The following is a 288,358-nucleotide window of genomic DNA, read 5'->3' as shown; positions in this document are numbered from 1 at the left end:
GCTGTCTATTGTCACCCTGCTTATTTAACTTACATGCAGAGTACATCATGAGAAACGCTGGGCTGGAGGAAGCACAAGCTGGAATCAAGACAGCCGGGAGAAATATCAATAACCTCAGATATGCAGATGACATCACCACTATGGCAGAAAGTGAAGAGGAACTAAAAAGCCTCCTGATGAAAGTGAAAGAGGAGAGTGAAAAAGTTGGCTTAAAGCTCAACATTCAAAAAACGAAGATCATGGCATCCGGTCCCATCACTTCATGGGAAATAGATGGGGAAACAGTAGAAACGGTGTCAGACTTTATTTTGGAGGGCTCCAAAATCGCTGCTGATGGTGAATGCAGCCATGAAATTAAAAGACGCTTACTCCTTGGAAAGAAAGTTATGACCAACCTAGATAGCATGTTCAAAAGCAGAGACATTACTTGCAACAAAGGCAGCATGAAATTAAAAGACGCTTACTCCTTGGAAAGAAAGTTATGACCAACCTAGATAGCATGTTCAAAAGCAGAGACATTACTTTGCCAACAAAGGTCCGTCTAGCCAAGGCTATGGTTTTTCCAGTAGTCATGTATGGATGTGAGAGTTGGACTGTGAAGAAAGCTGAGCGCCGAAGAATTGATGCTTTTGAACTGTGGTGTTGGAGAAGACTCTTGAGAGTCCCTTGGACTGCAAGGAGATCCAACCAGTCCATTCTGAAGGAGATCAGCCCTAAGATTTCTTTGGAAGGACTGATGCTAAAGCTGAAGCTCCAGTACTTTGGCCACCTCATGCGAAGAGTTGACTCATTGGGAAAGACTCTGATGTTGGGAGGGATTGGGAGCAGGAGGAGAAGGGGACGACAGAGGATGAGATGGCTGGATGGCATCACTGACTCAATGGACGTGAGTCTGAGTGAACTGCAGGAGTTGGTGATGGACAGGGAGGCCTCGAGTGCTGCAATTCGTGGGGTCGCAGAGTCGGACATAACTGAGCGACTGAACTGAACTGAACTGAAAACAAGTAAAGTGTTATTAGGAGGAAAAGGGTACATGTGGATAGATGCATGGCTGGGCTCAGAGAGGGTCGCCTCCTTGTGGTTTGAATCACGTTTATGGGGCCTTTTTTCCTGGGTTTTCTTTGATCAGTCATCTTGCTTTGCCTGGTTCAGAGTCTGTATTGGTTCATCTCAGGGTCCTCTCGTGTGTACCTGAAATCTCATAGCCAAGATGGAATCTAGTGAAGAAGTCTATGGATAGATTGATGTCATTCCGTTTTCGACCTCCAAGGAGCCTCTTCCTACATGTGTAGTTGGGAAGGTCTCCTTGACCTTGAGAATGAGAAATATGTGGCCTTTTATCTGGGCAGGGCTTAGCTCCTCCTTTTCATCGTGGAGTATCAGTTTACAGAGGACAGACTCCAGCTCTTCAGCCTGGGACCTATCTGTCTCCTGCCTCAAAGCCAGAGTTCAGTTCAGTCGCTTAGTCATGTCTATGTCTGACTCTTTGAAACCCCATGAACCACAGCACACCAGGCCTCCCTGTCCATCACCAACTCCCGGAGTTTACCCAAACTCATGTCCATTGAGTCAGTGATGCCATCCAACCATCTCATCCTCTGTCATCCCTTTCTCCTCCTGCCCTCAATCTTTCCCAGCATCAGGGTCTTTTCAAATGAGTCAACTCTTCACATCAGGTGGCCAAAGTATTTGAGTTTCAGCTTCAACACCAGTCCTTCCAATGAACACTCAGGACTGATCTCCTTTAGGATGAACTGGTTGGATCTCCTTGCAGTCCAAGGGACTCTCAAGAGTCTCTTCCAACATCACAGTTCAAAAGCATCGATTCTTCGGCGCTCAGCTTTCTTTAGAGACCAACTCACATCCATACATGACTACTAGAGAAACCATAGCCTTGACTAGACGGACCTTTGTTGACAAAGTAATGTCTCTGCTTTTTGAAAAGCCAGAGTGGAAAGTACATAATGCGTGGGCACTACAGGCAAAATATGATAGCTTAACAAAATCGATTTTTCTTATTGAAATGGTCCAGACGAAAGACCTTGCCCGTGTACAATATGGCTTTAGGAGTTGTTGCTGCAGAAAGGAAGGAAGGGAAGGAGGAGGGAAGGGAGGGAGGAAGAAGTAACAGAGCAGGAAAAGTACCTCTGCCATGTAGCCATCAAAATGACTCACTGTCTCTGGTAGAATAGCAAGAATCAGGGTTGCTTTGAAGTCAGGCAAATCTGGGTTTGAATTCTGTATCCAGGGTTAATGAACTGGATGGCTTTAGGGAAGTCATCAGTCTTAATAAACCTTAGTTTCTTTACTTGTTTCTATAAAATTAGTCTACTCCCTACAAGGTGTTTGTGAGAATTAAATAGAAGTATGTAAAAGGCTTTAACATTGTCTGCTACCCAGTGTCTTTAATAGCTTTTCAAAAATATAAACAGGATCTCCCCTCTCTCTATCGGTACAAACATCCACCCACTGTTGAAAGTCAGAAATCTAGAATTCATTCTTGTGTTTCTCTCTTTGCCAGCTCTCCCCATTGTCAAACCCAAGTTAACCCCTCAAAATACTGTGCAGGCTAAGGCAGTTGTCTTCCTGAATTCTGTTCCCACTGTGCTCCTCTTTTGTCTGCATCTTCAAGCTGCCCCTCCACCATCTATTTCCTACAAAGCAAACTGTAGACTTTTAAAACTGGCATTCAGGGCCACTTACAATCTGCTCTTGCCTGTTCCTTTAGACTAATTTTCTGCCTTTCTCCCTTCCCTGCACCAACTTTAAGCCAAGAGACTTCTGTCCAGCTTAAAATTCTGTAGGCTTCATTATTGAAACAATGGCTGCATTAAATGAGCTTTTAAAAACTACTTGTGCCTGCCTCTCTCATCCCCAAGAGGCTTTGTGATAATCCCCTTGGGTGTCCTGTATCACTTCAGTTGATTGAAATTCACGGGGTTTTGATTTTCAAGCATGCTTTCCCCATGTGTGGAATTTCTCCCATCTGCTTCATTCAAAGGAAGAAACTGATCCAACATGCATACAGCAAAAGTCACAAGTTTTAAATTTATTTTAGTTCTGCAATAATTAGGGTTTCTCTCTTAGAGAGATTTGGACAAAATGGAAATACTGTTGCTTCTTTTTATCGGGATGATGGTGAAAGTCATTATTACTACTTGGCCTTATAAAAAGTAATGAAGGGACTTCCTTGGTGGTCCAGTGGTTAAGAATCTGCCTTGCAATGCAAAGGATGTGGGTTCAGCCCCTGGTTGGGGAACTAAGATCCCACATGCTGCACTGTAATTGAAATTGTTTGCCTCAGATTGGGACTTGAACCCATGTGCAGAGACTCAAACCTGGCCAATATCCTGCTTGGGACTTGAAACCCCGTGGCTGAGACTCAAACCCTGCCAAAACCCATGGTTTTCCAACTGAGATCACACACCTGGTTTCAGAACCCAATGAAGCTCAGGTTCTTGATGTCTCATGGCATAAAGAATTCAATGAGAAACAAAGTGATAGATAAATGGATTTATTTAAAGAGAAATGCACTCCACAGACAGGGTGTGGGCTGTTGCAGAGGGCAAGTGTGGCCTCAAAATGTGGTGTGGTTAGCTTTTATGGGCTGGTTAATATCATAAGCTAGTGAGTGGGAGGATTATCAACTATTTGGGGGGGAGGATGGAGATTTCCAGGAATTTGCCCCCTGACCCTTTTTAGTCTTTGATGGTTGGCCTGGGAACTGTCATGGCGCCTCTGGGTGTGTCATTTGGCTTGCTGATGTGTTATAATGAGCATATGCTGAGGACCAGAGGTCTAGTTGAAGTTGACTTGTCTGCTGTCTTGGACCCATTTGATTCTAATTAGTTGATGTTGTGTCCTTGGGCTATGTCCTTCTTTGAAAGGCTGTGCGCTGTCCCCTTCCCTCCCGTTTCACAACTACTGAGCCCTTGCACAACAACTATAGAGTCCATGAGCCACAATCAAAGATCCCACACGGTGCAACAGAGATCCCACACAGTGCAACAAAGATCCCACACGGTGCAACAAAGATCCCACACGGTGCAACAAAGATCCCTCACAGTGCAACAAAGATCCCACATGGTGCAACAAAGATCCCACACAGTGCAACAAAGATCCCACATGGTGCAACAAAGATCCCACGTGCTGCAACTAAGACCCTATGCAGCCTAATAAATAAATAGTAAAAAAAAAAGTAATGAAGCTGTGATGCCATACTTACTTTTTCCACTTTTTTCCTTTTCCTCTAACTCATTGTCTTTTGTTTGCCCTCAGAAGCAGTAATCCTAATGGAAAAACATTTCCTTCTCTTTGATCTGTCTTTACAAATCAGTTTGAGATTTCTCAAACAGAGAAGTGGATATGGATGAGAGAGAAGTCGAGTTTTAAAATTATACTTGATTTTTATCACCAAGGCTACAACAGTTAGGACTATCCCACCTGTCTTTTGCAAGCTCTTACATAGACAGATATCTTTTTTGGACTTTATTTTAGTTATAACCCAGCCACCAGTACAGTAGTAGTAGTATAAAGAGGAGGAGAAGGGGAAAGAAGGGGAAGGGGAGAACTCAGAGAACTTGTTTTTATAAGGTGTCCAGGTTGATTTTTCTGCTGGAAAATACTACCTGGGAATTGTTATCCTTTTTAGTAAAAGGACACTGAGTATCTAGTACTACTGTAAGAATGCAAGCAGCATACAAATCCCACCACTTTATTCTGTGGGAATTTTCTGTGAAAACTGTGTAAGATGGATGAAGAGCCCTCACCATTCTGAACTCAGGAAATTGCTACCATTTTGATTCTAAGAATGTCCTTCTTCAAGATGAACAATTCACTTTAGTTTAGAAGAAGGAAATGTAAAACAAGGAGTTAAAGAGCTTGTTTACCTGATTCTTAATAATCAAGATTGACTAATTGGTTTATTCAGGTTTACTCAGCATATTGAATGTTAACTAACTTAACCTAAAGAGAAAGCAAAAAGTCTGATTTAATTTCATCATCCATTTAAAAGGGAGCAATCCACTAATATGAAAGAAAAAATATTTTTTCACAATTTAAGAGAAATTTTCTAACTAAACTCTAATTGATTTCAAGAGTTTCAAGTTCTTTAGTTCTTTTATACCATCTATATTCTTTTTGTAAAAGATTAATTATTTTAATTGGAGGCTAAGAAATGGCCACCTGATGCGAAGAGCTGGCTCTTTTGAAAAGACCCTGATGCTGGGAAAGATTGAGGGTGGGAGGAGAAGGGGACGACAGAGGATGAAATGGTTGGATGGCATCACTGACTCAATGGACATGAGTTTGGGTAAACTCCGGGAGTTGATGATGGACAGGGAGGCCTGGGGTGCTGTGGTTCATGGGGTCACAAAGAGTCGGACACGACTGAGCAACTGAACTGAATTACTTTACAATATTGTGGTAGTTTTTGCCATGTATTCTTTTATATCATCTCTATTTCCCACAACTTGCTCTAGCTTACAGAGTGAGAAGACAGTACTTGAAGACAGGACCTAGAAACTCCCATGTGTTAGGAGACCTAGATAGCGAGAAGGGATTCCTTGAGTGCTTCTCAGAACGAAAAACTTCTCATGTTGGTGATCTCCTGTGGCCTCAGCTTGCTTTAAGCTTGTGGCTTAAAGCAGGATTTTGGTTCCCAGCCCAGGGTTAAAGGTCAGGCCTCAACTGAGAGCACTGGGTCCTAGCCACTAGACCGTTAGGGACCAGTGTCAGTGACAAGGCCTGGTGCGTACAGCTTTGCAAAAGAGGAATTTCCACAGGAGAACAAAAAGGAGTGAAACAAGTTCTTGTTCAGAAGAAAAAGAGTATGTGTGGCTAGGCACACATGGGCAGACGCAGAGTGTTGCACCCTCCCAGTAATTTGAATCACTAATATGGGGCACTTCTTCCAGGTTCCCTTGGGCCAGGCGTCTTACTTTGCCTGGTTCTGGGTCTGTATTGGTTTATCTCAGGGTCCTCTCACGTGTGCATGGCCTTCTCTCAGCCAGGATGGATTCTAGCAGACAGACATATGAGAAGGTTGACATCTTTCCGTCTGGGGCCTTTCTGTGTATGTACAGTCGGAATGTTTTCCTTGACCTCAAGAATGAGAAATCTGTGGTCTCTTATCTGGGTAGGGCATAGCTCCTCCTCCTCTTCATCTTGGAGAATGTTTCCGCAAGGAACAGACTCCAGATGTTCGGCCTAGGGCCCATCTATCTCTTGCCTCTGTGGAACCCTTGAAAGTGTCCCATGGACAGTGATAGAGGCGTGTCTTCTGTCATCTCTCAGAGATCTATATAAAGATTATGTTTGCACTTCAGCTTCACGAAAGCCTACTGAGGTTTTTTCCTTCTTGGGAAACAAGTTTTCCTGGTTGGAGTGTAGTGGCAAAGATAAAAGATCTCCCACCCACTTACTCCAAATCCTATAAGAGATAATGACCTTTACTCCAACAAAGTCTTGGTTACTTTGCTTCTCTGACTCAGCCTGATTTCAGTGTGAAATTTCATTAGGAGTCACTCCCTCCCTAATTCCCAAAGGATGCCCCAGATATCTCTACCACAGTCTTGAGAGCTTTACTAACCAATGAGCTTAAAACATCCCCTCAAATAAGCCAGTCCCAGGGTCCAAAGCAAAAGGAACTGTTTTCCCCAAAATCCAGTTTCTCTTGGGTTCACTTTTGGCTTCTGATTCTCATCCAGGAGAATGTTTGAGAGTATCAGTAGAAGATATAGAAAACTCTTAAACTTGTAAACAAATGCATTTACTTCACTCCCTGTTAAGTGCCAATAAAACAGAAGTAAAGGAACAAAAATGTGGATAGGTAAAGGAAAAAGAAAAGTACATGATATGAGAATTAGTGAAGATACACTATTATCTTAATACAGCTTAATAATAACATTACTATATTAATAACTTAATACAGCTATTAAGTCAATTGATTTCAGAAGCGGGAAAGAATGTGGACAAATGATACTGACTCAGCATACCTGATGGAGCTCAAAGTGTGCAGTGGGGGAGCCTTAAAGGAAAAAGTTATTCGTGCCAGAGCCCTAGAAAGGCTCAGAGATGAGAAGTTCCATCCACCTCTGAAGGTGGGTTCCAAGGCTGGTGTGTTGTGTGGAGGGACAGAAAAGAGAATGAAAAGTTTGTTTAAAGATCCATCACTTCATTAGACCCATCACTTCATTCTCCAAATCCATACACCCAGGTAACAGCCCCTCTGTAACCCCATGATGAATTATGTTTACTTTCTGGAGAAGCTCAATTACGGATCATGTGGTCATGACATGGCTAGTGTGATTGAAATTTCCAATTGAAAACACATGAATGATGAGAACCTCTGCTTTCTTCCCCTTCTGAAGCCACTAGGCTTTTTTTGGGGGGGGGTGGGGCTGTGCCACACGGCATGTGGCATCTTAGTTCCCTGACCAGGGATCAGACCCACACCCCCTGTATTGGAAGCACAGAGTCTTAGCCACTGGACTGCCAGGAAGTCCTGAGGCCACCAGGCTTATCCATTTCAGGTAGATGGGATGCTTCCTCAGCCCTGGACACCATAGCTACAGAGAAGGACATTAGGGTATCTTAATTTGAAAAATCCATTTAACTCCTTATTACTGTGCATTCAGATCCATCTGTCACTTTGCCTTTTGCATGGGCTATTGGGTTAAGGAATATTTTTAGGGACTCACTTGCAAACTTGCAAACATCCAACCATCTCATCTGCTGTTGCCCACTTCCTCTCCTGCCCTCAGTCTTTCCCAGCATCAAAGTCTTTTCCAAGGATTCAGTTCAGTTGGGTTGAGGAATATTTTTAGGGACTCACTTGCAAACTTGGACAGCCAAGAAGCAGAGAAAAGCTTAAAGCAGAGCATTTGTTTACAAATTAATGCAAAGTAATAGAAAATTAGGGTCTTCTCTGTTGGCTTAGCAGTAAAGAATCCTCCTGCAATGCATAAGACACAGGTTTGAGCCCTGGATCAGGAAGATCTGGAGAAGGAAATGGCAACCCACTCCAGTATTCTTGCCTGGAAAATCCCATGGGCAGAGGAGCCTGGTGGGCTACAGTCCATGGGGTTGCAAAGAGTCGGACACAACTGGGTGACTAAACAACAATAGAAAATTAAGCAACACAATAAAGCTATAAAAATCATCTTCAGAAAATGAAAAAAGGACATGTTTAACAGTAGAATATGGCTCAGATATAAATTTTTTAAATGGTTATAATGTAAATGCTTAAATTAGACCAAAATTTGTGATATTGTCACCAAATCCAAGCTTGTTCTGCTTGCTACATGAGAGGCCAGTAATCTGGAGGCAAGATGTTGATGCAAGGAATAGCAGCTCCATTAAAAAAGCTGGGCATCCAAGAAGATGGTGGACTGGAGTCCTAGAGAACCATCTTATCAGGGTCTGGATGCAGGTTTCTCTTATAGAACAGAGGAGAGAGGAGGTGAGAAGGTTAAGTAAAAAGGCCGTATGTCTTGGAAAATATCTCCCAGCTTGGCTAGCACTGGGGAGAGGATGTGTTAATTTCTTTTTTCCTGCAGCCATTTACAGGTGACCAGGGTCAGAATGTCTCCCTGTGAGCTGAACAAAGGCACTTTAGTTGAATATTCAGGCAGAGGGGCAGGGTTCCCCAGGCAGGCTATTATGTATGCTTACTGCTATAAACAGCATCCTTTTGTGATTACAGTAACAAAAGCAAAGAAAAGCAAAGGCTACAATGAAAGAAACAGATTCAATATGGAGTTAGATTTTGCTGTTCCCTGTTATAGCATTACCACAGCAGGGAAGTGGAGAAAGAAATGTGTTTATAATCACTATAAGATAAATTAGTGGTCATCTTCCATAATATGAAGTTTCCAGACAGTGTCCATTGTTTTAAAATTCAAGAAATATCTATCAGAGCATATATGAACTGACTCAACCATGCCTAGCACATAATTCTTTGCTTTCAAGATCATTCTAATTTTAAATCTAAGTAGATCCTGATCATTTTTATCCCTGATATGGATCTCCACTCTTGATTATTCTACATTGTGATTTTCCTCTAATTAAAAAATTAAAAGTATAACGTAGAGTATTTACTGTGTGCCATTTTATCTACTATGTGTGTAAATTTATGGTCTCAGTTAATCCTTAGGACAACTAGTGACAAAACTATTATCACTACCTCATTTTACAGATGATAAGAATGAACCTCAGAAAGTGCGCATAGTGTTGCGATGATGCCAGCTAGAAATATGGAAGCATTTTCCAGAAGAAATAGCAAAACAAGTTCACAATATCTGCCTTTAAGAGTAGAAATTAGGAATGGAGAAGGAAGTGTATCAATAATCACTTGCTGTATAACAAACCACCTTATAACTTAAAAGCTTAAAAACAACTTAACCTTTTCCTGTTGGATCTTCAGTTTGGGCATGGCTTGGCAGGAACAGCTCTGCTCCTTGTAGGATCAGCTGGGAGGAGCTTTCATGGGGTTGGAGGATCCACAGTTCTAGCAAATTTGAGAAAATACTGGAAAATGGAAGTATTGGAAAGTGAGGAAAATTTTGGAAAGTGCATTTAAGTGTGTGTGTGTCTGTTTGCATCCAGCAGTATTTGCTTTTTATCCAACATCTGATTATCCAAAGTAGCATGATAAGAACTGACCACCACATTCCAGGGCTGATGTCAGCCTGTCTTAGAAAGTCCCAGCCTTGAATTCCTGTGATGTTAGGATTCACAACTATAAAAGGTTTGCAACTGTTGCAGATAAATAAAGAACACATGTGAAATTGAATATCAGAGCCAAATGCAGTGGTGTTACATGTTCACCGTTCAATGATACATCTAAACAGGTGCTAGCAGAGCTGAGGCTATGAACATCAATCAGCAGGAATCATAGCAGAGCCCCTAGGATCCCTGACACCAGCATGACACAGATGAGCTTCTGCAGCTGTCAGAATAGCTGGTGCTTAAAGCTGCATTCCATGGCTTTTCAGTGATTGACAGGTCTTTTCCAGATGCCTTGGGATTTTGATGCCATCTGGCATTGTTCATGTCCCTTATCTTCTGAGTGTTTTGTGATGATTAACTGATTACACTCCAGAAAGCCAGCATGGAGTAGACAGGAGCAGTAGCAATCACTCCCTTTCAGTCAAAGGTGGAGAAATACTCAAGCATTGGGGAGTTAGATGACTCAAACAAGATCACAGTGTCTTAGATTCCGATAGCAGATGATATGTTCATTTCTTATTTCATATTATCAAACAATTGTACGGGCTGGGGCCCAAGTTAAATACTGAACTTAGAGGAATGAATAAGATGAAAGACTGCCCTTGTGGAGCTCCCAGATTTACAGCGAAATATATATACACTTGATGTGTTGGAGGAGAGAGGCATGGAAAAAGCACAGTGAAAGCACATGGGAGCTTGCAAGACAGGACTCAAGAAGGCAGCATCTGTCTTCAGTTGTCAGATCCAGTGTGAATTTGCCCTTAAGGTGGTCATGTATGTTTGTTTGAGATTTGTTGTTCAGTTGCTAAGTCTTGTCCAACACTTTGCGACCCCATGGAGTGCAGAACTGTAGGCTTCCCTGTCCATCACCATCTCCCAGAGCTTGCTCAAACTCATATCCTTTGAGTCAGTGATACCATCCAACCATCTCATCTGCTGTTGCCCACTTCCTCTCCTGCCCTCAGTCTTTCCCAGCATCAAAGTCTTTTCCAAGGATTCAGTTCTTCGCATCAGGTGACCAAAGTTTTGGAGCTTCAGCTTCAGCATCAGTTCTTCCAGTGAATATTCAGGGTTGGTTTTGTTTAGGATTGACTGGTTGGATTTTCTTGCTGTCCAAGGGACCTTCAAGAGTCTACTCCAGGACCACAGTTCAAAAGCGTCAATTTTTCGGTGCTCAGCCTTCTTTATGGTCCAGTGCTCACATCTGTACATGACTACTGGAAAAACCATAGTTTTGACTATTAGGACCTTTGTCAGCAGAGTGATGGCTCTGCTTTTTAATACACTGTTTGTCATAGCTTTTGTTCCAAGGAGCAAATGTCTTTAATTTTATGGCTGCAGTCACTGTCCACAGTGATTTTGGAGCCCAAGAAATTAAAATCTGCCACTCTTTCCATTTTTTCCCCATCTATTTGCCATAAAGTGATGGGACCAGATGCCATGATTTTAGTTTTTTAAATGTTGAGTTTTAAGCCAGCTTTTCCTCTCTCCTCTTTCACTTTCATCAAGAGACTCTCTAGTTCCTCTTTGCTTTCTGCCATGAGAGTGATGTTATCTGCATATCTGAGGTTGTTGATATTTCTCCTGGAGATCTTGATTCCAGCTTGTGATTCATGTAGCCTAGCATTTCCCATGATGTACTCTGTATATAAGTTCAACAAGCAGGATGACAATATACATCCTTGATGTATTCCCTTCCCAATTTTGAACCAGTCTGTTGTTCCATGTCCAGTTCAAACTGTTGCTTCTTGTCATGTATACAGATTTCTCAGGGGACAAGTAAGGTGGTCTGGTATTCCCATCTCTTTAAGAATGTTCCACAGTTTGTTGTGATTCACACAGCCAAAGACTTTAGTCAGTGAAGCAGAAGTAGATGTTTTTCTGGAATTCTCTTGCTTTTCCTGTGATCCAACAGATGTTGGCAGTTTGATTTCTGGTTCCTCTGCCTAGTCTACATCCAACTTGTACATCTGGAAGTTCTCAATTCACATACTGTTGAAACCAAGCTTGAAGGATTTTGAGCATTCACTTGCTAGCATGTGAGATGAGTGCAATTGTTTGGTAGTTTGAACATTCTTTGACATTGCCCTTCTTTGGGACTGGAATGAGAACTGAGCTTTTCCAGTCCTGGGGCCACTATTGAGTTTTCCAGATATGCTGGCATATTGCGTGCACTTTCACAGCATCTTTTTAGATTTGAAATAGCTCAGCTGGAATCACCTCCACTAACTTTGTTCATAGTAATGCTTCCTAAGGCCCACATGACTTCACACTCCAGGATGTATGGCTCTAGGTGAGGTTATCTTGCTCATTAAGACCTTTTTCTTATGGTTCTTCTGTATATTCTTGCCACTGCTTCTTAATATCTTCTGCTTCTGTTAGGTCCTTGCTGTTTCTGTCCTTTATTGTGCCCATCTTTGCATGAAATGTTCCCTTGGTATCTCTGATGTTCTTGAAGAGATCTCTAGTCTTTCCCATTCTATTGTTTTCCTCTATTTCTTTGCATTGTTTACTTAAGAAGGCTTTCTTATCTCTCTTGCTATTCCTTGGAACTCTGCATTCGGTTGGCTATATTTTTCTCTTTCTCCTTTGACTTTTGCCTTTCTTCTTTCCTTGACTGTTTGTGAGGCATCCTCAGATAACCACTTTTCCTTCCTGCATTTCTTATTCTTTGGGATGGTTTTGGTCACTGCCTCCTGTCCTGTGTTACAAATCTCTGTCCATAGTTCTTCGGATACTTTGTCTAATGTATCTTATCCCTTGAATCTAATTGTCACTTCCACTTTTTATTTGTAAAGGATTTGATTTAGATCATACCTTAATGGCCTAGTGGTTTTCCCTAGTTCAATTCAGTCACTCAGTCATGTCCAACCCTTTGTGACCCCATGGACCGTGGCATGCCAGGCTTTCCTGTCCATCATCAACTCTTCGAGCTTGCTCACACTCATGTCCATCGACTTGGTGATGCCATCCAACCATCTCATCCTCTGTCATCCCCTTCTCCTGCCTTCAATCTTTCCCAGCATCAGTGAGTCAGTTGTTTCCATCAGGTGGCCAAAGTGTTGGAGCTTCAGCTTCTGCATCACTTCTTCCAATGAATATTCAGGGCTGAGTCCCTTTAGGAATTGACTTGCTTGATCTCCTTGCTGTCCAAGGGACTCTCAAGAGTCTTCTCCAACACCACAGTTCAAAAGCATTAATTCTTCAGTGCTCAGCCTTCTTTATGGTCAACTCACATTGATACGTGACTACTGGAAAAACCATTGGAGAAGGCAATGGCAAGCCACTCCAGTACTCTTGCCTAGAAAATCCCATGGACGGAGGAGCCTGGTAGGCTGCAGTCCATGGAGTTGCTAAGGGTTGGACAAGACTGAGCAACTTCACTTTCACTTTGCACTTTCCTGCATTGGAGAAGGAAATGGCAACCCACTCCAGTGTTCTTGCCTGGAGAATCCCAGGGACGGGGGAGCCTGGTGGGCTGCCATCTATGTGGTTGCACAGAGTCAGACTGGAAAAAACATAGTTTTGATTATATGAATCCTTGTTGGTAAAGTAATGTCTCTGCTTTTTTAATATGCTGTTTAAGTTTGTCATAGCTTTTCTTCCAAAGAGCAAGCATCTTTTAATTTCATGGCTGCAGTCACCATCTGCAGGGATTTTGGAGCCCAAGATTGATTACATAACTTCCACAGGACTAGAGAAACAGACTCTTGGAGGGCACAGACAAAACCTTTTGTGCACCAGGACCCAGAAAAAAGGAGGAGTCATCCACAAGAGACTGAGCCAGAGTTGCCTGTGAGTGTCCAGGAATCTCCAGCAGAGGCGTGGGTTGACAGTGGCCTGTCATGGGGTCAGTTCAGTCAGTCAGTTCAGTCACTCAGTCGTGTCCAACTCTTGGCGACCTCATGAATTGCAGCACGCCAGGCCTCCCTGTCCATCACCAACTCCTGCAGTTCACTCAGACTCACGTCCATCAAGTCAGTGATGTCATCCAGCCATCTCATCCTCTGTTGTCCCCTTCTCCTCCTGCCCCCAATCCCTCCCAACATCAGAGTCTTTTCCAATGAGTCAACTCTTCGCATGAGGTGGCCAAAGTACTGGAGTTTCAGCTTTAACATCAGTCCTTCCAAAGAAATCTTAGGGCTGATCTCCTTCAGAATGGACTGGTTGGATCTCCTTGTAGTCCAAGGGACTCTCAAGAGTCTTCTCAACACCACAGTTCAAAAGCATCAATTCTTTGGTGCTCAGCCTTCTTCACAGTCCAACTCTCACATCCATACATGACCACAGGAAAAACCATAGCCTTGACTAGACTGACCTTAGTCGGGAAAGAAATGTCTCTGCTTTTGAATATGCTATCTAGGTTGGTCATAACTTTTCTTCCAAGGAGTAAGCCATGGGGTCAGGGGGACTGAATACAATAGGCCCTGCATAAGTCCTTTTGAAGGAGGTCGAAATTACTTCCATTACCCCTACCATAGTTTGACCTCAGGCCAAACTACAGGGAGGGAACACAGCCCCACCCATCAACAGAAAATTGGATTAAAGATTTACTGAGCATGGCCCTGACCAAGAGAGCAAGACCCAGATTCCTCCAGAGACAGTACCTCCCATCAGGAAGCTTCCACAAGCCTCTTATCTCCTTATCCATCAGGGGGCAGACAGAATGGAAACCACAATTATAGAAAACTAATCAAACTGATCACTTGGATCACAGCCTTATCTAACTCAGTGAAACTCTGAGCCATGCCCTGTAGGGCCACCCAAGATGGATGGGTCGTGGTGGAGAGTTCTGACAAAATGTGGTCCACTGGAAAAGGGAAGGGCAAACCACTTCAGTATCCTTGCCTTGAGAACCCATGAATGGTATGAAAAGGTTTTTGGTACTTTCTTCAATTTAAGCCTGAATTTTCAATAAGGAGCTCATGACCTGAGTTACAGTCAGCTCCTGATCTTGTTTTTGTAGATTGTATAGAGCTTCTCCATCTTCGACTGCAAAGAGTGTAATCAATCTGATTTCAATATTGACCATCTGGTGATGTTCATGTGTAGAAGCTGCCTCTTGTGTTGTTGGAAGAGGGTGTTTGCTATGTCCGGTGCGTTCTCTTGGAAAAACTCTGTTAGCCTTTGCCCTCCTGCATTTTGTACTCCAAGGCAAAACTTGCCTGTTCCTTTAGGTGTCTCTTGACTTCCTGCTTTTGCATCCAATCTTCTTTGATGAAAAGGACATCTCTTTTTTTTTTTTTTGAGGTTTGTTCTAGAAGTCTTCATAGAATTGTTCAACTTCAGCTTAGTAGTTGGGACATAGACTTGGATTACTGTGATGTTGAATGCTTTGCCTTGGAAACAATCTGAGATCATTCTGTCATTTTTCAGGTTGTACTCAAGTACTGCATTTTAGGCTATTTTGTTGAATAATGGAAGGCTATTCCATTTCTTCTAAAGGATTCTTGCCCACAGTGTTGATATAATGGTCATCTATAATTTAATTGCCCAGTTCCATCTGTTTTAGTTCACTGATTCCTAGAATGATCTTGTTCACTTTTGCCATCTCCTGTTTGACCATGTCTAGTTTACCTTGCTTCATTGGGCCTCTCATTGCAGGTTCCTGTGCAGTATTGTTCTATATATACAGCATCAGGCTTTACTTTCACCACCAGACACATCCCCAACTCGGCATCATCTCCACTTTGGCTCAGCCTCTTCATTCTTTCTGTAGGAGACTAAGGGAGAGGAAGAATCAGTTGAGGATGTGTAGAAAGCATTGTACAAAAAATGCCTAGGAATGTGACGTTGCTCTTGCTCTTGTCTGAACATTCTTTGTACCAAAAAGTGGGCCATATAGCTGGACAATATCCTTATTATAATTTGCATTTTCTGAATCATATGGGTGAGACTGGAGTCCTCTTATCATATATAGAGAAGAGAGCACTAAATAATTATGACAATTTATTAAAAATGGTTATGTCATCTATAAAAGACATAATGAACTTTTTGCTATAAAACGAGTCTTGACCAAGAAGAGAAAAATGAATAGAGAAAAATCTATGCTGAGGGGCACAGAAGTAGGGAATCTAGTGATGGCCCATGTTTGGCTTATGCTCTTTAGACAAAACTGCATCAGAAAGTCCTTTGAACAGTTAAAAAGAAAAATTGAAGATGACCAATTACTCCTCAGTCATGGACTTTTTACACCCAACTTGCTCTGGCCCAGAAATGATCAACTCAAATCAGTTTCTTGTTTTTAGCAAATTAACTTCTGCACATTCAGTGCTAGATTTCTAATCTCACTTTCTTAATGTTCACCATCTTCCTCCAACTTATTTTTGTCTTAATTCTCTGTAATCTAGCCAGCTGGCCACCTCTGTTTGTGCTCCAGCCCCCAACACTCATACACATTGTATCAGTTATCCATTGTCACTTAACAGACCACCCCAAACTTGGTAGAATGAAACAAACACAATTTGTTATCTATGGCAAGGCTGTAGGTCAGTAATTCAGGGAGGGCTCAGCTAGGTGGTTCTATTGTTCCTGGTGATGCTGACTGAGGTTACTTCAGTGGCTCCAATCAGCTAAGAATTCAGACAGAACTGGAATATTCCTGTTTTTGGTCTCTTTTCAGGTATTCGAATCAGCTAGTTCTATAGTTTGGATTTCCTTAGAGTCTGTAGGCTGCACTCCAAAAGGGAAGAAGCACAAGCTGCTTGTCCTTGTAAGGCCTGGGTTTGGAAATCCCAGAACGTCACTTCCACTGCATTCTGTTGATCAAAGAAAGGTAAATCTGTAGTCTCTACCCCTCGATGTGAGGAGTGGCATTTGTTTACAAGGACGGGAGGAACTGTTGTCAGCTCTATGGAGACAGTCTACTAAACGCATACACTCAAATTCGATTGCTCCCAGGGATCACAGGTGGCATGCTTCCAAATCAGTTATGAACATCTTTTCTCAGATTGTATCTGAGTTTTTATTTATTTTTTAATTTAATTGGTTTCCTAGGGATGCCATAACAAAGTACCACAGACTGGGTGGCTTAAACCAACATAAATTCATTCTCTCATAGGTCTGGAGGCCAGAAGTCCAAAACCTAGGTGTTGGTAGAGTTGGTTCCATTAAGGGCTCTGAGGGAGAATGGGATTCTGTGCCTCTTTGTCAGTGTCTGGAGGAGGCCGGCAATCCTTGGCATAGCTTGACTGGCAGATACGTCACTCCAGTCTCTGCTTCTGTCTTCACATGGCATTTCCCCCATATCTCTGTGTGATATTTCCCTCTTCTTTTTCTGTCTTTCTTTTAAAAAAATATTTATTTATTTAGGCTGTGCTGGGTCTTAGCTGTAGCGTCTTTCAGTTGCGGCCTGCAAACTCTTAGTTGTGGCATGCAGGATCTAGTTCCCTGACCAGAGATTGAACCCAGGCCCCCTGCTTCGGGAGCATGGAATCTTAGCCACTGGACCACCAGGGAAGTCCCAAGATTTCTCTCGCTCGCTCTCTCTCTCTTTTTTTTTTTGTTGATGTAGATTAGTTTTTTTTTTTTTTTAAGTCTTTTTTGCATCTGTTATAGTTGCTTCTGTTTTTTTATGTTTTGTTTTTTTTGGCCATGAGGCGTGTGGGGTCTAGTTCCTTGACCAGGGATAGAACCCACAGCCCCTGCATTTGAAGGCAAAGTCTTAACCAGTGGCTTACTAGGGAAGTCCCTCCCTCTTCTTAAGGATACTAGTCCTATTGGGTTAGGGTGTATTCCCAATGACCTCATCTTCATTTGTTTATATTTGCAAAGACTCTATTTCCAAACAAGGTCACATTCTTAGGCACTGGGAGTTTGGACTTCAGCATATCTTTGGGGGAACATAATGAACCTGTCAAATACTTTACCAGGAGGAGTGGCACCAGGATTCACATTGGGAGCAACTGGATCTATTTAATACCACCTGCTACCAAAATTTTTCTTAACTTACTCTTGAGAATCTTGATAGTGGTCTTATTTTATGTTTCGTAGCACCTAACTTGGTGCTAAAAAAATTACAAACACTCGTTGAATCTAGTTAGTTTGGATTACATGACCTCCTGAGTTCGTGCATAACAAAGAAGAATGGGATCATTCCCATAACAGCCACATAAATTCATAAGTTCACACATAAGTCCTGCACAGTTGAAATTGTCTGACAAAAAGCAGTTATGAGCTCTAAGTTCAAAAGTGAGCAAATGTCTGCTCTGAGGATAGCTGTGTCTCCCAGTAGGAGGTTGGCTTCAGGCTTATTTCAATATGTTGTATTGGAGGAAAATGATTTTATGGAGACTGCTGGGAAACAGACACACTATTTCAAGCAGCACAGTTTTTTATAGTGCAAGCTCTTATGTATCTTACTGGCAGATGAATAGTTTAGATTTCTAAATACCAGGCTATTGAGATGTCAAATTTACTCAAACAAAAACAGAGTTCCTCAAGCACTCATGGTCATGGGTCATGACCGTCAACTGGAAAATGTGGTAAATTGCTGATTCTGTTCTAGTCAGTGTGGTTCTCCTATCTTTCTTCTCTCTGGAGGCCATGGTTTGTAGGCATTGAAGTGGCACCCAATGTGTATCTGTTGAGTCAATATTAATGTCATTAACAGAAATCATTGTAGTAGCAAACAGAGGGTGACATGATTTCATGCAACTGTCAACTTACAATTTTCTAGAACATTGCAGTTCAGAATATAGCGTTCCAATTTTTGCAAATGGTCTGTGGTTTCCTGATCACCTCATTTATTTTTTTTTTTAATTTACTTATCTTTAATTGAAGGATAATTGCTTTTATTATTGTGTTGGTTTCTGCCAAACCTCATTCATTTTAATGTCTCTTTATTACAACACTGTTTAACAATGTGACCTTATGGTTATTTCAAAGTCTGCTTGAAGTCAAAGGTTGGGTCCAATTCATCACCCTTTGTTTAGTGCATACCTTGCATTTAGTAGAAATCGATATACGTTCATTAAATTCCATTTAGCAACTTCAGGGTTTTTCTTTCCTCACCATGTTACAAGTTTTCATGCTCCATTGTTCAGTGCAGACAGTGTCATTGATGTGATCCAATTCTAAAGCAATCCTCATTCTCAGTATCATATTGCCTGAAAAAAAAAATTAATATATGAATATATATTAGAAGTCAGAGCTTCTCCTTCAAAAGGTTCTGAGTGGCAATATGGCAGGGGGATAAAGATGACAATCTGAATAGACTTAGGGTTGAATTCAGGATCTAATATTTATGAGTCATTTCTCCTATAAACTCTGAACTCCCTCATTGCCAAAATGGGGATAATAATGTCTATTGTGTAAGATGACAAGAATGGTTAGATTAGATAGTTTATATCGAGTGCTTAGGGCTCCCAGGTGGCTCAGTGGTAAAGAATCTGCCTGCCAGTGCAGGAGGCTCAAGTTCGATCCTGAGCTGGGAAGATCTCTTGGAAGAGGGCGTGGCAACCCACTCCAGTATTCTTGCCTGGGAAATCCCATGGACAGAGGAGCCTGGAGGACTACAGTCCATGGGGTCGCAACGAGTCGGACACGGCTGAAGCAATGGATCAGGCATGTGGCACAGTCATCTACGTTACTGTGACAACTACTACTGCAGCTACGTCTACCACTACAGCGATAACGGCTGCTGCTGCTGCTGCTGAATACAGTTCTGAAGAGAGAGACTCGCCCTCCAATCGCTGCCTTAGTAACAAAGTGCAATAGACGATGGTCTGGGTCAGAAACAAAGGCTGTATGCCCTTATAAACAGCTGTGAGGTGCACATTTCCAATTAGCTGTGATTGAGCAACAGGGGAAGAAGAAATCATATTTTTACAAACATAAAGATATAAAGTAAGTTAACTCGTGGTTCCAAGGAGCCTAGTGTTATCTTGTTTGGTTCAGGGAATGCAATTAGCTTGCCAAGGAAGATTTCATTATCATTGTTCATTGTAATTTAGACTGAGAAATCAAGGGGGGAAGGAGGAAGAAAGGGAGTGAGTGAGTGAGTGAGAGAGTCTTGCAGCCTGTGCCTTGCGGGATAGATTTATAAATGCAGCAACAGCTACACTGCCATGCCTCCTGCTCTGTAGCAAATACACCAGGATCATTGTAGGCATTTGGTGAGCACACACACACACACACACACACACACACACACACACACACACACAGTACATCTTATTGATACAAGGGGAAGAAATGAGAAGAACTCTCCAGAGTTTCAAAGACATGGACAACTTCATCTAAGAACTCAGGGAGAAACTAGAAATTTCAATTTTTGGTGAGCAGCTTATTTGTTCAGCCTCACAAAGTCTATTTTTCTTCCTGACTGATCCCATTTCCAGATAGAATCATCACATGTCCAAATGCAATTGCCTAAATTGAATATGTGTGACTCATAGCCCTGTTTACATAGTATTCTTTCAGCTCCAGAGACGGAGCTAGTGATTTTGTCATCATCATGGGGACTCAACTAGCCCCCGTCAAACATCCAGGACTCATTTGTTCTCATTAAGAAATAAAATGACTGACCACCTGTGCCTCTGACAATACACGACTAGGGAAAAGTTGTAAAATGGCAGAGAGTTGGGAGAAATGGCACAGAGGCTTTCAAAAATAATGGTTTCTGAGCTTTATGAACCTGAACTGTTCCTTTTGTACTTCTTTATCTTGAAATTATTCTATAGCTACATCACAGTAATTTCCACAAAGCCCAGTTCAGATCCAGCACTACCCTGGTCAAAAGTCCTGTCTAGCATTTTGACTGTCAAGAAGTGATTGTCCAGAAGATGGCATTCGAACTGGCTGCGGTGGTGTGGGTAGGTGTTCTGTAGGGTGGGGCCATGATGCAAATGATCTAGGGGAAATACAGCAGCAGGAACAAACAGAGGCAGCAGAAGGAATCTGGGGAATAGCTGATAACTACATTGTTGATGTACAGTTTCTCGGGTCAAAGTAATGCTGCAGTGCCAACAAATTTATCTTTCGAGGTTCTTAAGTTAGATCACATTAGATACAGATGGATGGTAGATAGATAGATGAAAGAACTGGATTTAAGAGAAACAGGGGAATAGAGAGAGAAGACAGAGGAAAGGAGAAAGACAGAGACAGACAGAAGGTGGGGGAGAGAGAAAATAGGAGTAAGAAATTTAAGACGAGGACTGTCCACAAGCAAATCCAAGATCATGAAAAACGTCTGTGACTCCATGGACACTCACTGTTTTGCGTTTTAATCTGACTTCTATAAGTGAGGCAGGTGTTTACGGTTCTTGGAAACTTTGGTTCATATTGGAAAGTACAAAATTCTCTGAATCATTTTCTTTTACTTTTCTAGCCTACCTTTATACAACTGCTTCAGAGGTTAAAAAGAAGGGGAAAAATTTTGAACTCAATGCAAAAAATGATCTGTTGCATGTGAATTTCAGTCCAGTATTAGGGCTGGAAGAAGCACAAACTGGAATCAAGAGTGCCAGGAGATACATCAATAACCTCAGATATGCAGATGACACCATCCTTATGGCAGAAAGTGAAGAGGAACTAAAAAGCCTCTTGATGAAAGTGAAAGAGGAGAGTGAAAAAGTTGGCTTAAAGCTCAACATTCAGAAAACGAAGATCATGGCATCTGGTCCCATCACTTCATGGGAAATAGATGGGGAAACAGTGGAAACAGTGTCAGACTTTATTTTTTGGGGCTCCAAAATCACTGCAGATGATGATTGTAGCCATGAAATTAAAAGACGCTTACTCCTTGGAAGGAAAGTTCTGACCAACCTAGATAGCATATTGAAAAGCAGAGACATTACTTTGCCAACAAAGTTCTGTCTAGTCAAGGCTATGGTTTTTCCAGTAGTCATGTATGGGTGTGAGAGTTGGCCTGTGAAGAAAGCTGAGCACCGAAGAATTGATGCTTTTGAACTGTGGTGTTGGAGAAGACTCTTGAGAGTCCCTTGGACTGCAAGGAGATCCAACCAGTCCATCCTAAAGGAGATCAGTCCTGGGTGTTCTTTGGAAGGACTGATGCTGAAGCTGAAACTACAATACTTTGGCCACTTCATGCAGAGTTCACTCGTTGGAAAAGACCCTGATGCTGGGAGGGATTGGGGGCAGGAGGAGAAGGGGACAGCAGAGGATGAGATGGCTGGATAGCATCACTGACTCGATGGACATGAGTTTGGGTAAACTCTGGGAGTTGGTGATGGACAGGGAGGCCTGGCATGCTGTGATTCATGGGGTCACAATGAGTAGGACACAATTGAGTGGCTGAAATGAAATGAACTGAACTGAACTGAATTGATTAGGATCTCTGCCCAGGTTCTGTCAAACACTTGCCTGGGGTCCCTCTGACCCCACTTGTCTTGTTTTGTCCCCAGTTGCCCATCATCACCTTCATGTTCAAATCCTCACTTCATCAATCCATGGTTGAATTCATTCAACTTCATCTCTTAAAACTCTCCCCCAACTAGCTTAACAGGGACCACACTGGACTCCTTGGAGTTGCTGAAAGAAAGCAAACTGGACCTGATTCAGAGCCCTTCACACCTCAGTTTCTTCACTGCATTTCTATTTCCTTGAACTCCACAGGACTTGCTCTTTCTCTTAATGCAGTTCTCTCAAATGACCTCTCCTAGGGAGACCTGCCCTAATCACACCGGCAAAACAAGGCCCCTGCCCCCAGTCACTGACATAAATCACTATCAGATGCTTCCACTATTTTCTTTCAGTTTATTGTTAATTGGAGGATAATTGCCTTACATTATTGTGTTGGTTTTCTGCCATGTGTTAGTCACTCGGTCATGTCTGATTCTTTGCAACACTATGGACTGTAGCCTGCCAGGCTTCTCTGTCCATGGAATTCTCCAGGCAAGAATACTGGAGTGGGTCCCCATTCCCTTCTCTAGGGGATCTTCCCAATCCAGGGATTGAACCTGAGTCTCATTTCACACTGGTTATTTAACTTACATACAGACTACATCATGCAAAATACTGGGCTGGATGAATCACAAGCTGGAATCAAGATTGCCAGGAGAAATACCAAGAACCTCAGATATGCAAATGATATCACTCTAATGCAGAAAGTCTAGAGGAACTAAAGAGCCTCTTGATGAAGATGAAAGGGGAAAGTGAATGAAGGTGAAAGGGGAAAATGAAGGATGGCTTAAAACTCAGCCTTCAAAAAACTAAGATCATGGCATCTGGTTCCATCACTTCATGGCGAACAGATGAGGAAAGAGTAATAGATTTTATTTACTTGGGCTCCAAAATCACTGCCAATGGTGACTGCAGCCATCAAATTAAAAGAGGCTCCTTGGAAGAAAAGCTATGACAAACCTAGACAGTGTATTAAAAAGCAGAGATATTACTTTGCTGACAAAAGTGTGTATAGTCCAAAGTATGGTTTTTCCAGTAGTCATGCATGGATGTGAGAGTTGGACTATAAAGAAAGCTGAGCACCGAAGAATTGATACTTTTAAACTGTGGTGCTGGAGAATATGCTTTCTTGACAGTCCCTAGGACTGGAAGGAGATCAAACTAGTCAATCCTAAAGAAAACCAACCCTGAATATTCATTGGAAGGACTGATGCTGAAGCTCCAATACTTTGGCCACCTGATGCAGAATGCCAGCTCATGGGAAAAGACCCTGATGCTGGGAAGGATTGAGAGCAGGAGGAGAAGAGGGCGACAGAGGATGAGACATTTGGATGGCACCACTGATCCAATGGACATGAGTTTGAACAAACTCCAGGAGACAGTGAAGAACAGGGAAGGCTGGTGTGCTGCAGTCCATGAGATCGCAAAGAGCTGGACATGACTTAGAGACTGAAAGACAACTCCCACGTTGCAGGCAGATTTTTTTCTGCCTGAGCTACCAGGGAAGTGCAGAGCGTCTCAGTTTCTGCCATACATCAACATGCATCAGCCATAGGGATACATGTGTTCCCTCTCTCTTGAATCTCCCTCCTGCCCCCACCCCTTCCATCTCACCCTTCTAGGTTGTCACAGAGCACTGGGTTTGAGCTCTGTGTCATACAGCCAATTCCCACTGGCTCTCTGGTTTACGTATGGTAATGTGTATGGTTCCATGTTACTCTCTCTTTCATCCCTGGTGTGTGTTCACAAGTCTGTTCTGTGTATCTGCGTCTCTATTCCTGCCCTGCAGATAGGTTCCTAAGTATCATCTTTCTAGATTCTGTTAATCTATGCATTAATTTCGGTATTTGTTTTTCTCCTTCTGACTTATTTCACTCTGTAGCACCTTTTCATGTGTTTATTAGCTATCTAACTAATGACTTCTTTGGAGAAATGTCTGTTGAGGTCTTTGCCCATTTTTTGATTGGGTTGTTTATTTTTCTGATATGGAGCTGCATGAGCTGCTTGTCTATTTTGGAGATTAATGCTCTGTTCGTCTTTTCATTTGCTATTATTTTCTCCCATTCTAAGGGTTGTCTTTTCACCTTATTTATAGTTTCCTTTGCTGTGCAGAAAGCTTTTAAGTTTAATTAGGTCTCATTTGTTTATTTTTGATTTTATTCCCATTACTCTAGGAGGTGGATCATAGAGGATCTTGCTGTGATTTATGTCAGAGTGTTCTGCCTGTGTTTTCCTTGAAGAGTTTTAGAGTTTCTGGTCTTACATTTAGGTCTTTAACCCATTTTGAGTTTTGTTTTTATGTATAGTGTTAGGAGGTGTTCTAATTTCATTCTTTTACCCATAACTGTCACGTTTTCCCAGCACCACTTAGTGAAGAGATTATCTTTTCTCCATTGTAAGTTTTTGCTCCCTTGTCAAAAATAAGTCGCCCGTAGGTGCATGGGTTTATCTCTGGGCTTTCTATCCCTCCACTATTTTAGATGATCTATTTATTCGGCATGCTCCCTATTTTGTAGATAATGATAACTGATTGCAGAGTTTTACGGAGAGGCACAAAACCTTGACAGAGCACCAAAACACTGGTGAGGAGCAAAGATGGAAGCGTGGCCACTGATATGGAGGCTTACTGTAAGACTGCAGCAATCAGAACAGCGTGGCATTACTGCTAGAACAGAGTCAGAGCCCGGTGGAACCAAATCCCATGCCTGGAAACACACTCACACAAATATGGTCGACTGTGGAAGCTCTGCTTCCAAGGAGGCGGAGCATAGCTGAGCACAGCAACTTCCGGAAAGAGCATGGAAACACCACAAAGGAGAGACTAGCTTTACTGTGGATAAACCTGACGCACACTACTCAGCCAGACCCTAAAGGTCAACACCACGGTAATAAGTTATGTTGCCTGTATGTGCACTTGATAATTTGATGAAATTGACACTTTACCTTGTGCCCTCATCCCCAAGCCCACAACCCCAGTCTAATTATGAGGAAGACAAAAAATCAGAAAATCTCAAAAAAAAAAAAAAAAAAAAAAAAAAAAAAAAAAAAAAAAAAAAAAAAAAAAAAAAAAAAAAAAAAAAAAAAAAAAAGCAAAAAAAACATCAATTAATGATAAGCATACAAAAGAAAATCATAACACTGGAAACATATCAAAACTGTATTATTTGCAATAATTGCACTCAAAACGCCAAAAAAAAAAACAAAACAGTCTTTGAAATTAATATGAAAAAAAAAGGAAGAAACATCAAAAAAACAAAGACATGAAGAAGACAATATTCGATTCCTCTATTGCAGCCCTTCATTCCATGCTGTGTTTCAGAACTGCACATTCTAGAATGCTAGGTTGTGAATTTTCCCTAAAAGTCTTCATATATGCTCACTCTTCACTGTCTCCACATCTTTCTGTAAATTGCTTCTTGTACCAAGAATAGCCTTCCCCATTAACAGTGAGAAGTTAAATTCTACCACCAATACCTTAATGCCCAGCAAGAAGGCTGTGTCATCATCCAACCACTTGCCCCTAACCCTCCCATCCAGTCTTCCTGAGTAGTCATCAAGCTCCAGAACTCACAGTAGCTATAAACATTTTTCATGGTATCTTTCACATGGCCCGACTTTTTCCTCATTTTTGTCCATGTCTTATCCTGTCTCTGAAAAATATACTCCTGATTGCAGGACTCAAGGCTGATTCATCTTTCTGTTCTCTCACAGCCCCTTGCACAAAGCAGAGAGTTGTTCAAATGGTGGGTATTCAATAGATTATCTGCTCCATTTATAAAGGAAAAAGCGCAGTTTGATCCTATTAGATTATACAGACAGGCTCAATTGTGTCTTAATTTCTAACCATACAGGATAGCTGAACCCTGAGAGATTAATTTTCTATGAGCAAGGTGATTGATGTCAAAGGGACAAAAAATAAAATCAACGTGGGCTTCACTTCTGTCTTTGACACATGTATTTTCTTGGATCTCTGGACATTAAAGTCTCCCCTGCAAGCTTTGATGCATCACCTCACCACTAATGAAGATCTTCTTCAAACTCTCCTTATTCACACTTCCAGCTTCCCCTGAAAGATCTGAACAAATGTCAGTTGCTTCCTGTTTCAGTTCATCACTCAAGATGCCTGACAGCATCCAATTTGAATGAACACCACCAGCGTGCCCAGACCCTGTATTGCAGCTCACACCCCTTCTTGGCTCGTGGCCCATGCCAACACCACTTTGATGATGTGGCTACAACAGAGTCTGTTGAATAGATATAATCACAAGCTACCCTCCATTTAACAGTCAATCAATTCAGCTGACATGATGCGACCTCCTTTTGGCTAGGTGTTTACATACTTATAGCTGTTGATGGCTGTCTATAAAATTCTTAATCAGATCAGTGGCTTGTTGGAAACATGTGCAGGGGTAATGTTCCTTGTTCTGCCATCCAAGGTTTAAAAAAGGTCTCATTATTTGTTTATATCAAATTAGATGGAGGTCTGAGCCTATACTTCCCTGGGTGACAAGAGATTCAAACTCAGTCATGTTTGAGGATTCCCTTTTTCTGGGGGAAATTTTTCCCTTTTTCTGCCAAAAATTGTTGAGTGAAATGAGGGTGTGGGGATAGATGAGTTTAGAGATAAAGTCATTATAATTGTCTCTTAAATGCTCCTTATCTGAACTCAAGAGTTGCCTCCAAGGTAGATAGCTTCCCCCTGCTGCTGCTTCTTCTTTTTTTAAAATTGTTTGTTGAAAAAGAGTTGATTTACAGTTTTTCAGGTATATAACGAAGTGATTCAGTTATACATGGAGAAGGGGGCAACAGAGGACGAGATGATTGGATGGCATCAGTGACTCAATGGACATGAGTTTGAGTAAACTCTGGGAGATAGTGAAAGACAGGGAAGCCTAGTGTGCTGCAGTCCATGGGATCACAAAGAGTCAGGCATGACTGGTGACTGAACAATATAAATATGTGTATTCTTTTTCATTATGGTTTATTACAAGATGTTAAACAGAGTTCCCTGTGGTATACAGTAGGACCTTGTTTACTTGTTTTATGTGTAGTAGTGGGTATCTGTTACTCGCAAATTCCAAATTCAGTGATAGAATTCTCAGCTGCCCCCTGCTTCTTAAATGGGCATCTATTGCTACTAAGCAATAGCTACATAATTTGTAGGGCTCACTGCAAAAAAGAAAATTCAGGACCTCTCGTTTAAATTTATTAAGAATTTCAAGATTGAGCAGAGTTTTATTTATTTTTTAAGTTAAAACAATTTGCGTGTATGTTTATTTTTGGCTGTGCTGGGTCTTCAGTATTGCATATGGGCTTTCTCTGTTGCAGCAAGCGGGAGCTGCCCTCTCTAGTTGCAGTATGTGGGCTCCTCATTGCGGTGGCCTCTCTAGTTGTAGAGCACGGGCTCTAGGCACTTGGGCTTCAGTAGTTGGAGGGCTACTCTTTTTGTTGCACGGACTTCAGTAGTTGCAGCTCATGGGCTTAGATGCTCTGTGGTACGTGGGATCTTCCAAGACTAGGGATCAAACCCATGTCCCTTGCAGTGGCAAGTGGATTCTTAACCACCAGATCACCAGGGAAGTCCCAAGAGCAGAATTTTAAAGTGAGTGCAAGTCCTTGTAAGTATGGGCTTCTTGGAGACTGCACAGATCGTGTTTCCATGAAGCCTGCTTCGCTACCGCTGTCCTCTGTGTCAGAACTCTGGGTGGGATTTCCCTGGTGGTCCAGTGGTTGAAACTCTGTGCTTCGACTGCAGGGGGCATGAATTTGATCCTTGGTTGCTGAAGTTCCACATACCTCACAGTTGCCCCTCCTCTCCAAGAAAAAGAGAACCCTGAGTCATCCCTGGTCACCTGATCAGAGTTCCTGTGAGTCTGGCTCCCTAAAGAAATAAGTAGGTTCTTATTGATTTCAAGTTCACAAAACCCAACTACTCTTTTCTAAACCTAAGCATTTTCCCTTCATTTTGGGAAATTTTCTTCCCTTCCCCCACCCCCATTTTGCAACAGCCCTCTCTCTGGACAATCCAGCTGTTTGTCTTTGTGAGAGCAACGCTTCTTAAACTTGCCCTGGAGCATTGGAAGTGGCAGGTCTCTGACAGTGGAGCTCAGTGGGGTTCCACAGCATCACCAGGAAGCTTATTAGAAATGCAGAATCTCATTGTCATACTAAGTGTGAAGTAAGTCAGAAATGGAAAGACAAATATCAGATGATATCACTTATGTGTGGAATCTGAAATATGACACAGGTGAAGTTATTTACAAAACAGAAACAGACTCACAGACATAGGAAACAAACTTATGGTGATGGAAGGGGCAGGGGAAGGGTCAATTAGGAATTTGGGTTTAGTAGGTACAAACTATTATGTATAAAATGGATAAGCAACAAGGCCCTACTGGATAGCACAGGAACTATATTCAATATCCTGTAATAAGCTGTATAGAAAAGAATATGGAAAAGAATATATATGTATAACTGAATCACTTTCTGCATACTAGAAACTAACTGAATATTGTAAATCAACTCTACTTCAATTTTTTAAAATTGCATGTAGAATCTCCAACCCCAGCCAGATCTGCTGAATCAGAATAAGCATTTTTATAAGATTCCCAACTTGAGGGCTCAAAGCATTGCTAATTCTTCTTGGATTAGGGAGGGGCAATCCAAGGTAAGGAGCAGCGGCTGTGCTTTCCTGGAGCAGCCGTGAAGAGATACCCCACGCCCAAGGTAAGAGAAACCCAAGTAAGATGGTCGGTGTTGCAACAGGGCATCAGAGGGCAGACACACTGAAACCATACTCACAGAAAACTAGTCAATCTAATCACACTAGGACCACAGTCTTGTCTATTCAGTGAAACCAAGCCATGCCCGTGGGGTAACCCAAGACAGGCGGGTCATGGTGGAGAGGTCTGACAGAATGTGGTCCACTGGAGAAGGGAATGGCAAACAACTTCAGTATTCTTGCCTTGAGAACCCCATGAACAGTATGAAAAGGCAAAATGATAGGATCCTGAAAGAGGAACTCCCCAGGTCATTAGGTGCCCAATATGCTACTGGAGATCACTGGAGAAATAACTCTAGAAAGAATGAAGGGATGGAGCCAAAGCAAAAACAATACCCAGCTGTGGATGTGACTGGTGATAGAAGCAAGGTCCAATGCTGTAAGGAAACTGGAATGTCAGGTCCATGAATCAAGGCAAATTGGAAGTGGTCAAACGGGAGATGGCAAGAGGGAACGTCGACATTCTAGCAATCAGTGAACTAAAATGGACTGGAATGGGTGAATTTAACTCAGATGACCATTATATCTACTCCTGCGGGCAGGAATCCCTCAGAAGAAATGGAGTAGCCATCATGGTCAACAAAAGAGTCTGAAATGCAGTACTTGGATGCAATCTCAAAAACGACAGAATGATCTCTGTTCATCTCCAAGGCAAACCATTCAATATCACGGTAATCCAGGTTTATGCCCCAACCAGTAACGCTGAAGAAGCTGAAGTTGAACGGTTCTATGAAGACCTACAAGACCTTTTAGAACTAACACCCAAAAAAGATGTCCTTTTCATTATAGGGGACTGAAATGCAAAAGTAGGATGTCAAGAAACACCTGGAGTAACAGGCAAATTTGGCCTTGGAATGCAGAATGAAGCAGGGCAAAGACTAATAGAGTTTTGCCAAGAAAATGCACTGGTCATAGCAAACACCCTCTTCCAACAACACAAGACAAGACTCTACACATGGACATCACCAGATGGTCAACACCAAAATCAGATTGATTATATTCTTTGAAGGCAAAGATGGAGAAGCTCTATACAGTCAACAAAAACAAGACCAGGAGCTGACTGTGGCTCTGATCATGAACTCCTTATTACCAAATTCAGACACAAATTGAAGAAAGTAGGGAAAACCGCTAGGCCATTCAGGTATGACCTAAATCAAATCCCTTATGATTAAACAGTGGAAGTGAGAAATAGATTTAAGGGCCTAGATCTGATAGATAGAGTGCCTGATGAACTATAGAATGAGGTTCGTGACATTGTACAGGAGACAGGGATCAAGACCATCCCCATGGAAAAGAAATGCAAAAAAGCAAAATGGCTGTCTGGGGAGGCCTTACAAATAGCTGTGAAAAGAAGAGAAGTGAAAAGCAAAGGAGAAAAGGAAAGATATAAGCATCTGCATGCAGAGTTCCAAAGAATAGCAAGAAGAGATAAGAAAGCCTTCCTCAGCGATCAATGCAAAGAAATAGAGGAAAAGAACAGAATGGGAAAGACTAGAGACCTCTTCAAGAAAATTAGAGATACCAAGGGAACATTTCTTGCAAAGATGTGCTCGATAAAGGGCAGAAATGGTATGGACCTAACAGAAGCAGAAGATATTAAGAAGAGGTGGCAAGAATACACAGAACTGTACAAAAAAGATCTTCACGACCCGGATAATCACGAAGGTGTGATCACTCATCTAGAGCCAGACATCCTGGAATGTGAAGTCAAGTGGGCCTTAGAAAGCATGACTATGAACAAAGCTAGTGGAGGTGATGGAATTCCAGTGGAGCTGTTTCAAATCCTGAAAGATGATGCTGTGAAAGTGCTGCACTCAATATGCCAGCAAATTTGGAAAACTCACCAGGGGCCACAGGACTGGAAAAGGTCAGTTTTCATTCCAATCCCAAAGAAAGGCAATGCCAAAAATGCTCAAACTATCTCACAATTGCACTCATCTCACATGCTAGTAAAGTAGTGCTCAAAATTCTCCAAGCCAGGCTTCAGCAATATGTGAACTGTGAACTTCCAGATGTTCAAGCTGGTTTTAGAAAAGGCAGAGGAACCAGAGATCAAATTGCCAACATCCACTGGATCATGGAAAAAGCAAGAGAGTTCCAGAAAAACATCTATTTCTGCTTTATTGACTATGCCAAAGCCTTTGACTGTGTGGATCACAATAAACTGTGCAAAATTTTGAAAGAGATGGGAATACCAGACCAGCTGACCTGCCTCTTGAGAAATCTGTATGCGGGTCAGAAAGCAACAGTTTGAACTGGACATGGAACAACAGACTGGTTCCAAATAGGAAAAGGAGTTCATCAAGGCTGTATATTGTCACCCTGCTTATTTAACTTCTATGCAGAGTACATCATGAGAAACGCTGGGCTGGAAGAAGCACAAGCTGGAATCAAGATTGCCGGGAAATACATCAATAACCTCAGATATGCAGATGACACCACCCTTATGGCAGAAAGTAAAGAGGAACTAAAAAGCGTCTTGATGAAAGTGAAAGAGGAGAGTGAAAAAGTTGGCTTAAAGCTCGACATTCAGAAAATGAAGATCATGGCATCTGGTCCCATCACTTCATGGGAAATAGATGGGGAAACAGTAGAAACAGTGTCAGACTTTATTTTTTGGGGCTCCAAAATCACTGCAGATGATGATTGCAGCCATGAAATTAAATGATGCTTACTCCTTGGAAAAAAAGTTATGAGCAGCCTAGATAGAATATTCAAAAGCAGAGACATTACTTTGCCGACTAAGGTCCGTCTAGTCAAGGCTATGGTTTTTCCAGTGGTCATGTATGGATGTGAGAGTTGGACTGTGAAGAAAGCTGAGTGCTGAAGAATTGATGCTTTTGAATTGTGGTGTTGGAGAAGACTCTTGAGAGTCCCTTGGACTGCAAAGAGATCCAACCAGTCCATTCTGAAGGAGATCAACCCTGGGATTTCCTTGGAAGGAATGATGCTAAAGCTGAAACTCCAGTACTTTGGCCAACTCATGCGAAGAGTTGACTCATTGGAAAAGACTCTGATGCTGGGAGGGATTGGGGGCAGGAGGAGAAGGGGACGACAGAGGATGAGATGGCTGGATGGCATCACTGACTCGATGGACGTGAGTCTGAGTGAACTCAGGGAGTTGGTGATGGACAGGGAGGCCTAGTGTGCTGCGATTCATGGGGTCGCAAAGAGAAGGACACAACTCAGCAACTGAACTAAACTGAAAAGATAATTTGTTCTTGTGTTCTTCTACACTAAGATAAATATACAAGCTTGTTTTCCAGGCTAATATTGGTAGCTATAAATTAATTAACAACAGATTCAAGCTTTTGGTATAGAGCAAGAAGTTACAGAGCCTGATTCTTCCAAAGGCTGGGAAGGTAACCTGGATGCTGGAAGCTGGTGTGGGTGAGGTGGTAGGTAGTGTTGGCGTGGGAGGCAGGCTGAGGGAAACCTTCTGTTCCTCTGCTGCTAAAGTGAAGCATCAGGGGCCCAGTGCTGTGGATCTCCTGATGGGCCAGAGAAGGTGCGAGTTTGAACTTTACTTGAAAGCTAGTAACTCGTATAAAACCTTGAACACATTTTAAGGGCCAAATAAAGCATATTTTAAGACATATTTAGGGTGGCAGTGTAATGGCTCATACAGAACTTTGTAATAGATTTTATTTTTTTTTACTTAACTGTGCATGGGGGCTCTCGTTCCCTGACTGGAGATCAAACCCAGGCCCCTGGCATTGGGATCTCAGAGTCTTAACCAGTGAAACACCAGAGAGGTCCCTGTAATAGTTGGTTTTGCACAGGCATTTGGAAGACAGAGTGAAGCTGCCATCACTCATTGTAATCTTAAACAGATAACATGGCATCCTTTTTCTTCAATTTTTCTCATTCATAAAGTCTAACCTACATAAAATGTACAGTCTCAGATTAGAAGAAATGGTATGTGTATGCAAAGAGTTCTGGGTTTTCTGGAGAAGTATCAATCCGTTCAGTTCAGTTCAGTTCAGTTCAGTCGCTCAGTCATGTCTGCCTCTTTGTGACCCCATGAATTGCAGCATGCCAGGCCTCCCTGTCCATCACCAACTACAGGAGTTTACTCAAACTCATGTCCATCGAGTCGGTGATGCTATCCAGCCATCTCATCTTCTGTTGTCCCCTTCTCTTCCTGCCCCCAATCCCTCCCAGCATCAGGGTCTTTTCCATTGAGTCAACTCTTCACATGAGGTGGCCAAAGTATTGGAGTTTCAGCTTTAGCATCAGTCCTTCCAATGAACACCCAGGACTGATCTCCTTCAGAATGGACTGACTGTTACAAAATTGTCTGCAGTTACGCTCCTCTCTATATCTATATGCCATATGATGCAACTTTGCAGTTCATCTCACCAAGAGCTGAAGTCTGTTTCTCCCCTTCTTTAGTCTGGTTGGGCCTTGTGTTTTGCTTTGCTTATTATTGGGTTGGCTAGAGTTCAATCGGATTTTTCCATGAAGTGTTTTGGGAAAATCCGAACACAGTTTCTGGCCAACCCAATAGAATGAGGTGGAAGGGTGTCAGTTCTGAGCCTAACTTCTTCCTCTTCTGGCATCTCTTTGCTGCCTGGAGAATAATTGGAATAACCTATTGGAGGCTGAGCCAGCACATGCAGCAGATAAAATCCATCCTAGCTGGTCCCATTGACCCAGCAGCTGATCAAACTGATCTGAGCTCAGCCAAATAACTCAAAACATTGTGTCATCTTCTTTGTATTAATCTTGCTTTGGTTTTGCTGAACTTCCTGAAACTGTGCATTTATAATTTTTAGCACGTTAGGGAAAATCTTGACAGTTTAATTATTACATCTCTCAGTCCTCTTCTTCTAGGACTACTGTGTCAGGCCATCAGCATCCTACACATTTCCTGTGCTGTCCTGCCCTGTCTATACTTTTTGTGCATGTATGCTTTAGTTTTAATATATATTCTTATCTGTCCGTGAGTTCACTAATTCTGTCTTCTGCTCAGCATATCTCGCCACCCATGTAGTAGTCTCAGTTATTAGGCAGTGTATATATTTTCCAGAATAACCACTTTTATTTTGGAATGTCATTTGATTTGTTCCTGTGATTTTGCATCTCAGTTGAAATTCTTCATCTTTTCGGCATTTAAAAAATCTATTTTTTTCTAACTTCCTTATGTGGCCATTGTAAACTTCCCTATGTACTTCTGTAAAGGTCAGTTTTCATTCCAATCCCAAAGAAAGGCAATGCCAAAGAATGTTCAAACTACCAAACAATTGCACTCATCTCACACACTAGCAAAGTAATGCTCAAAATTACTCAAAATGCTCAAGTGAGGCTTCCGCAGTACATGAACCATGAACTTCCAGATGTTCAAGCTGGATTAAGAAAAGGCAGAGGAACAGAGATCAAATTGCCAACATCCATTGGATCAGAGAAAAAGCAAGAGAGTTCCAGAAAAATATCTACTTCTGATTTATTGATGATGCCAAAGCCTTTGACTTCATGGATCAAAACAGACTGTGGAAAATTCTTCAAGAGACGGAAATACCAGACCACCTGACTTGCCTCCTGAGAAATCTGTATACAGGTCAAGATGCAACAATTAGAACCAGATATGAAAAAACAGACTGATTCCAAATTGGGAAAGGAGTATGTCAAGGCTGTATATTGCCATCCTGCTTATGTAACTTATATGCAGAGTACATCATGAGAAATGCTGGGCTGGATGAAGCACAAGCTGGAATCAAGATTACCGGGAGAAATATTAATAACCTCAGATATGCAGATACCATGCTTATGGCAGAAAGCGAAGAACTACAGAGACTCTTGATAAAAGTGAAAGAGGAGAGTGTAAAAGTTGGCTTAAAACTCAACATTCAGAAAACTAAGATCATGGCGTCCAGCAAATAGCAAATAGATGGGAAACCATGGAAACAGTGACCGACTTTATGTTTTGGGGCTCCAAAATCACTGAAGATGGTCACTGCAGCCATGAAATTAAAAGACGCTTACTCCTTAGAAGAAAAGCTATGACCAACCTAGACAACATATTAAAGAGCAGAGACATAACTTTACCAACAAAGGTCCTTCTAGGCAAAGTTATGGTTTTTCCAGTAGTCATGTATGGATGTGAGAGTTGGACCATAAAGAAATCTGAGTGCCAAAGAACTAATGCTTTTGAACTGTTGTGTTGGAGAAGACTCTTGAGAGTCCCTTGGACTGCAAGGAGATCAAACCAGTCAATCCTAAAGGAAACCAACCCTGAATATTCATTGGAAGGACTGATGCTGAAGTTGAAGCCCCAAGACTTTGGCCACCTGATGTGAAGAACTGACTCATGGAAAAGACCCTGATGCTGGGAAAGATTGAAGACAGGAGAAGGGGACAACAGAGGATGAGATGGTTGGATGGTGTCACCAACTTGATGGACATGAGTTTGAGCAAGCTTCAGGAGTTGGTGATGGACAGGGAGGACTGACGTGCTGCAGTCCAAGAAAAAGAGTCGGACACAACTGAGTGACTGAACTGAACTGATGCAGTTCTGCATCTTATTTATCTTTGCATTTGCTTCTATCTGATGATTCTTTTAAAAAATCTATTTATTTATTTGGCTGTACTGGGTCTTAGCTGTGGCATACAGGAGCTTTAGTTGCAGCATGCAAACTCTTAGTTGTGGCATGGGGGTCTAGTTTCCTGACCAGGGATTGAACCTGGGCCCCCTGCATTGAGAGCACAGAGTCAGCCTCCAGACCACCAGGGAAGTCCCTCTGATTATTCTTTTTTAAAAAATTATTTTTGTGTGCCTTTAAAAAATTTAATTTGGGCATTGTGAATAAAAAATGTAGAGACTGATGATGTTATTTTTTTTTTCCATCAGGGGAAAAATAATGAAGTAAATTCATTTTAGAATGAATAACTACTGAGATGAAAGCTAGAACATCTGGATTCTGCTCCTGACACTCTCACTGTGAGCTTTCAAAAGTCACCCTCAGGGGCCTCTGCTAACTTTAAATGCTCTCTGCCTTCTTGTTAGATGCAAGAGATTACAATTCACTGATTTCCTCCTGTTACAGTGATGTGTAAAATCTCATGGAAAGGAGAAGAATGAACAATTTTTAAGCTTAAGAATACCTTTCTGAGATGAGAACACTCGAGCCACAAACTTTTATTAACTTGCCTGCAGTTGTAGAAATTACCCGGGGCCTTCAATTCAGCTTCTCTAGTAGACATTTGGGTGTGTCAGGAAAGTCAATCAGGACCTCATATTTCTAGAAAATCCTAAATACGGTTAATCTATTGTTTCTCTTAGCCTATAGTATTGGCATTCAATGAGTGTATTCTCAGTGTTTTTTACAGCTGTCATAGAAATTTTGTTGTTCATTCGCTCAGTTGTGTCTGACTCTGTGTGACCCCCATGGACTGCAGCATGCCAGACTTCCCTGTACTTCACTCTCTCCCCAAGTTTGCTCAAACTCATGGCCATTGAGTTGATGATGCCATCCAACCAGTCTCATCCTCTATTGCCCTCTTTTCCTCCTGCCTTCAGTCTTTCCCAGCATCAGGGTCTTTTCTAATGAGTCTACTCTTCACCTTAGTTAGTCAAAATATTGGAGCTTCAGCTTCAGCATCAGTCCTTCCAATGAATATTCAGGGTTGATTTCTTTTAGGATTGACTGGTTTGATCTCCTTGCAGTCCAAAGGACTCTCAAGAGTCTTTTCCAGCATCACAGTTTGAAAGCATCAATTCTTGGTGCTCAGCCTTCTTTATGGTCCAACTCTCACATCCATACATGACTACTGGGCAAACCGTAGCTTTGACTATACAGATCTTTGTTGTCAAGTAATGTGTCTGCTTTTTACTATGCTGTCTAGGTTGGCCATAGCTTTTCTTCCAAGGAACAAGCGTCTTTTAATTTCATGGCTGCAGTCACTATCCACAGTGATCTTGGAGCCCAAGAAAATAAAGTCTGTCACTGTTTCCATTATATCCCTACCTGTTTGCCATGAAGTGATGGGACCAGATGCCATGATCATACTTGTTTGAATGTTGAGTTTTAAGCTAGCTTTTCATGCTGCTGTTTCACCTTCATCAAGAGGCTCTTGAGTTCCTCTTCACTTTCTGTCATTAGGGTGGTGTCATCTGCATATCTGAGGTTATTGATATTTCTCCCGGCAATCTTGATTCCAGCTTGTGCTTCATCCAGCCTGGCATTTTGCATGATGTACTCTGCATATAAATTAAATAAGTAGGGTGACAATATATAGCCTTGATGTACTCTTTTTCCCAATTTTCTAACAGTCTGTTGTGGATGAAATGTTACTTGAACTTAACTAAGCTTCCCTGGTGACTCAGATAGTAATAAATCTGCCTGCAATGCAAGAGACCCAGGTTTGATCCCTGGGTTAGGAAGATCTGCTGGAGAATGGAATAGATGCCTACTCTAGTATTCTTCCCTGGAGAATTCTATGGACAGAGGAGCCTGGTGGGCTTCAGTCCATGAGGTTGCAGAGTTGGACACGACTGAGTGACTACCACTTTGATTTCACTTTTCACAAACACCAAAGTACCAAAATTACCCAAATGTCCAAAACATTCTGAGAAATTTGATTTGACTTATCTTGGCAAATAATCCACAACTTGAGATCTCTCTCCCTCCTTCTTCTCCCTCACTCCCCTTTTCCCCCTCCCTCTCCTCCTCTCTCTCTCACACACACACACACTCACATACACACACACACTTCTTTTCTTTGATTAACTTTAGTTTTGCTTTCTCTGCCAGAAAAGTCATACACCCAAATAGCTGTATTCAGATGAACCTATTAACATTTCTCCTAAGAGGGAAAAAAAAAGTTAGCGATGCTCATGGATGAACTATCAAACTTCCAAACGTTTATCCTTTACTACACTGTAATGTCTGCAAGAAAAAAAATGTAGGCTATTTCTCAGTTACTAAGACTCACCAAACTTAGAGCTAAAGTGGTAAACTGAAAACAAAACACCTTTTCCTGTGTGTCTTCAAATAACGTTTACCTTGAAATCTCAAGCTTTCAGGAAAATACAGAGAGCCTATTTTGCAAACAGCCAGGTCTTTAACCATCTATTATTTGGTGTCGTTTTTACATTGCTTTCCTATTTCATATTTCAGATCAATTTGAAGCTTCTTATATAAATATACCCTTTCCATTCTTCACGTTCTTCCTCCCATTATGAAGCCTACTCTAAATTTAATATTATTCACATGCATATTTTATTGCACATTTAAAAATTATGCTTTACCCATATTCATTAACCATACACAGTATTATTTTGAATGTGTTCAAGTGTATTTAAGTATTGTATTCTAAGTATTTCTTTTCTCCTTTCATGTCTGTCAGTGATTTGTCTCTGAGATTTTCTCATGCTGAGATGTGCAGCTTTAGTTCATTCATCATTACCATCGTCCCTCACCCCTTTGTATGAATGCATCCATCCATTCTAGTAGGCATTCAGGCTGATCCCAATTTTCCTCTTTTTTAAAAAACTGACAGTAGTCATTCTTGTGTGTTCTTGTTTACCTATGCACAAGGTACTGTGGGCCGTTTTCCTACAAGTTGTACTGTTGTATGCTGGATAGACTTATTTCCAACTTCACTACATAATGTTCCTTTCTTTATCAAAGCGATTGTTCTGGCTTCCATACCAGTCCCACCCACCACCTCCAGTTGTGGACAAGAGCTTCTCATTCTCACCTAATATGTAACTGTTGCTACATTTGATCATTGTTGCTTATGTCAGTTCAGTTCAGTTGCTCATGTCAGTTCAGTTCAGTTCAGTCGCTCAGTCATTCTGACTCTTTGCGACCCCATGGACTGCAGCATGCCAGGCTTCCCTGTCCATCACCAACTCCCAGAGGTTGCTCAAACTCATGTCCATTGAGCTGGTGATGCCATCCAACCACCTCATCTTCTGTTGTCCCCTTCTCCTCCTGTCTTCAATCTTTCCCAGCATCAGGGTCTTTTCCAGTGAGTCAGTTCTTCACATCTGGTGGCCAAAGTACTGGGGCTTCAGCTTCAGCATCAGTCCTTCCAATGAATATTCAGGGATGCTTTCCTTTAGGATTGACCGGTTTGATCTCCTTGCAGTCCAAGGGACTCTCAAAAGTCTTTTCCAACACCACAGTTCAAAAGCATCTATTCTTTGGTGCTCAGCTTTCTTTAGGTCCAGCTTTCACATCTGTACATTACTACTGGAATTACCGTAGCTTTGACTAGATGGACCTTTGTCGGCAAAGTAATGTCTCTGTTTTTTAATATGCTCTCTAAGTTGGTCATAGCCTTTCTTCCAAAGAGTAAGCGTCTTTTAATTTCATGGCTGCAGTCACCATCTGCAGTGATTTTGGAGCCCAAGAAAATAAAGTCTGTAATTGTTTCCATTGTTTCCCCATCTATTTGCTATGAAGTGATGGGACTGGATGCCATGATCTTAATTTTCTGAATGTGGCATTTTAAGCCAACTTTTTCACTCTCCTCTTTCACTTTCATCAAGAGGTTCTTTAATTCCTCTTCACTTTCTACCTTAGTGGTGTCATCTGCTTATCTGAGGTTATTGATATTTCTCCCGGCAATCTTGATTCCAGCTTGTGCTTCCTCCAGCCCAGCGTTTCTCATGATGTACCCTGCATAGAAGTTAAATAAGCAGGGTGACAATATACAGCCTTGACTTACTCCTTTCCCAATTTGGAACTAGTCCGTTGTTCCATGTCCCTTTCTAACTGTTTCTTCTTGACCTGTATACAGATTTCTCAGGAAGCAGGTAATTTGCTTGGGATTCCCATTTCTTGAAAAAATTTCCAGAGTTTGTTGTGATCCACACAGTCCATGCTTTTACTATAGTCAGTGAAGCAGAAGTAGATGTCTGGAACTCCCTTGCTTTTTCTATTATCCAACAGATGCTGACAATTTGATCTTTGGTTCCTCTGCCTTTTCTAAATCCAGCTTGAACATCCTGAAGTTATTGGTTCATGTACTGTTGCTTATGTGGTGGAAAGTAAAATGTTATATGGAACTTTAAATTTATTTCCTGAACATTAGTTATATTAAGCCTTTATTTCAATATGTGTATCGAACCATTTAGGTTTACTCTTCTGTAAATTGATTATTCAGTTCAGTTCTTTATTTTTACATTGGGTTGTATGTCTTTTTTTATAGCTTTATATGTATTCTTTATACATTTTGAATGTATACAGTATCTTTTAGTCAGTAGCTTCTCCTTTCACCTTATCATGGTGACATTTCTTTAGAGTCATCTTGAATTTTATGGTAATGAAATTTACTAATACTTTTCGTTTATTGTGATTCTTGTATCTTCATTTAAAAAAGTCAATATATAACCTGAGGACATGAGATGTTCTTCTGTAGCGTCTCCTAATATCTTACAGCTTTGTATTTTGTATTTAGAATTTTTCAGCTTTACTGAGGTATAATTGAATAATAAAACTACAAGATAAAGTATCAGCATGGTGATTTGATATGTGTATCCATAATGAAAGACTGTTCCTTGGCAAGGTAATTAACATATCCATCACTTACCTCATTTAGGATTTTCAGCTACTTTAAATGTTATTTCTCTATGCTTTGCGAGATAAAATATTAAATTTTATTTTTTCATAGAGACTGCATATTAACTCATTCCTATTATTGGATAAAGTATCATTTTCCCACCGTTTGTGTGTCATTATTTTTATTTGTGGATGTCTTTGTGTCTAGGCCCTTTATTTTATTCCAAGGGATATATTAATTTATTGGTGTGCTAAAACCATGAAATGTTAACTGTGTATCTTTATAAAATGCCTTGATATTTGACTGGGCAGCATCCTCATCTTGTTCTTCCACATTTATTTGATGTTCTTAGCTGTTTGCTGTTCCATGTGAACTTTAGGATAGACTTTTGAAATTCCTTTAGAATAGGTTGACACATTGTTTATAATAAGTTTGAGTTGTTTAATATGTGGAGAATTGATGTAGTGAGTCTGCTAGGCTGCCATAATAAAATACTACCTGTGAGGCGGTTTAAACAACAGAATTTTATTTTCTCGTAGTTCTGAAGCCTTCCAGCCTAAGATCAAGATGTCAGCAGGCTTGGTTTCTTCTCATAAGATCGCACATGTACCTGTTGCTGGGTCGCATTTGTCAGTGTTTTTCAGTCGCTCAGTTGTGTCTGACTCTTTGCCACCCCGTGGACTGTAGCCCACCAGACTCTTCTGTCCATGGAGTTTTCCAGGCAAGAATACTGGATTGGGTTCCCATTTCCTCCTCTAGGGGATCTTCCTGACCCAGCATCTCCTGCATCGCAGGAGGATTCTTTATCACTGAACCACTAGGAAAGCCCTGCGTTTGTTAATATGTAATTGTAAATATTTTGCATCTGTTTTCAAGAATGAGTTTGAGCTATGATTCGACTGTCTTTATTCTTTCCTTGTTTTGTTCTGATTTCATGGCTTTGGCACTTATCTGCTGTTTTGGCGGTGGCCTTAAGAAAAATCTATTAGAACACATAAAGTGGCTTAGTGGGCCTCCCTTGTAAACATTTCTGAGACTGGTATTTCGGGATTAGAATATCTTTACTGTAAATTATTTTAATCTGTTAGGTTATTCAGGTTTTGCATTTACTTTTTGTCATTCTTGGTAGTCAATATTTTGCAAATATGGTATCCATTTTTCAAATTTATTGGCACAAAGTTGTTCATAGCATCCACAATATTTTTTTTTGTTTATAGTTAGGCCCCATTTTTCCTTTCTAATATTGTTGTTGTTATTGTTTGTGTTTATTGTTATTTATTTATTTGGCTCTGCCAGGTCTCACCTGTGACATGTGGGATCTTTGATCTCTGTTGCAGCATGTGGGATCTTTAGTTGTGGACGTGGGATCTAGTTCCCCAACCTAAGTGGAACCCAAGACCCCTTGCATTGGGAACATGGAGTCTTAGCCACTTTACCACTGGGGAAGTTTCCCTTTCTCATAGTGTTTTTCTTTCTCTTTTCATCATTCATCCCATCAGAGTAACAACATTTCCATTCCACTTTTATTTATTCTCAGTAGCAGGAAGGACCCACTCTCCAACAAAGGCTTGCATTTCCTTTTTCATACTGTAGACTTCTTGCTGTTAAGTGGTCCCCAACCAGGCCCACATTTCTCAGACTTTCCACGTAGTGAAGTGCATCCACATGCGCAGAGGGATATGTCCCTTCTCACACTTCTTATTCCCTGACTGGATACAGAGGACTTAGTCATACAGAAGGCTGACTTCTCAAGCTGAAAGGACTCTGGGTCCCTCTGTACGGCAGCCAGGGGAATGCACTTCTCGTGTCTCTGACAGTGGGGACTCTAAAAATTATGACTACCTTTCCACCAAGGCCAACATGCTGCCCAAGACCTTCATGAGCTCAGCAGAGATGCTAAAGTAGTCTCACTCTCTAGACGTGTGGGTCTCTGACAGAGACTTACTTGAGAACTCTCTATAGGTCTTCCTGCAACTTTCTTGAATTGCTCTGAATTCTAAGCCTTTTTCTCTCTCCTACACAGATGTCAGACTTGCATCAGGTCAAATGACTCTGATGGCTTTCTGGAGCTCCCTATACATTCCTGACTGAGTTTTCCTCCTACGTCTCTAAAAAGTCTAATTCCATCTTGGCATCTGCTTTTCAGAGACTTGAACTAATACAGATGGTGCCAACAGTGGATATAAGATGCCATTCTGAGTTCCTTGGCACGTGGTTGCCTTGCTGAATATTGCGCTGGTGGTGATGGGGTGAAGCCTCACTCTGGGGAAGATGCCCTTGTAGGGATGAAAGCTCAAGCATATGAAAGGCACTAGGAGAAAATGTCTACAGGGCAGCAGAGAGGTGAGGTGGCTAGAGGTATTGCTAAGTGGTATCTTCACCCTGCAAGGAGGCTAACAAAGAACCAGAGACCATTCACAAGTCTTAAGGATGAGAGCCAGAGGGCCTCTCTGGGAGTGCATAAAAAGGCTTCCAACTTCTGTAGTAGGAGAGGGGACACAGCTGAGCAGCAAACACCTCATAATTTCAGAGCTCCAGAGATACTGAACGTTCAGTTGAATAGGTCTGCAATGCTATAGTCTCTGGATGAGAAAACCAGAAATCCTGGAATGTGGCATAGGAGCATCCTGATAGAAGGCCCAGGGGATGCTGGTTCTGTAGGCCCCTCTGAACCTTTGGAGGGCCTGGAAGTGGCTCCTACCTAGCACTTGGCTGGGAATCTCCGTGGGATCCCTTCTCCCCCTCAGCAGATGCCGTCTCTTCCTATCCTTGCTGGTAAGTTGATAACTAGTGTTAAATCCCTATGTACACTGGCTAGGAAATCACTGGTCCTGATAAGGGAGGGAACAGATGATGAAAGAAAGGATTAGCAATGATTAGAGAACTGTACAAGCAAGACCCAGACGTTAGTTTCTGAGGGTGCTTGATCATGGAGCTAGGATTCAAAAGCAAGGCTCTTGAGCTCAGGTAAAGGATGCTTTTATCTACCCTATTCTGCACATGTAGCAGTTTGTGTGAAGGGATAATCATGTCATGTATCCTCATGGCCAGTAATACCTAATGGCCACCAGTTTGAACAGATCAACCAGTTAGTTGCAGAAGGTTTAAATAAGATTGGGGGTGGGGAGAGAGAGGGACAAAGGGAGAGAGAGATGTATGTACTTATACGTGTGTGTGTGTGTGTGTGTGTGTGTGTGTAAAATACCCTAGGACGCTGACACAGAGTGGATTTTGAACAACTAGAGCCTTCTAGGTTCTTGCCTCTTTCATGGGTATTCCATTTACAAGTCTACATTTTTGCATAAAAAACAGAATACAGACATCATAGTCCTTGGGCACCGTGCAGATCCTTCGTTAATGGAAGGTAAGCTAGCTGAGCCTGGGAAATCTCCAGAGAGGGTGGCGTGTGGCTACAGTAAAGCAATAAATCATAAAACCATCTTCCAGCAGCCTCAGCTGCAAGTGTTTTTTTTTTTTTTTTTAATCTACTCTTTTAAACAACTCTTTTTAACAGCGTCTCACTGTTTCTCCCTTAGGAAATTATTTCATTGTATAATTGCCCTTGCTTCCAGTGAAATTTTTCTTAATGTCCAATTCAAATTGCTGCATTTTTCAGTCTCAGGCCATTGCTCTCTATTACATTACCATTAAGCACTTTAAGTAAGTCCTCTCTCTTTTGAAAAGAATGAAATTGGCTCGTGAGTTTCATTGGAAAATGTGGCCTCCTCCTTGGAGACAAATTTTGAACACTTGAAAAAGATAGGTGATTGTCTCATTTCTTAAAAAAAAATTTCTTTTTTCTGTTTTTCATCAGCTTAGAAACAATTCATGGGACAGATATATATAATTCAGACGGCACTATATACTTGATGTTTCTTCCCGTCACCCTGTAATAGGAGGGTGTGTCTGTGCTTAGTCGTGTCTGACTGCTTGCGACCCCATGGACTGTAGCCCGCCAGGCTCCTCTGTCCCTGGGATTCTCCAGGTAAGAGTACTGGAGTGGGCTGCCATTTCTTCCTCCGGGGGACCTTCCCGACCCAGAGATCAGACCTGAGTCTCTGATGTCTCCTGCATTGTAGGTGCATTCTTTACCTGCTGAGCCACCAGGGAAGCCCATAGGAGGGCCCACACACTCATTTCTTCAAGGAACTGTGAATCCTGTATGAGCTAAGGTGCTGGTGGTGGTTTAGTCGCTCAGTTGTGTCCGACTCTTGCAACCCCATGGACTGTAGCCCGCCAGGCTCCTCCATCCATGGGGTTCTCCAGGCAAGAATACTGGAGTGGGTTGCCATTTGCTTCTCCAGTGAGCTGAGGTATTTGATGCAAAAGGGAGGTGACATTTGTGCAGACAGCAGTGCCTACTGACTTACTTGCTGGAGAACCCAGGAGAAGCAGCTGCAAACTCTGTATGCAAAGAAATCCAGTTACAAGAAGGTGGGAGTCTTATGAGAGCATTATGGCAACACAAACAGCAGTGGTTTCCAAGCTGTTAACACAATAAAACCCTTTGGGGTACAGAGGGAGCAATAAGGCCCTACTTCATTCCCACATTTAACCAGATCTGTTTTATTGGACCATTCCTATGGGGATGTTGGATCTCTTAACAAGAAACATGATTCAAAACGTCACAATAGGGACTTCCCTGGCAGCCCCGTGGTTAAAACTCTGTGCTTCCAGTGCAAGGGGTGTGGGTTTGATCCCTAGTCAGGGAACTAAGACCCCACATGCTGCACAACATGGCCACCCACCCTCCACCACCAAATTTCACAATAAGCTGTCCTATTTCTAATTCCAGGATCTTTATATTCTGTGTCATCTTCTTCTTCCCTACCCCCACATGAGCACCGCCCCCCCCACCGCCACCCCTGCCAATCCCCTGTTTGCACAGACTCTGAAGAAGTGAGGCCTTGAACATTCAAAAAGCACCTCTTTTCCAACAGGATGCTATCTAGCCCATTCAGTCTGGCCAGTGCATCAGCAGTATACACAGTATCATGAATGCCTGCTGTGTTTGCTCCTTGACTGTTCATCAAATCCTGGTTTCAGGGCTCACCCCTCTTCAGACTTACATCTCCTCCTGTTTGCTCAGTATCTGACTTCCTGTCCTCCTGTAACAAGAGTGAGAGGAATATGGAATAAAGCAGGGAAACAAAACAAATCAAACAATAAACTTGAATGTCAAAGCACCCACTGGACACCTGCAGTCAGGGGGTTGGTTATCATTGTCTGAGCAGAAGCAGCCTCATGCCCAGTAGATGACCCGGTTCTCTGTTAGGACATCAATCAGAAGGTGATTTTCCTCCATGGAAGATGAGCATCAGATGCCTCTCCCCACCACTATGTGCACAACGCTGGGAGCAGCAGAGAACCCAGTTCCAGGAGTGAAAAGCTCTTGCCACTGATGACACGTAATAGGGGTAAATCTAGTTTGGAAGGAGAAGATTGGAGATTGCAAAACTTCACAGAAGGCAACCTGAACTTGAAACAGACACTACAGCTGAGGACTATTGGAAAATAATGTCAAAGCCCTAATGAAAACAACTTTCTCAGTAAAGAGGGTTTTAGACAGAATAATAGGGGAGGAAGCAAATATTTTTGGTCCTGTATAGAAGAAGTGGCATCCGGCAAAGTACAGGAAAAAAAAAAAAAACAAAAACACGTTTTGAGAGCCAGAATGGATACATGTCTCACCAGTTTTATTCTGTTTTGTTTTTCGACAAGAGCGACTAGGCAGCTGATTTCTGATGTTGCTGCATATTGGGCGTTGGTACAGGATACACCGTGATGGAGACTTGGCGGCCCTCCTGTGCTGTTTCAGTTTTCTCTTCAGTCTCATTTATCTGAAAAGGTTGCAGGAGCTGTGCCTTGTGATGCAGCTTAAGACAGTGCGCTTACGCACAGAAGCTACTATCCATGAGGGAAGAAGCAAACACATAGCGCTAAAGCTTTGCTGCCCATAAAAGTAGAATTCTAAGACTTAAGAGCTAGGACTCATTTCTGACTGAGCCCAACAATGCTGATGGTAACTGTTGCTCGGTGCCAGATCATCACTATTATTGTGTTCATCTCTGGTTTCTGAATGAAGAATGAGTCTCATCCACATCACTTCTTGAGGCCCACGCTTCTTTATGAACCATGGCTGGGATCACATGACTTTTCATTCACAAATCTTCAGGAGCCTCTCGTTGCCTGTTAATTCTTGACTGGCTTTCAAGATCACCCCAGCCAGGACCTCTGTCAATTTCCCCTTATTCAGTCTTTCTATGCTTCACCTCCCACTCCAGCCAACCTATACAGGAAGCCCCCAACACGCAAACCTTCAGGTTGTGAACTTTCAGAGATGTGAATGTGCTTCTGGTTCTAGCAAGGAACCAGAACCCATGCCATCAACATCAGGCATGAGTGAAACTGCAGTCTGCTCTCCATCTCCTGTTGCTGACGATCCTTCAGCTCTGCCATCTCGTACCTCCTCTCCCTCCTCCCATCAGCAACTTCTTGCCTGTTCACTTGATACCAGCCCCTGCATGCCAGCTGTTGTACTGCACTGCTGTGTTTTTCAAGGTACTGGACTGTAAGATTAAAAATATTTATTTTTTGTTTCTTTTATGTGTCATCTGTGTGAAAAGTAGTATAAACCTATTATAGTACAGTACTATATAGCCGATTGTGTTAGTTGGGGACCTAGGCTAACTGTTAGACTTACGAACAATTGAGACTTACAAATGCACTCTTAGAACAGAACTTATTTGTATGTAGGGGACTTACTACAGTTCATCTTTTTCTACCTTTTTCTCTCCCTAGGCATTTCTCCTGGCTAGGCTGGGGCTCACCCACACTAAGGTCTGCAGGCTCAAATTCCATCTGTTCAACAGGGCCCCGGTCAAAAGCCTCATAAAACCACAGCCAGAAGCCACCTGTTCCTTCTCCACAATCCTATTTTAATGTGTCTTATATTTAAAATAAAAGACCTATGACTAGCTTCCTATATTTTTAGTTAGTTAACTGGTATAATTTATTCTGAAAACTCACGAAGTTCCTAAAGGCACAAGCTCCACAGACAAGGTCTCGAAATGAATAAGAAGGCATCAATGCTTGGATGCACAAATCAGTCTTGTTCTCTTTTACACTCACATAGAGATCTGAAAGATCGTTTGGAATAACTATATCTACATAGCTGTATGACTGTTACTACCATTTAGACATAAATAGAAATATGAAGTCCTTCAATATTAAGAATTGAAAAGTTCAGAAATACTGGTGCCAAGGCTTACCTTTCAGCTCATGTGTTCAAGGAGTAAATAATGCACTCTAGGGGCAGTTATCCAAAGATGTCACAGCTGGAAGTAAGGTTGTAGTTTTATTAAATTCACCCTTTATAATAGCCTAATATGGTATCTATAGAAATTAAATAACTGTGTTTGTACTCTTGGTTTCAGATGCCTTAATATAATTAAAAATATATGTACCTCATAATATTAGTCTCTTGAAATATTCTGCGAAGAGAAGGATATTTTGTTCAAATATGTTTGAGAAAATATGCAAATTATGCTTCCCTCTTACATCGTAAAGGTTTCCAGAAATCAGATAGCTTTTTAAAAGATTGTTTGACCTTCATTAACCTTGTCTTCCAATTATAATTGTCCTGGGAACAGTCAGGTAATCTAACAACTATAAATATCCCAAGGAAAAAGTCTTCTATGGAAAATGTTTTAGAAAAACTGTTGTAAGATATTGCTTGCATTTTAAAAGGTGCAAGATGTGGCTGGACTCCGCCTTTAGGGGAGGTATGTGCAGTTCTTTTTTTTGTTTTTGGCCTGGGAATGAAGAGTTTGCCCATGAGGGAATCCCGGTGCTGGTGAGGGTAGGCATGCCCCTCTGTCCTGGATGAGCCTGTGTATGCAGAATACAGGCAGCAGGGGGACAGGCACACAGAAGTGTCCTCCCATGCCAACCGCCGGCAAAAGTGGAGGCCGAGTCCAAGTACTCACTTATTTTGATGGCAAAAGCCATTTCTGCTGCCACTTTCTTTCCCCTGATTGTGTCTGCTTTGTCCTTCCTTCTTCTCGTGAAGCTGCTCTGGCTCATACGTACTCCACTTTTCCCCCTGTATTTTGGCTGCACCATGCAGCACGGGTGATCTTACTTCCCCCATCAGGGACTGAACCCAGGCTCCCTGTGGTGAAAGTGCAGTGTCTTAACCAATGGACCACCAGGCACGTCCCTACCCCAGTTATTTTGTTTTGTGATTTATGACTTAGCCTCCAACTACATTTATAATTAATTACATAATTCCATTTCCATAATGTTATGTAACACACTGTCTTATCCCACTCCATGTGCTGGGGAATGATATTAAAACAATAAAATGGCTGAAATTCATTGGTATCCTAGTTAGAACATTTAGTTCTAACCATCACAGGATAACCAAATGTATGAAAAAACTTACAAGAGTAAATCTGTGGGCATGAAATTTATTTGTAGTCTTACTTGGAATTGTGCCACTAATTAGGATATAGTCAAGTATGTGGTAAAAGTTTGCTGAATAAATGAAGGCATGAGTCACTTGTGTTCTCTTTTACTTTCACATGGAGAAGCATTAGAGATGACTGTATATTTGCATATGTATCTATATAAGTTTATAGACATATATAAAATTTCCAAATGTGATTATAATACAATTTTAATCAATGTGAAAACAACTGAATGTTCTCCGGACAATAAATGAATTTCTGGAAGTGCTTCACTAATAAAACTGTCTCCCTCCACAGCCATCTCGAATATTCAAATGTAAAGTAAGTTTAACATGATATTAGGAATAAGGTAATACTGGATACAAACATTTAGTGAAAGGAAGGAAGATGGCTCAGCTATAAACAGTAAGTAAAGGGATTTGCTATGCAATAAAAATCAAATGTCTAAATATGAGAGTAATACATTTGGAAAAGAATGGCCAACAACAGCAAAGATCTATCTGTCTTTACCCTTAGCATGATGTAGGCCCAGTAATTCCAAGACTGCTTAAAGAAGTGCTTCAAATTTCTCAGAATAGTATGAAAAGAAAAACATTCAGCCTCTATTTGGATCCTTGGGTTTGGGATCACTGCCAGGGTCAGAGGGCTCCATGGAAAATATATTTCAAAAATGAGTCCATATTGGTCAGCCGCCTCCTTCCATTAAGGGAACATACTAATTTGGCGAACACTTTGCTTCTTCTCAGAGCAGCTCTTGGTTTAAAGCTACTCAACCTATTGGTTTAATGGCTCAATTTAGAAATGCAGCATCCTTTTTTCTTAGAACATTTTTCATAGTTCTCGTTTACTTATGATGAAGTCAGTAGACTGAGAAGTGGGGAAATGGAACAGACTTCACAAGGAATGAAGCTGATGATGGTATGTGTGAAATTCCTTTTCAAAGGAAAATTAATGTAAAATTAAGGAACAATAATCACCAACTCAATGGACATGCGTTTGGGTGGAGTCCAGGAGTTGGTGATGGACAGCGAGGCCTGGTGTGTTGCGGTTCATGGGGTCACAAGGGGTCGGACACGACTGAGCGACTGAACTGAATCTGGAAGGTAGTTTGCATCTGGCTGCCTAACTCCATCACCAGCTAAAGGACATGGACATGAAAAAATCTAATATACAGAATGTGGTAATATGAAAAATAATGGGAATTACCCATGTATACTTTCCAAATCCTTCTCATTGGCAAGTGTTTTTTAGGTATAGAGTTAACAGAACTGTTAGTCATTGTACTACTATAGCAAAGTGAAAGCTGTGGGGTTTTATTCTCTCATTAAATACCCTCTGGAAGGGCCAAAGATGATACTCAGATGTTATTTTTCAAAGATTGTCATAAATCGGTTTTACCTGCAGAATCCACAGGGAGGTAAACATTTCGAGATTACGCAGGAACAGCCTTTTCAATGTTTCGTGTGTGTGTGACTGTTTTGCATCTTTGTAACCAAATTCTTGCTTTATTTTGCCTTGTTTTAAATCGTTAGGACAAGCATTAGCACCTTTGAGTTCCTAACTTACTGTCATTACCTGTGGGATTTCACACTGTGTGACCCAACATAATGGGTGAAGTTGGACTGGGCCGGTTTCTTTCTTTCTGACTGTGTTGGGTCTTTGCTGCTGAGCACAGGCTTTCTCTCATTGCGGAGAGCAGGTTTCTCGTCGTGGCGGCTTCTCTTCCAGCACACGGGCTCCAGGGCGTGCAGGCTCAGTAGTTGTGGCATACGGGTTCAGTTGCCCCCTGGCATGTGGCATCTTCCTGGACCAGGGACTGAACTTGTGTTCCCTGCATTGGCAGGTGGATTCTCAACCACTGGGCCACTCAGGGAAGTCCTAAATTGTGCCTCTTTTAACTTCCCTCTAAGCAAAGATACCTTGTTTCCCAGGTGGTGGATGGAATTTGAATGGAGGTGGCATAGGATTTGGTATAGAGCTACTGTTTGCAGATTTTCCCAGTTGGTGAAGTATAGCTACATGCATTCAGTGGGCCTAAAACTAAAGGCCAGGTGTGTACACTTCAAAAATGTGTATTCAATGAGTGGATGCATCGCATGTCATTCATTTCCAGGAGCCAGCCCTGTGCTATTCACGACAAGAAACTGCAGTTGGTTCAGTGTTTGCCTACTAGTGTGAGACTAGTTCATTTACAAACAACCAGAATATCTTTTCTGTGCATTATTTATAAAGTATGCTTGAAGGGGATAAAAGGGACACAAGCCAACACATAGGGGAACAGAGAGTGAAAGAAACTGGTGGTAAAAACATGACCTTCCTCCATAAGGTCAAATAGTTTTATTTTGCTTAAACACTACAATACAGTATATATCCATTAAAAAAAGAAAACTCTATTGTGTATATAAATTATTCCTTCCATTCATCAATTCTTTTCTTTTCCATTACAGCTTTGGTACAATGTGATTTCAGTATATAATTTTTTTAAATACTTCTTAGCATCACAAACTCAACACAAAGTACAAAACTAATAATCCAAATTAGGGATAGTATCGTCTACACAGTGGTATTCAGTGGTAGGAGAAAATCTTACCTTGATGAATTCATGTCACTAGCTAAGCTAGAAAGGCATACCTAGCGGACATGACGGAAATATGCACCATTAACCAGCTAACGTGTGGATTCGTCTTTTTTTTTTTTTTTTTTTACAGAATACCAGCAGCAGTCATTTGGGTGTGGAGTGAATACTTAAGTCCTCAGCGAGTTTGCCCAGCTGGCTCCTCCTCCTGCAAAGGGCCACGGTAGTGTCGGAAGACACGGGCATGGCCAGAGTGCTCAGAACTTGACCTGCCACCCGGCGTTGCTCATGCTGGCACAGTTGGTCCTGCAGCTGGCCGACACCACGGGGACAGTGCTGGAGGGGCAGGGCGGGCCCATCAGCCTAAGGCTGTTCTGAGGGGTGGGCGGCGTGACGTTACAGTACACGGTCATCCCGGCGGCTGGGAGGGAGCCTTGGCCTGCCTGGGCAGGTAGCATGAGTGGCTGTTGGTACGACTGCTGGGGCAGTCCTTGAGAACCCTGGGTCATTGGCACCTGTGCGGAGACACAAGACATGTCCCTGAATGAGGAGGGCCTTCTGGGGTGTCCCGCAAGCTACGGTCGTGTCATCAAAAACCGTCACGTTTTGGGGCTGGAGTCCCAGCTCTGCCTTTTATCAGCTGTTTCACACTGGGCAAACCATTTAACCGCTCTGATTTTCTGATCCCACGTGCATAATGACACCTCCTTCAAAGTGGCCCCTGAAAGAGCTGCAGGAGGATGGAACAGCACCTGGGCCGTGTCTGGTGAGAAGTAAATGCTCGGAAAGTGTTAGCTTTGAGCCTCTTTCCTTTTCCTGGCTCTCCAGGGACTGCCGTGTGGACCACACCCCTCTCTGGATTTCTCTCTGTTTTGGAAAGCCATGCTCCCATTCTGGTTTTATGCAAAGTGGCCTGGAGCCACTGATAATAAAAGAGGCTCTTGTCCCAGGAACCTACCTCACTCTCAACTTGCAACTTTCAAGAACATTTCATATTGAGTTGGCAGTAGAGACCGATGCAATGTGAACAAGGATGGTCAAGGCAGGAAGACTGAGGATAGGGTCTCTAGGGCCAGAGGTACTTGGTGCAGCTAAATGGAATGATTAACATACTTCACCAACCCTTCACTTTCCCTCTCAGTGAATTTCAGAATATACATTACAGAAGGGGGTGTGATGCTTTAAATACTCAATGTGAGTTTAGTCTGGAAAATACAACTGTCAGGTACAATAAATACCCTTTAGATCAATCTGAGATGCCATTTAAAAAGCTTTATAAGTTAAATTTGTGGTGAAATGAACTTTCTTTGGCTGTGATCAAAACAAACGAAAATTTGTCACGAGGACTGTCTCTCATTAAGTACCATTTCAACAGAATGTCCAGAGGTCTTCATGAACAGAACTTGAAAGAATTTTCCTTCATGAATAGAAAGTTTATATGGAACCAGACTTAGAAGGGCATTCAAAAGCCATTTGTGTTATAGAAATGTACATTTTCTGTTTTCTATTTGTCTGGTATAATCTTGACTCAAAATCAACCATCAACACGACTGCACCGAGCGCCCCCTACCACCTGGCCAACCATCTGAGACAGGGACACACCCACAAGCTGTACTCTGGCAAGTGCTGCTCTTCAAGCACTGTCTCCCAAGCTCCAGACACGCACCTGATAGTTAGACACGGCTGGGTAGGAGACCATCACGCTCTGCACTGGAGTTCCCTGCTGGCTGCTCATCACGCCCTGACTCTGAGGTGGCTGCTGCACCCCCACGAGGCCTTGGAACCCCTGCGGACCAGACAAGACTGGCTGGTAACCTGCAAAGAGGAAACATCTTTTGAACTGGTTGTACCAAGGAGAACCAAGATGAAATTGCATGGAGTAAGAGAACCTCACCAGCCAACCTGAAGACCTTTCACTCTCCATGTTAGGAACGCTTATTTCCTAACTATGCACGTTTTGCTTCTCAAGAGTGGATGAGGGCATGACTCCAAAAAATTCACTGATATTTTCATCCAAGGGTTAGTGTTGTGGTAGTGGTACATTCTTCATGACACAAAGATGGGAACCTCTATTGATGCTGGTTGACTGCTGTAAATTTTACCTTTCAGATCTGTCTTTTGCTTTGGTTTCAGTGATACTTGGAGAAGTCACAAATTATCAAGTTTTTCTTTATTAAACTGACTCATTTTCTCACCCTCTGACTTTCCTGCACTACCTCACTTCACAGAGAGATCACCAAACAGCCTGTTAACTTGGGACACGTTCTACTTTCCATGCCCTAGTGCATAAGAAGACTCGCAACTCTACCTAATTCAATATTCATTGACTCAGACAAAGGCAACAACAGCAGGTATGCCCCACTTTCATTCTGTTCCACCGCTAGCCCCCGAGAGAACGTTCTGGCAAAACACTCCCGTAAGACACCACGTATGTATCATAGATTACTATAGAATACAAAATTTAAAGAATGTATCTGCTGGTGTCCTTCCAGGTGGGCCCGTTGGTAGGGTTTCTTTCCTTTCTTTTTTAAGGGGACCAGAATTTATTCTAATTATTTTAACCCCTATTACAAGATGTGGTTTAAAATGCATTCTTAAAGCAAGTCTGTCAACTATTCTTATAAATATTGGAAAGAAAGTTATGATGTTGGTGAAGATGACACGGTGATGGAGAAATAAAACAGATTCACTTCCATGCTGTAAAATAAGGTCCTTCCAGAGCCCTGGTTATTAATTGGACTGAAATCAGGCCAACTGCTGTCTTAATACAGTTCTCTGGGAGACAGGCTTTACATTTTCTTGATGCAAACACTAAGTTTTACAATCAGATTTTAAAAATTGAAACAAAGGGTAAAGAATTCCTAATCAGTATCCATTGTTTATAAATAGCCTTTCTTTTGAGTGCATGTGAGAGTTTCAGTTGAGAAAGGATGAAACTACATTAGCGTCTTTACAATTGACAACACTGGGCAATCCTGTGTTTGGCCAAAAATGTTTTCATTCACCTTAGAAATACTGCGGAAGTGTATCTTGCAAACAGCCACTAAGTTAGGAGATCAGCTCTGTTCGTCAAATGAGATGAAAATGAAGTGAAGTCAGGAACACTCGAAAGAGCAAACTCGGGGTCAGGAGGCTGGAATGGTGCCTGCACCCATCAGTGAGTGGACCCAGGGCGTAATCTGGAAACCATCCTCTGACCTTTTATGTGTCCCATTTTTAAAAATGTTCCCATCACTCTCCTCATTCCATTTTAATAGTGGTTTTACTTACTAGGTTATTTTAAATTCTACTATAGACACCACATACTAAGAGTGTAATTAAGGGTCATGGCTGTCTTTCCTGCAGTTATTCTGAGTTCATGGGTACACAGTCGAAGCCTCCCTTACATGCGCTCTGAGGTCTACTGGATCTCAATAACCTCAGCCCAGAGGGTTTATAAATATGGCAAAGTGTTTGAAGTTGATACAATATGGAAAAATCATCAGACGTGGGAACAAGAAATGTGACTTAAGGCCACCTCACGGTACTCCCTACCTCCCACAATGCCTCATATGCAGGGAGAAATTTCTTTTAACATTCATTGCAAAAATCTGTTCTCTAGGATTTCCCCCTTTTATTCTTATACCCATTGGCCCTGAAAAAAAAAAATTGTTGCTGTTTTATTATTACTAGGACGTTACTACTAGCCATAGTAGCAAGGATTATTTTACATATGTTAAAAAAAAAAAAAAACTTGGCATGACTGTAGAAAATTCATGACCACAGCCTTCCTTACCATGTCCTATTTCTATAGCAAAGAGCAAGCAATGTGAGCACACTTTCAGGTCTGTGTAATGGTGGTTATTTCTGGCTGAACAGTCAAAGTACAGGTTGAACATGAGAGAAATGTCTTTAAAAAAAATCAGATTTATACTTGGATCTTATGGTGAAGCCCTGTTGGTCTTGGGGGTACTATTGCAGGATGGGAAGAAGGGGAGGGAAGAGGGCAGGAGAGGTCAGGTGGCCTCACGTCTAAAGAGCATACATTTGCTTATTGAATCCTTCCAGCCTGTCCCAAGTCATCTTCAGAATGACTCTGTTTCACAGCGTCTGTTCAAATATAAATCGAGATGGCCTATGAAAGATTCATTTATTATACCAGCTCTATAAACCAAAATTGGGGTGAAGGGAAAAATCAGTCTGATGATAATAGAGCTGCTAAGACATACAGAAAACAGAATGTCTTGGTAGGAAGAGGAAGTAGCTATCAGATAATATTCAAGGAGAGAAAAATAATGAGGAGGTCGGGTGGCCTCATCCCAGTAAAGGTGCAGGCCTGGGCTGCGGTGGGAGGGGGATGCAGTTCATCTTCGCCGAGCCCACGGGTGCGGGGACACTGCCGTGGTGTTGCCCTCCCCAAGCCACTTCTGCCTGATTTGTGAACTTCAACATCCAGTCACGCAGAGCAATGGGCTACCAGCTCTGCACCAGGATTCCCAGAGTCAACACACTTAAAGCAAATAAAGATTTATGCGGGGAGCGAATCACACCATACAATTTCTAAATGAAAAGTTAAGGAAAGTCCAATTTATATTCATGAACCCCATTCATTTCTCAGTTTGCTCTCCAGGCAAGAAATTCACACCTGGAATGGTTTAATCGGAGGGCCCCACTGCTTTAAGTGATGCTACAGAAGGTAGGCGGCAGAATGGGTCCTTGAGACAGGAGGCTGTGTGGAATGTGAATCTGAGCTCCAGTCTAGGAATAGACAAACAGAAATGTGATAGCAGTGACCTCAGTGTGAACTAACAGGGTCTGCCTGGGACACAGCTCGCCCGAAGGCGAGGATGGTGGAACTGGCTGGTGGCAGCCTGCTTATCTCGTCTACTCAAATGAGAAGCCTGTTCCCGTTTGTCAGTTCTTAGCTGTGAAATGATCTGGTTTTCATATTTATTGAGGATTAGCCAGATAGAATGCATCGTACAAAACAGAAACAGCAACAGTAGCTGCCCTGGAGGCTTGCTAGGGCGATCGTAAAGACATTAGCTATTTGTATTATTCCTTTTTCAGTTGAGGTTAATTCAATTTTCATGTCACATGCGTCATTTATTTTCTGAAGGTAAAAAGGTCAGGAATGGACAAATGCCTCCTGACCAGTGAAAGAATAAATGTCTGGATCTTACAGATCTGAAATTTAACATTGTTTTCAATAAAATACGGCAGTTATTGAATACTCTTTGTAGCCCAAGGGTAATCATTAATATTCTGTTAAGGAAACATTTTGCTTGATGTAGCATATTTATGAAAAATCAGAATGTAAATTGGAATTACAATTTAGGAATTAAAAATTGCATGACTGATACAGATGTTATTTCAACTCTTATTTGTAAATACATTGCTATGGAGCCAACATTTTGGACAAGAATGAATGACAAAGTCATGACCTGTGTTTTTAGGTGTTTTGATTCCCTGGCTGTTGTTGGTTATGAAGGTTGAAGGTGAGGAAGGTGTATCTTAACTACAAATATTGGGCACATATTGGATTGGCCAGAAAGTTCGTTTGAGTTTTTCTGTATCATCTTACAGGATGAACCTTTTGGCCAACTCAGCATCTACAGAGCAAAGTAAGAAGCTACGCAATTCTCAGCACCTTCCCAAGCCACCTAAGCAGTGCAATTTTCTGTTGTGTATAAGTATTCTTGATGTGGTACAATGTCTTTTCAAATGATTAAAGTTAATAACCTGCTTAATAGAAAATATGACTTCTCTTGCATGAACCAATACACACAGGGCTTCTAAGGAACCAGGGTTGCTGGTTCTGAATTCAAATTCTGTTCTCTGTACATGGTTTTGAGATAGAATTACAGTAGTTCAGCTGTGACATAGCTGGTGAAGAATATGAAAAAGAAAAATGCTTATCCAGGACTGGCTTCTGCCTTTGCTAAATTTTTATAGTTCATGCATCCCACATACTACTTTCTATTAATAATATCTGCCTGGTTCTGTTTCTTGGTTTCCTATGGATTCTTTTACTTTTTCTTCTTCTTTAAAGATTCTCCATCATAACTGGCTAATTAGCTATATTAGTTTGATCGCTTACTCTGATCCAGGCAGTAAATTAAGCACTTACACTTTATTGTCACAACAATCCTGGGAGGTAGTCAGTGCTATTAAACTCCTTTTACAAAAAAAAAAACTATGACCCAGACATTTGGCTAGAACTTAGGTTGAGGTTTTCTGGCTTGAGCATCCCTGTTTTTGCTCCCTAAATTTTAGAACTATTTATTGCACATTCTTCCAACGCTCACATATTAACATAATTTCCTTAGCATGGCGGCTACTCAGTGGCCATTCATTGCATTAATTGTTTTCTCAATAGTTAAAACCATTAAGAGGATGAGAGTTATGATCCATAGTCTGTTGAACACGGTCTTGCTGGTATCAAAGAAAGAAAAATCAAAGGTAAAGCATAGTTGCCCTGACAAAATCAACTCAGACCACTCAATAATTATTTAAAAGATTGGTCACTCAGATAATGGGATACCAGACAGGTGGTCAGGTTGGAGCTGGGTGGGGGTGAGTCAAATGGATTCTAGTCCCTTCATTTACTTCATTGGTTCCTAATGAAGGAATTAGTTCCTAATGATCAGTGGAAACTACAGTTTTCATTTCCTAGGTCCATTTCAAAGAACGCCTCTCCTCACAATCTTCAAAGATTCTGTACATTTACTATGGATTGTTTTCTCAAAATGCTCTCAAAATATAAGATAAAAATAACTTGGGACTTCCCTGGTGGTCCAGTGGCTAAGTCTCCCCACTTCCAGTGCAGGGGGCCAGGGTTCAATCCCTGGTCAGGGAATTAGGTCTCACATGCTACAACTAAGACCCGACACAGCCAAATAGATATTTTAGAAAAAAAGAAAAAAGCATTAAGAAAAACTTATTTGCTCATTAAATATAACACCAGTTCTGTTACTTGACTGTATCAGGCAGCTAGCTGTGGCTAAGAAAGTCACATGACCTTTGGAAATAAAAGTATCTATAGTATTTGAAAGTTGGTAAGAGAAGATATACAGAAACTCTAGGATGTCAGATGAAAAGTGTTAGTCGCTCAGTTGTGTCCGACTCTTTGTGACCCCATGGGCTATAGCCCACCAGGCTCCTCTGTCCATGTAATTCTCCAGGCAAGAATACTGGAGTGGGTAGCCTGTCCCTGCTCGAGGAGATCGTCCCAGCCCAGGGATTGAACCTGGGTCTCCTGTTTTACAGCCACTCAGAGGCAGCTGTACTTTGGGAGTTTAGAGGCTGCTCTCATGATTGTTCTAATTCTATGAACACTATGGATTTGTTCCCAAGTTTTCTTTCATTAGAAGGGCACTTTTTAAAGACAGGGGTCCCTTCTGGCTTCATCTATCTGAACCACCTTGATGTTCAAGGTGGCTAGCCATGAGTGAAGAGAACAGATGTGTCCTCTGGGATCATGATATCTCTCTGGTTTTCTGAAAGAGGACCACCTCCTTATGCTTCAGAGGAGTAGGTCTGGGGTACTGGATGCTCGGTGCCCATCTCAGGTAGAGTGGAAGGTGCCCTTGACAGTCCCACTGGCACTGGGCCTCCCTCGGGGTCCAGGGTCACACAGTCCTCTTGATTCCCCTGGTCTTTGCAGACACTGTCTTGCTTCTCCTCCAGGTGATGACTCCCTGATGCGACAGTGTAGGTTAAGAGGGGTCACCTTTGAAAGGCAAGGTGTGTATCTTTTGAAGCATTTTGCCTTTATGTCAACTTCCCAATTTATGTGCCCTAAAACCCCATGTAGAACTTTTAAAAGAAGAAAGCAGTATAGATTGGATCCAAAGACTTTTTTTTTTCCTCAAACATGTCCAAAGATTAAGATACAGGATAAAAATATCTTCCTTGGACATCATAAGAAGATACTGTTCTTATATATGAAATAAAATATCATAAAACTGTCCAAAAAATGAAAAAAGAGGGGTATAAAAAAGACTGTCTTTTTTTTTTTTTTTTTTTGCTGTTGAAGTTCATTTCGACTTCTTTCATCTTTGGGTGAGTATCTGCCTTCATCTGATTTACCGGCCATCTCGGTCTCCATCCTCTTTCTCTTCCTCGCCATTTATTATTCAGTGGTTTTCATTCCTTACGAACAAGATGCAGAATGAGCATGGGAGGCCACGCCCATCCCAGGGAAGCTCAGTCGGTCCTAATGAACTGGGGGAACGCTGTCACCAGCCATAAGTGGAGCTACGCTTCCTGAAGCAGTGGTTTCCTCCCTACTTTCTCTTTTGCTCATTAGCTTCCTTGCTGCACAGAGTGTAATTCTTAGAAGCCTCTTTAGCGTCCCCCGAGAATGTCCATGCATGGGTCATTTTCCCGGGGCCGTCCGTACACATCAGATGAACCACCCTCTTACTGCAAGCTTGGGGCCTCTTCATTGTAATTAGACCATCCGGATCCATGTTATTGCAACTACAAAGCTAGTTTTCTTTCTCTCTCTCATTTTTTTTTTTTTTTCAAATCAGGGCAAACATGAGAGACATTGTTAAGTGACTACAGGAACAGCTCATGCACAGAATTTCAATGAATGCCTCTGAGGGAAGCTGGCATTGAATTCCATTTTAAATGGACGAGGCTGTCATATTATTGAAGTAATTCTCTGAACTTTCCTGGCCCAGAGTGCTGTGCTGACAGCCTGAGAACCTCCACAACCCAGAGGGAGAAAACCTGCAGGAGATTCACAAACGTTTTACTTTCTTAATGAGGCTGCGTAGCTTAGAAAACGTGGCATTCCTGCATTTCTGCACATCTACCAGTGTTAATTATGGGCATGCTTACACCAGGCTGGGTGAAAGCAAACTGGTGCTGAAGCAGCTCAGAGGAGTTCTCTCCACAGGCTAAACTCAGGGTAGAGCTAAGACAGAGGTGGGTTTAATCATGGCCTATGGGAGCATTCCCTGTGGGGGGGTGTTCCCACTGACAAATTGCTTTCGATCAGCTGGCTAGAACAGGACGATCATGAAGTCAGAAGTCATGGACTCAACTCCGCGGGGATTCTGTTATTGTCCCTCTCACATAGCTACAGGCTGTAAGCTAGCCCCGGCCAACTGTTCTGCAAATAAGTGCTATGGTCATAGATTCAATCTGTAGAACCCTACATCAAAACAGAAAGAAAAAAAACCCCACCTACTTTATAGTTAATCAAAAGTACCCTGTTTATATAAGAAAGCATTATATATTATTTTTCCCAATAGTCAAAGATAACTACCTCCTTCAATTGCAGACTGGCAGGGTTCTTACCTAAACTTTATTCTAGTGGTAGATACCAGCATTTGGGATCTCAGTTCCCTGACCAGGGATCGAACCGATGCCTCCTGCAGTGGGAGCGCAGGGTCTTACCCACTGGACTGCCAGGGAGTCCCTCTAGTGGTAGATTTAGCAGTAATACTGTTCCAGGGGTAGAGCCTGCTGGGGGGCAACGGCAGTAATCTAGGCCAGAGACGGTAAAGACAGACACTAAGGCAGAGATGCAGGGCGAGAGAGAACGGACACACCAGGCAGATACTTGGGGCGCGAGCGGCTAGACACTGGCAGCCAAGAGATTTAGTGATGCCACCTGTTGGACGGGCACCAGCTTGGACTCACTGTAGCCTAACCACAGATGTCAGTTGTCCACTGGAACCCAGACTCTGAGAAACAAAAGCCCTGATTCGTAGTGCTCACTGATTTCCCTGATGTAACTATCCCCACCAATTTCAGGCTACAAAGGGCTTAACAATCAGCTGGCAAAATTCCTGATGGTTTGAATGTTGCTCATGCGGGCCAAAACAAGAGAGCTCTGGCACACCACTGACCTGAATTCAGTGTCAATCTGATTTTCAGTTTACTTAGGTTTCGCCTCTTTTACCCTTCCTTCTTTGAACCAATTGACTATGCTTTGCTCTTTCCTGTAAGAATGATTGTAAGAGCCATTCATAGGATGTTTATGGACATGGAGAAGACAGGCACAGACACTGGACATACACTGGATATACACTGGAGTTTATACTAAACTGTATACTAGATGTACACTGGTGTATACGGGACTGAGCTGTACATTGGAGTGTATACTGGAGTGTATACTAGATTTACACTCGTTGTATGCTGGACTGGGCTGGACACTGGACTGGACTGTACACTGGATTGTATACTAGACTGTATAGTAGATGTACACTGGTGTATACTGGACTGGGCTGGACACTGGATGTACACTGAAGTGTATACTAGACTGTATACTAGATATACACTGGTGTATACTGGACTGGGTTGGACACTGGACTGTACACTGGCTGTACACTGGATATACACTGGAGTATATACTAAATTGTATACTAGATGTACACTGGTGTATACTGGACTGAGCTGTACACTGGACTGTATACTAGACATACACTGGTGTATACTGGACTGGGCTGGACACTGGACTGTACACTGGCTGTGTCCAGATGTGCACTTGACTATGTACCAGAGTGTCAGATGTGTGCCAGCCATGTCCAGCTGTGCGCCAGATGTGTCTAGCTATATGCCAGATGTGCATTCGCCCATATACCAGATTGTCCAGCTGCGTCCTTATACCCTGGCCTGGATACGCGCTGCACTGTGCAGTATGCTGGACACTGGCCTGGACACTGGACTGCACCTTATGATGTGCACTGGACCAGACTGGGCGTTGGACTGCATGGTAGGCTGTATACTGTACTATATACTGGACCCGACTGTGCCTTATGGTGTACAATAGACTATATGCTGGACTGCACAGTATACACTGGACCGGACACTAGGCTAGACTGCACAGTACACTGGACTATATAGTATGCTGTGTACAGTGGGTGTACACTGGGATATACACTGGCTTTGAAGAAACTGAAAGAAGTACCAGCATGATGTTTTCTGGTACATCATGGATACACATCCTTTGAACATATATATGCAGAAGGCCAAGCTCTAATGATTTGGGGTTTAGTTTCTCCTGATTTTTCCTTGAGGTCTAGGTAGACAACATCAGTCCATTTTCAATTTCAAGATGCCAAAAAAGTTTAAAGGTCAATTTGCTTACATTTTATTACAACAAGAGTGATTGATTCTAAATTATATAACGGGTAGCTCAAAAACAAAAATCCCACAACTAAACCTGGTATAAACAGTTTTCTACTCATAACTAATATTTTCCAAGGAGAAAATCTGGGGATAAAAATCTGTAAGGAAATTCTCATCATGGGGTTCAGGGAACATTAATTTTGAATCCTTTGTGTTTCTATCAGTTTTCCAACAGATGGCCCCCAAAGTGAAGCTGCTGGGCAACAGATGATGTCACAAGTCCAAGCAACAAGAACGAGATAGTTTCTGTTCATCTACCTAATCAACGCATGATTATCCTTATTAACAGCAATAAGAACAGTCTTTAATCTCACCATGCGGGGAACTGTTATTTAAAATTATTGCTTTTATCTGGTTGAGACAACAATTAGAAATCTACAGGCTTGTCCATGCAAATACAAATGTGCTTATCTTTTTAGCTGGAGCTGCAGGATATGGTCCACACTTATATCCCATTTCACAATAATTAAAGTAAAAATAAAAATGAAGGATGAATGGTCTTCTGCCCAAGGCCTGCTAGAGTTTCATTGTGGTTAGATTCTTTGTGCTGTGCTTAGTTGCTCAGTCACGTCCAATGCTTTGCAACCCCATGGACTGCAGCCCGCCAGGCTCCTCTGTCCATCAGGATTCTCCAGGCAACGATACTGGAGTGGGTTGCCATGCCCTCCTCCAGGGGATCATCCCAACTCAGGGATCAAACCCAGGTCTCCTACATTGCAGGCATATTCTTTATCATCTGAGCCACCAGGGAAGCTTATAAGCACCCAAATAGAGCACAAGCTATGTGGACAGTCACACCCTTTGCTGCCTGCTGAATTCACTGTAACAAGATGATGCCAACACACTGGATCTAAGAGAACCAGTTGAGGCCTCATGGTCTGTCTTTGGCAGCGTACCAGGTTGTGCTGAGAGTGAACTAAACCGGGCCCACCTTGCAGTCCCTTCTCAAAGCTTTGAATTCTCAAGGTTTGCCACTCAGTCTTGCCTCCTCATCACATCTCCATCTCCGAGCGCCTGCTTCCCTGCCCTGCTTCCCCTGACAATGGTTCTCAACATTCTCCTGTCTCTGGAATCACTTGGTTAAAATAACCAAGTTAAAACACAGATTGTCGGGCTCCAACCTCCAGAGGTTTTGATTCGGCAGGTTTGGGTGGGGCCTTGGGATGTGCCATCTTGACAAGTTCCCAGGGGGCTGCTGATGCTGCTGGTCTGGGAACCACACTTTGCAGATCACTGCTGGACCTTGATTTTCAGTGAATTCAGTCATTAAGTCGTGTCCAGCTCGTCTATGACTCCACGGACATTAGTCTACCAGGTTCCTCCGTCCATGGGATTTCCCAGGCATTAATGCTGGGGTGGGTTGCCATTTCCTTCTCCAGGGGATCTTCCTGAGCCAGGGATCAAACCTGGGTCTCCTGCTTCGGCAGGTGAATTCTTTACCACTGAGCCACCAGAGAAGCCCTTTCAATGAATACTTCTGCCTTGAATTCTTACCGTTTAAGCCTCTTACTTTTCCTTTCATATTGTGGCTGATGGGATCTGATACATCACACCTTGTGCGGGGGGTGGAGGGGGGCATCTCTCCTCTCTGGCTTCATCTTCCTTATCTGTAAATCTGGGACCATCCTTTTCTCTAGGGGTTTTAGGATGGACCAAGATGCCTCTTGTAAGAAACATCCCAGAGACTGAGCACCTAGCTGTGACCGAGACGTGTGACTGCCCTGCCCCTGCTCATCCTCTGGAAAAGGAAGCGTTTCTTATACACCTGGGTCTAGCCTGGTATTCTGCATTCAGTGGCTCAAGAACATCTATCAATGATGTTGACGAAAAACCACCCACACTGTATTTGCCCTAAAGGAATCTTACAATGCCACGTAACAGAAAATAAGCCCACAAACAGAGACCTGAAGGAAAATGAGGAAGCAGGACTTCCCTGGTTGCCCAGTGATTAAGACTTAACAGTTAAGACTTCATCTTCCAGAGCAGGGAGTCTGGGCTGGATACCCGATCAAGGAATTAGGATTCTGCATGTCACACAGTGTGGGAGAAAAAAAAGCAGCAATATACTCAGAACAGAATGCCCCAGCCTTGCCCATGCTCGAGGGATGGCCAAAGAAAAGTGACTGATCACCATCACTGCAGAATACAGACAAAGCTGACCGGATGCCAACTGTTTTTCTTGTCCTTTTTGCCAGCAAGTCAAGTGGGCACAGCGCAGCTTCCAGTTTCACCTGATAGTGTTGGGACAGGTGCAGGGAGAGGCCTAAATCAGGAAGAGAGATGGAAAGGAGCCGAAAAAGGGAGTGGGAAGGGCAGAAAAACCCTCAGACACTGTCTGGTATGCTCGAACCAGTCTGCTAGCACTTGGCCAGGCATCTGGGAAAACAAATCAGATTTCTGAAGCCCCATGTCTTTGGAAATAACTGTAGGCTTGCTTATACGTCTTGATCTCATTGAACTTGAAAAAAAAGGGAAAAAAGCTAACGAGAAAGCTGGCCCTCACTTACTTGCCCTCGTATAGCACATATCTGGGCTTCCTTGCTTTTCTAAATCTCTTCTTAGGGACTTTCCTGGTGGTCCAGTGGTTAAGACTTCACCTTCCCATGCAGGGGGTACAGCTTCCCTCCCTAGTTAGGGACCTAAGATTCCACATGCCTTGCAGCCAAAACACCAAAACAGAAAATGGAAGCAATACTGTAACATATTCAATCAGGACTTTACAAACGGGACTCCTCTGGTCCTCGTGGTTAAGAATCCACCTTGCACTGCAGGGGACGCGGGATCGATCCCTTGTCGGGTAACTGAGATCCCACATGCCTCCAAGAAACTGAGCCCGTGTACTGCAACTACTGAGCCTGTGTGCTCTGGAGCCGACGTGACACAACCAGAGAGGCAGTGCAGCACCAAGACAGATCCCGCACGATGCAGCTAGGCCTGACGCAGCCCAAACAAAAGACGCTGCAAGAAAGTAAAAAAAGACTTTAAAAATGGTACACATAAAAAAAAAAAAAAAATCTCTCTTGCCCTGCCCTCTCTCCTCCCCACTACAAGTCTGAAATCGTTCCACTTGACTGGGAACAATGGACCCGGAGACCTCCTGGCCCAGCCAGCTCAGGGCGATGAAGCTGGGGGTGCTGAGGGCTAAGAAGGCACAGGACTTCACACAGACTTTCTCATGAACTGGGGATTAAATCTCATTCTGCTGTCAGTCCCTTTGCTGGCATATATATGCTATAGCATTTCCTCCAAATATGACAGACTGGGCTGCTAGGTGTATTCTTGACACACAAATGCTGGCTCATTGCTATCACCATGTTATTACTAAGCACTTGGAGAATATGCCTTGTGTATGTGACCTGGGGTTAACCAAGCTTGTTTCCAGTAAGATAACCCAAAGTAGGGCATTATGGAGAAAGAAGAGAAAAATCTGGAGATTCAAGGACTATATCATGATTTGCAAAAGAATCAAACCGTCTCTTTGTCAACTCTCGCCCGACTGCATCCTGATGTTTAGACATAGATATGAGTGGTTCAGTGGAACAGACTCTGGGAGTTGGTGAGGGACAGGGAGGCCTGGCCTGCTGTGGGCTATGGGGTCACAAAGAGTTGGACACAGCTTGGAGCCTAAAACACACACACACACAAACGAGCAGTTATTTATTAACAGGCAACGTTTTCAGGAGGTCATATGCTGAGTTAGTATAGGCCTCGTTCACATGAACTCAAACCAGGAAAACAAGCAGGAACATTCCCCTTTCTTCCTCCAAGCTTACTTATAATAACCTTTATGGCTTTTACATCACTGAGTTAAGCACTTGAGCAGCAGTGCCATTATGACTCACTTAACGGAAGATGAAAGTAAAGCGCAAGGAATCCGTAGATTGTTTAGGGACACATAGCCCACAAGCATCAGAACTAAGTCAGGGGTCTTCTAATCTCTCACCAGCACCCCCTGCCCCCAGCTCAGGATCCTGGCAGGCAACAGAATTCCACTGCAGTGATTCACCTGAAGAGATATTAATAAAGAGAGCACTGCCAGACTAGTAGGCAAGTTAAGACACCAGGATGGACTTCCCTGGTGGTCCAGTGGCTAAGACGCCATGCTCCCAGTGCAGAAGGCCTGGGTTCGAACCCTGGTTAGGGAACTAGATCCCAAATGCTGCAACGAAGACTTGGTGCAGCAAAAAGAAAAAGACAGGAGAGGGAGGCACCCAGAGCCTAACCACAGAAAGACCCTTCTCCCCTCAGCGTGCAGGTGTCGGGGTGGAGCCAGTGTTCCTAGTAGCCTTCAGGGCCACCTGGAGAGCTATCTGCACAGGGAGGGAGGCCAGGCTGAAGAGCTGCTGATCTCTCTTCCTTTGCCCTCCTGCTGCTGACGCCTTCCATGGACAAAACCCACCTGGAAGCCACAGGACAAAGGAAGCTGAGAGATGCAGTTCGTGGAGTCAGAAGAGAATGGCTATGTGACGAGAGGAGAAGCAAACAGAATCCCGCCCCACCTTCCCTTCAAAAATTACACAGAATACACCCTTATATCAAGCAGTATTCCCCTAACCACCCTGCCAACCTGATCAAACGAAGATTTTAAAAATGAGAGTCAGATAATAATGTTAGCAGAGTCGTGTCTCTTGGTTTTATAGTCTGTTTTTTTTCCCCCTCAGAAATTATCTTTTTTTTTAAAACACCTGATAATGTGTCAGACTGTGCACTTAGCATGACTGCCTCAGCAATTAAGTAAATGTTAACTCGTGAATTTAGATGTCATTGGCTATTAGGGCAGAATATTTGACTCTTGGCCCTAGTGCTTGCCTTTCCATTTTGAGGAAATGGCAATGTTTTGTAGGGAATTGATAATAACTTAGGAAGTATTATTAAGTAATATTACTGTTTAAATATCCTGTAGGGCAGAGGAAAAAAAAGTTAAATTATGATTCAGCTCCAGCAGTACTACTCATTTTGTTGAATTTGACATTTTCCTTTGCCGGCTGCACCACCAGATGGCTGAGATCAAATGGATAACTATGGGCGAAGGATATTTTAGGAGAAAATGAACGAAAAAAAAAAAAAGAGGGTCTAGTTTATTATTTCCACAGTGACCCTAACTGAGCCTTGAATTCCCAAGCACATTTGGCTTAGAAAATGCTCTGCTATAAATTGCTCTCCAGTTTAATACATTTCATCATAATTATCTCAAATATTTAAAGGAATTAACCAAGATGAAATGGTATGAAAGAATACTTCAATAAGACTTCAAATTAGCCTTCTGGTGTTAAATCTGAGTTTGTGTTTCCTAATAGAAAAATCACAGGCTCCGTAATCAGACAGACAAGAGGCTGATTGCCGCATCTTCTACCCACTGGCCCTATTATTCTTGAGCTGTGTCTCGCTTGCCTATTAACTGGGTGCTACTAATTCCAGTAGTCATGTATGAATGTGAGAATTGGACCATAAAGAAGACTGAGCGATGAAGAACTGCTGCTTTTGGACTGTGGTGTTGGAGAAGACTTGAGAGTCCCTTGGACAGCATGGAGATCAGACCAGTCCATCCTAAAGGAAATCAACCTTGAATATTCATTGGAAGGACTGATGCTGAAGCTGAAGCTCCAATACTTTGGTCACCTGATGCAAAGAGCCAGCTCACTGGAAAAGATCCCTATGCTGGGAAAGATAGAAGGCAGGAGGAGAAGGGGAGAACAGAAGATGAGACGGTTGGATGGCATCACCGACTCAATGAGTAAGAGTTTGAGCAACCTCCAAGAGATAGTGAAAGACAGGAAATCCTGGTGTGTGGCAGTACATGGGGTCACAAAGAGCTGGACATGACTTAGCAACTGAAAAACAACAACTAATCTGCAATCCCCAGGGCTTTTATGAAGACCAAGTAGATATAAGTCATACGTCCTCACACATGGCAGTGTCTATGATAGTTGGCATCTGTCTCCACCAAATGATGCTGTGTAACTGAAAGTGTTTCCACTCCCCCACTATTGCACCTTACATGAAGAACCAACTGGGTGTTGATACTACTAGGGAGGACTCCACATGCCAAGAAAATTCCTGGAACTGCCCCATCTAGCTGACAGTGTTCAGGCTTCCGTACCCCAAATTGCCTAGGAGACAAGACACAGTCCTAAAGTGCAGTCCACCTGGGCGTGACCACGGGTGCTGTGATGACTCTGCCTTTCTGACCTGGGTTTCTGTGAAAAGTGTAATGGAAAGCAACAGGAACAGCTCTGCATGTGAGGGCAGGCACAGAACTCAGTACACAGCATGCAGCGAGCGGGCGAGCTGAGCTCATCGCAGCTGGGGAGCCTGGGTCCAGGCAGGCATCATTTGCAAAGACCTGGGGGTCCAGACTCCACACACTGGCGGAGCACCAATTTCTAGGCTGTAATCTGAAGACAGCCAGGGTGTCTGAAGCTGTGCTCCGGGTTTATCAGCAGCGACTCAGAGAAACCTAAGACTTCCCTTTGTTCCCATGTAAGAAACAGACCTGGTTTACCTGCATCTTGTGTTCTAATCTAAAGCTGCCTCAGAGCAGAAGATGACAGGGGGAATCCTGGGTTCAGGGAGGTACCTTTCCATCTTTTTTTTAGGGGATTCTCATCACATCAAAGATGAGATATTAATACCAAGTGGCAGCTCCCTCCTCTGCTCCCCCTGGCTGCCTGCTCTCACTCAGGGTCCATTTCTTAACTCAGATTGTGATCATTGTTTGCAGCACCTGGAACCCCTGAAATCCTTGCAGAAAGACAGAGAACCTTCCCCTTTAGGAGTATTGCTAAACTAAGCATTGTGTGCTTTTTTTAATGCAAGATGATTAAGCAAGTGATTTTTAGGCAGAAAAGTATATTTTCAGTGAATATATTATTTTTTATTTACTTTATTTTTTATTTACTTGTGCGGGGTCTTCACTGTATAACTCGGGATCTCCTGTTGTAATGCATGGGCTTAGTTTTTCTGCTGCACGTGGGAATCATAGTTCCCTAACCGGGGGTTGAACCCATGTCCGCTGCTGTGCAGGGCAGACTCTTAACCACTGGATCATCAGGGGAGTCCCTATATTATTATTTTGAAAGATAGTTTATTTTTTCACCGACACCTCTGGCATGCAGCAGGGTCTTAAGTTCCCCAACCAGGGGTCAAACCCATGCCCGCTGTGGTGGAATTGTGGAGTTTTAACCACTGGACTGCCAAGGAAGTCCCTGAACATATTATCGGTTATACTACAGTAGTCTTTCAAATGCAATATTTAACAATGTTCATAATACGTCTGGACCAATTTTACTTTTTCCTGTTTAACAAATGACACATGATGTTTCATTTGCTTTCTGTTTAACTATATGAGAAAAAATAAGGATTTGTGAATAAATTTCTTTCAACATGGTGAGCTTGGGAATGAGACTAAAATAGGCATTGCGTTAAAGGCATGTTAAAGTGCCAAGGCAGATTTTTAAAATGCTTTTTGACTTGATGTTTAGAAATGTTATACCTTGTGCATTATAAATCAATTGACCGGTTTTGGTAACTTTTGTGTTTTGTTTCTAATTGATGAGTTAAGACAAAAAGGATTCCTGCTGCTCACTGAGCCCTTATCCACAAACAAAGCACATTGTAGATTATAGATAGGCTTTCTTCTTTTGAAATAAACAACTGCATTGGATATTAACATTATTATTTCCCTCTCTTAAACTTTGGAATGTATTAATTTACTTCTAATCTTTATTTTTTATCTATTACATATTGTCCAGAGGGGCACAAAATTAAGATTAAAATCTAACTCCCTCATTTCTAAAACTTTTTTTCCCAAAATAACTGAGCAAATACTGCATTTATGTATAAGGTGGCCACATATGTTTACTAATGCCAGTTACTCTAGTGTAATTATTAATAACCTTCTTTTTCACTCTCAAATGAGCATGGGTTCAGATGAGAAATTTTGCAGTTACTATATATAGGCATATGTGTAAGATGACATTTACACACATATATACACATACATGTGTGTTTGCATATGTATACATATGCATATATGTAAATGTACACATAAGTATACATTTTTAGGAATTGAGGGAAGATTTTTATTGGTGTGAATTTAGAGAAATGTCATTCTTTTTGAGCTCCTCATATCTTGGATTGCAACACTGGCTATTTCCTCTCTTCCTGTTCTAGTTATGCATATAAGCCAAACAATGGATAGATTCAGATTGAAACTATTTACATCAATTTGGCAGATAACTGGGTTCAAAACAGTGCCAAGAAGAATGAGTGACTAAGTCATGGCAGCTCTCTCATCTAATCTCTCCTGAGAGCCTCCCACTCAGAGTGCATCTGCTGAGTTCCTTTCTTGGTAGAGAGGGTGGGGATGGGGGAATGCTTGTAATGATTTGATGTATTAATCTTTTTCAAATTGACATACTTACTGTTTTTAACAGCAGGAACTTCCAGAAGCCCTGATGTCCAGTTTGGGAACTGCTGCTTCATTTCCTCACTAACCTTTGAAAGGGAGGCAGCAAGAACAATAGGCACCCCCTGGAAGCGTTATTGATCAAGGACACTGACATTTAAGAGTTACGGACGATCTGAATCACACTGAAAATTTAATGAAATGTCTCTGAACCTTTTTTTTTTTCTTCTGGTCAGTTTTACCCTGGCACATAAAGAAAAAAATACTGTAAAATTTAGCTGATTTCAGGAACTCCAAAAGCCCAGTCCAGAATTTAAAACTCCTGATCTAGGGACTTCCCTGGCAGTCTATGGTGAAGACACTGTGCTTCCACTGCAGGGGACGTAGGTTTGATCCCTGGACTGGAAACTAAGACCCCACCTGTATGCCTCAGAGCATGGCAATAAAAAGACTAACTCCAGTTCTAGTGGCCAAAGACGAGCAGTCCTCATTCTTTACCATTCAGATACGACAAGATTCAAATCAGTCAGTTCCCATCACATTCTTCCAGCAAGACCCTACATATTAAAAAAGAGAGGGAGGGAGGGCTTGAGGAATTCACAAGGAAGAAATCTGCATTGATAAAGAACAATTCAACATCACTCAGACAAGCTCAGGCATCTCTGACTGATCCAAGAGAGACTACCACAGAGGGAGAACGCTCCTCCTCCTACTTAGTTGGTGCGAGTGTGAATTGGTGCAGTCACTATGGAAAACAGTATGGAGGATCCTCAAAACCTCAGCATAGAGTTGCCATATGGTCCAGCAATGCCACTTGCATATACCCAGACGAAACTACAATTCGAAAAGATACACATACCCCTATATTCACAGCAGAATTGCCAAGACATGAAAACCTAAATGTCCATCGACAGATGAGTAGATAAAGAAGATGTGGCTGCTGCTGCTAAGTCACTTTAGTCGTGTCTGACCCTGTGCGACCCCATAGACGGCAGCCCACCAGGCTCCGCCGTCACTGGGATTCTCTAGGCAAGAACATTGGAGTGGGTTGCCATTTCCTTCTCCAATGCATGAAAGTGAAAAGTGAAAGTGAAAGTGAAGTCGCGTCTGACTCTTAGTGACCCCATGGACTGCAGCCTACCAGGCTCCTCCATCCATGGGTTTTCCAGGCAAGAGTACTGGAGTGGGTTGCCACTGCCTTCTGGCATATATATACAATAGAATATAACTTAGCCATAAAAACATGGATGGCCCTACAGAATATCATACTAAGCAAAGTAACTCAGAAAGACAATTACCATATGATGGCACATATATGTGGAATCTAAAATATGATGTGAATGAACCTATCTGTGAAATAGAAACAGACTCCCAGACAGAACAGACTTGTGGCTGCGGAGGGAGAGGGGGTGGGGAAGGGGTGGACTGGGAGTTTGCGATTAGGAGATGCAAGCTCGTATATAGGATGGATACTACAATAAGGCCCTACTGTGTCGTACAGGGAACTATAATATTTTCAATATCCTGGATAAACCCCAGTGGAAAAGAATATGTATAACTGAATCACTCTGCTATATAGCAAAAATTAACACAACACTGAAAATCAACAATACTTCAATAAAATTTTAAAAAAGAAAATGTTTCTCATTTAGTAATATTTCTAGCCATGTATTATTATTTTTTTTAAGTTGCTTGCCCTTAGGGAAATCCTTTCTAACCTGTTATTAAATTGCTAAGTACATTTTGGGTGGGGCCTTCTCCATCTTACCTCAGCCACATTAAAATAAAAACACCCTGCTGAGTTGATAGGCTTCTGGAGACCAAATGCTCTGTCTCCCAGCAGAGGCTGGACACAGACACTGTCCTCCAAAAGGGCTAAACTGAAATGGAGTGGGCAGACCCTCCCCAAAATACATCTGCTTAGCTAACAGTGTGCCTTCCTGATGCTGCCAGGGAACACAAGCCTACAAATGCTCATATTTAAATAGCTGGAGCCAAAGCTGCAGCCAACCATGATAATTAGTTTCATTATTAACTGACTAAAAAACACATAGAGCTGTTTCTTTGGAGAATAAATTTTTAATTAAGCAAAGTTGGTGTTTCAGCAGGTTGAGGGACCCTGGAAAGCTTCTATGATGAAATTTCATGACTGATAACTCCTAAGAGGCCTGGCATTATTAACAAGATCATGATGAAGGACATAGCTGAGCAGTTTAAAAATAGATGATTACAAGTGCTTTCCCTAGGTGTGAAAGAACCACTATTTGATACCTAATACCTGGGCCTACACACCTAATGATGTCTCAGCGGATACAAACACCTCATCCTAAGATGACTAGAAACATTTCTTTGGGAGAAAGCAAAGATGATTACCGTTCTATTTTGTAGGCACAACTGTCGAATCACAAGAGGCCGTATATATTACAGTAAAGACCCAGTGCTGGGATTCAGACTCCTTGCATCTCCTAGGGCAGTTGCTTCCACTTACCAAGCCTCTATTTCCATCATCTGTGAAATGGAGGAGGTGATTCAATTGACAACATCAATCTTACAGGATTGAGGTGAGGATTAAGTTGATAATACACCCCTAAGCTCACTGTCTGGCATATAGAGAGAAAATACTCAAGTTGCTTTAATTTATAACTCAAAAAATGATCTGAAGTTGGAAATTCACTTGCGGCCAAGAGTGCACCCCCCCAGGGTTCACCCCAAAAGGCATCACACAGTAATAACATGATTTACCCTGGAGATGATATACCTTCTACTCATTTTTCAAGACACAGCTTCCAGTTCCATGAATAAAAAGAAACTCAATGCTTAAGCTGAAGATATGCCTCAGAAAGCCATCTTTTAAAATACAAAATCCTTTTTATCTCACTTCCATAAAAAGTAAAATATCTGTGGGGAACAGCTGGCTACAGGCAAAAATAATTGTAATCTAATGCGAGGCTCTGTTACAGAAGCGCCCTTCTAGAGCGGAGCAGCTGAGCCAGCCTCTGGCCGACACCCTGTGCTGCGAGGCTGAAATCAATGGATTAACCCAGCTGAAGCCTGGGTAGCTGTTCACAAACATCCGACGCCCTTTAATTTATCTGCAACTAAGAAATCTCTGATCACCACACAGATCATTGCCCAAAATAAAGTGGAATAAAAAGAGAGGGGGATTATGTATTGTGGAGGTAAGTCTACTAGACTGGAGGGAAAACAGCTTGGCTCTGAGAAAGACAAGATCTAAATGGGAGGAAGAGTCACACTGTGAGGACCACCCAAGAAGCCATGGCCTCACATCTGGATGCAGGAAACACCCTGATCTCTGAAACAAGGTTGGCTGTGCTGATCACTGACCCACTGTGCAGAAACCGGAACTTCAGCTCCTGAGTTTTACTCCACTGTACGGCTCTGAGCTGGAGAAGGAAATGGCAACCCACTCCAATGTTCTTGCCTGGAGAATCCCAGGGATGGGGAAGCCTGGTGGGCTGCCGTCTATGGGGTCACACAGAGTCGGACACGACTGAAGTGACTTAGCAGCCGCAGCAGCATGGCTCTGAGCAAGTGACCTAACCACCCTTGGCCTTGGGTTCCTCACCATGAATATGACTGACAAGCTAGACGGTGGTGGTGGTGGTGGTTTGTCGCTAAGTCATGTCCGACTCTTTGGCTACCCCATGGACTGTAGCCCTCTAGGCTCCTCTGTCCATGGGATTTCCCAGGCAAGAATACTGGAGTGGGTTGCCATTTCCTTCTTCAGGCGATCTTCCTGATTAAGGGACTGAACCTGGGTCTCCTCCACTGCAGGCTGATTCCTTACCAACTAAGGCACCAGCGAAGCCTGACAGGCTAGAGTCCAGAGCTAAACTGGATCTAAGATCTCTTCTAACATTCAAATATTTAAATAGGATTGCTTTATGGAGGACAACTGAGTAACTATTTTGTCACAAACTTTTAAAACTCTGGAAGATGTTTCCTATTTTTATTTTTCATTTTTTAAAAATTTTATTGAGGTAGGTATGGTATAAATTGCAATAAACTGCATATATTTATAGTTTAAGGAGATGAAATTTGACAGTTATAAAATATTGTACACTTTATATGAATTTTATTAAATAAGGTGGAAAATCATCACCACGATCATGAACATATCCATCACCACCAAGAGTTCCTGTTTTTAAACAAAATTTGATTGGAGTATAGTTGCTTTGATGTTTCCTATTTAAATATGCTTTCTTTTTATCCCGCTTCCAAGAATAGCTGATAAAGATACTGGATCCTTCAACACATGCTCCCAAATGCTTCAAATTCAACTTGCCAAATTCATCAAAGGTTACCTCTCTCACTGGCTGCAGTAACCAGCTGCAACCAAAATTAGAACTCTGTGATGGTTTCAGAGAGCAGCTACATTTGCTGCTTCAAAAGACAGTATTGAATCTGAACTAAATCTGATACTAGATTTGTCCACCACCCCCCCTTTTTTTTTTTGCCAAATGTAAACTGGGTTTTCACGTACTCTGTTGAGGTTAGTGTGTTCAGTCGGTTTATATCAACATTTTGGGGGGAGAAAAATAAACATGAAAAAAACTCTCTTGATTTGAAAATAGTTTAAAAGATCTTAAAAAAGTTATTTTGCTAATGTATGTGACTCTGTGCTTATTTTGAGTCATTTTTCTTTCTTTTGACTAAAGTCCTCTTAAGAGATTGTTTCTATGTTATTACTTACCTCTGTTATATGGTTCCCACTGTGCTTACCCAATACCCTCCATGCAGTTACAATTCCTGCACATAACAGAGGCTTAACAAAGTAATGCTTAAAAGTCTCCAAGCCAGGCTTTAGCAATACGTGAACCGGAACTTCCAGATGTTCAAGCTGGTTTTAGAAAAGGCAGAGGAACCAGAGATCAAATTGCCAACATCCGCTGGATCATGGAAAAAGCAAGAGAGTTCCAGAAAAACATCTATTTCTGCTTTATTGACTATGCCAAAGCCTTTGTGTGGATCACAATAAACTGTGGAAAATTCTGAAAGAGATGGGAATACCAGACCATCTGACCTGCCTCTTGAGAAACCTGTATTCAGGTCAGGAAGCAACAGTTAGAACTGGACATGGAACAACAGACTGGTTCCAAATAGGAAAAGGAGTATGGCTATATTGTCACCCTGCTTATTTAACTTATATGCAGTGTACATCATGAGAAACACTGGGCTGGAAGAAGCACAAGCTGGAATCAAGATTGCCAGGAGAAACATCAATAACCTCAGATATGCAGATGACACCACCCATATGGCAGAAAGTGAAGCGGACCTAAAAAGCCTCTTGATGAAAGTGAAAGAGGAGAGTGAAAAAGTTGGCTTAAAGCTCAACATTCAGAAAATGAAGATCATGGCATCTGGTCCCATCACTTCATGGCAAATAGATGGGGAAACAGTGTCAGACTTTATTTTGGGGGGCTCCAAAAATCACTGCAGATGGTGACTGCAGCCATGAAATTAAAAGATGCTTACTCCTTGGAAGGAAAGTTATGACCAACTAGATAGCATATTGAAAAGCAGAGACATTACTTTGCCAACTAAGATCCGTCTAGTCAAGGCTATGGTTTTTCCAGTGGTCATGTATAGATGTGAGAGTTGGACTGTGGGGAAAGCTGAGCGCCAAAGAATTGATGCTTTTGAACTGTGGTGTTGGAGAAGATTCTTGAGAGTCCCTTGGACTGCAAGGAGATCCAACCAGTTCATTCTAAAGGAGATCAGCCCTGGGTGTTGTTTGAAAGGAATGATGCTAAAGCTGAAACTCCAGTACTTTGGCCACCTCACGCGAAGCGTTGACTCATTGGAAAAGACTCTGATGCTGGGAGGGATTGGGGGTGGGAGGAAAAGGGGACAACAGAGGATGAGATGGCTGGATGGCATTGCTGACTCGATGGATGTGAGTTTGAGTGAACTCTGGGAGTTGGTAATGGACAAGGAGGCCTGGCATGCTGCGATTCATGGGGTTGAAAGGAGTTGGACACGACTGAGTGACTGAACTGAACTGAATAAATATATTGTTATTGTTGAATGAAACTTGATAGATGTCTTATTTCTAAAGAGCAGAATCTAGAAGCCAACAAGAAAAACAGGTAATGGACGCCAACATGCACATGGGCAAGGAGACGGAACTAAAAGTCCCGCTGGGAAGGACTGTGGTCCTCAGTCCATCTGACCTCCTCTCTGGCTAAGCGTGCCTCTAGCTCCGAGGAACAGGCAGTTTCCAACACAAGTTCTCTCCCAGTGGAACCTCAGGTCACACATAGACGGATGATGTCTGGGGCTCTGGGCTGAGCATGTAACTCATCACACCCCAGTGTCTTTGGTGACAAATGAGAGAGTTGGACGATTCCTCCAGCTCCGACAATCCAGGACTTTCATGTTTTGCCAACACTGACTAACCTTCTCCTTTGAAAATCCTGTGTCTTTACAGACAATTAATTAATTCTAGTCGCCACACCAAATAACCATTTGCTGACCGAAACGATACACTACAGCAATGAATAACCTCCACGTTGTAAATCACGTGAATGACATAGACTGACTATCAGGGTGTAAAGCATCATGGCATGGGAAGACAGCAGGCTGCCGTGGGTGATTTGAACATTTTGTTTAGTTTTTCTGCAGGCTATCTCCCGGGCTCAAAAATGATGCTCAGCAGTTATGGCATCGAGAGAAGTTGGGCAAAGTCACTTCCTACCTGTGAAAACTCATAATCAAATATGTTCACCCTTCTAAAGGCCAGGCCATTCTTCAAGTGTCTTCTTAAACCATGGCAGGAACTGCTTCACCACAAACAGTAAGTGCTGTTTGTGGTCAGAACAACCACAAGCTCTTTCCTAATGCTCTGTCCCAAAGCATGCAGATGAAGGGTCCCATTCCAGCTGTAGAGGTGGCCGAGACTCAGAACGCTGCACCGGTTTACTCACCTCACTAACGTCCACCCTTAAAGACACTACTGTTCGCAACACCTAGCCACTTTCCTACACCAAGTGGGTGAAAAGAAACAAGTAAAAGGAGTGCCTGGAGACAGCCAAAAGACTAAATATGTTCCTTCTTTAAGAAAATTTAGAAGCCCAATTTGGGGCCTCACTGGGAAGAACATCACATAAAGCAGGTTTGGAGGGCTTCCCTCGTGGTTCAGCGGTTAAGAATCCGCCTGCCAATGCAGGGAACACGGGTTCGATCCCTGGTCCAGGAAGATCCCACATGCCATGGGGCAACTAAACCCATGTACCTAACTACGGAGTCCACGTGCCCTAGAGCCTGTGCTCAGCAACAAGAGAAGCACCACAGTTGGAAGCCCAAGGGTCGCAACCAGGAAAAGCCCACGCACAGCAAGGAAGGCCGAGCCATCCCCAAATTACAAAAACAATAATAAGAAGAAGAAGTTTGTTTTAATCCCAGAGACAACAAAAAAGAAATACCTTTCCAATGAGCATTTGCAGTCAACAGACACTGCAGTTGAGCAGCTTTCTAGGGCTTCCCTGATGGTTCATTGGGTAAAGAATCTGCCTGCAATGCAGGGGACACAAGAGACGCAGGTTCAATCCCTGGGTCAGGAAGATCCCCTGGAGAAGGAAATAGCAACTCACTCTAGTATTCTTGCCTGGGAAATCCCATGGACAGAGAAGCCTGGCAGACAATTGTCCAAAGGGTCACAAAGAGTCAGACATGACTGAGTGACCAAGCATACCAGTTGCCTTGATATTTGCACGATGCAGTGGGTTCCGTGAACTGTGACAACACAGCAGATTTAGGGAGTGAGTCCCCTGGATTGTGAAAGCTCCTAGCCCCACACTCTAGCGGGCTTCTGGGATTGTTATTTTTGTGGCTGGGGGAAACTTCTGTGAGTTTTCAAGCCAAATTACCACCTGCTTTTTTAAGCAATGCCTCTTACTCCCCTGCTGTCTCCATGTCAACTGCTGTGTCTGCTCCTTGACTAAGCAGGCTGGCTCTGGCTACTGGAATGTATATTTCCTAGGCAGGTAGCAAAGAAAGTTGGCCCCAGCTTATCATCAAAGGGGTCCGGGTGGATGGATAGAGATTGTCAGCACAATCAGCCTAAAACTACCAGGGGAAAAAAACTGTAATCTGACAAATTATTACTGGTGGCAATGAGGGAGGTCACAGAGCAGAGGACTCGAGGGTGTCTTAGCAACAACAGAGAGAGGAAAATACAGGTATCCTATGGAGTTTAGATAGCAGTAAAGGGAAGCAGAGTTTTAACAGGCTTAAAGCAAAGTGGGCTGTGTCAAGGAGTTAACATCCGTGCCTGCACAGCACAATGCACCCGGGGTCCCGTCTCCTTTGTCTTAAGCACAGAGTTAGGATAGACGCGGCAGGTTGTGTCGGAAGGATCTGCCTGAACCCTTGCATGTTGTCTGTCAATCAAGGCTGCTTCTCTGTGTCACAGGGACTCAAGCGTCCTGGGTGGGAGTGGCAAGTTTTATTCTTCACTGATGTAACTTCACACCGTCCGTAATCTAAGAGGACAAGATTTCTCAGTGAATAAGCAGGTAGCCGTCACTCAAGAAAGGGGGTTACTGTGACTCTGCAGCTGCCTGTCCTTAGGAGACACACTTCTGGTTAATGTTGCCCCTACTGTTTTTTGTGTCTGTTATTCCAGCCTGATGAATGACTGCGCAGATTTTTACTTTCTCAGCCTGAGCTAATTTTTACTCTTTGAAGATACAGATATATAATATAGAACTCACCGTGTGCGCAAGAGAGAGATGGAGGAGGAGGAAGGGGGACGGAGGGAGAGAGAGAAAGACAAAGAATGCCTTATTTCTTCATGGATTCTCAATAATCTTTCCCTTGATCTTCCGTCTGGGCTTAACACAGGCTGACACGACAAAGGAGAATTTTGTTTATTCTAGCCCTTTTTCATTTCCATAACATTCCTGATTTAGTACACTGTGGCTGTGCAGTGAACTCAGGATACTGAAAATTATCATGCCTACATAAAGAACTCAATGGCAATATGCTAATAAATTGTAAGCATCATAATGATAAAATAATTATAGTAATAATACTGTAATATTGTAATAATTTAGAAAAGGATGCAGGTGGCCCCTCAGTGGAAAGATAGATGAGACTGAGTCACGCTCAATTAAGCATTTGAAAAAATGTGAAACTCAACATGCACCAGTGGAATTTTTTTAGAAAGCAAATTTGTGAATGGGATTTCATATAGAAATGTTGCCAATTAAATTTTCAAACAGTCGGCACTTCCATGTGGTTCAGTGGTTAAGATATCGCCTTCCAGTGCGGAGGGTACAAGTCTGATTCCTGGGTGGGGAGTCAAGATCTCACATGGCTCATGGCCAAAGAACCAAACCATAAAAGAGAAGCCGTATTGTACCAAATTCAAAGAAGATTTTAAAAATGGTCCAAAAAAAAAAAAATCTTAATTTTTTTTTTTTTTTACCAACAATCATCCATGACAGCTTGCTATTTCTTTACTATATGGATCTTTTCTTTCAAAGCAAGCTGCTAATAAAATGAATGATACTAAACTTACCAACTATCAGTGGTTTTTTCCTTTCTAAATGGGTATTTATGAAATAGTGATAGTCCCATAAAGATATGGTTGTCTAGAAGAGGAGTAATTAAAATCTCAGTGGTAGGCACTGTCCCATATGCAGTGAAAATGAGCAAATCTTCCAAAAACGGTTGTTCTCTTTCCACTTAAACTGTTGGGAGCAGAACTGGCCAGCTAATTGTCTGTTCCCTGGAACAGGCAATTCCTTCCATAGATTCAAAGAGAGAAGGCCAAGGGGTGAGGGCCTGGGAAAAAAGAAGAAATACAAAGGAGAGGGGCAAGATTCTACCTACTTAAAGCAGTGGAGGACCTAAGTCTCAGCTCCACCTCCATCCTCCCCATCCTTTATGCCCAGCCCCACCCCGCCCCACAGGAATGCATGGCACCTAGCAGGGTGTGAGCCTGGCGCTGGCTGCGTTTGTCTCGGTTAGGCATCAGAAAGGCAAGACGGTGGCTGGTGGAGTCAGAAACCATGTAAGTGAATGGAAAAGTCATTCTTATGAAGACAGAAGTCTTGGGATACATCCCGAGTAACCTGGAGATGACAGGGGAGCCCATGCTGACTTGAACACTGACGTTTAAGAACTGCTAAGCAGGGACTTCCTTGGCAGTTCAGTGGCAAAGACCCTGAGCTCCCACTGCAAGTGGCCCAGGTTTGATCCCTGGTCAGAGAACTAGGATCCCACGTGCTACAACTGAGAGTTCACATGTTATAGCTGAAAAGATCTCGAGTGCCACAAACAGAAAAAAAAAGATCCTGAATGCCACAACTACGAACCAGTGCAGTCAAAAACAAAAACAAAAACAAAAACAAAAAACAACTGCTAGGCCTCGAGTTTTATTTAAGGGGTAGGATGCGACTGCTACTACTGAGTGTTTGGAAAACATGGACTTAAAAGATCCTATATCAGGCAAAAAGGAGGGGTTCATGATGTCCTTAACCATAGCTACTGGGCAGTTTGATATAAGAATAAACAGCATGGTAAACTTCAAGAGATGAATGGAAAAATCTAAAATTCCATAGCAGGACAGAGAAGTCCCCTCTTGATAATAAAGACAGGAAGAACTAAAGCTAATTCAAATATTGCAATATGCATGGGAAAACACTTGGCTTTGAAACAAATAAATTAGTTTCTAATTATGAAACCTGGCTTCTTTACAAACATTGTTTTCTCTGCTTGGAGTGAGCTATTGAGGCAATTATGAATAAAAGTATTTTCTTATCATGGAAGAAGTGATGGCAAATTAGTTTATAAATATTTAGCAGTTATGCAGTCAAGCCAATAAAAAAGAACACATTTTATTGTCCATCATACTGATTAGAGTCCTGAAATAGTGTTAAAATTAGGTTATGTTTTCCTCATTGGGAACTTCAGATATAATACTGTTATGTAATCCATTTCCCTCTCAGGAGTCTAATGGGTTCAAGTCAGGTTTGAATTCGGGTTTGGTCCTTGTGAAATGAAGAGGAAATTAGAATTCAGTCCCTGAGATCACCAAAAATCTGATTCTGGAGCCTGGTTTACTGGAATGGCTGCCAACAGAGTCATCAACAGAAATGGATATTTATGAAAATCAGGTTTCTCCAACTTGTGCCTGGCAGACCCAGCTGGAAGCACATGTGCTTGGTCCTGTTTCTCTGTGGACTGGTTTCACTGAGACCTGGAGCAGTAAAGAGCTAAATGACATTTAACCTCAATTGCGAGCATTTAATGCTTACATCATTATAGTAACAACAAAGAAATAAACTGCTACTATAAAATAAGCAGAATAAAAAAAATCTCATCTCTTGGTGAGCCTCCACAAGTTCCTTGTAATATTTCCTTGCACCTTAAAAAAAAAGTGTGTGTGTGTGCGTGTGTGTGTGTGTGTGTGTGTGTATATATATATATATATATATATATATATATATATAGAGAGAGAGAGAGAGAGAGAGAGAGAGAGAGAGAGCTTCCCAATTTCATTTTTGGAAATGGGTTTATGATGCATTACAATTTACACAAATAAAAGTCTCAGAGAGCATTGCATCTCTAAAGCATGAAGATAACTTATTGTTCTGGCAAATGATAAAGCTGCTTACAGTGGCAGCTTTGATTTATTGAAGCAATTCACATACACTTGGAAAGTATATAAGCTTTGCCTCTGCCCACAAAGGGCACATTTGAGCTGGGTAGGACACACCAGTGATGAATTACAGACCAGATCCAACTGAAGGCAACTGGCACATCAAATGCCTAAAGGCTCCAAATTATAGCAAGAATGTGTTTTCCATGGTAATCCCTCACATGCAGTGGCATCTATGGTAGGCAAGGAAACAAATCAGGGCCTCTCTGTTTTATTTCATGACAGTGTTTTCTAGTAACAAAGCTTCTCTTGTTTTTTTTTTTTTTTATCAGTAGAGAGACTGGCATCCCCACACTTATCCAATATTAGTTTAGGCGTGTGTGCCCTTAAAACTACAACTGGTTACCAATTGGTTCCAGAATGAAACTTGGCAGAGCCATGTACCCAAACACCCAGTTTCCTCTTTGAAGAAGAGAAACATGACTCCAGCTATATGACCCACATTTGAAATCTAGAAAGTTAAACCCCTAAGGGGAGATCACGGGGTAGAAGATTTCACCGCACTGGATCTTAGACAGTCCCCCTTCACAGGAAAGAGGTACCTGAGGATAGAAAGTCTTCAGAATCAGTGCCCATTTCTTCTGCAGGCTCAGTGAGGTCCCCAGAGTGACATGACTCATCAGTCACTGTGACCTGGGTATCAGGCACTTAGTCCCCACAATCTCAGCCATCTCCTCTCATTACTGCATTAACCACGGTTGAGCCAGTGCTGGGATCCCCTTCACTTTGCAGATGAGAACACCGAGGTAGAATGGTTAAGTCGTCACCAAGGTCACACAGCTATAAAGGCTGTGTAAAGCCAGGTCATCTAACTCCTCAGTTCGTATTTCTAACCCTTCCACTATATAGGACACATTACTTCTGCATCGTAATTATGGAGGCTGCTCTGTTTTAAAGGGCTAATTTTTATCTTTTCCATCTTTCTCATTTTTGATCTCAGTAGGAGGAAACTACTTACCCTCAATTAATTGAATAAGTACTGAAAGCACTTTCCTTGCATTTGCATTCTATGTCACCCCTTTTGTTTCTTGGAGTGGCTGAGCTTTGTTCCTTGGCAAGAAAGCATGCAAAATTGCACCCCAGCTGACAAGAAGGATGGGTGATTGATTTTCAGTGCACTGATGCTTCACTTAGGGAATAAAAGGAAGGAATCAGGGCAAAAGAGAACCCAGTTAACTACTTGTTACAGTGTTTCTGTACTAAAGCTTTTTCTTCTTAGCTAAGCTTCTTAGCTATCACTCAGAATCAGTCTTAGACATGTCTCTAACAAGCTCTGTTATCACTCTTCTCAATCCAAGTCAGAGCAGAGGGAAAAAAAAGGAGGCGAAAGCAATCCTGCTCAGAATCTGACATTCTGACAGACATAACTCAGCAGGAAGAAGTGTAGTCTTGGGATAGGGTAAGAACAATGCGGTGTTCAGTGACTCTATTCTATTTCATCAGGTGGGAAAGTGAAATTACTTCTGCACAATTTCTATCCAAAATTTAAAATCAGTTGCTAAAAAGGATAATTTTCTCCCTTTTTTAAAAAGAACTAATCTAAGTATAATTTTCCCTACCCTTCAGCAATAGTACATACATGAGACAATAATGTATTTCTCATGATTTAAAATCCTGATGCTGTGGCTTTGTATTTAGCCAACAGAAGAAAGAGAATTACTTCAGATTCTGACAAACAAAGAGGTTTTGGAAATAACAAGTGTTCAAGCTCCTTGCCATAACTTCAAAATACTTAAAAAAAAATCCACTCTTGACTCTGTAAACCTATGTTTACATGTATATGGATTTTGATCTTTCATATACAAACAAGAGAAATTAACATTCTTGTAAAAGTGGTAGAATTACATTTGTTTCTCTACAAACATTTAGAAAACTAAACTGCATATATATTATATATATATGCAAACAGAAAACTAAAGCCCCATCCCCCCAATATTATCTAAGGTCTCTTTTTCGCCCAGTAATTCTGAGTTTCTCCTGATCTCTTTTGTGACCAAATAAAACTGTGCTTGAGAGAGTCACCTGAGTTGGGGATGAGGGTGTAACACTTTCTGAGATCAATTGCTGACTTCTACACACTGTATCCAATTGCTATCTCCCCACGGGCAGAAGATCCAAATATACCCAAAGGGCATGCATCAGCCCTTGGAGAGACAACAAATGAGAGTCCACGGAAGACAAAAACTGCTAAATCTGTTGCCACACCACTCTGTGTTGGTTACATCTGTTACACTTCTAGTGCAAGCCATCAGCCTTTAAAATCAAAGCCACCATATCACAAATAAACATGTCTAAAAATGTTCTTATTTATCATGTAAAAGTATGCATATAAGACAGCTCTAATCTTTCTTGACAAGTATGTCTAAGAAGGACTCACACTATTCTTTTTCATCAAACTCAGGGAGTTGGTGATGGACAGGGAGGCCTGGTGTGCTGTAGTCCATGGGGTTGCAAAGAGTCAGACACAACCAAGCGACTGAACTGAACTATATATATACTATATATAGATATAGTGTATATATATATATATATATTTTTTTTTTTTAGCTTACCCACTAAAGTTAAAGCATTCACCATATTCTTTCATGGGACCAGAATAGACACTAACATTTAATTTCCTAAAACAAGTGAATTTCTTTTAAAAATGTACCTTAAAAAAAAATTATTTATCTTTGGCTGCACTGGGTCTTCACTGCCGTCTGAGCTTTTCCCTAGTTGCGGCAAGCAGGGGCTATTCTGCGCTGTGGTGTGAGGGCTTCTCATTGCAGTGTCTCTTGTGGAGAAGGGCTCTAGGGTGCAGAGGCTTCAGTAGTTGTGGCATACAGGCTTAGCTGCTCCACGGCAAGTGGGATCTTCCCGGACTAGGGGTCACCTGTGTTGGCGGGTGGATTCTTTACAGCTGAGATACCAGGGAGGCCCCGAAAATATACCTTTTTATTTTAATGATCCTTAGCAAATCAACCTCTTCTGAAGATCCTATTTGAACAACAGAATAGTCATTCAGAAAATTTTACTGTTGAAGAACAATTTCTGAATGCTTCCACGGATATCAGACAGTGATGAAAAAATCTGAAATAATACCCCTTACCACACACTTTCTATACTGGGACTGGGGATTTGCCCCTACCTAGGCCTCTGCATTGTTAGTTATGACTTCAAACTCAAGGTCAATGTACTATATTCACTTCTATCAAACGTACTAGGGACTTCCCTGGTGGTCCAAGGGTTAGTAATCTGCCCTGCAATGCAGGGGACACAGGTTTGATCCCTGGTCAGGAAACTAAGCTCTCACAGGCTATGGAGCTACTAAGCCCATATAATTTAACTACTGAATCTGTGCACTGCAACAGAAGATCCCTCATGATGCAAGGATGTCCCGAGTGCCGTGTCTAAGACCCAATACAGCCAAATAAATAAATATATAACATTTTTAAAAAATGCATTCGATTTTATGGTGATCCCTAAAGGACTTGTGGTTGCCAAATGAGAATTGCTGGGTTGCCATTTTAATACTGGATGCTTTCTATGTAGTTCCATCACATTTGGTAAAGCTCTCTTCCTTCATAAAGGGAAAACATGGGGAAGGAAGTCAACACCCGCCCCCTTGCTCTTCATAAGGCACGCCACTGAAAGGCAGGTGGATGCTACAAGCTGCTGTTCAGTTGCTAAGTCCTGTCCGACTCTGCAACCCAAAGGACAGCAGCATGCCAGGCTTCCCTGTCCTTCACCATTTCCTGGTGTTTGCTCAAACTCATATCCATTGAGTTGATGATACCATCCAACCATCTCATCCTCTTGCCCTTAATCTTTCCCAGCATCAGGGTCTTTTCCAATGAGTCGGCTCTTTGCATCAGGTGCCCAAATATTGGAGCTTCAGCTTCAGTACCAGTCCTTCCAAAGAAAATTCAGGGTTGATTTCCTTTAGGATGGACTGGTTTGGTCTCTGCACTGTCCAAGGGACTCTCAAGAGTCTTCTCCAGCACCCCAGTTCAAAAGGATCAATTCTTTGTTGCTCAGCTTTCTTTATGGTCCAACTCTCATATCTGTACATGATTACTGGAAAAACCATAGCTTTGACAATATGGACCTTTGTCAGCAAAGTGATATCACTGCTTTTTAATATGCTATCTAGGTTTGTCATAGCTTTTCTTACAAAGCCTTTTAAACACCATCAAGCCTTTTAAACACTGATATCAGATGCAGAACATGCAGTCCTAGGCAGGATTTCCTCCACGGGACTGCAAGTCACACCATGTTGGTGACTCCCTGATGGGCTGTGCTGAGGCTAGGCAAGCAGACCACCTCCCACTAAGAGTCCCGTTGGGATGGGTGGGAATGATGAAAGCAGAAGAATCCTTAATCAGAGTCACCAGCACATTAATACAACAAAAGTATGTCAGTTAATTCTATTAGAGAATTTCTGATAGGTTGCCTCACCCCTCACTGTGTGATTTAAAAAAGACATACAGCACCACTAATCTTAGAACTGTGTCCCTGGGATTTTTCTTCTACCAGATCTAAGTGTTTGGGTCTCTATTTGTGTCTGCTACTGAGGCCTCTGATTCACTTCTCCAGTGATTATTTCAGAAAGATTTCAGGACTTCACTGGTGGTCCACTGGTTAGGAACCTGCCTGCCAATGCAGGGCACACAGGTTCACTCCCTGATCCAGGAAGATCCCACATGCTGTGGAGTCACTAAGCCCGTGAGTCACAACTATTAAGCCTGTGCTCTAGAGCTCAGACCTGCACCTACTGAAGCCAGTGCTCCCAGAGCCCAAGTTCTGCAAGAAGAGAAGCCACTGGAATGAGGAGCCCACACACCCTGACTAGACAGTAGCCCCCTCTCGCTGCAACTGGAGAAAAGTCCGAGCAGCGATGAAGACCCAGTGCAGACAAAAACAAACTAAAAGAAACCCCCATTAACTGAAAAAAACAACAGATTTCAGAGCACCTGGTCTGAATGAGCATAAGAATCCGTAACCATAAGAATCCGTAACCATAAGAATCCGTAACATTTAGTGAAAGAAGTCCTTGAGGGAGATGACCCCTCCCCACTAGAACTGAGCAATTCTGGGAATGATGTTGTTTTAGAGTTTATTTGGCTCCAGGGGTCAGTTCTGATTTTGAACTTCCGGCCATCAACACAACACTAAACTCAGACTTCACAAAACTGCAACAACATGCAGGTCTTTAAATTAGGGTTAAACTGGACATTGAGAACCGTCTTTTCCAACATTTGGTCTTATCATTTTAGGAAATGTTGCCATTTGTTCATTTAAAAATATTGACTATGTGCCTGCTATGTGAGGTTTACATTGACACAACTGGTCCCCACTGGCAGTAAGAGGTCAAGGATGCTTTTCTTCTCCAGCCCTTTAGCCTTCATGAATCCAATACTGATCAGGCTCAGGCGGTAAAAAATCTGCCTGCAATGCGAGAGACCTGGGTTGGGAAGATCCTCTGGAGGAGGGCATGGCAACCCACTCTAGTACTCTTGCCTGGACAGAATCCCATGGACAGAGGAGCCTGGCGGCTACAGTCCACGCGGTCGCAAAGAGTTGGAGACGACTGAGCGACTAAGCACGGCACAAAGAGTGAGAGAAAACGTGTGAGGATCTGAAGATCCCAGACTGAGGGCTCTAATATTCTAACAGCCGGATAGTACCACGCCTGTGGGTCACACGGGAACAGCGTTCCGTATGTACACAGACACAGTGCCTGTTGCCAACCTCAGTGATTGAACGTGAAGAGCAAATAGGTAAATGCCGAGAAACGGTATCAGCATCTCCTTAACAGCATCACAAATATCACTTTTACAAGGTTCAAAGTATAGTCTATCTTCATTATTAACACAAATATTTTCCATGACAGAATATCTCTGTAATTTTAACTAATTTTCTTTTTTTTTTTTATCATCTACTATCTATCAGGTTGACCAAAAAGTTCATTTGGATTTTCCTGTAATACCTTATGGAAAAACTCAAATGAAATTTTTGGACAACCCAATATCTATCCATCTATCTACTTATTTAAATTTTTATTTTATACTGGAATATAGTTATTTCTCTGTAATTACAGTTTAAAATAGGTGAAGAGATAATTACTGGAAAAATTTATGTGGAGTAATAATGATGTATTCCATATGTGTGTACATGTGGGTGGTGAGTGTGTCTGTGTGCGTAGCTGTTAATAGTTTTTGATTTGCATGTTGAGGACACTGTGTTATTTAAACATGTTATAAAATCACAACAGATCTGAGCAGATGTCTGGGTGGGGGTGCAAGTGGCTTCCTTGTGGGATGACACCAGGCCTGTGTCTCCAAATATCACTGAATTTCTGCCTGGTTTTATTAGGGGCTCAATGAATAAACGCCTGATTACAAAACCACTTGGAAATTAACAAAACTCATGATACACCTGAACAAACTTGTTGGGCATTAACATTATTGGTGGCTGCAGTGCTAATCTTTCCAGGCTCTACATACTGGAAATTCACAGTATTTTAGTTTCTACTTTCCACCATTTAATAATAAAAAGTAATACTGGTTCTTAATTCTACTTAGTTTTCCCTCAGAGAAGATTAAAATATGCTCCACAAAGACATATTAGAGGGACTTCCCTGAAGCTCCAGTGGCTAAAACTCTGAGTTTCCAATGCAGTGGGCCTGGGTTTGATCCCTAGTCAGGGGACTAGGGATCCCACATGCCGCAGCTAAAGATCCTGCATGCCACAGTTGAGACCCAGTACAGCCAAATAAATAATTTTTAAAAAATCCCAATAAACAGACTAGAACACTAACTCTGCTGACAATCTTGATGGGCTACCTCCCTGGACACCAAGGAGGAGGAGGAGGCGGTGCAGAGGGCTGTTGCCCAATAGGAAGTTCCTGGGTTCACGGGAGCAGTGACTGTATAACTGTATCCTATTATTGTATTAAAAAAAAAAAAACACTCAGGAAGGCACAGAGGTCACGTGACTAGTTTATAAGTAGCTTTGCCTTATAAGCAGTCAGGAGGGAAGGGATAGTTGTATATATCTTCCCTGGTGGCTAAGATGGTAAAGAATCTGCCTGCAATGTAGGAGACCTGGGCTCAAGCCCTAGGTGGGGAAGATCCCCTGGAGAAGCAAATGCCTATCCACTCCAGTATTCTTTCCTGGAGAATTCCATGGGCAAAGGAGTCTGGCGGGCTACGGTTTATGGGGTTGCAAAGGGTCAGACGCAACTGAGCGACTAACACTTTCACTTTCAGCATACACGTATGATCCACGGGCTGATTGACTTTGTCGTGCAGCAGAGTCTGACACACTGACACAGCATTATAAAGCAGTTATACTCCAGTTTAAAAAAGTAAAAACAAAAAAGAAAATGCTGGTCACTTTGTCATGCACCTTGCTTACTCTAACTCTTCATCTTAACAATCATCTCTGAACACATCCCTCAATCTAGAGAAAGCCCACGTATGCTACATCTGACAGGATTTTTGACAACGCAGACATCTTGGAAGATATGGGTGGAAATCTCCCCCAGTTTGAACCCGATGGTATTCCTGCTCATGAGGATTGTTTAGAACATAGAGAAGGAAATAAACATCAGAGGAATTCTTAACGTAGATTAACTTTAGGGCAACTGTTCTTAAAGATTAATGGCCTATTAATTGCTTGAGAATGCATTTTGCAAAAGCTGATCTGTCTGAGCTTTAGAATCAGTAGCACTTAGCTAAAATTAAAAAAAAAAAAAAAAAAGCTTTTGAAGAAACGTACCCTCCTACAAAAGCAGAGTATTCCTGGGGGAGAGGTGGTTCCCAGCCTGCAGTAACTCAGGAAAATCCAGTTATCTGTACTTTTGATAAGCTCCCCTCCCCATTCTAATGCAGAGGGACCATCTCCTGAGACACAGTGATTTAGGAATGATGAACGCGCCTTTTTCCAATGGATAATTCCCAACATATCAACACCTCTCCTGAAGAAGAATCTAATAGCCCAATTCCATGATGGGGTCTTTAGAATCTTTAAAGTTTCAAATTGCTTTCACAATGCTTCTGAATCTTTCCAGGTACATAATAGCATCCTAATAAATCAATGAAATTCATCTCAAGCCCCTTGAAGAGAAGGAGACATCAAATTCCCAGCTGATTTATTTTTCTACTTCCTGTTTCAACTTGCATGCCTGTTAGCTCCCAAAATAAAGCCATCTGCAGTGATTTCACAGAGGTTCTGGTTTGCCTGGAGCCTCTTACATCCCCTCCACCCTACAGGGGCTTCTGCTGCAAACGTAGCAGAAACAGCCAGATGGTGGTTGCCTTGTACAAGCACTGGCTGTCACCACCAGGCAAATGGACACGATTCAAGTAGCCGGTCTTCCCGACAGTCCTGTGGACCCTGGGGGCCACCAGTGAGAGCTGGGACAGGAAGAGAGCTCGTGGGATGCTGCGAGCGGGCGTTACTGATTCACATCATTTACAGTCAGTTACTGTCACCACAAACCAACAACAAACACAACAACAACAAAGGAGGGGAAAAGAAAAAGAAAGCTTTGGGTGTCTTTTTAACTCTGTGTTTCACAGCCTCTTGAATAAACCCCGGCATATCCTCTCGGGTTTTTTAATCTCTATCTATCAATACGCACAGGGACAATGTGATGTTTAATACATGCCATCTAGTTCCAGAAGGTATAATGCAGTTCCTGCAACATTAGAGGAGCTCCAAATGGGAAGTAACACATGATCACTGTTTTTGTTCTGGTTAATTCTAGCCGGTGATGGGGAAAACGATCCGGTGTGTTAGTGCTTATTGACAGTGTTCTGAGAACTCCTTGGAAAAACGCACTCATTTTCTACACTTACTGTGTTCTTGTTTTATTTTGGCAGCACCACGCGGCATGGAGGATCTTAGTTCCTGGGCCAGGGATTGAACCTGCACCCCTTGCAGTGGGGGCACAGAGTCTTAACCACTGGGTCGCCAGGGAAGTTCCTGCACTTAGTATCTTTTTTTCAATCCTTCACTTTAGAAAGAATGGGCAGATTTCTGCAAGGAGAGAGACTTCAGAAGAAACCAACTTGTCAAAAACCTGACCTTGCACTTCCAGCCTCTAGAAAGGGAGAAGTAAATTCCAGTTCTTTATGGTACACACACACACAGACACACACATACAGACACACACACACACAACACATACAACATACACACACACACGGCAGATACTAATTCTCTCTCTCTTTTTTTTTTTGCTACTTGTGCTGAATACTTGTTCCTGAATAAGAGACAATAAATCTCTTGGCAAACACTTACATTCCTGAAGTTCCAAACTGAACAGGTGGTTCAATTACCTGGAAAAAGAAGCCAAAGGCCGCAACACACTAAATATCCTTCCACAGCTGACAAACTCAGCAGCCCCAGAATTTAGAAATCAACAATTACATGTGCATACTCTCCGTCATTGTTCTGAGGAAGGAAAAACACAGCGAAGAGGGACGGAGTGGGTTAGGAAGAGGGCGAGTTTGGAATGTAGGCTGATATGGGATTACTGACTTCCTGGGACACTGAGAGAGTTTAGGACTGAAAATCACATCAGCTGGTTCCCATACCTACTGAATGATGTCCCTGGAATCAGACTTCCTAGGTTCATCTACCTATTGATACAAATTCACATGTCAGTATTTGTCTTGCCATTTTTAACACAGGGAGAAAAGCATTTTGAGCTCATGGGAACTTTTTTAGAAGCATACTTAGTATGTCATAAGTTCTGCCAAATTAATACAATAATTTTCACACCAGCCATCATATCCTTCCAGAATTTATTAAAAAAACCTATTATGCAAATTCATAATTGAAAATAAATGTAAAGATAAGTGTTGCCAGTCATTTAAATTCAGTTTATATGGATGAACACATTCATGTACGTGGGCATACACATACAAACATACACACAAACTCCTTAAAAGCCCATTTCCTTTTCTCTGTTTGCATTTCTAGAAAATACCAGCTAAGGGCAATAATGAAACAATTCCCATTCACAGATGAAGTATTTTCATTAATGGGAAGAGCGAGCAAGTGATTGGTAGTGGGGGGTCAATGGCTGAACATGTGGAGGAGAGCAAGGAGTCTTGTCTCAAGTTTAGTTTCTATGCCTGATGAACAGCAGTGCCAAGGGGCCCCAAGGAAGGAGGTAGGGAGCACATGTTTTCATGCTTTTTCCCCCAGGTTCTAGTTGCCAAGGAAACTGTCTCCTTTGTGTGGCACATCCCAGAGATGCTCGAGGTTGACTCCAACCCTGGAATATGTGAGCTCCTTGAATTGTGTCATTTTAACAATGGGAAATTAAAAAGACAAGATTGCTTGACAGAAGGTAGAGAAATACCCTGAAATTTCTGTGAAGCCCTCCCTGTCTGGGGAGAGAAGAGCAAAGCCAATAAAAACAGTCTGTTTTGAAATAGTCCTGGGATGTGGAATTTTAAAAATAGATAGATAAGAGAGACATTTGAAGGCTTTAATTCCCCCATTACATATGCTTTCATATTTAATTTCATTTATTATTATTTTTTAATTGAAGAGGAAATGAGAAGTGCAAGAACCATTCTGGGAAATAGTCCATGTTGTAACTGTTGTTACTATGAAAGATATTTTGGGATGTTTGGGGTTCTCTTGGGTGTTCCCAGGTGACTAAGGCAAGGCTGAACCTACAAGGTTGGAAGCAGGATGATTCATTATTGCTATCAAAATCATGCCACACACCACACTATTATAATTAAATTTTAAATATTCATTTGTTTGCTGCCAGTATGTACAACTATAATTACTTCCTGTATTGTATCCATAGTTTGCAACAATGTTAAACTCACTCACTAGCTCTAGTTTGTAGACTGTCTTGAATTTTTTATTTAAACATGCACGCCAGGACTTCCCTGGTGCTCCAAGGGTTAAGAATTCACCTTCCAATGCAGAGGACTCAGGTATGATTCCTGGTTAGGGAACGAATTTTCCACACACCACAGAGCTTAAGTCCGAGCAACACAACTACGGAGCCCACACACCATAAGATCTGACGTAGCCAAAAAATAAAACATTAAAAAAAATAGCAAATGTGCATGTTCATCTGCAAATACCGTTTTGCATAGAAATACAGTGTTGCAGAACTGAGAATCAGTCTACATGCAAGTAAAACAATAAGGTGTTTTCAATAAATAAAAATGCAGTATTAAGAAGAAACTGTCATGATCTATGATTATCTGCCTATATACAACAAGCATATGCATAAGTTCAAAGGCAGAAAAAGAGAGGCCCCAAAAAAAAAAAAAAAAGAACCTGTTCTGTTAGCAAGGAGTTTTTGTGTCTTTCAAAAAATTCTTTTCCTGTAAGTACTGTGCTGTTTTTACAGTTTATAAAAAGTTATACATTCTAAATAAAATGACAAAAATTACCTCTAGGACTGAAAATTGCCACAATTTTCAGCTAGACAGGAGCTTAACTCTTTGATTTATCTTTTGTCCTTGGATTGTTCTTTTTGACTAGCTTCCCAGTAAAAACAGAGCGTTTCCTCCAAGACAGACCTAGTTGGTATCAATTGAGTGTTAGGTAGGTAGAAGAGGAAAAAGGAGTTCAAAATAGTCATGGCTAAAAGACAAAGAAGGGGAAAGCCCGCGAAGTAGACAAAGGAAGGTCCAAGGACCAGAGTGAGGACCTCAGGTAAAACAAACAGCACTCCTGGCTGGCCCAGCTTACATAGGGAGCCCAGGGGAGGAGGAAAAACATAAAAAGAGGAGCCAAAACCGGCCGAGGACTTTTCCCTTCTTTGTCTTTTAGCCACCACTGTTTTGGACTCCTTTTTCCTCTTTTAACTACCTAGCATGAGGAAGCCAAGGTGTTCATCAAAATTCATCAAAGAGTAACCCAAGCCCTTTGACCTCTATCATATAAAATTAATACCACACAGACCAGTTAACACGGTCCATGCAAAGATGAATCATCAGAGTGATAGTTATCTCTGCATTGTTTTCCTTGGGAAAGAAATGCACACAATCCCACCTGGAGCTAAGTCTGATGCATCCTACTACGTGTTCTTACATCCCCTTGAAATGTGTACTCCACTGCAGTAGCCTGTATTTTGGGGGGAGGCGCTCTTCTGACTCCTCTTTCTGCCATTTATTTCTTGCTCTTGAAACAGTTATGACCCACAATGGCTCATAAAAAGTTCAGTGGTGCTGGACCTACTCCAAAAATAAAAACAAAAAAGCAACAGATTAAGAGCATCTGGGAAAAAATAAAAAATGCAGTTTTAATGAGTCTCTAGGCGCCTGTGAGGAAATGGTGTGGGAATCAGGGAGAAGATGTCAGTGGGCGATTAGGGATTGGCGGCTGTCCTCGAAGGCCATCGCTGCAGCCAGGGAAGATGGGCTGACAATCGTGAAGAGAACCTGGAGGCAACCATGCAGGGGACTGTGGCCATTTCAGGGGCTGAACAAGAGTATGGGTGTGAAGCCCATTGCACGCTGCTCTTGCAATGAAGAGCTGTGCAAAACTGCCTCTACCGTGGAATCTTGCTGTTACAAGTGAGTTAGTGATCCTGCTTGAAAGCAGGCAACTCTCATCTGCTTTAAAGAGGGTATGTGAGCCACTGTGCGTCTTTGAGAATTATACCAATTTTATGAGCCTCCTGTCATCCTGCAGCCTTCCTGGGTTACAGTCACTGCTGTCTGGATCCAGAGCTATCAGGTTTATGAGGCATCCTGTGGACAGAGGGGCCAGCTTTGGCAATTCAAAGCTGAAGGGGGTGATTACAGGGCTTGCGCTACTGGTCTGAGGAAGGGGCAAGCTAGGATGTCATGAATAAAGTAAGTCTATGCTGAATGGCTTGGCTGAATTTATATATATATATATATGTATGTCCCACGATTCATGGGGTCATAAAGAGTCGGACTCGACTGAGCGACTGAACTGAACTGAACTGATACATATATATGGTGTCCCTAAAGAAATAGTCTCATCTGAAGACAGAGGAAAGAAGAAAGAATTTTAGTATTAGTTGCTCAGTTGTGTCCGACTCTTTGCGACTCCATGGACTGTAGGCCGCCAGGCTCCTCTGTCCATAGAATTCTCCAGGCAAGAATACTGGAGGGGGTTGCCATTTCCTCCTCCAGGGTATTCTCCCAACTCAGGGATTGAACCTGGGTCTCCTGCACTGAAGCTAAATTCTTTACCACTGAGCCACCTGGGAAGAGGAGCCTATTTCAGGGCTACTTCCTTTGAGATAGTGTCTTTTGATGTTAGTGATTTGCACAGATTTCTATTCAAAACTAGAAAAACATCAACAATGTTAAGCAATAGTGAACTCCTTGGAAATGACAAATTTAAACACTAGGCTAATAATCTTTTCTGTGGGTACCATGTTAGCTTGGAATTTGGAAAGCATGATATAAACAACATAATTCAAGATGCTGTTCACTGTTTCATCACCACAAATTTCTAAGTGAAATCAATCCCCGAAGGCTCATTTGATGCTGGCTCTAGGGACGGCACTGGAGACAAAAGCTAGTCTGGTATGTTTCATGCTCTGCTTTGGAACGTAGGGAAAATCCAGCTCATTTTTCTGAATCATCTGAATGTTAGATTGTGGATGTCTTTGGGGAAAAGCAGTGTCCTATCCCTGAGTGACTGAACTGAACTGAACTGAGTGTCCTATCCCTTAATGGCAAGGGATGTGTAGAGTGGAAAGAAATGAGATTGAAAAACTAAAGTAAAGGGGGAAATGCAGACAATGAACACATGAGATGTAAGAACAAGCACCCAGAGTTTGCAGGGAAAAGTCTTATTTAATACAAGGGAAAATGGAAAGGAAAACAAGTGACAAACAGGAGAGACTGACTGTTTATGTAAAGTTAAGAATTAAAGCTAGAAAACAGGGACTTCCCTGGTGGCCCGTGGTTAAGATGCTGCACTTCCACTGAAGTGGACGTGGGTTCAATCCCTGGTCGGGGAACTAAGATCACACATGCCGTGCGGCCAAAAAGTAAATATTTAAAAAATAAATTAATAAAAGTAAAGATGGAAAATAAAATAAGAAAATAGATTTAGGGATGGGAAGGAAACGGAGCCCAGGAAGAATGAAAAAGAAATATTTTCTAAAGAAAAATGCAGCTGAAAAAGGAAGTCATTTGTAGATCTACGTGACAGCTGACAGCAGAAATTGTTGGCAACCAATTTGTAAGAAATAAAAAGATGCAGCACCCAAAAAGGGAGGGTCAAGACTATGTATGGCACAAAACATCTTAAATTCTCTTAATTTACTTTGGCTTTATACCATCAGGTAAATCTGACACCTTGGAACAAGTAGTTTGGGTACTCTGGATATCACTATTGTGTTCATATCCTCTTAGGACAATCACACATGAAAGATGTTAGAGTTTTCAAAAATCAGTATTTGTGTGCTTTTCTGGCCACAATTCTTTCCTTATCATCCTCTAATCTGACTCTTTTTTTCTTTAACAGGCAATGTTTCCCACGTTCTGTTGCAGAAGGTAAAGAAAAGAGATAATGTTATGATCTGTCTTACGATCTTTACAGAAAAGCAGAAAGTCTGTCACAGTCATGTTTAACTGTGCTACAGATGCATATATTAACACCAAAGGTACATAAAACGCAAAGTGTTAAAGCAACTATTTCAAGCATGTTGAATAAATTCTTTTATCATGACCTGCTGGACAGAGGGACCTGGCCGTCTGTATTGCTTTCCAAACTGGTAAGATTTTCAGACCCAAAAACAGCACGATTCCTATCATCGCTTCTAATAGTGTTAACCTTTCCCAGAATCCCGGCTTCACACTTCTCATTCCTATTTCTGCAAATGGAATAATTGGACCAATTAATGAAAGAAGCACACGAACATTTCCATAGAAACCTTTTCCAGACTGATATTTTCGGAACAGCATGTTCCACAAGGATTTATCCATGTGACTTCCTCTGATGTTAACAGAAATCAGACAATTAAATTCTCCTGTAACTCTTTTATAATTTACCCCCTCTGCTCTTAGGAAGACAAAAATGCAGACATCCAAAGTGCAATCACGTCCTTAGAGTTGTCAAGTGTAAAAATTTTTGCATCCCTTCTCTGAGTGATTACTGGTTATATATTCTTTCTTAAATTAAAAAAAAAGATTAATGAGGTTTTAAATATTAAAATGTATGGAAATTATATGAAGGGTAATTAGGAAAATAGTTCTTTTTTCAAAAGAATAATCATCAAATTTGGGAAAAAAATTTAAGATAAAAAGAGAAGGTCCCAATTTCTATAAATGAGCATCTCGTATTGGTCACACCAGTCAACCACATTCTTTCTTTATCTCTGATCTCTGATGCTCCGTCTCCTCAGCTTAGCCAATCCTGAGAGGGAAAGAAGTCAAGATGAGGAATATCATCCTAAGAGCAAAGACGGAGAAAATGTTTTTCAAGATAAAACCCTTCTCAATTACATTGATACTGACTGCTTCATAAGCAAGGCTAAAAGGACAGGAGTCACTGTCAAGTTCAATCAACTGTTCTGGTTAAATAAATTTATAGACTCCATTAAGGTGCATTTTTCCCCATCCCAAATGCATTTCAGAACAACATTGAAGAGGCAATAATCTTCCTTCTCAGTAGGAGCTGTTAATAGGAACAATATGCTATTGCAACAAGAAATATTACTCCTTAAAGAAAGAAAAAACTAAGACGTTGCTTTTCCTATCAGGAAAGCAGCACAGGCTTTGGTTTATCTTCAGATATACACAGGTCACAGATAATTCTATCTTCCTGCCAGGAACGCCATCCAACCCCATTCCACTGTTGTACATCCAGAAGGCAACTAAAATGATTCAAGGAAAGCCCTGCCACTGCCAAAGGGTGATGTGGGTAGGTTTCCAGGGCCTGGTTATTCCCTGCCATCTGAATACTATCAAAACTACTCACATGTGTGACTTTTGATGGGAGCATTATTACTTTATAGACAGTCCCAAATTGCTCAGTATATGGAAATCCAAATAGGGGACTCCCCCAGTGGCTCAGACAGTAAAGAATCCGCCTGCAGTGTGGGAGACCTGGGTTCGATCCCTGGGTGGGGAAGATCCCCTGGAAGAAGGCATGGCAACCCACTCTAGTATTCTTGCCTGGAGAATCCCATGGACAGAGGAGCCTGGCGGGCTATAGTCCATGGGGTCGTGAAGAGTCTGACCATGACTGGGCAACTAAGCACAGCACTGGTGGTCCAGTGGTTAAGACACCATGCTTCCACTGCAGGGGGCGTGGGTTAGATCCCTGGTCAGGGAACTAAGATCCCACATGCTATGCAGCACCGCCGAAACCAAACAAACAAATACAAAGAAAATCCAAATTTACGGTATCCCCGAATATGGATCTATGACATAGTCCTTGGCCATTTAAACTTTGAAAAAATGTGTATATTTGTTTGTTGAAGTGGATTGGTTGGTTAGGCTGTCTTACACTTGATTTCATAACACTGAATTACTATGATCTTTTGATGATTAAATTGGAGGGGTGAAAAGTGACAGTGAAAGTCGCTCAGTCATGTCTGGAAGGGTGAGCAGTTTTCATTTAATATTTTAAACCTTCATATATTTTTCTCTCACTCACGCGTACATGCTCCCTGGTCCTGATGAGAGAGACTCCACATTCGGCAGGAGATTGATCTTTGGTTTCCTCATCTAGCAAAACTGAGTGTTTAACTTCCATTTTCATTTCTATCGGTACCATCTAAATTTCATGATGGCTGATGAGCTGAGTGTAAGATAAAGTCCAAGTGAGGTTTACCTTAAATACTAATGAAAAAAAATGAACCAAGTTAAAAAACTTCTAAAGACCTCCACCATTTCCTCCTGCAAGAAATCCCAACTTTCCTATCACAAGGCAGGGTGGAGTCTCACCAGCCCAACACAGAGTCCTGAGTAGAGCAGAAGTAAATTAGGTAAGCCTGCAGAAGCCCCACAAAAGCTGCAGGGGGTTTTGCAATACGATATAAGTGTGTTAAGATTTTCATTATTTTCTTTTGAACTACAGTTTTAAAAGTAAAACACTGTCCTGGAAAGCGCTCTATGAAATCGGTTTTTATCCAAAATGCCTCATTTAGCAGATGGTTTGGAGCAGAAGAATGTGGGAGAGGAAAAGGATTTAAAAAGTAGAAGTGAGAAGCATCTCCACAATTGTCAGAATCCACCTCAAATGACCCACAGGAGTTAGAATCTAGTCTAATTTAAGATTCCAGCAAGTTTCATGTTTTTTTTCCCCCTTTCTTCTCTGAAGCCATCCATGTTCTCTTCCTATTGTTCTATTTTTTTAAGTTTTTAAATTTTTAATTGGCAGATAACTGTTTTACAATATTGTGTTAGTTTATTTTCATGACAATCAAGAATACAGAATCTTCTGCTCTGTCAAGCAAAGCAAACCACTGGACTGTCCCTTGTAAATCAATTAGCTTTGCGATTTTTATACCTAGACCTAAAGTCATATTACCGCCACTAAGCAATAGGGTTGAAAGCCTGGTGTGTGAGAGACATGGCAGCAGCTTATAGAAGACCTTACCCAAACTCCACCGGTCAAAGGGCCTTTCCCTTCCAGACTATGGACTGGAATTTCTATGGAATGCCTCCAGCTTCTTTTAGAGAAGGAAGAACTTCTTGTTTATTTGGGAAAGGAACCAACATGCTCCATATAGCTATAGACCTCCCTCCATCCTTAGACTTCAGGGGTATGGGGTTGGGGGTGGGGGAAACCTTTGTCTTGAGATTCATTTCAGGACTTTAGGGAGTCTTATAGTTGGAGTAGTGAATCTCCACCTCTCAGCAACAGACAGAATGAGCAAATAAAAAATCAGCAAAATTATAGAAGAGCTGAACAACAAAATAAATAGGATTTGATTGAAATGTATGGAACATTCCACCTAACAACAACAGAATACCCATTTTTTTCAAGTGTTTAAAGGAGCATTCACCAAGAGAGACCATATCCTGGGCTATAAAACCAAACTCAACAATTTTATAAGAACTGAAATCAATTATAGTTTTTGACAATAATGAAGTAAGTCTAGAATCAATAACAGAAATACAACAGGGAAATCTCCAAACATTTGCACATTAAACAACACACTTCTAAATAAACCATGGGTCAAAGAGGAAATCTCCAAGAAAAGAAAAAATACATATAAATGAATGAAAATATGACATATAAAACTATGTGGGACACAGCCAAAGTGGACTTGACAATGAAACTTAGAACATTAAAATCTTACATTAGAAAAGAACAAAGGTTTTAAATCAATAATCCAACTTCCTACCTCAAAAAAACTATAAAAAGTAGAGCAAAATAGCGCTAAAATAAGTAAAAGGAAGAAAGTAAGAGCAGAAATCAATAAAATTGAAAATAAAAAATAGAGAAAATTAATGAAACAAAGAGGCAGTTCTTTGATAAGATCAATAAAATCGATAAATTTAGCAAGATTGTCTGATTCTTTGAGACCCGGTGGATGGTAGCCTGCCTGCCAGGCTCCTCTGTTCATGGAATTTTCCAGGCAAGAATACTGGAGTGGGATGCCATTTCCTTCTCCAGGGGATCTTCCAAACTCACGAATTTAACCCAAGACTCCTACATTGCACGTAGACTCTTTCTCAGTTGAGCCACCAGGGAAGCTCTTAAGAAAATTAAGAGAATTTAAAAATTATCATTATCAAGGTAGAACAAGATATCACAACATATTCTGCAGCTATTAAAAAAATAATAAAGGAGGGACTTCCCTAGTGGTTCAGTGGTTAAGAATCTGCCTTGCAATGCGGAGGATGCAGGTTCAATCCCTGGTTGGAAGCTAAGATTCCACATGCCACAGGGCAACTAAGCCTGTGGGCCTCAACTACTGAGCCTGCACAGACATCTCGAGATGCCCGCATGCCATGACAAAGAACTCCTGAGTTGCAACAAAGACCCAGTGTAGCCAAAAAAAAAAAAAAAGAAAGAAAAGAAAAATAAAGGAATAATAAAGAACTACGGACAACTTTATAGCCATAAATTCTACAATTTAGAAGAAATGGGCCAATTCTTCAGCAACCACAAACTACCCAAGCTCAGCAAAGATAAAATGGATAATTGGAATAGTCTTATAACCATAATGAATTTATAATGAAAAAGTTCCACACATTATTTTCAAATAGAAAACAAAATATTTCTGATTCTACAAATTCCCAGGCTCTGACAGTTTCACTGGAGAATTCTAACAAACATTTAAAGAAGATTTAGTACCAGCTTGACACATTTGGACCAGCAAACAGAAGAGCAGGAAATACTTTTTAATTTATTTTATGAAACCAGCAGTACTCTAATACCAAAATTAGGATGTATTCATTCCCAAATGCCTAGTTAGGAAGGTATATGGGGCTTTACAAGCTCATTTTTGTTGCTTTTAGGACATGCCCAAGATCTTGGAGAACCAAGAACGAAGGTATATGTACATATATTTTGCTTTTTAAGTCAACTGAAAAGGGAATTTGGAATTGGAGATGTGATCTGAAAGGAACTCTTATTTTTTTCCTTCCCAATGTGTGATTCCTATGCAGATGTCTCAGCTGCTCCCTGCCATTTGTTCCTGACCAGCTCTGCAAAATAACATGGAAGCCCATGTGAGTTGGGAGGCAAGAGTCCAGGTTTTCAAGCTGTTCTGCTGTTAAGCCCACTTGTGTACTTAGAGAATTAGTTATATGTTATCCGCCTTGGTAACATGCTGGCTTAGTTACCAGTGTGTTAATTTCTATAGGCTCATCCACACCAGGAAGTAAAGGCAAAACCAGCAAGTGCATTTATGCTGTTATGACAAACTGGTTAACACACAGCCTTAGGAGGCTTTCTCTGTCAGAGTCCACCGATGCAGCAACTCCCCCAAATAACTCGCCATGTCCCTTTGGGAAGTCGCTGTTGGTGCCACTAAGCTCGGCAAAAAGCTTCCCAGCTGTAGGGTCCTAGGGCCCCTTCTACCAACAGGGAGCCATCACTGAGCTGTGTTCCTTGGGTTTAATTAGCAGAGGTGATTCTCAGGGAGATCACCAGCTGCCCTGCCAAACACTCAGAAAATTCAGGAGAGGTGGAAAATGCTGGGGAATGTTAGGCCTGACGTCCGGTGTGCTCGCTGAACTAGAAGCTCAGGGCCCGCACGTGCACACTATGTTATCAATTTCAAGGATGATGCTGTGCATGTATCATTTCGGCATTTCTCATCTCTCCACCCCAACAGACACATTAGCTGCCTCTCACTTCCTTGACACCTGAAGCACCAGCTGCTATTTTGAGCAAGATACTGACTTAGAATGCCTTCTTTTAATTACGTGTCATTATCTCGCCTTGGGGTGGCAGTTCCCTGGTGATGTGGCGCCATGGGACAAGTCAGAGCCACTGGGTTTTCATAAATGCTACCAGTTAGGTCTCCCTGAGATGGGGAGAGTGGTTTCTGCATCCCCAAATTCTCCCACATTGTTTAAAAAAGAAGAAACAAAGGTCACATGGATTCTCCTTTGTGTTGACATGCATCAGTGAAGGCAGTTGGGAGTCCGACAGTTGTTCTAAAAATCTTATTCTGTTACCTAGTTAATACATTAATCCAACTTATTCAGCCCCTCACACAGACCCAGAGCTCACAGTGCAATTGACTCCTGCCCTCTGGATCTGCATTCTTGTATGTAAACTATACCCTAATACAGGACTAACATATCCTTCAGAAAACTCTCAAACAGTGGCACTCAACTAAAAATTTTAAAATTCTTATAATTAGATACTGACATCTTTCTTCTTTTAAAGGCATCAGTAACCAAAAGGGAAACTTTGCTATAGTCTCTGGACCAAGAGCTAGAAGATTATAAATTAACTCTTTGATAAACATGAGCAGACAAAAAAAAAAAGATGGTTCAGAATGCAAACAACACATCACTAGAGACTGTATCTAAATTCACAGCAGTTACCACCAGCTTGAAAGAGATAACATTTTCCAACAAGGAGAGAAAATATGGCCAAACACCACCTATCTTAAAATAACTAATAATTAGAAATCCTTTAGTGCTCTCATTACTGCAAAAGTGTCAATTCAGAGGTCAAAATCTATTCTTTCTGAAACTGACACAGTGTTGAAAACAAGGCAAAGTCTGGTTGCCTGCTATACATGTCCCTATCTTCTCCCACAGAAGTTAAGTAGGTCGTGAGATGAATTAAAGAACAGAGAGCCACTCCCAACAGAGTTAATAAATGATTTTCCCAACTGACAAAACGCCAGCCCCACCAGCATGAGTATTCCCCTGGTGGGGATTTGCACTCATTCTTGGGAAAGATGCTGCTTTTGGTCACAACGTACAAAAGCTGTGTATTTCCTGTATATTTCCCACCCCCACGTCTCACACGTTACAGAGGCACATACACAGATCCAGTGCGGCAGCCGGAGGACGGATGAGATCACGTGCTCTAACACGCCGCCCTACTCACGGAAGTCGGGGGCCCCCAGCCAGGGGGTCTTCAGCAGGACCATCGGCAGCTTCCCCCACTCTGTGGGCAGCGGGAGGGACACTCGTGTGACCCCACCGCAGGGCCCTCGCACCTGCTGGCTTCCTGCTGCCGTTGGGGTGGCGGCGTCCCGTCAGGAGTGTGACACAGTAGGGAAAGAGACCGGTTCACTGTGAGACCTGCTACTCACTCTCGGACAGTGCCTCGGCCCCCCTTCCCACTGCACAGTGGCTGCCGCAGGTGGTGGATGGCCCTCCAGACCGTGAGCCCGGGTCCGAGTCCCATGGGGACACAGGCTGAGGTGTCAGTAACCTTCTCAAGCCACTGCATTTTTTTATGGTGCAACAGAAACAACCTAACATGGTTCCCTAGCCTTAGGAACAGGGGAAGAGTCTCTTTAGGTTTAAAATGGGTGGGGGATAGTATGAACTAGGAAGATGGGGAGGTGGTTGGCTCTCAGCTGTCAGAGAAACTAAGAGGGTCCCCAAGTCAGTTATGCACACCGTGTTTCACATGCATGCTGGGGAGGCTGGGTAACATGAGTTTCACCTCGTGGGACCTGTCACTTTTCCACACAGAGTTAATCAAACGCTCCGTTATCTTCCGCGGGGAAGGGGAATGAGCTGATTTGAACTATGAAGCTTGGATGCTCATCCAGAGAGGACAGCTGAGAGATGTATGTGCAAAATAACTGAGCTGGAGGAGGAAATGGGCAACAGATTCCAAGTACCTGCTGGCTGCGCCGTCGGCGGTATTTGCTGGCTCCTCTGAGCACTGAACTGAACCGAGGCCATGGGCCGGTACTGCTGTGTGGTTGAGGTAGGGTACTGACCAGACGGATAATAATACACGGGCATCTGGGGAAGGAAGAGGACAATGGCAGGACGTGAGGGCTGCAAATGGAGTAATGTTTTTAAACATAAAATACATTGTCATCTTATGACATAACGTGAATACAGTAAATTGCAAAGATGGCCACCCTGCCTACATGCATATGCATTGAGTGAAAGTTGCTCAGCTGTGTCCGACTCTGTGAGCCTATGGACTGTAGCCCACCAGACTCCTCTGTCCATGGAATTCTCCAGGCCATAATACTGGACTGGGTAGCTGTTCCCTTCTCCAGGGGATCTTCCCAACACAGAGATCAAGCTCAGATCTCCTGCATGGCAGGAGGCCTCTTTACCATCTAAACCACCAGAAAAGCCCAAGAATGCTGGAGTGGGTAGCCAGTCCCTTCTTCAGGGATCTTCCTGACTCAGGAATCTAACCAGGGTGTCCTGCATTGCAGGTGGATTCTTTCCCGGCTAAGCACCAGGGAAGCCAATGTATGTGTCACCAATGTCATGATACAGGAATGATGCTTTCTGAGACTTGTATGCCTGATCCTTAAGAAGACTTGCAGCTTTCACTCTTTCAGAAGAGAACCTAGCCACTAGGAGAAGATCCAGACTGCCCAGCTGGAGAAAGAGGCCATGTGGAGGCCAGAGGCTGCCCAGCCAAGATCCCAATGCTCTGACTCAAGAGTGAGGCCAAATGGGACCTTCCAGTCCCAGTAAAGCTGCCTGGGACAGCACCACATGGTGAAGGGGTGGGCCATCCCCACGGAGTTCTGCCACAAATTGCTGACCTGGCTGTGAGCTGGACAATGGCTGTTGTCTTAAAGCACTGAATTTTGTATTTTTTTAAATGCAAGGAGAGTGAATGAAACAGTCATCAACAATGACAACACATTTTTAGGGTAGTTTTAAATGTGATCGGGCTTCCCTGGTGGCTCAGCTGGTAAAGAATCTGCCTGCAATGCAAGAGACCTGGGTTCAATCCCTAGGTTGGGAAGATCCCTTGGAGAGGGGAATGGCAACCCATTCTAGTATTTTTGCCTGGAGAATTCCATGGACGGAGGAACCTGGTGGGCTACAGTCCACGGGGTTGCAAAGAGTTGGACACGACTGAGTGACTTTCACTGCACTTAAATGTGATCATTTAACTTGAATTGTTTTTCTAATGGAAACACAAGTAAGTCATGAAATCTGAACTCCAGCCTAAAGGGATCAGAGGATGAAGACATGAAACAAGGGGAGGTCCAGCAGAGCACTTATCAGAGTGGCACATGGCCAGTATCCCCCCTCCCAAAAAAAACACAAAAACAAACAATATTCAGTCTAAAAAGGGACATAGGATAAAAAAGAATGTTCAGGAAGGGGACATAGGTCAAAATTATTGTTTATATCACCTTCTGCCACTTTCTCCTAACTGGGAATGACTGAAAATATTCTAATTACTTCTAGTAAGATTCAAATCAAATGTCTACTGACCTGGAAAGATTTCTTGCCTGTCTCAGGTCATTTATAGGAAGGCTCTTTTCTTATTAATCAATTACCTTTTATTTCTAGGTCTGTGACTTTTCCTCTATCAACTTCTTTAAAATGTAAGCAGAGGCATGCCAGTTCACAGCCTACAAGGTTTATCTGTTTAGAATAAAGTTAGGAGCCATCTGTTTGAGCATGGAGATTTTTATGGCTTGCCCTCTTTGCCTTGTCCATGCATATTTGCTTCATTCTTCTGGTGGGTTGAGTGTTCATGGAAAGTCAGACAAAACTGACCTTTATAGTTATTAAATAGGTTCATTTTTCTGCATAAATTGAGCATATTTTCATATATGCCCACAGACCATATCTCATGTTCTTTTCATTATTATACATCATCGAGTCATTGAGTTTTAAAATGTTTAATAAATTGAAAATCACTGTGGGATATATCCTATACCTTTACCTGTGGTTCTTTTACAAAGAAGTTCAGAGATGTTCAGACTGATCATGAACATGTGTTTTCTGGTTTTTTTCCCCCTTCCCTCTCTCTTTCTATTTTTAAATCTATTAAAGAGAGAATGAGAGCATTTCGTTGCAGACACACCAGCAGTCTGGATTGTCTTTGCTCTAATATTTGCTCTAGCATCTTTGCTCACTAAAACCAGAATTCGTTCAGTCAAGCAAGGACTTTTTTTTTTTAATGCTTCAACTGAATATTCTGCCAAGTCTTCTCTTTCCCAATAATTAAATATTATTAAAATCATTAATATATTGGTGAGGCCTGTTCTCCTGTAACTTATTTTCCACATCTCCTTAAACCCTACCCTGATAGCTCAGTTGGTAAAGAATCTGCCTGCAACGCACGAGACTCCGTTTGATTCCTGGGTCAGGAAGATCTGCTGGAGGAGGGATAGGCTATCCACTCCAGTATTCTTGGGTGGCTCCAGTACTCTGGAGAATACTGGAGAATACCTGTTGGCTCAGCTGGTAAAGAATCTACCTGCAAGGTGAGAGACCCGGGTTCAATCCCTGGGTTGGGAAGATCCCCTGGAGAAGGGGAAGGCTACCCACTCCATTCTTCTGGCCTGGAGAATTTCATGGACTATAAAGTCTATGGGGTCACAGAGTCAGACACGACTGAGCCACCTTGACTTTAAACCCTACCAGTGACACTGCTACATTACCGAGAAGGCAGCTAAAGGCAGACTATAATTATCACTCAAGAGAAAATGAATGACTGGGTGAAAATCACTTCATGGCGGAGAATTCTGCATGGCTGGAAAAGAAAATAATTTATTCAAGATGCTAAGGCAATGCCACAGACGATACAAAGGTGACACTCTACTCGAAACAGCTCCTCCAATGAGATATTTCATAATTAGGATGGAATTTGCTTGGGCTATGCATGCCTTGAAAATGGACCAGAAAACGCCTCAGTGCATTTTACATCTTGACAGTAATCACTTGCAATATTCAGCAAGGGATGCCCAGGAGAGCCCCAGAGATGTTTGGTGGTGAAGAGTAACACATAATCAGTCTTTGAGAAGACAGTAAAAATCAGTGATCTGTGGTGTCTTACATGCTCAAGTCAATTAAATATGATTAATGGCTACCTGTGGGCGGGCATGGGAGGCCAGAGCCCCCAGGGGAGAGGAGAGTACAGTGGAGGGGGCTTAGCTTCCTCCTTTATATTCTGAGAGGAGCCCCCGATCCAGAAAGACGCTTATGAATGGGCAAGAAAGGAAACATGTCTCCAGAGCAGCAGCAGGAGGGATGCAAGGCCCTCAGGAGCTGACTTCCCTGCTTCCTTCCCCAGGGCTTTCCTGCCCTAGCCATCACCATAGTGAGCCACATCCTGCAGGAGGTGGTGCTCTGCCACGGCCTCTGCACCAGCAGCCTAGCCAGTGGGCCATTCCCTCTGGTCCTGGGGCCACAGGTCCGCTTCATCCAACTTCCTTTCTGAGCCCCATAAGACTCTGCACAGCTCGTGGATAGGACAGACCAGGACCAGACCAGGACCAGACCACGCTGGGAGTATCAGTATGCCCCAGAAGGGTGAAGCGGGAAGAGTCGGTGATATTCTACATGGAAACTGAGCTCAAGGTGTTCTAGGTCAACCAGCTCTGGGTCCCAAGTGTGAGAAGAAGCACACTCACCTGTGTGGGTGGAGGCTGATGCACGAATCCTTGTGGCGAGGCAGGGGGTTGGAGGACTTGCTGGGAGCCAGAGAAGCTCCCTGTGGGAAGCTGCTGACCCGTGGAAGCAATGACATAGCTTGGCTGCTGGGTGGGCTGAGGCAGGAGGGATGGCGGGTAGACGGGACCAGCGGGGGGCTCGGGAGTCTCCCCCGAGGACTGCCGGCTCAGGGTCATCTGGCTGAACTGCGTGGCCACGTCCTCTCTCTGCAAGCCATCAAGAGAAACCCGGACATCAGCAAGGCTGGCTGAGGAATGGGAGGGGCGCACAGAAGCAGATGCAGGACAAGGCTTGTCCTTACCAGAGATGGAGGGGGCACGATTTGGGAAAAAAAAATGAGAGGAATTCTCTGTCCAAAACAAGAGAACATAACAAGGGAAAATAGATTTCAAAAATCTTGAGGATCAGAGATGGTCAATAGGTTGACCTGTATCTCTTTCTTTCAGTGAAAACAAATGATTATTATTTCATTGTGGGCTCAAGATCCTCAGAATAACACTGGGATGAAAAGGACTTGGTGGGCTATCTTAGAGGGTCATCTGGTCTACCAGCAATAGCCCACAGGCTCTGCCTACTGGAGAGAGACAAGAGGGACTTGTACTGCCCTTGGCTGCTGCAAAAATGGAACCAGGACTGGAGTCATCAGCAGGCTGAGTGGAATTCCACTTGTAAAGGAGTATTTATTCACTGCCTGGCCTAAAGTTAAGGGAGAATGCTCACTCTCATTGTCCAAAAGGACTTAGTACATTGAGGGGAAATGAGAGGGCCCTGGAGGACTGGGATACTAGGGGAACACCTGTATCAGGAGCAGCGGGTGATGTCAGTTACCATCTAGATACTGATTTTAAGGTGTTTCCCAACCCTCACACCGAACTCATGTGTCTCTCTCCTCCTGACTTCTAACTCAGAGGACATCCAATTCCTGCTTAGCTTGTACATGCCTTTTTATATTTTTTTGGCTGTGCATCATGGCATATGGGATCTTAGTTCCTCGACCAGGAATGGAAACCCTGACCCCTGCAGGGGAGGCACAGAGGTCTTAACCGCTGGACTACCAGGAAAATTCCCAAGCTGGTAAACTCTTAAAGGGGTATCAGACTGCAGGAGCGTTAAACATGGGACAGATGACAGAAAGGAAAGCATTCTTTCTGGAGAGGAGTGGCAATGTTCTGGAATGAGACATTCACACACCACGTCCCCGCTGACAGTCAGCTCAGGGCCCGCCCCCCAGCATCAGTCCACCCGGCAATAGTAAAACCAGAGAACACGCTCTCCCAGGAGAAACGTCATCCCCACAAGATACAGTACCAGGGGGAACTGCGGCGTTGGCGACACAGGCAGGAGATGCTGGGGAGGAAAAGACACAGCTGGGTATTGCACGGACTGGGAGGAAGCCTGCAGCCCCTGGACAGATTGGAGGAAAGAGAAAGCTGATCAGGTTAACAGGCAAGTGCTGGGGGCTGCAATCACACTGCCTCTGAAGCACACCACTGTTCTGCACAGGCAGTCTTGGTTCAGTGCACTCTGGAGAGGGGGGCCAGCCACTGATGGGAAGCCAGAGCCAGGCAGACTGGCACCAGCCAGCCTTGGGGGAGGCTTGCTGCCCAGATAAGAAATCATGTGTGTGAAACTTCTGAAAAAACTGTAAAGCACTACAAAATTTAAAGAATTTCATTTAGTTTAGTTTTTTTTTTTTTTAAGAAGAATTGTGAGACTTTTCATGTTGTTGGTGGTGGTCAGATTCTCTGGCTCTAAAAATATAGTCTGAAGGCTAAGAGTTGCCAGGGTGAAAAATTTTTGTAAGAAGCAAGAAAAAAGAAAAAAAAAAAATAAAAGAAAACTGAGGTTCACCTTGGCAACTTCCCTGGACACCTCAGGTTTCTGTGGCCATTTCCACGTGTTGCCCTAAAACAGGAGGGCAGCCCTACATCTGTCCAAGGCACAGATGAATGACCAGGCCACCTTGGAATGAGCTGGTTTCTGTTCTTCCCGTTGGTAAGGCATATCATATTGCGTCTTTGCAGACACGCACACTGCTCTGCGTTGGGAATGATGACAACGGGATTGAGTTCCATCCGCAAGTCAGGTTCCTTGACCATGCAAGCAGCATTTGTCATTCCTGTTCCCAAGCGCCACGCCTCAGCATGCAAGTCACTGGATGGGGTGGGTGCTCAGCTCTACCTACACTTACGGATCCAGCTGAAGTCCCATTAGCCTATCAGCCAGGGTTCTCGGTGGCCAGCTTTTATGATGGAGTTGAGTGGACAGGGGTGGTACCCATGGGAAATAGCCCCCTTCCTGACACTTTGCATCTCCGAGGTTGGAGTGACCTCCGTCGCTGCACACCTCCCCTCCCAGTCTTCCCACCAGCTCTTACCTGAGTGACCAGGGGACTGGCCATTTGTGGCTGGGCTGGCTGGACCTGCTGTTGGGGCTGCGGGGAGGGCTGCTGTTGGGGCTGCGGCTGGGCCTGCCCCACCATCGCACTACGCAGGGGCTGCTGACTGGCTGGGGGGTTGTAGATGGCGGGGGTCCCATCAGGATTCACAAGGGCTGGCCTGCAATGGGACCATACCTTGGTCAAGGGAAACTTCTCAAGCCCTCTTTGGACACAAAGAACCCCGCTGAGAGATGCTCAAAATGGAACCTGAAGACAAGGGCCAGTGGCACCCTGGGACACCAGAACCTTCACCAGGGCAAAGACTTGACTGTTTAAGACTCATCTGGTTGAGCGAAATAACAGTATAATAAGCCCAGAGCAATTTGAGATACTGCAAATAAAGCCACCGCCTTCAGGGCGATTCGCCAAAGCTAAAAATACCTGTGCGTAGTGGCACCCGGAGAAGGAGGTCCGTTCTCCTGTACCTCGCAGCCTCCAGCCAGATAACTTACACTGAGATAAGGGCTGTTTTGCACTGACAGCTCTGCGGTATTCAGCGACTCATTATTTACCAGTACGTTTGCTTTGCTTCCACTGGGCTGGTCACCAACTCAGAATCATTATCTGTTCCACAAATATAGGTACAACTGGAACATACTGCATGCATTCATTCACTTCTCTAAGTGGACAGCAGCCGGGGAGGGGACTGAGATTTTGAAGGTGGTGCATAATAAACTCAGCACAGAACCATCTGATCACGGGGAAGCAAATACACATTGTCTTGTCCTGTGAAATACTGGTGTGGTTCACTATTATTGTTCCTGCCATTTGAAGAGTATTTTATAGTTTACAAAATAGTATCACTGGGACCTCATTGGGCCTCCGAGGAAGAAAGGTGTCATTGTGTTTTGTTTCTGAAGAGGAAAGATAGGAAGGTTACAGGAATAAGGGGCTGAAAAGAGAAGGGTAAGGAGAAGCAAATGAAAAAGAGGGGATAAGAGGGAAAGGGAGGTAAGAGAGAGAAGAAATGGGTTTCCAATATGACAGGTGCAGCAACAAGCACCTTACACCCAGGGTCTTCTCTTCCAGGAACCCCACAGATGTGCAATCTCATTCCACTTTATTATTTTTTATTCATTTGGCTGTGCCACGTGGCTTGTGGGATCTTAGTTCCCTGACCAGGGATTGAACCTGTGCCCCTGCAGTGGACGTGTGGAGTTCTAACAACTTAACCCCCAGCGAAGTCCCTCATTGCATTTTCACAGACAAGATAATCAGGGTTTGGAGGGCCCAAGCAACTTGTTCAGAAATAAATGAAGTAGTAAGTGAGACACTTAGGAAATGATTCTGGTCCATTCACCTCCCATCACACCAAACAACTTTGGTGAATTACCCAAGTTTGCATGATGAATACATGGGAAAATGAATGAGGTTCCATGAAAAAAAAAAATCCAGCCATAACTGAAAACTGTTCATTAACACATGAGAAGTTAGGAGAGGTATGGGTCATGTTCCAAGGTGGAATCACCCTCAGAACTGGTAGATAAAGAAGACCCAGAATATGGGTGAACAGATGGGCAGAGTGCCTACAGGTAAAGAGCAACGGACTTAATTTCAAGTCATTTAGGAACTGACATAGGACTTCCCTGGCTGCCCAATGGTTAGGACTCTGTGCTTCCACTGCAGAGCACACAGGTTCAGGTTTGACCCCAGGTCGGGCAACTAAGATTCCAAATGCCGCATGATGTAGCCAAAAAAAACACACCTTCCTTTAAATACTGATGAACCTATTTGCAGGGCGGGAATAGAGATGCAGATGTAGAGACCAGACGTACGGACACAGCAGGGAAAGGACAGGGTGGGATGAACTGACAGAGGACCACTGAAACACGTGCGCTACCATGTGTAGAACAGATGGCTAGTGGGAAGCTGCCGTATGACACGGAGCTCAAGCTCGTGCTCTGTGATGACCTAGAGGGCAGCGTGGGCGTGGTGGGAGGGAGGCTGAACAAAGGGGGAAGTATATGTATATTTATGGCTGATTCACGTTGTTATACGGCAGAAACCTGCACAACGTTGTAAAGCAACGATCCTCCAATTAAAAATAAACTTTAAAAAGTGAACAAATAAACACGGATGGCTCTGGAAAAAAAACACCTGCCTTTAAAAAGAAAATTAGGAACTGACACAAAAGCTTTAGCATTTCCCAAATTTTCAGCACTCCCCCCAATGTGTGTGTGTGTGTGTGTGTGTGTGTGTGTGTGTGTGTATCCAACAATTAACTTTATATGCTGCATATTTATGAACATACCTGCCAGAATCACAGAAGTTCTAACAACAGTTTCATAACCAATCACAACATGCTGTGATAGAAAAGCAAATGTGCTAGAATTTTAGTCACAGAACAATGACTAAATTTAGAGGGTTTTTAAAAAGTGTTCTCCATAAGCACTTGTTTCTCTATCATTGTTATTTAATTTTAGCTATGTTTTATTGTCTTATTGTTCTTTTTCCCAAAATAACTCTTCTGAATTAAAAAAAAAAAAAAATCCGCAACCCATTTTTTCTTGCAAAACCCAACAATTCAAGAAAGAATTCAAAACAGCTCAATTTACAAAAATCTACTGGCCCATTTGGGGTTCTAATCCTTTGTTCTCTCCTATTTTGTATCTTAATAGGTAAGAGGAAAATTTTAGGTTCTTAACATTAAAAAAAAATTGCAACTACATATGAAATCATTTTCAAATCAGCCTTACTCTATGCTCACACACACACATAAACACAAACATGCAAAGATGTAAAACAAAAAGAAAATGATCTTTACTATTTCTATGCCTTTTTCTTAAATTGGATTTTTTTTTAAAAAAACTGCTAGTTGTGGATTTTTGGTCACACCACGTGGCATGTGGGATGTTAGTTTCCTGACCAGGGATCGAACCCATGCCCCCTTCATTGGAAACGTAGAGTCTTAATTATTGGGCCAGAGAAGTCCCACTATTTCTGAGACTTTTGATTTACCCCAGTGAGAACAAAGGAAGTGTGAAAAATTGACCATACTTAGGGAGAAGGAAATGGCAACCCACTCCAGTGTTCTTGCCTGGAGAATCCCAGGGATGGCGGAGCCTGGTGGGCTGGCGTCTATGGGGTCGCACAGAGTCGGACACGACTGAAGCGACTTAGCAGCAGCAGCAGGGTGTAATATAACTGTAAAGTATAATGTTATTGTGCTGGGGACCAGAAGAAAGAAGTATCTCTAAACAACGACATGTGAAAATTTCTAGGGCTTCCCTGGTGGCTGGGATGGTAAAAAATCTACCTGCAATGCAGGACACCAGGTAATTTCTGGGTTGGGACAGTCCCTTGGAGAAGGGAATGGCAACCCACCCCAGGATTCGTACCTAGAGAATCCCATAGACAGAGAAGCCTGGCGTGCTACAGTCCGTGGGAAGTACTAAGAATTCACTTGGGTAGAGAGAGGGGCAGGCTCTTCTGGAAAGAGAACGTGGTATAAAAGGTTGGTTTTTATGCTCACCAAGGAACAATGGAGAGAACCGAGGAAAATGAAAAGAGTCAGGACAGATGCCAGGGGAGAGACCAAAAACAATTTCCTATGAGGGCCAGGAGGTGACTCTTGGTTTCCAAGTCAGGCTCTGACGGCCTCCCCGTTTTCTACCTATTCACCAATCCAGATGTAATTACGACTAAGTACAGACAACTCCTTTGAATGACAGCAGCTGAAAACCAGAGGAGAAAGGCTCACGAGCTTGAGGACTATTCCACTTAGCAGAGATTTTCATGTCAGAATTGCAGAAGCGTGCCCAGCAGGCCTGGCACGGGTATTGGCAGGGAAAGAGGGCGTAGTGACAGCAGTAAGCCTGGGCTGTGAGCTGAGCCAGGGCAGAGAGAAGGTTTGATTGCAGAGCATCCACCGCTCTCAGATACATGACTTGAGGTGAAAAACGACTCCGCTCTTCACATCAACATGTGTAATGTGCAGCCGACATTATGTTACTAATAGATAATAACTGAGCCCCTGCATGGGACTGAGGCTCTGTTATCCAGGGATGCAAAACAAAAACGAAAAACTCAGTAGGACCTCTCCTCAGAAAGGCTTACACATGGGCTGGTAACAAGGAAATGAATCCAGGGGCAGTTCACACTAAAAAGAAAGTAATTATATGCTCTTGGTTTCCCATACTAAAGCATGGCTACTATGTACCTGGCAGAAGGGTATTTATTTAAAAAGACACGGAGGGTATGATGGGAAAAATATTTTCCTTCCTAGTTCTTAAAAAGTGAGCCGTCAAACGATAAAGAAGCTGATGGTTATGGATAAGCAAAGATTACTTCAGGTCTTGCAAAGACATGCTTTTAGACAGCACACAAAATATTCATGGCGCATTCAAGCACAAGGCAGGAGCAGTTCAGATAAATTGGTTCTAGACGTCCTGTGAAAAACAAAAAGCAGAGCATTATGGAAGCCCACGAGGAGCATTCGGAACAAACCAGCCCTCAAAGGCAGCTCAAAGTCAAAGTCCTTGCAGATGGGATATTCTTGCGTCTCACGCTCCTGAACTTTAGCCAGACGAAAGCAGAGCAGAATGGCAAAACAGCATACACAGACACTAACAAGGGCACAAGGGATGCCAATGCCTGTTGACATCTCTGAATAGCACCACGTTGACAGAAAACTGCCAAAGATGAGCCTTCGGCTAGAAATTTCCCAAAGGACACTGAGTCCAAGACAGCTGGAGGAAGGCGCATCTCAAGAGTCAAACCCAGGCTTGCCTGGCAAGGATGAAGGCATGGTCCAGAGATAACTCTCGAGCAAAGAGCCTCTGATTCCTTCATCCAGATGCCCACAAGCAAAGAAACAACAGTTAACGCAGGTCCAGAGTTAGAAATGGACCAAGTGGGAGCTGAGTCTAAAGCCAGACAAAGTAAAAAAATCCTGGTTGTATCTGGGGAACTGCAAGAATGTATATGGATGGGTTGGTTTCAGTTGCCAAATACTGAGTGTCAAGTAAAAGCCCGGTCCGTTGTGCCGACAAAGGAAGTCTCATTTTTGTTTCAGTTAGCAGACAAATGATGGACAGGCACCTTAGAATTTCAAATCATTGCTTGTCTTATTCCTGCTTAAGACAGATATTTTATCCATCATCATTTTATACATGAGGCACATTTTCAGATATATGACACTGGATGAAAAACTGTTCTACTCTCCACATCAGCATGGATGATGAATAGTAGACACTGTTTCAAAAATATGTAATTGTTGAGGACCTATGTCTGAGCACAGTGCCTCAGGCTACTTCATCATCCACTCCAGGGAAGCAAAAAATATAACCAAGTGTGGCTCCTCCCCACAAGCTCAGGAATGTGCTGGTAACTGAGAAATGGACCCTGAAGCAATTCACACAAGAAGCGAAGGAGTCACAGGCTCTGGGTTGCTAATACCAAAGCGTTCCTATCACGTATTAGCAGATAGGTAGTTAGGAAAGGGTTAAGAAAGGGTAAGAGGTGTGGATTCTAAGAGGGGGCAGCAATGCCAGAGAAAGATGAATTTCAGCCCAAAGGAGGCAACTTTCCAGTTTTAATAGTAGCATCATGTAAGAGATTAGATAGGGACTTCCCTGACAGTCCAGGGATTAAGATGTTACCTTCTAGTGCAGGGACTGTGGGTTCAGTCCCTGACTGGGGAGCTCAGATCCCACATGCCTCACAGAAACAATATTGTAACATTCAATAAAGACTTTAAAAGTGATCTGTATCACAGAAAAATATTAAAAAAGGAGAGATTAATAGCCTGAGACAGACTCACATATAACATACTAGAAATACACATATACACACATAAATATGATATATGACACATATATATCTATATATGTACACATTTCCCCCCCCTTTTCTGGCTGTATCACGTAGCTTGCAGGATCTTAGTTTCCTGGCCAGGTATGCAATGTGGGGCCATGGCAGTGAAAGCACCAAGTCCCAACCACTAGACCAGGAGGGGATTTTGTGCATATTTTTAATTGATAAATATAAACACATTCTGGCAAAAAAGAAACATCACAACTTACCTTACATCTCACCACTCATCATGGCAAGAATAATTTAGTACTATTTTCCTTCTGGTCTAGGGAGAGTGTCGTGAATGGAGACTCTGTTCAACAGTGTTATTAGACCCTTTTCTAATGAGTTAGGACTCATTTGCAAAGGAGATATTTCAATAACAGCTCTAAATTACTCATGCCAATGTATAAAAATTGGGACTTGGCACCAGGAAGCACTTTCTTCCCTTTTCTATAAACAAGATTACGGATGATAATATACACATACACACGCACATCCATTCTATCATTACAAATCATTGTCCCCTATAAAAATACTCTGTTGAGCTTTTTGGAAACACTCTGCAATTCTGGTTAAAACATACCACTCACAACCACGCTTAGTGGAGACTCTTGTTTACAAACCCTCCCTATCTCAATTAAAAGTGAAAGAATTTAAGCTGACGGCATCGGATCACACTTTGATCTGTGCCCATAGTAATGGATATGACCTTGGTTTTCTTTTCATTTCCTTTATAGTGCTTACAATGATCCAGATAAAATACAAGCCATCTAATATCCTCCTTACAAGTATCTAATCTGAAAGCTTTCAAATGGTTTTCAATAAAAAGATTACGCCTTCTTTCCCCTCAAGCTTATGGCATTTTCAAAATGTCTCAGTCACACACCGTGCCTTGAGAATGTGCCATATGCTTTCATGAAAATGTCGCAATTATTCAAGTAAGTATTTTACTATCGTGCTCACGCATCTTTGAATTTCCTAATTACTAGACATGTGAAAACATGGAGTCACAGCACTTTTATGAGACTCTTAACCAGCACTGCATTTAAAAATTTAGTTCATCAAAGAAATACTCTGGAATAATCTAAACCAAACCACAGATATGTATTGAGAAAATTCAAAAGATTTTTCCATCTCTTTCAAAGGTTTCTAGAGAAATGACTTACTGATGTCAAGCCTTCCAACCAAAGGTTTCCCAGCCCTGGCACTACTGACATCTTGGGGCTGGATAATCTTCTGGTGTCAGGGGCTGTCCTGTGCATTTTCAGATGTGCAGTAGCATCTCTGGGAGAAGGCAATGGCACCCCTCTCCAGTATTCTTGCCTGGAGAATCCCATGGATGGAGGAGCCTGGTGGGCTACAGTACACAGGGTTGCTAAGAGTTGAACACAACTGAGTGACTTCCCTTTCACTTTTCACTTTCATGCATTGGAGAAGGAAATGGCAACCCACTCCAGTGCTCTTGCCTGGAGAATCCCAGGGATGGGGGAGCTTGGTGGGCTGCCGTCTATGGGGTCACACAGAGTTGGACATGACTGAAGCGACTTAGCAGCAGCAGCAGCAGTAGCATCTCTGGTCTCTCTCCTTAGATGCCAGTAGGAGCCCCTCCTCTCCAGGTCATGGTAATCAAAATATCTGCAGATATTGCCAAACGGCCTTGGATGCATGGGAAAATTGCCCCAGGTTGAGAAGTATCCCTCACAGAGCAGGCATTCATTAGTCTATCTGCCCAGGGCTCTGGGTCCTCTGAAGTTATTGTGCAAGTTAACTGACCACTAGAGAAATTAAATAAGTACAAAGCAATTTAAGATGTACAAACTATTAGGTATAAAACAAAACACAAGGATACACTGCACAACATGGGGAATATAGCCAGTGTTTTACAATAACTATAAATGGAGTATAAACTTTAGACCTTGTAAAGCACTGTATTTTGCACCTGTAACTTACATAATGCTATAGAACTATACTTCGATTTTAAATAAATAAAAAACAAAACCCAACAAAAGCCAACAACAATGCTCATTCATCATGAAAGAAACAGTGGTCATGAAATGAGCAATTTTCCAAATCCCACCAAAACCAGCCTAACCCTAAAATTCCTGAAATACATAAGATCCTGTCCTCTGTATTCTCTCGCCACTGCTGTTCCTTATTTCCCAGTGGGATCTGTGTGGGGTTGTAAGATGAGAAGACAGTTTATGTAGTGAAGAATCTGCTGTGTGTCCAGTTGAGATCTCAAGCTCCTGAAATTATCTTGGATGTGAAAACACTTTGAACGACAACAAGCTAACCATGGATTTAGCCTGAGAAATATCCATTTTCAATGAGTACCTCACAGTTTATCACTCAACAGTTTCTGGTCTTAGCTCCCAGGAATACATGAGGGAGACCACGCCCAGGGAAGAGAGGACAGAGAGAAAAGTATATTTCTAGTATCTGTATTTTGATTTCCACATCAATATTGATATCGTTACCGAGATACAGATTCCAGCTTTCTATAGATCTGCTCTTCCTAAAACAAGAACCTCCACCACCATTTAGGCCCCAGGAATTCTCAGACCACTGGCTAGCAAATTCAAAAGCTCAGACACAAGAACAGACCTTTGATCTTGTGTCTCAGTCAAAGAGAGGTGATGAACCAACCTGTGTGTGGATTAAGCAGGATGCTTCCGGGCGGGATGCCTGTGGCAGCTTCGAGTGGAAGGAGGATGTAGCTGGTGCTGCTGGGAGCAACCTGGCTCCCCATCCCATTCTCTGGGTAGGTCACACAGCCAGGAGAAGTGGCTGCCACACCCGAGACCAGCGGAGTGCTCTGGAGAGGCGGATATGTGCGTGACAGCGATCCTGAGGAGCCTGCACTGCTGGAGGACTCGGAACCTACCAGAGAGACATAGATCAATGAGTCATCCCACATGGAGAAGGGGAGAGAAACCACTGCTTACTGGAAACAGTCCATCACTAAAGAATCAGGTGACTGCTGCAGGATGAGACTAACTAATGCGTCTCCCACATTTTGTTGAAATATTTGTTACATGTTTATCAGATGCATCAGACTCCCAGGAAAAGAGAGATGAAGACTGAGAGCTCAGTTCCTGGCACCTCACACACCACTAGGGTGATGAGCTGGTAAACGGTACCATGAAGCGCAGAACTCAGTGCCTGAAAATTCCTGTCTCCTTGAGAAGAGAATGATGTGGAAAGGTCTCCCTGAGCTTGAGTTACGACACTAAAGTGACTGGGGACTTCCCTCGTCCAGGGTTTAAGAATCCACCTTGCAATGCAGGGGACGTGGGTTCCATCCCTGTTGGGGGAATGGAGATCTCACATGATATGCAGCAAATCAGCTCACATACCACTACAAGAGAGCCCACACACTGCAGTGAAAGATCTCTCCTGACTCAAAGAAGATCCCACATGCTGTTAACTAAGATCCGATGAAGCCAAATAAATGTTGTTATTCAGTCACTAAGTCCTGTCTGGTGTCTGACTCTTTGTAACCCCATGGACTACAGCATGCCAGGCTCCTCTGTCCTCCACTGTCTCCCAGACTTTGCTCAAATTCCTGTCCACTGAAGCCAAATAAATAAATACATAAAAGTTAAAAGGACTGCAGTTTAAGGAGGAATCTATGGTCATGTAGATGGTTCTAAAGTACTGGTTCTTCAACATCCATAAAGCTGAATTTTGAAAAGGTCGTAGTCAGAAGTGATCTTTCCCTTCAAATGTGAGTAGAACTGGCTCATTCCTTTTAATTAAGATCCAGAAGTGCTTAAGATCTGCACCAGATCTTGCATATTCACATTATTAATATGATTAAGAGGTAAATCAAAGAGGTCTTGGCCATCATGATAATGACTGATCATTCTTCAGATGACACAAGAGCAGAAGCATGGCGGGGATTTGTGGACTGACAATTTTTCAAATACGCAGGTAACTGGGTCAGTGTGCAGAAGCCACCGAGATGGAATTCAGTGCTAATCATCTCCCTTTCCCTCCAATGTGGACAAGAAAAGCTACATTCCAAGACCATGAGACACCAGCAACCAGAGCCAGGCAGCTCCAGCGCCCTTGACCGTGGTTGTTTTGGGGCCCTGAATATTAAATCAGAGCCTCAGAGAGAAACTGCACCAAGCCAAATTTCTACATCTATGGATTCAAACTAATGGATTGAGTGACATGACAGCTTGTAAGAATAGAGTATAAGAAACTTTAAAAACTATTAGCCTACACTATTGATTTATATTATTAAATATTCATTGTTCTGTGTCACTAAAGGTTAATACATACATAAAGAATATTTAAGATTTCTTTGAAGATTCTAAAATGCGCCCTTAAACTGGAGAACTTTTAAAATAAGTGAGAGGAATATAATGTGATTGCAGAGAAAAGGGACCACTAGAGAGTATGGCGATATTTTTGTTTTTATTTTTGAATACAAGGTGTGAATTTATTTTCAAATTCGAATCAAACATGGTAGAGCGGCTTAAAATCTTAAACTTAAGTTATCTGAATTGAACACATTCAGAATTGGGCAAAAATAGTCATGACTCTGTCGCCGCATTGCTTCTCAGAAAGACCCTTTCTTGTCCCTCAAAGTAGAGCATTATCAATGTTGGAGTGTAATTAAATTATTTTCTCATTGACATCTTAAAGTATATAAAAATAAAAGTCAAGTTATCCTGAATTAGAAGGATAGTGATATTTACTGGGTATGTAGTATGAGTGGATATCTTAGTAAAACCTGTAATTTGAAGGACTATGACTGCACACGCAGGGAAGGAAATGGAAGCACAGAGAAGGCAGCTAACTCAAGCCAACTCACACAGCCAGATAATGACAGAGCTGGGGTGTGATCTGGGCAGACTGATCTGGATTTGACCATGACCCAGTACTGATCGACACCAGGGTTCTCGGTGGGGCTCTTCCATGCTTTTTTGATTATTCAGAATGATCAAGTTTCAGGTGAATTCAAGATGGTCCATCTAACTAATGGTGATATGGTTCTGAATAATATGGGTACAAAGTGGGAGGGATGAATTGGAAGACTCAGACAGACATAAGTGCACTATTGATACTATGTATGAAACAGGTAACTAGTTAAGAATCTACAAGGAACTCTAATCAATGCTCCTCAGTGATCTACATGGGAAGGAAATCCAAAAGAGAGGGGATATATTCTCTTTTCTGTACAGTAGAAATGAACACATGGTAAAATAATATACTCCAATAAAAGTCAGTTTAAAAAGCATATGGGCAGAGAAATAAAGGATCTAAAGGGAAATGTGGGAATGGTAAGAGTAGCTGTGGGAACACATGGCTAACATGCCTGATCCTGAAGTCACTGCTCACTGCAAGCTGTAGTGTGTGTGTGTGTGTGTGGACTTGTGTCTACGATGTGAGGCTACAGTCCAAGTCTGACACTTAAGAGTCCGCCTCCAGGCGTTGAAGGTCACACACAATTGATTCAGCCTGCGTCCGGGCTGATGAGTTAGACAGTGAGAAAAACTGGGGCCCAAGAAAGAATCTAGGACCAGCCTGGGCTGTGTTGGTGCTGGAGACTGATACACATAGACGGATGTGCCTCTATAAAATCCAAAAGATGATTTCACCTTGGCTTTTGGAAGATGGCCATTGATCATTGATTGGCAATATAATTTCCTTCTACTGGCTGAGAAAAAGCAGCAGCTTCAAGAGGAACAATGATGAGACAAGGTAAATATAGGGCCCACAGGTTAAAAGAAAGAGAAGGAAAAGTAAATTCAGCTTTAACTCTCAACACTTGCAAAGATGGAACCAGCGAGATTCTTTGAAGGGATGGCTCAGCCATGATCGTGCAGCCTGGCTGGTGTCTAACCAGCTTTGAACAGCTTCTGAACATCAGTCATCTAGAATCAGGTAAAGCAATATTCTACATATAGCCAGAATTAATGGCAATTCTTGATTAAAAATGGATGCTACCAATGGTGATAAAAGGCACAGGAGTAGAAGTGATCATACTTTTATAAAAAATTAATAGTTGAGAACTTTACTACTTTGGGCATTGAGAGGGGTTTGTGTTTTCTTTTTTCAGGGACTTAGTGATAGCAACAGCAAATATTTAAGCAGCATGTCAGTGTGGCCAAGCACCACATGAATTATCTCATCTACTTTGCACAGCAATGCTGCTTTGCACGTGAGAGCTGATCCTCAGAGATGCTAGGTAAATTTCCCAAGTGCAGTGGAGAAGTCTGAGTTCAAACAGAGGCAACACAATTCCAGGGACCACACTTGAAGCCTACAGGTCACGTGTTTACACTAGGGTCATTCCAGCAAGAACCGGTGGGACCAGGGCCCTCACTAGGCTTGAGTCAAGTTCTAGGAGATACTGCCCAGAAATTCAACACTACTCATAATGGGTTGCTCAGAAGTTGGAAGTTGGACCCAGAGGGGCAGTTGGTGGGAGGTGAGGAGAGAAGATACCAGGGTGACAGTCGTAGGTGAACATTCAAGAGGGAGACACGAAAACGGAAAGATGGAAAGAGACTGGGGAAGAGATAACAAGGCAGACAAAAGGAAACCCAGGGGAGGGCTGGGGCAGAAAGGGAAGGGCTGGGGCAGACGCCCTTGGAGAAGGGAGTGCGCCATTCATTCCCCAGGGAGGGAGTTTTAGCTCTGGCTCTTCCAGAATTCCTTGTATTTTCCTCCAGAAGTGACTTCTTTTTTTTATATCTCAATGTCTTCTTTTGTAAAATACAAGTCACCAGACTAAAGGACGAGTAGAGACGAGGACGATGCCCTTGAAGTTCCCCTCGGTTTAACACACTTTAGACAGATGTCTTCTTAATTGTAGGCCTCCTTCCTCCCTTTCCATAGAGCATCTCTGTTCCTTTAAGATGCAAATCTTCCCCCAGCCTCTTACCAGGTTTTCAATCAGGAAAGGTCTTTCTTAAGGATGTGGGAGCCATGCCTTTGAAGTACAATCCTCAAGAAAAAATGGTGCCTTTCTCTGCTAGTCTCTGCACCAATCAGTAAACACAAGGGGTCTAATTAAATGGACCCATCACTTATGTAAGCTCCTCTAGCATCTTTCTCTAGCGCACTTACAGACTCTCCTGTCTTTGTTTCTGCAGGGCTGAGTTTAGTTTCTCTCTCCTACTCCAAGAGTCTTGACTTCACTGGATTAGTTATGGGTAAAGTCTTTCTTGCCTGTTTAACTCATCAGGGACCATTTTTCTTTTACAGGGACCCTGAACAGAAAAAAGAATTTTTTTTCTTCCTGAATCCAGGAAAATGTCTCCAGAACCAGGGATCAGAGTTCAGTGGAACTCTGAACTAAAACTTCCGAAATAACAAGGGAAAGAATATCCAGGATGCATTAGCAGAGTGATGAACATTAATACAAAGAAAAGGAAGTGATGGAAAGATGACATGTCTTGCATTGGCTCCAGAGATATCCCGGGGCACAGACCAGCAAGATGACAACAACAAGGATACCCTTGCAACCAGAACACAAGATGCCAGGTCATGCCGATTTTGTGAAAACCAAGCAGAAGGCAGCCTTACTATTCCAGAGCAGCTCTTTCTCAAGCTTGGTTTGTAGATAAGCCGTCTGTGCTTGAACAAAGTTCTCCTGTGATCTTGATGCAGCTAAAGTCGAGAAGCCCTGCTCTGACATCAGGAGGGACGAATGGTAGTCAAACAACACGGTGTGGCCAGTGTGGAGAGAAACAGAGGTTACCCACTTATGTCTCAACCCCATGTCCACAGCAGCATTATCTGCAGTAGCCAAGACATGGATGCAGCCTAAATGTCCATCAGTGGATGAATGGGTAAAGAAGATGTGGTTCATTTACAATGGAATATTACTCAGCTACAAAAGAGAAGGAAATAAAGTCATTTTGCAACGACATGGATGGACCTAGTGAAGTAAGCCAGAAAGGCAAGTATCCTATGATATCACTTATACGTGGACTCTTAAACAATGATACAGATGAACTTAATTATAGAACAGAAACAGACTTACAGGCTTTGAAAACAAACTTATGGCCCCCAAAGGCGGAAAAGGGGATGGTGATAAATGAGGAGGCTGGGATTAACAGATGCACACTACTATGTAAAAATAGATAACCGATGAAGACCGACTGTACAGTACAGGGAATTCTACTCAGCACTCTGTAATAATCTATGTGGGAAAAGAGTCTGAAAAAGAAAGGATATGTGTGTATGTATAATTAAACCACTTTAATTAAACACCTGAAACTAACATAACATTTGAAGTAAACTATACCCCAATATAAAATAAAAATCCCCCCAAACAACCAACCAAAAAATAAAAACACACAACATGGTGTGGCCAGCGTGGAAAGAGACAGATGACATGGTATTCTTAATTCTGAACCCCGTTGCCACCACCAAGGGAGAATGGGGCTGCAGCCATTCAAGTCCTCTTCCCCGTGAGGATGTGCTGGAATCGGCTGTCTTCACAGACCATCGCTGGGCCCCTGGTAACTGACCGTGGCCATGAGCAAGGCAGAGGGTACAAGAGGGGAAATGCAGCCAAGATCTCAAGAGGATGTGCTTGCATGTTTTGACTTCAGTAACATGCTTTTCCCAAAATGTAGGAAAATGTGTTTCCCATCTGGAAAGCATCTCATTATTACCTATTTGAAGCTAGAACCTATGTAATTAGAGAAAGAGCAGGAGAACTTAAATGTCTCCAGACTGAGTTTCGAAAAGGTCAAAAGAGCTTGCCATTCCACTGTGAACAATAAAGTAAAAAAACAAAACAAAACACAAAACCAAAACTGGAAACCTGGTACAATTCTGAAGCTCCATGACAGCAAAACTGACAGCTTTGCTTCATAAAACCATCTTGGGAGACTGCAAGTTTGTTTTGACATCCTATCTTGATCTCCTGTAATTTTTTTTTTTTTGCCATTCCTATACCTTGACAGGCTTTCAAATGGAGATGCTTAGATGAAAAGAAAAAAAAAATGTCTGAAGCACTTACAGCTTCTAATCATTCTTCAAAGAACATGGCATTTTAGCATTCTTGAAGTGCTTTAAATGTTTCCAAAGAGCTCTGCTTTGGAGATGACTGGTGGTTGGTGTGTGGAGAAGAACGATTAATTTGAAAATCTTAAGTGCTCTTTGGGTGTGCTGGAATTTTTAAGTGCACCATTTAAGGCACTTGGTTTCTGCGTTTGAAGGAGATTTAAAACTATTTAACCTTTCTTAGTTTACAAGAGCGCAAGTGCACCACGGTGGATTTTCTTGACTCTAGTTGCTGCAGTAGTGGGGTATAAGAGCAATTACAGGAAGAAACCAAGAATTCACCAAATGGTGAATAAAAATGCCAAAAGGCAGTGCAGGCCCACCTGACTCTTTCCAAGAAGCAGGATGTGGGTGTGTGTGTGTGTGTGTGTGTGTGTGTTTGTATATATAAAGTAGTGGCTGAGACTAAATGCTATTAATTTTCTGCCTATATAGGAAAACACAAGATAATTTCTTAGGAAGCACTTGTCAACAACATAATTATGTTAATCCATTAGCATAATGAGCCGAGATTTCACAAAGAGTCTCTGAGCAGTTGTGAGAAGCTTGGTTGAGACTGTATTCACAGCGGAGAATACCATGTTTTTAAACCTCTGGTTGGTGTTGCCCATTCACCATTCCCCTGGGGTCCTGGCCTCCCACTCTCCACACCCAGGCTAGGAATCCGGGAGCCATGTACCCTGACCTCCAGACGTATCACTGGACCACAACTCTCAACCCTAGCTGGGAGTCAGGGCCTCCAAACTTTCAAGGCAAAATCAAAACCAAAGGAAAACAATTCCATGCTAACATCACAAACTTCAAGTTCATGGAGGGCTACTGAACGGTCACTCAGTCAGCTTCCGGGGATTTTTTTCAAGATTTTGATTGTGGCCATTTGAAAATAATTTGAAAATGATGGTGAGGGATACTTGTGAGACAGAAGAGCTAGAAAGGGCAGACCATGAGGGATATTTCGTAGGCTGCTATGAATCCCATGGTGTTATGCAGCCATCAGTGTTAAGTTGTTTCAGGTTAATGGTTCTCCTAGATTTTTCATCATTTTGCATGTCTCAAAGACTGTTCATGCAAACCTGAACCAACTATGTCAGAAGATCACTGTTCACTTGTAAGAAAAAAAAAAAAAAAAAGGAAAAGGTTAAAGAGATACATGTACCTAGCTACTTGGAAATGAAAACTTTCTGAGGCTCTTTTTCCTTAACTGCCAAACATTAAAAAGAAATAATAAAAATAAGCAAGAATTAGTGTTTATTGAAGGCTTATAACTTGCTAGCATGATTGGAATTTCTTTGTGTATATTAATTCTTAGTATTTGCAATAACTTGCAATTAGGTACTATGATTAGACCTATTTCTCAAATGAGGAAACAAATAAGTTCAGTAACTTACCCCGAATCATACTATGTAAAGTGTGAAGTGTTAGTTGCTCAGTCATGTCTGACTCTTTGCAGCCCCATGGACTGTAGCCCACCAGGCTGTCTGTCCATGGGATTTCCCATGCAAGAATCCTGGAGTGGGTTGCCATTTCCTCCTCCAGGGGATCTTTCCAACCCAAGAATGAAATTTGGGACAGATTCTTTACTGCCTGAACCACATACTAAGAGTTTACCAGAGCAAGAACTGAAACAATTAATATTATAATTATCTGACAATGTAGTTTTAAAGAATAAATCATAATATTAAATGTAAAAAAATAGCTAACCTTGGTTAACTACTTGGCTTGTGCAGTTGCCTCAGTAACTGATTTAATATAAATGATCAAATTTAAAATTACAATAGTTCACCAAGGGGAGTGAGAATAACATTCTATTATCACTTACACTTTATAGATACGGAGACTGAAGATAAGAACTGGGTTCAATCATGAACCCCAGGCACACGACTCGTGGGAACAGTATGGTTATTTCAGTGGCAATTCCTGACTTTTTGGTTATCCCAGTGATTAATAACATTCACCTCATCATCATAGGCTCCTCTGGCTCAGACGGTAAAGAATCCACCTGCAATGTGGGAGACCTGGGTTCGATCCCTGGGTTGGGACGATCCCTTGGAGGAGGGCATGGTAACCCACTCCAGTATTCTTGCCTGGAAAATCCCCATGGACAGAGGAGCCTGGAGGGCTACAGTCCATGGGATCACAAAGAGTCGGACATGACTGAGCAACTAAGCACAGCCCAGCACATCATCTTTAGTTCAGGGAACTCAGCGAGTGCGCTGACCACACAGCTGGGATTGAAGTTGGAAACTATCGCGGCACATAAACCCATTCAGTACTAACTACCTGCTTTGGACAGCTTCCCGGTACTTCTGCTACTGGACGTGCTGTCAGCCCTGCTCAGCACCGTGATGCCCCCGAAACTCGCCGTCTTGGTCATGGCCGGCTTGAGATTGCGGTTGGAGCTGTCGGAGTCTGTGCTGCTCCAGGCCCGCTGGTGGTCAGACCACTTGAGTTCATTCTCGGAGCTGCTCTGCCTGCTTCCTGAAGTTCTCCCTGAGCCATCTCGGTTGCCCCTGGAGCATGGCCACCGGAAAGATGCATGGGACAACGTTAGATTCTGTGAGCAGAACGGATACCGAGCTGGGCCTTCCTTGTAAGAATCATCTAGGCAAGACCCTTCTTGTCCACCCTTCCCAGGGCACCGGCTGCCTCACAAGGGACACCATGCACACCTCACTGATGTACACACAGAATGCTCATGTTACACACAGAAAAACCAAACTGAGAAATGTCACAAAATCCCTCTGCCAGTGAAGGAACAACGAGAACAATAGGGTACAAAATATAATTGGTAACTTCTCCCATGCAGAGGAGAGAGGGGGGTACATTCTCTGGACCCAGATCAATAGTGAATAGATGTTTGAGAGCAATTATGATGTTGAATGAACCTAAAAGCAACTCCCACTGAAAAAGAGTTCTGTCTTTCTTTTTAGCATTAAGTAATTGGACCATAGGAAAATGGACCACACAGTTCCAAAGAAGCCATTTACTAATTTAATCTCAAGCTTCATGAGAGATATGATCTGAATGTATTAAGGCTTTGGCAGATGGCACAGAAATCACAGGAATTTCTCTGTTAGCCTATGGTGAGAATTCTGCCCAGTGAGTGTAACCTTCATGGGCAGAGGAAAGAGCCCTTTATCCCTTTCACGTAGAAAAACTTGTGATAATAACAACAACAGTGCCAACACTACACTGACATGAGACTTTCCAAAGAGAGCAATGGAAATAACAAAATCGCTCCGTAGGTGAAATGACACATTCGTTCAAAATTCAAATAGAAAAAGGCTGAATTTACTGGAAGAGATCCAATAGCCAGAAGTCAATTTTGAAGACTTGAGAGCCTTTCTAAGCAGTGTGCAAAAACTGCATGTATTTTACAGAGGAAGTTGATGAAATTTGCATTTTCATTGGTTTCCAGTTGCTTAAAGAATAACTTGGTTACCATTTTCAAAGCCTTTTCTGCAGTTGGAAATTATGGATCATCAAAATATTCTAAGAGTCTCATGGACTATAAATAAGTAAAGAGGACAAAAACCATGGGCAATATACATAACCGCTAATTTCATATCACTGTGTGATGTGACGTAAATCTTCATCCAAACCTCTAAGATGTGAACAGTAGCTTTATTAATATTCTTCTAAAGACAATCATAGACTGTTGAGATGCTAAAAGTACACAGATCTGACTGAAACTCTCACCCGCCACATTGCACAGAAGGCATACAGAAAATTTCAGATTTTGCCTTAACTTTTTCTTTCATTTCGTGAAAACTTAAGAAGGTCAATGATTCCAAGAGATAATAAAAATGAAACAGCTAGTTTGTCATTAGATTTTGCACAGTGAAGGGAGGAAATGCAACAGAAAATTCACAAAACAAAAAGCACTCAGCGCCCTGCTCTCTTCTCCCAATGTTTTCTTACAAACATCCTCTCTGTGTTCAGTACCTCCTAAACACCTATCAAATTCAAGCAGCCCAGAGGAGCCTGAGTAGAGAAAATCTGATTATTTCCCTTTCCATCTCTAAATTCAGCTTCAATCTTTGGTCATATAATTCTGATTAATTTGACCCACCCTTGACAAAGCCCAACTAAAGTATTATTTAGCAACAGTGAATGTACCAGGGATGTGACAATAACCTCACTTGTTGCTAATATGGAATATTTATTATAGGAAGAGATTTGGGGTGGTCCTTAGCATACAGGATGTGTCAGAAGGCAACTCTCCATACAGGGGTGATCATCACTAATGCTGCTTCATTCCTCTCCACATCAACTCTTCACCTCCAGGGGAGGAATTCAGACTTCCTCTAAATGTCAGTGTGGCTGAGCCTTTCTCTGCAAAGGAGGTGTCGGCCACCATTCCTCAGAGCATTTTGGCATGTTTTGAAAACACTGGGTGGCTCTTCTAAGACTCATTTCATCCCGTGGCCAATAAGGCAACCTAAGATTTCCTTAACTTCTACCTTCACTCCACTGGCTCAGATCCACAACCCAAGTCAAGATCTGTACCTTCATTTTAAAAACAGAATTTAAGTTTTTGCTTTAGAGAGTTAGCATTAATGAGATTTAAAATGATGCATTTAATTTATGGTCTCTAGATACTGATACCCAGAAATTATCTGTTTTTACTGCTCTATCCATCATTCACTTTAATACTGGCAGCGTAAGGTCCAGAGTTGAACTGCCTATCTACCTGGGTGTGGGATCATAGGGATTACATCCGAAAGTGCCTTCCCATCACTCCTAAGCCCAGTCCTGATTCCCTTCTAACTGGGAATCAGGAAGATGATGATAATGCGTCATCTGGTCACCAAGAGGCACCAGCCCTCTTGTATGTAACTGTATAGAATTTGACCCCAGAGTAGTCAAAGAGCAGGTACTCTCAGTTCTGCTTCTGTGCTGAGCAATGTAACTGATAATTTTCATTTTCCTTCATGTCTGAACATGGCTTTTTTTTTTTTTTAACAAAGTTAGGTATGATGTAGACTTTGAATTACTTTTATCAGCATGTGGATTGCTTTGCACTAAGTCACATTCCTGAGTCTGTGCTTGGTAATTTTGGTGGGTTACAGCATCTATGTTTGTGATGGTTGACCTTAGTAGAAGGTAGTTCTGGCTAGGGACCCAGATTTGGGGCTATCTTTGCAACCCCATGTACTGTCCATGGAATTCTCCAGGCCAGAATACTGGAGTGGGTAGCCTTTCCCTTCTCCAGGGGATCTTCCCAACCCAGGGATCGAACCCAGGTCTCCCGCATTGCAGGCAGATTCTTTACCAGCTGAACCGCAAGGGAAGCCCCAAAACTAAATGCCTCTAGGGGTCAAGAATTTTATCTCTACTGGTCTCAACAAACAAAGCCATGGTGTGTAACTGCATGAGCACTGGTAAATCACAGTATTTTCCTGGGCTTTCAAGGGAAAAAAATTCAAGGCTATTTTCTTAATCTTCAAGTATGAAAATAAACTGTCTAATGATACAAGAGGAAGGTGTTAGAAATGTTGTTCAACCTAGAAAAGTAAAAGCTTAAAAAAAAATAGATCTTGTTTTTTGTTTCTGCCAGAGTGTAAAGAGAAGAAATGAAATTTTTTGATGTTGGGGTCATAAGCTCAGATTTATAGAAAAAAGATACGTTCAAAGCCCAGAATCCATTTACTTTTTTTCTTTTTTGGTATTTTCTTCCTTCTAAGTGGTCAATAACTTTTATTGTTTGGTTTGTTTTGCCTTTCCTACAATAGAGATGAATCCTAATAGTCATGAAAACACTAGCATATTAAATATACGTGCGAGGTATTCAATATACACACACACATATATAACACAGTATATCCACTGCCCTACAATGGATGCTAGAGATACATTTAATAAAGTGATGAGAGAATGGCTATAGACCCTTTAGTTCTCTGGCACTCTCTAGCCTCGTATAAAACTTTATATATATATGTTTATATAATTATATGTATATTATATATGAAACTATATATATGTGTATTTATTATAAATACACACATTTCCCTTACCCCACACAGATCTAGATTTTATGTAATTCATTATAATTGGAGACAATCCCATATCTTTCTTTAGAAATAAAATCTGTGCTTGAAAAACTGTTGTTTGAAATATTATGATGGATAGTAGTGGCTAAAAATCATCTACTCAAATAGAGTTATCATGGATTTGTATTCCAGTATTGGGAACATATACACAATTGCAACCTGCCAGAGAAATATTAATTCAGTGTAATTTAGCAAAGTTGATTTGGGAATGTGAAGTTGGCGTATTCCCAAAGTCAGCCCTGGAGGAAAACCCAGAGAATCAGAGGAAGAACCCTAAAAGACTGTAGACCAAACCGTGGTTTGCCGGTCCTGTGTTGTATAGGCCCTAATAAAGCTTCAACGCTAGCTCGGTAACAAGCTTTACAAAGAAATAACCAAACATATTTTCTTTCATGAGCAGAAATAGTTTACACTAATACACTTATAGTTAACACAGATTCTGGCACATAATCTGAAAACACAGTTTTAAGAAAGGAAACCATACCAACCGAAAGAGCTGTCTTTTCTTATAGGTCTCACTGCATATGTTACTGTCTTCCAAGAGCCTACTGGAAACGAAAAACATGATTTTTATGATGTGAAATCTAAGGGTACTAAACGCCCTAGGTCAAAGGGATGTGAACCCACTACAGCACACCTGTCTTGCAGATCTACCCCACATGCTACGGTTTATTTGCCTGATGGTGAACTTTGCCCTCATAAATGAATGGCATCCTGATTTGTCTGTACCCTCGGATTAAGGCACTGATGCTACATAAGGGGGAAAGAAGGGAAGAAAAGACCGAGGGAGTGGGAGAGGAGAGGAGAATCAAAGAAACGGACACAGATATGAGAGATATTTAAGTGACTGAATGTATCAGTTGTGATTTTTCTCTTTGGATAATATTAAAATTATTCTGTATTTTTGGGGCATAGTGAAATATGACCTTTCAAAGGCAGGTACCCAAGAACTAGATTTGTTTTTGTAGAGAATCTACTCAGATTTTTGCTTCTGGGGACTGTCAAGACTTCTTAACATATGCAATGAGTATTAGTGACCAATTATATGAATATACTCCAATTGGAATATTAGGGATACGGTGTACTAGCAGTCTTTTTATACAAAACACAAATAAATGACTAAGATTAGGGAGTAAGCAGGGAAAATGACTGGCCAGAAGACTAGGGAACGAGCGTCCTATTAAATGGAATTCTAAATGCTAATTTCATCTTCTGGTAAGGACAGAGAATTTCGGCCTCAGAATCATACCTAAGATGTTAAAACTCAGGGGTTCTTAATTTACTGTAAATACAGAATATTTGTTGAAATCTGTATGGATTTTTGAGGATGTTTTTAGGTGTCTTGTAAAGACTTGCTCACTACTCTCATCCCTTTTTCTACAAGAGGTTGTTCAATTGAGGGTAGTTACTTGAAGATTTCTAACAGCTAATATGAATGATGGCATTTTTTAAACCAATCCTCTCTAATGTTCAAGTTTTCTAAGTACAGGAATTTAATCAAATAGCCTCCATTTTAATCAATTTTATAGGGGTGCCTATTAAGCCAACACCTGAAATGAAATTAACTACCTCTTTTTAAATGGAAACCATATTTCCAATCCAAATTGCCCATTGTGATGTATTTTAATGTGATCAGCACAGCTAATGTGGAATTCCTTAATTCCCCTTGAAAATATGCAATTAAATCAATGGAGCATTTTAATATCTATATCAGTTTAGAACTATTTTTAAAAGGTACATGCTAAATTTGAAAACCTCTGCTCTTATACACAAGACTTTGTATAAATGTTTTAACTCATTCATGTCATAACCGTCCCTTCCCCTACTAACACCCAGCCAGGTATACTCTACAAACTAGATCGGTTTAGATAAGTTTTCCAAGTTAGGCCTTTTATGAAAACCAGTAGATTACTTAGAATGAGAAACATAAAACAATATTATTCAAATTATTATCTGTGTAGCTACATACAATGACGGGGTACACAAAGTGGCCGATAATACCATATACACAAGTGATTTTAGCAGCCTATTCAATAAGCCAATGAAACTGCAAGTTCCTGCCTCAACATTTATACTTTTTAACACCTGGGGAAGGTAACAGAATTATATCTTTGTTAGGACCAGAAGTTGAGACTTTAAATAAGGAAACTGTTGAAAGCTATGTTTGGAAATAACTGAGAGAACTTTTGTCCCAAATTAAATAGCTTCTGGATATGCTAAATAACATATATGTGAGCATATATATGTGTGCACGCATAGATATATGTATTTATTTATACATATATTCAAGCACACACTTATATATGGCATATATATATGAATAAACAAGACACAGATGACAGACTCTGTTCCTTTAAAGGGATGAAAAAGCAAATTCCATGTTACCTGTTTTCCACAAAGAGGTTTTCCTGGGAGCAAACTGACTGGAAAACAAACAGAAAAAAGGCATTGGATCAGATGTTCAGGATACGCTGAGGGAGCCCAAATCCTGGCCTGATTTTCAAACTACTTTTTTTTCCAAGAGGAAAAACATTAAGAAAACTGTGCAGCATTTTTAGAAGGAAAAAAAAAAAAAAGAAGAAGAAGAAAAACAAAAAGGTTAGAGTTAGAAGTGTCAACTTTGCCATTACGGTGTGTCCAGGTTTCGGAGAGATTTAGCCCAGTCAACATCAAGGTCGGAAGGAGAAGAGAGGTGTTGTGAATGAAACTGCAGCAGGCGCCTGTGAGCTACAGGGCCCTGAGCTAGTGGGTTCCTCCGGGGCGGCCGAGATCCAGCTGCCACCTTGGACCAGAGGCCACGTGTGGAGGAAGGCAGAGCGTGCAGGCGTGGCACCATCTGCCTGGGAGCGCTGGGAAACCACAGTCCTGCAGCTAGGACCTGGCTCCATGAGCTCTCACAACATAAACACCTGACCTGCGAGACTCTCAAAACTGAAGAGATGTCCTCAACCAATGCCAGCGGGGAGTTAGCAGAGGAGGGAGGGAGGGAGGGGTGAGAACAAAACGAAGCTAATTGGGAAAGAATATCAAACCTATCTAATACATCTTAGTTTTTCACACAGAAAAACCCAGTCACTTTCCTTTTAGCGTCCGTTCTCTAGTATTCCTGTCTCTGCTATCCTGAGTTTAATACACAACGTAAGGAAGATAAAATTCCGTTACCATTAGGTGCTGGGGAAAGGCGGATCAAATTAAAGTTTAACAAGCAAAAAGAGAAGTCTTAACAAAATATGGTACAACAGTCGTAAAATACAGCTGTGCTTAGGAACTAACATAAAGCCGTTTTCAAAGCACTAAGATTTTAACCACAAACACAGATAACATATGCTTGGATTTTCTAAATGATGAGTAAGTTCCCCTCCTAAAGGGATCAAACAGACTGAACATGCTCATTTTTAAGAGAAAATAACATAAAAATAAAGAAATAATAATGACCTTTCAATATAGAATTTTTGAATTAAAAATGCTATTAATGTAACCACCTCTCACAGAGGCTGGCAGGACGTTGGTTTCTTGCTACATTTTACCAGAGAGATCGTTTCCTTCCATAAGCTGAAGGGCTAGATTTGGGCATAATGTTCTTTTCTCAGTGGTCTGAGCATTTTAATGAGGGCAGCTCTAGAATCACTTCTGTTTTAACCCTTATGCATTTAACATGCATTCTGAAGATGAAGTGTGCAAAAAGTTTATTTAATAAAAGGCACCCATAGCCAATTAAGCAATAGGCTTTTCAGAAAAATACTTTTTAAAGTAATTTGATATTTAATTTTATAAAGGAAAACAAATACAGATGATGTGCCCTGACATTATTCCTAGGAGGATCTCATTAAAGACAGCTAAATACCCCATTGTTTGTACTTCCTTTAGTTGGGTTTCCCAACCAGTTAGAGTCAAGTCTAAGCCAAGTCTTGGTATATGAACAAAGTGATACTATGATGAATTTAATACTTGGCTATGTTTCAGCTCTTGAGATTGGAAAGAGGTCAATTACATTTAGGATGTTCTGGCTGATTCTGAACAACTGAGACTTGACTACATCTTTGAAGGAGATATCAAAGACATGCTGACCTCCTCGGACTTGTTCATCTAATAGCATTTGGTAAGGGAAGCAGCCCAACCTGTTCAAACTAAAAATTAAGGTACGTGCAAATTAAAGATGATGCTCTCTAAAAACCCATCTCCAGAGCATCTTCCTGATTTTTGTGGAAAGGTCCTAAAAAAAATCATCTCATCATCCATCTACCACACTTTTCATAAAGACAAAGACAATTATGGGTTATGATTCAGTAACTGATGAAAATGTTTGTGCGTGCATGCACACGTGTGTGTGTATTAAAAGAAGCATTAATAACTTACAAATTTTAATAGCAGAGAAAGATAAAATTATCACAGTAATTAAGCCCAGCATTCAGAGCTGTGAGGTATATGCGTTCTCAGATATATACATAAAGGGCTTTGTTTAAAAGGAGAAAAATATTTTTGCCTAATGGGTTATAGAATTCTCTTCCACATGCTACCCCCAAGCCAGGTGATACCTCACACGCTTGTCATCAGCTCCCCGTGAAGAAAACCAAAGATGAAATCTTCTTCGAATCCCTATTTACATATAAATATCCTTCAGAAATTACCCCCTGGGCAAAACAGGTCCTTCTCAAATATATTGCTTTATCTACTTAACCTTCCTAAAGGAAGCAGCGTTGCATAGGATTAATCATTAAATAAGGTGACATGCTTGCCAAAAGGAAAGAAGTTATATTTCAAATATTTCTGACTTCAAAGGTAGGTACACTCATTTATTATTTGAGAACTAAATTGTTGTGTGCTCTGAATTAAACATTTCAGTTCTCAAATAACAGATGAACTGGTCTTATTTCAAGATACCCAAATTCTCAAACTATATTTGAAAAGCTTTTTCTAGAAAATCCCCAAATAAATCTGCATATTTTGATTGTGTACCTATGTACAAAAGCACACACACACACACATACATGCATCCCTTAGCCATCAAGATACATTTGTAAAATATTCAAGAACATTTCTAATTTTAAAAGAAATTTGGATTTTGCTAAAGTATAAACATCAGGAAGTATTTTTCTATAAATGCCTATTGTAACTTCAAGTAGAAAAAATAATCCTACTTAAGTATATTGACATTTGGACCTGTTTGAACTACTCTATGACCTAATAACTGGCAAAGGAAGCTGGTTTTATTACCTCTGTTTTTAAGTTATGAGGATGTTAAATTAAAGACCAGCTTAAAGAAATTATGTCTATAACTTAATTTCCTTATGCTGGATTCCTTGCATTTGTTTTATAAATGAGTTAATATACTTACTATCTTGTGTACCTTAATAATTGGGTAGTTATTATCCTTTGGGAATCTGGAATTTATACAGATAAAGGCTCCCTAGTGGGTCTTGTCTTTATGTTACCATATGTATTTGAGAAAGTTTATATTGCTGTTGTGCCCTTGAGTTTGTGTTTAACAGAGAATATGGTAATATCCTGTTAAATCAGGGTGGCCCCCAGGAACCCTTGCCTTGTGTGGTACCACCCATGTACAGCAGAGCTGGTCTGTGTGTCTAAAAGAATACAGCAGAAGGGAATATATGTCACTTCCAAGATCAGCTTCTAGTACCATGGCTTCCATTTGGGACCCTTTTTCTTTTCTGCTCAGATAGATCACTTGCTCCAGGGAAAGCTAGTTGCCATGTTTGAAGACACCCAGCAGCGTACAGAGAGCTCCACATCACTATGTGAGAACTGAGATCTCTAGCTTACAGCCAGCAGAGAACTGAGGGCTGGCGAGATGTGCGTGGTTCTTGGAGTGGAAGACCACGGCACCAAATCTGCAGATGACTACAGCCCAAACTGACAGCCGCCTGGAGCCTCCTGAAAGACCACGAAACAGAATCACTCGGCTAAGCCACTCCCACATTCCTGAACCCTGCAAACTGTGAGATGAGACGTTTTTGTTTTCTTTTTTGAAGCTGCCAAATTTGGGGACCACCAGTAGTAGGTGTGACTGCACTGTGTCTACAAGAGCTATCAGACAAGCAAGAAAGACATTTTCCGCTAGGACAGTGGCTCACGGTCGCTCAACAGTCATGAAAACTTAGAATAATATGATAAACACTAGAGAGCTTATCCTTAGAAAAATGTACATATGCTCATGAACGTAATATTTTACAGGTGATATCAAGGATTTTAGGTCATCTCTGAAGCCCTTCATGAGCACACTCTGGGTTGTTTTTGTCGAGCTCAGTCATTCAGTTATGTCTGACTCTGCCACCCCAAGGACTGTAGCCCACCAGGCTCCTCTGTCCATGGGATTTTCCAGGCAAGAATACTGGAGTGGGTTGCAATGCTCTTCTCCAGGGGATCTTCCCAACCCAGGGATCAAACCAACATCTCTGGCATCTCCTATATTGGTAGGCAGATTCTTTACCACTGAGCCACCTGAGAAGCTCTCTGAGTACAGAGAGCTAATTAAAAAAACCTACTGCCCTGGGAGATCAAGTGAAAATCAGCATCAGAAACATGCCAGTCTCCCACCTGAATTAGTAAAACCAGAAGTGGTGGCCACGAGAGAGTCTATCAAAGGTGTTTACACCTCCTCTCCCACAAGGAGAAGCAGCTACAGCATTGCAGAGAAGGCTGAAGAAATATTTCATGGAATAAAAGGGCTGTGACAATAGCTTTGCCTTTAGGCTGTCTCACATTTAGGTCTGCTTTTACTTGTTAAAAAATAATAGTAATAATACAGCATGTGGCCACAGAGGCTTTAAACAGCAACCCTTGCCTCCAATCTTCAGCCTGGAATCCAGGTTCCTTACTCCTAAATCTCCTAAACAGGGATGTGAGGGAAATGCGCTGTGGACTAGGAGTCAGGCTGACCCCTCCTCCCTTGATGACCTCCTACGGGCATGAAAATACAGAAATGAAGGCTAGCAGGGCAAATGTCACCCCCACCACAGGCATGCATCAGTGGTGCTAGTTGCTGTCGATTGTCTGGCAGTGTGACAAAGAAAAAAAGCATAATGTTGTTTGTACATTATGTGGGTGACTACTCTCTGCTTTACAATGTAACAACTCATTCATAAACTATATGGCTTGCCAGAATTATACTAAGAGGAAGAATGTGTGTCTGTGTCTGTGTGTGTATAAGAGAGAGAGAAAAAAAAAGAGAATAGAGAATAAACTGTCCTTCAGAAGAGTTTCTCATTTTGAAGGTTGATAGGAATACTCTATCTCCAGTCCAAGATAGGTTTATTACAGTATTATGACTAGAACAGAGCCTCTCATTACTGCATTCTTGTAACCAGCAAACACAAGGAAAGGTCTACCACGTGTCAGGCTGTCCTTTGCAGCATCAAGAATTCTGACCATAATTAAAAGGATTTTCTAGAATCTTCTAGAATTGTCCCTGGACGTCATTGAACAATGGCTACCTCATCTCCTTCTCTCACACTCTCCTAATTTGCAAGGTTTGGACCAGGCTGTTCAATTCAACATTGTATTTTAATGTATCAAAAAAGGCAGAGAGGTTCTAGAGCAGATGACAGAAACCCACACGCGTGTGAAAGAAGTGCAGAGGGTCGTGTCCTCTGTAGTTCATATAAAGGATTCAGCAGAAGGTGGAAGATCAGGGAGGCTAGCTTGGGCTTAGAACCTCTAGGGATAACAGGCCTCTTCCATGTTGAGCATGGATGCCTAGGTGTCTAGATGGCTTTTTAAGGAAGAAATCATGAGAACAAATCACAGAGGAGGTCAGATGCCCATCTGACTTAGTAAAGACAGAGGTGTTGGCCACAGACAATCTACACACAGGTGCTCATGGCTATACCTCTGCAGAGGGAAAAACCCACAGCATTTTTCAGAGGCTGCCAAACGTGTTCAGAGAAGGGAAAGCCTATGGAAACAGGTTGTCCTTTCCATTCTGTTGCATCTAAATTCAGCTTTTTTTCACCTTTTAATTTGTATGGAATTTAATCACATTTAATTTTGGCCACAGTGAGCAAAAGAATAAAAAAAAAATATCCCAACCACATTTTCTTCATTGGGATATGAACAAAAGAAATTGTTTTCTGATCATTCCCTTGAAAATGGGTCACGGAACAAATTTTATCTGAAAGTGGGGTGGGGGAGGGGATGAATATCTTTATTTACCTTTGATATAATAAAGTGTCCATGTTGCTAAGAATGCAGAAAATTCTGTGTGTGTATGCTCAATTGACTCTTCTCTTATTTGGGAATTCTTTCTTCTGCACAATGTTGGTCTTAGCAAGAAAACCTCGTGATATCTGTTGGCTAATATAAATATGAAGAGCTTTCTGCAAAGCTGGCAACCTCTCTCTGTATCTATGGTTCATTTTATTGACCCCAAATAGTACCTCGGTATTTGGGAACACACACAAACCTTTGGCTCCTTTTCCATCACTTCCCTGAATCAGGTCGTCTTCCAGAAGCACCTCTGGTCCGCTGCCCTTTGGCAGCTCCCTGCCTCCAGCTTCCCTCATTCCTATCAGCTTCCTGTCTGGGGAACGAGGCTGCCTTACTGCTGACTGAGGGACCGCACTCAAGAGGCAATGAAAACAACTACTCACATCATGTGCAAATATTCTCTCCCTCACTCTCTGATACTCCTCTTCTCTCTCTTCAATTGATTTACTTCGTCTGTCATCTCTAAATGGATGCATTCTGTTTTGCTGAACAGAAAAGAGAAATCAGGAGGGTTACCCAAGGTGAGCCGTTGGAAATCTGCAGTCAAGAAAAACTGTCAGCTGAGAGTAATAAATGTTCACTTAAATAAATGGTGCTTGACAAGTCTTACTCCCTCTGGTCCCCGAGGAAGTCGTGGTGGGTGATGTGTGTGGGGTGTGTGCCATGTGATGGCAGGGGTGCTCCTACTTCTGGCTGTTTCCTTGTGGGATGCAAATAGCTTGCTGTTTCTGGAAGGTAAGCTCTGAATGTGCCTCAGGCATTTAGCCCGTTTGCTCTGTGATGGGTTCTATCTCCTTAGCAAAGATGTGACGCCCCAGGAAGAGGCGGAACGGTGGTGAGAAAAGAGGAAGTGGTGTGTCCAAGGTGGCCACGAGAATAAATGGCTTTGAAAACTTGTGGTCAGAGAAACAGAGCAAGAAGGGACGGAAAGGAAGCTGTGGATGCCATTTCTCTGCAGCCTAATTTGTGTTTTTATTCACTCAGTGACTTCTTCTGTGAATCGCAGCTGGGATAAAAGGAGGAACTGAATTCAAAAAGCCTGTCTGTGGATTAGGGTCAGTATCAAGGAAACTAACAATTCAAAGAACCCAGCATGAGGACTGCTCTTCTTCCGCCTTCTATTTGAGTCACTTCCTGTGTTTCTATTGCTTTTGCATCTTGTTCCTGCCATTCCTCTCCCGAACGCCCTGCACTAACCACATCCATCCATCCATTCAACAAACATCCACCAAGTACACGACATGGGCACAAGTGTCAAAGTCAACTCAAGCCACGGTGTGGTTCAGGGGTGGTGGCGGTGGGAGGAAATGAGATACAAATGATGGACAGTTGTCTTGTTGTTGCTTTTTTTTAAAGTGTCAGAGATGCACATACTGGCTCACAGTGACTCACTGTGGGTAATTAAAATAATAACTTGAGTATGATGCAGATTGTCTTACCTTTCAGCATTCTAAAGCAAAGTCATTTTCATAAAAGCTCTCTTTTCATTGTCAGAGACAGGAAGCGTAATTGGAATGGCATTTGTATGACTTTCTATGGTTCTCCTTATCACTGAAAATGTGTTTTCTTTTGCCATTTACTTAGTTTTCTTCTTCATCACCCTGGAACCCACCCCCTCCACCCGGAGGAAAGTCTCTCTAGCCTTGTCAAGTTCCTGTGAATAAAGCTATTCTAGAACAATGTGATGTTTTGTCACAAGCAAGAAACAGGGAAGGAGGAAGTTCTGCTACAGTTCGTGCAAAACAAGCAAACAGCTGACATGGAAGTTAAAACACAGGAAGGGGTTGGGGACTACAACATAAACTCGGTTCTTTGTCGCGAAGACTTATTTTGGGAGAGTTTGCAAAATCCACCTGGCCTCACCATAACAAGGTTTGTTGTTTACAGCTACATCAGTTGATCAGCGGTCCGTATTGACAATCCAGCGCAATGTGTGCACAACGGAAGGATAAAGCTGTAGGGAGGGGAACGACTGCCAGAGTTACACAGACACCTGGAAATGCGACTGACAAAGCTCTTCCCATCAGCTTAGAGCCTGCGGCACCCCGACCCCCCCAAGGCATGCAGCAGAGCCTGCGCCAAGCACCACCCATGCAGCCCAACACAGAGCCAGCGCTGAAGCAACCATGACGTGGTCTTTTGCTACCCATCGAATGCCAAAGGGGGAGGCAGGGGTGGGGGGCAGGAGGTTGGGGGGGTTCTCTTCAGAGGCAGGGGAGATTTGGGAGGGGGAGCAGGGACAACAGAAGAATGACAAGAACATCAGGCAGCCCACCTTCCAAAACAACAACGTCAGCCACTCTCAAACTTGAGAACCAACCTGAGTGTCTTCTTTATCAATACTAGAGTTATCTCGCTTCAAGATAAACCGCTTCTGGGATTCTTCACCTTTTTCATCTTTTAAATGTTCACAAAACCTTTGCTCTGGTCTGCCAGCAAAGTAAAACATATCAATAAAAAAAGTTTTTTCCCCTGTTTAAAGTTATTTCTTAGTGTTTTTTTTTTTCCCCCACAGTGGCATTCAAGAAAAAGTTTACACATGGTTTTGATACTAGAATTGCTGGCAGTATATAGGGAAGTAATACTGTCACTTCGCATGTGTTGTTAGGATACCTCTTTGCTTTGTCTGGAATTCAGTCTCGTTTGCTGTATGCTGTTCACCATGGTGGAAGTTAAAACAAAATTTTAAAGGCCTGCAAATATATAGAGTGTATTTTCTATTTTCTATAGTTATTTTGACTTCTGTCAGCCCTGAATTTCATTAAGTCCCCACCCTTATTCTCTATATATGTTTAGAATTTGGGATTACTACATTAAAACTAGGAGAATACTTCCTATTATATTTTCCCTTTCGAGAGCCTTCTGAATATGCAGTGAGAGAGAGCTGTGTATGAATTATTTCCATCTTTCTTTAATGACAGATGCTTTGGAATCTGGCTCCAGCAGACTGACATCCTCGACCATGTCTTGTAAATCAGTTGAGTAACTGGGGGAAACTGGAGATGTTTGGCTTAAACAACTTAATGCCTGATTAGCATGGGGAAAATGTTCCAAGCAGTTACATGGTATTGATTAGTCAATTGATTTTTTAAAGATCCTCTTAATCATCTTGTGTTATTACAGGAAAGGGCTCCACTACCCTGTTCATTTCGCACCAGCATCTCTGCACATCAGAGAACTTGGTGAATGGCTTGTGCTTTGGTTAATCACAGAGGAAGTGCTAAAATGTCCATTTCTAGTATAGAAGCAGTTGTAACTGATGGCTCTCAAAAGGTGTCTCTCAGGTCTGATGTATTACTCCTGAAGCCAGGTGGGTTTTCTGTGCCCCCCCTGGGTTCAGTATGCATTCAGTCATCCGGAAGCCAAATCACTGCATCTGTTGTTTAATATGAGTGGCTAGTAATTAAGAGAATCTCATTGTTTCCTTATAGCTCCAAAATAAGCAAACAACACTTTAAAAACAAAGGAGCAGTTTAAGTGTATAATTCAAATCTTGTTGAGAAATATTGTTTCCTTAAGCACTCATACATCAATTATTATAATACTAGGGAGCAGACAAAACCAGAAAACAGAAATAATACCAGTTATAGCTTCTGGAATCAGATGTAATTTCTGCATTCTTTCATTTAGTCTTTGTAATAAAACTTCGATGTAGGAGAAACAAAAAAAAATTTTTTTTGCCTCTTTTACAGATAAGGAAACTGTCCCTCAAGTGACTCTTGACTCCAGTTTATATATTTTCCCACTAAGCCACAGGCATCAGACAGCCTGCTTACTTCCTTTCAGAGAAGTGAACAGTCTCTCTCTGCTTACATTGTACTCAGTTGGCTGGAGGGCCTCACACCTCAGGATAAAGCACAGAAAACCTGCATCATATCATCTTCAATATTAATGTAAATGTTATCCATGGAATTAACATGGAATAAAATATAGCAATCTGGGTGTGCGGATATGACATTTTAAGATCAGAGCACTAAGGAGACAGAGTATATTTGCACTTTATAATGAAAAGATCATTGACAGTAAAGGAATTAAATATATTTTGGTGGAGCCCAGTCACAGGTCCCTTCAATCACTTATAACACTATAAAGTCTGACAATATTATAATAGCATGAATAGCTACTGGTCACTGTAAATGAGAACAATTCTCCAGGAGTTTTTTTTAAAGCTTCCCAACATTTTTAACCACTCAGATATTGTTATATACATATTTTTATGTAACAAGGGAAATTAAGATCTTAACTTGAACACAAATGCTAATAGTAGCAATGTTAATTAATCCTCTCCTAATAGCCCTGAGCTCTGAACATCTGATAAACTCGTCAATGAAATGATTGGAGAACGGCTAAACATACAGATCTATTTCTTGTATTTGTTGCTAATCATCTGTAAATGTTCATTTAGAAATGAAATGGCACCCATGATCATAAGATGAATTTGCTTCAGACTGAATTCTTCTTTTGGAGAAGAAAACGGCAACCCACTCCAGTATTCTTGCCTGGAGAATCCCATAGACTGAGGAGCCCGGTGGGCTAAAGTCCAGAGGGTCGCAAAGAGTCGTGAAACGACTGAGCATGCACGCAAAGTGCTCTTTAAGGAGAAAAATATTTAGAGTGAGATTTCAGCATACTAACCAGAGATAGACTGCAAGTTCCATGTGGGTGGGGATCTTGCTTTTTTAAATAGTGTATCCTTGGTGCCTAGAACCATGCCTGGCATAGGGAGGCATTTGGTTGGGTGAATAAATGACTCAGTGTATGAATGAATGAAAATTTAGCACAGCTGTATGTAAGTCACAGTAACTCAGGGACAGATCAAAGAATCACTAAGATATGTGGTCATAAATTCATAAATGTTTAGATTGTAAAACAGAACAGGATAGAGTTGGGTTAGTAGGAACATAAATTCAAATTCAGAACATTAGGAACATCTTTAAAAATCAGATTTATGTTTGACTGCAAGCTGACCAAAACTAATGGTGTCATTAAATAAAAGGTTTTCACACTGGAGGAAAAGAGGTGGAAATGGGAGTTTTAACTTTTTTGGTTTGGGACCTTCTCAGTTTAAAGTGTCATTACAGTTACACAAGAGCTATTTAACCATTATTTTTGAAACCTCATTTGCATTTCTTCATAGTGCTGGTTTATTTTTATTTCATAGCAGGACATATTCAAGAAAAACACATCCATCACTTAAGCAGGGGTAGTCAAAGGAGCTCGTCTAAATCAATAATGTAAATATTATTGAGAGCAATGATATTTGTTACTCTGATATAAACTATTCAAATGGCATCATCCACAACTGTTTTCAAAAAAATTTGTATTCGAACATTAGAAATTAATAGTACAAATAACTAAGCATTTCTTGACTTACCAAAAGTGCTTTGAAAGATTATAAAGTAACCATTTGAAGTTTGCATAAAAGGAATAAAATAAACATAATAAGATTTTTCCAAGTTGGCTTTATAGAGACTTATCTAGAGGTAAGGAGTAGTTTTCAGTTTAAACTCATGCAAACTGTAGTTTATGACTGAAATATTACATGTGACTGCACTAAAAATTACCAGTAATGCACTGTTATATTAAAGCTTTTAAAAATCCTTTTAACCACTAATTTAACATCGTAGTAATATTATTTCTTAGCCACAAAATGAATGAAACTATATAATATGGTATGGGCCTTCATTTAAAATGGTGCTGAATTACTTTCAATGGATCAAGATAAGGATGTAACTCTAAGAACTCCTCAAAGCTGCAAAAGGTCACAGTATTTATTAAATGAATGATAACTAGAGTTTACTATGTATCTCGTGGCCATGCATTATACTTGCCTGCAGTTTTTAGTATATGTGCTGCTGAAGCAAGCACTACATGCCTACATTATTTTCCCTGGAAGATATTAGTCCATGAGTTATTTCTACCTGTTTATCATTACCAAAAAGCAGAGAAAACAAATCTAATGTTTCTTCTTGATTAAAAAAAAAAAAGTGTTTTCCCACAATTCATAGCAGGTATCTACTATGGCACTCATTGTTCATGTGTGGAGAACAGCGCGAGCATTTCCAGTCTGTCTTGGGATCCCCTAGCAATCCTTTCAGAAGTTTGAACCAACTCCTCACTGTTCCTGATTAGACAAAGCTCATGAACTGAGAGGCAGTATGGCTCAGTAAAGGGACTTCCTTGGTGGCTCAGGTGGTAAAGAATCTGCCTGCCAATGCACAGGAGACAGGAGTTTGATCCCTAGGTCAGATGATGCCCTGGAGGAGGGCATGGTAACCCACCCCAGTGTTCTTGCCTGGAGAATCCCATGGACAGAGGAGCCTGGCGGGCTACAGTCATGGGGTCGCAAAGAGTCGGACACGACTTAGTGACTGAAACACAACATTGCATAAGACTATCAAACTGTCTCACTCAACTGGTTCCAAGTTTAGCTTTTTTCTCACCTGAGGCTTAAAAGAAGATGAGCGTGCTTTATTGTGTTTTTTATCTTTTTGATCCAGAAGTATTTTCAGTGGTTTATTCTCACTGCCAGTTTCTTGGAACCAAATATATACTTTTCTTCCAAACAGTTCAGCTTAATCTCTCCCCGCTTCCTCCCCCAACATACACACAAATGAAGAATTCAATTCTACTAAATGCAGAGGAGCATCAAGGGACATCTTTGAATTTCATCCTGAATAATGGAAAGATGGTCAGCAACATGCACACATCTTAACAAAGAAACGTGGCTGTGCACAACAAGATGAAATGCTTTATGTGTAACACATTCGTCAAAAATATTTTAACAGTCAAACATATTAGAGAAGTCTAAGTGGCCCTGTTCCCTTCACATGGGAAAATATTCAGTTACAACATTGACAACTGATGGGTGTGTGTGTTGTGTGCTCTGTGGCATCCGACTCCGCAACCCCATGGGCTGTAGCCCGCCAGACTCCTCTGTCCATGGGATTCTCCTGGCAAGAATACTGGAGTGGGTTGCCATGCCCTCCTCCTCTTCCTGACCCAGGGATTGGACCCATGTCTCCTTCGTCTCCTGCATTGGCAGGTGGATTCTTCCGCTGAGACACCTGGGGAAGCACACTGACAATTGATATGTCTTATTTATAAAAGAAAGTCCTACATTCTTCTTTCCATACTTTATAATTTCCACTTTCGCCTTGTCCTTTTGATTCTCTTTTAAATGAGACTATAACTTACAAATTCAGTATTCTAGCACTTAAGTCTGGAAACCAAACACCTTCAACCAACAAACTACAACTTCTCTTTCTACTCTGTACCTCAGTTCCATTTTTCCTAGAGACACAGTGATACGCTCACAGCCTCTCCAGTAGCAGAAATCTTAAGATTAATAAGACACAGGAACTACACCAAGAGGATTCATTGTAAACAGGCTCTGGCCTTCAACTTCCTCCAAGGTACAAGTGCTAACATGACTGCTCCTCTTCAAGGTGGATCTAGAAGCAATGAAGGTAGCCTGTAGAAACTGGGCCTATTTCTGCTGCCTAAAGGAGGCCAAGCTGCAGATGGAATGAACCAAGTCACCATAATCTGTCTCCCTCCCAAACTACCGTACATATAGGAAAATACCCTATGTAGTATTTATAGTATCTATAAATAGTTCATGTATAGCGAACCTTCCTCTGCTGCTGCTGCTAGGTCACATCAGTCGTGTCCAACTCTGCGTGACCCCATAGACAGCAGCCCACCAGGCTCCTCGGTCCCTGGGATTCTCCAGGCAAGAATACTGGAGTGGGTTGCCATTTCCTTCTCCAATGCATGAAAGTGAAAAGTGAAAGGGAAGTCACTCAGTTGTATCCGACCCTCAGCAACCCCATGGACTATAGCCTACCAGGCTCCTCCGTCCATGGGATTCTCCAGGCAAGAGTACTGGAGTGGGGTGCCACTGCCTTCTCCAGAACCTTCCTCTAAACTGCTGCAAACTGTAAAATACAGATAATGTCTTTATACACTTATACACCTAGGCTGGCACTTACATACCATGTGTTTACACACACATGCACAGAGTCCTGATCAAAATGTTCCTGGCTCCTCCAATAAACTCTGGATAGAAAGAAGATGGATCTGACGTATAGCCTGTACTTCCATGGAAAGTACGGTACTGAATGTCTGAGAAATGCCTGGCCCTTGAATGAACTGAGAAAATGGGTCTTATCTCAGTTCTAAGTTTTGCCAGGACAGTTTTTAATCCAGTGTGTTCTGTGGTTCTGGAGTTTTGCATCACAGTTTTAGTATTCATTTTTGTATTAACATTAATTGAGTTCTCTGTTAACTTTAAAAAAAATTAAATGTAAATTAGGATTTTATTTTTTTAAAAAAGAAAAGAACAACAAAAAACAAGTGAATGGATAGCGTTCGGTTTGTTTCTTGCTTTTATCATCATTTGGGGTTATTGATTCTGTTCATGTTAGTTCTTGTTCTCCAAACCTCAGTCGTGGCTGAGTGACAGGGGTGGTGGATTTCAGGCTTGATCTGTGAATAGATCAGATAAGATCAAGACATAAATCTCAGCCTAGCTCTACCTGCCTAGAATGCTGTGAGCTAGTTAGCTAGATACTTTGAAATTATTTTTAATGCATAGAAAAGTTCTTTTTAAGAAATGTTATATTTAAGATATTAACATTATAGAAGGTACGTGCATGTTTCATTACAAAATTAAACAGTAAATTATACATTCAATACTCAGAGACCCATAAATAATTTCACATTGTGAAAAGAACATAACCCACTTTATTTTCTCTCCTCAACGATGTATGTCTGTCTCACCTACAGACTCTGGTGTTGTCTGAGGTATTTGAGGAAAATGATATGAGAAAACACATTGAAGAGAAATGATATGCGGGTTGACCATTGTTAATAAATAAGTCTTAACTTTAGGCTGGAGTACTGTTTAAAGAAGTAGGTTGTGAGTTTAGGAAAAAAAAATTGTCATGGTTTTCTTGAGAGGAATGTAATTTTTCATTAGGTTCCTGACCTTTGGCTTCAAGTCAGATGATTTTCAACACTTTTCCTATAAAAAGTGTAGAGTAAATTTGTCCTGTTTAGAAATGATGGGATGCCAACCAACTACTCAAAGAGTTTCCAAGAGGCGCTTGGAGACAGTGATACTAGGTCCTCTTCAGAAGATTAATAAGCAAGCATCGTCTCAGGACGCTGCTCAGTTCATTTCACTGCCACTCACATTCCAGCCAAAGGAAAAGAAGGAGAATAGATGTGGGAGGAAGAGCATGGGTCTTTCCTGCCGGGAGTGAAGCGGTTAAGGCTCAAGAACTAAAGATTCCCACCTTCAACCTGAGCCCCTTCAGGAAACTAAGCAGAACAGATGCCCCTTGACCCTGCCAGGTTGCTGGCCACATCTCACTAGTCTGCCCCGAGAGGGTGGTGGTCCTGTTCATAGGGAAGTCAGTGTGCCTCATCTCAGGGATGTTTAACCAAGTCAACTGGGCTCAACTGCTTCACCCAGAGAGGGCTCTGTTTGGCTGAATCAGAACAAGTTTCACGGTTCTTGAGATTTATCAAATAGCTAGCTTGGACCACAGAGGTCACTTGGGCAACAAACAAGCAAACCACGGAGGTCACTATATGCCATCCTCACTCCTGGCCAAAACCCACGTTCACACTGGGAATCAGGCACTTGGGCTCCTGAGCACTAGACTCTTAAGTGTCACCCTCAATGTCTGCCTTTGAGTCCTATTCTTGTTTCCTGCTTGTGAGGGCCTGTAACCTCTCTCCCCAGCAGACCTACCATTTCTTTCCTTGCTCTGTGCTGTTACACTAGGGGATTGGAGGCAAAGACAGTGGGAGAATGTGAAAGACAAAACAAAAAATTGTTCAAGAGATGACAACGTTTTAATATGAAGATTTTTTAGAACTAGTTAAACAGGTGCTCTGACACACACAAAGGCATTCAGATATACATGGGACTCTCTCTGCCTATGACTGATCTTGGCCCTTTGGAAAATACTAGGGAAAGTAGATGGTTTCTAGTCTTCAAATGATACACCTTGAACATGCATCTTTTCTCTCGGAGGGAGAAAAGGAGAGAGAGGTGTAGAAATTGTGTAAGAAAAGAACAATGAGCTGCTCTGGGCTATACAGGTAGAAAAATAAGCAAAAGAGAGACAGTGAAAATTAGAAATAGACGCAAAAAGAAGAACAAAGCTTCTCATAAAAAAACAGACCCATGTATTTGCAGCATTTACACATATATATTTTAAAGCACTGTTCATCTTTTAACCTCAATCCTAAACATCAAAAGTAACATGGGACTCCCCTGGTGATCCAGTAGTTAAGAATGAAAGGGACATGGGACACGAGTTCGATCCCTGGTCCAGGAGCATTCCATGTGCCACAGGGCAACTAAGCCCACGCACCACAACTCCTGAAGCCCGAGTTCTAGAGCCCCTGAGCTACAGCTGCTGGAGCCCACACGCCCAGAGCCTGTGCTCCGCAGCCAGAGAAGCCGCCACGATGAGAAACCCACAATGAACAGTAGCCCCCGATCTCCGCAAACAAAGAAAGCCTGTGGCTCAGGCGGTAAAGCGTCCGCCTGCAATGTGGGAGACCCGGGTTCAATTCCTGGGTCGGAAGGAAAGGCATTGCCATTCTCCCCTGGAGAAGGAAATGGCAATCCACTCCAGCACTCTTGCCTGGAAAGTCCCATGGACGGAGGAGCCTGGTAGACCACAGCCCATGGGGTCGCAAAGAGTCGGACACGACTGAGCGACTTCACTTTCACTTTGCGCACAGCAACAAAGACCCAGCACAGCCAAAAGTAAAAATAGACTTTAAAAAGTAACATGATAGAAAGTAAATACATTTTAATTATCACTTGCAGTACCAAGTTGCACACACCCTAATACCTCTGCCCCAGATTTCCAAGGGGCTCATCTGGTATTGCCAAATAATCTGACAGTTAACAGAGAATTCCAACAGAAAAAAAAATTTATAAGTGCTAGAGATGAAAACATACTTTTGGCCATACGCTGGGGAGAGAAAGCCCGACTAAAGCAGAAACAGGACCGAGCCTCAGTTCAAAAACTCCATTCGTTATTTGAACAAGATGATGGTACATTCTAAACAGCAGCATCACCAATCATTCAGACCTGCTCTGTGGGCTGAGTGTTGTGCTGGATGGCTGAGGTGGCGCATGCTCGCCTGTCCTCTCGCTGCCTAGCCCTGAGAAGCAGCGAGGACACAGCGGTGCCAGGGGAAGGTGACTTTTCTTTGCTAACTCTCCATAGTGCACCAACCAGTTCACTTGGAAGAAGGCACCTTTTGGGAATGAATCCCAAATGAACACAACTCTTATTTCTTCTTCTCTCTGGATGACTACACCCTTAACCCCATGCTCCTGTGGCTATGACATGAAAACATGCATTTGGACAATTGAGTTGCTTGGAAGAGTAATTTTGTGTTCACACAAAGGACAGGCTCATCTCCTGCACTGACGCTATCCATAAACATAGATTTTTCATTTTTGAAAACACCGATTGAAACGGAGTATAGGAAGTTTCCACTGACTGGATATCACTCCCTCTAAATTCTGCATATTTCTTCCCCAAATATCGCACCTTGTAGTGGTGATAAAGAAAATCTGGCAAATGCTGTCGTATGGGAGGAAGTGTCTATTAATTTACTGACACCACTGAGTGAACCTTCAAAAAAATCTTCTCCCTCAATCATCGTTTCTTATCAGACCACAAAAGATTTAGGAGTGGGAATTCTCAACCAATCCAGGAGGTCTTGGGGATGTCGATCAAGATAGTCTGGATTGTTTTGCCTTAAAGAGAGTTAGATTACTTAGTAACATTGTTCTTGGCATGAGACACACTGGGTTGAGATTCCAGCCATGCTGATCATTGCTTCTCTGGAGGTCCAAAACTGAGTCTAGCATGCAAGCTTCAGTAGTTATGGAGCCCTGCAGGATACGGAATCTTCCTGTACCAGGGACCAAACCTGTGCACTTAATGTTCTTCTTCTGTAAAATGAGGCTCTAATGACTTAGGTTATAAGTTTGCTTTTAATGTTAAATGAAATAATATACATTAAATAAGATGTAAAGTATCAGTACAATTGAACAAATAGTATGCAATGCTATTATAAGTGATACACATGCATGTGTATATATAATCCCCACAGTCTGTCGTCATGACTTAAATATTTTGCACTTCAGGTGAGACTATTTTCTCTCCATGCAAAACTTTTTGTATGTTCAAGACACATTCTATAGGCACTTAAACTGCAGACAATCTAGAAAAACAGGAATTCTGGAAATAAATCCCAGCCAATACCTAGCTGACAGGCATCCACTTCAGAGGAACACCTTACATGCCAGCATGGTCACTGAACACGAAAAGTTAAAAAAAGAAGTGTTTTCCCTCCCTTAGCCCTTCAGTTCATTTTTGCATCTTCCATCCAGGTTTTCTGCATTTCTCCCAATCTACAATGACGTTTAAACTATGCATCTCCATGCATTTGTTTTGGGGTACTATTAAAGCGTACACATTGAAACGGTATCTCCAAGACACAAAACCGACAAGGAATCATCTGAGGAATTTCCATCTCAGCCTCCTTCCTTTATAGAAATGGAAACATTTTCATCTAATAATATATCTAAGCCAATATGGTCCCCACAACCAACATAGGCCAGTTGTCCTGATGACACAACTCTCAAAATTATCAGAGTCAAAAGTATGCAAGACACCTGGAACCTGAAGAGATATTCTCTTTTGAACTTTAATTCCATGAAAACATGGCACCAGACTTTCAACGTCAAATATAATTTCCCACAGAATTACATTTCTCCTTTGCTAAAACTGCTCCAATTGATTCAGGTCCTGAAAATGTGACTGGATGCTATTTATAAAAGCACATTACATTCATCTTTTTCTCTTGTTCTGAAAGATATTAGCTTCCCCCATCCCTATGTCAATCCCTGGCAAGAACCACTCAAGTCAAGGATGGCCAGAAAGGTGTCTGGAATAGAGTGGTGGGATTTGACCCAGCTGTGGATGAAAGATTATTAAATTCAACTCTTCAGGAAATACCTTGATTGTCCATGACATACAGTCATTCATCTTTTTTGTTTGGGAGTCACAGAGCAGGGACTCAATGTTGATGATCAAAGGCAGGAACTAGACAAAATGCCTAGCAGTCCAGGCACTTTGTTACAGGAACAATACCTGAAGGTGTTTCCCGCACAAACTCTGCTCTTCCTCAAGGCATAAACACATGGCATCTATTGGGAATTGGTCATTAAAGGAAAAAAAAATGAAGGCAATGGCACCCCACTCCAGTTCTCTTGCCTGGAGAATCCCATGGATGGAGGAGCCTGGTAGGCTGCAGTCCATGGGGTCGCGAAGAGTCGACACGACTGAGCGACTTCACTTTCACTTTTCACTTTCATGCATTGGAGAAGGACATGGCAACCCACTCCAGTGTTCTTGCCTGGAGAATCCCAGGACGGGGGAGCCTGGTGGGCTGCCGTCTATGGGGTTGCATAGAGTCGGACACGACTGAAGCGACTTAGCAGCAGCAGTGTTCTTTTGGAAGTGAAGAAGTCTGGTTATATGATGCTCATTAGCAGAAAAGAAAAGCTTTAAGGGACAAATTATGTTCTCCAGTGGTATTTGGAAACTTGCAAGAAACACAAGGATTCTGAGAAGATTTGACCTACAGAACTTTCTGAAATAAAGGGAATGTTCTGTATATTCTCTAATTGGTACACCTGAAATATGGCTAGCCTGACTGAGGAACCGAATCTTAAAGCTTAAATTATATTCCAATAATTAATTTAAAATGTAAATAGCCATATATAACTAGTGACTACTATATCAAACTGATTGCAAGTTTGGAGCCATTGCTGAGTTACCAAGAGCCTTTATACAGACTGTTTTATTTTCTCAAAAACTGTTTGACAAGAAAACAGGTCTCAAACATGTGTATTAATATTTATGACTATGCGACTGCAAAATCAGGGGTGAATTAAACATAAATGCACTGTCTCTACTAGTTGAAACCACATCAATCTATTTGATCTATGGGCTTGTCCATGTCTCTTATGGCCTCATAGAGAAAGAATTAAGAGGACAGAATTGCTTGCCTAGTTTGCAGTCAGTGTGTGCCTGCGTTACAGTATCTGAAAATCATAAGAAAAACCAGAATGAAGAATGAAAAACAACAACAGCAACAACTAGGAGTATTTAATAGAGAGGGAAGGATTAAAGGACAGTGACCTTTCAGTCCTACTACTGTTCAAAATAGGAGGTCCGTGTGCCAACAATCAGATAAACTGGAAAGCTGATAAATTTTAAGATGTGTTTTGCCCTCACAATAAAATGCAACCACAGGACCCAAGACTTCTGAAGCTCAAGGGCCTTTAAACATTAACCATTCCAAACTCTCTCCTGCAGATAAATAAATAATCTGAAGTCCAGAGAAGAGAAGCTCTCAGTGTCCCTGAGATAATAGCCAATCTCAGTAGCCCCAGATCTCCCAGCTTGAGTTCTCCCGACTATGACCTTCACACTCATTCTGCTCATCACAGACTGTGCCTTGAGCAGAGAAGGGGCATCATCTCCACCCCAACAAGCCGCAGCCTCCAGAGAACAGAAGCTAATGTCTGAACCACATTGCTGTGCTTGACACAAAAGTTCCCTTCGGTAATATGGCATTCCTAACAAACCACGCAATGTGCACAATCTACCAAACACAACTGTCTTAAGAAATTGCTTTATATGAGGACGGTTTTTCAGTTTAATGTGTACTGTGCTATAAAAATGGTCTGTGCTTCAAGGAGAGGTGGGTTCGACAGACATAGTGTGAAGTTTCTAAAGCAAATGACCACTCATTTTATGGTTTCAGTGACACCATGAAAACATAGTGAGATAGAAGCAAACAGTTGTTGAAAGAAGCAAAACCAAACAAGCAACCTTCTTTTGGAGCCAGAACTTAGATATTATCTGGCTCAAAAGACTCTGATTTTATAAGCAAAAAAAAAAAAAAAAAAAACAAACCCTGAGAGGGCACATTTTACATAACTTATTTCAAATCACCCAGGTAGTAAGTAAAAGAATTGGGTCTTAGAGGCCAAGCTTCTGTCTCCAGGTTTGGAGTTTTTGTTATTCTAGAAACCACAGTAAGATCAATGTCTTGATACCAGAAAAAGAAAGAAAAGGGTAATTTTCCTATATATGTTGTTGTTGTTTTTAAATGTCTGTTATTTTTAGTCGAAGTTGTAGCTGACATAACATATTCCATGTTTTCTATATAACCACATAGATTACTAATGGAAGGAAGAAAATTGTGTTTCAGGAGCTATGTAACAGATCAGGGAATAAATACACTTTACAGCCTAAATTTTATCACCTTTCCTGGTCCACAGGTAATCTTCTATAGATAAATGCCACTATTATTGATAAGAGCAAGAGATAAATAACTCTGTACATTTTTAAATGCCATGTACTTTGAACTGGATACTGTGTTCTTATAAATGAATCCACAAGAGAAAGAGAAAATGCTAAATAAATGCAGTGAAGGGGCTTACATTCTTGTGTTGCTGGTCTTGTTGATGATGACCGATTTCCCTGTTTGATCCACGTTGTGATCCAGCCCAAAGTAAGCGGCCACTCGATGGACAAGCATCCTCTGATAGGATGACATCTGAGGAAACTTTTTATAATGATTACTGGAAAGGAATACAAGAAACAGCAGTATCAGCATTTTCGTTTCTGGCCCGTAGTACATTTGAGAGATACACACACAGAACCGTTTCTTTTTCATTCGAACCATTAAGCTTATTTCATTCCTGGCATCACTCAATGTTCTCATTTCCAGACCAATTTTCCACTTATAGATGTATTGATTAAAGTACAATAAGTGTTTTTGTTTTAGAGTTGTGCATTTCTCAGACCACAGGGAACTCAAGGTTTGCTGGAAAGTATATTCTGTTTTAGTCCAGGAGATCGTATCCACAGAGCCAGGCACAGCCACAAATGCCAGGACATAATACGGGACTGCAGATGTCTATCTGGAGATGTCACTACACGGTTGACACTGAAAGCAGCACAATTATTTCCAGGCATAACTGACTACAGCCAGCTGGAGCCCATTAAAAAACTATAATAAAAACGAAGAGGGTCGCTTCTTGTCACTGCTACTCAATGCTAATCAGTGCCCCCCTGTTTATAGCCATTTTGTCAGGAATTTAACAAGCAGGAGTACACATGGTCCAAGCAACAATTCCCATCAGCACATAGCTCCTAACTCCAATAGCATCTCTATTTAATGAGTCAGCAAACATATTAAATAATGTTTTATCTACCCCTAAATCTTTCCAGAATGAGTGATTAAACCCATACAGCAAACCAAGACACATCAGATTCATTAACCGGCACTGCGATTCAACATACTTGTTGTCACCAATGAAATCAATAATTTCCTGCTCCATTTTCAGGAGTATCATCCTGTCTCTGCAAAATAAATGTTAAAATGAAAAGGCTTTATGGACTGTCTATTCCCAAAGACTTAACAGTTTCATTTACATGTATGGAAAAGATTGTTTAAATCTACATAGCTACAAATCAGCATCGAACTCTTCTCTGAAATGTGATGTCGAACTATCTGTAATTCCATTCTCCTTAAGGCGATTCCTCATCTGTTAAGTATGTTCTGCTATTGAAACCTTTGTAGTTTTTAATGCTAACTAAGACATGCAAGGTATTAGGCCCATAAAACACACCAAGTAAATTGTGTATTTTAAATTAATAGGAAACTTTAACAAAGCTAAACCCAAATAGTTGGTTCAATAGCTGCCCTCAAGCATATCTGACATTGCTTCTCAATCTCTATATTTTCCCCCTTAATAAGTGTCTCTTTGTGACCAGAAAGGCAGAACTTGTAAATTATAATTTATTCACTGGACAAGTACCCAGGGATTAAGACTAGCTAAAAACATAGACATGAACACTATTAGCAGAAAAGAGAAAATACAAGAGACGGTTTAAGACATCAGAGATGGACTCAGCCTTCTACAGCTTCCCTCTTAGAAGTGTTTGCATGAATGACTTTATTGTAACATTCTACTTGATGCCTCTAAAAACAAGATTTACTTAATGATTTACCTGGAATTATTCTTTAACGTGTTAATCAGAAACTCATGTAAATCTATGCCTGTAGAATCCGTATATTCTTGGCTGCAATCTGAAACAAACAGCAGGATGGAGTTATGAGAAACGGCAGGGGGAGATGGGCTGAAAAGGGTTTTCCCAGCCTTTTCCTTTCCCCTTACGCTCAGGTAAACTTTAGGTGAATCTACTGGTGTTATAGACACATGTTATGAAACTAGCAACCTGGCAACATTAAATCAGGATGAAAATTAGATTCAGGGATTAAGAACACCCAGTAGATTTCCAGTGTGGAAAGACCTAGCTGTCATAGGAGAGGAAGTGGGCACGGTCTGGGTGGGCGGGTGGGTGGAGTCAGATGTCATGAGTTCATTTTGGGCTGTCAATCAGCAAGGGCATGACCTCTCCATGACAGTGATGGGTACTCCCAACCCACAGAGAGAACTCTCAAGAGCTTGAGATACCATGGAACCTTCTTTCTCTTAAAATGGAGAAGGCAAAAAGTGAATGCTCTGTTGTAAAACTGTCTAAATATTAACTGATACAAAATATAGGAGGGGATTAAATATTTCCAAGTCTTTCAAGTCTTTTGATGCTGTCTAAAGCTTAATTTCTAAAGCCATCTTAGGAAGCTGTACTTGTTTACTCTCGGATATACCTTGGTTTTTAGATGTTCAGCAGCTGAGACAATCATTATAAGCTGATCTGCGGTTATGGAACATATGTGAAGTAATTGTCATTTCTCAGCTGATCAAATGCCTTATACTGTCTCAGGTATTTAAAAAAATTAGTCTATTGCCAATTTGTTTATTCATGGAATTCTTCATATCAACCTAATTTTGTTTTTACTTTTGCTTTCTTTTTTTGTTTGTTTGTTTTACTTTTGCATACTTATATGTAAGGCAACAAGTCGAAAAGTCTGGATTGTAGCTTTGTGGTTTTATAAGGAATGACTTTTGAGGAAGAAATTTTTCCTGTAGTAGAATTGTGTATATTTTACATGAGACATGATGGGGCAGTATATATGTTGCAGAGACCAAATTGATTTAGGCCAGATAAAATGTTAATATGTGTTCCATTGACGTTGACAGATACATCTGCACTCTGGGGACACCACTTACCACTTATCAACTGAGAATTGCCAATCCACTGTCTGTCTTTTAAGATAAACATGAAACTTAAAAGATATAAAACTGGGTACCACTACTGTTCATCAGTTCAAATTAACTGGACTAATACATCTGAATTAAGAACAGATTTATATTCACTCCCTTGTACAAACTTCTCAAAAATAGATCCAAATGAATATCCAAAGAAATATATGATCCTAAAAGTAATTTTTAGATACACAAAAATGACATCATGAACAGAAAAAAATCAAGTTCACATCATCTTTTACACACACACACACACACACACACATACACATACAAAATTTTATGCAAATTTTGGTGGGAGGTGATATTTGTGTAAAGTCTAGAATGTATTCTGTGACTAATTATGTATAAACTGAGTAAGTTAAGGAAACATTTTCACATTCACCTTTTGACAACATTCTGATCTTGGGTTTTTCAGAGGTTTTATCTTTGTTTTTATCCTTTTCTTTTTCTCTTTCAGGGTCATCTTTCCTAGATTTATCCTCCTCTTGCAGGCTGGGAAAACTGGAAAGCTGTAAATGAATTGATTCCTGTTGGGGAGAAAATATAATAATTTAGGGCCAAATTTAAGAATCTCTGTCTGGTTTCCATTTTGCATAGAGATTATTAAGAACAGGAAAATGAAAGCCAGGTACAGATTTTTTTTTTCTTAAATGGTAAAAAAAATTATACCTGTCAGAAAAATAATTGCTCTTTAAGATGAATTAACTTTGGAGGTCAATGGAAGGTCATGAGAAGTAGCTAGTACTAAAACTTTGCCTTGTGACGATTAACCGCAAGCAAGCTAAATTCCTGTAGATCACAACTCTTATTTTCTCTATAGGCTTATTTTTAAACAGGTAAGCAATTTTCTTTATCAATAAGTTTGCATCACAGCTACTATCATGTCTTAAAAATTAACATAAAAAAGAGGCTTCTGCAAGTTCTTTTATGTAACTCCTTGAATGGAAAAAATTGGCACAAGCACAGACAGACAGATATTACATGAATCATAATTACAGAAAAAACAGACATAAATAAAGGCTATAACAGCCCATTTACAATTGAAATTTTGTTTCAGAGCCACATGAATACTGATTTCTATCACTATGAAAAATACAACTACAGAATTGAAGGAATCCTAGATATGGGTTATCCTATGTTGCTCACAAAAGCTACTAATAAAGCATTAAAACTTACAATAAGCACTGCCTTTTGGAAAAGGTAGAAAATAGGACTATATTTTCCATCAATTAAATATAAATATTCAATATTACTTTAATCCTAGTATCAGTGAATCCTTTCAAGATGTAAGAGTCTCTTGAACTAATGCTTGGTTGACCATTTACAGTATTTGGACTGGTTCCACTTTTGTACTTATTGATTTTGTACTGAAACAGGTCATTTCATATGAACTCCTATATAAGCCATTTGGATGATAGTATGTTCACTGTTTTGAAGAAGAATGAGCCAAATTATGTTTTTCAGTTTTTTGAAGAAACTATGCTATGATTAAAACTATGACAAATGAGCCAACATTAAGCCCACTGGTTCTTATGTAAGAGATCATCTAATGGGAAAACTTTCTTCCACCGGCGATATTAACATTTATGATGTTAGGGGAAAAATATTCCCAGTGACTAATAGTGTTTCCCACTGAAAACTAAACTAAGACTTTTTTACATGTGACTAAACTGATGTCTCTACATCCTCAAATTATGGCCAATCTGGGATTCTTAGTTGTTCTTGGTAAACCTAGCTGATCTGACAAGAAGAAAACCAAAGTCCTCCAATGGCAAGTTTCTTTTTTGGGAGGGGCTCTATTGTGTATGGAGAAGGCAATGGCAACCCACTCCACTGTTCTTGCCTGGAGAATCCCAGGGACAGCAGAGCCCGTGGGCTGCTGTCTATGGGGTTGCACAGAGTTGGACACGACTGAAGCGACTTAGCAGCAGCAGCAGCAGCTATTGTGTATTCTGGGCTGGAATAAAAGGTCACCATGGTTGGAAAGCTGCATGATACAGTGGATGAGTTAAAGCACATTCTCATGGTAAATAGTTATCTTAGCCAGGTTTCCTGATATTCACATGTTTATCCCGGGGATGGACATACACAAACTATCCTGGGGATGGCCATATACGAAACTGAGTGTAATCTGATGATAAGGTCTTTTATCACAGCACTTGGGACAGAAATGTCTTAGTCTGCAAAGATTCAGGCAGACTTTGGTGTTACGGTTTGCTTCTACTTGCTAAGGAAAAAGCTGGAACATTTTTGCTCCGAGTGGGGAAGAATCAATTCGACAGTGGGTCAGGAGAGGAAAGCGAGGGTCCCAGGTCAGGAAGTGGTCTCATTACTTCTTCAAAACCGATTGATCCATCGAGCCTCAGTAAGTTTAAATCTAAAATCAAAGAGGCTTGGAAATATGAATGGAATAGCAGAGGCTAAAGGACATTATTTTTTTAAAAAAATGTACAAACTCCTGCCATGTGTTGACAAACATTATACTCAGAAAAACACCTGCCTTTTCTACACGTTATGGTGTTGAAAGAACACACGAAAGTGCTATAGAGTTGGTAAAAAACAATCTGTTCTTTTTTAATATTTTTATTGATATGCTCAATAATAAAATACAAGTGTTAAATACATCAGTACAGGATAACTTTATCTCCAACAACAGGAAAAGAATGATTCAAGTTGCAGTAATACACTGATAGGTAAAGAGTATAACATTAGAAAAGAAACACTTCCTTTAACTTAAGGACAGACTGAACCATCTGCTATGGGTCTGAGATCAAGTAATACAGGTAGCAAGAGTTTTTTCCCACACAGGAAAATGAAGGCAGTTTTCCAAATACTGTGAATACACACATATTGGGGGAGCCATACAATCCGTATACCGTACACTTCGGCCAGTGTTGTCAGGGATTCAGTTCCCACATGATGTTAAGTGCCGGTGGTACCTACTGAAAGCATTGTATACAAGCTCAAAGGTCTGCTTCTTTATTCTCTAAAAGAGCAGCAGGTCTACTTGCTTATATGTGTTTGGGGAGGGGGTGGCGGGCGGGCCCTGCTCCCACCGCCTCAGCCCGTCCCCAGGAAGGCTTGCAAGTTCTAATTCCTACAAAGCTAGTCTCAGTTACTCAGCATGGGGCCAGCAGGAGCAAAGTACCATTTCCTCTTACTTCTCTGCTCCAATTGCAAGGAGTAACCTAGGCTTAGGTCCAGGGTGGGCACAATGATACAGATGATCACTTGAAAAAAAAATCTCCTCCCAGTACCTCATCAGATAGGATGAAAAAAATCACATGAAATCTATAAAGGCTGTGTTCTTCTGCCTGGCATTCGGAGCAGGGGACCACTGGGGCATTATTTCTCTCAGAGTCTGTCATTCTGCAGAATTAACATGTATTGTGTGCATTACATCACAAGCCATCCATCCACACTGAATGAGATAAGCTGTGATATTTGCCTCATTCCCCCTTTTGAATCTCCATACAAAAAAGAAGCACAAATAAAATGCTGAACAAAAGCCACACGTTTCTCAGAGCCCAAGGAAAATAAAACTTGTATGAAACATAGTGATGGCTACTGAAAGCTAGCCCGCCCTTGGCGTACGACATGAGTGGCAGGTTAAGGAAATGAGGCTGGGGAAAAAAAAAAATACTCTAAGATGATATCTACGAGGAATTTATTTTTGGTCCTTTGAAAAAAGTGCTCTCAACGCTCTCTGTATCCAAGAGGAAAATTTTGAGAATTTTAATTAAATTATAAAGAGAAAAGCAAAACACAGCCCCCCCAAATAATGCTAATTTAATCAACTTTTCCTCCTCTGAGTTCAGATAAATCATTTTACTTTTGTCCTGACTGCTCTCAGCCTCTGATAAAACAAGGTAAAATTTTAACAGCAAGACCATTTTTCTAAAAGCAAATATGATGCCTGAAAGGCAAACAAAAATAAATACCATGTGAAAAGTTTTGTTGGAAGTTGAATTTTCAGAGCTGAATAGCCTTGCTGTAAGGAACAAAAATTAGGGGTAAGGATGTACAGCAAAGTGTTAATAATATTAACTTAAATTCACATTCATCTCAGATTTATTTCTGGACCATTTTTCCAGTAGTGAGAAATCTCCACCAAAGGCCCTAAAAGTATGTCTCCAAAGCTCAATGCACCTTATTCACTATTTCTGAAACTTCATAAGAGCCAAAATTAGTGTTTTTATAGGCAAGTGCATTTTGGGGAGGTAAGACTCTCCACTAAGGGAGGAGACGTGGTACTTGGGACTGTATTTGGTTCAGTCTGATCAAGAGAGAGCCTTTGAGGAATAGCAGCACGGCCGTGCTTACATTTTAAGTTTTAATCTAAAATCTTTTGAATTCCTTTCCATGTGCAGTGTTCAGAGGGTCTGGAAAAAAAACAAATGTAATACTTTGAGACTGTTCAACTAATTTAGGGCGTCTCAGAAATAGGGGAGGAAGCTGGACTGTGTCCTTCTTCAACTAGTTTGTGCTTCCCCCCAAGACACTGTTTAATGCCAAATAAATGTTCATGCACACGAAAGCAGATCCCGTTCATCCATGACCCATAAAGACAGGGCGTATACCTGGTCCTGAAGACTTTCCCCTCCTGGTCTGGCCGAGGACTCTTCACAGACAGCAAGGCTGCGAGTCAGTTTCCCTTTGCCTGCTCCTGACTGGGGAGGCGAAAGAAATGGGAAGGAAAGGAAAATAAAGAAAAAAACAACCAGGAAATAAACTCAGGCTGTCAAACCATCTCCACCGTCTCTGGACATTCCCAAATCAAAATTTTTAAAAGCCAGCTTCAAATCCATAGCTCAGGGCTGTCTACACTGGTTCCAAGTGTTGGACCCCTGTGTCAATGGGGACAAAGCGTCTGCTTTGGCTTAAAGCATCGGATCTGTGTTGATGGCGATGCAGGTGGAGGAGAGGGTGGAAGAATAAATTTAAAGAAAACTCTTAGCAAACTGCCCATCGCACTGGGAATGTACAAAGAACGTACAAGCAAGGAGGAAAAGACAACACAGATGAGTTTCTACTAAAACTGGGTTTGAAAGTGATCTGACTGAGGAAATATGTTAAATGTTGAAGACTGTATCCTAAACATCAGAACCTGTTTACTTCAAGGGAGAAACTAATCAGACATACAAAAAAATTTGCCCCAAATTTGATTAAAAATGAAAAAATGAGCAGCAGTTTGTTTGTAAAGCACTGTCAAATTTGCCAGGATCAAATATATATACACTGCAGCTATGTGAACCCTAAATGCTCTAATTAAAAAGCACATAGAGCAAGAAAGAGCAGTGTCAACACGACCACATTAAACACAGGCAGCGCGGATGCAGCCAAGATCTACATACAGCCCTGTGTCTCCTTGGCAAATCCTCTAACCCTATGTGACATATGCAACCAGGATATCAGGTCAACGCAGAACTCCAGAACCCTACCTTAGATTTTCTTCTCTCTTGGTTCTGAGCCGCCAGACGCCTCTGTATGTTAGAAACAAAATCAAACAAACCAACAACCAGGAGAGGGAAGTGGGGGGAGACAGAGAGAGAAAAGGATGTCACTAGAGTTGAAAAATCAATAACAACAGCAATTATAACCACTGGGGAGGATGCCTCCTGCCCTTGCTCCTCCAAAACTTTTGACCATTTAGCTTTTCTCCTTCCCTCCTTACAGAAGCTCATGTGTGCTTAGTAGCTCCGTTCTGTCTGACTCTTTGTGACCCTATGGACTGTAGCCTGCCAGGCTCCTCTGTTCACGTGATTCTCCAGGCAAGAATACTGGAGTGGGTTGCCACTTCCTTCTCCAGGGGATCTTCCTGAACCGAGGATTGAACCTGTGTCTCTTATATCTCCTGCGCTGGCAGGCAGGTTCTTTACTGTCTGAGCCACCAGGGAAGCCCCACAGAAGCTTGTTGGGGAGGGCAAAGGCTGGCCTTGAGGTCATTTGGCCATTATGCCATTATCTGCCTTTGCACATTTATGAAATAAAAACAGTTACCACTTTTGTAGTTTGGTTCAAAGAAAATCGATACAGGTTATTTGCAAGTCTAGTTTGTTTTCCTTCTGCCAAATCTCCTTCTCTCATAAATCCTGACCACTTAAACATATCACTTTTTGAGTACTCTCAATCACCCTCAGACTACCCCCTGCTTCTTCCAGGCATTTTCTCTCTCTTCCTGGCTGGGAATTCTAAGCTTTTCTGCTAATAAGAATCGATGCTTAGCCCGCGCAAGAAGGTCAACCTGCCTGCCAGAGCTAATGTCTTTGATATTTCTTGGTCTGTCATGAGCTGGCCCTTTCTCTTTTCATGGAATACAAATCTATTTTTAAAACTCAGCTAGTACAAAGCTGCCTCAGGAGAAGCTCTCCACAAACTCCTTGAGGTGGTCTGGAAATTAATATGGAGAAGCTGTGGGCAAATTCAGTCATTAAATGTGTTCTTTGGCTATATATATATATATATATATATATATATATACACACACACACTATTTCAAAGGGCATTTTGACCAGAATGTACTGTTTAGTCAGAAAAAAAAGGACTAATAAATGGGAAAAGAGAAGATTTGCTTTATGAATTTTCTATTCATTTTACTTGGGATTCCCAGGTGACTCAGTGATAAAGAATCTGCCTGCCAATGCAGGGGGGAGATGTGGATTCAATCTCTGGGTCAGGAAGATCCCCTGGAGGAGGAAATGGCAACCCACTCCAGTATTCTTGCCTGGAGGATCCCATGGACAGAGGAGCCTGGAGGCTCTGGTCAATGGGGTTGCAAAGAGTTGGACATGACGGAGCATACGTACACATGTTCATTTTACTAGTCAAACTCTTTACAAGCAAGAAGACAAACAAACCTTCAGAGTATCTTCAAAATGAAAGAAAGGGGTGCACAGAGTGGTATAACAAATGGGATTTCTCCAGGCTCACCTGTAATTCCAGTTTCTCCTCCTCATCCAGACTTTCAGATTTAATGACACCATTCTCCGGAGTGGCCGTCTCCTGCTCAGGCCCACCTTCCTCCACTATGGTCTGACTCAGGTCTCCTGGCTCAGACATTCTCCCAGATGCAAATTAAAATCACAAGGTTTGACACCCTATAAGGTGAAGACATCAGAAAATAAAGTCAGCGCAGGGTGAAGTCTTGACCATTACAGTTGAGATACTGGATTCTTCCCCTTGTTCTTCCCCTTGTTCTCAAAATCAAATGAGCAACTCCAGCCTCTCTGCCAATTGCACCCAAACAGAATAAAAGAAGACCAAATCAAGGACCCCAGACAAACACCAAGAGGCAGATTTGGTCACTCAATCCCCTGACACACACATACACATGCTCCTATCAACACACTTTGCTGTCAGGGTGGATCAATACATCTTAAACCGAGACACCCAAGTCCCACACACCTCCCGGTTCCTATGCTCCACTCCAAAATGGAAGCAGAAGAAGAAGAGAGTATTTCCCCAACTCTTCCTCCGCTTCCGAGTTGGGAGGTGCTACCTTTCTGCTGCATCTCTAAGATGACTCACAAATGATTTGCAAGTTTCAACCACAGACATACCTTCCTGGGTCTAAGGGATTCAGTACACTCTACTGGGGGAGAAATCAACATAAGAGGTAATAATTCAGAACACATACAGGATCCCAGTCTGGCAATAAACCATCAGGGACTTCAGACTTCAAACTGACTGAGATATTATTAAAAGCAGAAGCTCTGCCCCCAGCCCCTGCCCGTGGCTGGTGCTGTGGAGATCCTTCGGAAGTAACTCCAATGAAGTTATCACAACTGAACTCCAATGCTCCAGGCTCATAAGAGATGACGACACAGATGCTAGAAATGACTTTTTAAAGTATAAGCCTGTTATTGGTATTTTTTTTCCTCCCTACCTCTATAAAGCCCCTGACACTTCCCCTTCTGATGTGCTGTCAAATGAGGCTCATGAATAATTCAGCTTTTACTTCCTCCTCAGTTTTTTTTTTTTAAGAAAGAAAAAAGGAGGAAAAGGAAAGAAAGGAAAAAAAAAGAGGAAAGAAAGAAGGAAATTAAAAAAGGACAGAAAAACAGAAGAAAGGAAGGAAGGAAAAAAAATAAAAGACAGAAAGACCTTGTAGCCTAGAAAGTCACTTCTTTCACAATAATTCCCAAGTAATGACTGCCCTGTTCCCAGTCATTACAACGGTAATTATTAATGGACATATCAGTGTCTTGATATGTTTCTCTGGGAGTGTTTAATTACCGTATACTATTTCAGTACTAATTCAGTAACTTTATTTCCAAGTGGACATAGGAAACATGAGAAAAATCTAATAACACAGTAATTCTGTTGCAAATATGCTAAGACCTACCATGACAGGACAGATAGTATCTAATGATATTGTTAAAAGAAACACAGGCTCACTTGGCAAAGGATTGTGGGAATGGAAAAGTTTTCATCAGGGATGATGGCTGGAGTTTGTGAGGGGCCAGTGAGCAAGGCTCAGAGGTTTGAGGATATTCCCTTCAGTGTACCTGACAGATCTCTCATATTTCAGTGACATGGGGGAGAGATGCAGTTAACCAGATAAAAAGTTCTGTTTCCCAAATCAAACAGTTTGTTTCTCAATGTACTGAGTCGGGGGAGGAGACAGGACTTCTGTTTCCCTAACTTTTTTTCCTGGAGCATTTCAATCAAAAGCAGATCATGACCAGATTTAAAAAAAAAAAATGAAATGCACAAATTGAGCTCTAATTTTACAGACTCTGAGCCAGTCGAATCCCTTATACAGATGCTGTCTGTTTGGGTGGCCTTTCAGGAACTGTTCCACGCAAACATGCACATTTACAGACTGAGGAAAACATTCAGATGAAGTGACAGCCATCCGATGGCAGCTCTTTACCTTTCCTGCAGGAGTCCGGCTGCCGGTCTTGGCAGCTTACGAGCCGCTTCTGTCCTTCGCTGGGAAAATCCACACGTGGGATCAGAGACAACGGGAGTCCCATGTCCCCATTAACAGTTCAAAACGCCCATCTCCATGTGATTCCCTTACACGGTCTGACACATCGTCCACCTGGAAAAAAGACGAAAAGTCAACAGTAACGATAATGGCAATGATCATGGTAGGGGCAAAGGACTAAACAAACAAGACTGGGTCCTAACACTGATGACCGGCCTCCAGCAAACCACGTTCACGGCTTGATCCACTCCACCTGTCCCAAGCTGCCTGCTTCTTCTCTAATGAAGGCTCCAGCCGGCTGTTCAAGTCAGAGCGGCACCCACGCAACGAGCTAAAATTAACAATTGCATTATGCGCCGAAGATTACTCACTTCAATTTTAACCTTTTTTAGTGAAATCTCGCACTTTATATTAAAAAAAAAAAACAAGCTTGTGTGTTTGCCTTCATGACAATCCAGATCACCTATGAGCAAAAGAGTCTTGCCTCCTTTTTTTAACCCCAGCCTTTGTCTTAATTATAGATCAATATAATCTCCAGAGTACTGGTGTTTTTTTTTTGTTTTTTTGGTGACTCTTTTCTTTAGGAAAACTATCCTAAGAAAGCACATTGAACGATTTTTGACTTAATGAGGCATTAGCTGCAAAAGTGAAAAAAATATACAAAGAAAGGAAAAAGAAAACTTTCATAATGGTATTGTTGAGAGAGCTCTTTTTTTTCCTCCGCTGACAGTTCAGGAAGAATTCCTAATATTCTCGTCGCTGGGTGAACACCATCCATCCCCCGCCCTCCCCAGGAGGACCGCCACCACCAGCTGGGTATTCTGTTTGACAGCGAAGCAATCCTGCCAGAGGGATTCAACAGACTTGCAAACTTTTGAACCTGTTGAAAACAATCCTTGCTAGAATGTGCACTTTCCTTTTCTCGCAACTCCTCCAGGAGCAGCAGCCTTACAGCCTGAATGCAAACAGAGACGGATTCCTAATAACATTTGCCCAACCCAAGCTGTATCTCTCTCCCAGCGTTGCAACTCTACCCTGGCGCACATCTGCTGAATACAGCAGCCTGCACACGTGTTCCGCCACAGACCCGACTTTGAAAACACTCAGTGCATCTCAGTTATTTACTCTGAAGTTGAGAAACCCTCCCTGCCTCCCCCTCGCTCCCCCTCCCAAGCCTCCAGGAGCACAGCTGGCTCCTCATCAGGTTTTACTGCAGCTTGATGAACAGCCTATTGGGTTATGACTCCATTTGTTGTGGGAGAGGAAAACAACTGTTGAAAATTCAATCGTTTCTACAGCCAATTCTTTCCAGCTTGATTGACGTCTTTATTAAAATGGCTGTAAAAAGTGTTTCTTTTGTTGTTAAAAATTATATAACTATTTTTTTAAGGACATATTGGCGAAGGAAATAAGAAGTTAGGATCAAAATGCATTGGTCATCGACAGTAATTTTAGTTTTTCAATTTTGACCAGTTTTGCATCACAAACACTTGATATTAAATAGAAGTCAACATGCCTTAAAATTAGGATCTATTTAAGCAACTGGCCACATATTTAATATATCTTAAAATAGAGGCACCTGTGATAGATGGATTTACCAAATGGTTTCTGGCTTCTGTTTTCCTTTTGCCAAAGAGAATGAAGTTATCAATGATCACTGCAGCCTTCCCGTCTCCTTTTTCTGATGCTCCTATTTGCACAGTGGGGTTAATCCAGCCAGTGAAGTGCTCGTGTGGTTTTCAGAGCTAAGCCTTAGATGCCTTATTCCAGCCCCAGTAGGTGGATGCAAGATATAATTCTTTCCATGAAGAAAGAACAAACTGAGATTCACGTAACCATCTCAGAGCGTGAACAGCCTGGATATATAGTGTGTGCGTAATTACCAGGACACGTTTGGAAATAGCACTGTGCTCTAAAGCCAGCGAGGTATTATTCTTGCATTCCTGAATCATAAAGTCATCATCCACCAAGATAAAAGGGAATATGGGCATATGGGAACGAGCAGAGAGGAACATATGGATCACAAATATTTTTGTAACTGATTAAAATTGTTCTCTTTGCTGAGAAAGTGTTGCCAGGAAATCAACCCTAGTCCAGCTTTCCGTTCCCCTAACTAACCCGACTCTTCCTCTGTCATTTAATCTTCACTTGTTCCGATTTCTCCCATTTTACACTGAGAGGCAAAACCATGTCTAACAAACATATTTTATCCAGCATTTGGTTAATGGATATTCTGGCCAAGTGTCAAGTGTTATGTGGTTGTGGGACGGGGGGAGGGAGAAAAAGGGGAGACACTCAACAAATGCACAGAATGAAAGTTACTGCAGTTCTTTCAGTTACAAGATTTTAACCATAGATTAGGAGGTGATATTGAGCAAAGGCAGGCAATGAACAAGCTATAGCAAGTTGATCAATAACACTAGCAGCTATTTACAATGAGGACAAAAATGACCATTTCACATTCTGTTCATGTTGTTTCTTATTTTTTTGGCTGACTTTAGAGTCGGACACGACTGAAGTGACTTAGCAGCAGTAGCAGCAGAGTTGCAAACAGTAGCAGCTGGGTTTGTGGGGATGAGAAAGAGAGGGAGAGAGAAGCACAGTGCAAAAGACCACATATTCTTTCACCATCACCAACAAAATAGGTGTGTCCTAATCATCTGTCTACGTGCGTCTGCATGTTACATATATTAATTGCTGGGCTGTTGGGTGGAGAAATAAAGCTTGAGGTTTGATTCCTATTCTAGCAGTGATTTATTTCTCAGAGGATATCTAAAATGGGACATCAAATTCTATTTGCAAGCTGGGAGAGTCACTTTGTTAGTCACTTTTGTGACAATCCTTTTACTCAAAATCAGCAGAGGATGACTCATCCCAAATCACTATAGGTCCTTTATGATGAAACAACATAATCAAGATTTACTTATGTGAACAATTGAGATGGTTCTCGCTTCTACACTATTCCTTCTTTTTTTGGCTGGTCGTGGTTCTGCAAATGTAAGCTGCTGGCGAACTGTGATTATTAGTCATCTGTCAATTGGCTGCATAAGGTATTTAAACGCTGCAACCCCTTAGCAACCAAAGACACAGCCTAGTCTCAAAGCAGTTATTCTGTTAAAGTTTAAAAAAAAAATAGTTTGAAGGTTTAAGATTAAGTTTAAAGACTTAATAAGATAGAAAAGTAATTGAAACGTAATCCTTTTAGAAATGAGAGCCACCATGGCATCATGGCATGAACAGAAGGTACCGATGAATACCTTCAGTGAGGTTGAAAATTTCCCCAGGTAACAGAAAGATGTCAATAAGAAAATTTCACATAAGTTTACTTTCCCAAAGAAAATGTTCTCCTTCAATATGCGTGTGTAAGAAACACTCAACCAGGAGTTCTATCCTTTCATTAAACTCTTTTTGGTCAACTCCATGCACAAGCATTCTGTAAGATTCTTGAACCACCCAGGCAAATGCCAAAATAACCAGACAACTGTTTTGGAGGAAGAACCTAGGAGGAGATTTAAGAAGAGGAATTTTCATACTAGGGGTTTAAGGGTAGAATTATTTTACATGAATATTCTTATTTCAACTTGGATAGCTAGGCGGTTTATAAATATACAGTAACTCGTGTGAAGAGCAGTGCTTTTTCTTTCTTATTACAGCAAACTGGACATAAACATAACCTTCATCAACATTTATTGGGCTTCCAATAATGCAAATAACTGATGTCAAAGCTTTGGACATAAGAACAGTACCACGAAAATCACAAGCGCCTTTAAAAATAAGAGGGGTCAGATCTCAATAAAAGCATTCCAAGGGAAAAAACCAAACAAACAATGTTTCAATTCTTCACTTTCCTAAAAAGTGTTCATGGAATCTCTACCATGTGCAAGGATGTGCTAATACAATCTCAAAAGGAAAAATCTTCTTTTTTTTTTTAAAGGATATAATAAAATTTAAATAATTCTAATGGATCCACATGAAAATATTTAAACAATTTTATCTTCATCATCTGCTTTTTGATTAGTCATCCACTGGAAGATAAAGATGTCTTCTGTTTTTATAATTCTTAAATGTTTTCTCAGTGTATTTCAAAAGAAAAAAGGCATATACTTGGGAGAAGGAAATAATGTACTGGGTCCCATAATAAATATTTGGATATCTCCACGGAGTGGACTAGTTGATAAAAGCAATAAAGCAAAATGTAGCAGAAACTGACATAAGATTCTACATTTGGGTTCAAAAAAATAGTTGCATAATTTTGAATTTTTAGTTTAGACAAGAGAAGACTTAGGGAGGACAAAATAGCTATTTTCTTATGCTATTTTAAAACATTCAGAGAACAAGGAATTGGTCTTTCTTGGTATTGCTTCAAAAGTTAGCACTAGGGGAAAAAAAAAAAAACACACAACACAAAAAACAACCTACCTAAACACAGAACTACCATATGACCCAGTCATTCAACTCCTAGACAGATATCCACCCCCCCCACCCCCCACAAAAGAAAAACCCCAGAAAGCTAGGACTAGAACACCAATGTTATTATTCACAATGGCCGAAAGGTATCCATCAGTGGATGAATGGATAAATTCAATGTGGTATACGAACAATGAAATATTATTCTGTCTTAAAAAGGAATAAAATTGACATGTTACAATACGGATGGACTTTGAAAATATTATTCTTAGTAAAATGAGTCAGACACAGAGAACAAATGTGTTGTAATTCTGCTTACCCAAGGTACCTAGAGTAGGCAAATTCATGGAGACAGAAAATAAGAGCAGAGACTACCAGGAGCTGGAGGTAAGGAAGGAAGGGGTTACTGTTTAATTGGTACAGAGCTTTTGTTGGGGATGATGGAGAAGTTGTGAGTATAGATGTGATGGTTTCACTGTTTAATGCCACTGAATTGTACACTTAGGAGCAGCTAAAATGATAATATATTATGTATATGTCACCAGGAAAGAACTTAGAAAACTCTTTCCTTCTAGAATATGATTTAAAAGGAAACAAATCAATATACATACAAACAGACCAAAGGCAGAAAATGACAGTACAACCGAGGAAGTGGCCTTCTGCTTTACAAAAGTGCTTCTGGTCTACTGATAGCAGTGATGCATGTAAAGACAAGTGTGGTGGATGTAGCCTGCCTTGGTTTGTGCTGAGTCAAATAGGTACCCAGTAAATGGGACCATCCTCCTCCTGCTCATGGTCATCTTAGCAATCTCGTCTTCGGCAAGACAAGCTTTGTTATTTAACCATCCAATGTTAAGGGATAAAACGTTAGGATGTGATGATGTTCAGACTCTTCCACTGCATCTCTACGAGAATCAAGGTGTGTTTGGCTAATGTGTCTTCATCCACAAAAGGCAACAGAAACTCCTTCTAACTGCAAGACAACCCCGGGTGCATCTTACCGCAATACAGACATCCACTGTCAATCATCTGGATGAGAGGGCTGGTGGTAGCCGCTCTGCCACATCACTGACGCAGTATTTTGCATACTTTTTTTAAAAACTGCAGATAAAGAGAGCTTTCTGACCAAAATAAATAGCACAGAGCACAAGGCCAGTGGCCCTGCTGCCACGTTAGACTGAGAAAGCGTTGAGGGTCACTTCAGTTTGGGCGAACCCCTGGGACCACTCCCAGGATTTTAAAACAGTCTCAAACTTTCATAAACCATGCAGGGTAATCACCACCTTATGTTTCCTGCTGCAATCTGTTAACTGTCTAGCCATGACTTATCTATATATATATAAGGTGGTGTCGCCAACCTCCAGTCATGTGCAAACTCAGAGAAAACATGCAAGTACTCAGAGAACCACAGCCTTGCCAAGAACCTTGAAATCAGCCAGTCTAGCTGATACTAAATCCAGTGTCTTGGAGAAGATCCATAACCAGTTAGTGGCAGAGCTGGGTCAAAAACACTGTCAATTAGACTGAGGATCAGAGCTCTTCTTAAAACCACATGTTCCTATAGTGATTGGGGCTTTATTAGAAATATAGACAAGGTGCATCTAATCTGTTCCATTAATTTCCTGGGTATTTCAAGAGATACCCACACATTTCTTCCCCTGAACCACTATCTTCTTCCACTAGCCAGTGTATCTTCATATACTGCAGAGAGCCCGCATGAATAGTCTGTCTCATAATGGCATGCGTCTTTCTTGATTTTATCCCTAATATTTTATGGACACATGGACCTCTAGACATCATGCTTGGTCTTGTTCTTTGAAACCCCCCAAAGCCTATAAGCCACAGTCATCAGAATGACCTCAAGTTATAGGCTAACCATATGCCCAATTTGCTCCTTCACTTCTACAGCTCATGGTACCTTCTTTCTAGAGGCCATACAGGAATCATATGCCTGCAAGATTCCCAGATAAAGTGTATTCACATTTTTTAAAATGTGGAATAATGTATTTGAATCTACTGGGACCAGAACACGTTTAATATTTAGAAATGAATGTCTTCTGAATCTTTAAGCAAAGAACTGGAATCTTAGACCTGGGAAGTTGTTTTTTCTTCCGAGTGTAACTAAAGCAAATTTTCTGGGAACATAAGTAACACTGCTGGGATCTTATAGCTAACAATGCCATCTAACTCTGGTTTCTTAATAGATCTTCCAGGAATTTTACCACATTACACACCTACCCTAAATATTTCCCTCAATATCACTGCACCATAATCTCTTGGGACAAACAAAACTACTTTAGGGAAGGGAGAGAGGGTGATCAATTGAAATGATACTTTTCCTTGAACGTTATTAATCTCACAGATGTTAGAACTTCTGTATTCTCAATTTAGTTCAATAAAGTATTTTAAAATGTCCTCTTTCAGTGGATCTGGATGCCAGGGACATATAATCCATTATTTATGTCCATTTATGTATCCTGGTGGTGAAGTGGTACAGGACTCTCCTGCCGATGTAAGAGATGCAGGTTTGATCCCTGGGTGGGAAGAGCCCCTGGAGGAGGATCTCCAGTACTGGCCTGGCAACCCACTTCAGGATTCTTGTCTGGAGAATTCCATGGACAGAGGAGCCTGGTGGGCTGCAGTCCATAGGGTTGCAAACAGTTGGATGCAGCTAAGCACACACACGTGTGTGATGCTTGTAATGGGACAAGGATATATCACGAAATGCATATTTTCAACTGTGGCTTAAAGAACTCAAAGTTATACAAATTCATCATGAAGAGGAAAATCCCTTTAAAAAAAGGGTAGGGATAAATAGTCATTTTATTCAGCACATCTGATTGAACACTTTTGTCTTTTATTTCTGTAAGAAGTGGAAGTAGAATCTGTCATTTCAAAAACAATGAAACTTAACAAATGTGACGCAGTTATAGGTGCCAGAATGTGAGCTATTAAAACCTTTCTTGCAGAAAAGAAGAAAAGAATAGACACTTAGGGAAAATGAGAAAAAGCAAAAATGAATGGATAAATTATTATCATTCTGTTAGATTTTTGAAATGGTGATAAGGTTCGTGTTCTGTCCATTTATAAGTTGGGAAAAATAAGGGGCTTTCATGGCCGCAGCGTCCTTATTTTCCCTTAAGTCAGTGGATAATGTGTGGTGCCATAGCCTGTGAATATTTCAAGCCTTAAGGTTGCTTTTTCAGAATTATTACTAGCTAATACCATCAGTACATCTAATCAAAAGCAATCAACGTAGAAGTTTAAATTACCCACCCATGACCTCAGCTCTGCCTCCGCCCACCCCCGCACAATGGCAGAAGAATGGAAAGATTTTCCACGGGAGCAAAGGAATTAAGGATGCTTCATCTCAAATAAAAAGCTAAAAGGTGGGCCTAAAGGTCTGTGAGTGCAGGAAATGACTTCTACACCCATGAGGCAGGGAGAAAGGCAGGAGAGAGGTTTATTAGAAATGGATATCTCCATCTCAAGAAGAGCAGGGGGGATTTCAAGAGACACAGGAACAAAAGAGTTTTAATTCTGTCGGGCGGATCTGGGCTACAAATTGAGTGTTAATATACTGAGAGCAAATGGCAACTCACACCAAGATTCCTGCCTGGGAAACCCCATGGACAGAGGAGTCACCAAGAGACAGACATGACTTAGCAACTAAACCACCACCACATACTGACAGCAAGCTCTTTCCACAAGATCCAACAATCACACCATTAAGTGCTTTTATTATTTACCTCCACATGGGTGATTCTGGAGCGTTTTCCTCGTATCAACTGCACTATTCATTGCTAGCCTCCAGTGAGTAAGACAATCGGTTGCCTACTCACCCTGTCTCTTTAGTGAGAGGGCAGCTGGCTGTTGGCTCTGTCCATCACTGAAATCCCCAGGTCTTAGAATCTCAGATGAGTCACTCTTTAACAAGGCTCAATGTTCTAACCAAGTAGTGAGAGTCATTCTCCCCCTCCTGTTACATAAACTACACAACGACTGAGATTCTTGCCTGGCTCGCCTACCTCTGAACTAACTCCAGTGCTGAGAACAGCGCCTGAAACAGGGTAGGACTTGCTGACTCAGTGAATGAAAAAGGGCTCCAAGTTCTACCTGAATTCTGATCAGTGATGGCTGGGTCACTATTTTTCTGCTTCTTCCATCTAAAAAAGCCAGGGCATGTAACCACTCAGAGACCTATTAACCAGCGTGTAAGGTTAAAGGAAAATACTCAACAGTCGCTAAAAGGGCAAAACCATGGCATGCTTTTGGACGGGTGATTCTCAAGAGGGCTTTGGTCTGACTGAGCTGTGTGTGTGTGTGTGATAATGGGCCAGGCCATTCAGAGACAGCACCTGCCTTTGGGGGACGTTTTGGATAGGATGCTAGAGAAAGGAAAGAGATGATGCTTGTTCCAGGGGAGCTACCAACCCAACGAGAGCGCTCAGCAGACAGAGGGATTTGAGAGCAAAGCCATCCCATCCAGATGACTGCGGCATGCAACACAAACAATACGCTGTAGCCCGCCAGGGTCGTAAGCGTTGGACACGGCTTAGTGACTAAACAACATGCGTAAAAGAGAGAACTAACAAGAACCCACTGTATGCATAGCACAGTGAGCGCTACTCAACCCTCTGTAATGGGCTCTATGGGAAAATAATTTAAAAAAGAGTAGATGTATGTATAACTGAATCACTTTGCCGTATACCTGAAAGTAACCCAACATTGCAGATCAACTATATGCCAAAAAAGAAAAAAAAAAAAAAGATAAAAGATAAAAGGAGAATGTGGAACCCCTGACCGGAAGATTCACACGCAGGTGAGTGTTTCTAGGCCCTCGAGAGCATGAGTTTTCCTGAGAAAGTGACTGCATCCATTAAATATTCGATTTATCACAATTAAACTGGCCAGACAGGCCTTGCTCACATTTCCAGACTAAAAACAAATAGAGAAGTAGTGTTTCATTCCTTTGAAACTCTGCTTTTTTGGTTGTTACATCGAGTTTCACGGACTCTCATCCAGGGCTCACTTCATCAGGCCCCTCACCTGTGTCATCAGGTCTCTCGATGACATACCCCCCACCCTCCAAGGTGCAATGGTGCTCAGCCCACAAGGAGAAGGATAATATACCTACAGACTCCTGGCCATCTCTGTTCCATCTTGAACGCAGGGACCCTTTTCCCTTTTGTTTTTCCTCTTTCTCTATGCGGCCTAGTACAGTGGGACACAACATTACACACTGACGCCCCTGCAAACTCAGCCATGAAAGCTAAAAAGCCACTGTACTGAGGTCAACAACTACGCTAAAGAACATAAGTGTTCAATAAATGACTCCTGTGATCCTCAGACTTCCTGGGAGCAGATGCACTTGGAATGCAGGATACATGAGTTCACTTGACATCAGCATGTTTTTGGTACTGGCTAGCAACACGGTGCTGGAATTTTTCCTCCCCACAGTGAAATCTCTAGAAAGACCATTTAAACTGTAGATGTGGGAGAGTAAGTAACAACAAAACCATCATGGGGTGTTCAGGAATGCAATAAGGAAAACAGCCTGCGTGAGAGACCTCAAGCGCTGCAGAAAGTGATGGGAAAACCTAATGTCTCCATTTCTGGAAGAGACAGGGAGTGAGAGGAGCTCTGTGGCTTCAGAGTCAGGACTTAACAGAGGCTCAGGGAAGACAAATCTCTAGAAAAAGAAGGCGAATATGCAAAAGCAGTGCCTTGAAGTCTTTCTTTCTAAGCCATCTATGGTCTGGCTTGGGTTTGGATGCAGCTTTAAATATACATGATCTAAAAAGCATTCCAGGTGATGAACATGGGCGGGAGACTGACTCTAAATTCCCTGGACAGAGGGCCCTTGGATTCACACACAGCAAGAACATAATCCCTACCAATTTGCTGGAAGGAGAAATGGACATATTCCCAGGAGGGAAACAATTTCAGGAAACTTACAATGCATCGGTGGAGCAGAACCTGGTTGATTCGCCAGGTGTCCCAGGGCTTGGCCAGCAGGTGATTTCCTACTTAAGATAGGAACTGGGTGTGCCCACTGGTACTGCTTCTCTCCGACCCCTCCTAACCACCGCCCAGAGCTGGGGCCATCTGTGGCCATGCCAATGAGACCCCAGATGCCCTGTTGGCAAAGACACCTACAGGGAGCTGCGGCTGGCCACCTGAAAGATCGTGGCTGCTGTTTATGTTATTTCATTATTATCATTTTATTGGCCATGGCTTGTGGCACCTGGGATCTTAAGCTGTGCCCTCTGCAGCAGAAGCGCTGAGTCTCAGCCATTGGACCTCCAGGGATGTCCAAGGGGCTGCTGTTTCAAGTTGAGCTGTGTGCTCTCTTTCACTGTCTCAGCTGCAATCACATGACCTCTCTCTACAAAATCTTGGTTAGACACAATAACCTCTCCCTGCTTCCTGTCCCAAGCCAGGCCTCAAAGCTCTTTTTTTCTTTTTTAAAGAAAATACTCTTGCTCACAGGAACTGTTAGAGAGCCAGTTGTATTCAAGACAGCAGTATTTTGCAGGTGAATGGCTTCTACTTTGATGGACTCCTAGGTGGACGCTCCCTGTTCAAACCTTCCAACAAGACCCTTTAATCCTGAGAAATCCAGATGGAGGAAAATTAGTGTGCGTTTTAAAAAATTCTCTATATTTTAAAAATATCTAATACATTTGGAAAATGTTACGAAACTATGAGCTGCTGTAAGCTCTGTGAATTATTAGCCTGCCAGAGTTACCTGTTACGGTGGGAAAAAGGCAGGTTACTAGAGCGTTCTATGTTAGGGAGCTGGTAGGAATTACTGATGAAACTCAGGAGATACTTTCAACCTAGGTGATGAGAGATGCTGGGCTGAGGTCCCAGGGCTGAAGGGTCTGACAACAACTGAAAGCAAAGGGTTACGCTTACGCTGTGTGTGAGGATTCCTCAAGGCTTCCTAATGGTGAAGCTGAAGATTTGGGGTCATTCTATTCATGGGGTCTACAATGTTTAAGCCAAGGGTCAACGAAGGGCTATTAGCTTTGTACATATGTCAAATGATTAGAACAAAACGGTCTTGAAGCATACTTGAGTTGCAGAGACTTTCAATAAAATGTCCAAGTTGTGAGCTTGGGGAAAATTATACAGTGGGGAAAAGATCATAACTTTTTTTACTTGTAACGAATCTTGGAGGGAAGAAAGGGAGTGAGTGAGAGAGGGAAGAAGGGACAAAGGCCATGAGGCAGGCAGGCAGGCCAGCCCAGCTGTCAGAAAAAAAACATCTAGAATTAACATGTGAAAGCAGAACATGAAATATTTGGAGAAATTCATGAGGAAGCCCAAAACAAATTTTAATTTTCACAAATAGATTTAGGAAGGCAAAAAGAATCATTCACTCATTATTATTGGCATCTAAGTGGAGACAGGGTGGTTCACTATTATAGATAAAAAGTATATCAGAAAAAAAAAGTATATCAGGAGAAGCATTTTCTGGGTTTGTTTAAGTATGGTATATACAAAAATGTGTTCTACACTTCAAATGATTACTCATTTTCACTGAAAAAAAGTGTGAAAAACACGATTGGATCCTGTTGCCTCAAAAGTCATGATGACAAGAAATGTAATTTAAATCTGTACGAATCAAAGGATTCTAAGTATGTTAACGTGAATGACGACTTTGAGCCTCAGAAGGTATTGTTAGTATCCTAGTTTAAATATTAAGATTTAAGATATGTGTGTATTTATATATGTGATATGTGTGTTTGTATATGTATTCATGTGTCTATATATGTGCGTGTATACGTGTGTATGTGTGTGCGCATGTAGGTGTGCATAGGTGTCTGTGTATATGGGTGTGAACACATATGTGTAATGTGAACATTCCCAGGTATCTGACATCCCATCTGGTCCAAAAGTATCCTTCTAAGCTGGCAGGTAGTCTTCAATATGGGAGGATGTTTCTGCTGGAAATTCTGTGGCCTGACACCATTCCTGCGGGGGGCTTGGCATGCCCAGCCCAGATTCTTTCTCAACATGAGAGACTCCAGAAGGAGCAAGGGCAGACAGACACAGGGACAGAAAACATTGCTCCCTCCAAAGGCCATCCGTTGACCCTCTGGAGAAGCCAAACTTCAGGAGACTCTCAAAAACTGAGAAGAAAGCTGCCCGTCTAAATACTCCTGGCTTGCTGTACTGTTCACATGCAAATTCAGTCAGTCAACTTGGGGAGATTTTTGTTTAAAAAAAAAAAAGCTCTGGTTATAAGCAAAATCTGCCTTATCTCCTGGCTCTCTCTAGACACAACTTAGTGGCGTGGCCTGGGGTTTCCTGCAGATTTTGCATCCTGGCAACATTCTTAAAAACTGGTAGAAAATTTAGGAAGCTGTCTCTTTACATGTATTGTCATGCAGCATTTTCATATATTTTATTTTGTCCAAAGTTATATATGCAAATTAGGAGCAATTTTTTTTTTTCCTGCTCACTGTTTTTCTTTAAAACATTACAACTGAATTTGGGGGGTAGGTTTCTTAGTGGATTTTGAAAGATACTTGTACCCTTTTCTTGAAATAAACACTGGAGCAGAAGTTCGTTTTCTGACCATCAGAAACAAACGACTGATATTATACTGACCATGGCCAGTGCATAGTCCTTATCCATCTTAATTCAATCTCTCTAAAGATACACATTCATATACACACAGACACAAACGCACTCTCACTCACATCTGGGCTATATACCTGAAGGATGCAATAACAACATTCATCAGATGTAGTGTTTGTAGCTTTCCTCCTAAAAAGATTTATAGGTTCTCATTTAATTCTTTTCTTTTTTCAATATAGATATGCTCAGGCAAAAACGAACACTTCTATATTTAAGACTACTCCTCGCCCCAAATGGATTAAAGCAAATTCAGAACCAGCCGAAGGATGCTCCAGTCACTGTGATTGACAATCAGTCACTACACTCTTGGTATAGCTCCCAGACCAAGGGTCGAAGTCGGGCCCCTGTTGTGGAATCATGGAGTTCTAACCACTGAGCTACCAGAGTAGTCCCAAGGTCTACTTTTTTAAAAGCAGTGTCTACACAAGAACGTACATGCTTTCAGAGTGCATTACTTTGGAGAAATTTCATTCTGAATTACATTTTTGTGCATTATATGCTCCCATTTTAGATTATATTTTCCTTTAATTAACTATTGAAAATAATCTTACATTGCTTCTGTCTCGCAATTCAGCACCTCTCCCAAATCTGTTAAGAAGTAAGCCAAATGGAGCCCAGCTTCCAATGAGCAGTGCAGAAAAGACTGTTGCTTCTTCAGGAATAATCTATAAGTTACTCCTCCCTCTCTCTCTCTCTTATGCAAGTTCTTTTAAAAAATGGGACTTTTTTTTTTTTTTTGGACTGAAACACCTAGTGGTAAGTAAGGGTTTGATGAAGCATTTATTTAATGAATTAGTGAATGAATGCATCAATTTAACAAGTCTTGAGATTATAGTGCCTAGTTATAATGCAAAACCACTGAGGTCTTGCTTCCAAACTAGCAATTATTTCCCCATTATCATCATCATGGCCATAAATCACATTGTAAAGGAAATGACTTTTACTGTGAACAATGAAGAGACTTTTACATAACAAGAAAGTTTAATGCTAATGTAAATAGAGCCAACTGACAATGGTTTTAATATATCTAGGGGATACTCATTAGTGCCTGGCATTATTTTGATGAAAAAAAAAATAGGATAAAAAGATTCACCCTCAAATATCCTATTTTAAAATAGAGGAAACTGAGGCACAGAGACACTGAGTATCAGAGCTAACATCTCACTCTAGGAAAAGCCGGGACTGGAGTTCAGATTCTGACAGGCTGGCCCCAAGACTTCAACTTCAGCAATACTGTGAAACGACGGAGGTTAACAATGACCACAGGCCAGATAATAAATAACCAAGGCAGCCAAGTGGATGCCATGGAGACCCATGGCATGGAACCATGTGATATTTGAGGGTGCATGCTTACCCTAGTCTTTCTAGATTTTCTCAAAGGAACCTATTTTAGTTTTACAATTAGCAACAGTAAATGTGAAGATTGAGAAGAGACCACAAAATATCGACTAAGTTCAAACAGGCTACTGGCTTTTAATTGCATGGTGAAGTATGTTTGTGGTTGCCATGAAGTTACCCATTCAGTTAGAAGACATGAAAGTAAGAGGATGCAAAGAACTGTTAACCACACCAAAAGCACAGAGTAAGTCCATCGGATCCAATGTGCAGTAAAAGGAATTAAATCTATGAAAAGGTATGTTTTAAATAAATGTCAAAGGTGAAACTTAAAACATACCCTACACACAAACCAAATTATTTAATAAAAATTTAAGAACTGTTTTAATAATGCCAGAAGAATCTCAAGATCAGATAGCTAAACATTTAAGTTATCATAAAATGTGTTTTTGGAATAAACACTAAAATAAAAATGACTCAAATGCATTAAAAATAAAGTTGAGAACAATTACAATCAGACTGGACCAAAATGTCTAAAGAATTCAAGGATATTTTTACATGGAGCCATTGATATGAATATCGGGTTCTAAGTTTCCTTGCTTCTACAAGGAATCAACCAAAAGTTTTCAATGAAAATTAACTGTTTGTGGGGTGACCCTGTACCCTCATTTTAAAAACTGTGCTTTCCTTCTGCTTTGTAGGTTTGGATTCTTGCAAGGGTCCTGGGTGACGTGTCATCCTTTTAGGGTTCTCCATCCACCTATAGGTGGCCTTGGAGTTTTTTATTTTTTATTCAGCAGCCACCTATAAGTTTGACACTTTTAAACAGCTTCTGTCTACAGCCACTGTTCTTTGAAGGGCAGGCTGAAGCTAAGAGTCTGGGGAGAAGGCCAAAGACCAGAGGAGCTGTTGCATGCTGAGCAATGATTTGGGTATTTTTGAAACGACAACACATGTCCACACCGTCATTATCATCATACTACCTTTCAAATCCATAACAAACTGGATAAACTGAATATATTTTCATTTCTTTCACATACTTTTAACAAGCACCTTGGATAGAAACAGCGGGTACAAACGTACCTAGCAAACGGCCCTCCCCTCTGGAGAACTCACACTTGAGGAAGATGTATTAATTGTTTAAAAAATGGGGTAGAGTTCTTAAGAAGTGGCTCTTTGTCAACAGCAGTGCTTTTAAATAGTAGGATAGATTCATGAACTCATGCAGTGTTTATGTGGATGATTTTTTTTTCTGGTTTCTTAAATACAGGAAATAAAAAAAAAATCCTAAATGCTTGATAGTATCTCTTACCTCCAAATGGATATGTTTATATCATATAACACAACTCTATCCTAAGCCATTTTAAAGACCTGTCAATTCCTGCTGTGTAGAAATAGATAGAAAAATTCACACTACTGTATATAAAATAGATAACCAACATGGACCTACTGTATATAGCACAGGGAACTCTATTCAATATTCTGTAATAACCTATATGGGAAAAAGAATCTGAAAAAAATTTATGCATAACTGAATCATTTTGCTGTATACGTGAAATTAACACAACATTGTAAATCAACTATGCGCTTAGTTGCTCAGCCGTGTCTGACTCTTTGTGACCCCGTGGACTACAGCCCACCAGGCTCCTCTGTCCATGGCATTCTCCAGGCAAAATACTGAAATGGAGTTGCATGCCCTCCTCCAGGGGATTTTCCCAACCCAGGGACTGCACCCAGGTCTGCATTGCAGGCAGATTCCTTACCATCTGAGCCACCAGGGAAACCAATACTTCAATTAAAAACAAAGGGGAAGAAAAGAACAGATACATAGGAGAGTGTGTGTTAACTAAGTACACATTGTGATTCTGCAGACTGTTAAGTTGGAGTTTTTCAGCATTCCGCCCAAAACTCCCTACTTAGTTTAACTTTTGCTACTCCAAAAAACAAACTCTCATCATGTGACCTGAGAAATGAATTGTGTTCAGCTAGCAAGTTAGAGCACCCCACTCCAGGACTCTTGCCTGGAAAATCCCATGGACGGAGGAGCCTGGTAGGCTGCAGTCCATGGGATCGCTAAAAGTCGGACACGACTGAACGAGTTCACTTTCACTTTTCATTTTCATGCATTGGAGAAGGAAATGGCAACCCACTCCAGTGTTCTTGCCTGGAGAATCCCAGGGACGGGGAGCCTAGAGGTCAGCTGTCTATGGGGTCGCACAGAGTCGGACACGACTGAAGCAACTTAATAGCAGCAGCCCCAGCAAGTTAAACAAAGAAACAAAAAACTTCTGCTGAGAACAGTGATGGGGTTTGGAGTCATATACCTCTCTTTGTAAGGGCCACACACCCCTAGGATTCAGTTCTTGCTCCTAGCGCAGTATCCTTTCCTAGCTGCTTCTGTGCATATGCAGAGATGAAATGATAAACCCAATATGCTTGTGTCAAATGCGTACATTCCGAGTTAGGATGGTGCCCTCAAGCTTTACCTTTTAAAATAACTCGTTTCAGATCTGCAGATCCATTGACCCAAAGGAGTGAAAAGTTGTCTGCTTTTTCTCACGGAGCTCCATTTATCTCACGAAATACAGAGGTCAGAGAGGTGTCACTTAAGCCACATACACACACGTACACACCCACGCGCATGCACGTGCACACACACACAAATAGCAGGTGGGGTAAGTCGCTCAGAATGGGCCAGTGACACTCCTCTCGGGCCCCTCCCCAGATGCCAGTTCGGGCCACCCTGCAGCCTGGACTTGGTTCCAGCTCAAAGAACAGAGAAGCAGCTGCCCCGACTTGGCTGCGGCTCAAGTCTCAGCTGTATTCTTGGCCTCCTGCCTCCTCCTGAGCACTTAGGAGGGGCGCGTGACCAAGGAAACAGCTGAGCCCCCACCTCGGAGAGGAAGCACAACCGCCGCAACCCCCACCCCCCACCACCTGCTCTGGGGGCCAAACCACCGCCCAATTTCTGCTGGATCCACGGGGGCAGACGGAGTGCTGACTCACTCCTCGGCTCGGGAAACAGCACAGCCTCAGGGCCGGGACATCACCCTGGACACCCCAGGGGCCTCAAACTTGCTGGGGCATCAGAAGTGGTTTAGATGTTCAGGTCACAGGTTCTCATCAGATCCCCAACCAGGCGCTAGAAATTCTCTATAGAATTTGCCTACGAGGCTCCTTTTCTATACAGAAAGCTTGACTCGGAGGCGACACCAGGCTGAAATATTGCCCCAGAATGGGGTGGGCTGGCAGGTCACTTCTGCGTCCATCCGTTTCCAGGAAGCCCCTCCGCACTACAGAGTTCTGGAAATTGAGCGCACGAGTTACAGGCAACCTTTGTTGCCCTCTCGGGTGCCATGAACATTGTTTAGACAGCCTCGGGCTTCAGCCCACATTCCCGGCCCCCGGCTAATGCCCACGGCCCAACTGCAGACGCAGGACAGTGGAAATGTGAGTGGCTGGCCGGCCGCTGCTTTGAAGATCTGGTGGGGCAAAGAGGGTGAGCGGGCCGCTTCCCGGAACCGCGGATCTGACAGCTCCAAGTGCGCTCACGTCAGTGCTATTAAGAGACATTCCTGACTTCAAACCTTGTGAAATCTCACCCCGCTCTGAGGACATGCCCGTCCGGATCTGTCTCAGATGAACAGGGGAGGCTGTGCCTTCTGTGTGAGAAGACACTGGACGAAGGGGAAATGCTGACACTCCCTGATACATCCGTGGGGGGTCGGTGGTCGATAATCTGTATTTTCTGTGCGTGTTTTGAAGATTTCCATAATGGGAATCTGAATGTATAACATGTCCCCTGAGATTAAATAATAGAATAATATCAGACAGAAATATTCTACACCCAAAATGGGCTTCAGTCCTGGTGGGAAAGACTGATTTGGAGATAACTGATGATTATCTCTAGGCAGAATGGGAGAGGTGTGAAAACCTCTTAGAACCACAACTTCTTTGGGGGAAAAAACCCCGAAACTGACCCACCTCCAGTTAAGACTTTTCTCCCAGGGAGAGATGCAAGACTATTTTTATGCAACAATGGGACAGACGCTAAAATACACCTGTTCCAGGGCATCTTGGTGGTCATTTTTTATCTTTCTGATCAACCTTGGTGGTCAAGACAGAATCCTCTTCAAGGAAGGACTTGCTGCCTCTTGAGGGGTTATTTCAGCTGCAGTCTGAGTCCCCAAGGCCACACCCTTCCCTGCTGCTGCTGCTAAGTCGTTTCGCTTGTGTCCGACTCTGTGCGACCCCATAGACAGCAGCCCACCAGGCTCCTCTGTCCCTGGGATTCTCCAGGCAAGAACAGTGGAGTGGGTTGCCATTTCCTTCTCCAATGCATGACAGTGAAAAGTGAAAGTGAAGTTGCTCAGTCATGTCTGACTCTTCGTGACCCCATGGACTGCAGCCCATCAGGCTCCTCCGCCCATGGGATTTTCCAGGCAAGAGTACTGGAGTGGGGTGCCATTGCCTTCTCTGCACCCTTCCTTAGGGCAGTCCATATCCGATAAGTAATTGACGTGGGAAGGTTGGTACCGCCATCTCCACTGTAGGCTGACACCCAAGGTCATATAAACTGCAGAGCATCGCCAGAGCTGGCCAAGGCTGATGGCACTCTCTGGCCTGAACTGTGGCTTACCCCTCCCTTTGTCCATGCCTGTGTCCTTCCCTGCCCCTCACAGTGTTGGTACCAAGAACTGTCCTAAGTAAACCTCCTGCACACTGAACTCCATCTCAGAGGTCGCTTCCCAGGACTTTGCCTGCCACATCTCAGGACTCCCCTCTGGAAGGTTGAAGTCACATGGTGGTGGGAACAAAACTCAGCTTCTGTAACCATGGACACCTCATTGTGGATCCAAATCTTACAACCATGTGCGGGTACCACAACTCATTCATAAATCGCGCATTTGTATATCAGCCTGGACTTCTGGGTGACTGCTGCTTCTGGGACCCCATATTTAATTCGGGTCAATTGAAAAGAAATCCATGACTCTCTTAGTTGTGACTTCTCACCTAAAAATAAAAGTCTGATCCTGTTTTTTACTTCCAGTTCTCAGAGGCCACACAGTCCTCTGACCTCAAATCTAATATATGTCTACTTGCAGACACCTCTGAAGTTGACATTTCCAGATGTCATTTCAAAACCACAGTCAGCTAATACCATGCCTGATATACTGGAGGCACAAAAGACATCATGATAACATGTTAGATAACACAAGCAGCTTATACACATGATCTTAGTGACTCTCTCACTTCTTGTTCAGTCACTAAGTTGTGTCCAACGCTTTGCAACCCCATGGACTGTAAACCGCCAGGCTCCTCTGTCCATGGGATTTTCCAGGCAAGAAGACTGGAGTGAGATGCCATTTCCTTCTCCAGGGGGTCTTCCCAACATAGAGATCAAACCTGTGTTTCCTGCATTGCATGTGGATTTTTTTACCACTGAGCCACCAGGGAAGCCCTCACAATTGCTAATAATGAGCTGTCACAGCTTCTATTATGCAGATGGGATAACTGAGGCTCAGTGGGACCAAGAAACTTGCCCAAGATTATATAAGTTAAAGGGCAACCCTGGTGGCTCAGTGGTAAAGAGTCCGCCTGCAGTGCAGGAGATGCAGTTTCCATCCCTGGGTTGGGAAGATTCCCCTGGAGGAGAGGGCATGGCAACCCACTCCTGTATTCTTGCCTGGAGAATTCCAGACTGAGGAGCCTGGTGGGCTCTGGCCCATGAGGTCTCAAAGAGTCCGACATGCCTGAAGCAACTGAGTATGCATGCATATAAGTTCAATGGCATCAACCATGCCTCACTTTCACCCCAGGGACATTACTTATTATTGTTTATCTAAAGTACTCTTCGGAGGAATAGGCAGGGCATCAAAATGTCAATTAATTGAATACTGTTGATTTAAAATTTTTTATAGCTATCTATAGGAAATTGATCAGTGTTCTCATTTCCCCAAGCTACTCTATGTAGAGCGAGTGCCTTAGCACTTCAAAGATTCTGATAAAGGAGCAGCCTAAACATTTATGATAGCAGCTAATATGTATTACTGTGGTCCTATAGGCGGAGCACCATTCTATAAACTTTGCGGGTAAGAACCTACAGGGTCCTTTCATCTCCTTTCTTCTTTATGTGGCCTCCTTCACCACTTCTTTTGTGGATCGGCTGGAGGAGGTAAAACTGCAACAGCATGAATCATTATTCCCACGATCACAGCTCAATAACTGATTTTCATACTATGACAATGAATCAATAGGAGAATATTAAGCTGAATTCAGTATTGGATGTTTTACAAGGCTGAGAAGATGTGTATTTCAATTGGTCTCAGTAAAACATTCAGTCTCCTGGAAGACCCTACTTAAATTGCCCAGACAATCCGTGCTGTGTGTGATCATGTGTGTAAATCAAGGCTGTTAATGCTAGTGGAATCAATAAACAATTATTTACTCAGCTCCAACGAAATACAAGCCACTCTGCTAGGAACAGTGAGACGTACAAAGATTGATATGGTCCAGCTCCTGCCTTCAAGAAATTTACCATCTGCTAAAGCACGGAGTCACTCAACTTGGCTTTCCAAGGACTTGCCATCTCTGTTTTTCGGCAAGTATGCTTAACAGTGAATCTCAAATGAATCCTTACTGGTCTCTCATTAAGCTTCCAGGATAATAATCAGACTAGACTAATCTATGATTTGAAGAAAATGCCCTCTCAATCAATACAATGAAGAGCACAATATCCTCCCAGTGAAGAAAAATTTATCCAGGTCCTCAGTCAAGAGTTAATAATTCTCCGTTGGGGTCTGACAATTATTTTCCATGTTCTGAACTCTAAGAAGGAAGTCTATCACTATCTAACCTGTGGTTCCACCCAGTGAAGAGCTGGGAGCAATCTCCCTTCCGTTCTAGACGAGATCCCAGACCTTTCTCCAAGGATAGGACAGCAGAGATCAGAAAGGGGGGCACAGGCAACAATCAGTGGCCAGGATGGCTGAGAGGGGCAGGGGAGCAAGGTCAAAGTGGGATGCACGCTTTGGGTGTGTTTGCAGGAACAGGGCCGGGGGCAGAGTTCAACCACTCCCACCCAGGAGGATCAGACTATGATGAGCAGCTGAGGTCAAGAACAGACACAGAGGAAGTGGTCTTTGATGGCTGCAAGACCCTTTGCAAGTCCATAGATCACCTTGCTCGTTTCTCAGGGTGTGGACAGACCAGCCCTCCGTGTCCCACTGCAGAGACTGAAAAGCACCATTTACATGTATGCATTTAAAAGCATCTTCAGTAATTTAGAAGTGACACCTTAATATTATATATTTAACCACCTCTGGCCTTGAACCCAGTCACAAAAGGACAGAAGACAAGGTCGACAACCTGAGAACCCCGAGAGGGATGCCAGGAAGGCCTGTCGGGGCTAGAACTCCAATCTGGCCCTTGGCAATGAGTCTCATATTCTCCTGGCGCCAGCAGATGGTGCAATGCACACCTGTGACACTTGTCACAAAACAGCTCTCTGATGTTTTTATTACAAGAACTAACGTGAATCACACACACTGAAGCCTCACGGTCATCATGTACCCGTGTGATTCTTGGCTGGGCTGCTCTGGAAAGGCACAGCGCTTTGGAAATAAACCAGGAAGGCCCTCCATCAGTTGGGAACATGCCCCTGCCACCTCCATTCTCGAAAGGAGAAACTGACCTTATGTCATGTGAGCGATCACTACTTTCAACCAATACACTAACCAACAAGATGAGACTCAGAAGTCACCTCTTCCCCCTCGAGCCCCAGGCTCTGTGTCCACTCCCCAGGGTCTAGCCCTCCTCTGTGCTCACCCTGACCTCCATCAGAGGATGCATCTCCATCTCAGCCCTTATCAGAGGGTCCTGAAGTGACCCGAGAGTCAGGCCATCAGTGCCTCGGGAGTGGGGACTACACCTTGCTTATCTCTGAGTCTCCAGGAGCCACCAAGTCATCTGGAGTATAACAGGGCATTAATGATGGTTTCTAAAAAAGACTAACATCTTCTGGGAATATCTCCTAACCATCTTAACTGGTATTAATTTTTCAGGTGGTTAAAAATACCTGTTAAACAGTTAAAAATAACTTTATATTATATTCATGGTATAAATTTTTTTTTTAATTTTTATTTTTACTTTATTTTACTTTACAATACTGTATTGGTTTTGCCATACATTGACATGAGTCCACCACGGGTGTTAAATGTATCCTTAAGACTTATGTCTTTAAAATACTGATCCTGTGTGCTGTGGCTATACGAAGGACACACTTCAGACCAGTAAACATGTCCTAGGAACACAGTGACCCCTTCCTTGTTCAGGATGTCCCTCTTCTGGAAAAACCAGATATAGTTGATAATGATTTCTACGCAGGAGATCCAAAAAAATGTATGACTCGGCAATAAGTACTAACTGAGTGAACTGAGGTCATTATTGTCTTAAAGGGGTACAAATTGGCACTTATTCAGCAGAGGAAACGTAGACATATTTGGATCACTGTATTATGATCATACATAGCTGAAGATCAAAAAGACACTGTAATGCCAGAGGCACTTCCTTCTTCTGCAAACACTGGAAGAGAAGACAGAATCCGAAGTCAATTTATATGTAGATTCATGTTTTTCAAACTTTAGGTTGTGACCTGTTTGTAAACTGGAAAGTTGAATCACTGGTTATAACTTGGAACTTTGTAAAGGCAGTAAATAGAACACGGAACGGAGTGAAATGAATGGAGCAAATGAAATGCACTAGAACAGAATAGGCAAGACGTAGAGTACAATACCCTAGGGAAGGCTATGTCTTGTTGTATAAAATCATATTTTGCATGTGTGTGTGCAGGTGCCTGTGAGGAGTATGTCTATGCACGTATAAGTATGTGCGTGTGCTGGGAACTCATATAAAAGGCATTTAAAAAATAGACCTATGTCCAAACCGTTGCTGGAATAGACTGCATAATGTTTTCATAACTGTCTGAAGAATAAGCCGAAATATACATGCAACTATGCCTTTATTCCCCAAGTCAGAGAGAGAAAACACAGGCTGTGGCAGAGTTTCTCCTGCGAAACCCAAACATGATTTGTGAGATTCAAAGACCTCATCATTTAAATATGAGGATTGATGCCTCGGAGGAAGATAGAGCGTCTTAGTTTCAACAAACAAATGATTATCTTGGACAGCAGTGCAAACAAGACCCTAATTCAGGAAGCAGCTAATTGCTGTTCCCAGCTGCAGAAGACTGGCTGGGGCTCCGTCGCTCACACACAGACTGTGCATGACACTTGTACACTCACTCTTGAGGTTTGCCCCACACACGTCCAGACACACACACACACACACCAGAGTCTGGGGCCCTTAGAGGGCTCAGTTCAGAAAGAAGCTGTCTAAAAGGAGCTACTTAAGATGTCAATCTCTTCATTTAATAGACATAGCTGCTTCTCTGGCTGTGATGGCATGAATTCCTTTACTTCTCACAAGACTTACTGGGAAGTTACCAAGAGAAGAGTCTTGGGAGCATCCTTCGTCAGCAAAGGAAACTGATCCTCCATCTCACTGGTATAAAGTAAATCACAAAACTGGGATCCAGACAATGGTAGTCACACACTTCCACAGGTGTTCATATTGATATTGATGTTGCATTCAGCTTGAACACGGATGCGTGAACTTATACTTAAGAATAATAGCTACCATACTTTTCTATATCATGTGTATGCATGAGAGCTAAGTCGCTTCAGTTGTGCCTGACTCTTTGCAACCCCATGAACTGTGCAGCCCTCCAGGCTCCTCTGTCCATGAGATTCTCCAGGCAAGACTACCGGAGTGGGTTGCCATGCCTTCCTCACGCTAATATTCTCAACCCAGGGACTGAACCTGCATCTCCTGTGACTCCTACACTGCCAGTGAATTATTCAGGGTTGAGCCACCAGGGAAGTTCTTCCTATATCATATTATGTGCCAGATGCTGCAAAAGATTACAGTGAGTACTTTTAATCTTCACTACTGCTAACGTCATTCACACATATTTTTAAAAAAGGAAGGAAGGAAGAAAAGATGGTAGGATAGAGGGAGGAAGGAAGGGAGGGAGGAAGAAGAGGCGGGATGGAGTTGGGGAGGAAGGAGAGAAACCTGAAGTTTAGAAGGAGTAGGTTCACTGTCCAAGGTCCAGAGGCACTGAAATTCTTCAAATGTTGGTCTCAAAACTCTCGCGCTGTCCACTGCCTCCCACAACATCGTTCAATCGGTGGTGCCTTCAGGGCACGTTTGCGGAGGAGCGACTACATCATACGAGCTTATTCAAGAACGAAAGCAAAACCACACGTTTTATTGCAACAGAGGCTTGTTTCTAGTATCCTCAGCCAGAAACCTGCAATTCCTTTTTCCCTCAGTAGAGTTGCCTTGGATGTCCCACTAGAATACAAACAAGCATACTGAATGTTTGATTTTATACAACTGTATCAGACAACCAGCAGAAGGCCCTGTTACTGGACAATGACTGCGTGCCCTCTGGTCCACACCCATGTTACCCCACTGGGGTGAAGGGCTGTTTCTCAGGTTCATGAGGTCTCTCTGTGGCCACCATGCTAAATGCAGCAGCAGAGATCCCTTTGGGACATGGAGCCGACCCCGAGGGGGTACAACCGCTGTCCACACCTGTCTTTGGGGACTGAGGTGACCATGTCTAATAAGGAGGGTTTCTGTGGGGACATTCTCAGGGCCTACCACAAGAAGGAGCTGTTTTGCACTGAGCCTATGGAAAACCCCTGTATTTCTAAGGTCTGGATCGGATTCTTGTCCTCCTCTGCTCCATGAGCTGAATCAGAGAGCTAGTGAAGAGAAGGGATCTTTTCTCTCCATTCCAAAGCCAAGTTCTCCTTGGCTCACCCAAGGTGGTTGGAAGAGCAGATTCCCTAGGCCAGGAGCAGGCTTTCTGGACAAACCTCTGATTTCACCAAGCGACACTCAGGTCTGATTGTTTCCAAGTACTGTACATCCCGAGGACCCAAGATACGGCTCTGTGGCGTGTGCCAACCTGGACACAGTCACAGAGCTGTTTGCTGCTCTGGGCATCAGCAGGCACTTCAGCTGCCCTCTCTCTTGGCCCACGATTGTAACTCGACCCACACAGGAGGTTCAGGTAACTAGTGGCTTCCTGTGTAAGTGGGTTTACATGCAACAATCTGTACATCTTGCCCAGCTGGTGCAACAAGGTCAGTTGTGTACAAGAGTCAATAAATGACCGCGGGGCTTTTGGGTCACGTGGAAACTGAGATGCACCATAACGCAAATATCAGCCTGTCTTGAAAGGAGAAAATGTAGGAAAAGAAACAAGACATTACAGAGCTGTACACTTGCGCAACAGCTCGGACTCTGAAGCCAGATGTCCAGAGCTTGAAGCCTGACCCCACTACTCACTGAGCAAGTAAGTTCCTTTTGGGTTTCTGTGCTTATTCCTTACCCGAAAATGGGAATAATGACACTTCCCCCACCTCACAGAAGGTTGTGAGGATGAAACCAGTTAAGGTAAGTGACGCACTCAAGGGTATTGACTGCCACCCGCGGTTAGCATTCCATGTTCCACTGAGACAAACACAGGCACCACTGAACAGATCCTTCTTGATCTTACCAGCTTAGAGCCTGGCTAGTATTAAACTGCCAACACTTCTGCAGACCCAGGTCTTCTAGATCCTGGGAGAGACATCAATGTCTATCAACCTTCCAGCTGTTTCCAGACACTACTGACAGCCTTCCAAGGCTCCCAGGAGCCGTCACTGGGCTATGCAAGGTGTGGGTGGACGGTGACTCTGGGGGTTCACACATAAATATGGGAGGTACCTGGATGACAATGCTAGAGTTGTCGGTATTTTTCAGTGAGTAAAAATGAAATTCAAGTGCCCTTGAAATTCATTTTGAAAACAACAAAGCTTACAGAGAAGGATTCTAAGAAAAAGTATAAATGAGAGAAAGATCTTAAGAGGGGTCCCAGGTCAAGACTATGTCAGGCAGATTTTTCCTACTTCCAAATTTTCCCTAGAAGCCCTGTCTGCAGCAAATGACCTTAACCATTTATGAAGATTCGTTTTCATGAAGATCATGCTTTTCTTTTTTGCTTGAAATACAGCTTTTGTATTTAAATACATTGGTACTTTTACCTGATATAATGGCACAAATCCAGTTACTTGGTATAAATGAAAGACAGCACTATTCTGATTTTAGTTTTCTTAACTTAAAAATTACAATAAGTTTGACTTGTTGGGAGCAGAGGGCTGTGTAGCTCCATGAAGCTTAACACCTGTATGTGTGTGTAATCACCACCATGATCAGGCTACAGAACAGTTTTATCACCCAAAACACTGCCTCATGCCATCTCTTTCCAGTCACACCACCCCCGGCCCTGCCCCACTGATACAGCTCCTGGCATTCACTGGTCTGTCCTCCTCTGCCACTATAAGGGGATCATTTTGAAATGTTACAAAAATGGGGTTATAGAGTCTCTGATGCTTGGAGACCGGATTCACCCACTCGGCTTATCGCCCTTGAGATCCAGCCAGTCTGCTCCTTCTTGCTCCATCATACAGATGCACCATGATTTATCCAGTCACTTTCTGAAACACGTTTGGATTACTTCTGGTTTGGGGCAATTATAAATAAAGCTATTCTAGACTTTTATCTATATGTTTCTGTGTTTATAATTTTAACATCTGGTGCTCGCCAATTTTTTTTAAGTTTTTCTTGCTCCTTAGAATACCCAATCTTGTGAATCTGGGATTATTCTATCCCCATGGAGTTTAGATCCTATCCTGGAGACTCTTGGAACACACCCTCATGGGAAAACCTGCCTCTTCCAAAACCATCTGAAACAGAGGCTCCTAACTGTTTCTGTCTAGTGGAATTGGCCATCCTCATCTCTTCTTTTAAGATGCTCATGTTTTAAAAATAATTTTAAAATCAGAGTAAATCGATTCTGAGATTTGTTTTGAAATTTTACAGTGTTCCTTTACTATTTCAGATTAGAGAACATCAGTCATACGAATTCTACATTCTGATAAAAAAGTTTCATGTTTCAGATCAGCGGTTCTCAAATGGTGGTCCACAAGCCAGCAGCATGAGCATGGCCTGGAAGCTCGTTAGAAATGCAAATACGCAGGGCCTCATGTCAGATCTGCTGAATCAGAAACTCTGGCACTAGGGTCCAGAGGTCTCTATTTGAAGAATCTCTCCAGGTGATTTCTGATGCTCATGTAGGTTTCAGAAGCACTGCTTTAGGGATCAACAAGCCTGTGCAGTATAGAAAAGAATGCCACGGTCTGAGACTTCCTCTTGAGATGACGTGCTTACTCACTTACTCACAAGTACTTCCTTCTGTAGCAGGAGCCACTTAAAGATAAGATGGTTCATTGTGTTAAAAATATGAGTCCTAGATTATCCACTGGCATTCACAAGACAGTTGGTATAGCTCAATTTTGGTCACCGGGGGCAGAGCTCTGGAATCAAAACCCAAGTTGTGCAGAAATCCCTAACTCCTCAGTTGAAACAATGAACACATCGTCTTACCTTCTGTTTTCATCTTGTCATTTTATCGGTTCTGATGGGTAGAGAGCAGGGCAAATGCAAGTTTCCTCTCTTCCCTGGCTCTGTTCTGTAAGCCTATCCTTAGTGGGATATTGTTCATCGGCAGTGAGATAAATGAATTCAGAAGGGAAATGAAGTGGAAAAGCAGCTAACTTAGGGCCTCTCATCACAGATCTCACAAAAATAGGGATTACTGTTTCTGTAATATAACAGGATTCCAAACTTATATATATATATATACACACACACACATATATATGTATATATAATATATAATTTAGCATATGTTACAAAATTAAATATATATGCATCTATATAAACGTATATATCAATTAAAACATTTAATTACTAAAATTAAAGCATTTAAGTAACAAAAGTGAACTGGTGGTTGCTCAGCTGTTTCCAGCTCTTTGCAATCCCATGGACTGTAGCCACCAGGCTCCTCTGTTCATGGAACTTTTCAGGCATGAATACCCGAGTGGGTTGCCATTTCCTTCTCCAGAGGATCTTCCTGGCCCAGGCATTGAACTCTGGTCTCCTACATTGCAGGCAGATTCTTTACCATCTCAGCCACCAGGGAAGCCCAAAAAGTAAACATAATCCTTAAATACATCCGTACAAATCTATTAACAAAGCCACTACCTTCAACAAATAGCTAATAAGTGGGGTTTATTAGACCTACTACACTAATTTTTATTTCTGGGGAGGACTGAAACTACTGTTAACCTTACCACTTCCTTTATCTGAACAACCGACTCCCCAAAGGTAACGGGATAAAGGGACCCCTTTGATCCTGTACATCTGCCAAAAACAACCGTCACCCTTTATGCAGACACATGAAAGCTCAGGCAAGGGATGGATGAGTCTGTGTTCCAGGTGTCTGGGGCTGGCTTGCTAGAAGACAAATTGAGGCCAAACCACCCATGAAAAAAGCTCACATTGGCTCATTCTAACGTAGGTTTTCCAGAAGATAATCTCAGGGGGAAAATATCAGTAGAACTGATCACTTCATCTTCAGTATTCGGAAACTGCAGAAGTGTGTGTTGGCCAGCAGACTTAAAGCAGGTTTATCTACCTGGTATCAATCCAGGCAGAACGAAGGACAGAATACAGAGGATAACCAAACTTGTTCCCAAGCTGACTGAGGGATGGCTCAGACCACGCATTTGAAGAACAAGGCAATATACCTGAACTGTAAAGAATCACAAGTGTAGCATCAAACACGCATCTGAAAGCTCAAACCAGGTCTTCCCTGGCAGTCCACAGAATTACGACTCCATGCTGCCAATGCAGGGGGCATGAGTTCAATCTCAGGCCGGGGAAGTAACATCCCACATGCCACATGGCGGAAAAAGAAAAAGAAAGAAAAAGAAAAGCCCAGACCTCATGAATCCATGAGAAGAGAAAGTGGAAAGGCAAATTTTTTTCTTGAAACTCCACTTATCACTTAAATATTTTCAAAACCATGGTTTTGAAATGTTTTGATTAATATTTTGTTCCTTAATCAATTATCCTTGGGCATCTATATTTAAGTATGAACCATTGGCTTCCCAGGTGGCACAGAGGTAAAGAATTCATTTCCAGTGCAGGAGATGCATTGACTATTCCTTAGTCAATTATCCTTGGGCATCTATTTATACTTAAGTATGAACCATTGGGCTTCCCAGGTGGCGCAGAGGTAAATAATTCATTTGCCAATGCAGGAGATGTGGTTTTGTTTCCTGGGTTGGGAAGATCCCCTGGAAAAGGCAATGGCCACCCACTCCAGTATTCTTGTCTGGAGAGTCCCATGGACAGAGGGGCCTGGCGGGCTACAGTCTATGTGGCTGCAAAGACCAGGACGTGATGGAGCCACCGAGCACACCCACATACATGAACCATTGCGTCTCTTATATCAACAACACGGTTTCAGATTGAGCTGGGTGGTGAGTAAAGGTACAGGTTAGGTGTGGTGTCATTTTTCCCCCCCACTATTCTTTTCCTTAACTGTGTGACATGTATTGTAAACATCTTATAAAAGCCAACACAAAAGAATCCCACCATCCATCAAAACCATTTTATCTTTTTTTCAGTCATCTGTGGACAGATGATATTTGTGACCCAAACTTTATAGCATTTTTATAACAAGTATTGACGTGTCACTTCATCACATGCTCTTACAGGTTTCAGCGTTTTAATGGATTAATAGTCAGACCTTGCAGGAGGAAGTCAGATAGAGACAACATTTCTCTTTTGTGGTGAATATTTTGCATGTGATCCTTCATGAAGGGAGTTTTGTTGCCAATTAAGAAAATGAAAGCTCACAACAGTTAACTGACTTCACCAGGTCAGTGACGGGCAGGGACAGAATTCAAACTTAGGTTACCTTGACTTCAAACCTGTTGCCTATCCATCACACCAGGAGAAACTGTCCCAATGATAGGTGAATTTATGAGCTAGGTGGTCATTCTTGCCCCAAACGGCAGCCACAAGTACAGATTTGAGACACATAAAGTTCCACCCACTCTGTACCAGGTCAGAAGTTAACTTCCATGTTCTTCTTTGTCATGGCTCCATATATACCTTTCCATTATCCCCCTATATCCTGTTTCTTAATTCCTGATGCCTAGATTAGACAGAATTCTCTGTGTTCCACATGGCTATTGCATCCCACAGTGTGAGTTGTATCACAAAGGAGAAAAATAAAAGAAGAATTAAATATACCTCTTTCTTTTCCCCTGCAACAGGAATCCCCAAGTATGATACAACAGAAGTATCCCATGCTGTGATCAAGACCAAGAGCTGATGGGTGTGGACATCATGTGGGCGTGCAAGTCTCTCTCTTTCACAAGAGAGGTAGTTCATAAATATATGATAACATTTATGATGGTTGGATGGCATCACCAACTCGATGGAAGTGAGCAAGCTCCGGGAGTTGGTGATGGACAGGGAAGCCTGGCATGCTGCAGTCCATGGGGTCACGAAGAGTCGGACACGACCAAGTGACTGAACTGACTGAACATTTACACTGAAAAACAATGAAACAAAGTCTTTCTCCAAAATAAAGGTAAAAAAAAGGTAGAGGTGTGTGCTCAATGTATGACTCTTTGAGACCCCATGGACTGTATCCCACCAGGCAACTCTGTGCATGGAATTTTCCAGGCAAGAGTACTGGAGTGGGTTGCTGTTTTCTCCTCCAGGGGATCTTCCTGACCCTGGGATCAAACCCACATCTCTTGTGTCTCTTGCACTGGCAAGCAGATTCTTTACCACTGAGCCACGTGAGAGGACTGGTTTCCAAAATAATAAAGCCACAAATAGCTTCTGATCAAAAATGATCCAAAGGTTAACCAACAAGGTCCTACTGAATAGCATCAGGAACTCAGCTTACTGTTATGTGGCAGCCTGGATGGGAGGGCAGTTTGGGGGGAAATATATAAATGTATATGCTGCTGTGCATCTGAAACTATCAAAGCATTGTTAATCTTATAGGCTATACTCCAACATAAAATTAAAAGTTTCAAAAAAATGATCCAAAGGTAAATTCAGAATTAGTAGAATTATGCTGACTTTTCTCATCACTCTCCCTGTGGCTTTAGCAAATGACACAGGCAGGGCCACAGAAATCTTGTACCTCTATATTAAAAAGAAATTCTGCCTGAAGAAACACAGTAATACAGAGAGCAGAAGGTGCTAGCCACGTAAAGTAACTCCTGCAAGGCCAAACAAATGCCACTAATGACCTAATCAATACAGAAATAAGCACAGATTTCCTCCACTAATGGCCACTCAGTAGCTTCCCTAAAAACATTAAAAAAAAAAATCGTTTCTCTTTCATTTAAAGTTGCCTTGCTATATTTATGTACTTCATCAAGAATACCCCAGAAGTTGACTTTCCCTCAACACATCTGGTCAGGTCACTAGGAAGACCATCTATCAATCAGTCTACTAGGAAGTACCATCTATCAGTCATTTCGAGTTCTCAGATCTGGGTCTGTCTCACTGCTGTGAATTTCATCACTGACAGTACACACCCTCCGATTCCTGCTTAAGCCCAAGGATCTGATGGATAAACAATGAAACAAGTGATATCACCTCATCCTTTCTTAAAATATCCAAACCAATCTATTTCCACAGCCAGATCAAAACAATGAGGTAATGTTTTCTAGCGATTTTAGAAAAATCTATTTCAGAGCTCTCTTCTCTTGCTAGACTCATTGGGTGAATCTCTAATTATACACATGGCCTTCTGCTGGGTATAGCCATTGGTATTATCTGCAAAGGGTACAAATGTACAAATTGTAAGTATTATCTGAAATCAGTCCTGGTTCTTAAAGCCCCAAATTGCCCCAGAAGAATGCTAAGACTAAACTATGTCAGTTCCTAGACAAATACAGAAAAACCCCTAGTTAACATTCTTTGTAAAGCAGCATCAAGCCACAACCTTATCCCATGTGAGATACCACTAATAGAGAGTGAAATACTATGTGAAATTCTGTGTATACGTGGAATTCTAAACCACCCATGCCCACATCTCTTTTTCAAGATGCCTACCATCCATCTAAGCTTCTAAAATGTCAAACCCTCCTGTCTGTGCAAAGGAGTATCTTCTAGAAAGCATCTGGATTTTAGAGGTTCCCAGATGGCCTTTCGTCACTGAACCACTGGCTTGAAAGTGCGTATCATGTACTGTATGACTGGACTGAAACTGGAGTCCCTTTATGCATGAACAGGATACCCAAAGTAACTGCCATGTCAACAAAACACACTCAAGACTGGGAGGGGTCTCAAGGGAATGCTTTTTTTTTTTTTTTTGTGAGGCCTATGGAATCAAGCAGATTGCTTTGTGACAAAGACAAAGCAAACTGAAAATATGAGCCACCAGGGAATAAATGAATAGTACGAATTGGAGAAGCACCGACAACATCTTTAATGCTTACAGGCCCATTTTAGAGATGAGGAAGCTGAGGTTCAGGAAAGCTTGAAAAACCTACTAGCAAGTTGCAGAAGGGAATCTGAACCCAGGTCTGGGAACGCATATTCTCTTCATTGCTTTACAATGTTCTGTTAGTTTCCGCTGCGCAGTGAAGTGAATCAGCTGTGTGTATACACAGATGTAGACACAGATATATACACACACTCACACACACACATATATGCCCTCCCTCTTGGACCTCCCTGCCACCCTACCCCCGTTCCACCCCCTAGGGCTTCACAGAGCACCGAGCTGAGCTCTCTGTGCTATACAACAGCTTCCCACTAGCTACTTTACACACGGCAGTGTAAAGCTGTCACTCCTAACTATTCTATTCATGGTAAGTTGGCTACGTGCTAGAAGAATGACAACCTTCTAATCATTCCACTCAGTTTGTAGCACCGGTCCTTCCTTGAAAGGTTAAGTAAAGAAAGTATGACCGAAATTTACGGGCAATTCAATATAAAATTGATTCACAAATATTACACTCTCCCAAATCATTCAATAATAGACACTGAATACTGGAAGGGATTTTAGAAATCATCTGGTGTAATTTTGATGCTTTATGGGTAACTTCTAAAATAAATTCTTCCTTAGTGTCTGAGGGCAAGAAATTTTAACATGGTGCAGGTCTTAGGACAATGTATCCAGATGCCCCTCTGCTTCCAAATACCTAAATCTGTAACTCTGTCTCAGCCAATGGAAAAAAATACATTCTTAAGAGAAATGATCCTTTGAGTAACATACAGATCAAACCTTTTACTCCTAAAGTTTCCTAGCACTGTATGTTATCCCATCTCCATCTCATCACAGGCATTAGTTTTTAATCTACCAAGGATGTTTATAATATTCTGAAACTATTTCAGTTTCCTTTTTCAAACACACAATGTAGAATCTAACAACAAATTCAAAAAATCATTTGCTTTCAGAAAAACTTTCTTCTTAAATCTAAACAGATACGTTAGCTTGATCTGATATGCATTTGAACTCTGCGGTTTGTAACAATGATATTTGCATCAGTTGCTTGCAGCTCTAGTAACAGTGTAAATGCGTGATTTTTATAAATTCAACAAAGAAAACCAAATGGCTTATTCCAATTCCATACACATTTGTCACAATCAGCTTGTCTTTCTCTTCTGAGAGAACGTCCCAATTCCTGCTTCCATGATTTCAGTTTGTGCTCTATTATCACCAACAGAACTTTCCCCCCAGTAGTGGTGTTAATTCTTCCTTGTTTGCTTTCTGGAAACAATATGGTCTCCACTCTTGAGGTATACTTTTTGTCAATTTTCTCAATGAAATTTATGGGTTAAAAAAAAAGATTTTTCTGATTTGTCAAATTAATTCATAATTAGTTTATATAGTTTATCATCCAAGATATTCTCCATCTATCATTTTGGAGTTTCCTTACACTCTCAATCATTCAATTTATTATTCAAAGGGTTCTAGTGCATGTCTCTTTCCTAAATGCCTACAAAATCCTACAGAGCAGATTTCCCAAATACTTAGCTTGGGACCGGATGTAAAAATATTTATTTTCAATAAATATTTGAAAACCAAAAATGAACAAGTAAATGAGTGAGTATGACATCTGATGCCACAGACAGATCTTGCTGACTCCCACACAAGAACTCCATCTCTTCCATTCAGCTCCCATGTGAAGTCCCCTACTTTGACACAGTGTGGTCCAGAAGATATTTTTCTGGTTTCGTGTTGAAAATGCCAGTTGTGGCAGACTCTCTTGCTTTCTACATCTTCCTAAAGCCTGCCATCGCCTCAAAGAAGACAGAATGTTCTCATCTTTCAAAATTAAGGTACCAGGTTTTGTTCTGCTTTGTCAAGTCAGAAAGGTATGCAGATGTTCACTCCATCGGAACCATGCTCAGCATACCCTAAAATGCAGAAATTAAGAAAGCAAATTCACTCTACTCTTATTCAACCAGATCCCACACTTTAGGACTAGACTGTTTTGAAAGAGAGGGATAAGACCTTAATTCAGTTCTACTGGTCCCAAGCAGATTAACTGGTTTGCCAGTTAACCCTCATCAATCTGATCACTGCTTCCATATAATAGGGAGAGTAGGGCAACTCTCCTTAAGGCAGAAAGAGAGGTTGCTGTTGATGCTGCTAAGTCGCTTCAGTTGTGTCCGACTCTGTGTAACTCCATAGACGGCAGCCCACCAGGCTTCCCCGTCCCTGGGATTCTCCAGGTAAGAACATTGGAGTGAGTTGCCATTTCCTTCTCCAATGCATGAAAGTGAAAAGTCAAAGTGAAGTCGCTCAGTCGTGTCCGACTCCTAGCAACCCCATGGACTGCAGCCCACCAGGGGCCTCCGTCCATGGCATTTTCCAGGCAAGAGTACTGGAGTGGGTTGCCATTGCCTTCTAAGGAAACCCAATTTTTCAGTATTCTCTTCTCATTCCTCCTCCCCTGCCTTCGTCCATCACTGCCTACTTGCCCAGTTCTTCAGAAGAGTGAATTTCTTCCCCACATCCTGGATCACCTTCACCAATGTTTATCCCTTCAAAGGCACATTTCCAGTAAACAGACATTATTTCCAGCTCTGTGTGTCAGTGATTTGGAAATTGTTTTTGCACTTGCCTCATCTTCTCCCCCAAGACCACATTAACTGAGTGTTAACTATGATTTCCTTTCACGAAGATGGAAAAGTGATCTAGGTATTCAGTTTAAACGACTGATGTTTTAGGGACCTTGCTATCTCCATAAAAGCCTGAGTCACTGCTTGAGATCTAAAGGAGAAGCTTCTTTGTAGGAGCCAAAATCATTTCTAGTGAAGTTATAATTCTACATATAAGGGCTTCTCTTTGTTCTCTTTTTCAGAAAGATGAATGTCAGATCCACTTAGGCTGAAACTTTTAGGGGAAAAACACAGTTAAAACTTTACTTAGAGCTGATTTTAATCCTGAATAATAGGAGCCATCAACAATATAAAGGTCAATTTTTAATTCCACAAGCCTATTAAATAGCTGGCATGTGCAAACAAGAACAGCTAAGGACAGTGAAAAAAATGCACTGGGAAATACACACAGGCCTTGTTTCATGGCACTTTATTGCTTTTTGTAGTTACTGTCTTTTTGTTTTTTCCAAATTGAAGGTTTGTGGCACCACTTCATCAAGGGGGTCTATTGGTGCCATTTTTCCCAAGTGCACTTGTTCACTTCCTGTCTTTATGTCACATTTTGGTAATTCTAGTATTTCCAGCATTTTCTTTATCATGATATTTGTTATAAAGTGATCTGCGATCACTGATCTTTGATGTTACTCTTCTAAAAAGATGACAATTTGCTGAAGGCTCAGATGAGGCTTGTTAGTCTCTTTTAATAATAAAACATTTTTAGATTAAGGTATGTACATTGGCTTTTTTAAAGACAGGATACAGTTGCACACTGGGAACCAAAAAATTTCATATGACATGCTTCATTGCAAAAGTAGCTTTATCGAGGTGGTCTGGAAATGAGCCCACAATATCACTGAGGTTTGCTTGTACCTGTATACTTTTGAGATAAATTCGTTTTTTGTTTAATGCTAAATGGCTAGCATTTAAGCATATATATTATGCTGATTCTAGTATATATATATATACACTATGTATATATATGTACATACTATCTATATTAGTGTATATATGTGTGTGTGTATACATATATATATATATATATATATGTATAGTATATGTAATACGTATTGGGTTGGCCAAATTTTTCATTTGGAATATCTTACAGAAAAATTCAAACTTTTTGGCCAACCTAGTATACATATATAATGTTGTATATGTTCTTTGCTGCTGCTGCTAAGTCGCTTCAGTTGCGTCCGACTCAGTGCGACCCCATAGACGGCAGCCCACCAGGCTTCCCCGTCCCTGGGATTCTCCAGGCAAGAACACTGGAGTGGGTTGCCGTTTCCTTCCCCAATGCGTGAAAGTGAAAAGTGAAAGTGAAGTCGCTCAGTCACGTCTGACTCGTAGCAACCCCATGGACTGCAGCCTACCAGGCTCCTCTGTCCATGGGATTTTCCAGGCAACAGTACTAGAGTGGCTTGCCATTGCCTTCTCCGATATACTCTCTAACCTTTCCTAATTTTTTGTTCTAGCACTTATTAGAATATTGAAGGTTTATAAATGTGTTCTCAGGTACCTTCTGAGAAATTTCATCGGAGCCTTTTCTGATGGTACTATTTCCCAGAACAACGTGTGTGTGTGCTGAGTCGTGTCTGATTCTGTGACCCTTTGGACTAGAGCCTGCCAGGCTCCTCTGTCCATGGGACTCTCCAGGCAAGAATGCTGGAATGGGTGGCCATTTCCTTCTCCAGGGGATCTTCCTGACCCAGGAATAGAACCTGCATCTCCTGTGTCTCCTGCAATGGCAGGTGGGTTCTTGACCACTCTGCCACTAGGGAAGTCCCCTCAGAAGAATGGCTGATATTTAATTATGATTTTTAAAAAGTGTGGTTATCTGATGAATTAACTGCTTTGCACAGCTCAGCCTCTCTACGGAACACCATTCATGGTTCTCCATTTTCTGATGGGGACCAACTGATTAAAACCCAGTTATGACAGACATCACCCTCTGACCATTTTCATGTAAGGGCTGAAATGATTCATTTCAGCAACATTAACTGAAGATACTTTAGAGTCTGAGGCCATTATCAGAGGTGCACTCCAGCTTTCTCCCGGCTCGGGAGACAGGAAACCAAAGCCGCCAGTGGGAGCGCCAGAGAGCCCAGCAGCCAGCCCACAGCTCTGCTTGCCTTAACTTCGGAGAGGATATTGACAAACGTTTCCACCCACCCTGCCACCCCAGAGTTGCTGCTCCTGGTCGCAGTCCTCAGCGCAGGATGCAAGGTAATTCCTCCCTGGATCCATTTCAGTTCCTTCGCATCCAATAATGACCTTGCTCTTCGGCCACCCCTTTTGGATGGTGGAAATTACTCAATTAAAATGTTTTAGAGAAGTCCTATCCTTTCACTTTCCAGAAAACTCTCAGTGGGTCCATCTCTCCCCCTAGAGACTGACAGGAGAGAATGACCTTACTAAGCATTCCTATCCTCATACAAGGCCCACCTCCTAGATTAGTTACTAGCTCTGCTTGGCTGTGGACATTTTCTAGGCTCACAGAAAATATTGTGCCTAGAAAAATATCTCTCTAGGCACAGAGAGAGTAAAGCTAGTTTCCAATTTCAACCAGTAAAGATGGTTACAAGGCGGAAACAGAAAAGAAATATACTCTAAATTACTAAAACACAGACACACGAAATGCTTAAAAGGAAGTTTTTCTTATTTCATGTAATCAGGTTAAAGCTCTCTCTCAACACTTTTTATATGAAAAGGTGATGATTTCCTTTTAGTGAATAAATACCAAGGTGCCAGGGACTTTGTTTCTGCTTCAGTCTTGCCAAGCAGGCCTTACGTGTCCCATATGCTACATGAAAACCCTGAAGCAACGGGGAATTAACGAAATCGCTATGGTCACATGATGGGCATTTGTTTGTGACTGAACTGGTGTTACTGCAGTCTTGAGGAAACTAGGAAGCAGAGAGGGGTTGAGAGTCTTGGCCATAGACATATTTTTTCAGTTATTTACTTAGACCCAGAAGCTAGACCCCAGGATGGGTTGCTCAGGGGGTAAATTGCATATTTACAGAGGTAAGTTTTGGAGAAGTGAGATTTAGATGCACCACCACATTTAGACTTTGTTTTCCGGACCTTTTCTTTTAATCCAGATTTTGCACTTTTCCCTGATCTGCAGAATCCCATGGAGGCCCGTGTATCTCAGTGGTACAGTCCGTCATCATGAGCACACAGCAGTCCCCTGCCTGCTCCCTGATGAGTTCCAGCATCCTCTAGCCCACACTTCTTTAGTTTTAACCTGACAAGGGATCCAAAGCTCCTCTGTGTTCAAAAGGTCTCCCTATCTATAGCTTCCTGCAGCATATCTGACAAATCATGCCGACACTGCGATCATTATCATTGTGAAGTGATATCCCTCTTGGACCGATACTTACATCCGTGTCTTACGATCTGAATACATTTTTCACATATAAACTCTCTTAACTAAATATACTCTCCCACCTCTTCATGCTGAAAAACAAAAAACCCACTAAAAATGAAGCCACATGTAGTTCCAGATAAAGTCGATAATTATAATAGTAATTAAAAATGAAGGAGTCCAGTTGTTGGTGCTTCACGGAGCTTAAGCAGATAGCAACAGCATGGACTCACACCATGATGACATGCTGTATCATTTCATCTTTCCCAAACTACCCGTGATTATGTGGAAATTTCAGGGTTAGAGAAGGATTTTAATCTTCACAAAGGAAATACGAAATAAATGCTGAACGAAGTTAAATAAGCACCGAAGTGAAAAGAAAAAGACAAACCATTAATACCAACTAGTTGTTTCCAGTGGGATTTCTAAATTCGCCTTTAGTGCCATGCCATTTGTTTGATAATTTCCTAAAATTCTTACAATGCTAGTATATCTAAGTAAATTTAAAATAAATATAAAACAGTATAACTTGAAAGTGTTAGTGCCATTATTCCCATAAGCCAGATAAAAGAAATAGGATCACAGATACAACTGCAATGTCCTGACCATGAATGAATTTGGCAGAGTTCAATAGCAATTTCAACATAACTGTGTGCTTTGTTGACTTAAAAGAGTGGTCATCTGAGTATCAGCCTTAATCTTCTTTCTCTAAAAAATATTAAAAAAAATAAATGCTATATTTATAACAAAAAGACCTTTTGACACTCATTTTTAAAAATTGCATTTTAAAGAATCGAGTATGTGAAGCTTGTAAACAATGCTGAAGTCTTGATTCCATCACATATTCACATGGCATCTACTTATTTTCTAACAGCTCTTTGATGATTAAATTAAGTCAGATGACAGCAGCACTGGGATTTCCATCAGAGTGGTATACATATTAACCAGCAAAATGCTAAGAAAAACATGCCAATGAAGAGTATGGATATTTTCTTATCAATAAGTATTAGAACTTCATGCGGAGATTTTAGCTGGTGGCTTTAGAAAGGTATAAAAAAACTGCAACATTAACACGATAGCTTTTTATTTGCCTACTGAGTTTATGAGCAAGAAAAAGTTAAAGAATTATGCATAATCCCTGAATTTCAGAGAGTTGCCATGCCCCTCCTTCATTCTCTGCCGACACATGGCTGGATTTTTCTATGTGACGGTGATGAAATCACCTGAAAGCAACTCAGATGACGGAACAATCAGATGACAGCTGGGCCTTCTAATTTCCATGTCAAGGCATATCATATTTGGACTTGGAAGACTGTAAAACTTTTAGAAATTGATGTTCCGTTGTTTTCTGAAGATGGGGAAACAGTTTATCTCAATTATTGGTGCTGATTTTCCATTGCAACCAGATCAAATTATGTCAACATGCATTTTTAGTTTTTCCTTTAAGGTATGATGCTGTGGATTAGATGGTCCTAACGTGAGTATTGGATCTTGACAAATGGAAGAAAATCTGCAAAATACGTGAGATCATTCCTCTGGTTTGCATTTCCCTAGAGATGATCCTCACACATTTAATGCCTGATAAAGAAGCAACTGACAATAAAGGAAATGTAGAAGAATGTGTATCCATTATTAAAAATTCCAGCACTACATCCATCTTAGGTTGAAAAGTCACAGAGTTCTTTTGGAAGTCTTTATCACAAACACTGATTTCCTATCTTGTGTGGGTATCAGGAGGTTGATCTGGGTTTATTTAGGTAGATTAGCTTTGTGCATATGTCTCAGTGAAAAAAACTTGCAGAAAAAAAAGACTGTGTATTACATTAAGTGATTCTGCATAGAATCACATGCTGCATAACCACAGAAATCTCTACAAAATTTGCCTAAATATTTGAAATAAAACGTGACGCAGTTGTTTTCCTGTTAAAAATCTTAAATCCTTCAACTGAAACCGAATTTCATTTTTACTTATATTAAAACCAATGTTACTATTCACGGAAGTGATATTGTCAACAAAATATTAATATTTTGTGTGTTATCCACAAAACATTTTTAATGTAAGAATTGCACCATTTAAAAATAGTGTGAAATGTAATAAACTGATAAAAGGCCTATTTCTTAAAGGGCTAATCTCTAGTGGAACCCTCTTCCCTTTACCTGCAGAAAATGAAATATTTTCTGCTGCTAGATAAAAGAAACAATTGTAACATATTAATACTTTAAAAATGTGGTATGAATTTATGACTGAGGGATAATTATGACCTTGTACCTTGAGTGAGATAATTCTGGGTGAATTCTTTGGCCTTTCAATAAGTTACAGATGCAATTTGATCCTAATAGATATCACTTGGTTACAGAACTTTAAAAAAATCTCACATAACCTTTGGCATGGACATTGTATATTAGGTAGGGGTTATAAAAAACTGCCAGGAGAAATTTTCTCAAGAAAAGTATGTAGAAGAATTTAAAATATTGGTCTACTGTGGCTGCAGACCATGGTTACCAGTCCTTCCACCTGCCGATATGAAGATCGCTGCTGGCAGCAAGGGAAGAAGGTAGCATGATGCTAAAGACTCAGTTTGAAGGTAGAGTCAGTTTGGTGTATTATAAGTCAGTTCCTTTTGTTTTTTCAATTTCTCCTCAACTGCCCCAGAGGAATTATTTCAATCCGTGTTTTGTTTTACCTGCACAGCTATTTCCCAGGGCACAGATACCTCCCAGTAATTTTAGAGAAAGGTACCTTCAAAATGCTAGATGGGCGTTTCATGACTTACAAAAATACAATATCACCAGATTACAGAGGATTTTGAAATCCCAAGCTAACACTGCTGCCAAACATTAAAACCTGCAGAGTAAACTTGAAACTCTGCCTCAAGTACTTTATTTTTGATCAAGCAGATGATCCTAATGTATGCAGTTTAAATACTGCGTATCTCAGCTCCCATCTCATCCTCATAGAAACGAAAGGGTTGTGATGTAAATACAAATATTATATAACTTTGAACATCCAGAGCCAAGTTTAATCCAAGATGAGCAAAATTAATTTAGATTATAAGACTCTGATCTACTGAGAAAATCAATTTATTAGCACTTGGCATAAATATACATTAAAGGAAACCAACCTCAGAAGCAAAGATAGCCTGAGAAAAACAAATCCAGTCACAGATTAGTCTTGCTCATATTTTTTCTACCTTCAATAGTCCTTCAGCAGTGACTTCTATAACTGTTTGAAATCATTAAGCATATTTAACTTTCAATGTTAGAATGAAAAATAAAAGAAAAAAAGCAAAGTCAGAAATGTAAAGACTCTGGAAGCACCGATTTAGAAAAAAAAATGAAGGTCGTTTGTCTAAAGGGAGGAAGTACGGATTTGATAAGTTCATCATCACTGACTTAAAATATGTTCAGAACTTCGCTGGTGACATAAGGCATTTTTGAGGAAGCCAATTCTTTTCCTGATTAGAGATTCACAAATTTCTCAGCATGCACCACTGTGTGGAACCATTTAGGACCATGCCAGTACTTACCATTTGAAGAGATGGTTTTCAGTGTCCACATCACCTTTAAGCCCCAGATTCTTTCTAACCTTGTCATGAAGCAGATCTGAATTAAACTAACATATATACAAAGGGTTCATTTGCAATTTTCAACCTTAATGGACTTCAAACTGTCTCTCCATACTAATGAGGATCTTCAGTCCTACCCACTTCTGGCTATATGGTATATTGTGTCTTCACCGGCTGACTCACTCCACACTCGACTTGTGCAGTTTATCATGATCTTGTGCACAGATACAATCCACATTGGATTCAGATGAGAATGCCCATTGCCTAGAGAATCTGGAGAAAAGTAGCAGCACTGTGGTTCAAATAATATTTCTCCGGTAAGAGAAATACTATAGTCAGTGTAGATTACTTTCTCCTTCTCAAAGTAGAAGGTGGGAAACACAAGCAACTGCAGCAAATTATACTAACTCTCTGCAATGTATTTTTCTTGTTGTTTTTTTTGGGGGGGTTACTTCTTATAAAAATTGACAAGATTCAGGACAACTTTGGACACTGTTCTAACAGCTTCATTTAATATTAGTTATGACTCATTTCTCCACTTAACACACTCTTCTCACTTTCTCTTGTGTTTATTACTTTTGAAACAACCTAGGCATTTTTCTAATTAGCTTTACTCTGCACAAAGAAATAACCCGACTGCAGTACCTTGTTAATGTGAAAGTGAACAACAGGGACCTTTCTGATCGAACATTCTCACTTCCTACCTCAAGACAGGCGTTCTGTATATATGCAAATACTGCAGACAGATGGCTTTGTATATCTTACGCACTATAACATTAAGACATGTCCCCCCTCATTATAAAATCCTGAAAATTACCAGCGCTGCCTCTGCCATCTACATTTAAGAGATAGTTAACCTTTGGTAACATATCTATTGTGCTTATCTCAAAGTAAGGGGGGAAAACAGCTTAAACATTTTCAAGTTCAGCCAAAACATCCTACTTCACTTCATTGCCACAATACTTGATCTAGACTCCACATTTATAAAAGAAAATGAAAAACAAATTCACAAGGCAGAGCTTCAAGTCATCAGCCTATCTTAGAAGGATTGTTATTTTATGCCCGGAACATTTTACAAGCTCCAAACCCTTCCCCAGTACAATATTTTAGGAAGCTGAAATTACTTCTGCACGTCTTACCACCCAAGCACCTGACAGTTTGGATTAAAAATAGTATATACACAGCAACTCCCTGGTTACTATTTCCCTGAAGTTTTAAGGCACTCAAATTATTGAATCTTCTTTCTAAGAATTACTGGAGAGGTCGATGAAAACACATATCAAACTATTCTCAGGTAATTCTCCCACTAAAATCAACTGGCCTCTGTTAGTGCGATTCATTAGGACTAATGAAAATTACCATCTCCAGTAGCCAGTCTGTACCTTTCCAGACATCCTTCCCCAGGATCCATCACCATGCCCAGCTCTGCCTTCCATCCTGCTCCTTGTAGTGCTGAGTGAGGCACTCACTCCTTCATTAAATAGCATTAAAAATAGACCACACAGAACTCCCCAGTGGAGCATGCTCTAATGGGGTTAGTGCCACAGTTCTCAAGGTAACCACACTCAGCTGGTATCCAAGAAGGAAAGTCACTGGGAGACCAGCAATTTACAAATTTAATAGTGCAGTGTACCCAAACCTATCTCAGTCTGAGCAGAATACTGTAAAAGAGAAATCAGCATGCAGTGAAATGAAGTCACAGAGAAGCTCAAGGTGCATTTCTGGAGTGTGTCAGTTTCTTTCAATACACCTCACTGAAAAAGTACTTTGCTGAATAAACATTCATCCAAAGCAACTTATTTCAAGATTTATTGGACAATATTAATCACAAGCAGTGAGGATAAGTTAAGGCATCTCTGTAGAGCAGTCTGAATGTCTTAAAACTGTATTTAAAGCAGATTCCTTGAGACCAAGTGACAGTATTAATAAGCAAGGGTAGTAACAGACTAGACTTTTGCAAGGAAGAACTGTATTCCTTAAAGAATATTCTAAACTCCCTCTCTGGAGCCTTGAAAAACATTCTGTTCAAGTGACAAAAAGAAGTATAAGAATGTTATTAGAAAGGAAATTCAGGATCAAACACACATACATACCTTAGAAATCCGTGTCAACCTGAGATGAGGGCATATGTTATTATCTCCCATGCGATCCTTATTGGGAAAAAGCAGAAGTAATCACTGCCAAGATAATCAGACTACTCGGCTACATGGCTAGAGCTCTAGGCTTCCAAATGACTGCCCTCTGCGAAAATGACATTACCTAAAATCTTACGAAGACATGTAAGCACTGTGGTGACAAAACCTGAGCAGTAGCTGCATTTATTTTAAAGTGTCAAAGGTTTCCTAACTTTTACCAAATGAAAAGTGATTTCCTGTCAGCTCCATTTCTCCGTTTTCTCAAAACAATCACAGCCATTTTGGTCACCAAAGCGGATGAAGAAGACGTGGGGATCGTTCGGATTTCTTCAGTATTTGAGTGAAATCTTGTCCACATTCAGCCTAAACTTTGGAGATCGTCATCTTTATTTGGGGAGGCTGAAGTGTCATACCAACAGACTTGGAAAAAGTCAGAAATTAAAATGGGCATCTGCACTCCAATCTCGTGAAAGTGATTTTTACCAGCCTTCCATCCATCTAACTTTCAATTCTTTCTTTGTCTTTCCAGCTCAGATTCTGTGCTTGCCTATATCTTCAGGCTACTGAACTGACAGCAACAACATCCACTCCAGCTCCATTTCCATGCATAAACACCCAGAGAATCCATTTCTCTTCCTAGGAAACTTTCTATACACCTGTCTCATTCAACTCCATTCTACCACTGCATCTACAACCCTGAGGCAGAAAATGTTAAATTTGGAGTTTGCAATAATACAGAATTCAGACACATAAACATGAAGCTGAACATCTTTCCTCTAATTCCTGGGGGAGCCAGGATCTCAAGTCCTCTGAGGACAACAAACAGATGACAACTTTCTGCCCCTTGCATAGCTCTCTTCCAAAAGAAATATGCACATTCCCAACTTTCTACAGAGAAGCCTTTAAAGATCAACTGTGTACTTCTCTAAGGAAGAGACCTGCTCTTTTCCATTCTCTTCCTGCCTTTCATTTTTGCCTCATTCTGGGGAGGGGGGAAGTCTACCCCTCCTCCGACAAAGCATGAAAACACATTACATACATAACAGCGGCTTTCTACAAACAGGAAGGAGAGAGCTAGACTCAAAGACAACTCGAAAGAAAAGCACAGACGCAAGGCAGGTAGGAAGAGGAAAACAGAGAAAGAGGCGACAAAAGGCGTGCAATGTTCCGGTCGGAAGACCTTAAAATTATTTTACCTTGACCGAAAAGTGGACGTCCCCCCAGCGTCTCTGTTCCTTGATTGATTTTGGTTTGTGGCTTTTATTAGTATTATTGTTTCTCACGGATGACTTGGCTCTATTTGTTTGCTTTGGCTTATTATTGTTATTATTTTGGGTCGATTTATTCAACTGCTAATAAAAGGAGCCTTCTGCGGCGTCGGCGGCGGGGCTCCCGGCAGGGCTGCGGCACCCAGGGCTGCGGCCACAGCAGCGGCTTCGGCCGGTGACCCCGAGGTCCCTGCGGCTCCCCGCTGCTCAGATGCGCTCGCGGGGCGCCGCCGCCGCCTTCTCGGCCCCTGGCTGCGGAGAGGGAGCGAGCTCCCGCCTCCTGGCTGCCAGTCCGTCCCCGGGCACGTCTGTCTGTCTGGCCGTCTGTCCCTCAGCCCGGCAGCCCACCGCGGGCTTGCCGCCGTCGCGCGATCCGCTCTCCGAGCTGCCCCTCGCGGCGGTCCCTCCGCGACTCTTGGTCCCACTAGCGAGGCAGGGACCTTCTCCCGGTCTTCTGCACCCGCATCTCGTTCTGCCACTCCGCGCCCCGGCCGCTTCCCTCGGACAGAGGAGGGCGTCTGCAGGGAGGGCGCGCGAGGCTGCTACGCCCTCTCCCTCCTGTCTGCGTCCCCTGCCTCTCCCTCCCTCTCTCTGCGCGCCGGTCTCCGCGTCTCCAGTCGTCTAACTGCTCCCACCTGTCCCTCCCCGAGCCAGCCAGCTTCGGGCGTCCCTGGGTCCCGCGCGCCCAGCTCCCCGCCTCCGCGCGCCCCTGCCCTCCCACGCGCCCGGCCCCTCCCCGTAGCCCCGGCCGTGGCCGGTCCCCGCCCGGGCTGGCGGCAGTGTGCGGGTCGCATGTGGCGTGGCAGCTGCTCAGCCGGCAGACTCCAGCCTCTGACCCGCCACACCCGGGAGATGGCCGCGGTCGGGCGCCTGCGGGGGCCGGGCCTCGGCCACCAGGCGCAGCGGGAGTTGGCTGAGCCGGAGCGCGGGCACCTGCCCGGTGTGCCCGGAGCGCGTGGTGGTGCCATCCGTCCCCTGGCTGGTCTACTCCACCGGGCCCCGGGCTAGAGACAAAGCGCCCGAGCCACGAACGGCGCGTGAACATCTTTCATCAGAGAGAAAACTGGCACGTTGCCCCCTGCCCCTCCACCATGCGTCCCCGCTCTCGGCCAGCGCGCATCCCTCCCCGCCCGGGGCCAAAGCCCCAAGTACCTCTCCTGGGCGCCTCCCGACTCTGGCGGCGGACACCTGGCCAAGCCGTGCTCACTCCCTTCCTCCGGGGCTCACTCTCCAGGCCAACTCTGCAGAGAATATCCCACAACAATAACACCTCACTCCACCCAAATCCAGCCGAAGCCTCAGCACTCTCAGACATTCGCGGCTTTGAGCAGGACCCCAAGTCCTGTTGTGCTGCGCCAAGTGGACTCCCCGTGGGCGCCCGCCCAGCCCGCTGCCCACCCGGGCGCTGACTGAGAATCACAGAGGTGCCCCAGAAACCCCTGCAGGCTAGGGCGTGGGGCAGGGCGCAGAGTTGACATCCCAAGAAATAAAAGGGCTGCATTTCCTGTTTGTTTGGAGATGTGCTATTTTTATTATCTGTAATTCATTCCCCCCCCCCCCCATTGTTTCAAGGTACACACTACCAAAAGGAAAAAAAAAAGGAATAGTGGAGGAATGGGAATACATTTCCGGAACACCGCCCACCCCTCCTGAGTAGAATGTAGAGCCTACTTTTTCAACATCACAGGTCACCAGCCAAGATAGATCACTCTGGCGTTCTGCCCCCAGCTGAGAGCAAGGCATTTGATTCTGGGCTTCCTTGCTAGGCTGTTATTAATGGGAAGCAAAATTATAGTTGTACGCGCCTGCATGGAATTGCCAAAGCTTATTCTGACAGTATCCAGCAATTCAGCTTCTGAAATGTAGACGCTGAATAACTATGGATCTGGTGCAATGAACGCCCCATCCCACAATAAATTGGAGAAGAGAAAATCAACTTTTACCAGCTGCAATTAGTAACCCCAATGAAGAGACAACAAATAAATAACTAGTATAAACCGTGTCATGAAGATGTCCACATCCTTTCAGTTCCATTTATTGATACCATTCCTGATAACAGATATTATAAACAGATTTATTAAGGGGTGTGCCTTCCAGTTTTTATAGAAAAGTAATTTCAACAGCAGTAGCCATGTTTATATATGCTAAGACATTGATTAAGATACCAAACATGTTATGCGCACTGCTAGGAAATGCTATGGAAAAAATTAGGATGAAGTTGTACTGGTTTTGGTGAATAGATAATTATTTCCCAAATATTGGAAATTGTTTCCCTCAGGAATTGGCTAGTTTTGGAATAAGAATAAATCTGCTATATGAGGTTTCAGCAAATGTGCCTAAAGAATTTAAGACCCTTATGTTGATCTATTTTTTGAGCATTTCAACTCAAATGTTCCTCTCCAAAAGCATTTTGACAGGCATTTCTCTCCTCCTTCCAGCCATATGGAATTCAAGGGAAAAACTCACACAAAAAAGTATTTCTAATTCTCCTCCCTTCATCTCAAGTCATGTTCCAATAAAAAAAAAAAAAGAAATCTCCTTTCCTTGGGAGAAACTGTTGTGCCAGGTTGCTATATACTAAATTCACACAGTTGGGACTGCACGGGAAAGAGGTCATTGTACTTGACTTTCCTTTTGGACAGAATGACACCTAAGCACCCTCTGAATGGGTTGGATGAGTAATCTGCTAAGAGGAAACCTTTAAGAGCTTGTTCTTAACACAGTCTTCTAGATCAGACTTCACACTGTAAGTTACAGACACACAGACACAGACACACACACACACACACACACACACACACACACACAGAGGAACTCCTTTCTATAAACTGGATTAGAAATTATAACTACTGAACAAGGGGAAAGGGAATTCAATCACCATTCTTACTACAAATGTCAGTGATTGTGTAATAGAACAAGACACAGTGTTTCAGTATCTTATCAGTATATAGACAAACTTGTTGAAACAATGCAATTTCTCACAGTTTAACCTTTACTTAAAAAGGAAAACCTCCCAAAGAAGAATAACATTCATTTAATTCGGCTAACTTTTTCTAACTTTTCTCATAATATGTCGTCAACAAAGAAGGAACTAGAAAAGGTTCAAGTTTATTTGAGGCCACCTAGGTAATTAACATTCAGCTATCCATTTTTAACTGTTGCGTCCCAAAGTGGGACTGAAATATACTTCTGGGAATATTAGGCAGGCAGTGAGCAGTAAGCGACTCTTCTAGGCATTCAGAAAGTATTTGCATTTCCTTAATTTGAAACAGTTACCATACCTTAATGTCCCTTGGTCTGTTCTATATTAAGTACGGCGTGGGCGGCCGTCCATGGGGTCGCGCAGAGTTGGACACGACTGAAGTAACTTAGCACCAGCAGCAGCAGCAGCAAACTCAGTAAAACTGTTGTCTTCCTTATTGGACTTCTGAATGATGTCTATGATGCTGATGTCCATGCAGAGGTATTTCTGCACTGAAAGCATCCTACCCTTAGGGGTGAGAAGTGGTGGAAATGGGGGAAAAAGTAAGTGTCATAGGGAAGAACAAATCTGACTTCATATTAGTATGTCTCTTTTACTTTAAGCTTTTCTATTCTGTTGCTTTTGCTTTGAGTTAAGAATGTTGCCTACAGCTTGAAATATACAGGATAGCCCATTCTCAAAGCTCTGACTTTTAAGAGTATAACACTTTCCCATTCATATAGAGATACAAGAAAGTTTCTGCAGAACAGAAAATAACATTTGTCATGTTGGAGGTTTACAGGAACATCATGACCTGACCTATCTGGACAGCTGCAAGAACAAAGGATTCCTGCACCAAGAAATATGTAACAACAACCAACCATATCCCTCCCCTTTTTAGTATAAAAAAAGTCTATATTATTACTGGGGTAAGATGGTTCTCTAGGACATTAGTCTGCCATCTTTTCTGTCTTTTGGCTTTCTGGATAAAGTCTCTATTCCTTGTCCCAACAACTCATCTCTTGATTTACGGACCTGTTGTGCAGCAAGCAGAAGGTGTTTGCAGAAGCTGTGTTGTTACTCTTTTAGTCTGGATGCTTTTGAATTTATTTCATATCACATTTGAAATGAAAGGGCATACAGGTAACCAAGTAACCCCAGCTTGGGGGGTTGAGCTCACCTACACACTGGCAAACATCTTAGACTGTCGACAAGCTCCTTTACACATATTCCCTTAAGACACCAAATTAGTGCCCTTTAATGAAGCTTTCAAATTGGATTTTCAAAATAAGGCAAATCGCTAAAATAGCCCAGCTACCTTTATAAGCACCTTTTCAGCTGAAGCGAGAAGTAGAATTTCCATGCTGTTGAACTTCCATCATTTCTCAACAATTAGGCTGCTAGGAACTCCCCTTTAGGGCATTCTTCCCCATTACAACAAAGACCCACAAACCCCATAGAGAGAATTCTCATTTGCCCTGTTTCCAACAAAACAGTCTAGGGTCTATTAAATACCAGTCTTGGGTTTAACGCCCTACAGATATGCCTGGTACAGAAAGCCAGGGGAGTCAGAAGGGAGGGTGGGGGAGAGTAACATTTTAACCAGAAAAGTTGAGTTCCCCATTCTTAATTAGTGCTAAGCCAAAATAACTCTAAAACACATTGCAGAACATCAACAAAGAATGTTACATCACGTATGCATCTGAGCATGAAGAAATGTCACGATCAAACACAAAGAGGACTTGGGAGCCTGGAAACCAAATGTTCTGATGGCACAGATCCTTCTGGAGTCTGCTGTGCACAGTACAAGAAAATGATCTTCACGAACCCTTGGTGTTCTCACAGGCAGATCAGAAATGAAAGCTGGCCGGCACATACACACACGGTGATGCTTGGCTGACAGGGCAAACTCAGAAATTTCCTCAAAAACGAACCTGTGCAGTATTTTCTTGGAGATGCATCTAAATCAGAGGAGGGACAATGAGAAGAAAGAGCTGAGAGAAGCTTAGGAAACCTTTCATCTGAGCATCGAAAGACAGGAAAGGCTGTTGGCTGAACTGCGTATTTCTTTTCAGCATCTTTTGGGCTAGAAATACCAGCATTTAGACACAACCTTAATATTTGGGGGTTTGGGCTCCCGCTGCCCCCGCCCCACCCCCAGAGTACTGTGCATCTTCCCTCTCTGCATCTATTGCCCTGAGGGGCCCGTGACTTCTGCATGGCTGAGGCCTGTGTTCCAGGCAGGAGGGCGCTCAGATGCAGGGACTCTGACTGCAGAGCAGGCATGCGCTCAGGCAGGATGTCCAGTGGCCTCCCTACCTGCCTGAGGTGGGCACTGCCCTCTGGGGTCTCTTCAGCATGAAGTGTTTTCAGCTTCCTATGGAACTCATGGAAGATGCTTTCGATTTTTAAAAACTGAGCCCAGAACGGAAAGCATCAATGAAGCAGAAGCATCGAGGGAATATTGGGAAGGGCAGAGGAAAATGTTTTCTCTTGCTGTGCAAAGAATGATCCAGAACATAACCTAGCATCTGCCAAAGCCCTGTGTAATCCTGTCTCTAGTTCTACATTCCTGGTCCTGAGATACAGCATTTTCTTCTGCAATGGACACTGTTCCCTTTTTTCACACAAAGGAAGACAAAAAGGTTACCGAGTTATTCAGAACTGAAATAATGTATCTGGCTTCCTCATAATGACATAATATTAAAGGTCTGTGAATTAGCCCCTAGAATAAAATAGCTACAATTCATCTCTAATAAAATATAGCACATTTGGCATTTTCAACTGTTCTTCATAGCTTTCAATGGGGTGTGTGTGTGTGTGTGTGTGCGCATATGTGTTTAAAAGGTAAAACATATTCAGTGTTACTATTTCAAGAGTACTATGATCTTATTGGAAACCCAGCTGTAGGCCAATATCCAGCATCTAAAGAAGCACAATGTACAGCTTTAGAATGCGACATGAATGCACAATTTGTTCTCAAAAGCTACTCTCTGAAGAACTTTTTTAACTTTGGAAATAAATGTGCACTTGCAAAATCTATAGAGATTTATCACCAAAAAAAAAAAAAAAAAAAATGAGGGTGGGAATCAAAATTAAGAAGGAACAAAATAAAATCTCCCAAAATACCACCACCAACAGCCATCACTTTTATGCTTAGCCAATTTCTGTACATATCCATAAATATATAGGTCTATTTTGCATAAATGGATTGAAAAATGCATATCACTTCATAAAACGCTCCTTGTTTTTCTATATAATAAGTCATGAGGATTCTTTTCATGACACTGGATATTTCAATATATTAATGACAGCAGAGTAGAGTGTTGAAGACAAAACATGTGTTACACACAAGTGAAAGCTATTGGAGAGTGTGGTCTCCAAACTGGAGGATTATCCCTTGTGAGGGTAAGTCTTTAAATCTGAATTGCTTATCGACCATGTCTCTATTTTACATTTTGGCATAATTCTAGATTCAAAGATGCTACATCAGCCTCAGAATGTCTTTTGTTTTGATTACTAATCTTTATTCAAGAGCTGGTTGACCTTTGCCTCCCTGGTAGAAATTATATACAATAGCAAAAATAAATACACTATTAAAAACATACAAAACATTGTTCTGTATATATTTTTAAGTTAAGGCAAAATTTCCCTTTTGGAAAGAGAATTAAAAGTTTTATGAGTTTACCAATTACATTTTTGCTTCAGATTTTTCCCTTAATACAGACACCAAACACTTTTTTTTCTATTAAAAAAAATGGTAAATTTTTGAGACAGCTGAGTGAACCCTTTCAGGCCAAGAAATTACCCTGTTTTGGTGGACTCTGCTCTCTTTCACTCAGAAATAAAGCAGATCCCTAGGAGCCATGAGCAAGCCTCTAAAGCCTTTTTGCATCTTCTTCTTTTTCTTTTTTTTTCTTATCGTTTTAACCATTTTAAGCACAAAGAGCCCAAATCACTGATTTGACATATACTTATCCTTTGATTCAATTCTCAGGATAAGGGTACAGACGCAAGATGTCAGAAATTTGTTAGGAAACCAGAAGCTTCCATGGGAGAGAAATCACCAGTCTGATACAGATGGCCAAAGAGTACATGGAAAGATTCTCGAAATCACTATCAGAGAAATGCAGATGAAAACACTACCTTACAATAAGCTCTTACCTCACACCAGTAAGAATGGTTATCATCAGTAAGCCTACAAACAGCAAATGCTGGAGAGGGTGTGGAGAAAAGGGAACCCCCTTACACTGCTGGTGGGAATGCAAACTCGTACAGCCACTATGGAGAACAGTGTTGAGATTCCTTAAAAAACTGGAAATAGAACTGCCTTATGACCCAGCAATCCCACTGCTGGGCATATACACCGAGGAAACCAGAATTGAAAGAGACACGTGTACCCCAATGTTCATCACAGCGCTGTTTACAATAGCTAGGACATGGAAGCAACCTAGATGTCCATCAGCAGACGAATGGATAAGAAAGCTGTGGTACATATACACAATGGAGTATTACACAGCCATTAAAAAGAATACATTTGAATCAGTTCTAATGAGATGGATGAAACTGGAGCCTATTATACTGAGTAAAATAAGCCAGAAAGAAAAACACCAATACAGTATACTAACACATATGTATGGAATTTAGAAAGATGGTAACGATAACCCTGTATGCGAGACAGCAAAAGAGACACAGATGTATAGTACAGTCTTTTGGACTCTGTGGGAGAGGGTGAGGGTGGGATGGTTTGGGAGAATGTCACTGAATCATGTATATTATCATATGTGAAACAAATCACCAGTTCAGGTCCGATGCATGAGACAGGGTGCTCAGGGCTGGTGCACTGGGATGACCCAGAGGGATCGTACGGGGAGGGAGGTGGGAGGGGGGTTCAGGATGGGGGACACATGTACACCCATGGTGGATTCATGTCAACGTATGGCAAAAACCACTACAATATTATAAAGTAATTAGCCTCAATTAAAATAAATAAATTTATATTTAAAAAAAAACTAAAAATAGAGCTACCATATCATCCAGCAATCCCACTTCTGGGCATATATCTGGAGAAAACCATCCTTTGATAAGAATGCACCCCAATGTTCATTGCAGCACTATTTACAATGGCCAAACCACGGAAGCAATCTAAGTGTCTCTTGACAGAGGAACGGATAAAGAAGATGCGGTACACGCAGTAGACTATTACCCAGCTGTAAAAAAAGAACAAAATAATGCCATTTGCAGCAACTTGGGTGGGCCTGGAGATTATCATACTTAGTGAAGTAAATCAGACAAAGACAAATATCACATGATATCACTAATATGTAGAATCTAAATTTAAAAAATGTAATGAACTTATTTGCAAAATACACACAGACTTATAGATATTGAAAACATTCAAATTTATCAAAAGGGAGGAGGGATAAATCAGGAGCTTGGGATTAACATACACACACTACTATATGTAAGACAGATAACCAACAAGGACCTATTGCACAGCAACAGGGAACTCGACTCAATATTCTGTGATAACTCATATGGGGAAAAAGTCTGACAAAGAATGAATATATGTATAAGTATAACTGGATCACTTTGCTGTACATCTGAAACTAATACAACATTGTAAATCAACTATACTCCAATAAAATTAAAAATAAAAAGAGAAATTGTCAGTCTATCAATTCAGTTACTTCCATTTCATCACATGCAGTTGTAACCCAGCGCTCACCTCACCCATCTCTTCTTTCCCTTAGAGGACAGCACATGCCCTGGCCTTCTTGCATTCAGGAGTGACCACATCACAAATTCTCACCAAGGACAAGTGAACGTGACTGTACATACTGCTTCTGGGCCGGGGCAGTGAGAAGCCTCTGTGAAATCCTCTGGGTTCTCCTGGCCTCCACACAGACACAGAGTGGGTCAGAGGTCAGACAGTCCAGCTCCACGGTGATGGAGCCTGCATCAGACGGCATCCCTGAAGTGGACTAGACGTCAACACTGACCTATCTAACACAAATAAACAGAGCAAGAAAAAAATTGTTTTAAGCCACTGACTCTTACAGATTTTTGTATCACCAAAGCACAACCTAGATTCTCTGATGTATAAACACTACTGGTTAGTCTGCGAGACAGCAACATATACTGGAGTAAAAATGCCAAGAACAGATTTTAGGAGACCAGAATTTTGGTCCTGAATCAGCTATCAAATCATTATGAGATTTCAATGAGTCATTTCCACCTTAGAGTGGAAATTTTGACTTGACTGTGGCCTGCAAGTTGCTAGATCTTGGGATTCTTTTGTGTTGACTTTTATAAGCTGTGTATGATACATATCACATAGTTAAGGAAAAGAATAATGGAAAAAAGAAAAAAAAACCAAAACTATACCACCTCTAACCTGTATCTTTACTTACCACCCAGCTTAACCTGAAACAGTGTTGTTGATGTAAGAGACCCACTGGTTCATGAATGTGAGGGTGCTCAGTGGCTCAGCTGTGTCCGAATCTTTGCAACCCCACAGACTGTAGCCTGCCAGGCTCCTCTGTCCATAGGATACTCCAGGCAAGAATACTGGAGTGGTGTGCCATGCCTTCCTCCAAGGGATCTTCCTGCCCCAGGGACTGAGCCCAGGTCTCCTGCATTGCAGGCAGATTCTTTATTGCCGAGCCACCCAGGAAGACCAAGTACAGTGTATGCAACACTAAAATAAAATTTGTTTGATAAAATATTTAAATGCAAATTTAAAAAGCACAAACTACAATTCAAAAAAAAAAAAAAAACCCACCAAACTCAGGTGGGTACATAATCTGGGAATATGTAAAACTCTTTTAAATTATAGAACTGATGTTATTCAGATTATGCCAGGCTATGCTTTGAGGAAAGGAATACACCTCCAAAATCCTTTTGTTTTTTCCTAACAGACTTCTTTGGGGGGCTACGTATTTAATGTGGGTTGGTGCTATGCTCTTTTCTACTTGATCAGAAATGGAGGCCTTCTAGTCCTGGCTTGTGCTGCCATTTCAACATAGCTATGACTGGAGAGAGCTGAAGGCTGGCATACCAGCTCTGAGAGAGTACAGACATGACACGCGGTGCATACTTCTGTCCACAGTCCATCACATGGATTAAAGGGGGCCAACAGGAGGACTGGAAAGCTGTCAAAGCATGGATAGTTGGAAAGAAATTTAATTTATCTACATTTATTCATTTTACACCTGGCTATATGGGATGTCTACTTTGGGTCCTGAGCATTCAAGAGCCCAGGGTTTTATGAGGACACACTCACATATTAAGGGGTACATGCGCCTCAGAGACATTGAAGATTAAAGACTTGGCACAGTAGAGTACTAAGTCATACCACTCAACTTCCACTCCCACGACTAACCTCATTTTAGGTCCCAGGTGTTAGGGGAACCCTTCTCTAAGACTTCTGCCTTATGGCCTAGAGACAGAAGACACCTATGTTTGACTACCTTGAAAATACCTGACATTGCTAAGTATGGAGACGGATGCAGCTTTGGAATGCAGGCAGAATTTGAGCAGCGGAAGCACTGAGGTAAGAGAAAACACAAATTAATTAACATGTCATGTCTATCCTCCGGGTGTGAATTTAATTTTTTTTAATCTATTGAAATATGTTCTCTGTATTGCCAAGTGTCTGTTTTGCTGCTACTTGTGGTTTTCAATTAATTCCTCCTCAGATATTCATTTATGTATCACCACGCTATTTGCAACAGTTGTATCTAGTGACTCTGGAACATGTTGCAGTAAGCAAATTCTGTTACTCTTAAATTTACATGTACATTTCCAGATAAAATATAGGACAATCAGTGTAATTTAAATTTTAGATTAAAAAATGAGTAACTTTTTTCAAGTAAGTATGTGTGAGTGCAGTATCGGAGTACACATGCATGAAAAATTATTGCTATTTATCTGTAATCCAAATTTAATGGGCTGTCTTGTATTTGTATATGATAAAATTGTATAACATGCCTAAAGGGCAATACTGATGGTTTACATCAGAAACTAGATGGACATTAAAGGCTAGAATTGTGATTAGTTTTATGTCTACAAAGTAATGAATTAGATTTAAATAATTTTAAAAATATAAATGAAAATTTATTACACTTTATTCAAATTAGTGATTTTATTTTTTATTTTTAATAAAAATAATAAATACTCTAGAAGAAAAAGAACATTCCTGAAAATCTAAATTCTACAGTTTTTGATTTTTTACACTTGTTTCATGTTCAAATTGTCAGCACTTTGAATGCATTTCTATTTTATATTTTAATCTTGTCTGTTACTAATGTTGGGCTTCTCAGGCAGCTCAGACAGCAAAGAAGTCGCCTGCAGTGCAGGAAACCCAGGTTCGACCCTGACTTGAAAACAAAGTTCAAAAGGGGACAAACTTTATATAAAAACATAATTATTGATTTTACCTGAAGTGTAGGCAAGAAAAGCAAATGCTACAGAATCAGTGCACATTAATTTATATAGTATATATAGCTTTATATTACTACTCATGCAAGCATGGCTGAGCTATCAAACACCTAGACATGAATGCTAATTATTAAATTCAGATATTCCTTGATATTTTAAAATTTGAGACATATAAATATATAAATACCATAAGTTTTCATCCTAGTGATCACCATGTAGGTCCTTGTTCCCTTCTTCTTGCACATTGAGAAAACAAACAACAATAAAAACTCACTTGTCATGGGAGACAATCCCAAATTCCAACTAATCAACATATTTATTTCAAAGTCTAGGATCTCCTAGTGATGTGTGGTAATTACTATATCAGGTCCACAAGGACTTTCCTAGAATGCTATAGAAATTTTGTGAATTAATAGGAATTTCCTGTCACCCTCTCAACCCACCCCTAAAGGCAGAGATTACACAGGAGAGAGTAACCACAGTAAACATACCTCCCTGGGAAGTGGAAAGAATGGGAGATACATACCACCCATAGGTTTGGAGCAAACTTTAAAAGCCTCTGGGCCACCTTCTTAAGGTCTTCCACTCTCCGGATACAGAGAATTCTTTAAGTCTTGATTCCGGTCTTGTGTAGAAACAACCTTGTTTTTGCTCATCGGGTCTCTAGACAATGCCTTCTGGGAGGTGGTTCTTTTTCCATCATCCTCTTTGGCCATCCTTGAAGGCCATACAACTTTTTTATTCTGCCTCTTTCCTGCAGAAACTTGAGAGCCAAAGGGTCATTTTAAGTCTCAAGCTCTTGCTTTCTTTGTAACTATCTTTCAAAACTAACTTGACTTCTTATAGTATGATTTCAGTAAATTCTATGTACTTATGGTGGTTTTCTAAACTTTTCTAGCCCTCCTCCATGCCCTGCCCACCAGCCACTCCTAAACCTCTGGTTCTCTCTCTAGGGTATTTTCAAGACGTTATGTGCAATAACACATGTAAAAGTCAAACAAAACTCACTTACTTGTCATTTGGGGGACAATCCCAAATACCAACTAATCAACATATTTATTTCAATCTTTTCCCTGAAGCAAAATAATGCACTGAAAAATTTTAACTTATGTATGTAATTACACTCATGTTGCTTTTTGCTTAACATCATTTCAATCAGTGGATTAGCTTTAATGAGCACATTTCCATTCAAAGCCTCTTTATTTGCCACTTCACTAGGATTTAGATGGAGAAGGCAATGGCGCCCCACTCCAGTACTCTTGCCTGGAAAATCCCATGGATGGAGGAGCCTGGTGGGCTGCAGTCCATGGGGTCGCTAAGAGTCGGACATGACTAAGCGACTTCACTTTCAGTTTTCGCTTTCATGCATTAGAGAAGGAAATGGCAACCCACTCCAGTGTTCTTGCCTGGAGAATCCCAGGGACAGGGGAGCCTGGTGGGCTGCTTTCTTTGGGGTCGCAGAGTCGGACACGAGTGAAGCGACATAGCAGCAGCAGCAGCAGAATTTAGAAGCAGTATACTTTTCTAACAGAACTTTTGCTTCTTTCATTTTTATTTTGAAACCAGCCCAGTCTATCTGGATTTAATCCCTTTTTTAAACACTTTGCCAAAGCATCCAATAATATTCTACACACGTTAATAACATGTTCTATCTTCATAACTTTCCCCCTATGCCCTCATGTATGTAAGGGATGTGATTTGCTTCCCAGTTACTGGAGGTAACAATTTTTGTCAGACATTTTGCTCTTTTCAGCCTCTTATATCAGTCTTCTTACATCTGCTGCCTGATTGCTAAGCCAATACCTCCTAGGGTAGGTTTTGGTTACAGTCTCTCTTTCAGTATAAATTTTTTCTTAGTCTTGGTAACATTGAACTATGCTTCAGATTCCTGTTTTCAAAAAATATTGGATAACGCAATTCAACCCCACTTCTTATCTGAAGAAGAAAATGAAACCCAGAGTTTATGTCACTGCAAATTTACATATTTGCAATGTTCTGTTAAGGTCTACAAGTGTTGGGGTCAGGACTGTGATCCACACATCTCTATTTGTTACTTTGTGTTCTTCAGATTCTACTATGTAACTACAGAGGAAACTGTGGTTCTTCTTCAGGACTGCTTCAATCAGGTGTGATATTGTATTCTGCACTCCATTCAAGGTGTTATTTTGAACAATGAAATGTCAAAGTCTTAAAACTTTCCTATAAACCGTGAATTAGAGGTCCCTGTTTGTATACTGGTCTCTTCTGCATGGAAGACCTTCCTTAGCTGCTCTAAACAGAGTTACTGCCTCCTCTTCGAAGTCCCCAAGTGGCAATTTATACAGAGTTTGCTACCTTTAACAGTGCCCCACATTGTAACTTATACTTTGGACTCTTTGAGGTAAGATTTTCTGTCCTTTTTCTTCTTATCATCACTTAAAATAGTGCTTAGGACATTGTAAGTAGCTTTGCATGTAGAAAATATAAGGCAGAATGAACATTCTAGAAGTTTGCATGAAGTACCAGACTGGAGACAAAAATGCTAGGATTGGGAATGCTGCGTACCACATTTTATTCATTTTCTTTTCTATCCTCTAGCATACCAGAGGCTCTTATGCTTGTCAGATCAATCCTAACTAAGCATCTTGCAAGTATTTCTTAACTAAATAACAATTTGTTATTTGAAAATAATTTACATACATTATAAAGAATTTAAGGTTAAATCATCTTTGTAATGTGTGTGTTCTCCTTAAACAAAAAATATAGGTATGTAGGTAGCCAGTAGGTAAGTAGGTAGATAGAAACAAAACCTTTCAGAGGAATTTTATAGTACATGCTACTTTTAATAATAATAAGTTACTTGGGTATAGAGTGAGGAGAAACAGAAGCAAAACGAAATGATTTGTTAAATAATAGGCGAACATTTTACACTCTAAGTGGTGGGATTGCCCCCAAATCCTGTAAGTATGTAAAAAATACTATGAAAAACAGTAACAGGTTGAGAGTAAAACATTTGTCAGTCCCATGTTTCAGTTTTGGTGGATTCCACACTTAGAAAGAAGAAGAAACATGCAGTTTTGCGCTTCTGTCTCCGTGTGCATGCTTGTTCAGTTGGTTGTATCCATCTCTTTGCGATCCTAAGGACTGTAGCCTGCCAGGCTCTTCTGTCTGAGATTTCCCAGGTGAAAATACTGGAGTGGGTTACCATTCCCTTCTCCAGGGAATCTTTCCGACCCAGGGATTGAACCCATGTCTCCTACATTGGCAGGTGGATTCTTTACCACTGAGCCACCTGGGAAGTGCCACATCTATCTATATGCCTCCCCAGTTTCTCAGCAAATATGAAGAGCTGATTGTAAGATATGAGTCAAGCAAATGAATATCCTTACCAATCAAGCTTTACTATTAATAATAATTTAATATGCAAGAATTGAGAAGCTCAACCAAAGCAAACAGAGGTTCCAAAGACCATTCATGATTCCTCAGGTTCTTCCTTCCTTTGCCAAGGTGAGAGGTCTTTGGACCAGAGCAATAAATGAGGCCTCTGATTGAAATCTGCCAGTCTTACACAGCGGAAAACATTTTGGTCACGAAACATTTTCATTTGATATTCCAGACAGTCATACATCTTATATAATATTTTTTGGGAATTATGTTTTATAATGGGGCTTGCCAGAATCTGCCTACCAATGCAGGAGATGTAAGTTTGATCCCTGGGTTGGGAAGATCCCTGGAGTAGGAAAAGGCGACCCATTCCAGTATTCTTGCCTGGAAAATCTCAAGGACAGCCGCACCTGGGGTGGGGGGTGGGGCTATATTCCATGGGGTTGTAGAGTTGGACACAAGTGAACACACACACACACACACACACACACACACACGCACACAGAGGTTTCACGAATCCATTTGTACTGGTCTTATTCATCACAGGCAATTCTAACCCATGGGTGTTCTGTTAAAGGTAATTCCATAGATAAGAACCTTCCCTCCTACCAAATGTCATCATTAGTTACCATTTTAAAAAAGATTAGGTGAGATCAACAGCTTTTTCCCTTCCCCAACAATAGTCTTCCAATAATTACAGATTAGCTATTTTAACTTATTTTTAGCCAGTAACATTCTTTATTTCCATGGTCAAAGAATAAACTATGTATATCTGTCCTGTAACTATTATTGTTTAACCTTAGTTTGATGGATTCCATGACCATAGTTTCTTTAATGTTTATTTTGATTCATCTCGTGTTTGTCTGGATCTTGTCAACTAAGTATTTTGAGAAGGTCTCAAGGATATTTTTTTACCTTGAGATTTCCCATGTCAAACTGTGTTGGCTAACTGCTTTGAATAATAGCTTGACAGGTAATATTAATCTGAGGCATCTCTCCAAACCTAGCAGGCATTGGTCAACTTTGTTTTCTTACCTTGACTAATAATGTTTTGAACAGAGAAGGCAAATAGGTTTTAAATGAAGGGCAAACTGTGACTGGTTGGTAGGAGCTGACTAGAGCACTATATTCCAAGGTAGCATCTGGACTCTGCAGGAAGGAAGACCTTGATCAATTAGCCAAGTCTGGCAAAGGCCCAGGAGGGAAGAGAGATGGCATCAATACCTGGTGATTGCCAGGCCAGCTGGAAGTATCACCTTTTCTAGGGCTGGTGGCGTTTCTTTAGAAATTTTTGAAAATAAAAATCCATCTGGATGGGAAGGATTCCGTTTCTCATTATGGAATTTTGAAAACGTAAAGAGAGATTTTGCAGCAGCTTTACAAATATGTAAAGCTAAAGTGGGAGGATCCATAGGAGAGACTTTGGAACTTTTTTCCTAAAAAAAGGGAAAAATAGTAAAGATATGATTGTACTATTAATAAGTATGATGAAAAAACTCTCAAAAGCAGCTCATATCTTTCAAAGAAAAAAATAGACTTTTTTTTTTTTTTACAAATCCAAACCAATGAAACATTATAAAAACAGATTGTATGCTAGGCAACAGGCAATTATCTTTAATTTTTAAAAATATGGACAACATATTTTCTGACCCTGATGAAATCAAAGCATAAATCAATAATGTATTAATGGCTAATGCTCTCCAAAACATGTTGAGAAATTATATTTTCTACTTTGAAATAATAAACTAGATAAAATACAGATAAAATTATTTAAAATAAATGACCTGTTTTTCAAGCTATTGGGAAGTAGCTAAAGCTGTGCTCAGAGGGGATTTCATATCCCTACAAACAATGGATAGAGATAGGTAGGTAGGTAAAGAGATAGATAAATGGAAAAATAATTGATGTGATTATCTAAATACCCAACTGAAAAAGAAAGACAAGTATAGTTCAACCAGAAATGAAAGCAATATAAAAGGATAATGAACAAATTATTTGTACTTTATTTTAATTATAAGAAAGATCATTTTTCAAAAAATAGTTCATTCTTTGAAAATCAGGTAATTCTCTAAGAAAATAAAGAAAAAAATATAGAAATAAACACTCTAATAGAACGTATAAAAGTAACATTGCTACAAATGAGAGATTTCTTTTGTTTGATTCGAAAATAAGCTAGAAAAAATTTTCTACAAAAAATTTTTAAAAGCTTGAAAAAATGATATATCAAAGAATAGTATAAGTTAAAAAGACATAAAAAGCTACTGAAAATTATTAAAAAAATAAAAAAAGCAAATATTATATTCACTAACAGAATCTCTAGCCCCCCAACTTTTTCTATTCCCAAAAGGAAACCTCTATGGTGAGCAGGATCAAGTCCTTTAGGATTAGATCCTTAAGCCAATAACTTGCTTCTTTTTGACTATGAGGTCATCATTCAGTTCAGTTCAGTTGTTTAGTCATGACCGACTCTTTTCGACTCCAAAGACTGCAGCACATCAGGCTTCCCTGTCCATGACCAACTCCCAGAGCTTACTCAACCTCCTGTCCATCGAGCTGGTGAAGCCATCCAACCATCTCATCCTCTGTTGTCCCCTTCTCCTCCCGCCTTGAATCTTTCCCAGCATCAGGGTTTTTCAAATGAGTCAGTTCTTCGGATCAGGTGGCTAAAGTATTGGCGTTTCAGGTTCCAGTGAATATTCAGGACTGATTTCCTTTAGATGGACTGGCTGGATCTCCTTGCAGTCCAAGGGGCTCTCAAGAGTCTTTTCCAACACCACAGTTCAAAAGCATCAATTCTTTGGCGCTCAGCTTTCTTTATAGTCTCACAGCCATACATGACCACTGGAAAAAACATACCCTTGACTAGATAGACCTTAGTTGGCAAAGTAATGTCTCTGCTTTTTAATATGCTGTCTAGGTTGGTCATAGGTTTTCTTCCAAGGAGCAAGCATCTTTTAATTTCATGGCTGCAGTTACCATCTGCAGTGATTTTGGAGCCCCCCAAAATAAAGTCTCTCACTGTTTCCATTGTTTCCCCATCTTTTCCATGAAGTGATTGGACTAGTTGCCATGATCTTAGTTTTCTGAATGTTGAGCTCTAAGCCAACTTTTTCACTCTCCTCTTTCACTTTCATTAAGAGGCTCTTTAGTTCTTCTTCACTTTCTGACATAAGGGTGGTGTCTTCTGCATATCTGAGATTATTGATATTTCTCCTAGCAATCTTCATTTCAGCTTCTGCTTCATCCAGCCTGGCATTTTGCATGATGTACTCTGCACAGAAGTTAAATAAGCAGGGTGACAATATACAGCCTTGATGTACTCCTTTCCTTTCCCAATTTGGAACCAGTCTGTTTTTCCATGTCTAATTCTAACTGTTGCTTCCTGACCTGCATACTGATTTCTCAGATTAAGAAGAGGTGGCAAGAATACACAGAAGAACTATACAAAAAAGATCTCATGACCCAGATAACCATGCTGCTGTATTCACTCACCTAGAGCCAGACATCCTGGAATGCGAAGTCAAGTGGGCCCTAGGAAGCATCACTCTGAACAAAGCTGGTGGAAGTGATGGAATTCTGGTTGAGCTATTTCAAGTCCTAAAAGATGATGCTGTTAAAAAGCTGCACTCAATATGCCAGCAAATTTGGAAAACTCAGCAGTGGCCACAGGACTGGAAAAGGTTGGTTTTCATTCCAATCCCAAAGAAAGGCAATGCCAAAGAATGAGGTCATATTTTATGTTATTCATCTATTTTAAGATAAATAATGGAATTTAAAAACAAATGAGGAAACAGACAAAATTAAGCCAGTCTCTCAAACTAGCTTCTATTATTCCTCCTTAGATACACTCACTGTTATTTGTTATTATTGCTTACTATTTAGCCTCTTAAATCAGGCTTCCTAAACAAAGACACAAGCCTATTCTCTACATTTCCTCCTAGGTTTAAACATTGCTGTTTTATGACTTTCTTTTGTTCTTCTCTAATACCTATGATGTTCATTTTAAACAGTTTCCCCCCTACATTAGAGCACATTTGTGGGGGAAGTTCAACAAGGCATTGTCACCCAAACAATATCTTTTGCCTCCTCCAAGCCCCTCTAGGGATGGCATCTCCTCAGGGTAGGATGGAGATGCTGACGGAAATTCCTCAGTCTTCCAAATGAGCCTGCTCAGAGCTTACGTTAGGATGAGCGCTCACCATCTTTTCTTCAATCAGTATTTTCTGAAACTTTCTTATGCTCTCACCTCTGTGTTCCTGCCTGAACAGTCTGACTAGCTCCCCTCAGCTCCTCACAGAAATATCTTCGGGAACTACCATACCACCTCCCTTTGCAGATTCAAAACTGTCTCCACTCGGGTTCCCCAGGAAGCAGATTCTGAACTAGAGTTGAATCTGCAAAACGTTGATTAAAAAGAGTGCTTGAGGTCTGTTCTTGTGGAAGGGATGGAAAAGACGGAAATAAAGGTGGAGTAGAGTCGTCTTGTTGGACATTTGACAGCTTCGGCCAACACTCATTCCACACACACAGACACCCCTGCACGCATGGAGCCCTAGAGCTATAATGGCCCCTCTGAGTTGTTCCTTCCAAGTTGGGATGTCTGTACCTTTACATTCCATAGCCATCAGTCATCAAGATCAAGTATGGACTGTCTCACTAAGGGCTGTGCCTTTATACGAGGTCCACTAACAGTTTTCCCAGTAACTGGGATAACTCGGTCCTTCCTTAAAGGGAACTCTGGGCACGTGACTGCATGTAGTCTACACGAACCACGCATCAAGGGCGCAGTAGCAGGGATCTCAACTTAAATATCTGGCTCCAAGCTTCAAGGACTTTCCATCACATCCCAGCTGTCTCCGTGGCCTTCTCACCCTAGAATGTTCATCTGTGGGGGTGCAGTTTGTTCCAGGTGAGTCAAGTGAGAGACAGTTCGGTGTGACTGGAATAAAAGAGAGAAGGATTTCAATCTTGACTCTTCCAGTGGCTGACTGTGTAACTTCGAGTTACACAGCTTTTATGGCAATCATAAGAGCCAACATTTATTGAGCCTTTATTATGTGACAGTCACCGTTTTAACTGCTTTACATGCGTTAAACTATCTGAGCCTTTGTCTCCTTGATTATAGGCAATAATACCTGCTGAGGAGCTTTGCTATGTGGATTAAATGAGCTAACATATTATCTAAATCTCTTTGCATACAGTGGGTTTGACATCGATGTCAGTGTATTCCTCCTCTTCCCCATCATGCATGAATAATCTAGACCCCCTGTATATGGACTGCTCTACCAGCCTTGACAAACAATAACGTTATAATAATAGTAATTACAGCTCCCATTTATCAAGGGTTTACCATTAGTCAGTGTGCTAATTCTTTGACATATATAGACTCATTGAATCCTCATGATACCCCTGCTGGCAGAGACTCCATCCCCTTGAGTCTTCCCTACCCTGGAAAGAAACCCCAGAGAACATGTCTCTTTGCAAACCACTGCAGTCATTTATCATTTCCTCCTTCTGAACACACACACACACAGACACACACACACATACACACACATATACTTCATCTCAATTCTCTCTCTTATTTTTTTACAATTGCCTTCTTTTTTATTTCTCTTTGCCTCCATCTCTAGACATATTTAAATTTTTTCCCTTTTGTTTTATATTCTGAATTATTTTATGCTAAAAAATTACAGTCCCAGAGAGAAAGGAAAAAAAAAAAAAAACAAACACCCTCTCCTCTGCAAAGCTCAGCACGGGTGGGAATCCTGCCATTGCACAGTCTGCCCGTGTTCAATTTTAGCATCATATAATTTCCTGCATAATTGTTTAAATGTCCTCATTCTCATCCCTGTCGCTCTCCCCACACTTTGCTATTTTTTAAAGAAAGCATCCAAACTGCATGTGTGGTTCAATGGGGAATTTCACAGAGGAAAAAATGCCAGGCTGCATCATATGCCTTGAGTTACATTGCAACACCTAAGAAAAAACGTCGTGCATGGCGATGGAAGTCCTCCAGTTTCTGCTGCCTCTGGTGACCTCCCCTCTCTGCCAGCCACTTCAGGGCCAGGCATGTGAGAATTCCTCATGTGTTTATGTCATTCGATTCCCAAATATCACATAACCAAAAATATTAAAATAAAACTGCTCATAACATTTTCCTGAATGCCATCTGGGCCCCACTGGAAGCTGACACTATCTGTCAAACTCAAGATAACCACATTTTCCCCTCCTTTGTATGTGTTAATGTTTGTCATAATGGATTTCACTTTAATGCCCCAATTACATTGATGACATTCTTTCAACCGAGTGGCACTAATGACTTTCATTATTATTTATGCTCCTCCTTAATTATAAGACTCTCACCTCTCTCATTACACACACTCCTTCATAACCCCCTCACTTGCATACATGCTCTCTGGTATGAGGCTAATGTGCCTTGGCTTCCAATTTCAGAAAACACAATGATTAATTACTCCTGTTAAATCGCCCTACCCTAGGGTGATCGGATTGGCAAAATGAGACGAAAGGCCAGATTGCTACTCCAGAAGGATTTCCCAGGACACCTGTCAGAAAGAGAGAGAGAGAGAAAAAAAGAGGAAGTGTCCCCAACCCTCCAATAAATAAATGCATGGCATCCATACTTGTCTTAGCTCTGGGATGAATCACAAGGAGATACAATTCTAAATTAAAACTACGAAGTTTTTGCTATGAATGCCCTCTTGCAGGTGATGATAGACACAGTGAAGTGACTTACAGTTGAGCATCCTGCCATGCGGTACAGTTTTCCTTCTGTCAATTAAAATTGCGTCTAGAAGGGGCTTACCTGGCAGACGGCAAACATTGCGCAAATTCTTTCAGCTCCTCCATCAAGAAAAGGAATGTATTTTATGCTTCTTAAATCTGGGCTGGGCTTATGAGTTGATGAGCCAAAGAATGTGGCAGAGGAAAAGTGTTTATTTCACACCTAGGACACAAGAGGTCTCAGAGCTTCCATTTTGCTCTCCTTGCACCTTTGCTATTTCCATGGGAACAAACGCAGCCTCTTCAAAAAGGTCTCCCCTACCCCCTGTCACAGGCAGCCTTGGGTGCCTTACCAGCTAAGTGCAGTCACAAGAGCAAGCCCAGCCAAGATCAGCCAAATCCATAACACACCATCCAGCTAAATCCAGTTCAAATTGCCAACTGGGGGAACCCTGAGCTCAGGAAACAGTCTTGTTTAAAACGGTTTAGGCTAGTCCACTAGTCAGCATGAGCTAACTAGTATACCTGTCAAAAGAAAGACATCAAATGAAATCTATGATGGAGGTTGCATCCCCATGGAAAAGAATGCAAAAAAGCCAAATGGCTGTCTGAGGAGGCCTTACAAATAGCTGTGAAAAGAAGAGAAGCAAAAAGCAAAGGAGGAAAGGAAAGATATAAGCATCTGAATGCAGAGTTCCAAAGAATAGCAAGAAGAGATAAGAAAGCCTTCCTCAGTGATCAATGCAAAGAAATAGAGGAAAACAACAGAATGGGAAAGCCTAGAGATCACTTCAAGAAAATTACAGATACCAAGGGAACACTTTATGCAAAGATGGGCTCGAAAAAGTACAGAAATGGTATGGACCTATCAGAAGCAGAAGATATTAAGAAGAGGTGGCAAGAATACACAGAAGAACTGTATAAAAAAGATCTTCATGACCCAGATAATCATGATGATGTGATCACTCACCTAGAGCCAGACATCCTGGAATGTGAAGTCAAGTGGGCCTTAGGAAGCATCACTACAAACAAAGCTAGTGGAGGTGATGGAATTCCAGTTGAGCTATTTCAAATCCTGAAAGATGATGCTGTGAAAGTGCTGCACTCAATACGCCACCAAATTTGGAAAACTCAGCAGTGGCCACAGGACTGGAAAAGGTCAGTTTTCATTCCAATCCAAAAGAAAGGCAATGCCAAAGAATGCTCAAACTACCACACAGTTGTACTCATCTCACATGCTAGTAAAGTAATGTTCAAAATTCTCCAAGCCAGGCTTCAGCAATATGTGAAACATGAACTTCCAGATGTTCAAGCTGGTTTTAGAAAAGGCAGAGGAACCAGAGATCAAATTGCCAACATCCGCTGGATCATGGAAAAAGCAAGAGAGTTCCAGAAAAACATCTATTTCTGCTTGATTGACTATGCCAAAGCCTTTGACTGTGTGGATCACAACAAGCTGTAGAAAATTCTGAAAGAGATGGGAATACCAGACCACCTGACCTGCCTCTTGAGAAATCTGTATGCAGGTCAGGAAGCAACAGTTAGAACTGGACATGGAACAACAGACTGGTTCCAAATAGGAAAAGGAGTACATCAAGGCTGTATGTTGTCACCCTGCTTATTTAATTTCTATGCAGAATACATCATGAGAAACACTAGACTGGGAGAAGCACAAGCTGGAATCAAGATTGCTGGGAGAAATATCAATAACCTCAGATATGCAGATGACATCACCCTTATGGCAGAAAGTGAAGAGGAACACAAAAGGCTCTTGATGAAAGTGAAAGAGGAGAGTGAAAAAGTTGGCTTAAAGGTCAACATTCAGAAAACGAAGATCATGGCATCTGGTCCCATCACTTCATGGGAAATAGATGGGGAAACGGTGGAAACAGTGTCAGACTTAATTTTGGGGGGCTGCAAAATTACTGCAGATGGTGACTGCAGCCATGAAAATAAAAGGTGCTTACTCCTTGGAAGGAAAGCTATGACCAACCTAGATAGCATGTTCAAAAGCAGAGACATTACTTTGCCAACAAAGGTCCGTCTAGTCAAGGCTTTGGTTTTTCCAGTGGTCATGTATGGATGTGAGAGTTGGACTGTGAAGAAAGCTGAGCTGCGGAGAATTGATGCTTTTGACCTGTGGTGTTGGAAAAGACTCTTGAGAGTCCCTTGAACTGCAAGGAGATCCAACCAGTCCATTCTGAAGGAGATCAGTCCTGGGTGTTCATTGGAAGAACTGATGCTGAAGCTGAAACTCCAATACTTTGGCCATCTCATGTGAAGAGTTGACTCATTGGAAAAGACTCTGATGCTGGGAGGGATTGGAGGCAGGAGGAGAAGGGGACGACAGAGAATGAGACAGCTGGATGGCATCACCAACTTGATGGACATGAGTTTGAGTGAACTCCGGGTGATGGTGATGGACAGGGAGGCCTGGCATGCTGCAATTCATGGGGTCGCAGAGTCGGACATGACTGAGCAACTGAACTGACGGAACTGAAGGAGAACTCATTTTTGCTCTGGGTACAAAAAAAGAATGAACTAAACCAATCTGAGAGGAAACTAGCATTCTTATCTTTCTTACTTTCTGAATGAGAAAACTGAGGCCCAGAGATGGAACAAGATCAGATTGAGGAAATAATTTGCACAAGATCTCAGAGAAGAAAGCAAGGACCAAAGCTAGACCTGTCTGGCTCCAAAGTCAATACGTGGCCAAGTGCCACACCTGTTTACACACACTGAAACTCCCTCATCACTGGAAGCAACCTTTCCTGAACCCTCTTTGCCTTTCCTAGTGGGAACCTGCAGAAAGAGGCTTCTGGGTGACTTCCCTGCTGGCCCAGTGGTTAAGAATCTGCCTGTCAGCTCAGGTACACGGGTTTTAACCCTGTTCCAGGAAGATATCACATGCTGTGGAGCAACGAAGCCTCTGTGCCACCACTACTTAGCCAGGTTTTAGAGCTGGTGAGCTGCAGGTACTGAGCCCAGGCATTGTAACTACTGAAGCTTCATGCCTGGAGCCCGTGCTCGGCAATAAGAGAAGCCACTGCAATGAGAAGCCTGCACGCCACAACTAGAAAGTAGTCCCTGCTCACTGCAGCAAGAGAAAGCCTGTGTGCAGTAATGAAGACTCAGCACAGCCAAAAATAAATAACGCATAAATAAAAATCTCACAAAAACCATAAGAAAAGATAAAGAGGTAGCTGGGGCAGGGAGGACAGCAAAGTCTCTCGATTCTGTCCTCACTGGAAGGCAGAGTTGGCCCCTTTGAATCTTTTTCATAAGCTGATGGACTTGAGAGGAGTCAGAGACAGCTCCTTAAGCCACCGCCAAAGGCACATGCAGGCGGAACGATGAATTTTGTCAAAAGCTGCATTTCAGTGTGTAAAATGAATTTGCTGAGAAGTGTGAGTTATGCTTGGAAAGTCGGCATGTCTGCTTAAAGGACCAAGCAGTTTTCAGAACAGCCCCTAGATATTCACTGCCATTAGTATGCTGGCCTTTTGCTCTTTCTTTGTAGGAAATTTTCCATCTAAAATCACAGTGTCTTAAAAACCACGTTCTATCTTGTTGCTTTTTTACCCCTTTGCTGAGAAACTAATGAGGGTGAATCCTTTTTCCTAAATCGCTGTGTGCCAATCTTGATTTACAATAGACACAAGCTGAAAAATAACAGTGATGATTTAGAAAAGTGCTCAAGTAATCTGTAACCTAATTTGCATTAAATGTCCTCCTTAGCCCGCTCTGTTTCTCTTTGCTCTGTTGTTCAGTTGCTGTCATGACCAACTCTTTGCGACCCCATGAACTGCAGCATGCCAGGTTTCCCTATTTCAAATTTCATGTATTGAATTGACCGTGAAAGTTTATTTGGGTTTTTCCATAAGTCGGAAAAACTCAAATGAACTTTGTGGTCAACTCAGTATATAAAATTCTGGAGGAAACTTTAGTTTGTATACCATGTAATAAATTATTCAAAATATTTACTCACTTTAAAAAAATTTACTCACTTTCCTGGTTTTGACTCAAGGCCCAGCCCTGCCTCCATCTACGTATGGTAGCCCTCAGCCCTAACCAATCTCTATTTAAAAAAAAAAAATGGAGATAAACTTTGTGATTTCTGAGACCCCTCTGAAGTCTGAAAAACTCATCATTTTATAAAGAAAGCTATCTCTACCTACTTAGGATGAACTAGGATTTTCTAATTCAAACAGTATGAAAGTATAATATATTTGTACATTGAGCTTTTCCAAGAGATCTTTAGTAGTTTTAACTTTGGAGGCCAAAATCTTACTGGAACCGATTCTTACCATCAGATGGTCACATCCAGAGAGAAAACTGAAGGAGACAATTGATGAGGCTCCATAGTCTTTCCCAGTGGACTTGGAGGGATGGTTTCAGGCCCATCAGTTTTATGCACAAATCTCACAAGACAGATGGGAAGGCCCACTGCTCACCCAAACTACAGTTGTTCGTGAACTCTATGTATTTCCTCCCTAGCTGAAGTCATCTTGCCCTCATAGAAAGTGAAATACCAGTCACATATTCTACACATGAGGTTCCGAGTTCCAAAGTTTAATGAGTCCCAACTCCCCTAGAACAGTAAGTCCAGCGACAAATCTTAATCCCACTGACTGACAGGTTACATCAGAATCATCTGGATGGCCTTATAAAATACCTGTTCTCTCATTCTGATCCAGGAGATTTTATTAATTCTGGAATGGGGTCAAGAATTCTGTGTTGTTCATGAGTCCTTGAGGTTTTGAGATCTGTTGTACTGCAAACTGATGTGAGAAAATGAAGGGTTTTTTTTTTTTTCAATAAGTTTTTTTTAGTGATGTGAACCATTTTTAAAGTCTGTATTGCATCTATTACAATATTGTTTCTGTTTTATATTTTGGTTTTTTGGCCATGAGGCATGATCGAACCTGCACCCCTTGCATTAGAAAGCAGCTTCTTAACCACTGGACTTCCAGGGAAGTTCCAAAAAATGAAAAGATTAAATGAGTTTTATTCTATGTGGCCAAAATCTTACTCTACACTTTGTATCCAACTCTGGCTATTTGTTACTAAAGAGACTTGGTAGATTAAGTATGTTCGAGTGAAAGGCAACAAGACTTTGTGGTCGCTATGACATCTCCTTGCTGTATAACTTCGAGTCATCACTTAACTTTGCTGGATATCAGTTTCCTCACCTGTAAGAACAAGGTGTTAGAAAAGACAATGACCAATCTCTCTCAGGTGACAGGACACCCTTGAAGCTTCCTCCAGGGTCAGTGGAGCTCTGAGTCTGAGCAGTGGTTAAACAGACCTGGCCACACACAAGGGCTCCTGACGTTGAACACTCCTCTCGGATTTATTTACAACATTAAAGAGAATTGTGTCTGGAGAAAGGGCTCCAGTGATAAAAGTCTGGACAAGTTGTCTCCAAGGGCCATTGTGACCCTGCTGTTCTATACGAACAGCTATTAAAAGGAGAATTACACCAGAACAGGCTCACTTGTGAAGTAAGGTTGATAACACAGTCAGACCCATAGATACAGAGCGATTAGTAGCAGCTCTGTCTGAAAGACTTACAGCAAAGCATGGTCTCCCATTGATTTCTGTAGCTATTAGAACTAACTCTCTAAGGTAACATGTCTGGCAATCATGATTAGAACTGAATAATGGTGACCCTTTTCGTTTTCATGCTTGTTACACACGGTGGAACACTAGCAATGACTGCTACACCCTAACACCTCACAGCACATCCTCAGCGTTCAGAGAAGGAGCCTAGCATCTTTCCTACACCCCAACTCATTCTTCAAGATCTTGCTCAAATGCCATCTTCCCAAGGAAACCATATTGCCACTCAGGAAAGGACGGAAGATTCATAAACCTGAGTTTTCTCAGCATCTAATGTGAACGGTAAATTAAAACTAAAATAACGAAAATAATCTCTTACCTTCTTCTTTCTTCTTCTTCTTTTTATCTCAGGAACTACCTATGCTTTACCCAAATAAAAATCTGGCACATAATCGTTGTCATTTTTACCTGTCTTTCCAAACCACTAGACTGTGTGCTGAGTGGAGTTTGGGAATCTTCTGAGTTAATGAATAAATGAGTAAATGAAAGGATGCTTTCTTTATACCTTCTACATTCTCATTCTTCCCATCCTCACAAACTCTCTTGGCTCCAACTCAAGACTGCAAGCTCTGACTCAGGTACTCAGCTGGGCTATTCTCAATGAAAACCAAAGGCACTGAAGGATAACCAAGACCCCTCTGCCCCAAAACTCATTCCCTCTCATGAGCACACCCAAACCACAATACATGCAGAACAACCACCTATGAAGAAGGCTGAAACTTCTCAGAAAAGGTCTTCTATAACTAAAAACAAAATGAAGCAACCACAACAAGATGGGTAGGAGGGGCAGACTCGACATGTTAATCAAAACAAAAGGCATGGGAAATATGCCGGACCAGTGGGCTAACTCATCAGATACTTACTTCCCCAAAGATAGGCAGGGTAGGTTCCCTAATCTCTAACTGGTGCAAGCACAGTTGAAATGTTTTAGAGACAAACTTTCTTGCTTCCTGCATCCATTGCAAGATCTTGTCTCCTCTAAAACCCGAGGTACAAGCCTCATACTTGTCCTTTATTACATTTTCCAGTTGTTTTGGTTCCCAAGGAATTTAAGACGTTGAAGGCTTTCAGCTCTCTGAGGACATGGACTTCTCACCCTTGTTCCATAGAGCACCTTGCAAAGTGAGCCTCAGTCCTCTTCACTGGAAAATAAACGTTGCTTCTTGAGGGTTATAAACTGTCAGTGGGAAGCGGGAGACTGTGAAAATGTAGAGACGCTGTTTTACTAGAGTGGTGCCTGTCGTCACTGAGGGGCTTGTGCTTTCGAATTAAAAGGGATTTTAAAACTGGGAAGCAGAGCTTTAGTCCCTGTTATGCTAGTGCTGTTGATCAGAAAAAAAAAAAAAAAAACCCAGAAAAACAAAAAAACACTCTTACCTATGCATATGGATTATACATAAATAGATGCATACATTTAAATCACAGACAAAGCTAAAATACTATAGGGTGTTAATTGCCAGGAAAGTGGTCATCAGTGTGGGAGGAGGCAGCTATGACTGGCAAGGTTCAACAGGTGGCCACAAGGGTGCTAGAGATCTGCTAGTAACATCTGTTATTAAACCTGAGTGGTGGTTTACAAGGATACGTTCATTTTGCATCCTGTCATCATCATGTACAATTTCAACTCATGCAATTTAATGTTTTGTAAGATATACTTCAGTCAAAGGCTAGAAAGAGTGTTGAATTTATTCAATGAATGTTTCTGAGTGATTTCTATCAGCAAGATACTATACTATACTATGAACAAGACATGGCTTTTACCTTTAGAACATCATAACTTAAAAATAGAAAAAAAAGAAATTGTACAACTCTTTTCATTAGATAGAAGTTATATAACTATCTTACCTATTGAAATACATGTCGTAACAAAGAAAAATATGGGACTTATAGACACAGGAAAATCAAAGAAGTCTTCTGTCTATTGAGATCATTTAAGATTTGATGGAGGAGGATAAAGAACAAGGTCCTACTGTATAGCACATGGAACTATATTTGCTATCCTGTAATAAACCATAATGGAGAAGAATATATGTATATATATACACATACGTATATATCTGCATCAGTGTATAGCAGAAATTAACACAACATTGTAAGTCAATTATACCTCAATGAAATAAATGAAAAAAAATAGAAAAGACTTGATGGGGAATATAACATTGGAGCCGGGTGTCCAACGGTGGACAGATTGAAAGTTGGAGAAAGTCATAACAAGAACCATTTACTGAACAATGAACATGTCCCAGGCATCAGCTCATTTAAACCTTACAGCTAATCTTGAACAGGCACTATTCCTTTTGCAGTTAAGGAAGCCAAAGTTCTCACAAATGGGATGACTTGTACACAGGCAGCCTTTAAAAGGAGAGTCGGAAATACCTTGGTTTGTAAAGCTTAGGTTTATAGCTAGTCCTCCTCACTGTCGCCTGTGAGAAGGACAAGTAACCAAGGGGACGAGTAGGCATGGAGTTGCTTATGAAGGTAAGTACAGGGCATACTACTACTGCTAAGTCGCTTCAGTCATGTCCGACTCTGTGCAACCCCATAGACGGCAGCCCACCAGGCTCCCCCATCCCTGGGATTCTCCAGGCAAGAACATTGCAGTGGGTTGCCATTTCCTTCTCCAATGCATGAAAGAGAAAAGCGAAAAGGAAGTTGCTCAGCCGTGTCCAACTCTTAGTGACCCCATGGACTGCAGCCCACCAGGCTCTTCCATCCAAGGGATTTTCCAGGCAAGAGTACTGGAGTGGGTTGCCATTGCCTTCTCCAAGCATAGTTAGGGCTTATTAGTGTATGCTTATGAGGAAACATAGTCCCTTCAGCCTTTCCTGCTCTGCTCATTCTGTTATATTTAGTGAGGCTTGATTAAGGACCAGCTGCTTCAGAAGCTCCTGGCTGGTTAAAAGGGGGAAACTGAGGGGACCACATCTGTATTCTTGAATTTTACAGTCTTATTGCATAGGCTTGGAAGGCTGACATCCCACCAGTTAAAGTGGATTCTTGAATGTGGTTATTTGTTTTTTGTAGGAGGCATCTGGAAGTGGGAAAGTGTGAGCAGAGGACTATGTGCTCTGTGAGGTTTATCACCCACTTCCTTGTCCATAGATGATGCAAAGTGCTAATTGGAAAGGATCCACTTATTCCTCAGAAGGAAAAAAAAATTAAAAAGGCTGGTTTTCTGGGTCAGACTTTTCACAAAGCCCTCGATGTTCATCCACTCACTGGGAGGCTGTCAACTGGCAGACTGCTGAATTTGTCCTTGGTGAGTAAATGTTTTTAAAGTGAAAAGAGAATAAAACAAAGCAAATTAGAACAAAGCCTTTCTAAGGAACATGCACGAGATGGTCTCTCCTCTGCAGGCCCCATCCTCCTAGTGCTTTGCATCCATGGTCACTGCTCACTCACATCATTTCCTGGCTCCACCGAGCATCTGAGTTTCTCATTTCTTATATTTTTTGGGCTGCGCTGGCCCTTCATTGCTGTGTGTGGCCTTTCTCTGGCTGTGGTGAGCAGGGCCTACTCTTCATTGCCGTGAGTGGGCTTCTCACTGGGGTGGCTTCCCGTGTTGGGGAGCATGGGCTCTAGGGCTCAGCAGTTGTGAGGCACAGGCTTAGTTGCTCTGCAGCAAGTGGAACATCCCGGGTCGGGGACGGAACCCATGTTCTCAGCAGTGGCAGGTGGACTGTTATCCGCTGGGCCGCCGGGGAAGTCCTGAGTCTCTCATTTCTGAGTGAAGGGTAGCATTAAAGAACCTAAGCTTTAGAGTAAGTGTGCATGCAATAGGAGACTGGCTATCTGTGACCTTGGGTAAGTTATATGCGCTACTTAACTACTTAACCTGCTTTCCCCGGAGAAGACAATGGCACCCCACTCCAGTACTCTAGCCTGGAAAATCCCATGGACAGAGGAGCCTGGTAGGCTGCAGTCCATGGGGTCACTAAGAGTTGGACACGACTGAGCAACTTCCCTTTCACTTTTTACTTTCATGCGTTGGAGAAGGAAATGGCAACCCACTCCAGTGTTCTTGTCTGGAGAATCCCAGGGATGGCGGAGCCTGGTGGGCTGCCATCTATGGGGTCACACAGAGTCGGACATGACTGAAGTGACTTAGCAGCAGCAGCCACCTGCTTTCCCATCTTCCAAGTAGAATGATGTATCTCTTCTGAGTTACTGTGTGTGAAGTTCTCAGCACAGTGCCTGGCATAGAGTAAACATCCACTAGCTATTACTACACCTTGCTTCGGCTACTACTACAATTACAGGGAGTCTGGGGCTCAGTATATTAAAGTTGTTACCCCTGTCGTGACACCACAATTCCCACCCAGGACTTTCCACTCTGCTTCCTTCCTCCTATATTGTTTGGGCTCAAATATTCAAGCAAAGCTAACTTTCTCTAACATGTGGAGTCTGGCCCATTAGAGTTTGCAGTGTGATCAATTTGCTACTTGCTAACTAAAGAAAGGTAGGTAGGTGCCATGTCATGGACCAGTCACTCCCATTTTCCCCGCTTGTTTTCAGACACCATTGTTTAGAAAGTGTTTTCTATTTTATTTTTTAGCCATGCTACACGGGTTGTGGAATATTAGTTCCTTGACCAGGTATTGAACCTGGGCCCTTAGCAGTGAGAATGAAGAGTCCCAACAATTTTACTGCCAGGGAATTCCCAACAACACTGTTTTGTTTTAAATTATCTTACTTAAAGTGAGAACTGATGCTTTTAAGTCCCATCTGTAATATCATTTCTCCTTTGGTTAAAGTATATAATTACCTGATTCCTAACTTACCAGAATATTTTCCAGCTTTCATTCTGGCTCATCAGATAGCATACTAGGGTAAACCAATTCTGATTTTTCTATTAGTATTTCAGAGAGAGACACAATTCAATGACAGCTTCTTTATTAAAACGCAGTAGAGGATTCCGAGGTCTTAACAATTACAAAGTTTAAAGCTAAGATTGCTCTTGGTGTAAAAGAGAGACAGAGTTCTCGAAGTCTTTCGGCTCCTGGTTACAAATATTTTAAAGTTGAATACCTTATTAAAACATATAACAATAAGCCTTATAAATCTCTTTACTTGTTATAAGTCTATTCAGATTTCTACTTCTAACTGATTCACGTTGTAGCTTGTGTCTTTCTAGAAGTGTGTGTATTTCACTCATGCCATCTGATTTGCTGGCATACAATTACTTTCCTTATGATGTTGTAACTTTCTGTATGGTCAGTATTAATGCCTCCTCTTTAATTTTTGATGTCAGTAATTTGAACCACCTTGTTTTCTCTTGGCCAGTCCAGTTAAATTTTGTTGACTCTTCAGTTGTCGATTTTGTTGGCTTTTTAAAAGTATCAGCTACTGGTGGTTCTTTTCTTCATTCTCTGTTTTAATAATTTCTACTTGAATCTTTATCGTTTTCTTTCTTCTTCTTTCATTAGACGCACCTCAGTCTCTTTATCCTGCATATTAAGGTGCAATGCTAGGTTACTAAATTGTGATCCCTTTTTTCTTTTCACATAAGTGTTTAGAGCTACAAGTTTTCCTCTAAGCATTGCTGTCTCCCATAAGTTTTGCTACAGTGTGTTTTTATTGTCATTCATCTCAAAGTATTTTCTAATTCCCTTGTGATTCTTCTTTGAGTCATTGGTTATTTAGAGGATATTATTTCACTTTTAATTTCCAACTTGGTGTCTGTTTTTGAACTTCTCTTTTTCTGTTTCTCCCTCCCACTGCATTTGAAGAATTACCGTGCATGCTTTCAATCTCTTTAATTTACTGAGGTTTGTTTTGGAGTATGTGACATAATCTGGAGAATGTTCTATGTTCACTTAACAAGACTGGGTATCTTGTTGCGATGAGTCAAAGATTCTAAAGAGTCTTTTAGGTCAGGTTGATTTCTAGTGTTGTTCAAGTTTTCTGTTTCTGTGCTGATCTTTTGTAAAGTTGTTCTAGCCATTATTAAAAGCAGAGTATGAAGTATCAAACTATAACTGTTAAATTGTCTATTTTCTCTTCAATTCTGTCAGTTTTGACTTCATGTGTTTTGGGGATTCTGTTATGAAATGCACAAAAGTGAAAGTCACTCAGCTGTGTCCGATTCTCTGCAACCCGTGGACTATAGCCCCCTAGGCTCCTCTGTCCATGGGATTCTCCAGGCCAGAATACTGGAATGGGTAGCTGTTCCCTTCTCCAGGGGATCTTTCCAACTCAGGGATCAAACCCAGGTCTTCCGCACTGCAGGCAGATTCTTTACTGTCTGAGCCACAAGGGAAGCCCTGGTGCATGGATATTAGATGCACACATATTTATAATTATTACTGTTACTGATGAATTGACCCTTTTATCATGGTAAAATGCTCTTTATTATTCCTGCTGCTGCTAAGTCGCTTCAGTCGTGTCCGACTCTGTGCGACCCCTAGCAACATTTTAATTTTATTGTTAAGTCTATTTTGTCTGATATTACTATAATCACTCCAGCTTTCTTATTGCTTCTATTTGCCTTATGCATTTTTTCCATCCATTTACTTTCAACCTATTTGTGTCTTTGAACCTGAAGTGTATGTCCTATAGATATCAAATAGTTGGATTTTTCCTTTTTAATCAAGTCTGATAATCTCTGCCTTTTGGTTGGATTGATTAATCTGGTCACACTGAACATTATTATCAATAAAATTGGATTTATGTCTAACATTTTACTATTTGTTTTCTTTGTATCTTCTATCCTTTAAATTTCTCTATTCTTCTGTTACTGTTTTCTTCTGGATGAGTGAATTATCCTAGTAGAGCATGTTAATTCCATTAGTAATTTGGTCACTATTATTTTGAGTTGGTGTCTTATTTTCCAGGATTTATTCTGATAAATCCTTTAATTTGTTCAAAATCCAAAGGTATTTTGTTTTCCATGGGATTTTGTCATTATTGTTGTTTGTTTTTACAAAGGAACAGTTTAGGGACACAAACTAAGCTTCTTATGTTACTGGAGGCAGGGCTTGGCTTCTCTCTTCCTTGAAGGCCTTTTGCTGGCCTCAGTGTTCACCACTCCCCTCCCCAGCCTGCCCTCTAGAGGAGGAGCAGGCACTACAGGCCTCCTGACTGTGGCCCATCCTGGGGACCAGCTCCTGTCACTTCCACCACATGAGCCTCCCATGCTCGATGTTCGTGTCTTTTTTTGAGCTTGTCAGCAACCAACTGCTCAGCTTCCACTGCCGACTTCAGTATCCTACTTAATTCTTGCGAAACCTCTTAGCTTTTGTTTCGTGATTCCGTAACTGCATATATGTGCTAACTCACCTTATCCTTGCAATGCTGTCAACGTTAAAAGGCAATGGAGGGACTTCTGTGGTGGTCCGGTGGTTAGGAGTATGCTTTACAATGCTGAAACTCCAGTACTTTGGCCACCTCATGCGAAGAGTTGACTCATTGGAAAAGACTCTGATGCTGGGAGGGATTGGGGGAGGAGGAGAAGGGGACGACAGAGGATGAGATGGCTGGATGGCATCACTGACTCGATGGACGTGAGTCTGAGTGAACTCTGGGAGTTGGTGATGGACAGGGAGGCCTGGTGTGCTGCGATTCATGGGGTCGCGAAGAGTTGGACACGACTGAGTGACTGAACTGAACACTGAACTGAACTGAACTTACAGTGCAGGGGACACAAGTTTGATATCTGGTCCAGGAACTTACGATCCCACATGCTTCAGGGCAACTAAGCCCATGCACCACAAGGCTGTGCCAAGCCCTAGAGCCTGTGCTCTGCAACAAAGGAAGCCACTGCACTAAGAAGCCTGTGCACCGCGACTTAGAGAGGAGCCCCTGCCCACTGCGACTACTCAAAGCCCACACGCAACCAAGAACCAGAGCAGCCAAACAAAAACAAAAACAAAAACAAAAAATAACAAAAAAAAACCCAGGCAATGGAATATGGATGCTTGCAAAGAAGCAGTATTCACATCTATGTCCATAGATCCAAATGTTCATAAACAAACATATAAATGGTAGAATCAGGTTGGTGCTATAATAAGGAAGTGATTGTTTCGAAGTCTTTTAAATAATCCCTTTTTCCATGGACATTTGACAGAGACCATGCGTAAGCCTGCCATCATCTCTATGCACGTACGATTAATTCTCCTCTAGCCGGTGGAAATTACGAGTTGCAGGAAGTGGTCTGTGAACAGTAGCTACCAGAGATTATTGTCTTCCCTGCTCTCCCTGCAAAGCATGGGCAAATTAATGAAAAGCTTTATCTCTATCATAAAACAATAGTCTCTATAGCTCTGAGAATGCAAGCAGAAACATTACAGAAGCATGTCGCAAAGATTAGTAGTGGAGAAGAGCAATGAATAATGTAGCAAGATCTTAAACAAGATTATCACGCCAAGGTAGCTTGTCCGAGCACTGGGTAGCTTATTTGACCATCCGTCTTCCTCAGCAGTCACTGAGTGTGTGTTGGCTGGCCCCATCAGAGCATCCTCGTGCAGCTCCTGTCCAATGGTCTTTTATATTATGTTTATGCTCAAATACAAAGTGGTGATGGGCCAGTGCTTGAAGCCACAAATTACATGGCACACTGTCCACACATCCACATAAGCCAAGAGACGCTGGCTTGGGGGTTATCAAAAAACACCAGTGCTCTCCGTTATAAACATTCATCTCACCAGAGACAGCATCTTAAGCACTCAGAGATATTTCCGCTAAACATTCAAGCTGCGAAAAAACTCTTTTGCAGTAATTAAGACAGCATCTGTCTAGGCCCATGCTAAATTAGTTGAAACGAATAAACAAAACTATGCAGTTAGAGTATGCCCATTATCTTAGCTGGGTCTAAAATTTAGGGTATCACTAACATGGTATGCAAATACGTTCTGAAATATTTATTTACCCAGTAATATTTTGTCAGAATAAATACCAACTAGTTATGCCAACACCCTCTGCGAGGATGCTAAGTACTATGCAGGAAGAGGAATTGAGAGTAATAACATTTATATAGGAAAGCATCATCTGAACAGAATTTATTCCAAGGTCAAGAGGCCCAAACTGGATTTTCTAGACTCTATCAAAACCAGAACATTTAAGTCTGATCCAAAACGAAAAATTCATTCCAGTTGAGAATAGCTAGGTCATCCAGTTCCATCCTGCTGAGTACTCTGTGGTTGCTGCAGTGGACACACACGCAGGGGCCCAGTGACAGGGCCATGCGGCAGTGGTCCACCCAGCGTGGGGCATATATCTCCAGTGAAACATGCTTGGGAGCCCATAGTGCAGGAACTTTTGGGCTGTTAGTTTTGTGTGTCTTCCAGGTACACCTCACATTTGTTGTTCAAGGTAAACCACAGGGGCAGATTTGGGATGATCAGCTAAGAGACTGTAGAAGTACAAACAAATCTCAGCAATAAGGAAGATGATTCCGCCTTGTGTGGGCCTGTGACTGACATGAGGTTTTCAGAATCTAGAACATTCACCATCTTGAATTGTTAACACCATTCATTATACTATTTGCAATGAATTAGTTAAAATTTAAACATTCTCTAGGAGTTATCCGTGTGTAACTGTCAGCCTTTGCTAACAACTATCTTGTAATGACCATCTCTGAAAATGAAAGTGATAGTTGCTCAGTAGTGTCTGATTCTTTGCGACCCTATGGACTATAGCTGGCCAGGCTCCTCTTTGCATGGGATTCTTCAGACATGAACACTGGAGTGGGTTGGATTTCCTTCTCCAGGGGATCTTCTGGACCCAGGGATCAAACCCACATCTCTTAAGTCTCCTGCACTGGGAGGTGGGTTCTTTACCACTAGCGCCACCTGGGAAGCCCCATGGACCCAAGTGAATTTTATCTCAAAAATTTTATCAAATTAGAGATCTCTTAATTTGCTGAATTTCCTTGAGAAACTTGACCACAACTGTTAAGGACTGCAGTCTTTATTCCTTTAAAATTTTTATTTTTATTAAAATTATTTTTAATAAAAATTATTTTTATTAGCATATAGTTGCTATACAATGTTGTGTCTGTTTCTGCTGTATGGAAAAGTTAATCAACCATACATATATACGTATCCCCTTTTTCTTGGATTTCCTTCCCATTAGCCATCTCAGAGCACTGGGTAAACTTCCCTATGTTATCTAGTGGGTTCTCCTTGTTATCCATTTCATACATAGTGGGGCGTGTACACCAATCCCAGTCTCCCAATCCATCCCACCCCTATCTTTCCCCACTTGGTATCCATACATTTGTTCTCTTTGAGCAGTCTAACAATTAGGGCTTTATCAGAAAAGCCGAACTAGTAGGATCTATATCTATATTTTCTGTCCAATATCCGAAACAGGAGATTTATTATAGGTGCAGGGTCTCAAGTGAGCTGGACGGGTAAGGCTAATTGTTAAATACTCAGGAATTTTGTTAAATTCTTGGTAAGTGGATACTAGCACTCCACTGGGAGACAGACATGAAGTGGCTGTGAGAAGAACAAACCAGAATGTGCGGGAGGCCACACCAGTCTTGCCCGCCACCATGGGTCCAGCTGCCATGGAGATGACCCAGGTGGCTTGCACTGCGGAACTAGATACATACCTGGCCGTCAACAGGGAATGTAGGGAACAGGGTTCCCCAGAGATTACAGAAGTGACTTTATAAATGGAAGTCAGAGGAAGCAGCAAACACCCTCTTCCAACAACACAAGAGAAGACTCTACACATGGACATCACCAAATGGTCAATGCCGAAATCAGACTGATTATATTCTTTGCAGCCAAAGATGGAGAAGCTCTATACGGTCAGCAAAAACAAGACCAGAAGCTGACTGTGGCTCAGATCATGAGCTCCTTACTGCCAAATTCAGACTTAAATGGAAGAAAGTAAGGAAAACAACTAGACCATTTAGGTATGACCTAAATCAGATCCCTTATGATTATACAGTGGAAGTGAGAAATAGATTTAGGGGACTAGATCTGATAGATAGAGTGCCTGATGAACTATGGACAGAGGTTTGTGACATTGTACAGGAGGCAGGGATCAAAACCATCCCCAAGAAAAAGAAAGGCAAAAAGGCAAAATGGCTGTCTGAGGAGGCCTTACAAATAGCTGTGAAAAGAAGAGAGGCGAAAACCAAAGGAGAAAAGGAAAGATATAAGCATCTGAATGCAGAGTTCCAAAGAATAACAAGAAGAGACAAAAAAGCCTTCCTCAGCAATCAATGCAAAGAAATAGAGGAAAAGAACAGAAAGGGAAAGACTAGAGATCTCTTCAAGAAAATAAGAGATACCAAGGGAACATTTCAAGCAAAGATGGGCTCGAAAAAGGACAGAAATGGTATGCACCTAACAGAAGCAGAAGATATTAAGAAGAGGTGGCAAGAATACACAGAAGAACTGTACAAAAAAGATCTTCACAACCAAGATAATCACGATGGTGTGATCACTCACCCAGAGCCAGACATCCTGGAATGTGAAGTCAAGTGGGCCTTAGAAAGCATCATTATGAACAAAGCTAGTGGAGGTGATGGAATTCCAGTTGAGCTATTTCAAATCCTGAAAGAGGATGCTGTGAAAGTGCTGCACTCAATACGCCACCAAATTTGGAAAACTCAGCAGTGGCCACAGGCCACTGGAAATGTCAGTTTTCATTCCAATCCCAACGAAAGGCAATGCCAAAGAATGCTCAAACTACTGCACAATTGCACTCATCTCACATGCTAATAAAGTAATGCTCCAAATTCTCCAAGCCAGGCTTCAGCAATTTGCGAACCATGAACTTCCAGATGTTCAAACTGGGTTTAGAAAAGGCAGAGGAACCAGAGATCAAATTGCCAACATCTGCTGGATCATGGAAAAAGCAAGAGAGTTCCAGAAAAACATCTATTTCTGCTTTATTGACTATGCCAAAGCCTTTGACTGTGTGGATCACAATAAACTGTGGAAAATTCTAAAAGAGATGGGAATAGCAGACCACCTTACCTGCCTCTTGAGAAACCTGTATGCAGGTCAGGAAGCAACAGTTAGAACTGGACATGGAACAACAGACTGGTTCCAAATAGGAAAAGGAGTACATCAAGGCTGTATATTGTCACCCTGCTTATTTAATTTCTATGCAGAGTACATCATGAGAAACGCTGGGCTGGAAGAAGCACAAGCTGGAATCAAGATTGCTGGGAGGAATATCAATAACCTCAGATATGCAGATGACACCACCCTTATGGCAGAAAGTGAAGAGGAGCTAAAAAACCTCTTGAGGAAAGTGAAGTGGAGAGTGAAAAAGTTGGCTTAAAGCTCAACATTCAGAAAATGAAGATCATGGCATCTGGTCCCATCACTTCATGAGAAATAGATGGGGAAACAGTGGAAACAGTGTCAGACTTTATTTTGGGGGGCTCCAAAATCACTGCAGATGGTGACTGCAGCCATGAAATTAAAAGACACTTACTCCTTGAAAGGAAAGCTATGACCAACGTAGATAGCATATTGAAAAGCAGAGATATTACTTTGCCAACAAAGGTCCGTTTAGTCAAGGCTATTGTTTTTCCAGTGATCATGTATGGATGTGAGAGTTGGACTGTGGGGAAAGCTGAGTGCCAAAGAATTGATGCTTTTGACCTGTGGTGTTGGAGAAGACTCTTGAGAGTCCCTTGGCCTGCAAGGAGATCCAACCAGTCCATTCTAAAGGAGATCAGCCCTGGGTGTTCTTTGGAAGGAATGATGCTAAAGCTGAAACTCCAGTACTTTGGCCACATCTCACAAAGAGCTGACTCATTGGAAAAGACTCTGATTCTGGGAGGGATTGGGGACAGGACGAGAAGGGGTCAACCGAGGATGAGATGGCTGGATGGCATCACTGACTCAATGGACATGAGTCTGAGTGAACTCTGGGAGATGGTGATGGATAGGGAGGCCTGGCGTGCTGTGATTAATGGTGTTACAAAGAGTCAGACACGACTGAGTGACTGAACTGAACTGAACTGAACTGAGAGGAAGTAAGATACAGATTTTGAGGCACTTCTCAGGGGATAAAGGTAAAAGGTGCTGACTTGCTCAGGGAGTTCTGGGCTTCTGGAGACACACTGGCATTACTGAGTGAAAAGGCAGAGGGCCATTAATCCTCAGGCTAAAGTACTTTACAACTTGGCCTTGAGCAAGCTGATGATACAAATATGTAAGGCAGGTGGAAGCAAGCAGATGGTAGCCTAACTACTTTCTGATCCTATCTGGCCTTGATTTTTACAGCTGTGCTATGAAGACATAGAGTTTTCCAATATGTAGTTTTCAGAGATGTCACTTATGACGGGACTAACAGAGTTAATAAAACAATAATATTAAAAATACACTAGAAAAGTTTTCAAAAAGTCATGTCTGGGAGTATGGGTTATTTTTGACTTAAAGAGATAAAATCAATCATGCTATGAAGAGGGACTTTCAGATTCACAGCAATTTATTCAGACCTCCTGAGTCAACAAAAGAATCTACCTGAGGCTTCAGAAGAAGATTCTAGAGAGCCAATCCCATCAAAATATTAACTGTACAAGCCAGGAATGTAGAGCTGAATGTTAAAAATAAAAATCTCTTTGTTTTTACATGAGCATAAAGACACTTAGTCAGCTGGAATGATTTATAGTAGAGTCACAGGGAAGATCTCTGTGAGAAGAGACAGCTTTCAAGAAATCTCGCCAGAGCAGATTTTGATGGAGTTTTCCCTAATTAGATCAGAAATTAATGGATGTTGTCAATCACTCTGAAAATATAGAAAAATTAGAGAAAAAGTCAAAATTACTGACTCCTACTATCCACAATATGTGCCTTCTTTTTCCTAAAAAATAATAAACTTGAGTTTAATAGACACCAAGGGCTAAGACATTTATGTTTTGTGGATTCTTCATAGTTTCACATTTTTCCCTAAATACACATTTCTCTTTTCATGAAAATAATCTAAATTTGTTGATTGTGAGAAGTGCTTCTTTTATAATGTCATTCTATCAACATGAATCACAAATTCTTGGTATTTAAAATTTTTATTTATTTTAATCATTTTAAATATGATTGTTATGCATTTAAGGTTTATAACAAGATTATTTGATATACATATTCCTAGGGAAATGATGACTACAGTCAGGCTAAGTAACATTTCACGTGTGTGTGTGTGTGTGTGTGGGTGTGTGTGTATGATGTGAGAACAAATGAAATCTACTCTTTTAGCAAATTTCCAGTATTCACTGCAGCATTATTTTTTTTTCACTTTATTTTTAATTTTAATTGGAGGATAATTGCTTTCTGGTGTGTTGGTTTCTGCCGTAGTATAAAGTGAATCAGCCATAAGGATACATATATCCCCTCCTTCTTGAGCCTCCCTTCCACTCTTCATCCTACCCCATTACAGTATTATTAAGTACAGCCATCTTGCTGTACATTAGATCTCTATACTTATTTAACCTACACAACTGCGAAGTCTTGTTTAGTAATCCAGACGCGATTCCCAGGCAGCATGATTAATATTACCTAAAACACTTCTGATATTTATGATATATTTATTGGTAAGAGTTACATGACTAATATGTTTCTGTGTATATGCAGTCCCTCTATACTGGGAAGTTTGCCATGACTGGAACAGCCTGATTTTAAGGCTATCTTGTTAAGCTCTCCCCAAGGTCAGTGACTTTCTTAGGTCTTTGTCAAGTCTAAAAATAAATGACCTTAAGATTCTAACAAACAGGAAACTGAGTGCAAACTGGAAGGATGAACAGAGAGCTTCAAATATCCAGCTTCCTTCCCTCCAACCAGGGCTCATTCTTGGCATCTAACGTGCCACCTTCTAATTTCAGAAGCTTTGGCCTTGGATATTCTTTAGGTCTTAAAGTCTTAATGGCTTTCTGTCCTTCATACCAACTACTGGGACCTTGTTCATAAAAGAATCATCACTTTCATCAATTAAGTGAAATGAATATTTCTTTCTTTTCTTTTTAAAACTTATTTGGCTGCACCAGGTCTTAGTTCTGGCACACAGGATCTAGTTCCCTGGCCAGGGATTGAACCCTGGCCCTTTGCATTGGGAGCTCGGAGTCTTAGCCACTGGACTACCAGGTAAGTCCTGAATAAATATTTCAGTTGAACCAAATATACTTTGTTTTCAGTTACCCTTTGATGCAAAGCTCTTCCTCTGCAAGGCTCAGGCAACCCAAAGAGAGGCCTTGCCCTTATTAGGCAGACATTAAGTGGGAAGATTGATCCCCATTCAGAAGGGTATTGCAACGTGATAACAGAAGAAAGAGGAACTAAAGGGCCTCCTGATGAGGGTGAAAGAGAAGCGTTTAAAAGCTGGCTTAAAACTCAGCATTCAAAAAACAAAGATCATGGCATTCAATCTCATCATTTCATGGAAAATAGATGAGGAGAAAGTGGAAATAGTGACAGATTTTATTTTTTTGGGCTCCAAAATCACTGTGGATGGTGACTGCAGCCATGAAATTAAAAGATGCTTGCTCCTTGGAAGAAAAGCTATGACAAACTTAAACAGCATATTAAAAAGCAGAGATGTTATTTTGCTCACAAATGTCTGTATAGTCAAAGCTATGGTTTCTCCAGTAGTCATGTATGGATGCGAGAATAGCGCCATAAAGAAGGTTGAGCACTGAAGAATTGAGGCTTTTGAACTGTGATGCTGGAGAAGACTCTTGAGAGTCCCTTAGACAGCAAGGAGATCAAACCAGTCAATCCTAGAGGAAATCAACCCTGAACATACATTGGAAGGACTGATGCTTAAGCTCCAATACTTTGGCCACCTGAGGCAAAGAGCTGACTTATCCCTGAAGCTGGGAAAGACTGAAGGCAAGAGGAGAAGGGAGTGACAGAGGATGAGATGGCATGACTGTGATAACCTGATTTCAAGGCTGTCTGTTGAGCTCTCCCCAAGGTCCATAAAGAAAGACCATAAAGAATGCTGGCTCTGAAGGACCATAAAACAGAAGGACCATGAAAAGAGGGAGCATAAAACAACCTGGCTCTGAAATTAAAATACGCCAGATTAGATGTCAGGGATGGCATCATACTGACTCAGTAGGCATGAGTTTGAGTAAAGTCCAGGAGACAGTGAAGGATAGGGAAGCCTGGTTGCTGCAGTTCATGGAGTCACAGAGTCAGGGATTACTTAGCGACTCAACAACCACAGCAGAAAAAGAATACAGGGAAGGCCCTTAACTAACAACAAGACTAAGCAGAAGAAACAAATTGTCCCACAGAATCATCTAAACCTCTCTGATCATATTAACACAGGGTCTTTGTTTTAAAGATGGCTGGTATTGTGTTTTGTTTTCTCTAGGGAACCATGTGAAATAAATTTTTTTAAAAAAAAAACCTGTTGTTTAGCGTCCCTTAAGACAATTGCTTTTACAAATGTGGTGTGTTTTTTTTAAAAAAAGGTTTATATAGTTTTCAGTTTATTGCCCATCTGTGACTTGATTTTGCTGAACTAATGAAAACAAATGAACAAACAAAAAAACAGTTTGGCAAGGTAGCAGGTCTTTTTATCTGGAAACCTCTCTCACATGAGCAGGAAGAAAGTCTAATAGTGAATGGACCCCTCTTGACCCACTCAGTGAAGACAAGTTTCCATCTTGTTTGTTTTGGTTTTTGTACCTCACTTTCCTGACACCTTAGTAGTTGTGACAGAAGACTTCAGAACTCAGGACTTATTTCCACCACATTCAAGGACACTCTATAAGCACATCTGCCTGTGATAAATAATAGACAGAAGAGATTCCCGAAGACCCCATGAAACATTGACTTCAGTCCAGACTGAGCGATGCCATTCTGCTTCTATGTAAGCAGATGAAAATCTTACAGCACTACATCTAACTGATATTTCCAAGCAGGCAAAAACTCTGCCCAACACATCAAATCATCAATGTGAAGCTATATATACAGGTTTCAGGGAGATACAGAGAAGGCAATGACACCCCACTCCAGTACTCTTGCCTGGAAAATCCCATGGGCAGAGGAGCCTGGAAGGCTGCAGTCCATGGGGTCGCGAAGAGTGACTTCACTTTCACTTTTCACTTTCCTGCACTGGAGAAGGAAATGGCAACCCACTCCAGGAGAATCCAGTTGCCTGGAGAATCCCAGGGACGGGGGAGCCTGGTGGGCTGCCGTCTATGGGGTCGCACAGGGTCGGACATGACTGAAGTGACTTAGTAGCAGTAGCAGGGAGATATTGATGACTGGCCTCTGTATCTACCCTATTTATGTTACAGCTTTCACAAGGCATTGCTAAAAAATGTCATACTCAATGAAGCCATTCTAAACTGCTGCCAACTCCATCAGCTGTCTCTTGGATTCCCCCATACATATTTTAATCTGATGTCCTTCAGCCTCTCAAAGCAGCAGCATAAGGCAAAGGGGACAGTGAAGGGGAGGGGATTCCATATTCATGGGCTGCACAGATCAGAGGAAGCAGAGGACATTTATTAGTATACTGCTTTCTTATTTAAAAATCCAGCATTAACAGCGTGTAAACATAAATCTCAAATTGTTTACCCAGGTTAATACAAAATAATCATGTGTGTCTGTGCTCACTACAGCACTAAAGAGTTGGAACCTTGCAACGACTGGAGCGGACAGTGAACAGGATCACTCTGACCCCAAATCATCTAGCCCTTTGCAGCAGGTCCTGTACTTTGTTGAGCCCTGAATTTCAAAAAGTCATTCATTGCAAATAGAAACACTGCTTCTACAGGTTCAACAGCATGGCCATGGCAATTGGGTCTGGATTTCAATCCTGGGCACCATTATTAGGCTTGAGGAGAGTCATCCTAGGGGACATAATTGTAAGCCTGTCCTCAGGGACACTCGAGTCGATCTCATGGATCAATTGCATTGAAAGGAAGAAAGTAACTGCAAAGGTAAGTTTGATGGCTATGAGTTTCTATTTTTGACTTACTACCTGAGATCATCTGGGATAAAGGCTTTAACAAAGTTAAGAATCCTATGTTATAACATGATACCAACCATTTTTCTAAGCATTTATATGAGATACACCCTAAATCTCAGACTACTCATATTTAGGTTTAGCACAGACTCCCATGGTGGGGTGGGTACAGTGATTATGCTAATCTTCCTGTCTGCTGGTAAAGAATCATCTGCAATGTGGGAAACCTGGGTTCAATCCCTGAGTTGGGAAGATCACCTGGAAGAAGGGAAGGGTTACCCACTCCAGTACTCCGGCCTGAAGAATTCCATGGATTGTATGGTCTGTGGGGTTGCAAAGAGTCAGACGTGACTGAGCAGCTTTCACTTTCCCTTTCTTATCTGCAGCCTTCACATGCATTGCTGCTGCTGCTGCTGCTGCTGCTGCTGGGTAGGTTTTAAACCTCACAATGGGCTTTCCAGGTGGAGCTAGTGGTAAAGAATCTACCTGCAATGCAGGATACCTGGGTTCAATCCCTGGGTAAACAAGATCTCCTGGAGGAAGAAATGGCAACCCACTCCAGTATTCTTGCTGGGAGAATCCCAAGGGCAGAGAAGCCTGGTGGGCTACAGACCATGGGGTCACAAAGAGTTGGACACGACTGAACATCTGAGCACAAAAGCAAAAATCCCCAAATATGGCAATGACAGAATGGAAAGTAATATCTCTTTTTTCTGTCTGTGATGTGGTTTCCTTACCTTATAAAATCCTATTTAATGATTCCCTTCAGTTCAGTTCAGTCGCTCAGCCGTGTCTGACTCTTTGAAGTCCTGTCTAATTTATAAGGTGTTTTATTAGTGAGAATCCACTTTAAAACTTGATAGAATGTCTTTTAAAATATTTTTTTTGATGTAGACCATTTTTAAAGTCTTTATTGAATTTGTTACAATACTGCTTCTGTTTTATGTTTTTTGGCCATGAAGCGTGTGTGATCTTAGCTCCCTGACCAGGAATTGAACCCACACTGTCTGCATTGAAAGGTAAAGTCTTAACCACTGATCCACCAGGGAAGTCCCTACAATGTCTTCTGAAAAGTAATCTTTTACATTTCCATAAGTATGCAGTGCCTTTTATTCAAGTCAAAGTATGGTTTTAAACATTTCCAACCCAAGCAGTAGGACATGGAAATGCTTTCTAGAGTTAGACAATAACCCTTCTTGCTACTGTCTCCCAGATGTCCATTCTGGTCCCATGTGCTTTCTCCATCACCCGTGAGGCACAGGCTGAAATTTACATCAGGGATCACTCTTAGACTTTAGAAGCTATCATCGGAGAAGAGCACCGATTTCGCTCTACAGTCAGCATCATCATTGCTATTGTAACTGTGATAGGTATTGCCAGCTAATGCCTAAAGAGGGATGGCGGTGGAGGGGGGGTGTGGAGTAATTTAAGAAAGGAAAGATTTCTTAGATGGGGAGAAAGAAGATGTGCCTTGGGAGTTAAGGATTGAAAGGAGTTCCTGTGATGGGTTGCAGACAGGGGTGGAGAGTTAGTTCTGAACAGCTCTAACAGGCTGACAAAACTTCAGGGATCTGAGTGGATAAAACCTGAAAAGCCTCCAGGATGACTTTTATTAAAACTCTAACTTGGGCAAGTCACATGCTCCTTTGTATTAAACTTCTAGCATGGTCTCTATACTCTTAGGCACATGGGAAGTCAGAAGGTGTTTCTCACCCTTTCTCACTGAGACACCAGCTTATAAATCCCGTTATCCAAAGAGAGACATGGTGTGCAAAATATACAATAGACTTGTTGAAGGCCCCTCATTAACTGATCTCAGACCCTGGAAACTGAAAAGTCGTTCAGTCGTGTCCGGCTCTGTGACCTGCCTTGTCTGTGGCTTGTCTGTCAAGTTCCCCTGCCCATGGAATTCTCCAGGCAAGAATACTGGAGTGGGTTGCCATTCCCTTCTCCAGGGGATCTTCCGGACTTAAGGATAGAAGCTGGATCTCCCACATTGTGGGCAGATTCTTGTTTAATGATCTTAGACCCTTAGATACTGAATATCATGTTATGCTCATGCAACTATTTGCTTGAGTTCATTCAGAATAGTGAACCCTGGCTTCGTCAAGACCAAGTGCAAAGCCGACTGTTTAATAATCTGTGTACGGGCTCTGCCACCTTCCAGATTCCACCTGTTTAATTTGTGTTCCTGGTTCCCTCCTTCTCATTTCAGTCAGTATACCCAATGCAGAAAAGAGGAAAATGAACTCGTAATGAAGTCCATGAACCCCAGCGCGCACCAGCTGTCTCTAGAGAGCATTTGAGAGAAAACTAAGCAAGCTTTAAATTGTTCCTCAGAATTTAATTATTGAAAAGCACTTGAAAATCTTGGTTTGGGGGATACTATCTACCCATTGATGCATTTTTATGACTTTCCACAAAAGCTAATTTCAGGAACTGTGCAAAGACGTTAAGATGAGTCTACACAGTAGGTTTTTGTGGTATTCTATTTTACAAACATTCATTGAGTGTTCAGTAGGTCCAGGAACTGGGAATGGGAAATACAGAGATCAATTTTTAAAATTAAATTTTTCACACAGCAACAAAGCAAATAATTATGAAACAATCAGGTATGTACTACATTAGTTATTCCACAGAGGATGATATTAAGGAAAAAAGAAAACAAACCCTGGTGTTAGCATTTCCTGTCCTACAAGAAAGAAGTCATTGTTGATGGGTTTCAAAGGTGAACTGAAGGGGATTCATGCTGAGGGCCAAAGAATTGATGCTTTCAAATTGTAGTGCAAGAGAAGAATGGAGAGTCCCTTGGACTGAAAGGAGATCAAACCAGTCCATCCTAAAGGAAATCAACCCTGAATATTCATTGGAAGGACTGATGCTGAAGCTGAAGCTCCAATACTTTGGCCACCTAAAGCGAAGAGCTGACTGATTGACAAAGAGCCTGATGCTGGGAAAGACTGAAGGCAGGAGGAGAAGGGGGTGACAGAGGATGAGATCATTGGATGGCATCACTGACTCGATGGACATGAGTTTGAGCAAACTCTGGGAGATAGTGAAGGACAGTGATGTCTGATGTGCTTGGAAACGAGTGAGCAACTGAACAACAATGCTAGATTTGGACTGACCAGGAAGAGGGATGAAATGGAGCCACATTTTTGAATGGGAAAAGTAAAAAAAGGCTGGACACCAAATCTGAGCTTCTTACAGGCCTTGGGCACTAAGGAAGGAAGTGCGGACAAGGGTGCCTCTGGCCTTGAGTGCCTTAGGTGATAGGATGACAGAAGGGTAGCTGTGATGTGGCATCTGTGGTCAGCATTGTGGACCGATGAGAGGTGCCCAAGGGACAGATGGTGGAGACCACATGAGGCCAGGAGCACGGCTTTTCCTGCCAGCAAATCAGTTGCAGACTCTCGTATATCTAACGGTTGGAGTGGGAAGGTTTCCTGATAACTAAGATTACTTAATTTATCCTTCAAATAGAAGGGGCCCTCTGAGCATGTTACGAATGACTGGAAGGAAAAAAAGAGAGGCTTTGATTTCTCCTGCACTTGGGGTTTGGATAAATGAAACCTCTTCCAGTTACTCTTCTTTGTTCATCTTTAAAAATCCTTGAAGTTTCAGGTGTGTTTCCCTGAAACACACCTTCTAACAGTGCTCATCGAGCTTTTGGTGGACTTTGTCTGCTGACCCAATCAGGGCTCCCTGATTGCTGGCAACAGAAATTCAACCCGGATGCATTTAAGCAAAATAACCTCCCGACACAAAGGATCCCAGGGGCTCAGTGAATTGATGAGAGGTGAGAGAAGTGAGACAGGAGGCAAGGCAGCTGCAGAAGTAAGAAGCGGAAAGATGGTCCCAAATGTTCAGGGCTCATTCATAGAGACAAAGTCTATATTGGGCATTTGAGTCTTTTTGTTCCTCTAAGTTTATAATCCCAGAGAAGAACCTCCCAACTGGTCTAACTTGAGTGAAATGATCACCTTTTAGCTATGATGAAGCTGCCAGGCTGATTCTAATACATTAGAAATATTTCTTCAAATTGAAGTCAGGGTGTTGTTTGGAAAGAGAAATCTAGTCAAGGCTATGGTATTTCCAGTGGTCATGTATGGATGTGAGAGTTGGACTGTGAAGAAGGCTGAGCGCCAAAGAATTGATGCTTTTGAACTGTGGTGTTGGATAAGACTCTTGCGAGTCCCTTGGACTGCAAGGAGATCCAACCAGTCCATCCTAAAGGAGACCAGTCCTGGGTGTTCATTGGAAGGACTGATGCTGAAGCTTCAGCTTCAGTACTTTGGCCACCTCATACGAAGAGTTGACTCACTGGAAAAGATCCTGATGCTGGGAGGGACTGGGGACAGGAGGAGAAGGAGACGACAGAGGATGAGACAGCTGGATGGCATCACCAACTCGATGGACGTGAGTTTTGGTAAACTCCGGGAGTTGGTGATGGACAGGGAGGCCTGGCGTGCTGCGATTCATGGGATCGCAAAGAGTCGGACACAACTGAGCGACTGAACTGAACTGACGTGAACTGATTTAAAGAGAGGAACTCTGCAGCGCATCTCCGTGGCTTTGCTTCGCTGCCGGCCACCAGTCTTCCCGCACTGTCCCCACCCCCCACCAGGCCTGCTGTCCACCACCACATGCCATTTCACTGCTCTTCTCTTCCTATCCTCTAGATGTGGCATAATCTCAGAGTTACATACTCTTCACATCATGTTCAATGTTCTGTATCCTGAAAAAGTGAAAGTGAAAGTCGCTCAGTTTATGTCCAACTCTTTCTGACCCCATGGACTGTACAGTCCATGGAATTCTCCAGGCCAGAATACTGGAGTGGGTCACCTTTCCCTTCTCCAGGGGATCTTCCCAACCCAGGGATGGAACCCAGGTCTCCCTCATTGCAGGCAGATTGTTTACCAGCTGAGCCACAAGAGAAGCCCAAGAATACTGGAATGGGTAGCCTATCCCTTCTCCAGGGGATCTTCTTGACCCAGGAATCAAACCAGGGTCTCCTGCATTGCAGCCAGATTCTTTACCAACTGAGCTACCAGGGAAGCCCAAGACTGTTATAATGATAAAGCTAGACAATGCAGGCAAAAGACATAACATAGTATAATTTTGAAATAATTATGTTATATAATATAATTTACATAATTATATTATATAAATATACACGAAATATATTTATATATTTATAAATATTATCCTGAAACCCTTAGAGGAAATTGACCATGGAAGGAGTTGAATATGCGGTCATTAGCTCAAACTATTCACCAGTCTTTCCAATGCCTGACCTATATGCATTCAACTTTTACACTAAATATTAATGCTATCTCAATTCACTTGAATGCCATCTTTTCTTGGAACCTTCTAGGTTCTGAATTGTGTGAGAAAGTTCTGTGCAGCCTCTGGTGGAGGTAGTGCATTGGACCAGGGAAATCTTCACTCTCTATGGGCCCCATGGTTTTCTCCGCCTCCCAGATTCCAGCTCACTAGATATCCACCCTGCGGTCTCTCTTTGGGACAGGGACACTTGTGTCTGAGTCAAGTATAAAAGTAAACTGTCCCTGGGGTCTGTGAGGCTGTGCCAAGGCCAGAATATTCAGGAGCTGATGTTTAGGAAAAAGTTGGATGCATACAGGTCAGGCATTGGAAAGACTGGTGAATAGTTTGAGTTGATGACCGCATATTCAACTCCTTCTGCAGTCAATTTCCTCTAAGGGTTGGCACGAGGTACTGTTCTTGGTTCTTCCCCTTCACCTACACTGCCCTGTGTGGAAGGAGCCACGTCCCTTCTCCAGTGACTTAGCCCTGCATGCGTGCTAAGTTACTTCAGTTGTGTCTGACTCTTTACGACCCTGTGGACTTTAGCCCTCCAGGCTCCTCTATCCGAGATCCTCCAGGCAAGAATACTGGAGTAGGTTGCCATTTCCTCCTCCAGGGGATCTTCCCGACCCAGGGATCAAACCGGCATCTCTTACATTTCCTGGATTGGCAGGCAGATTCTTAACCACTAGTGCCACCTGAGGACCCCTAACACGTTCCTAACCTGAATGAGGTATTTCTACTAGGATGCCCTATATCCTCCTTAGTCTCTGGGCTCCAGAGGGAAGTCTGTAAACCCATGATGGATTAGAAGTCTCTACCACTTTCAGCTAAACTAACATTATATAAAAGCTAAGGCATGGTGCGTCCAGAGTCCACCACTGCTAACTAAACCTGCTTTAGTCAGACTGTGTTAGTGTTGGGATGAGAGGATTTTCTGGTGGTCCAGTGGTTAGGAATCCACCTCCCAATGCAGGGCACACGGGTTCCATCCCTGATCCTGGAAGATCCCACTTGCCATGGAGAGGCTGAGCTTGCATGCCACAAATACTAAGGTCCACACGCCTTAGAGCCTGTGCTCCACAACAAGAGAAGCCGCTGTAATGAGAAGCCTGAACACTGCAACAAAGACTCAGCACAGCCAAAAATAAATTAAAATTTTTAAAAAGTACTGAGATACCATGCAATGAGAAGGAAACACCTGAAAACCCTGGAGACATCTTTAAATTCAAGTTGATCAAACTCCCTTCTCTAGTTCTTTTTCTCTTTTTTGGTGTAACAAAATACAGCTACTGCATTTCTTAAAGACAAATTTTTACAAAACAATTTACTATGTGTAGCTTCCTTTCAGTCAGACCTCAAATTCATTTTTGAAAATGTTCAATTGGAGTTCCGCTCCTAAGGTGCCACCAAAGCTGCTCTTGTAAGATAAACAATAACTTCCATGTTCAAAATCCAATTGGTTCTTCTTCATCTTCTTAGTTGCAATTCAGAGATGAATGCTCCACTTTTTTGAAGTGGTCAGCCTCTTACTTCAGTCCCTCTTCCTCCCTCATGCTCCGACTCTTGGTGACCCCATGCACTGTGGCCCACCAGGCTCCACTGTCCTTGGAGATTCTCCAGGCGAGAATACTGCAGTGAGTTGCCATGCCCTCCTCCAAGGGACCTTCCCAAGTCAGAGATCGAACCCAGGTCTCCCAAATTGCAGGTGGATTCTTTACCGACTGAGCCACGAGGGCAGCCCTCAACTTATAGGTTCCCTTTCCTTTCCCACTCTGCATCCCCCAGGGTTTGATGCTAGGTCCTCGTAGCTTTAGTGATTTCATCCATTTCTGGTGCTTCTAAAAGTCATGTGTGTGCATGGACCACAACAAGAGGGCTGTTTCTGCCTCAAACCTGTTCTCTGTATGCCAGGGTTATTCATCAGGTAGATAGGTGACTTTTCCATTTGGAAGTCAGAGATGCATCTCAAGCAACCTGGCACAAGATGAAATCTGAGCCTTCCTTCTTTCCTCATGCTAGTTTTCTAACCTTTCCCACCTAATTAAATGGCATCATTCAAGTCATTTGCTTAAATCAGAAATAGCATCATTCTGATTCTTCCTTTTCCCAACTCCCCAATCGATTGCATCAGGAAATCCTATCAATATCAATTTTACTTGCAAAACTATCTCACAAATATCAATTTCTCTTCACTTTTAATTCCATTATATTAGTCCAAGATATACCCATCTCTTTCCTGGTCATGAAGTATGAAGAGAACTATTTTTCTCCTACCTGCAAGTCACTTATCTACTAGTTAGTTTTATTCTTTGAAAAAAAAAATTTTTTTTTAAGAGAGCTTGGGAATGGGCTATTTTCTTATTTATTTTTGGCCATACTCATCTTCTAATGTTGAGTCAAATCCCACATTGAGAAGGAGTATTTCATTCTTTAATCCAATTTTCTGTTGATGGGCAGGGCTGTGTTTCCTCCCTGTTATTTGGCCTGAGGTCAAACTGTCAAGCCATGCCTCCACCAGAGACTCCTAGACACTCATGGGCAAGTCTGACTCACGGCAGATGGGCGGGGCTGTGTTCCCTCCCTCCCTTATGGCAGAAAACAAAGAGGAACTAAAGAGCCTCTTGATGAAAGTGAAAGAGGAGAGTGAAAAAGTTGGCTTAAAACTCAACATTCAAAAAATGAAGATCATGGCATCCGGTCCCATCACCTCATGGCAAATAGATGGGGAAATAATGGAAACAGTGACAGACTTTATTTTCTTGGGCTCCAAAATCACTGCAGATGGTGACTGCAGCCATGAAATTAAAAGACGCTTGCTCCTTAGAAGAAAAGTTATGACCAACCTAGACAGCATATTAAAAAACAGAGAGGTTACTTTCCTTGCCAACAAAGGTCTGTCTAGTGAAAGCTAGACATACCAGTAGTCATGTATGGATGTGAGAGTTGGACCATAAAGAAACCTGAGTACTGAAGAATTGATGCTTTTGAACTGTGGTGCTGGAGAAGACTCTTGAGAATCCCTTGAACTGCAAGAAGGTCAAATCAGTACATCCTAAAGGAAATCAGTCCTAAATATTCATTGGAAGGACTGATGCTGAAGCTGAAGCTTCAATACTTTGGCCACCTGATATGAAGAAATGACTCATTGGAAAAGACACTGATGCTGGGAAAGATTGAAGGCAGGAGGAAAAGGGGATGACAGAGGATGAGATGGTTGGATGGCATCACCAACTCTATGGACATGAGTTTGAAGCAGGCTCTGGGAGTTGACGATGGACAGGGAAGCCTGGTGTGCAGAAGTCCATGGGGTTGCAAAGAGTCAGATACAACTGAGTGACTGAACTGAACTGACTTCATTCTTAAAAAAAAAAAAGAAAAACATTTTTATACCTGGGCAACTCAAGATTCAGAAAGACAAAGCCATCTCCATGAAACTATATGGCTTGGAGAGGAAGTTACCTTTTACTTTTATGAGCCTTTTCAAGAGAATAAAGGGGATGGAAAACAAGCTTAACCACTTTCGTATGTCAGATGATGCATGGGAACTGTGTCACAGGTGCGTTCATGTAGGATCTGAGATTCACAACTTGCTAGTTTGAATGGAAATCCATCTTCGTGATCATCTGGTTCAAAGGTCATGATTTAGAAATGAAACAACTTAACTTAGGGACTAAGGACTCAGAGTCCCAGAATGAATAAATGGGATGGTAGGGACGGAGGGACTCCTGGGGTTACTACTCTTTCCAGAATGTCTTGCTGCCTCCATTGCAAGTAACATTATGAGATTAGTTTGTAGTATAATAGATAAAGGAAATAAATATGTAATAAAAATATTGATTGTTTCCATCAACATTCAAGGCATAGTTCTAGGCACTTTATGTACGTTAACTTTTAAATTCTTGCCAAAAAAACACAAAATATCTAAGTTAGAATTACTTTCAAGATTGTGTGTTGTGTGAATGCATGCTCAGTCACGCCTGACTCTTTGTCACCCGTGGGCTGCAGCCCACCAGGCTCCTCTGTCCATGGGATTCTCCAGGCAAGAATACTGGAGTGGGTTGCCATTCCCTTCTCAAGCAGATCTTCCTGACCTAAGGATCGAACCTACATCTTCTGCATTGGCAGGCAGGTTCTTTACCACTGAGCCACCTGAGAAGCCCTGAGATAAGGAAACCAAGGCCTACAGAGTTCCATATATTGCTCAATGTTAACACCCAGCATCAACACTCATTTAAACTAGGATTATAATTGAGTTTTTTTGTTGTTGTTGTTGTTGTTGAGCTGCCTGAAGCTCATTGTCTATTTTGAAAATTAACATTCTCTTACACCATACACAAAAATAAACTAAAATTAAAGACTTAAATAAAGAGCCTTTATTTAATAAGGTATGTTGTGAACCATTCTTTCTATGCATTATTTTAATCCACCTGGATGTCACCTGGAGACACACTGTCACTGGTGACAAATTCTATTGCACCTGTGATAAGAAGGGGCTTCCCTGGTGGCTCAGACAGTCAGAATCCACCTGCAATGCAGGAGACCTGGGTTTGATCCCTGGGTTGGGAAGATCCCCTGGAGAAGGGAATGGTAACCCAGTATTCTTGTCTGGAGGATCCCAGGGACAGAGGAACCTGGTGGATTACAGTCCATGCGGTCGCAAAGAGTTGGACTAATACTTTCACCTTCCTTGTGATAGGAAACTCCTAACTCTTCTGAAGTGTCTTCTGGGATCCTACATGTTGGTAACATAATCTCCCCAGACAGACACCTTCCCCTCATTCATTCAGAGTCCCAAGTGGAGAAGCCTTTTTCTGGGCAGTCATTTACTGAGCCTGGTGGCTGATGGACATGAGGGTGTCACACAGATCACAACGGTCACTGCTAGGCAGATGGTATCTTAAGAAGGCCCTGAGTGACTCTTTCCAGCTGAGAGTCCCAGGGCCCCCACCCTCCTCATCCTAGTGGGCTTCTCTCCAGTTCTAGAAACTTGGAAATTCTTATTTATTGTGTAGGGCAATTTCATCTCTTTCTTTCACAAACTTTCTTTCTTAGCATGCCTTGAGGATGATACTGTCACAGCCAAATGTCCCAGCATTTCGTTTTGCTCAACAAAAGGTTACCTGCTCCAAAGAGAAATGACACCCCTGTAGGGGTAGAAGCTGCCATCACCTGTGATTTTCAGTAACAGTCTTTCTCTTTCTCTCTCCCTCTGCTTCTCTTCCTTCCTTCAGCTATGCATTTTGTAAACTGATCAGGTAGGAATAGCTACCTTTAAGCAGAGAAGAGATGGAAGTTCAGAAAGGTTAAGTGACTTGCCCTTCTATAAACAGAATTTTTCTCTCCATCTCTTGTTCTCAAAGTATTCCCATTAATTCCATGCTCAGAAAACAAAGGAGCATGGATTCCACGCTAGGTTTACATTGTCTATTTTTATAACAAAAATTTCCAAATCCAGTGCTCTGAAAACTAGCTTTCCTTTCTGTTTATCCTCCATCAGCAGTTTCGAGATCAAAATTTCTGCATGAACTGTCATAAATCTGTACCTGTTCTCACACCTTCTCAACATCCTACTCATCTTTCATGTAAATGTATATCTAATCTTTTCTGAAATTAATGTTGTGGGAAAACAATTTGACAGCAAATTTGTAAATGTAAAATTATGATATTTAGCTCACGCTTCCAGAATCACCAATTCTCTAAAGTATTTATCTTTTTGAAGGCAGCTGTTAAAAATCTTTATAATTTTTATTTTAGCCATACCCCAAGCACTTGATTCAGCTCTATCATTCTTATAATTTGTATATGAGATAGGCAATCAACAAATGAATACATTATTGTTGTAAAAAATAAAAATAAATCATTCAAAAGTGGTTCATCCCCACCCACAGCCAAACCCATTCTGTTCCCAGAATTATTTCTCCTGTCTGCTGTGTTGCCTTCCATGATTCTCCTGAGAGCTTTCTAAATAAGCATTTATGCATAGTCACACATACAAAGCTTATATTTGTGGGGTCTGAAAGTACTAATTTTGCTATTTTTACAAAAGATCACATGTTAGAAACGTTTTGCTTTAAAAAAAAATCTACAATATGCTTTCAAGAGCTTTCCATATTATTTTAAGAAGAATTTCCTTCCATCATCATCTTTCTCCAAATCTGAGACAAGAGGCCTCCTAAATATTGCTCCTCATCAGTCAGTGTGATCTTTAGAAACATAAATATGATGGTGACCTCCTTGATCAAAACCCTCCAGTGGTCACCCAATGCAATTAAAATAAAATCCAAATTTCCTCCCTTGGCTTCTGAGCGCCTCGGGGCTCTCTATCTTGTTTCCCTGGAATCTATCTCCTGATAGGAGCCTCGCGGGCTACAGTCCACGGGATTGCAGAGAGTCAGACATGACTGAGCGACTAAGCAGAGCACAGCACAGCCTTTCACTTTAGCCTTGCTTTTGTTGGAAGACTCCACTGACAGTGCTCTTTGTTCTAACTGGAATCCTCTCCCTCAAACCTACTTCACTCTTTGCTCAAATGTCCATGCCTCCAAAAGCCCTTCTATGGACAGCATCTTTCTCTCTATCGCTTGTTCTCAAAGTATTCCCATTAACTCCAATGTTACTGTTTACTCTTGGGTTGGTCTGTTATTGTTGGTCTCCCTCATTCAAATGTCATCTCTAAAAGTACATGAGTACTCTTTATTTTGTTCACTCTCATCTCCCCAGAAGCTAGGACTGGGCCTGCAGGTTCACAAATAAAGGACTGACTGAGTGATTCAGTCTCCATCTTTATACCTGTTGCATAGTATTCCACTGAATTTCTTTATCGGCTTTGTTAATTACTTCCTGTTGTAGCATATTTGCCTGCTTGTTGTGCTGTTACAGGCAAGGCTGTGGTGAATATTGAGAGAAAACTTTCATTTGGAGGGAGAAGAAGAACCTTCTGTATTAGCCTGCAAAGGTTTTATTGTTTGACCTGAGTGCTGTTTGGGAGAAGACTGTTGGCTTTCTAATAACTCACCCAGCTATTGTTTTGTCTGGTTTTCTGTATATGAGTTTTATTTTACAATCAAAAGGTAGGAGAGAATCAGAGAGAAACAGTTGAACAGAGAGAGTTTCTGAACCACGTAATTTGCTCCAGCCAAAACCTCTGACCCAGGAGGCATGGAGGAGGAGGTAGGCCCTGGGTACCCTGGTGCTCAATTTCTCTCTCCACTGGAGTGAGGGTGCGGCCATCACCTGTTTATATCTCTTTAAAAGGATCATTTACCCAGCAAATAGCCATTTAGGATTCTCTCCACTTGATGAATGAAACTAAAAATTCTAAGTCTGGTTGTTCATTATGGCTGAGAAAAGCAGTTAATGAGAGAGAGGAAAAAAAAAAGGGTTTGAGTTGGAGCGAAATCAGTGCACCTGAGAATCCTATCTCTATAAACACAAGCTCTCCTAGCCACTGCAGATTCCCCATTGAATCTACCCTGTGCAGATACATCTTCAATAACTTCATCTTCAATAACTTAGATGAAGTTTTCATCAGTCACGGATGTAATTCCACCTATGTTTATTTATTATTCCAACCCATCCCACTTAACCAGCTGATGAATCCTCCCTTTCTCCTTGACTTCTATGATCCGTGGATCTCAGGATTTATTCCCTAGTTTCACACTCTCCATCACACTGCTCAATTTAACAACTCAGGTAGTAGGGGAAAGAATAATTTCTTTCAAAAAGAAGGAAATATATTGTTGAGCTCTGTGCACACACACACATCCATTGGACAGTTTTCATTGGGATATTTAGGCATATTATTTCACACCTGAAATTGAACAGTGTGATGGGACCTGTTCCATGGGGGTAAATCTCATTACCTTTCTAATCAAACCAATCAAGGGAAAGGACATGACTATTCTTAATTGAGAAATTAAAACTACCTTTGGCTTGGAGGGAATTAACTACAAAAAGATAAGAAAATTACTGATATTGTACCAAATTTGGTTCAATTCTTAACAATAGTTTTTTGCATTTAGTTCAGAATTATGAATCAAATACCTCCAAAACTAGCCGCATTGCTTTAGGTAAGTGACTTTCCTCACTTGAAACGATTTACTTGACCACTAAGACTCCAACTATGTCTAAAACTTTTTGCATAAATGTCTACTTTTTGGAGCTACTTAAGACATAACTAAAGATGTATATGTTTCTGATTTGAGAGAGTTTGAGGAAAGAATCTCTTGGCATAGATGTATCTTTCCAACAATTTGTGTTACACTATTTCCAATTCAGTGAAAGGACACCAACCTAGACCCAGGCTCATGCCCTAGTTGCAGAAGTAAAGATTTAGTCTGTTATTACTTTAAAGGAAGAAAGCTGTTGGAACCAAGGACTTCTTTCCAGTTTCTAAGTGGATAGAAAATGTAATTGCACCTCTTGATGTTATTGTTATTTATTGATTTATAGCCCATGCTTCACAAGATTAAAAGAACTGCAGAATTTCAAGCAACACTTTTTCCCTCCTAAGAGTTGCTTATTATTTTTCTAGCAGTAGCTGGTTCCAAAGGTTAAGTATGTATAGCTCTGAGTTCTTTTTGATGTGAGAATCAATCCACTATCATCCACTGAACTGGGCTTAAGGGGAAGCTGAAATTCAAAATCTAGGCATACACTCCAGAGTGGAGGACTTGCCCAAGTTGTCATTTATGTGATGGGTATTCTGCTGAGGATTTAAATTAAGACAGGACTTCACTGCTAGTGCAAGTGACTCTTGTAAGAGAAAATAATTTTCCTCTCGAAGCAAAGCCACTATGGATGTACATTATAGACCTGTTATCTTTACTTAGACTGTGAGCTCCTCAAGGGCAAGGCCTATGATTTATTCATGTCTGTATCCTCAAAGAGTTTCATGCCTGACATACAGCATCATAAGTGATTTTGAACCGATGGCTCATAAGTTCTTTCCTGACATGGCACCATACTAATGCATAAAAGGCAAATGGCCTGGTGAACAATATATACTTTATAATACAAAAAAGATAAATATAAAAGATAATATATAGTATCTATACAGATATATAACTTTTATATATTATGAGGTATATATTATTTTAAATATATAATAATATATGTTGTATATCATGTAAATATATATACACACATAGAAGTAAGATACAGCCTAATATTAAGCAAAAGATGGAAATAGATCATTATGCAGGCTAACTCAAATTAAAAATACATAAAAGTGGAGCCAACATGTGATAAAAATTTTGAGGGGATATTATTGGAAGTAGAGGTTGAGATGGCTGGATGGCATCACTGACTCGATGGATGCGAGTCTGAGTAAACTCTGGGAGTTGGTGATGGACATGGAGGCCTGGCGTGCTGCAATTCATGGGGTCACAAAGAGTCGGACATGACTGAGCGACTGAACTGACCAGAACTGAACTGAAGGAATATTTTTAACAAGAGTAGTGATTTTCTATCAAAAATGTGTGTCAAATATCATCAAATGTCCTTTTTAAAAAAAAGAAGATTCCTTTTTAAGAATTAATAGATTGAATTATATTAGTAAGGTTTTTTAATGTCAAACAACTTTTGATTTCTTTCCAAATATTATTTATTAATAGTATGTAATATAAATTTGAGTGGGGATGGTTTTTAATTAAACTTTATGTGTATATTCTAGTTGAGATTGGTCTTCAGATTTCTGTTAGGCTATTTTCCTAATGTAATTTACTTTTAGGGTTATGCTAGTTGTATAATATTAATGGGAAAGCTGGAATTTTTCTATGTTCTAGAACTTAATATTGAAGGCATTATCATGCTTTGAAGGTATGATAGACTTCATCCATAAAACTATCTGGGCTAAGGTTTTTATTTGCAACTGATCATCATTGCAAATTTATCTCTGCAAATAAAATATGTGTATTTTAATTAAATAACATTCTAGAGACATGCATAGCATGAATACAACACCTCCTGTTGTTTCCAGTAGATTCTATTTGTGCATTCTCACCATGAATACTTCTTTAGTAAATAAACAGAATCCATTGGAACTCTTATCACTAAAGACCAACAAAGAAAGATGAGTGTTAAATTTTTAAATAAGATTTATAATTTCAGCAATAATCTTTATTTTCTAAAAATTCAAATGTGTTTCCTGTAATGCATTATCTATTTCAGAACTGACATTTTAGACCAATTTGTTAAACTCATTTATAAAAATTACTCAGGAAATAGATGTCCATATGAAATTTATCTCTGCAAATACAGTAGAAATTTAAATGAAATAACATTATAGAGACATGCACAGCATCTCAAATTTATAATCTCTGAAAAACATCTTCCATCATGATTTTCAAACGCGTGAACATGGAATGGTGGACATCATGGTCCTGCACTCAGTCATTGCAACTGTGTCAGGCTCTTTGTGACCCTATGGACTGTAGCCTACCAGGCTCCTTTGTCCATGGAATTCTCCAGGCAGGAATAGTGGAGTGGGTTGCCATGCCCTTCTCCAGGTGATTTTCCTGACCCAGGATCAAACTGTCATCTCCTGTGTCTCCTGCATTGCAGGAGAATTCTTTATGCAGTGAGTCAACTTGGAAGCCCCACAGTGAGGTCTTACATTTCATCTTTCATATGTCTGTGACATTATTCTCAACAGTATTTCAAAGTTTTTGTAATTGTGGACTATTTTTATAGTTGGTGGATTCATTCTTTTAATACTATGAATATTTCACTCCACTCCCTGTGATTTGCATATTTTCTGAGGAGAAATGTATGTATTTTTTAATGAGATGAAAAAGAAATAGTGGCGCATCCACATAACCTGTTGCAGTCAAAAAAAGAGAGAAAGAAATGTAGATCTGTATATATTGGCATGTAAACATTAACATTTAAATTAAAGATATTTACAGTTAAAGAAGGGAAGACGTTTCCAAAAGACTATGCTTATGTATGTTGCTATATAATTTAAATATATTATATGAATATATATTATATGCATTAATAATATGAGCTTATGTTCATACATGCTTACACAAATTTTAATGTCTGGGACTATATCGATCAACCTGCTAGCAGTATTTAATTTTAGTATTTATTTATTTATGGCTGTGTTAGGTCTCAGCTTTGGTGTGTGGGCTCAGTTGTTCCATAGCATGTGGGATCTTAGCTTCCCTACTGAGGACTGAACATGTATCTCCTGCTTTGGAAGATGGTTTCTTAATCACTGGACCACCGCCGAAGTCCCAGCATTTAATTTTAAATAATTGTTTACAGAAGAGGATGAGTTGAAAAGATACATTTTCACTTCATGTATTACTTACTATATCTCACTTGTTTGTTTAAAGACCATGCATTATTTTGATGATGATGATATCAAGCAGTGTCCATTTGGAGAGCATAAATAAACAGAGCCCTAAAGTTAGACATCCTAAACTGACAACTCACTTGCAAACCTGTTTCTGCCGCAGAAGAACAGAACTCAAGGATCATCTCAGGAGAATAACTCCTGGGTTGACAGCAAGTGGATCATAGTGAGCTGGATTCTAGAACTCCCAGGAAAATAAAACCCACAGTTGATCATACTGGGCACAGAGAACAAGGACACCATGGGCAGAGAATTCTGTCCCAGAAAGCCACCTCACCAGAAGGGTCACCCCAGAGAGAGGGCTATGAGCTGACTGCAGAGGGGAAGGCCATGATGCAGATTCCATGACAGGACCCATGGAAGCAAGGGAAAGCAATTATGCAAGATTTATACATATTATGCGCAAATATGCTTCCTAAATGCTGAAAGTGACACCGTGCATGATCTTTAGGGGATACAAATAAACTATAGAATTCTGCGGGATTACATGTATCCAGAACTTGACCATTATCAACTAATCATATTTTCTAATTTTTTAAACATTAATCAAAACAAACAAACCAAAAAATACCAAACAGACACTAAATGAAAAAACATCATAGTATATCTAGTTTAGATTTTCCCTCCCCCACCTCCACTCCCTCCAACCTCACCCGACCCAGGATTATGGTAAAGAGATACCCAAAATAACTGGAACTTTTGGTGCCACAGCTGTCCTTTATACAAGGAATAAATAGATACAGACTCTGTCGGATTTATTTTTTACCCTAATGCCTTTCTTGACTTGCGTGCAGTTTCTTACCCCAATATATTTTCCAGTTGAGCAGATTCCTCAAATAATTTTTGTATTGTAGAAATGGACAGGTGTGGGGTTTATTTGTGCTGCAAAGAAGTATTTTCTTTCAAGTAGGAAAAGGAGTGGGAACCCATTTACTTGTTGAAAAGCAATTCAATTTCCTTGGTGACTGTCAAACAAGCCAGGGATGAAATTGATCAATTTCAGAAAAGTAATGAAAAGAATTGTCTAGGGAGTCTAAAGGGTCTATTTTGGGAGAAAATCAGTATGTAGATAGACTTCAAGCTAATAAAATTATGGCCAAACTGAGTAACAACAATTTTTTATATCAACGTCATTATCAGGAAAATATTTATTGGGTTTCTTACTATGTATAGTATAGATCTGAGAGCACATTCTTTGTGGTTTCTGATATGCCAAAGTCCTCATGTCATGCTTAGCTTTTCTAGTTATTTCAACTCACCTATGCAGCACTCATGTGATCTCTGTTGTGTAAAAGGTAAACTGTGAATCTATGTGTCTGGATGTTTGTGTAGTGAGCTAGTGTCAGCTACAGGAAAGAGGTAAAAAGGCAGTTGACAACAACTGGGGAGAAAAACCAAGTGAAGGATTTAGCTAGGTAGAAATTATGATGCCATCATCGCATATATGACAAAACAAAATGAGCCAGTGAGTATGTGACCCACTGGGTCACAGTAGGAAATACATTTTCCCCAAGTAGTAGTCTAACTTCTTGCAACCACAGATCAAATTGCCAACATCGTTGGATCAGAGGAAAAGCAAGAGAACTCTAAAAAAAAACCACATCTAATTCTGCTTCACTGACTACACTAAAAGCCTTAGACTGCGTGGATCACAACAACGTCTGGAAAATTCTTAAAGAGATGGGAATACCAGACAACCTGACCTGCCTCCAAAGAAATTTGTATGCAGGTCAAGAGGCAACAGTTAGAACCAGAGATGGAACAACAGACTGGTTCAAAATTGGGAAAGGAGTACATCAAAGCTGTATATTGTCACCCTGCTTATTTAACTTATATGCCGAGTTACATATTCATGTGAAATGCTGGACTAGATGAGGCACAAGCTGGAATCAAGATTGCTGGGAGAAATATCAATAACTTCAGATATGCAGATGACACCACCCTTATGGCAGAAAGTGAAGAACTAAAGAGCCTCTTGATGAAGGTGAAAGACGAGAGTGAAAAACCTGGTTTAAAACTCAACATTCAGAAAACTAAGATTATGGCATCTGTTCCCATCACTTCATGGCAAATAGATGGGGAAACAATGGAAAAACAATGGAAATAGTGACAGACTTTATTTTCTTGGGCTCCAAAATCACTGCAGATGGTGACTGTAGCCATGAAATTAAAAAAGATAATTGCTCCTTGGAAGAAAAGCTATGACCAACCTAGACAGCATATAAAAAAGCAGAGACATTATTTGCCGACAAAGGTCTGTCTAGTCAAAGCTATGGTTTTTCCAGTAGTCATGTATGGACGTGAGAGTTAGACCATAAAGAAGGCTGACTGCCAAAGAATTCATGCTTTTGAACTGTGGTGTTGGAGATGACTCTTGAGTCCCTTGGACTTCAAGGGGATCCAACCAGTCAATCCTTAAGGAAATCAGTCCTGAATATTCATTGGAAGGACTGATGCTGAAGCTGAAGCTCCAATAATTTGGCCACCTGATGCGAAGAACTAACTTATGAGAAAAGACCCTGATGCTGGGAAAGATTGAAGGCAGGAGAAGGGGATGACAGAGGATGAGATGGTTGACTCAATGGACATGGGTTTGAGCAAGCTCTGGGAGATGGTGTAGGACAGGGAAGCCTGGCGTGCTGCTGTCCATGGGGGTAACAAACAGCTGGACATGACTGAGGGACTGAGCAAAAAGTCTGACTTCATAAAAGAGTTTAAAATGTAGTCGGAGGGACTTGTTTCATCTTTGAAATATTTATATTTTTGATTGTTTTTAAAGCTGGGGATCAAGATTATGCTAATAGTGTATTAGATTTATCTAAGAAGAGGATTGATCGGAGCAGTAGTGAAAGACAAGAAAAACAATTACCAGGAGCTTGACATAATGTTTGTGTGAGAAGAAAATGTTATACTTCAAGGGCTGGAAAAACAGAAAACTGGAGAAGGGAAAGTTTGAAGGAATTGTGAATGAGATCTGCTTTAATATGGAAGAAGCAAAGATAATGTGACTCTTAGAATTAGATTTCCTTTGATACATGGACATTATGTTCCTAGGACTCAGAAAATCTGGTGTTTCTTCCCAGCAGTGAGATCCACCAGCTGTGTATTCAAAAGATAGTTATTTAAATGCTTAGAACCTTAGACCCTTGCACTGATAAAAAAGGCCAATCAGCTATAATCAGAACGTGTCATTTCCAGTACAAGCGACCTCACACTAGTCTGATGACTGAACCAGACATCTTTAATCTATCATGGAGCTTTCCCAGTGGGTACAAATGAAGCCTCATTATTAACTAGGTTCTCTAGAGAACCAGTGCTAACTGAAGGAATTTTGAATTTACAACGAAACCAGTTTCTAATGTAGAATGTAGATATTTTGCAATGTTTCTTCATATTTTTGAGGTTTCCTTAAAAATTTATTTGTTTGGCTGTGCTGGGTCTTAGCTGCAACATATGAGATCTAGTTCCCTTACAAGGGATTGAACCCGGGCCCCCTACATTGGAGACAGAATCTTCACCACTGGACCACCAAGGAAGTCTCATTATTTTTGAGTTTTCAACCCTTGAATTCTACTGTTTGCAATTTTTGCAAACGGAGGAACATTAGACCCTTTGCTGGAAATAGGAAAGTTGGAAAAGGGAGTGGTTCAGGGGAGGCTAGAGAAAGGGTATATGGGACAGGCTTCTATCCGGAGTGTTGATGTCAGAAGTTCACCCTTGAGTGCCCTTGGTTACCACAGCTAGTCTTTCAATCAGGAATAATGCTCAACAGAATGGGCAGTCCTGGGTGAAGAGCAGAGAAACTCAAGTCAGTACACTGAGAAAGCATCAAGAAATTGATGTTGAGATATGCATGTACCAGAATGAAGGTCCTTTTCTCTTGTCAGGGAGAGGAGGTGAATGCTGTCTTTCCCACTTGAAAGAGCAGTTGAGGAATCAGGCAGCTTATTGTGAAGGGCATTGTAACGTGAGAACAAGCAGCAAATGTAAGAGTAGAGAGATCCAGAATCGTTGACTCTGGCAGAAACCTTTCACAGAGACAAAGGATGCCCCTCCGCCACTGAACATTTGGTTGTGATACTTCCGGTCTCAGTTACTTCCGGTCTCAGTTAGTTACTTCCGGTCTCAGTTAGTTTCTTCCGCATACTTGAATACCCGGCATACTGAGTTGGTACCCCTGCCAGGTGTATTCAATTCCTACCTGCTGTAAGGTCTTTGGTTAATGAATACATACTCATGAAAACCCCAGTCAGTAAGACTCTAATTTTGTAGCATGCAGACTAACGTCTATGATACAGTATATAATTATTGCAATAAGCTTTATCTACAGAGAGCTTGAAAATCTGTCCTTAGTGTACATGATGGTGATATACAAGTGGAATTAACTGAAGGTTTCTGATCTTCAGGAGACTTTGGATCTATGGGAGCAAATCCCATCTCATTTGTCTTCATTAATAAATTCTTCCCTATTTTTATTTTTTCATGAAGGAATAACTGTAATAAAGTTTCATTAAATTCTATATTATATGCTAATTGAACAGACTCATATTCCAGATGTTACACATTTATTTAAAATATGGCACCTCTCTTAATTATAAGTAAAGTAACCATCTAACAATATGACTATTAAGATTATTTCCTGGTTATGATGCCAAAATGATTTTAACTTTGAAATTGTGATATCTCGCTTTATTCTTCCACGTGAGTGGAAGACATTTGCCTCTTTTCATAGCCCTATGTTCTTTAATTAGACTATTATTTTGTCAAATGTTTAACTCTTCATTGTCTTCTCTGCTCTTGTACAGACCTATTGGTTTTCTCAGTTTGTTTAAAGACAAATATATACTTCCCAGGCACTAGCTTTTTCTCTCTTTTATCTTCTTTCTTCTACTATAGTGCACCCCTGCATTCCTAACTAACGACCTCTCCTCAGAAACTTCCCAAGTTAAACCAAAACAATTCTCCCCTGGGATTTCACGGAATTGCTTCATTCACTCAGATTCACCTCCTATTATTATACTGCCTCTCTGTTTCTTCATATTTTTGTAGACAGATGATTGTTGCAATCAGGGGCCAAATCTACCAGTCCTTCTAATGGTGAACGTATTTCTGACTGTGACAATCATTGCCCACATAATTTTTCCTGCTTTATCTCTATTAGGCATGTCAGGGGATCCAGGTTTCATCCTTAGTAGTCTATCAATTCTATTTTCTTTAAATAAACTCCTCTTGCTGATCAAATCCATGCATTTATGTGCCATCTTCTTTCATTTGGTCCTACAATATCATTCATCTAATTGTGCTCCTCTGAGACCTTCTCTTCAATTTTATTCTCAGAGATCCCCATGCTGACAAAATGTGAGAAAATTACAAAGATAACAGAAATGCTGAAATGAAAGGCACTTGAAGTCCTAGGACAGACACAGAAACAGATTAAAAATATGATGAGTGTGGTGACAGAGATGTTTGCAGGGCATTCTAAGATAACTGAAAGGAACCTCTCAGTGGCCTATGAGACTTCAAAAGAAAACAAGTGATAATCACAGGGAAACTGACAATTTCATACCTAATACTGAGCAGTATAAATCAATTCAGGCTTCCTTGGTGGCACAGACAGTGAAGAATCTGCCTGCAATGCAGGAGACCCAAGTCCCATCCCTGGTTGGGAAGATCCCCTGGAGAAGGGAACGGCAACCCATTCCAGTATTTTTGCCTGGAGAATTCCATGCAAAGAGGAGCCTGGAGGGCTACAACCCATTGGGTCACAAAAAGTTGGACATGACTGAGTGACTAACACACACACACTATAAATCAATACGAGTGTTCTGAAGGATAATTTGGCAATTTGTCACCATATCACTAAAGTGATTTCTACCCTTTAAAAGTCTTCTAGAGAAAAAAGTGCCCCAAGACTGGAATGTGATTGCTCAAAGATACACAGATAAAAGGGCTACTACAGTCCATGGGGTCACAGAGTCGGACATGACAGAGCAACTTTCACTCACTTGGATAAAATGATCATACAGTATAAACCACTTGCTTTTAATCCTAAAGCCACCAAACTAGACTGTATGCTAACTTCTTTTTTTTAATGCCCAAACTGATATTTCCCGATTTTCCATTTACTCTGCCCACAATGGCCAATTGTGGACTGGATTGCAAAAGTAGGAAGTCAAGAAACACCTGGAGTAACAGGGAAATTTGGTCTCGGAGTACAGAATAATGAAGCAGGGCAAAGGCTAACAGAGTTTTGCCATGAGAATGCACTGGTCATAGCAAACATCCTCTTCCAAAACACAAGAGAAGACTCTACACATGGACATTACCAGATGGCCAACACTGAAATCCGATTATATTCTTTGCAGCCAAAGATGGAAAAGTTCTATACAGTTAGCAAAAACAATACTGGGAGCTGACTGCAGCTCAGATAATGAACTCCTTATTGCCAAAATTAGGAAAACCCCTAAGCCACTCAGGTATGACCTAAATCAAATCCCTCATGATTATACAGTGGAAGTGAGAAATAGATTTAAGGGACTAGATCTGATAGACAGAGTCCCTGATGAACTATGGATGAAGGTTCATGACATTATATAGGAGACAGGGAGCAAGACCATCCCCAAGAAAAAGAAATGCAAAAAAGCAAAAATGGCTGTCTGAGGAGGCCTTACAAATAGCTGTGAAAAGAAGAGAAGCAAAAAGCAAAGGAGAAAAGGAAAGATATACCATTTGAATGTAGAGTTTCAAAAAATAGTAAGGAGATAAGAAAGTCTTCCTCAGTGATCAATGCAAAGAAATAAAGCAAAACAATACAATGGGAAAGACTAGAGATCTCTTCAAGAAAATTAGAGATACCAAGGGAACACTTCATGCAAAGATGGGCTCAATAAAGGACAAAAATGGTATGGACCTAAAAGGAGCAGGAGATATTAAGAAGAGGTGGCAAGAATACACAGAAGAACTGTAAACAAAAAGATCTTAATGACTCAGATAATCATGATGGTGTTATCAACACCTAGAGCCAGACATCCTGGAATGTGAAGCCAAGTCGGCCTAAGGAAGCATCACTACGAACAAAGCTAGTGGAGGTGATGGAATTCCAGTTGAGCTATTTCAAATCCTAAAAGAATATGCTTGAAAGTGCTGCACTCAATATGCCAGCAAATTTGGAAAATTCAGCAGTGGACACAGGACTAGAAAAGGTCAGTTTTCATTCCAATCCCAAAGAAAAGCAATGCCAAAGAATGCTCAAACTACTGCACAATTGCACTCATCTCACATGCTAGTAGTAAAGTAATGCTCAAAATTCTCCAAGCCAGGCTTCAGCAATACATGAACCATGAACTTCCAGATGTTCAAGCTGGTTTTCAAAAAGGCAGAGGAACCAGAGATCCAATTGCCAACATCCACTGGATCACTGAAAAAGCAAGAGAGTTCCAGAAAAACATCTATTTCTGCTTTATTGACTATGCCAAAGCCTTTGACTGTGTGGATCACAATAAACTGTGGAAAATTCTGAAAGAGATGGGAATACCAGACCACTTGACCTGCTTCTGGAGAAACCTGTATGCAGGTTAGGAAGCAACAGTTGGAACTGGACATGGAACAACAGACTGGATCCAAATAGGAAAAGGAGTACGTCAAGGCTGTATATTGTCACCCTGCTTATTTAACTTCTATGCAGAGTACCTCATGAGAAATGCTGGGCTGGAAGAAGCACAAGTTGGAATCAAGATTGCTGGGAGAAATCTCAATAACCTCAGATATGCAGATGACACCACCCTTATGGCAGAAAGTGAAGAAAAACTAAAGAGCCTCTTGATGAAAGTAAAAGAGGAGAGTGAAAAAGTTGGCTTAATGCTCAACATTCAAAAAACTAAGATCATGGCATCCAGTCCCATCACTTTGTGGCAAATAGATGGAGAAATAGTGGAAACAGTATCAGACTTTATTTTGGGGGGCTCCAAAATCACTGCAGATTGTGACTGTAGCCATGAAATTAAAAGACGCGTACTCCTTGGAAGAAAAGTTATGACCAACCTAGATAGCATATTAAAAAGCAGAGACATTACTTTGCATAACAAAGGTCCATCTAGTCAAAGCTATGGTTTTTCCAGTAGTCATGTATGGATGTGAAAGTTGGACTGTAAAGAAAGCTGAGTGCCGAAGGGTTGATGCTTTTGAACTGTGGTGTTGGAGAAAACTGTTGAGTGTCCCTTGGACTGCAAGGAGATTCAACCAGTCCATCCTAAAGGAGATCAGTCCTGGGTGTTCATTGGAAGGACTGATGTTGAAGCTGAAACTCTAATAGTTTAGCCACCTGATGCGAAGAGCTGACTCATTCGAAAAGACCCTGATGCTGGGAAAAATTGAAGGCAGGAGGGGACGACAGAGGATGAGATGGTTGGATGGGATCACTGACTCAATGGACATGAGTTTGGGTAAACTCCAGGAGTTGGTGATGGACAGGGAGGCCTGGCGTGCTCTGGTCTATGAGGTCACAAAGAGTCAGACACGACTGAGTGACTGAACTGAATTGACCTGAACAATGGCCAAACTGATATTCCTGCAACACTAGCTTTTGTGTTTTATTTTCCTATTTAAGAACCCGCCATTGTAGCTTACGTACCAAAGTATCTACTTCTAAATGTATTTGGCTATTTGTCAAAATCTATCTGATTCGTTGTATCCAAGAAAATTTTGGAATGCACTGTTTTAACTTCTGTTCATCTATTCTTTCCCTTGGACCAGAAATCTCTTGCGTGCCCTTCCATCATGACTTTCCAAGTTTCCATCCTGTTCTTTCCCATGGTAGGCTGCCTACTTGGATTAAACACCTGGGCTCCAATGTCCACTGGCTTTCAGTACTTTGACCACTGGGGATTTTGATTTTCTCTGCAATTCAGAAGTTGTTCAAGAGAAAGTTTAAAGTATATCCAAGGAGACGAATTTTTAAAATTTTCTAATTATGCTGCTATTTACCAATGTCATTATATGGTGTTCTATAATATCTTCACTTAGAAAATAACAAAACACATGTGTACCTTTATCCAGACCATTTATTTGTGGTCTTCCTTGACTGATTTTGTTCTTTGTCTAAGCCCTGTGTATGCCATCACTTTTGAGTCTTCTTTCCTTTTTTTTAAATAAAATAATTATTTATTTATTTGGCTATGTCAGGTCTTAATTGCAGCATGCAGAAACTAGTTCCTTGACCAGAGACTGAACCCAGGCCCCCTGCAATGGCAGCATGAAGTCTTAGCCACTGGAGCACAAGGGAAGTCTTATCTTTGAGTTTTAGTTCAATGCTACTCTTCTATCTTCTTTTTTGTTGTGAAGAGAAGCAGAGCAGATTTAAAGGAGAAGGCAGTCAATGCTTTAAAGTTTTAAATATTGAACACTTAGCCATCACTGGAAGAAAGATTTTCAAAAGGCCCCTTTCATGTGTTTTTATTAATGATTAGAGAGAAGTTTCTTTGTACTCACTCCTGTTATTTCTCCTGGCCATGTTAAAATAAATGGCAAATTAAAGAATTTTTTCCTCCTTCTTTGTGTCCCTAGTTATCCACAGTGCAAGAATGTTTGTTTGTTCTTATAAAGGAATTTTTGGCTTCTTTACATCTAATCTGCAAGTGGATTTCCTCCATTCACCTTTTCTCACAAGACTGTCACTGAGGTGTTTATGCTTCATTTTGATTTTAAAGACTTAATCTTTTTCCCATTACTTATTCATTAGTGAAATTTGAGTCATATGGGGTTTTATAATATTGGTACATTTTAGACTTTTATTGATATATTTTGGTAGGTTTTGGAGGAAGGTGGCATAAATCTGCTTTTGGGTTACTATTTCCTTCCCCACTGAATTCTCCCTCTTTTGTTATCTTATTCTTGATCATTAAGTGATGACAAAGACTAATCAGGCAGGCTATAATTTTCATCATGGAAAGTAAAGATCCTGCAGTCCCTGAGTCCATCAAAAAACCCACCTGTATATCACAGGAAGCCTTTGTCTTGGTGCAGACAGTACAGTGTCCTCTTTTCAAGCTATTTCCAACCTCTATCATTACCAAGTAACTATCTACATTATATGATAGTAGTTAGAGACATCATATGGAGAAGGCAATGGTGCCCCACTCCAGTACTCTTGCCTGGAAAATCCCATGGATGGAGGAGCCTGGTGGGCTGCAGTCCATGGGGTCGCTAGAGTCGGACAAGACTGAGCAACTTCACTTTCATTTTTCACTTTCATGCATTGGAGAAGGAAATGGCAACCCACTCCAGTGTTCCTGCCTGGAGAATCCCGGCGACAGGGGAGCCTGGTGGGCTGCCGTCTGTGGGGTCACACAGAGTCAGACATGACTGAAGCGACTTAGCAGTAGCAGAGACACCATATGGTAAAGATATGATACATGAATTCAGTAATAAAATTTATTGATCTCTACTATTGGAAGGGACTTAAAACAATTAGCAAAACAGACAAGGGTCTGATGCAGCTTATAACCCCTAATGAAACATGATCATTAAACAGATAGTCACACAAACTAGAGAAAATCACAATTATGTCCATTGCTAGTGAAAAGAGATGCATGTTGCTTTGAAATGTGGTGAAGTTGACATTAAAACTCATCCTAAAAGCCAGGGAAAGCTATTTTGAGCAAGTAGACATTGAGTTCAGGTCTAAAGGAACAGTGTTAACTAAAGAGAAAGATGGAGAGATGGTGAGTGGGAGGAGAGAGAGGTTGTGAATTCAGGGAGTGTCTTTTGATGTAAAGGGAAAAGCATGTGCAAGGACACTGTGGTGGAAGAGAACACACTGCACTGAGGAACTGGGGAAGAAGCCAGAGTGAAAAGTCAGGGGACATAAGTGCGCACGGCACACAAACCCTTCCATGGAGCAGGAGTCCAGTGCCTTCAGGGTGACATTTCACTTTCCTGTGGTCTGTCCAGAAAGCCCAAATAGCTCACAGAGGTTTTTTTTTTTTTTTTTTTTTCACTGATTGCATCTGCTCAGTCAGTTTGGTTACCCCAGATAAGGACTGGGGTAGTGCATAGTGCTTCATCCATCATTAAAGCATTAAGCTCATCTTTCAATTGTTATGTGTGAGTCAAACAGAGCAAAACTCTACAGAACATTTTATGATCCAGAGAGATGTTGTGGGGAGGGAGGTGGGAGGGGGGTTCATGTTTGGGAACGCATGTAATAATTAAAGATTTTAAAATTTAAAAAATAAAAAAAAATTAAAAAATTAAAAAAAAAAAAAAAAAGAAATTTGAACTTAGCCCCAAAGCACGAGAAAATGACAAAACAGCTATAAGAAAGAAAGAAAAGGAGAGGGATTTTTTTGAAAATATAACTCTAGCTTTTAGGGACATAAATAATTGGATAGTAATCTACGCTTTTCCTTGTAAAACCTCATCTCTTCTTTCCAAGATCGGGCTTTTATAATCCCAAAGCATCCACATGTCTATACTGACAAATTCAGGCTTTCCTGATACAGTAATACTCCTGTCATTTCTCTGATTGATACAGCAGTCCTTCGTATAAATTAGGGGTAAGTGGAAGTGCTCTAAGTGGAAATGTTTTGAAACTATCCCAGGACTCCTCTGTTTAACAAAGAGCAAATCTGAGAGCTGTAAGATTGCTTAACACAGGTTTTTAAGGAGAAGAAACAATACCTAAGATTCCAGACAAGTGATTCTTATGAAGGACGCCTAGACTTTGCCTCTTTTTTGATTGAAGCCATCCTAACAATTTTGAGATGGAACTTAAGACTGTCTGGAGTCTATAAACAAATTTCTCAGAAACAACTTGGTTTGGAGCAAAAGAATAAAGATCTTTTAGTTAAATGAACATTAATAAAATGTCAAAGCATTCAGTCATTTCAAACCAATAAGTCCAAGGCAATTAAAAGAGAAAAAAGGAGTAAGTTAATGAGCAAAAGATATAAATTCTTAAAACAGGTCTTGCTGATTCCAAAGCTAAGTATGTCTTTGTTGATACAGCTTCAGTTATTGTATTTAACTATGGAAAGTAACATCACTCTTAATATAGGGACTTAATAAATTATAATATTACATTCTCCAAAAATCTAAAATATATTGGTTTTTATATATTAATAACTTATGTGATCTTCTTTTGTATGAATATTGCTATTTCTGAATATTTTGGCTGGGCCGTCTAAGAAGTAGTCTGAATTAATGAGCTCTGGCTGTTTGAAAGACCTCAGTCTTTCCAAGAGATAATGGAATAGATACAAATGATCACTTCCACTAAAAAATTCATCCTGCAGATGTACAGTATAGTAAGGAAATTTTGGACAAATCCATGAGAGGAGAAATTTATTGTCAGTCCGGTAGTCCCTAGCTTGAGTTACTTGCAGTCAATAACATGCGTAAATTAATTCTTTCAATACTCTCTTGTACTTGTTAAAGCTCTAAACAATTTGGAATATCTCTCTGGAGCCCTGTTTTTCTACTCAGCTTGTTTTCTATAAAGATGTTATTCTCTCTTTAAAATACTTAATTATTAGGAAACATTATTCACTCTCAAATTTCTGGTGGAATTTCTTTGTTGAAGTGAAGTGAAGTTACTCAGCCGTGTCCGACTCTTTGTGACCCTGTGGACTATAGCCTACCAGGCTCCTCAATCCACAGAATTCTCCATGGAGTGGGTTGCCATTTCCTTCTCCAGGGAACCTTCCCGATCCAGGGATTGAACCTGGGTCTCCCACATTACAGGCAGATGCTTTACCGTCTGAGCCACCAGGGAAGGTTTCTTTGTTGAAATGACATGCAAGTTATAATATGCAGTGTGATATAGACAGTTAGCCATGTGTCTCATCATGGGTACCAGCTATCCCAACTTCAGAAGAATCTGTAACATCAGCTTTACAGAAAGACAAATGTATAAGTGGAAAGAGAAAAGAAAAGAAAGAGGAGGAGAGGAAAAGAACTTTTATTACCATCTTTTTTGTAACTATGAAATATATTAAAAATCTAAATCCTTTCTGGGGTAGACACACTCAAAGATAGCCCCCAAGATTTTTGCTTCCTGGTATTCATACTCTATGGAATTCCTGCTCTTGATTGTGAATGGGACCTGTGACTTTGGCAAATATCATGATCGTAATAGTGTTCCATAAGATTTTAACCCTTTTTTGCTAGAAGATATTCTCTGTTGAAGGCTTGAGAACAAACGGTTATACTGAGAAGACCCACATGGCAAGAAACACAAGCTTGTTGGCCAGCAGTTAGCCAGCAAGAGACTCAAGCTCTCAGTCCAACAGCCCACAGGGGACT

General features: G+C 41.5%; 1 protein-coding gene across 3 annotated transcripts; it reads right to left on the bottom strand.

The window, feature by feature from the left end:
• ARPP21 (cAMP regulated phosphoprotein 21) lies at window positions 51,157-213,988 on the bottom strand. Of its 3 annotated transcripts, XM_018038254.1 has the most exons (21): window positions 213,276-213,988; window positions 167,390-167,560; window positions 165,445-165,611; window positions 163,956-163,997; window positions 163,095-163,184; window positions 158,897-159,041; window positions 157,352-157,430; window positions 156,641-156,700; window positions 155,776-155,916; window positions 142,531-142,639; window positions 140,594-140,695; window positions 134,373-134,410; window positions 132,476-132,535; window positions 128,215-128,444; window positions 119,541-119,778; window positions 111,040-111,220; window positions 109,971-110,066; window positions 108,623-108,868; window positions 104,891-105,017; window positions 53,097-53,245; window positions 51,157-51,945 (listed from the first exon to the last, which is right to left on the bottom strand). In XM_018038254.1, exons 3-21 carry the CDS (start codon window positions 165,571-165,573, stop codon window positions 51,688-51,690), a joined length of 2,520 nt encoding a protein of 839 aa, XP_017893743.1. In that variant the 5' UTR covers window positions 165,574-165,611; window positions 167,390-167,560; window positions 213,276-213,988; the 3' UTR covers window positions 51,157-51,687. The 3 variants fall into 3 exon arrangements, with proteins under 3 accessions (XP_017893743.1, XP_017893742.1, XP_017893744.1); XM_018038253.1 differs by lacking the exon at window positions 140,594-140,695; XM_018038255.1 differs by lacking the exons at window positions 132,476-132,535; window positions 140,594-140,695.

The sequence above is a fragment of the Capra hircus genome, chromosome 22 (assembly GCF_001704415.2).
Source record: "Capra hircus breed San Clemente chromosome 22, ASM170441v1, whole genome shotgun sequence".
NCBI lineage: Eukaryota > Metazoa > Chordata > Mammalia > Artiodactyla > Bovidae > Capra > Capra hircus.
The sequence above is the reverse complement of the archived record's forward strand: the minus strand, read 5'-3'. Positions and strand labels throughout refer to the sequence as shown.

Bases quoted from the DNA above. Each gene is read 5' to 3' on its own strand.
- ARPP21 (XM_018038254.1), bottom strand. From the start codon at position 165,573: ATGTCTGAGCCAGGAGACCTGAGTCAGACCATAGTGGAGGAAGGTGGG. The intron at 155,917-156,640 runs GTATGTTGAATC...ATTCCTTTCCAG, and splicing joins GATTTCATTGGTGACAACAA to TAATCATTATAAAAAGTTTC. The intron at 51,946-53,096 runs GTGCGTGTCTGG...GTCTCCGCACAG, and splicing joins CAGCCGTGTCTAACTATCAG to GTGCCAATGACCCAGGGTTC.